General features: G+C 40.5%; 1 protein-coding gene, 1 long non-coding RNA gene and 1 other non-coding gene across 13 annotated transcripts; 1 reads left to right on the forward strand and 2 right to left on the reverse strand.

The window, feature by feature from the left end:
• Positions 1-33,577: 33,577 nt before the first annotated feature.
• On the reverse strand, positions 33,578-156,234 carry ACVR1 (activin A receptor type 1). 9 transcript variants are annotated; one of them, XM_005601501.4, is made up of 12 exons: positions 155,794-155,932; positions 107,414-107,604; positions 106,071-106,258; positions 87,254-87,327; positions 69,862-70,125; positions 67,221-67,432; positions 62,634-62,733; positions 58,873-59,019; positions 51,582-51,857; positions 47,496-47,693; positions 35,586-35,716; positions 33,578-34,792 (listed from the first exon to the last, which is right to left on the reverse strand). In XM_005601501.4, exons 4-12 carry the CDS (start codon positions 87,318-87,320, stop codon positions 34,658-34,660), a joined length of 1,530 nt encoding a protein of 509 aa, XP_005601558.1. In that variant the 5' UTR covers positions 87,321-87,327; positions 106,071-106,258; positions 107,414-107,604; positions 155,794-155,932; the 3' UTR covers positions 33,578-34,657. The 9 variants fall into 9 exon arrangements, with proteins under 9 accessions (XP_005601558.1, XP_023478714.1, XP_070097080.1 ...); XM_023622946.2 differs by having other exon boundaries at positions 105,954-106,258; positions 155,794-155,873; XM_070240979.1 differs by lacking the exon at positions 155,794-155,932 and adding an exon at positions 110,758-110,848.
• Positions 156,235-156,516: 282 nt separating this feature from the next.
• On the forward strand, positions 156,517-196,811 carry LOC138918651 (uncharacterized). Of its 3 annotated transcripts, XR_011428230.1 has the most exons (5): positions 156,599-156,735; positions 189,390-189,692; positions 190,021-190,097; positions 190,878-191,126; positions 194,063-196,811. It is a non-coding gene; the product is annotated as an uncharacterized lncRNA (long non-coding RNA). The 3 variants fall into 3 exon arrangements; XR_011428231.1 differs by lacking the exon at positions 194,063-196,811 and having other exon boundaries at positions 156,517-156,747; positions 190,878-192,558; XR_011428232.1 differs by lacking the exon at positions 156,599-156,735 and having other exon boundaries at positions 193,207-196,811.
• Positions 196,812-237,315: 40,504 nt separating this feature from the next.
• LOC111768934 (U6 spliceosomal RNA) lies at positions 237,316-237,420 on the reverse strand. Its single transcript, XR_002801617.1, has one exon. It is a non-coding gene; the product is annotated as a U6 spliceosomal RNA (small nuclear RNA).
• Between the last annotated feature and the right edge of the window lie 50,938 nt (positions 237,421-288,358).

The raw sequence follows: 288,358 nt of genomic DNA on the forward strand, positions 1-288,358 counted from the left end.
TTCTTCTAATCCATGAACATGGGATACCTTGTATCTTCTTCGATTTTTCTTCATCAATGTGTTATAGTTTTCAGTGTAGAGATCATTCACCTCCTTGGTTAAATTTACTCCTAAGTATTTTGGTTTTGATGCTATTGTAAATGAAATTGTTTTCTTTATTTCTTTTCCACATAATTTGTTGTTAGTACGTAGAAATGCTACTGATTTTTGTATGTTGATTTGGGTCCTCTCTTTTTTCCTTCGTTAGTTTAGGTGAAGGCTTGTCACCTAAAGGTTTGTCCATTTTGTTTATGTTTTCAAAGAACCAACTCTTTGTTTTGTTAATACTTTCTATTTTTTGTTCTCTATTTCATTTATTTCTGCTCTAATCTTTATTATTTCCTTACCTCTGCCTAATTTGGGTTTAGTTTGTTCTTCTTTTTCTAGATTCTTAAGGTGTAGAGATAGGTTGTTTGAGATCTTTGTTTCTTAATGTAGGCATTTATTGCTGTGAATTTTCCTTTGATTTTGCTGCATCCTGTAAATAGCAGTATGTTGTGTTTCCATTTTCATTTGTCTCAAGATACTTTATTTCCCCTTTAATTGCTTCCTTGATTCATCAGTTGTTCAGGAGAGTATTTAATTTTCATGTGTTCATGAGTTTTCCAGTTTTTCTCCTATTAGTGATTTTTAGCTTCATACCATCATGGTCAGAGAAGATACTTGATATGATTTCAGTCTTCCTAAATTTGTTAAGACTAGTTTTGTGGCCTAATATATGGTCTATCCTAGAAAATGTTCCATGTGCACCTGAAGAATGTGTGTTTTGCTGTTGTCAGAATGTTTTGTATATGTCTGTTACATTCATTTGGTCTACAGTGTAGTTCAAATCTCTTTCCTTATTCATTCTCCATCTAGATGATATATCCATTATTGAGAGTGTGGTATTAAAGTTCCCAAGTATTATTGTATTGCTGTTTATTTCTGTTACTTTTTGCTTTATATATTTGGGTGCTCCAATGTTGGGTGCATAAATATTTACAATTGTCATATCTTCTGGATGGATTGACCCTTTTATCATTATATAATGACCTTTTTTGTCTCGTTAACATTTTTAACTTAAAGTCTGTTTTGTCTAAGTATAGCTACCCCTGCTTTTTTTGTTGTTGTTACCATTTGTTTGAAATTTTTATTCCATCTTTTTGCTCTCAGTCTGTATGTGTCTTTAAAGCTACAGTGAGTCTCTTGTGGACAGCATATTGTTGGATCTTGCTTTTTATCCATTTATCCATTCCATGTCTTTGGGATGGAAAATTTAATCTACTTACATTTAAAGTAATTATTGTTACTTTATTACCATTTGTTAATTGTTTTCTGGCTGTTTTATAGGCCCATCATTCCTTGTTTCTTTTCCTGCTGCCTCTTGTGTTTTGATATGTTTATCAGTATGCTTTGGCTTCTTTATCATGTTCTTTTGTTTAATTACTACAGGTTTTTCCCTTGTGGTTGCCATGAGCCTTACATAAAATATCTTAAAATTATACACCCTATTTTAGACGTATAACAACGTCATAGAATTCCTCACTTTTACACTTTTACTTCTCCTCCCCCTCACATTTTAGGTTATTGATGTTACAGTTTAGATATTTTCTATACTGTGTAATAACAGTTTATTGTTATGGGGATTTTTATCACGTTTGTTTTTTAACTTTCAAACCAAAGTTGTAAGTGAATTATGTGTAACCATTAACCATATTATAAAACCAAACTTTGACTATATATTTACCATTGCCAGTGAGTTTTATGCTACCTACATATATTTTTACGATGATAATTAGCATCCTTTTACTTGCACTCAAAGAACCTTCTTTAGCATATCTTGTAAGGTAGGTGTAGCAATGACCAACTCCCAGAGCTTTTGTTTGTTTGGGAAAGTCTTTATTTTTCCTTTATTTCTGAAGAATAGCTTTGCTGCGTATAGAGTTCTTGGTTAAGTTTCATTCTTTCAATCTTTTGAATATATTATTCCATTCTCTCCCGGCTTGAAAAGTTTCTGTTGAGAAATTCACTGATTGTCTTATAGAGGTTCCCTTTATGTAACATCTCTCTTTTCTGTTGCTGCTTTCAAAATGCTTTCTTTTTCTTTGACTTTTGACAATTTAATTATAATGTGTCTCAGCGTAGCCCTATTTGGACACAAACTATTTGGGATCTTTTGGGCCTCATGGATCTGGATGTCCATTTCTCTCTCCAGGTTTGGGAAGTTTTCTGCCGCTGTTGCTTTAAATATACTTTCTGTCTCTTTCTCTTTCTTTTCTCCTTCCGGAATTCCCATAATGCAGATGTTGTTTCTTTTGATTGTGTCTCCTAAGTCCCATAGGCTTTCTTCACCCTTTTTCATTCTTTTTTCTTTTGCTCCTCTGACTGCATAACTTCAAAAGTCCTGTGTTCTAGATTACTGAATTTTTCCTTGTGCATGGTCATGTCTGCTTTTGAAGCTCTCTACTGAGTTCTTCAGTTCAGTTTGTATTTTCAGCTCTAGGGTTTCTGTGCTTTTTTTTAATGGTTTCCATTTGAACTCATTTTGTTTATGCATTGTTCTACTAATTTAATTGTCTATGTGTTTTTATAGTTCACTAACTTCTTTAAGAGGATTATTCTGATTTCTTGGCAGTCACAGATCTCTATTTCTGTAGAATCAGTTATAGCTTTATTAGTTTCCTTTGACATCATGTTTATCTGTTTTTTTCTCTCTTTTTGTTGATTCTTGATTCCTTACATTGGTACATGCACATTTGATGAAGTTGTCTCCTCTTCCAGACTTTACTGGTTTGCTTTGGCAGAGAGACTACTTCACAAAAGTTCTAGATGTGTCCCCTAATAACATCCTTGGGCCTATGGGGCTTGCTATTAGGATCTATTATTGGGCAAGTTCACTGCCTGAGCTCTGAGTTCAGGGGAGGTGCTCCTGGCTGAGGAAAATCAGATCAGTTTGCTGGCTTTGTTCCCTGCCCAAGTGAGGCTGTAGGATGGGCTCTGCAGTTGCTTTGGTTCTCTAGTCAGGCTTACTAGATGGTCAGGACTGGGTACTATTCTTGGTAGTAGATGGGGCTGTGAATTAGCCTCACTGCCCTGTCAGGGAAGCAGAACAGGCCCAGGGCCCCCATGGCTCATTGTTTGGGGACTCAAATCAAGCAAGACTGTGCACTGAATTCTCTGGCCAGACGGGGCCACCAGTTTTGCTCTGCTGATGGAGAAAGCCATGTGCTGTGCTCTCTATTTAAGTGCCACTATAAGCAGGGCTATTGGATGGGCTACACAACTTCCTGTGTGCTCTGGTTAGGTTTCCTTGTTGGGCAGGCTGAATGCTTTATTTAGCAACGTGTGGGGCCATGAATTAATCTCCCTGCCTGGGTGGAGTAGGAGAACTGGCTCCAAGGCTGACCAGACTCTTTGTTTGTGGTCTTGATGCAAGCTGATTCATGCCCCAAGTTCCCTGGCCAAACGCGACCACTGGCTTTGCTCTTTGGACAATCAGCTCTGCCTGTCAAACTCTGCTCAAGTGTTGCTGGGCTGCATATCTTCCAGGTGATCTTGTCAGCCTTTCTGGTTGGGTGGGCCAGGAGCTACACTCAGTAGTTAACCAGACTATATCTTGGCTTCTCTGTCTGGGTGGGGGCAAGAAAGCCTCTTCATTTGAAGACCCAAATCAGGCAGACCTGCACCCCATTGTGTTCCCTGGTCAAACTACACTACCACCTTTGTTCTGCAGGTGAGCAAAGCCACTGGTTGGGACTTCTGTTTGGATGCTGCAGGTAGAAACTGTCTGCCAACATCCAAAGCTGGTTGTGGCACGCCCCTTCCCCATTTTTCACGATAGTCAGATTTCCAGTGGTCAAGCCCCACAAATTTCCCTGCAATCCATGTGGGGCAAGACCAGAGTGAGGGCTCCCAAGAAGAGACTCACAGTGCTGGAGGGGCTCTGGATGTCCACCCTGGCCTCTCTTTTCCCCCTAGAGGAACAATAGGCTCAGGGAGACCTCTTGGTGTGGTGCTGCCCTGGCCTGGGGGAGGGGCAATGTGCTCAGCATGTAGCCACTCCACTTAACCTTCTAACGTGGCCTGTTTGGTCTCTATTGTGCAGGGATGTGTTTCAGCCTCACCCCCCGTGTTCTAGGATTTTCTCAGTGGTATCTTGTCCATGAATAACAGCTGTTAGTTGTTCTTGATGGGGAGCAAAGTCAGGATTGACCTATGTTGCCATCTTGGCGACATCACCCTGGTTTTTATTTGGTTATAATCTAATTTTTCATGTATGTCAACATCTAATCTCCTGACCTTAGGTACAATATTCACAGTTAGGAACATGATCTGAGAATGATGCTATTTAGAGGCCATATTAAGTTTTTGCAGCAATTGGCAAAAGCTAAAAGGGCCTAGACCTTGTTGAGTGTTAGGAGGAAAAAAATCTGACTTTGTTTCGCAATATTACAGATTGCAAGAGAATGCAAAGTAAATAAGCCTTTACGTGTGAGGAGAAATTGGCAGAGAGACTCTCAGCCAAAAGTCAGAATGCTTGTTCCCTTCTCTGATTTCTGTCCTTCCTCTTTCTCATTTTGCAACTTCTGTGAACACACTCCCCTGTGGCTGGCTCCATTGTACATTTTCTTCCCAGGCCAATTGTAAATTTCTGAAATACAGACATCATAGCTTTTATTTCTTATTACCCATCAATCCTCAGTGAAAGTCACTTACAACCACACCTGCTGCATAATAGGTGTTGAAGAAACATTCATAAAAATCAGCAAGTGCTTATCACTCTCCTGAAGATGGTGCCATATTCCAGGAAATTCTTAACACATTCAAAATGAACCTATATTTTCAAAATCATGTTTTTATGAAAAAATTCTTCTCAGCTCTTGTGGGTGTTATAGGCCTTGCTCATAGCAAACATTAATAATGATTATAGGTATGATTGCAGGCAAGAGGAATTTAAGGAAAACACTTCCAGAAAGCAGCAGCTTCCCAAGCAAGCAACCCAGCAAAGATGTTCCCCTGAAATCCAAAACAGATGAAGTCACCACCCTGTCACATTGACAACACAATGACAAAGCACCACAACCCCTTAGCTATATCCTATGTACTGCCACTTTAGTGAGAGAACAGATTTAATGAAAGCCCTATTTGGGCCAGAGGTTAGATTTTCTGCACTTTCCCCTTCATCCCAGAGCTGTTCTTGTCGGTCTCCATCTTTCCCTACCTTTGTTCGCTCTCCTTTTGAAATCTTTGCTTCTGTCTACTAGCCTCATGATTGCTTCATCCGCTCTGGTTCTGTTACAGGATATCATCACAAACTACCATTTTTTTTCAATCTTTTTTTTTTTAAGATTTTATTTCTCCCCAAAGCCCCCCAGTACATAGTTGTATATTCTTCGTTGTGGGTCCTTCTAGTTGTGGCATGTGGGACGCTGCCTCAGCGTGGTTTGATGAGCAGTGCCATGTCCACACCCAGGATTCAAACCAACGAAACACTGGGCCGCCTGCAGTGGAGCGCGTGAACTTAACCACTCAGCCACGGGGCCAGCCTCACAAACTACCATTTTTTGAGTGCTCATGTCTGTGTCTGTGTCTCTGTATGCTAAACAAATCATCAAAAAAGCAAAACTATTATTTAGCTCTTTTACAAAAGTAAAACATGTAGAATTCATGTAGAAAATTTGGACCTCAGATTTTCTTGGTTTGGCACAGTGTTTTTAAAAATCAGCAAATTTTAGTAACAATCCAGATTTTTTCACTTATCTTGAAAAACTGGAAAATTTGGCAACACGAGGTCATCATTCTTGTATGGCAGCAATCAGCTGGAAGCAAATAAGAGTTGCCCCCATTGACTGGATACACACTCTCTAGTATGTCTCAGGCCCCACCACTCCCTCTTATATTACCCTCAGCCTACATGATTTATTTAAATGTAAGAGCCCTGGACAAGACAAAGCTGACAAGTAAGGCAGGCACCACAGGAAGGTCCAGAAGCATTTATGACACGTCCATTCAAGCATCTACTATGAAGGGCGGAAAAAAAGAACATTTATTAGGTATCAAGTTTGTGCCGTTTCTGCTATCAGATAGCTCACAGTCTAGAAGGAGAGACAGCCAAGGAAACAAACAGCCCAACTACAATAAGATACACACCAAGACCAGGTAAGGATCAGCTTCTTGTTTGCCACCAGCCTCCCTCTAGGCAGGTACTGACAGAGTGCTTCCAGCAGCGAGTATAAACCCACACATGGGAGGCTGCCTTCAGGACAGAAATCCAAAAACTAGAGGAAATTGTCACTGCAAGGCAGAAAGGAGGACTATCTAAATTCTCCACACCTCAATTTTCTCATCTGTAAATGGGAATAATAATAGCCTCTCACTAGGTTTCTGTGAGAATTAAACGAGTTGATGTATGACATGAGTTAGTGGGCAAGCCCTTAGAGAGAGTTTGTGCATACTAAATGGTTTATAATTGCTAGTTATTATGATTATAATAACTTTTGAGACAGGGTTCTAAGGTAGCAACTTGATTCTGGTGGCAGTGGTGAGGTGATGGAGTGTGGGGATAGGAGACAGACACTTGGTTACAGGGAACATGTGCAGGGCTCAGCGACTGCACCCAGACAGAAGAGACTATACAGACCTTGCAGCAATAAATAGCTCCAGGCCCAGGGCTCCCAGTACCGCCAGAGTATCCTTTGCATTTTTGCATGGCTGCCTTCTTTGAAAGATGGGTGACACTTCTTGTTTGATGCTTCCTAGCACCTGCTACAAGTTTGGCTCTTAATAGATAGCACTAAATTGTTATTGAAAAAGTATATGAACAATCGAAGAAACTTGAAACTGGATTGATACCAGAGCCTTGGGAATGGCAAGGGTAAAGGGGACCCAGCAGGCGGACTGAACAGCTCCATGGGCAAAGGATATGTGGTACCTATTTAAACAATTCCTGAGTACTCACAACCCTGGGGCAATTGTTTCAACTGTGTGTATTGCCCTGTCATTGGTCAAATCAACTATATATATATCTATATCTATATATATCTCTATGTATATATATATATATAGATATATCTCACTTTTTCACCTACTCAGGTATTCCTCAGGGTACCAATTTTTCCTTCCCAAATTAGGGTCTGTTCAGGAAGAGACTGTTTATTTAAATATGAATAAATGTACTGTTTGACAAAAGGGAAACAAACCACTTACAGGAAAAAATAGAGCAGCAACATTTCTCTTTCTCTTCTCTGTCCTTCTTGTCCCATTCTTGACTGGCAGATAGGAGAGGCAGGGCCATCATGTGGCCAAAAGAGACAGAGTGAGGCCTTTTGGACAAACAAATCCGCCTGTCTGGGAACCTGGCCCACTGCTGCTGAAAGACCAATTTTCTCAAGATAAATGCTTTTGCCCAACATTGTTGCAACTCTTGTCCAATGCACGCTGCCCTATGGCATGAACTCCTCTCCCCTTCTTTGATGCTGCCAACTTCCCCTCTGGAGTCAATAGCCTGTTTACCAGACATGGCATCAGGGACCAAGAAATCCCAAAAGCAGGGGACATGGTCCCTGAGCACAGTCACTTAGCTCGTTTGCCTTGAAAACCTTTTGTGCATAATAGGATTAGTTACTACCGGTGCCCAACTCTCTACAACCCTCTCATCTTCCAAACTCCCTCTGCTATGAGGGAAGAGGGAATTTGGAAAGAATTTTCCTAACCAAGAAATTCCCCAAGAAGAAAGACCATTTTCTCCTTCCTATATTCTCTTCAGCTTGATTAACTCCTATCCTCTCCAATTCTCTGCCTAATTAGGGCCAACTGGTGTGCAAGTGAGGTTGGCAGCTGCCTACTTATGAGGATTCAAAGGGCTTTGAAAGGTTACCTAAGACTCCTTCACTCCTTACTCAAACTGTGGGTTCTAAGGCATTAGTTCTCAAACTTTAGCACCTATCAGAATTATCTGGAGGACTCATTAAATAGATTGCTAGCTGTGCACAATGCCTTCCCACCTAGAGTTTCTAATTCTGTAGATCTGAGGTGCAACCTAATTGGTATTTCTAATAAGTTGACAGGTGATACTGATGCCATTGATCTAAGGACCACGCTTTGAAAACCACTGCCCTGAGGTATCAACTCAAAATCAAAAAACTTAATCACTTAGCACTAGGGAAAAGGTGTGCTGTGTAAAACACTATAAAGATTTCAAATGAGATCTTCTGGAGCTAAAATCTTATAGTTGTATGAAGAGTATTCATCTGGGTACTGGATCGTGCATGTGTGTAAGGAAACTACCCAAAGCTGGGGAAAGAACAACCTGACAGCATTAGAGGCAATTGCCCTTGGTCTTCACACAGGGCCAGGAATAATGCCTATTTCTATGTTCACTAAGGTTGAAAAAGTCGTGATTGATGGGGCATTGGGAAAAGTGCATGGGAGAGTCTTTTCCAGTTGTGGGGAATAACTATCCCTAGGCTGAGCACGGCTCCAGGCCCATCTACCAAATCTTCAAAGCAAGAACCAAAAAGGGCTAAGCTGTTTCCAAGCAGCTTAACTGCGTCCTAGAACAAAGTTGAGGAATATTTAAAAGTTTACAAAGACATCCAGCACTCAGTAAGGTAAAATTCACAATGTCTGGCATCCAATAAAAAATTACTGGAATCGTAAAGAAGCAAGAAAATATGACCTATAATGAGAAGAAAATTCAATGAATTAAAACTGTCCCAGGATTGACACAGATTTTAAAATTAGCAGACAAGGACATTAAAGCAGTTATTATAACTGTATTCCATATGGGCAAAACTTTAATTAGAGACATAGAAGATTTTTTTAAACACTCAAAGTGAACTAGAATTCTAGAGGTAAACTACAATATGTGAGATGAAGAATATGTTAGATGGCATTAATGGCAGATTGGATTGCAGAAGAAAAGATTAGTAAACTTCAAGATAGAGCAATAGAAACCTTCCAAAATCAAGCATAGGAGAATTATAGAAAAATGGGCAGAACACCAGAAATTGTGGGACAATTTCAGGTGGCCTAATATATCATTGAAGTCCCAAAAAGACAGGAGAATTACATAGGGAATTGAAAAAATATTTGAAGAAATAATGAAAAATTCCCAAATTTGATTAAAAAAAATATATTCACAGATTCAAGAAGTTCGACAAAGCCCAAACACAAAAATTAAAAACAAAAACCTATACCAAGGCACACCATAATCAATGCTCAAAAACAGTGATAAAAAGACAATCTTAAAAGTAATCAGAAGGGTTAAAAAGACATGTTGTTCTAGAAAGAACAAATTAAGGATGGCAGCATATTTCTCATAGAAAACAGTGCAAATGAGAAGACAGTGGAACAAGAAAAACTGTCAACTGAGAATACTATAGTCATGTACCACATAAGAATGTTTCAGTCAACAGTAAACCACATATATGATGGTGGTCCCATGTAGCCTAGGTGTATAGAAGGCTACACCACCTAGGTTTGCATAAGTACACTCTATGATGTTTACACAACAACAAAGTCACCTAATCACACAGAACGCATCCCCATCATTAACCAATGCATGACTGCACAGGCCTACCTCATTTTATTACACTTCACTTCATTGTGCTTCACAGCTACTGCATTTTTTACAACACCCTCAACCAGCAAAAAGATTATGACTTGCTGAAGGCTCAGATGATGATTAGTATTTGTAAGCAACAAAATTTGTGGGGTTTTTTTTGAGGAAGATTAGCCCTGAGCTAACATTCACCGCCAATCCTCCTCTTTTTACTGAGGAAGATTGGCCCTGAGCTACCATCCGTACCCATCTTCCTCTACTTTACATGTGGGGTGCCTGCCACAGCATGGCTTAAGTGGTGTGTAGGCCTGTGCTCGGGGTCCAAACTGGCAAACCCCAGGCTGCCAAAGTGGAGCATATGAACCTGACCACTATGCCACTGGACTGGCCCCAATAAAGTATTTTTTAATTGAGGTGTGTGAATTGTTTTCTTGGACATAATGTTCTTGTGTCTTAATAGACCACTGTTTAATATTAACATAACTGTTATATGCACTGGGAAATAAAAAATTTGTGTGATTCTTCTTATTGCAATATTTGCTTTTCTGTGGTGGTCTAGAAGCAAACCTGCAATATTCTGAGGTATGCCTGTACTCCAAAACATCTTTCAAAACTGAAGGTAAAATAAAGACTTTTCCAGACAAGGAAAAGCTGAGAGAATTCGTCACCAGCGGATTCACACTACAAGAAATGTTAAAGGCAGAAGGAAAATGATACCAGATGAAAGCATGGCTCTACCCAACGGAAAGGAGAGCACTGGAAACACTAACTATGTGGGTAAGTATAGAAAAATGTTCAATTGCTATTTAAGTTTATTGAACTTATCAGCCAGGTTTATGTAGGTAACTAGGAATTATCTTGATAAGTTCTTTTTCCTCAATTTCACACACCAACCCAGAAGAAAATAAAGGAGAGGAGCAAGGGGCCGAGGAGGACTTCTGGGCGCATGAAACCAGCATGCCTTAGTCTTCAAATGCAATAGGAAGCATTTCAGAATAGAGTCCTCATTAACTTAAGAAATAAGGGTCATGTTTAATGATGATATAATGTTTATAGCCATCATTATGCAGTCAGCTTTTATACTTAAGTTGACTTTTAAGGATCTGCCCACTTTCTGGAGGGTTTCAGGTATGCCTTGTTATTCTTCTGAGAGGAAATTACTTTTTCCTTCTGTTCAGCTTCTAATCTTAGAGTTCTTATCAAATCATCCTTGGGCATGCATATTCCAAACATCTGGTCTTTCCATCATCCACACCCAAATCTACTCTTATGAACAAAAGATTATTTAGCTTCTTGTTAAACAACAAACTACAGAAAATCTGGACCTCTTAAATGAAAGATTTTTCATGGAAAAACAAAAGACAAATCATTCATGAGGATTTTTAAGGGTTTCTTTGGGATCTCCATCCTCCCCAGAAATAGCCAGAATTGCATTAACCATTCATTATAATTAGAAATAACCCTAGTCTTCTGTATGCAGGAAATTTCCTCTTTCAGTCTGTCTCCTGATTCTTCATAGTTGCCTTCAGACTTGCCCAGCCTATCCTGAGTTCTACATATCAAAAAATGACAAATCTAAAGGAACTATCCTTTGATAGGCAATAAAGTGCTTTATTTTAAGAATATAGGCTTTGTAGTCAAATTAACCCAAGTAGTCATTGTTACCATTTTCTTGCCCGAACAATAACCAACTTCCCAACTGTAGCATATATTTCTTTCCTTTGAGCCTAAACAAAGCCATACTTGATCACATCTGGCTAGTCAGAATTTCAGTCTTCTATATCATGTCATAAGTGACATTGACAATATGCTCCATTGAGAAGGCAACTTCAGAAACAAAATATTAAAAGTGGAGTGAGCCAAATAGTACAGGTATGTATTATACTCTAAAAGTATAGGGCCAGCATTATTCATAATAACCAAAAGGTGGAAGCAACCCAAGTGTATATCAACAGATGTATTGATAAATGTGGTATATACATATAGTGGAATATTATTTAATCTTAGGAAGGAAATTCCGACATACGCTAAACTATGGATGAACCTTGGGGACATTATGATAAATGAAACAAGCCAGTCATAAAAAGACAAATACTTGGATGATTCCACTTATGAGGTACTCAGAGTAGTCAAATTTATGAGACAGAAAGTAGAATGGTGATTGCCAGTGACTGGGGATGGGGAGGAGAATGGAAAGTTGTTTAATGTAGTTTCAGTTTTCCAAGATAAAAAGAGTTCTGGAGCCAATAGACACATGAAAAGATGTTCATCATCGCTAATCATCAGGGAAATGCAAATCAAAACTACACTAAGATATCACCTTACACCCGTTAGATTGGCAAAAACATCCAAAACCAAGAGCGACAAATGTTGGAGAGGTTGTGGAGAAAAAGGAACCCTCATACACTGTTGGTGGGAATGCAAACTGGTACAGCCACTATGGAAAACAGTATGGAGATTTCTCAAAAAGTTAAAAATAGAAATACCCTATGACCCAGCCATCCCATTACTGGGTATCTATCCTAAGAACCTGAAATCAGAAATCTCAAGAGTCCGTTGCACCCCTATGTTCATCGCAGCATTATTTACAATAGCCAAGACGTGGAACCAACCTACATGCCCAGAAAATGATGATTGGATAAAGAAGATGTGGTATATATACACAATGGAATACTACTCAGCCATAAAAAAAGACAAAATTGGCCCATTCACAGCAACGTGGATGGACCTCGAGGGTATTATGTTAAGTGAAATAAGCCAGGCAGAGAAAGACGAACTCTATATGACTCCACTCATAGGTGGAAGTTAGTATATTGATAAGGAGATCTGATCGGTGGTTACCAGGGAAAAGGGGGGGTGGGGGGAGGGCACAAAGGGGGAAGTGGTGTACCCACAACATGACTAACAAAAATGTACAACTGAAATCTCACAAGGTTGTAATCTATCATAACATTAATAAAAACAAAAAAAAAGTGGTTGCCAGGATCAAAAAAAAAAAGAGTTCTGGAGATTGGTTGTACGATAATGTGGATGTATTTAATACTCTCAAACTATATGCTCAAATATGGTTAAGACGGTAAATTTTGTGTTATGTATATTTTACCATAATTTTTAAAAAGAGAATGAAATTCTGATACATGCTACAAGATGGATGAAACTTGAAACATAATGCTAAATGAAATAAGCCAGACTAAGGGATAAATATTATATGGTTCCACTCCTATGAGGAACGTATAATAGTCAAATTCATAGAGAAAGAATACTACTGGATAGTGGTTACCAGGGGCTGGAGGGAGGGTGGAATAAGGAGTTATTATTTAATAGGTACAGAGTTTCTGTTTGGGTTGATGAATTCCAGGAATGGACAGTGGTGGTTGTACAGCATTATGAATGTACTTAACGCCACTGAATTCTACACTTGAAAAGAGAGAAAATTGTTTTATGTTGTGTATATTTCACCATAATAAAAAGGAGAAAAAGTACATGATCTGAAATTTTTCCATTTAGTAACAAGGATGCTTATAAAAGAGAACATTTAGATGTTACATGTTTTATATCCACTGATTCTTTTCCTTTTAATTTCACATGTTGGTTTGTACCCAGCTTCACATTTAAAAATTTTATTTGTTAGATTCTTAGCCCTGATGCCTATTTTTGCCCTTCCTCAGGAAGTCAATAATAGATTGCACCTAGCAGCATTTGCCCCTTTTCTAATAGCAGCCCAAAAATATATTTGGGGCTCTTTCCTAAGATGTGCTTACCTTTGCATATTATTAGCTTGTGCCTATAGAACTTTTTGCTAGAGTGTTTATAGAGGTGGATCCAATGGCAGGAGAAGAACAACCGTCCTAAGAAGGATACTTTAGCGTGAAAGAAGATGCTAGTAAGAAGATGGTTTGCAAATGAAGGCTTTAGGATACAAGCACTTTCCATTGAAGCTGAGCAAGAATGTGAGAACAAAGTTTACTCCTTTCCTCTTGGTGAAATAGATATTTGTCCTCTGTGGCTGTAACAGCTGGAAGTTGAAGCCTGAGAAAAACTAAAGATGATCAAAATGATCGGCAAATGCCAAGAAGGCAGCTGCTTTCCTGAAGGCAGTTGCCTGCAGAGAGAGCCTCTGAGTGTCTCGTAATCCTGACCACCCAACCATGTACCACTGCGTCCTTCATAGTTCTGAGCTCAATCACAGTTCTTCTAAGAATCAAACCAAACATTCATGAAACTGCTATTCTACAAGAAAAATACAAGGTGCAAAGAAGAAAGAGAGAAAAGGATTTCATGAATCATGCTGGTCCTCAAAGAGTACCATTCTTCTCTCTATTGTAGTTGGCAGAGAGCATCTACCAGACCAAACGGATTGGTTACAAAGATGTGTTACGTCTGGCTTCATGACTGTTTGACTTAAAAAATCTACCATTGGGAAGCATGGCAGCAGTTAAGGGTTCCTTCGACTCAAAGATTATCTCTGCTTCAGGGTTCTGTATTTTATGAGCCCCTTCCTGCACATGCACCCTCAACATAGTTTCTGTGGAGTCTAGCTGCCACTCTGCAGGATCAGGCCCAGAAGCGAACTTCAAAGGTACTATAGCACTACCCAGTTGGGTATACGATTTCTCCCTGTTGTTTTGAATTTATTTCCAGTTATTAAGCATAAACTCCCTGCCATTGCTGATGGGGCTCTTCCTAACTTCACCTCACCTGCATGTCAAACTCACTGTAGCCACCTGCACATTTCTGTTCGTCTAACAAGTTCGAAGTCTCTATACTTAATTCTTCTTCCCTCTTTCTTCTCCAGGTTCTCCTAGGCAGGTGGTTCATTCAGGGCTCTGCTTAAAAGGCACTGCCTTGACCCGTCACTGTCAATGTACACTGTTGTATTTGTGCAAATAAAACACCTGTTGACTGACCTTTTTAAAAATCTACTATTGGATTATGAAAGGTTGATGTGACTAAATTCAATTTAGGTTCAGTTCCTGACTATGGATTGACACACTAGTTAACATTTAAGGACTATTTTCTCTGGACCTCAATTTTTAAGTTTCTATAAGAATAGAGATCACCTGCTGCTTCAAATGTCTTATGAGATGGAAAAGTTAATGTTAATTTCAATAAATAATTTTCAACCCATCGAGGGGAAGAAGAAAGGACAACTTCTGCAATGTGGCTAATTAATGAAATGTTAGCATTGAGGAAGACCTTAAACTAGGTTCTCTCTCACCCCGTCTCCTGGATTTCACTGAACAGAGACATGAGGCACAGTCAAGTGCTTGCCCAGATAAGCAGCCTGGCAGGCAGGTACCTGAACTTGGGTCTCCTGATTCCCTATCTAGTGTTCTTTCCTTACCAGTGGTTCCAAAATGAACGTGTATGGCAACAACTAACTCTAAATCACTAAGGTGACGTCAAAAATTACAAACTCCTGGACTCTAGCCAAAATGATATATCTGGTGCTTTAATCAGAGAATCCGTATTTTTTAGCTCCTTACCACCAAAGAACTCTGATATGAAGGTAGGTTTCTAACTACTGCCTCCCAACTACCTAGAATCTGAGTTAACTGGCCCGGTGGTGATGAGAAAGGAGTTTCCAAGAGGAGACTCTGGGGTCCACACATCACAAAGGTGCATAACATGATCCACTGGGGGGTGGGAAGGAATTTCTATGTGTACATGTACTTATTTTACATCTAGAAAAAAAGATTTTAAGCATTACTAATACTAACCCAAGGGTGGGCACTGCAGAATGGGCACATTAGAGAAGCGTGGAGGATCCCCAACGTAAAAGAGCTGACAAAGCACCCCTCCCCCAAGCATTTGTTTGCTTGCAATGTATTGAAATTAATTGCTCTTAAGGTTTATCCAGTTAAGTGGATTTGTGAATTATGTATATACTTCTAGCCAAATTAACTGGCACAACATGACAATTGACTTAAAAGGCTTCATTCAAGTCAAGTTCAGGTTAAATGTAATACTAATAAGGCAAGCAAAGGTGAGCAAAAACATGGTGAAGATAACACTTTTCCTATTCTTAGTATGTTATGCATCAGCTATATTATCAGGTAAAAGCATGATTACCAAACAGGATTAAGCAAGTTAGCCAAAAGACAAGAAATTATCAAGAAGACTTTTAAATATGAGTTGACACACACTAGTGTTTTTGTTTTCTTCAGGTATAGTCCCAGAAGTGGAATTGCAGATCATATGGTAGTTCTATTTTTAACTTTTTGAGGAACCTCTATACTATTTCCAAAGTGGCTGCACCAATTTACAATCCCACCAAGAGTGCACAAGTGTTTTCCGTTCTCCACATTCTCGCCAGCATTTGTTATTTCTTGTGTTTTTGACGTTAGCCATTCAAACAGGCATGAGGTGATAGCTCATTGTGGTTTTGATTTGCATTTCCCTTATTATTTAGTGATAATTGAGCATCTTTTCTTGTAACTGTTGACCATTCATATAGCTTCTTAGAAAAAGTGTCTATTCAGGTCCTTTGCTCATTTTTAAATTAAATTATTTGGGGTTTTTGCTGTTGAGTTGTATGAGTTTCTTATATATTCTGGATATTAACTCCTTATCAGATATATGGATTGCAAATATTTTTTCCCATTCTGTAGATTGTCTTTCATTTTGTTGATTCCTTTTGCTGTGAAGATTTTTAATTTAATGTAGTCCCACTTGTTTATTTTTTATTTTGTTTCTTATGCTTTAGGTGTCATATCAAAAAAAAAAAAATCACTGCCAAGACTCATGATAAGGAGCTTTTTCCCTGTGTTTTCTTCTTGGAGTTTTTGTGGTTTCCAGTCTTACATTACTCATTAATCCATTTCAGGTTGATTTTTGTGAGTGGCATAAAATAGGGGTCTAGTTTTGTTCTTTTACGTGTGAGTATCCAATTTTCTCAGTACAATTTATTGAAGAGACTATTTTTTCTCCATTGAGTATTTTTGGCTCCCTTGTTGCATATGGGTTGACCATACAGGCATGAGTTTATTTCTGGGTTCCCGATTCTGTTCCATTGGTCTGTGTCTGTTTTTTGGCCAGTGCCATAATGTTTTGATTAATATAGCTTGAAATCATGAAGCGTGATGCCTTCCACTTTGTTCTTTTTTCTCAGGGTTGCTCTGGCTATTCAGGGTCTTGTGATTCCATATAAATTTTAGGATTTTTTTTCTACTTCTATTAAAAAATGCTATTGGAATCTTGATAGGGATTGCATTGAATCTATAGATAGTATGGACATCTTGACAATATTAATTCTTCCAATTCATGAACATGAGATACCTTTCCATTTATTTGTCTTCTTTGATTTCTTTTATCAACGTCTTATAGTTTTCACTGTAGAGATTTTTCACTTCCTTCATTCAAATTATTTCTAAGTATTTTGTTTTTGATGCTATTCTTTTTCATTGTTAGTGTGTAGAAACACTACTGATTTTTGTACATAGTTTTGTATCCTGCAGCTTTACTGACTTAGAGGAAAACCTTTCACCATTGAGTATGATATTATCCCAGGGCTTGTCTTATATGGCCTTTATCATGTTGAAGTATGTTCCTTCTATACCTAGTTTGTTAAAAGTTTTTATCATGAACGGATGTTGAATTTTGTGAAATGCTTTTTCTGCATCTACTGAGATGATTATATGATTTTTTTCTTTCATTCTATTAATGTGATGTCTTTCGTTGACTGATTTGCATATATTGAAGCATCCTTGCATCCCAGGGATAAATCCCAACTGATCATGGTGAATACGAATAATCTTTTTAACATGTACAGAACTTGGTCTGCTAATATTTTATTGAGAATTTTTGCATCTATATTCATCAGGAATATTGACCTGTTGTTTTCTTTTCCTGTAGTATGTTTCTCTGTCTTTGGTATCAGGGTAATGCTGGCACTGTAAAATGAGTTTGGGGAGTGTGCCCTCCTCTTTAATTTTTGGGAAGAGTTTGAGAAGGATTGGCGTTAATTCTTCTTTAACAGTTGATAAAATTCACCAGTGAAGCCATCTGGTTCTTGGTTTTTCTTCATTGGGAGACTTTTGATTAGTGATTCAATCTCCTTACTAGTAATTGGTCTGTTCAGATTTTCTAATTCTTCCAGACTCATTCTTGGTAGATTGTATATTTCTAAGAATTTTTTCTAGGCTGTCCAGTTTATTGATGTATAGTTGTTCAGAGTAGCTTCCTATGATCCTTTGTATTTCTGTGGCGTCAGTTATAATGTCTCCTTTTTGATTATAATTTTGTTGGTTTAAGTCCTCTCTTCTTTTTCCTTGGTTAGTCTAGCTAAAGACTTGACAATTTTGTTTGTTTTCAAACAACCAACTTTTGGGGCTAGCCTGGTGGTGTAGTGGTTAAGTTTGTGTGCTCTGCTTCAGCAGCCTGGGGTTTGCGGGTTTGGATGCCGGGCACAGAGCTACACACTGCTCATCAGCCATAATGTGGTGGCATCCCACATATAAAATAGAGGAAGATTGGCACAGATGTTAGCTTAGGGACAATCTTCCTCAAGCAAAAAGAGGAAGATTGGCAACTGATGTCAGCTCAGGGCCAATCTTTCTCACCAAAACAAAACAAAACAAAACAAAGAACCAATTCTTAGTTTCATTAATCTTTTCTATTGTTTTCCTCTTCTATATTTGATTTATTTCTGCTCTAATCTTTATTATTTCCTTACTTCCTCTAACTTCGGGCTCAGTTTTTTCTTCTTTTCCTAAATCCTTAAGGCATAGAGTTAGGTTGTTTTAAGATCTTCCTTGTTTCTTTTTTTTTTTTTTTTTGAGGAAGATTAGCCCCGAGCTAACTACTGCCAGTCCTCCTCTTTTTTGTTGAGGAAGCCTGGCCCTGAGCTAACATCCGTGCTCATCTTCCTCTATTTTATATGTGGGATGCCTACCACAGCATGGCTTTTGCCAAGCGGTGCCATATCCACACCCTGTATCCAAACTGGAGAACCCCAGCCGCCAAGAAGCAGAACATGCGAATTTAATTGCTGAGCCTCCAGGCCAGCCCCTTCCTTGTTTCTTAATGTAGGCATTTATCACTGTGAACTTCCCTCTTAATCTACTTTTGCTGCATCCCATAAGTTTTGGTATCTTGTGTTTTCATTTTTGTTTTTCTCAAGACACTTTTTTATTTCCCCTTTAATTTCTTCTTTGATTCATCGGTTGTTTAGGACAGTATTGTTTCATTTCTGTGTGTCTTGTGTGTTTTCCAGTTTTCTTCCTGTTATTGATTTGTAGTTTCATACCATTGTGGTCAGAGAAGATACTTGGTATATTCATGAACTGGCTAAGACTTATTTTGTGGCCTAACATATGAACTATCCTAGAAAATGTTCCATATGTGCTTGAGAACAATGTGTATTCTCCTGTTGTTAGATAGAATGTTCTATATATGTCTTTTAGATCCATTTGGTCTATAGTGTAGTTCAAATCTGCTGTTTCCTTATTTATTCTCTGTCTGGATGATCTATTCATTGTTGAGAGTATGATATTAAAGTCCCCAACTATTATTGCTTTTTACTTCTCCTTTTAGTTCTGTTAGCTTTTGCTTTATATATTTGCATGCTATGGTGTTGGATGAATAAGTATCTACAATTGTTATATCTTCTGGATGGATTGACTCCTTAATCATTATATAATGACCTTCTTTGTCTCTTTTTACATTTTTAGTTTTAAGTCTATTTTTTTCTGATGTAAGTATAGCTACCTCTGATTTTCTTTTTTTCGATTGCCATTTGCTTGAAATATCCCTTCACTCTCAGTCTATGTGTTTCTTTAAGGCTGAGTGTCTTGTAGTCAGCATATCATTGGCATTATTTTTTATCCATTCAGCGTTCTATATTTTTAAATTGGAGAATTTAATTCATTTACTTTTAAAGTAATTATTGATAGGTAAGGACTTACTATTGCCTTTTTGTTATTGTTTTCTAGCTGTTTGGTAGATCCATCGTTCCTTGTTTCTTGCCCTGCTGTCTTTTGTTGTATCTTGATGTCTTTTGCTACAAGTCTGCTTTGACATCTTTATCATGTTCTTTTGTGTAATTACTACAGGTTTTTCCCCTTGTGGTTACCATAGGCTTACATAAAATATCTAAATTATAACACCCTATTTTTAACTTATAACAACTTAACTTCAATAGAATTCCTAAACTTCTACTTTTACTACTCCTCCCCCTCACATTTTAGGTTATTGATAATACAGTTTAGATATTTTTTATATTGTGTAACTAATAACAGTTTATTGTTATGGGTATTTTTATCATGTTTGTTTTTTGAATTTTAAACTTAAGTTGTAAGTGAATTTTGCATCATTACTGTATTACAAAACCAAACTCTGATTATATATTTACCATTTCCCGTGAATTTTACACTACCTATTTATAGTTTTACAATGATAATTAGCATCCTTTCACTAGCACTCAAAGAACCCCCTTTAGCCTATCTTCTAAGGCAGATGTAGAATGATGAACTCCTGGAGCTTTTGTTTGTTTGGGAAAGTCTGTATTTCTCCTTTATTTCTGAAAGACAGATTCTCTGCTTATGCAATTCTTGGTTAAGTTTTGTTCTTTCAAAGTTTTGAGTATATCATCCCATTCTCTCCTGGCCTGAAAAGTTTCTGTTAAGAAATTCACTGATAGTCTTATGGAGGGTCCCTTGTATGTAACTTCTCTCTTTTCTCTTGCTCTTTCCAAATTGTTTCTTTGTCTTTGACTTTTGGCAATTTAATTATAATGTTCTCAGTGTAGCCCTATTCAGGTTCAATTTATAGGAGATCCTCTGGGCCTCATGGCTCTGTGTGTCCATTTTTTCCCTCAGTTTTGGAAGTTTTCAGCCATTATTGCTTTAAATATATCTTCTGTCCCTTTCTCTTTTCTTCTTCTGGAATTCCCATAATGTGGATATTGTTTATTTTGATTATGTCCCATAAATTCTATAGGCTTTCTTAACTCTCTTTCTTTCTGTGTCTTTCTCTCTCTTTCTTTCTTTCCTTTCTTTCTCTCTCCCTTCTACTCCCTCATGCTCTCTCTCACTCTCTCACTCTCTCTCCCCCCTCACCCCAACTGGATCATTTCAAATGTCCTGTCTTCTAGGTCACTGGTTGTTTCTTCTGCACAGTCGAGTCTGATTTTGAAACTTTCTATTAAGTTCTTCAGGTCAGTCATTGTATTTTTCACTTCTAGGATTTCTATTTAGTTCTTTTTTATTTTTCTGATGGTTTCTATTTCTTTGAACTTCTCATTTTGTTTATGCATTGTTTGCCTAATTTCATTTAGTTGTCTGTCTTTGTGTTCTTGTAGTTCACTGAATTTCTTTATGAGGATTATATTGAATTCCTTGTCTGATAGTCCATATATCTCTGTTTCTTTAGGGTTAGTTATTCTGCACATAAGGGGTTTTCTCTTCCAGAGTTAACAGGTTTACTTTAGCAGGGAAATTCTTCATAAGTCAGCTCAGTTTGGGTTTCTGGATGTGTTAGCTGGTAAAGTCCTAGAGTAGGTGGTATTTGCTATCAAAGTTTATTTTTGGGTGAGGCCACTGCTCAAGCTCTGAGGTCAGGGGAGCAGGCTGCCACTGGCTGAAATCAGTTGGATAGGGCTACTGGCTTGATTCCCTGCCCAAGCAAGGCTGTAAGATAGGCTCCATGGTCTCCTGGGTTCTCTAGTCAGACTTCCTAGATGGCCAGTACTGGGTACTATACTCAGCAGTAGGTGGGCGAGGAATCAGCTTTCTGCTGGTGGGTCAGCAGGACATGTCTCAGGGCCTGCGTGGCTTGTTTTGGGGATCTAAGTCAGGCAAGACTGTGCCCTGAATTCCCTGGCCAGACAGGGCCACTGGTTTTGCTCTGCAGTTGAGGAAAGCCACGGGTTGTGTTCTCTGTACAAATGCCCCTGTAAGCAGGGCTGTCGGATGGGTTATGCAGCTTCCTATGTGCTCTGGCTAGGTTTCTTGGTATTCAGCAATGGGTGGGACTACGAATAATTTCCTTGCCTAGGTGCAGTGGGAGATCCAGCTTCAAGGCCAGTAAGGCTCTTTATTTATGGTCTTGACCCAGGCTGATCTGTGCCCCAAGCTTCCTAGCCAAATAAGACCACTGGCTTTGCTCTGCAGACTATCAGCTCTGCCTACCATACTCTTTGTTCAAGTCTTGCTGGGCTATATGGCTTACAGGTGTTCTTGCCAGCTTTTCTGGTCTGACGGGGCTGGGAGCTATACTCAGCAGTGGGCCAGGCTATGACTCAGCTCCCTTGCCTGGATGGGGGCAGACCAGGCTCCAGGGCTGGCAAATCTCTTTAGGGCCTGAATCAGGCAGATCTGCATCCTGCTGGGTTCCCTGGTCAGACTGCACCATTGACTGGGTTGTGCAGATGACCAAAGCTGCCGGTTGAGATTACTACTTGGGAGCTGCAGGTAGGAACTCTGTCTGCAAGATCTGAGTGCTGATTGTTGCAAGCCCCTCCCCGCTTCTCCATCACAATCTGATCCCCAGTGGACGGGCCCCACAGATTCTCCTGCAATCCCTGTGGGGTAAGATCAGAGTGAGGGCTCCCAAGATGTGATCCACAACACTGAGGCAGCTGGATGTCCATTCTGGGCTTTCTTTTCCTCCTGGAGGAACTGTAGGCCCAGGGGAGACCTCTCAGTGTGGTGCTGGGCCAGCCTGGAGAGGAGTGAAGCAGACAGCATGTGGCCAATCCTCTTAGCCTTCTAACGCGGTCTGTCTTGGTCTCTATGGTGCAGAGGGGCTTCAGCCTCACCCTTGTGTTGTAGGATTCTCTCAGTGCTGTCTTGTTCATGAATAGTTGTTAAATGTTCTTGTGAGAGGGAGCCAAGTCAGGAATGTCGTATGTCACCATCTTGGTAACGTCATTCTGCAAGTATACTTTTTATTATAAACCTTATAGAACTATTAATCTTTTTAAACAATCATATATATAACATAGAAAATGATAAAATTACAAATTCACCAAAATAATCAGTCGTCACCCACTAAGTCTCTTGGTAATCAGTAGACTGACCTGAACCTCCCAAACCAGCACAAAATTGTCATTCCTTCAACATTCCATAATACGTTCTCATTATAGAAAAATGGAAAACACAACAAATTTGAATAAATAACCTAGAGTGGCACCACTCAAAGATAATGATTGTCAACATTTTTGTATAACCTGAAAGAGTTTTTTCTAGGCTTTTTTTTTCAACAACTGAGTTGATACTGGCACGTAAATGTGTGTCTTGTATGCATTTTACAAAACATTGAAACTAAACAAGAGGAAAAAATCATTTGTTGGGAAAAAAAGCAACCTCTCACCACACGTGGTACAGCATTTCAGCATGCATCTTCTACCGAGAAAAAGTCAGCGACATCATTTTCATGGAAAAATGAAAGCAGAAAAAAATGAGTAATTTCTTTCTACAAGCAGCAGCACATGTATTAATTAAGAGCACAAGTGCTGGAGTCAGTCTGCGTGGGTCCAAATTTCAGTTCTACTGCTTTCTGGTTGTGGGACAGACACCGTCACAACTGCCTTGCACCTCAGTTTCTCTTACTGTCCAATAAAAGTAATAGTATTGCCTACCTGCTACTGCTGCTGTGAGGAGTGCCTGTAAGACAGTGAGCACAGCGCCCGGCAGGCAGTGAATGCTGAGGAAATGTTTATTATTATTAAAATTATTATGATTAATAACCACTAGTGGGTAAAATTTACACCGCAAAAATATACAATACCAAGCAGGGTGAGGAAAGGGCTGTAGGGAAAGCCAACACAAAGGGTCATCGGTGTGAGGACGGGAGGGGCCCTGCTCTCTGGAGAGGCTTAGTGGACAGTCACTGTCTACCTGTCAAAGTGAATCCTGGACACACTTTAACGGCAGGCCTGAGGAATTCTGAACTGATTTCGGTGATGTTATCAGACTTTGTGAATAAGAAAGAATTGTATGGGGAAGGTGACAACTATTTATGGTGATTCAGCTGGTGGAAACTGTCAAAATCAGAGTGCTGCTGTGAACTCCGACTTTAGGTTTTGCAAATAGCAGGACACCTCCTGAAATACGTGCATAACTAGGTTTTGAAAAACTGTGTCTTGGGTCCCTGAGAGAAGAATATGAGGCAGGAAGCTTTGAAAGAAAGCTTGGAGCCCCAAGAAGTGCTCAGAGATAATAGAGACCTCTCATAATTTAAAGAATCCTTCCGGACATTCCAATTTAAGGGGAGAAATTCTCATTTATTTTGTGGGTGGGAGACAGGAAGAACAGCTCATCTGCGGAGAAGCTAATATCTTAGAAAAAAGATTAGTCCAGGACATGTGTCACTTGATCTTCCTGCGGAACGAGTACACAGTAAGAATAAAACAACAAAACGGCAGGCCAAATGACCTTCCTTTTTTTAATCCCCCTCCTAGGAAGATAGATGACTGGGGGGCCAGGATGGGAGTAGGTGTGAGGGAGTCCCACCTACTGAGAGAGCTTTGGCCTAAAAACTTCAGAATCCTCTTTGAGTTCTGCTACTAATTAGCTGAGCAATCACACTCCACTACTGCCTCAGTTGTCCGATCTGTAAATTGGGGATGCAACAGCTGCTCTACCTCAAGGAGAATCAGGAAAGAGGTAATAGGACAATGCTTCTAGCAGTCAGAGTTCAGTCAGAACACAGAGACCACGCCAGATTTTGTTATTTTTCTCTTTGGAGAGAATAGTTAACTACGTATAACAAATTTTTAATAGGGTAACCGAAAAGGCCAAAACGACACATTAAAGGAAGAAGCAACTACAGGAAGCAGCTACACCCCCATGGGTAGAGCAACACTATGAAGAGGGTGGAATTGTTTGAGCTTCGAGGTTTAAGGGGGAGGACCACAGAGCTGACGTTCAGATCTCAGAAGAGGGAGTGCTGTGGGCTGGTGCTGGGCCTGGAGTGGCTCCGAGTTTAGAGGTGGAGCCCCGGGCAAGTGGGACTCCACCCTCTGAAGAGTGAAGGCTTGTCAGTTGGTGCTGGTATCTTGAGGTGGGGGTACAATAAAGCTACTTCTGCAAACATTAGAACAGCTGCAAACTGGACTCACCTGTTGCTACTGGATGACACCGACTGGTGGAGTTAAGAAGGAAGACTGGAGTGATGGAGTGATGCGGACAGACTAGGAAGCGTGGTAGAAGCAGCAAGTCTCCCCTGCTCTCTCCTCTTGCCTTCCAGTCTCCCTCTGATGCCGCCTATAGCAGAGCCAAGCTGGTGTGCTCGCAGCCCAAGCGTCACAAACTAGTGTATAAAAGGGTGGGATTTAAGCTGGGAGACAATAGCTTCATATCTGCACAATGCCCACGAGAGAGATCGTAACAGCCTGTCTGTCTTTTCTTGCAGGTCGTTTGAAACAGGATATCTCCATACATTAGGAAACAACTAGGGGGCCTGCTTTAAGGAAATGAGCAAACCAAATGTGTCCTCACCCCAAAGCTTTCAGCAGTGGCTGTGCAGCTCAGAGAATGTGACCCAGTGCAAATGAGGGTAGAAGAGATTACCTTTGTGGACTGACAAGTGGCCTAGGAAAGCTTACACTGATCTTGGAGTCAAAAGGTCTAGGCCTGACACACCAGCAAACCTCATTGGGCCTCAGTTTCCATTTTGGACACCAAGATAGTATGAGTCTATGTAAACCTGACTTTCTAGAGGGGCTGGTGTGTTTTGTTGTCTTCTCACCTCACCCACTTCCCCCGCCCCCTTCAAATGCATAAATCTGAAGTGAGGTTAGGTTTCAAGGTCAGCAAATAAGGAGGAGGTCAGATGTGATCAAAATTGCTTAGAAATAGGCCATTTTGAGACCTAAGTATAACCTATCTGTCTGCACAGCCAGATTATCCTCCAGAATTGAAACGACTCTTTCAATGGGTGAGTACCAGATGAAGTCATTAGATTGTTAGAGGCCCATGTTGTATAAAAAATAACGTGTATCACTAAATGCCACCGTCACGCTCAGCCAGCACACAGGGACTGAGATCTACATATCGACTGCTTAGTATTTGCTCTCACATGGGTTCTCTAGTCACTGAGGAGAAGAGCAAGAGACATTTAAATGGTATCATTTACTCTATCCTTCTTTGCTTTGTTGAAATATGTGTACAACACTCACTAGAATGACTAAAATGAAAAAAAAATACTAAGTATTTTTGAAGATACAGAAGAACCAGAACTCTCATATATGGCTGATGGGAATATAAACTGAACAACACTTTCTGGAAAATGGTTTGGTAATGTTTCCTAAAGCTAAACATACGCCAAATCCTATAACCCAGTGATTCTACTGTTGCATACATACCCACCAGGATATATACTGTATGATCTCATAAAATGTTCAATAATATGTGAATATAATCTAGGTTGTTAGGAGTCAGGATAGTAATTACTTTGGGGTCAGGGAATGACAGGGGGCAGAACGGAGGCTTCTAGGGTGCTGCTAATGTTCTGCTTTTCTTTTTTTTTGAAATATATTTGACATATAATATTGTGTAAATTTAAGGTGTATAACATGTTAATTTGTTACATTTATATATTGTAATATGATTTCCATTGTTGCAATAATTGGCACCTCTATCACATTACATAATTATCCTTTTTTTAGCGGTTGCAATAATTAAGTTCTAGTCTCTTAGCAAGTTTGTCGTCTATACTACCTGACTGCGCATTACATCTCTAGGGCTTATTTGCTACTCTTGTAAGTTTGTAGGCTTAAACATCTGTCCCATCTCCTGGTAACCACCATTTCACTCTTGGTTTTTAGGAGTTTGGCTGTTTTAGAGTTCACATACAAGTGATATCATACAGCATTGGTATGTCTTATCTGACAGCATAACGTGCTCAAGGTCCATCCATGTTGTTGCAAAGGGCAGAATGTCCTTTCTGACAGCTGAATAATATTCTCTCTCTCTATATATATACCACATCATCTTTATCCATTCGTTCATTGATGGACACTTAGGTTGCTTCTATGTCTTGGCTATTGTGAATAATGCTGCAATAAATCTCTCTTCGAAATCCTGTTTTCATTTCCTTTGGGTATATACCCTGGAGTGGAATTGCTGGATCATATGGTAAATCTATTTTTAATTTTTTGAGAAACCTACATATTGTTTTGCATAGTGGTTCAACCAATTTGCATTTCCACCAACAGTGTACAAGGGTTCCCTTTCCTCTACATCCTTGCCAGCACTTGTTGTCTCTTGACTTCATGCTAATAGCCACTCTAACAGTTATTTTGGTTTTTATTTGCATTTCCTTGATAGTTAGTGATGCTGAGCATCTTTTCATGTACCTATTGGCTATTTAGATGTCTTCTTTAGAAAAATGTCTATTTAGTTCTTCTGCATATTTTTAAGTGGATTATTTATTTTGTTTTTTGGTTATCGAGTTGAGTTCTTTATATATTTTGGATATTAACCCCTTGTGCGATATACATATATGGTTTGCAAACATTTTCTTCCATTCTGCAGGTTGCCTTTTTATTTTGTTAATTGTTTCTTTTGCTATAGAGAAGCTTTAAGTTTGATGTAGTCCCACTTATTTTTTGCTTTTATTGTTTCTGCTTTTGGTGTTGTATCCAGAAAATTATGCCAAGACCAACTGAAAGAAGCTTCTTCCCTACATTTTCTTCTAGGAGTTTTATAGTATCAGGCCTTATGTTTAAGTCTTTGATCCATTTCAAGTTAATTTTTGTCACTGGTGTAAGATAGGGGTCTAATTTCATTGTTCTGTATGTGTTTATCCAGTTTTCCCCACACCAGTTTGTTGAAGACACTATCCTTTCCCCACTGGGTGTTCTTGGCTCCCTTGTTAAATATTAATCAACCATATATGCAGAGTTTTAATTCTGGGCTCTCTGTTCTGTTCCATTGGTCTATGTGTCTATTTTTGTGCCAGTATCATATTGTTTTTACTATAGCTTTGTAGTATAACTTTGCATCAGGGAGGGTGACACCTCTGACTTTGTTCTTTTTCCTCAGGATCGCTTTGGCTATTCAGGGTCTTTTGTGGTTCCATACAAATTTTAGGATTGTTTTTTTCTGTTTCCGTAAAGAATGCCATTGGCGTTTTGATGGGGATTGCATTGAATCTATAGGTGACTTTGGATGGTATGGACATTTTAACAATATTAATTCTTCCAATCTTTGAGCATGAAATGTCTTTCCATTTATTTGTATTTTCTTTGATTTCTTTCAGCAAAGTCTTGTAGTTTTCATTGTACAGATCTTTCACTTCCTTGGTTATATTTGTGCCTATTTGATTATTTTTGATGCTATTGTGAATGGGATAGTTTTCTTTCTTTCTTTTTCAGATGTTTCATCATTAGTATGTAGAATTGCACCTGATTTCTGTATGTTGATTTTGTCAACATAGTTTACTGAAATCATTGATTAGTTCCAACAGTTTTATGGGTGAGCCTTTGGGAGTTTCTATGTACAATATCATATCATTGGCAAATAATTTTACTTCTTCCTTTCTGATTGGATGCCTTTTATTTCTTTGTCTTGCCTAATACTCTTGCCAGGAATTCCAGTACTATACTGAATAAGAGTGGTAAGAGTGGGCATCTTTGTTTTGTTCCTGATCTTAGCGGAAAAGCTTTCAATTTTTCTCCATTGAGTATGATGTTAGCTGTGGGTTTGCTGTATATAGTCTTTATTATGTTGAGGTACGTTTCTTCTACACGCATTCTGTTGAGGGTTTTTATCATAAAACGATGTATTTTGTCAAATTCTTTTTCTGCATCTGAGATGATTATGTGATTTTTTTCTTTCATATTATTGTGATGTATTACATTTATTGTTTTGCATACATTAAAACCATCCTTGCATTCATCCAGGGATAAATCCTACTTGGTTATGGTGTATAATACTTTTAATGTATTCTCAAATTTGGTTTGCAAATATTTTGTTGGGAATTTTGCATCTATATTCATCTGGGATATTGGTCTATAGTTTCCTCATGGTGTCCTTATCTGGCTTTTGGATCAGGGTAATGCTGGCCTTGTAAAATGAGTTTGGAAGTGTTCCCTCCTGCTTAATTTTTTGGAAGTGTTTGAGGAGGATTGGTGTTAATTCTTTAAATATTTGGTAGAATTCACCAGTGAAGACATCTGGTCCTGGAGTTTTCCATGTTGGGAGGTTTTTGATTACTGATTCAATCTCTTTGTTATTGGTTTTTCCAGATCTTATATTTCTTCCTGATTCAATCATGATAGATTGTGTTTCTAGAAATTTATCCATCTCATCTAGGTTATTTAATTTGTTGGCATATAATTGTTCATAGTATTCTCTTATGATTCTATGTATTTCTGTAGTATCAGTTGTAATGTCTCCTCTTTCATTTCTAATTTTGATTCTTCTCTTTTTCTTAGTTTAGCTAAAGGTTTGTCAATTTTGCTCATCCTTTCTTAAATAGCTTTAGTTCTTTGATCTTTTCTATTGTTTTTCTTGTCTCTATTTATTTCTGCTTTGATCCTTATTATTTCCTTCCTTCTGTTAACTTTAGGTTTAATTTGTTCTACTTTTTCTAGTTCCTTGAGGTGTAAAGTCAGATTGTTTACTTGAGATCTTTCCAATATGCTTGTGTTGTATCCCATAAGTTTTGATATGTTGTGTTTCCATTTTCATTTGTTTTTATTTCCCTTTTGATTTCTTCCTTGGCCCTTTGGTTGTTCAGAAGTGTGTCATTTAGTTTCCACATATTTGGAGATTTTCCAGATATCCTCTTTTTGTTTTCTAATTTTATACCATGTGGTCAAGAGAAGATAGTTGATATGATTTCAATCTTCTTAAGTTTTCTAAGATTTGTTTTGTGCCCTATCATAAGATCCATCCTGGAGAACATTTCATGTGCATTTGAGAAGAATGTGCATTCTGGTGCTGTTTGATGGAATGTTCTGTAAATGTCTGTTAAGTCCATTTGTTTTAAAGTTTGTTTCATCTCCAACATTTCCTTCTTGATTTTCTGTCTGGATGATCTATCTATTGCTGAGACTGGGGTATTGAATCCCCTACTATTATTGTATTGTTGTCTATTTCACCCTTAGATATGTTAGTATTTGCTTAATATATTTTGGTGCTCCAATGTTGGGTGTGTTTATATTTATATTTTGCTATATCTTCTTGATGCATTGACTCTTTTATAATGATCTTCTTTGTCTCGTTACCATTTTGGCTTGAAGTCTACGTTGTCTGATATAAGTATGATCACCCTCTTTTCTTTTGGTTTCCACTTGCATGGAATATCTTCTTCCATCCCTTCACTTTGAGCCTACGTGTATCCTTAGAGCTGAAATGAGTCTCCTGTAAGCAGAATATAGTTGGGCCTTGTTTTTTTTAATCCATCCAGCCACTCTGTACCTTTTTATTGGCAAGTTTAATCCATTCACATTTAGAATGATTATTGATATGTAAGGATTTACTACTGCCATCTTATTGCTTCTGGTTGTTTTGTATCTCCATTGTTTCTTTTTCCCTCTGTCTCTGTCTACCTTGGTAAATTGGTGGTTTTCTCTGGTGATTTGCTCAGTCTCCTCTTTTTTTGCATTTCATAACTCTATTCTAGATTTTTGCTTTGTGGTTACCATGAGGCTTACATAAAACATATTGTAGACAAATTAGTCCTTTTTATGCTGATAGCAACTTATCTTCATTCACCTAAAAAGAGTCCACTCTTTTCTCCTCCCCTTTTATATTTTTGATGTCACAATTTTCCTCTTTTTATGTTGTGAATTTGATAACAGATTATAATAGCTATAGTTATTTTTAATACTCTTTTCCTTTAACTTTTAACACATCCTTCTAATATAGTTACAGTTTTCTACTTTGAACTAATTTTCACCTTTACCAGAGTATTATGTACTTTCGTATGTTTTTTGTCACCAATTAGCATCTTTCCATTTCAACTTGAAGAAATCCTTTCAGCATTTCTTGCAAGGCAAATCTAGTGGCAGTGAACTCCCTCAGCTTGTTTGTCTGAAAGCCCTTATTTATTCTTCACATGTGAAGGATAACTTTGCTGGATACAGTATTCTTAGCTGTCAATTTTTATCTTTCAACACTTTGAGTATGTCATTCCACTCTCTCCTGGCCTGTAGTTTTTGCTGAGAAATTGGTTGATAGCCTAATGGGGGTTCCCTTGTAGGTTCCTTTCTTTTTTCCCCTGGCTTCAAGACTCTTTTTTTAAACCATTTCTTTATAATGTGTCTTGAAAGGTGTTTTTGCATTGAGATAATAGGGTGTTACATTAGCTTTGTGGACTTCTATGTCCAATTCCTTCCCCAGGTCTAGGAAGTTCTCAGATATTCTTTCTTTCAATAAACTCTCTGCCCTTTCTCCTTCTCTTGTCCTGGTACACCAATTGTTCTTATATTTACTTTTCTGATTGAATCTGATAGCTCTCATAGGGTTTCTTCACTTTTTTAAAATCTTAGTTCTCTCTCCTCTTCTAACTGAATCATTTCTAAATTTCTATCCTCCAAGTCACTTACTCTTTCTCCTATGATCCACCCTGTTCCCATGCTCTCTAATGCATTCTTCATCCCATTCATTTAATTCTTCAGCTCCAGAATTTGGTTCACTTTTAAAATTTTGATCTCTTTTGCAAAGAACTCCTTGTGTTTATTAAATTTATCCCTGAGTTCACTGGAATGCCTTTCTTGGAGATCATTGAATTTCTTCATAACAGTTATTTTGAATTCTTTATCAAATCACAATATTCTGAGTCTCTGAGTTCAGTTGCCGGAGAACTATCATTTTCTTTTTGTAATACCATATTTCCTTGCTTTTTTTCAGTGTTTTAAGATATGTGCCTCTGCTTTCACATTTGAAGTAGAAAACACTTTCCTTAGCGAAGGATTTGTTTACTTTGGCTGTTACAGTTCAGCAGACTGAGAATTAGAAACCCTTCTTTTGTGTTCCAGAAGGTGGCACTATAGCTCAAGTTTTGGTTTCTCCCACCGGGGCTGGCTCTCAGGGCTGCTCTTGAGAGCACTGAAAAAGCTGAAAGCATCCTGTGGGGAGGTGTGGGCTTAGCACTTGGGGTTTGGGGATGCCTGCAACCCAACAGGACAGTTCTCAAGTAGGGTACTCCCAGAGGCCCATAGGCAGACCTCCTGCTGAAATCCCAAAGCAGACAGCAAGAAACGTGTTCCTTCAAGGCCCTTTGGTATTCTTGTCTGCCTCCCTTCCTTTCCTCTCCCTCCTTGAGTTACAAAGATGTCTCCTCAGTAATCCAGGTGCTGCTGTGAGAAATGGGTCCCTCCAGCTGCAACACAAGCATCCAGGCAGTCTGTCACTCATCACTTCCACTTCCTGTGGCAGAGAAGTATCCACTGTGCTTTGCACTGTCACCCTGGGGAGGGAGGGTGCCTTGCGGTGGGGAGGGGGGTTCCCTTTTCCTGTGCCTTCAAACTCATCTCTATCACACTCTGATGGTGTGCTGGGATCTCCTGTCAGGTTGGCTGGACCTCTACAAAATCTCTATCTTCCCTGAGTGTCCGCCCAGTTTTGCATTCTCCAGGATCTTGTTTTCCTGATCACAGCAAGTGGGGCAGGAGCAGACCACCAACTCCCTTAGTTCTGCAGCCCCCGCTGAGGCCCTATCCACCTACCTTCAGGTACACAGGTGGATAGAAATCACCCATATGTCCTGGTGTAATGTGAGGAGGCACTTTTGTTCAGTTATGGATGTCCAATTAGCTGTAAATTAAAGGGGAGGGGAAAAAGGAACGACTCTCACTGCCATGATGCTGACGTCACTCTAGAGAAGTCAATGTTCTGCTTCTTGATCTGGGTGCTATTTCCATGGGTGCAACCAATTTATAAAAACTTATAGAAGTGCTTCAAGCTGTAGACTTCTATATATATAGGTAATACTTCAACAAAAGTTAACTGTGACTCCATTCCACCCTTGGGTATACAGCCAAAAGAATTGAAAGCAAGGACCCAAGGAGACATTTATACACTACATTCATGGCAGCGTTATTCACAATAACCAAAAAGGTGGAAGCAACCCAAGGGTCCATCAATAAATGAATGGATAAACAAAATGTTGTATATACATACAATGGAATATTATCAGCCATAAAAAGGAAGGAAATTCTGATATATGCTATAACAGGGATGAAGCTTGAGGACGTTATGCTAAGTGAATAACCCAGTCTCACAAAAGGACAAATACTGTATGATTCCACTGACATGCGGTACTTAGAGTAGTCAAACTCACAGACGGAAAGTAGAATGATGGTTGCCAGGGACTGGGGCAATAAGGAATGCAGAGCTACTGTTTAATAGGTACAGGGTTTCAGTTCTGCAAGATGAAAACAGTTCTGTGGTAGAGATGGCAGCACAACAAGATGAATATACTTAATATCATTAAACTGTACATTTTAATGGTTAAGATGGTAAATTTTATGTTATATGTACTTTACCACAAGTTTTTTAAAAAGTTAAATGAGACTTTTGACATATAACCTCCAAGTTAATGTATTACTAACTTACCTCTGGTGACCATTCCAGAATTTTCACACCTCTTATTTGGCTACTCTCAACCCTACCTTTTCAATTCTGTTGAACACAAGAAGTGAAAAAAGCCAACAAGGACTCTTCCCCAAGCAGCAAGGTGAGATGCAGAAGACCGCCTTCCACTCACACAGGACCTTATGCTAAGCAAAATGCTTTGACATTCTCCTTCCCATTTATAACCCCAACCCCGCTGTGAGGAAGGCAGGTCAGACAGGGCTGTTACCCTCACTTCAAAGTTGGGGAAACCAACCAAGAAAAAAATAAAATCACAGCTAAAAAAAGGAACAAAATTAAAATTTTCTGATACCAAATTCAAGCTGGAAGACATCCTCCTAGAACCCTCGAGTTTGTTACTAAGACTGAAAAGCCAATTCGATTTAAGATTACTTTTGTGCTTCCATTGTTCCCATAAGAAAATGCTTTATATTATGTTCATCTTTTTCACATGTTGAAAAAAATTCACTTTTGACTTGAAAACATTTTATTTAATTTATACAAATAACTACTAAATACAAAAAGTAGATTAAAACAAAATAGTTATTTTTTTCTGGCAGAGTTTAAATGCACGTAATGGATAATTCCGAAGAAAATGCATTTTCCCCACAGCGTTCAGGACTAAAATTCTACTGAAATCTTTGCTTCTAAATCAGTAATATATTCAGTGGTGTCACGTGGGTAATGGCTAAATACGTTTTGCATATGAACTGAAAAAGAGTTACAGTCTACACACATACAAATGTGAAGCACTTAAAATGTGAATTTAACTGATAATAAAAGAAAATGTCCATTTCAGAGTATAGTGTTAAAAACATTTCGGTAATAAAATCATAAGACCACATAAAAATAAGCTTTAACATATGCACGAAGCAGTTTTGTAAAAACTGCTAAGTGCACAAGTAATAAATAATTTGCAAAGTTGTGTATAAACAATTCCTAATGTTCAGCATCATTGTAAACATCAGCACATGTGTAAAATGCAGCAAAGTCTGACATTACATTTTGTTTTGCCAAATTGAATTCCTATTATCCAAAGACAGACCAGTGGAGTACGCAGCCAACGTTTGGCAAGTTGGGTCTTCAAAATTAAGAGTAACAGTGCAAGTAAGGAATGCAAAGAATTCCTAGTGCAATAAAGAAGAGAAGCACAGGCAATATTGCTGATTAAAAATTCACCACCTCCTTGAGTTTCCCGTGGGGAATGTCTAGGAGACCTGTGAAAGATATGCAAAGCCACTGTCTTAATGCCCAGATCTCTTTTAGGATTTCTCTGTGTTCCTCCAGTTCCCTACCTTTGCAACAGTGTCTGTCCAACATTAGTCTCTGCAGTGAACAGTTCGTGAAATGCCCAGTTCACAGTCATTGAGCGAGGTTAGGGTGGTTTTGGTGTCTCCCCATCACATGGCTGGGTAAGATGTCTGCCTTGTCAAAGCAGCCTCTGGGGAGGGAGACAGATGGATTCTGTTCTGACAACCAGTCAGGCCAGCATTAGGTCCCAGCTGGACAACGGCAATATCAAATCTTCCTTCTTGACTCCATGACAATGTCAACAGTCAGTTTTCAATTTATCTAGGGAATTATCAATTTTGGTCAAAGTCTTTTTGATACGCAGAGCTGTGAGTCTCGCGGACGGATTTTGATACCAGCATTCTTTCATCAGCTTGGCCAGAGAGGTTAATGTCTGAGGAGAGAAAGAACAAACACCACAGTGAATAAGTGGCTTTTTTAGTGGCCCCAGAAGCTGGGCAGATGTCACGTCAACCATTTTGTAGAACTCTGCAGGTCTTGTCAAGTTAAAGTGGTGGTATTGCCATCCTCTTTAAACAAATAATCAAGGCCTTAACCACTGATAAAGAAGCCACTCTTGTATTTCATGAACTCTGTCCTCTGGACTCCTAATGCTTCCAACTGATGTTATCTGGTAAATTACATAGGCCAGGCTAGACCTCTTGACGCTAAAAGCACCCATATTTATCCTGTGTAACCCATTATTATCCTAATCCAGAGTTAATACTGAAATTTGTAGAAAGGGTCATTTCTCAATGTCTTAGATTAGCTACTATTCAAGAGCAGCAATAAGGATCTTCAGTGTTGAACAGCTTATGTTTGTAATTTCAGGTACACAGAGATGGAAAAGAGGTTAAAAGCATCACTCACAGCCTCTTGATTTACATATGAAACTGCAGTCGTAGGGCCTCCAGCAGAGTAAGGAGTCTCCCAATTTCTGGAGCTACTCAGTAGTAGAAATTCCTGTGACTACTGTCATTCACTAGCAAGATCTATCAGATATGGCTCTTCCAAGAAAGAGCCCATTTTCTGAACCTACCCAGCTAGGTTTAAGACCCTTCTACATAAAATAGAGAGAGAAAGCAATAGATAAGGCAGATCACTCAAGAACAATACCAGTTGAAACTCAAGAACAAGTAAATAAACAAGCGAGGATAGCTCTGAAACTAGGAAAGTGACATTCTTACCGGGTCTGAGAACCATCTGTTGGGTATGTTCGGCCTCTGTTGATCTACACAGACCACCTTCCTCATATCTTCAAAACTCGGGTCATTGGGAACCACGTCATAGAATGGCGGCTTATAATCTTCCACAATACCTGCACACAAGAACAAGAATTGTGTTAACAAGAGAGTAGGGTTCCCCCAGGGTTTTATTGATGGGTGTCACAGGCTATAATGTGACAGGAAAAAGTAGTGATCACCTTCCTCACATTGCAAGGTGATTCTGAAAGCTACAAGTAGGTCTTAAAAAAAAACAGAACAGGACATTACATAGAAGGCCTGCAGAGAACTGGAGGAAGAACGAATGTTAGAAGAAAATGTGACTACTTCTCATACAATTACAATTATTAACAAAACTCTCTAAGAGCGTCTATAAACAACTGCATAATGCCCAATATGGCACAGGAGACCCATAACAGAAATTCGTTTGGTGATCAAAAGGAGACGAGAAAGAAGGTCCATGAATCTAGTGTTTTCAGACCATAAATAAAAATAAAAACTTGTTCACAAACTAGAGCTAGAGGCAAACAAATAATCCAAGAGCATCATCAAAATACCCCTTTTTGTTATAAAATGATTAGGGGGAAACAACCATTAATATAAAATAATCCCTCCCACTGAGAGGATGCAGATAACGTAGTATGAAATAGTCACTTCCTCATTCATTCATTCTACACGCACTGAGTCCCCTCTGCTAGATGCAGCTGTCTGCTTGATGGCTCTATTATTTACTCTCAGATTGAAGGCAGAAAATAAAATGTAGAGGAGGATACATTTGGGAAGGCAGAAGATGGTTAAAAAGAATGAACTCTTCCCCTACTCCCAAGCAAACATGAAAGTGGCTAATTTCAGCTTCTGCCCCTGCATGGTTTCCAATGCCTTAAACACCTTTTTTTCTCACCAAAATTACATCAGTTCCTTACTTTTCACAAAGAATAATTCCACAAATAGAGAAACTTAAAACTTCATCATTTGAAATTAGAAAACTGATTCTTTCCCTTATAGAGAGGAAACCAAGAAAATCTGTTCTTTCCCTTTCATCATCAAAGGCTTCAACAATGAGGACAGTGGATTACTCAGCTTGACATCCTCCTTCCTTCCTCCATGTAACTTTCTTCTATTCCTAAACAGCTAACAGCTTGTTGGGGGAGATGAGAGGAGGCCGTGAGGAAAGTTGTAGTTAAGTTTTCCTAGTTCCTACTAGCCATCTGAAAAGCTTCAATCCCCATTTCACTTATCAAAGAAATTAAGAGTGAGAACCCATTCTTAAAAATCCCATATAAATACAAACATATACAAAATTAGCCATGATAAGGAGCATACGTTAAAGAAATACTATAGATCTTTTTCAAAACTTCACATTCAACTAAGTTTATTTTAAAAGTAGAACATAGTCTAAATTTTATTTTAAAAATTTCTAGTTGCTATTCTAGTCTAAATAACTTCTCCACATTGTATAACTGCACCTGTAACATGTATTAGTCGATGGATTAAAACCTTTCCAAGCAAATCATCAACAGCTCATATTAGGCAGAGACCACTGCTCTCAGAAGACAACGTGAGACACCCAACACTGAGGCCCACCCTACTTCTCTTGTAAGGATCTCAGGAAGCATTCCAGCAAAAATATTTTAATCCTTTTCAGTACTAAGAGACACCACATAAAATACAACTGGGCATGGACCTGCAAGATAATTTATACCTTTTCAAGGGCCACATGAATTAATAGGAAACAGGAAGAGATGTGCCCTCTGCCACCTCTCAATTTTTCTGAAAGAATAGTTTTAGTAGCTTGGTTTAACTCTTTAAAAATCTAGTGCAACAGCCAGCTATTTGGGGTAATTTGCCTGGCTAGCTCAGGAAGGGTTATATGATTGTCAACAGTAATACTACATTGGATTTTTTGATTTTTCTATAAATGCAAAAGAAAACGGCTGGATTTTTAAAACATAGGATCTGGGGATACTGAACATTACATTGCACTATACAAAGATGGAGTTTTCTCTTGTGTTTATTTGCCCATATTTTAATCTTATTAGATGTCCCGTGTTTTAAAAGGAATCACGTTTAAAAGGAAAAACCATTTAATTGATTACACCTGGGAACCAGTCATGCCTCTCTTTCTTCAACCATCAGCCAATTGTTGATTGTTTGCATCTGACACAAGTTATGCTTTTCCAGAATAAAATAAATCTGGGATTAAACTCCAGCAGTCATATGGAAATCCCTCTGGTCAAGGAAACCAATTATTTCAATCAACATAAAGTACATTACATACCTACTATGTGTGGAACACTGTGTTAAATATTGAGGATGACGAAAGTATAAGACATGCTCTTGATTTTCAAGGAACTCAAAATCTAGTGGAAGATGAGAACAAGCCCCTTTCTTTTTCCCTTAGATAATAGAAATCTTGTTTAAAAGAACCTCAAGAATGTTTTACACCTCACTACTTACTCTATATCTTGAAAGGCAAAGATAGGTTAGAAATTCTCACTCTATTTTTACTTGTTGGTTCCTAAATTTACTCAATAACCATTTGATCCCTTAAACTGAGCATACCAGAGGTTGTGCTTGGCACTAGAGATACAAAAATGAAAAAAATGGGATGTTGGTAATGAGGAGCAGAATAATGGGAAAGGGAGATAAGAAAAAATAAATACATTACAAACTAGCCTTAGAGGTAGGGGCAGGGAGAAGGGGTGAGGGACGTGGTACTCATCAGGTCTCAGAGAAGAAAACATCTGTGTGGTTGGTGAAGTACCGGATATGAACTGGGTGCCAAGAAGCCTAAGTAAGCTTTCCAGGAGCTAGGGCTTGAGTGGACATAGATAAGGAGTTTGTAAGGCAGAGAAGAGGATGCAGAAAACACCAAGGAGAAGAGGCATTCCTGACAGAGTTGGGAGATACAGAGCAAAGACAAGGAGTTACAAATGACCCTCACATACTGGAGAGATGGAGGGAAGTTCCCCATGGCTGAAATCAAGTGCACATGGTGGTGGGAAGAGTGGGATGTCGAGGCTAGGCTGTGAAATGACTTGCGTTATCAAGGTAGGAAGTTACTATACTTAACAAGTGTTCCTCATCTCTGACAGAAAGTGACAAGCAATCTGGGTGGCCAGGCAAAAAAGTGAACTCGAAGTCCTTTAAAGACAGCACCCAATGAGCAACTGCCAGATCGTGAGCCAGCAAAGATGACAGCATGAATTCAGGAAAAGTGACTAAAAATACAAAGTACTTCGAGTGCCAAATGAGTGGTACAAACAACAAAGGATACAGGAATGCAGCGGAAGAGGAGCTCTCAAATAGTGGAAGGATGGTCTGAGCCAGGCCTTGCTTTCTATGTAAGCAGGCTGGTGTGACTCAAAGGGCCACGAGAAAGAAATCAGATAAATTATTCATAACTTACTCCCCCACAACTTTTGGCACATGTATCTGATTTATACAATCATTCTTTCCTAGGCATATGTCTAATTGAAAGTTTTCTCTGGGGCAAATGTATCTTTACCAACCAATATCTCTACCATTAATTTGCTGCATGACTCTGAGTAAACCCCTTAGTTGCCATGCCTTAGTTCCAACACCTTTAAAGTATGCATCACAGAGCTGGCATGCAGATCAACAAGAATGCCCTGGATAGTGCTTCAAAAAGCACGACACGCCAGAGTGGTCTTTCTAAAACGCAAGTCTCCAGAAACAAGGGCTTCCTTGTAATCTTCCCCACCAATGCCTCAACTAGGGCCCCAGTCTTCTCCCCTCTTGACAGTTGCATCTGGGACTTACGGGTCTCTCTGCTTCAAGTCCTCCCCTGTAGCCCTCCACCATATCCTACTGCCTCCTTAAGATCTTTAGGAAAAAATGGAGGAAAAGCTCATTATGTCCCTTCTTCGTGTATTCCATCCATCTGTGGTACCCATGGATCATGCTCATTCCCCAGTAACCTCATTCCCCACCACTGTCCTCCTTCACATACCTGGCCATCAGCAACACTGAAATTACTTGCTGTGCCTTCAATATGGCACCTATACCACTTCCTACAGCTCTTCCTTTCGCCTGGGATCCCAATCGTCATCCTTGTCTGATTTTATTTCTCTTTCCCACTTGCATATCCTCCCAAGTTTGTCCAACCGAGAGGTGCTATTCATCTCATTTACAACTCAGTTCATGCTTTCTCTCTTCTAAGAAGACCGACCCACCTTGCTGCCACAACTCCAGGCCCCTAGACAAAGTTCAGTGTCTACTTTGTACTCAAGTCACCTCCCTGTACACCTCAGCCATAATGGCTTAATCTATTAATTTATAATAACTTGTCTGTTCAACTAAAATGTCAACACCTTTAAACTGTATATTTCTCTTTTTTTTGCCCAACTTTTCCCCAGAGCCTGACAGAATACCTTTCATGTTATAGACACTAAATACAAATTAGTTGAGTATTAATTATGTGTACACAATCCTTTATCCAAACCCCTTGGGGTTAGATGTGTTTGCAGAATTTGGAAATTTTTTTAACATTTTACAAAAGTAGTAAGTGGCACACACCATATTTTATGTGACACACTAGCAGAGTCTGAGGAACACCCCACAGCCAAACACATTTCTGCAGCAAAATATATGAACAGTCACACAAAATGGGATAAATAAAGGATAAAAATAGACTCATGTCAGTCCAGGTCAGGTCTGACTGCTAAGTGAGTTCTGACAAATAAGTTATAAAAGAGTTTTTTGGGTTTCAAAGCTCAGTTGCAGATAAGGGATTGTGGTCCTGGCTACACTCTGAATAATCTGAAGGTGAGGTGAAGAGACATCGATGGGATGTTAGAATCATGTAGATCACAGCCTTAGTTTCCTTTGGAAGAAGAAACTGAGGACCACACAGGAAAACTTATTTTTCCAAGTTCACAGCTAATTAATGGCAAAGCTAAACTAGAACCTCATTCCCTGTTCATATTCTAGAATTCTTCCCAACAAGCCAACAGTGACATAATGAATATACCTTTCTCTGCATCAATCTCATGTCACAGCGTGCTCACTTCACGTTACGCTATCTCTCATCACTGTCCTCCAACTTAGGTCATCACATCTGATATCCAGGGAACAGGTTAGGAGAATAGAATCCCTGGCATCTACATCCACACAAAGAGCTACTGTTAACAGTTAACTCCTATGGAAATTCTGAAATCCTTCAGGGTTTAGAACATTACAAGTAAACCTATGTTAGAGAGGATTAGAGAGAATGGTTCACATTTGGCTTCGGAGAGGACTATTCAGTTAATATAGTGTTTCCTTCAGGGGTGGCATGTGAGAAAATGTGATGTGGTTCATGGACAAAACTTTCATCTTATCAACTGCATATTTATTTGTATAGTTATCTTCTACTTTATGCCACATGATACTGGTTTTCCCATTTCCAGTAGTGATATTAATTTCCCCTTTAAAACAAAATTAAGTTTACAAAAGGTTAGCCAACTTAAAGGAAAATAATGGTACAAGTGGCATTTGGTTATGGAAAAAATCATAAAGGTAGTATGTATATGAATAAATCTTGGGAAGAAAGGCATTCTTCCTGGGGAGACAGGACTCAACAAGGTGTATCCCATTTTTGTGTTACTTCGCTTAACATTTCTCAGAGGAGGACTTTAAAACATTTTTTCATGTCATGGACCACATCAGTAACAATTAGTGGATAAACGGATGAGGTTCCTCCCAGCAGAGGTGACGAAAGCTCAGGGGTTCTGGTCCTCCTTGGCCCTGCCTCATTGCCTGAGATTTAAGAGAATCAGTACCTCAGGCATTCCTGTAACCCAACAGAGTACACTTGCTGGGAAGCCCTGCCTTACCCCATGGCAGGTACTCCTTTTGGAAATTGGAATTTAGTTGGAAGGATGGCTCTGTTCCCTGCTAAGTAAAGTACCTGTGTGGCAGCTATGACCTCATCCCTCCACCCCCACCGCCATTCATGGGCATATGGAACCATGCACATCACTCAAAGTCAAGACTAACCACATTTTCAGAAATCTGCTAAAATTATAAAAGTAAGTTCTATTATTGGGCTTCTCATCAATGTAACATAGCCAAAGTAAATGGTTCATAGATCGCTGTGGCGTCAGACCCTACTAAAAACATTTATTAACGCTACAGTTGTCAGAGGAGAGGGCAAAAGCCCTAGGAGAGATGCACAGCCATGCTCTAAGTTAAGCTATGGACAAGATGCCTGAGACCTGGCATATCCCCAAAACCTAGAGAGAGAAGCCCCACAAGAGTTCCAAACATTTGGCAGCTGTGGAGGTCTCATGAGAAGAATGTATCATTCACTGAATGGTGGGCCTGTTACAAGGTTTAAGATACTGTTATTTGTCTTAATGGAGGGCTGCTCTTAAAGGGGTGTCAAGGAAAAGAGACTATAAGCAGTGAACAGCATCCAATAAAATTCTGCTAGCTTCAGGTGACTTTACCATGAGGTCAGTCAACTGTGCCTTACTTTGGTCTGGATCTCTACATTAGGGACATGAAATTCCAGGAATCAGTGGGACAAAAATCCTCCCCTCCTGTTCCACCTCTATATTCCTGCCCCCAGCTACTTACCTAAAGCCTTTTTTAAAAAATGGAAAGAAATCACTTTAATGAATACGAAAAAATTTTCCCAAATATGATGATTTTTCCCTTTGTTCAAACCTTAGCATACACTAGAGTAGTGAACTAAAATCGTGAAACACGGTGGATATTAACTTGAAGAAAATAAGAGTTGTCATGGTTTCTGTACACAACCCATTGTGCTTAGGAACGGAAGCACAGGCAGTTCCCTGGCAAGCCCAAGGATTAATTAGAAGGAGTTTTCCAAAGTATGTGTGCCAAACATAAGCTTATTCTAACAAGTATTTCCTAGTCCCCACCCCACAAGATGCAGCCTGGCCAGCAAGGATTTTTCTATGAGAAATGAATACTTCTTGACACATTTTAACACTGGATTCCATCACAAAATAAAGCCAGTAACAGTGAAACAAGAGCGTGTCCACACAGCCCTCTTACAGGCAGCGACAAGGGAAACGTATTTAGACTCAGGGTGAAGGATCAGCATAACGATGCGGGGGGAAGGGCAACTGAGATCTGCAAGCACACGAGTGGCCTCCATTACTCATTTTGAATGGAATGGAAACAACACCCATGGCTGTGATATGCATCACTTACTAGAGCCAGACACGCACTAGATGCTTTACATACATTATCTCACTTAATCATCAGAACTCTTTAAATACTATTACTATCAATATTTTTTGGATGATGAAATTGATCTAAGTGATCGAGTCAGAGAGTATGATTTCAGAGCCTGAAATATTAACAATTACATTTCGTTGCCTCTGGCGGGCCCAGGAGAAGCACTGCACAGCTGCAGAGACGGTGCCACCTGTCACAAAGGACTTCTATGTGCAGTGTGATGGCCCGAGGAGAGCCACAGCAAGCAAAGAAACACGTCACAGGGGCCTGCCCTCTGGCATACTGGTTAAGTTCAAGTATTCTGCTTCAGCAGCCCGGGGTTCACCAGTTCAGATCCTGGGTGCAGACCTACGCACTGCTTATCAAGCCATGCTGTGGCAGGCGTCCTACGTATAAAATAGAGCAAGATGGGCACATATGTTAGCTCAGGGCCAATCTTCCTCAAAAAAAAAAAAAAAGAGAATACATCACAACAAGGTGTGCGGCAACCAAACACGATAAAGGAACATGTCTGTCCTGTCTTCTAAATGTGTTTCCCTGTTCCATCTGGGTACGCTGCCTTTTCAAAAATTCTGGTGTGTATTCTGATGGGGACCTTGGTACCACATGTTCTAATCTCCAGGTACTTTTAAGATAACTGGGTTATTGATGATAGTGAGGTGTGCCTGTCACATAAATGACAAATTTATATGACATTTAAATCACGATGAAAACTGTGTGTCTATTAAAATAGACAGTAGACTGCGAGCCCCATGAAGGTAACACAGGCTCGTGCTGCTCAGATGATGCTATAGTCAAAGATGTGCTGGAGGATGGACAGTGAAGATTATTTTATTTAGTTTTCAAATCCATAAGCAGATGACCACAGTATCAGAGCAACCCAACTATGGACTTTCTGCATTCAGGGATCCAAACAAGGTATAACACGAGGGCTAAGGCTCCAGAGAAAGGACTTCTGAACTCAAGAGGGAACAGCTGCAGGATGCCTGGAATGGGCTAGGGAAGGTTTCTGACCAGACCACAGCTAAACGGCACGAGCCCACGGTTATGATGTACCCACTTATCTACAGAATCCTATAAAGTTCTTTCCTCACAGCGCACTGAACTTAGGTAACCAGAAACAAATTTGTCTGCAGAGCTATAAAAGGAGGAGGAGAAGAAAGAATACCGCCAGAGAAGTAGTCAAAATCTAAAAAGAAAGGGCGAGGCCTAGATACCAGACTCTTCAAGGAGAAGTGGACCCCTTTTTAAGCTTTGAAGATAGAGCAAGTTTCACCTGACACATGAGGACACAAGTCACGGACATCCTGCTTGGACAGGCTCTGTCACATCCTGGGGCAGTCTTTATTTCCTGGTCTAGGTGAGACTGAGTGAACATACCCCATTTGAACACGACATCTCAAGAGTATGGTCCCTGACCCGGCAGCGTCAGCATCACCTGGGGCTCTCTAAGAAAAGGAGATTCTCGGTCCAACTCTAGACCTACTAAATCAGAAACTCTGGGGGTGGGCCCAGCACTCTGCGTTTCTACGTGATTCTCACATGCGCTCCAGTTTAAGAACCCCTGCCTTAAGTTCATATAGAAAATTCACACAGGAAAGGTGAGAAAACTGTTTTCTTTCCTACCAATTCCAGATTCAGTGTCAAACCAAACACAAAAAGTAAATTCCAAAAGACACTTGAGAAATTTTCAGCTGCGAGAATAGACTTAACTCTCATTTCCTGTAAAGAAACAGCATGAAGTTTATTGGTAATAGCAAATAAATATAAAATTCCAATGAAAATACAAAATGCAACATATTTTTATACTCATGGTTCACTTGAGGATCATATTGCTCCAGGAGAACTATCTGGTCATCAATTTTTATAATGGGCTCAGAAACTCAAAGGACGCATAACTGTAATGACCTTCCTAAGATAAGATATTCATATATTTAAATGAGGTACATTTTATATGCAATAATTTCAAAAAAATATATTCTTTTAATGACAGTTCTTAAAGCTGGTAAGACAGCGAAATAGGTACATCACACCCTGGGGTGAGGGGATATTGTAAATTCGTACGACTCTTATGGAAAGCAATTTGGCAATATGTGTCAAGGCGTAAAAACACCCAAACTCCCTGACCTGTTAAATCTACTCCTTTTCAGATTAAGAATTAATTCCCCAAATGAAAAAGTTTTATGAACAAAGATGTCTACTATAAGCCCCAAATGGAGGAGACAGGAGATCTAATAATATGGAAACAGTAAGTTAACAAAATAGCATGTGACCATTTAAAATAAAAACAGACTATTCAACATTAAAAACACACAAACGAAAAAGATGACACAGAATTGTATCTATACCATGATTACAACTACGTCAAAAAATAGATACGTGGAGGCTTACAGAAGTGGAAAGAAACGAGAACATTGCAATGTAAAGGCACAATTTCTCTTATTTTTCTTTCTACTCATTTCTTCTGTTTTGGGGGAGCAATGATTAAAATGTTAATATTAATAAAATAGGTTTGCAAGCAGCAATAAACACATCAAGTTTAAGTTTCAATAAACATTTCTGTGTGTGTGTGTTTGTGTGCATGTGAGCACATGAATATTAATGCAAGAAGAAGGAGTAAAGAGAAGGGGGAAACAGCAAATTAGTCATTGCCAAGGGACAGCAGCGGATTTCAAAGGAGACATGACACACACCCCAGAACAAAAACTCAACCACAAAGTGTTAGGAACTAGAAAATAATCTAAATGATGATGTAAGGTGGGGATCAATCAAAAAACAACCGAAATATTCTCTCTTCCTCTATCCTTCATGATTTAATCAAAAGTAATGTTGAACACAGGACAGATCAAGCAAACTACCATTTGTGATGCTAAATTTTAACCTGATGACTCCAATTTCACACTGACTGCTATTAATCACGGCTGATCTTTAAAGGCCAATTGGGTTTATGCCCATAACACAGGGAACTAGTTTGCAACATGAGTTCTTACAAAGCCTCAGATCCCAAGTTTTTGCCAAGTTTGGCTTTCATCACACAGACTCGCTTGGCACCACTCCAGCACACCCAGAGCTGGATTGCTACCATCCTGGCCTTGGACTATGAGCTTCCTCTTAGTCTGGGACAAGTTCCTCATCAGATGGTGTATTATGACACCAATCCTTCTCTAAAGTTTCTGTTATGATAAACTAATTAGAATTAGATTTTTTCAGTTCCAAGGTGCTTAAGAATGACAGGGGAGGGGGAGGGGGAAATGAAGTTGATGTGCAATTTCAGGCAAAGTTCATAACTTTATAAATCACCAAAACAATCTCTCTGTTGCAAACAATTCTCAAGGCACTTGAATGGCACAAAATGCAAGTCAGCAGTTCCCAATGATTGAGAAACAATCACCAAGAAAATGTTCATGACTCCATCAAATAAAAAAAGGACTTTACTTTGAAAGAACTGTCAGGTTACAATGCATGTGTGTTTATGTTTAACTGGAACTGGCTTTGACACCCTTAGAGAGTTTCTTAAAAGCAGAAACACTCTGGTGTTAGGAAAAAAAAAGCTACCATGAAGGCATGCCAATTTTCATTATTGCACACTAAGACTATCTTAAATTACCCCGATTTCACTTCTCTCACAGAACCTCCCATTCTCCGGCTGTGTTATTCATGAAAATTATGATTGTCCTAAGAATCTCAATCCTTACAAGAAAATATCAGTGGAAGGTAGGATGGTGCATAGATGTTAGAGACTTCATTATTTCTTTAATACTTCAAATCCAGATTTCCAATGGATCCTAAGAGAGCAAAGTATCTTGTGTAAATGAATAGTAATCTCTCCTTTTATGGCATTTCCTTCTGTTTTTCTGGAACAATTTCAGACACAACCTCTGTGAAATAAGATTTCCAGTTCTGAAGATATGAAAAGCTTGATTTAATCAAGTCAAGAGATTCTGGTATGATGGCCACTCTGTAGGTAGAGGGGGCATGTGCAATTTGAAAGGGAATACCTAGTGCTTCCAGAATACAAAGTACTTACAGTAAAGTTCAACAATGTATTTGTGGCTGCTTTGGATACATGAGAGACGAGAGAGTTTATTGTTCAAAAGGGTTGACATATGCTTCCCTAACTGCTAAGGCAACACCATTTCATAAAACCCACTGATAAGAGGACCAGCACAAGCCGCCTATTCAAGGCGTCCTAAATTTAAACTTCACTTATTCAGAAGGTACAACCTGAGCCTTTTTCAAAAATCCAAACTTAAGAAGTAAAAATATCTAATAGCTACTTAAGCCTTCTCCTCATGTTAAACCTCACCTGTGAGAAGAGCAAAGGAGGGAGGTTGGGAAGAAAGACTACGCACATGGAGGAAGGAAGGAAGGAAATACAGACCAATCAAAAAAAAACAAAACAAAGAATAACTAGTCTCTTCCGGAAATACTCTTTTTCAACCATTATTTCCTCCAGTGTAATTAAAACACAGTGCCATTACATTCCACCTACCATAAATCATAAATCAAAATCAAAAGCAATAAATCAAATATAAATGCTGATAGCTTGACAAGTTATGATTCATGGACCAATGTGGACTTAAAGATTCCCTTTGCCCTTTTAAAGGTAACACAATCAAGAGGCTGCGACAAGGACAATATTATATTAGATCAGATACCTACCGTTGCTCACCATCCGCCTAGCCACTTCCCACAAGACAAGTCCAAAGGCCCAAATATCGACTCTCTTGTAAGAATCGAAACAATCCACCTGGATGGTTTCATCTAGAACTTCGGGGGCCATGTAGCGTTTGGTGCCCACACGGGGGTTGTTCCCCACGTCAAGCTGATTGGTGCTCTGGGAATGCATGACTGCCAGGCCTAAAAGGAAGGGGAAACAGTGTCAGTCAGCTCACTTCATACTCATAGAGGGTTGCTGAAGAATTTTAAACCAACTCCAATCAAAAGCACCCTCTTGTGGTATCCATGGTCACTGCTGCATTACACCCACAGTGATCTCTGGAACGCTTGTTTTGATGACTTCTGTGAGAGCAGCAAGGAGGAGTAATGCTAGAAACACTCTGAGGCTATTAGGTTAACATATGAACTTCCGAGACAAAAAGTTTCGGGTAAATAATAAACTAATCCATCAAAGCAATATGAGGCCAGTGTTGGAAGTCCACAGGAAAACAGACCCACAGGTTAAACGGGAGCCTCAAAGTATCTTAACAAGAAGCAAATTAAGCTCTCAGGCTGCACCCCAACTCCTACTAGTCTGCGAACACAAATTTCAAACAGTGTGAGACAGAGAATTTGAGGTAATTTATCACTCCATAAAGCGGCTACTGCTACAGGAACCGCTCCATCCCAAAGGGAAGAGCTGCTCCTCTGAGCAATAACACTGCCCAAAGCCACAGGCCTTTCTCCACAGTCACATGTCCAGAGAACACTAAACTGGACCTCAATTCAAAGCACAACTCTCATGTTAAATGGTTCTGAAGCACCTTCTTAAACCATGACTCATCTCGGAATTCCTCACTCAATTAGAGAGAGCTGGCATTCCTCACAGACCAGGGAGGAATAGGCAGATATGTGCATGGTTTATTTGAAAGTAGAATTACTTTTTGATGCGTATGCAGACCAAGTGAAAATGATTCTTGTCACACTCAAAATAATGAAAAATGCCAAAATGGAGCAAGCAGTCCCTGTAAACGTTTGCAACCCAATGATCCTTTGGGGATCCCTCAAGCCATCTAAGGAGCATGCTTCTCCTTCACTCTATGGCTTTGAATGTATGGGATGAGGACTCCGTATAATGCCAGGGAGACAGCACATATGTCATCTCAGCCTTCATAATTAGCAAAGATATTGGCAACTGCATTCAACTAAATCAGCCTGGTTCCTCTTCCCCTTATTTTTATAATCAACCCCAAGATTCTAAGGCTACTGTGTACATTTCCCAAACCACATATGCCCCTCCAACATTGCCAGAACCAAAGAATCAAAATAACAGAATATTAAAAAGGTGTAATTTAAATAGAGCATTAAGATACTAGCTGTGGTGGTTTAAAAATATGGGCACAAGTCTTTTGAAACTTCTCCCTTTAAGGAGTGAAGCTCAACTCTCATGCCTTGAGTATGGGCTGGACTACTGAACAGAATATGGCAGAAGTAAGTGCGTATCTCAAAATTAGAACACAAAAAGCATTTTGGCTTCCTATTTGCTCTCTCTTGGCTCACTCTTCATGTTACGAGGACACTCAAGTGCCCTGTGGAAAGGGCCATGATGAGGAACTGAGGCCTCCTGTCAACAGCCATGTGCGAGAGCCATCTTGGAAGTTCCTCCAGCCCTGATTCAAGCTTTGACTGTCACCCCCATGACCCTGAGCCAGAAGCATAAAGCTAAGTCATTCCAAGATTGCTGACCCTTAGAGGAATGTGTGCGATAATAAATTTGTGCTATTTTAAGCTAAGTTTTAGAGGTAATTTGTTACCCAGCAATAGATAATTATTACACTAACTAAAGAGACGAAACAACCAAATGCAATGTGTGAACCTTGGCTGAATTCTTGTTTGAAAAAACTGGAAAAGTTTGAAAATGGATATTAAATGATATTAAAGAATTACTGATAACTTTTAGGTGTGATAAACTGTGATTAAGCAGGAGATATATTTTGAAGTATTTTTACGGGATGCATTTTGACGTATTTAGGAGTAAAGTGTTGTGATGTCCGCAACTTATTTTCAAATGAATTAGCAAATATGTACACACAGCCACATAGAGATACAGCAAATACAGCAAAATTTTAAGAATTGTTAAATCTAGGCATTTTGGGTATGAATGATTCTTCTATTATTCTTTTAAACTTTCTGTATGTTTTGAATTTTTTTAATAATAAGTTAGAAAAATAAATAGAATAAATAATAAATAGGTATTTCTGCTAAAATACTGCTATTTTTGCAGTATTAATAACAGAACATGATTTCTAACAAGTGATCCTTCATTTCTGGGTATAAAGTGAAAAATTACATACAAACTGTGGTCTTCCAGCAGCTATCCCCTGTACTACCAATCTACTCCCCTGAATCAAGACCCCTTAACACAGACTTCTGCACAAATCCATGTATCCAATCAGAAGGCTGCAGGCCAAAAGAAATGTAGTTGAAGAATTAATCAGTGGGACTTACTGCAAAACTCCAGCCAAGTCCCATAAACCAAAGCCAACAGCTGCCTCCCTTTGTCCATCTTCCCTGGACCACTGGACTACAACCGCAGCTACCATTTGAATGATTTGCCAAGCATTTACAATAATCTCTCAATCTTATAAGAATCCTGTAAGGTGGGCATAATTGATTTTTAGTAACATGATTAACACATAAATGTGCTACTATAGAAGTTTCAAACAATACAGAAGTACAATGCATAGTGTCAAACACTGAAGTCCCCTTTACTGAGCCCCCTACCTTTGTCCTACGTATAAGCAGGGCAGCTCTTAGGGCAGGTAAGTAGATAGATAAAAAGACCTGCACAGAAATACCGAGTACATAATTGGGAAATTCAAATCACCCTGGGTCCAAAAGCACAGCATAAGTCTACACCACAACTCAACCTGCCTGCAAAAAGCTTTAGGGCCATGCATTCTCATACTTGGAAAAAAAATACTGTAAAATAATATCTCAACATGCACACACAGACTTTAGAGGGATTCAAAAGAAATAAATTTTCTTGACATGTCAAATCCCTTGTGTTCACCAACAAAAATAAATTTTATCATTTATATAATTAGAGCTAATATTGTCTAAACTTTTATCAAACAATAACCACTATGATATGAATATAAGATAAACCACTTTTTAATCAAGTAGAGTGAGGACTCTCAATAGTCCACTGAAATGAATACCCAAAATTACAATTCAGTTCTTATCAGCATAATTATTCAGCCAATATTCTAGGGGTCTAAAATGAATATGGTTTTACATAGAATGCCACTATAAATGAAAATAATCTTATTTATAATGCAATTAAAGCTACACTAAGCATTACCCTAACACCATAAGAATGAGCTATCCCAGCAGGACAAATGGTAAATTAGTTTGGGGATTTTTTTCCTCTTTCCCGATTGACAATTTTGCCTTGGTTACAGAACAACTACTTTAGAAACAATTTTTAAGACCAACTCATTCCATAGTTTGTTGAATTGTGTACCTGCTTCATCTAAAAGTTTATGAAATCAGAATGTGACAGTACTGGTTGCCTCTGCAGGTGGTCTGAGGCAGGGACCGGCTGCACAAGCACGAGGTGACTCTCTAGGGTAATGGGAAGGTGAGCATTTCAATTGTGATTTGAATTTTACAGCATTTGTCAAAATTCTGAGATTGTATACTTTAGATCTGTGCATTTCACATAAAATGGAAATTTTACCAGAAAAGAAAAAACTAAACAAATAAGGAACTCTAGTGAATGATACAGTGGTGTGCATGCTGAAGTCTTTGCAGGGAAGAACTCTTTTGTCTCTAATTTACTTTGAAATGTATCAAAGGTTAAGACGGACTGAGGAATGGAGGATGGATAGACAGGTGATAAAGCTTAAGAACAGTAGGGTGTTAACAGGAGAATGTAGGTGGTGGATATACAGTTGTTCACTGTGAAGTTATTTCAATTTGTCTGTATGCTTGAAATGTTAGGGGAGAAAAAGGATGCAATCTGGCTAAACATTGGAATACAATAAAAATAAAAACAGTAATTAAAAACTATTTTAAAAAATTTACCCAAATCTGCTATGCAACACTGTCCATTCTTCTTAACCAGGATGTTTTTGCTCTTTAAATCTCGATGAGCAATGGCTGGTTTCCCTTGGGTCCCAAATATCTCTATGTGCAGATGTGCAAGACCACTAGCTATGGACAGCACTATTCGCAGGCAGCTAACTGTATCCAGAGTAGTGAGCTGAAGATAGTCGTACAATGATCCCATTTCATGATAATGTGTGATTAACCACAATTGGGTACTGGAGTGTCTTGACGTCATGTCTGAAGCAATGAAACCTGGAGAGAGCAAGAACAAAACGAACAGACATGTGAGAATTCCACATTGTAACTTTTAGGATGGAAATAGTGACCCATACAGGAGATATCATCTGTAACAAAAAATAATTAAACTAACCAACTACTATAAAAGGTGGTCTACAGAGGCATCAACAGAGAAAAATAATAGTATTTATTCAATAAAAGGGCACTGCTAATGAACAGGAAATTTTCATATTCATTTCCATTGTAAATAATCCTTTAAAAAAATATTTTACATTGCATTAAGATTCAGATAGGAGTAATATCGTTGTGCCTACTCATGATGGTGCCAAAGTCTTCATCATGCTGACATTCCAAGCACAGATCATTCATCAACCACCCAAAAAGAACACAACCTAGAACCTGGACACCCGTGTTCTAGTCTCGACTCTGCCTGTGATTCGCTGTGTAACGTTGGGCAACTCATTTAGGCTCTTTGGAATATCTCTGCTCAGATGTAAAACAAAGGGGTGAGTTTACATTAAGTGATTAACTGATTCATCAAATTAAAAAAAGGAACCAATCAAATATAACAAGCACCTATGACGCTCTTTGTCAGTCACACAGGAAAACCAAGATGACAGTGTTTGTTGGCTAGAAAAGACAGATATAAAAAGGAAAAATTACAATATAATGTGAACAGTACTGTAGCATATACCTGCAAAGGGCAACATGAGCCCAGAGATTTTTCTAGACATTCTGAGGGGACTTTTGAGCACACTGAAAGAACTCTGGAAGTCAGAGGCACTTCCAAACCTATAAAATAAATTCTGATGTATGTGCTTGCCTTTTCTGCTACAGAGATTTTCTAGCATTATTCATATATATATATATATATGTATAGAACTATAAATATATATACATATATACATATGAACCTTATGGACAGTGAAATTTGGGACATATAAATAGAAAAGAAAATTTAAAAGAAAAACAGATATGCCTTGAGGAAGAATTAAATAACTTGTGAAAGTGTAATGTAAAAGGAAAATACATGAAAATGCCTTACACTTGCTTAGTACTTTATATAAATTTTACGTCACTTTCACATATATTTTCTCACGGGATTTTTCTCAATAGACCAGTAAGATAAAGATCACAGTACTCATTTTGCAAATAATCAAGTTGCTGCTGGGAGATGCCAAGGATCACACAGCTTTTAAGTTGCTCCCAGCTCCAAGTTTGGGGCTAGCTGTTCCGGCACGTCATGCCTTGCACAGGAAGGCTCTGGGAATAAAAGTCCCCTATCTGACCATCATTGTCAACAAGAGAAGTGGCTAATACCATTGAGTACTAACAATGCGCCAAGCACTCCACATGCCATCCTCCAAAAGACCACATGATGCGGGTAGATTACATCCTCGACTTTCAGGTCTGTAATGGTCCCCGGCACACACACTCTTACCCACTCTAGCATTCTGCCCTCAAACAAGCTGACCTCCTCAGAGAAAGACAATTTGACATCTGCAGAGTGAGCTGAATAACATTTCCACATCTTGATCCCCTACCTCTTTCTCCCTCTTCTTCTGAGCCAGTTCCCACAGCCAGCCTTCGTCTCTCGCTTCTTCCCTACTCTCCATTCTGTCTTCTTCTCCCTGTAGCTGTTTCTCATAGAGCCCTCAGCCGGCCATAGTATGAATCAAAATGTGTACTCAGACATTAGTTGTTCTTACTTAAGAAAATGTTCCTGCTTTATCATTTTAAGCCAAATGATATTAATCTTTAATGACTTTCTCAAAAATAAATATCCCACTCAAAAGAAATTAAATTATAGTTGTATATTTCTGTAGCCTCTACTGATTTCTCGGCCCAAGGGAGAATAGTCTCTGATTAAATAAATAAATAAATTTTTATTCTCTCACTTTCCCTAAGCTCCCTAGGTCTTAGAGAAGGATTTTGTCTGTCCTGTTAATTATGCTCTAGACCTTCAGGAAAAATTACCTCAAATAAGCAGGATTTTTTTAAACTGTTTCTCTCTCAAGTGTGTATTATATAACTACACTTGCTTCAAAATGCTAGAGCATTTTTATGGGATTTTTGCACTTTGAGTCAAAGCACTCTGCTGTCAGCGAAGGTTGAATAGGTACCCATAAGTTGGAACGCAGGCACAGCTATTGGCTATGTTTATAAGAAGCAGAGAAAGCGATTAGGTTAGAAGCCTCTTATATTAACAGCCAAAGTCATCCTCCCAGGCTCCTCGAGAGCTAAAATATAGTCAGGCCATCACTTAATGACAAGGATATGTTCTGAGAAATGCATCATTAGGTGGGTTTGTTGTTGTGCGAACATCATCGAGTGTACTTACACAAACCTAGACGGGATAGCCTACTGCATACCGAGGCTATATGGAATAGCCTATTGCTCCTAGGCTACAAATCTGTAGAGCATGTTACTGTTCTGAATACTGTAGGCAATTGTAACACAATGGTAAGTATTTGTGTATATAAACACAGAAAAGGTACAGTAAAAATATAGTATAAATGGTAAAAAATGGTACACCTGTATAGGGCACTTACCATGAACAAGAGCTTGCAGAACTGGACGTTGCTCTGGGTGAGTCAGCGAGTGAGTGGTGAGTGAATGAGAAGGCCTAAGACATTACTGTACACGCCTAATGGCTTTATAAACATTGTACACCTAGGCTACACTAAATTTATAAAAAAACATCTTTTTCAATAAACCTTAACTTACCGTAACATTTTTACTTTATAAACTTTTAAATTTTTTTTAAACTTCTTGTCTCTTTGATAATAACATTCAGCTTAAAAGACAAACACGTTGTACAGCTGTAGAAAAATATTTTCTTTCTTTATATCCTTATTCTATAAGTTTTCTATTTTTTTTACTTTTTAAACTTTTTTGTTAAAAACTAAGACAAACACACATTAGCCTAGGTCCACACAGGGTCAGGATCATCAATATCACTGTCTTCCACCTCCACGTCCTGTCCCACTGAAGGTCTTCAGGGGTAATAACATGCACGGAGCCATCATCTCCTATGATAACAATGCCGTCATCTCCTATGATAACAATGCTGTCATCTCCTATGACAATGCTGTCTTCGAGAATACCTCCTGAAGGACTTGCCTGAGCTCTTCTTCAGGAGGCAGGTGATCTCACACAAGTCAAGTAAAACTGCCACCTTGGTTTCCTCATTTGTAAGATAAAGATAATATCATCATCTATGTCCAAGGTTATCGTGAAAATAAAAGAGCTATTAGGGAAAATGCTCCATCTCATGCGTAATACACAGTAAGTGTCCGAGAAGAGTTGGTTATTATCATACAGTCATGCACCGCGTAACGACGTTTCAGTCAACCACAGACCGCCTACACAACAAGTCCCATAAGATTAGCACCTTATGGCCTAGGTGTGTAGTAGGCTACACCATCTGGGTTTGTGTAAGTACACTGTATGATGTTCACATGACAAAATCATCTAACGATGCATTTCTCAGAACATATTCCTGTCATTAAGCAAGGCAGGACTGTATTTTAAAATAGCTCAGGGTTCAGTTAAAACCAGAACAATTTTGTAACTTAGTATCCTCTGCAAGTAGTTTCCTTCCAACTGGTCTCAAAAAACTCTGACTAATTAAATGGTTCAGCAGTACCTTTTAAGAGTATGAGACGGTTCTGGAGATAAAGGGTGGTGATGGTTGCACTATGTCAACATACTTCATGTCACTGAGCTGTACACTTAACATGATTAAAATGGTAAACTTTACGTATATTTTACCACAATTTTATTAAAAAAGAACGTAAGACGAGACTCTGGAGTAAAATTCTCACATTACTCAAATTCCTTGGTTTTAGTGATGAGGAAAAGAATGTTTGAAACATACAATTTTGGCCTAAAGTCACACAGTGGGCCTCTAATGGTGCTGAGTAGAAACCAGCTTCCCAAACTCCCAAACCACTGCTCCTGCCACCACACAACAGAGCGTCCCATTATTCACTTATCTGTTGACTTCTACACCAGACAGCAGAAGGAACAATGGAAATCCAAACTAATTGTCTGCGAGATATTGTTTTAGGAGGATAAACAACAAGGGCCCAGAGTTTTATATGTATGCATATAGGTATGTATGTATGTATGTATATGTATATGTGTGTGTGTCCACGTGTGTGTGCATGTAATTTAATTATGTTTTTTGGGAGGCTGGAGTTAGCAATACTCAAGGGTGGGAGGAAATCATGGTCTGATATTCAAAACAATATGCTCTTCTGATAGAAAAGAAAATGACCACAGAAAACTTTAAAGTCTCTACCTCCAGAAAACTGGTAAAGCAGGGAAAGAAATTTAACAAATTTCTAACAAATTTCTAATGGTGCATTTCTACGAGCTTTCCCCACTAAAAGGACTACATGGTAAGATCAATCCATATGGCTATAATTATGATGAGGGTGGAAAGATCTCATGATTTCAGAACTTCCATGGAGCACGAGTACTAAGAAGTGGACAATGTTTTACCCTGTGTGATCACACTGAGGGAACCTAACTTCCCCCACATGAATCATACGGCAAAGGTGACTTTCAAATTTCTCTTGTGATTCAGTCTAATTTAATAAATATTTACTGAGCACCCAGCACGTGTGGGGTACTGTCATCAGCACTGAGTATGAAACCAAAAACAGTGGAAATAATTCTTGTCCTCTGTGTACAATGGAGTGTATCATTCCAGGTCATTTAACTCAGGAGCATGGATAAAGTGATTACCTGCACAGCACAGTGATATCTAGAGCATTTTGCTCAATGAACCTGGGGGCCTCCTGAGTATGAGAAGTTTTGCCTGAACATGCCCTTCCTTCAATGAGTCTCAGATCCCACATGCTTCTTAGAGTATGCGCACCTGCCCATTAAGAGTAATTCTAGTGTTTAAAGATAAGTACTTCTTGTACATCACAGCTTCTAACATAACCAATGCTTTATCCCTTGCTCAACCTCAGTCTGTTCCAGTGTCAGCGGAAAAATCAGGACATTTAAGGGTAATTTTGATTGCAGATGAATTTTCACCTCATACTCTGACAACAGAATCTAAGAAACAATTCCATTATAGCTAACTACCATGTTGGGTACAGAACCGTGATTAGGAGTTAGACTGCCTGGAGTCTATCACAGCTCCATTGTTTAACTTGCCGGGTGATGTTAACCTTTCTGTACCATGGTTACCTCATGAGTTAAAAGTAGGAAAATAAGAATATCTACCCTCTTATGGTCGTGGTGAGGATTACGTGAGAAAACGCACTTAGTGCATTTAAAGCAGTGCTGGCTGCATACTAACAGGTCATTATTGTTGTTACACATATGCATCTACCTGCAACACAAGGCTGCGTGTGGTAAGAGTCATAGCAGAGGTACACAGTGAGGGAGTGCAGAAAAGCACAGTTAAATCCACTGGGCGAAACTGGAAGGGAACTGAGAAGTTCTGTTTTATATTTTTGAGGAAGATTAGTCCTGAGCTAACATCTGCAGCCAATCCTCTTCTTTTTGCTGACCCGGGCCCTGAGCTAACATCCAAGCCCATCTTCCTGTACTTTATATGTGGGATGCCTACCACAGCATGGCTTGCCAAGCGGTGCCATGTCCACACCCGGGATCCGAACAGGCGAACCCCGGGCCGCCAAAGCAGAGCGTGCGCACTTAACCACTGTGCCATGGGGCTGGCCCCAACACTGAGAAATTCTGATTAAGGACAGGGTGGTTGGGGGAAGGGATAGGGACAGTGGGTGATCAAGAACAACATGAACAAAGGCACAGACATCTGAATGTTCATAGCAATCCCAAGGAACGGTAAATATCAGAAGTGGCTGCATATGGGCATATCTGTAGAGGAAGCTTTAGAGACTCCTTGAGACCCCAAAATAGAGAGAGTATGGATTGCCAGGACCAGAAGTCACAAACGCTGCAGGCAATGTGGGAGTCATCAAAGACACATTGAGCAGAAGTATCTCAGCTCCCCAGCGGAAGATAACTCAGTGTGGCGAGATGGATTGGAAACGGGGAGGCCAACAGCAACAACACAAGTGAGGTAATGGCTGGGGCCCAAGGAGTAAGCGAAGGGGAGAAAACAACAGCAGAAACTGGGACAATTCTGAGCCGGAACATACCACCATACTGTTGAAGCAAAGCTTTGGATGACTGTCAAACCATTATTTGCAGACAACTTGACTCAGGTTTAATACTAAAGTGACAGTACTGGAATAGAAATAAACCCTGGCAACGCCCTTCCTATAAGCCAAACCTAATCCAATAGCCATGAAGTGGCCAACACTATCCTGCAGAGAGTCAGATTCTATACAAACCTTCTATCTGCTATTAAAGAACTACTGCTCCAGCATTCATCATACATGTATTAGTATAAACACATTTAGAGAAACTTTTCAAAAATATAGAAGTCAATGGGCACAAAGAATATTCTCACCTTTTATATTTATATTTATATATAGCAGTATTTCAATGGGCTCTTCGCATATTTCACAAATGTTTCTGAGCTTTAGTTTCCAAATTAAAATGCATGCTAAATCCCTCTGTAAATCTGGGCTTTAAAAACGATGCCTAGTTTGAGGGAATGTGCATTTAATTACGATGTCCCTGGGAGCTGTGAATCTCTAGGAAATCGTCCAAAGATCTTTCTTAGTTTGATTCAAGTAATAAATATTCAAAAAGGGTGGGGTGAGTAGCACAACCAAGGAAGCCTTGAAGTGAACAATATGGGGCAAATTTTTGTTGTTTAAATAACGACCTGCAGAATAAGAATTAGCAGTAACGATTTCCTTTTCATCATCCAAAGAATCTTCAAACTTAGCTTCTTTGCAGACTTAAATAAGAAATTGGTGTTCAAAGGAAATTAAACAGTATATAAATGCTGATGATCCCTATATTGCTTTTCAGGAGAGACTCGCAAATTCACATATACCAAATCAGAGAGGGCAACGGCAGGCAATTATTTCTTTCTAGATACAATCAACGAGGGGATTATCTTTGTACTTACCTAAAATATTTTCATGCCTCAGCATCACCGTGTTGTATAATTCTGTTTCTCTGAACCATGACTTCTCATCCCGGGAGGAGAAGATCTTCACAGCGACATTCTCCCCTTGCCAGCTGCCCCTCCACACTTCTCCATACCTGCCTTTCCCTGTTGGAAAGCAACACAGAGGCGACATTGGACAGGAGGACAGAAGTGGCCAATAAACTTCATGCCTGCAACTCTTAATCCCTCCCATTGTTTACTCTGAAAAACTCAGTTCGGGGGTATAAATACCACAACCTTTTGCCTGTAAAGACATACAAAAATAAAGTGGAACCTACCCCTACAATCCACCCCATCGTGATAACAAATTAAACACCGTTGGTATCTCCATTGTACAATTAACTGCTAATTACAAGGCTGACATTTAAATTCCTCTAGTAAAAGGTATGAAATGCATATGGTTTTTAAAAGTACATGAAAGTTAGTGAAACTTAGATAATGATAGATTATTAGACTTCAGTGTTGTGTTGAAAACCAAAAAAAGCGTATGTGGCTAAATTAATTGGCTTACTTGATTCCTTCCTTTCAGACAGGATCAACATAGGCACTTTCTAAGAGTCCAGATCTGTGAATTTACATATGCACTTATATTTTTCACAAAAGAGACTATGAAGTTTGACATGTGTGTTCTGAAGGACTTTAAAAAACATACACACACCAACAACAGAGAAAACAATACTGTGTAGGAGACTGACAAGCAGCCACTGCCATTCCTAAAGGATTTCTTGGCAGAGAATGTATTTCAAAAGAGGATTTGCAAAGTCTTAAATACATAATCCCAGAACAGTTCTGATTTCTGACATTGGTCATGGGTATTTGCTTGTTAGACAGCCCCTGTGATGCCCCAAGTGGGCTACACTGAAAAGGCCACTTGGAGAAGACGTCTTCACAAACGTGGCGATTAGTTGTGATCTGATCTGTTGGGTGCATGCCCCCTCCTACAGCAAGACCACAACTGTCAGCCTCTCAACTACGTGCTCCCTCTCCCATTCTTCTCTTTAATTATAGGTAGGGGTGATCAAGGAGGTTGGGGGGAGGAGGTAATTACCACAAGACTATGGGGATCAGCACGGGGTATAACCAAGGGTAAAGACATTTGCAGCACCTAGATAACGATGCAGCAGGAAATACAACGTGCAGGGCAGCAGGGCTCTCTACCAAGGCCAGTGGCTGCTGGGAATCTCTGCTTGTAATAAGCAGCTGCAGCACCACCTGCATAGACAGGAACGCAGCTCTTTGCTGAAAAACTAAGCCACTGAGAACCCAAACAGGCAGAGAGAAAGCATGTCTGTCCAGGTGATTATGTCTTGAAACACAATCAAAAACCACTCAATCTGGATTCCCTTAGGATAAACAATGTCCCCATTAAATACCAACAAATCATCTAAACGGGTGTTAAATGTGGCCAGTCAGTGGTCATTGTGGGCCACTGTCAGGTCACAAAAAGAGCATTTAGTGCAGGATTAATTTTAATAAAATCTAGTACAGGATTAATTTTAATAAAGTCATAGCAATTGCCCAGCATTTGAAGTTCAAGATGAAAGGTGGTGCTAAGATGCTACAAAAATCAGCTGCTAGAAAATGGTATGCTAATCTTTTCCTGCCTTTGATTCCATTCTGCATCTTTATTTGCCCTTTCTCCTCATATTGCCATTAGGAAGGAGAGAAAAGTATCCTAGAGAATTGTGGACATTACTATAAAGTTGCCTTAAACCCGTTTTTTAAAGAAAACAGAGATACATGTCAGGGTACGTAGATAGAATTAAAATAGAAACCTATTTTAATGGTTTTCAAATGTTTTTAAGTTGTCAAATGCTTTTTGTAAATGCAGCCTTATGCAGAAGTCCCTAACAACAGAAGCAGAGCTACCCAAAAGTCCGGGCCATAGAGGCCCAAAAAGGGATCCCTAATGCACCTGAATTATAGGGGTTCACGGACCACCATCTGTTAACAACTGATCTAGTCCAACTTCCCGTGTTTCTGAACCAAAAATGATAACATATCTCCAGGCAGTTCATCACACACGTTTTATTCAAGGCTGTACCACATGAACGCTAACTACAAGCTACTGAAAAGATACCGTTTTTATTAAAGTGTTTAGCACTACACCAACGAAACGCTACAACTGAATTTACACTATTTCAAAAAAAGATGAATATCTAGACAACCAGAAACAGTACATATTTTTAAAGCTGCCATATTATTTTGCCCTTGGACACTGGGGTTAGTCTCTGAGGGCTGATCTTGTGATCTGCTGCTCTGTGAATGGACAGTGGCCACGGGACAGGAGGGTGGGGGGTAAGCAAGACAGGTAAATGTCCCCCCTTCGCTGCCTCCTCACCACTTTCCAGACACCCTTGTTCATAATCAAACAGGATGTTAGCCAGTACAACCAGGGACCCTGGTTATATGCAATGAGCACATCTGGGGCTTTTCCATTGTTATTTTCTCTGCTCACAGTCCACTATGGAGGAGAGGCATGAAGTGGCATTCAGAAACAGCCACAGTAGCTGCAGACCTAGAGAAAAGGCCACAGGCTCCTGCTGGCCGCCTCTGTGCCTGGAGGTGGCAGTCTCTGCTCTTACTACCTCTGCCCGTTCCCCTTTCCACTATTGGGTTGTGGGGGAGGGGTGTCCTGGTTTCCATGAAAACAGTAAGAAAAGCCAGAGGCTAGCAGCTAAGTGATAGAGGTAGCTTGTGATAGCCAGCTGCCTCCCAAAAGCTTCAAAGTCCAGCCCAAAGAAAGCAGGAGGGCTGGGAGAGCACGGAGACGTCGCCAACCCATTCGACTACTGTGGCCATCCCTGCATGCCATCTACAAGGGAAATTAAAGAAAACGACCACATGGCTCTCAAATACCCGCCATGTAAAAGTAAAACTAATCAAAATCAGGACTTATAAAAAGCATTTTGCACCATCTTCCTAGAGGACAATCTGGCAATATATAAAAACAAACCATAAAAAAGTCACAAATTTTGACCCATGAACCACAATTTCTGGGAATTTATTCTGAGCCCTCAAAAGAAAGAAGCAACGTGTGCAAAAACTTTTTCAAGTAGTATTGTTAAGGTTAAACTATATTCAATAGACTATTATTACACAATCTTTTAAAATATGTATGATGTATACAAATATATTGAAATATGTGTAGGCTTAAAAGGGACACAAATGATATACACACTATGATTATATTTACATATAAATATGTTGATATAAGGGGAAAATGTGAGAGGCCATAGATAAATGTATATAGCTCTTGCTTAAATAAAGCAATTACAAAGGTAGCTTTAGCAAATTTACTTCATTTTTTTTTTTAAAGCAGAGGAAGAGTGAGAGGGATTAGAGAATTGTAATTAGCAACTTTGTTGTCCAAATACTTACTCCAGATCACTCAATGCCTACAGTCAGGAGCAGTCATATTAATTCATTTTCAAGCACTTCCATCATCCCAAAGGGTCTACCTGCAGCTGAAAGCTTTTGACGAGGGATTCTCTACACTAATGAGTGACAGATTCCTTTGACAAGAAGTTCAAAAAGATCAGGTGCTTCAACACGAGTCCCCGAGAACAGAGACATAGCTATATGACACGGCTGCCCCGCATCTCCTGACATTTAACAAGCAACAGACAACAAGACGCAGATTGTCCAAGTTCCATCCTACTTCTAGAACCCCATCTAACATTGTACATAACCTTCAAAGAAAGGGAAAAAAGAATTACCGACACACTCCAACAGAGTGATCTGACGAGCCACTGTTCTTTGTACCAGAAAAGGTAGGCCAGAGCCGCTTCCTGATGTACACGAATGATCCAATAAATCCTGTGTGTCAAGACAAGGAGAAAAGGAAACTGTGAGAAACAGCTCCCAGTTTAGAGTAAGAGCAGGCATGTCAGTCGCACAGAGGCGGCAATCCTGGACACGTGGCCCGTTAATGTGCATGGAAAGCCCCACTGGAGGAAGGACTGATTTTATTTCTTATGAAAACCAGAAGTTGGCCCTTTCCCTAATACGTGACAGGTTTTCCTGAGGGATAAGTAGTCCTTTCTTGCATCCAGGGTTTTAGAAAAAAATATACCAAAAAAAAGAAGCTAGGTGGACAAAGTTGAAGACGCAAATTATAAAGTCCAAGTGCAAGGGCTGAGCACAGGGGAAGCAGTAAAAGAAGAGTAAGTGAAGCAAAAAGAGGAGAAAGGGCCTCCAAGTAGAAAGGCTGGGTGTAATGGACCATATTCTGCTCTGCTCATAAATATCCACCAAAGGATCCACTTTAGCAGACATGCCAGCTAAGGAACTCGAATTAGGAACAGACAAATTAGGAATAAAGAACAAACAACTCTAATATCGTTGGTAGGGAAAGCCTCCAATGGCCATGTGGGTCATCCAACTGGTATACTCAAGCAGAGAGGGGCTACCTGGATGGAGGTCACCTTTCAGGCCGGGGAGGAACAGAAGGGTCACAAAAATTAACAAGTACAACTCATTTCTTGATATGAAATTACCCACAAATCAGAAAGAGAAAAAAATAAAACTTTCATTAGAAACATAAAACCACGTCCCAAATCTACTTCTAAAACTGAATATACTGTAAAAAAGATTCCCTGTTAGTTCATTCATAAAGTTTTCCTTCTTCTTCTCAGTGCAAGCCAAGAAGCAGAAGTCTTTTTGTATCAGGAATGGATTGTCGAGAACAAACAATATGGTGCCCATGGTGATGGTGGTAAGGTTGCGGCAGTGTTGACCTAACATTCGCCAAAGCTCATCCCTTCCCAAACGCTTAGCTGGCCTGGGAAAGCCATACACTGATTTGTTTAAATTTCATCTTCCTTTTCTTACTCTGAGCACCACTGTGAAGTACTGTTGGTCAGCAAAATTACCAAAATCTGAACATCCAAAGGAGTAAATTTAGAATCCTTAAAAATCACAAAATGGATAATCAACGAGAAATTGAATATAGATCATGTAGTTTCACATCTCCCTAACCATTCTCTTTTGCTGTTATTTTTCTCTTTGTTCCTTCAATATTTTTGAGAGAATAATTCTGAAAGTTAAACTAATGTGTTGTTTATTCGAATTGTATAATCCTGGTTCTAAACCTAGTTCACAGGGGCTGGCCTGGTGGCGCAGTGGTACAGTTTGTATGTTCCGCTTCGGTGGCCCAGGGTTCACTGGTTCAGATCCCGGGTGCGGACCTACACACTGCTTGTCAAGCCATGCTGTGGCAGGCGTCCCACATATAAAGTAGAGGAAAATGGGCACTGATGTTAGCTCAGGGCCAGTCTTCCTCAGCAAAAAGAGGAGGACTGGCAGCAGATGTTAGCTCAGGGCTAATCTTCCTCAAAAATATAAAATAAGTAAATAAATAAATAAATAAACCTAGTTCATAGACTTAATGGGGGGAGAGGGGAGTCAACCGAAGACTGACAAACATCTACTTCAACTCTTGGGCTTCCAGGCTTCTTTTTCAATGTAGCAAAGCTGTTCAGTAAGGTACGCTTTGTTGAATCACGTAAATGAGGATATTGCTTAAATAAGCAAGTACATAGATCGATAATGACAACATGATTTTGTTTTCTGGGTTTTTTGTGCTGGGAAAGATTTGCCCTGAGCTAACATCTATTGCCAATCTTCCTCTTGTTTTCTTTTTTTGCTCCCCAAAACCCCAGTACATAGTTGTATATTCTAGTTGTAGGTCCCTCTAGTTCTTCTGTGAGCTGCCACCACGGTGTAGCTACTGACAGACAAGTGGTGTGGTTCCACACTCAGGAACCAAACCCAGGCCGCGGAAGCAGAACATGCCAAACTGTAACTAGTAGGCCATCAGGGCTGGCATGACAACGTGTCTTAAATAGTCCTCTTTACTGCATTATCATATCCTGATATACTGTCATCTAACACGGTTGAGTTGAGAAGACTCTTTGAGCATACACTCCCATTCCTCTTTCAAAGTAATAGAAGCTATTTAAACAGTAATTTACACTAGATATGCTTATTATTGCCCATGATAATCAGTTACGTTAGCAGTTCTGAGGAACGAAGTTTTAGAATCTTGCTTTACTAAAGCATCGTCAGGATTCAGACTTAGATCTTCTTGCTACTAACTCAATAAACTCGCTTAATTTTCCTTAAAACTTGAAATAAACTTCTAAGTACATTTCTAGCAAAAACTCTCTCTCTACTTTTTGAAACAGAAACATCCTTAGTTCCATCTTTTCCCGGTTTCACCATACACGATTTAAACAGGTAGGTAAAAGGAAGATAAACAAGATTCCTTCTCCCTTTTGCATACCAAAAAGGACACTTGACGGGTGGCCCAGGGAGGGGGAAAGCAGCGGAATGGACTATTGCCCAGCCTGTATGGGCCACCACCAAATGTTTTAACAACGCGCCAGGCACCAGAGCAACAGAGACTGGTGAGGACAAGTCTTCCCCAGCAACAAGGAAGTCGCAGGGCAGGCTTAACTGCAGGACTACTTTTACTTTTAAGCTTGTCACCTAGCAGAACAAGACTTAATAAAGAGGATCTTATGCAGTACATGGTCATGGCATTAAATAGCATGGAATCACATGACAAAGTTATTACGTCAGTCGTTCTTCCATTCATCAGATTATGACAGAGAGAGTCTCGATTTGGTATTGGTAAATCTTTAACATCTCTCTAACACTGACTAATCTTTGTCTTTTTCAGCACAGGCATCAGACCCAGCATAGTATCCCTTTAGAATGTTAGTACTCTTCTCTTCTGCACCTTTATGGTAACCTATTTATAGTAAGTGATTCCCTTTTCTCATTCAAAGTTTCTTTAAAGTTAACACTTGAGGAGCCAGCAGTGTGGCCGAGTGATTAAGTTGGCACACACCACTTCAGCGGCCCAGGGTTTCAATGGTTCGAATCCTGGGTGCGGACATGGTACCATTCATCAGGCCATGCTGAGGTGGCGTTCCACATAGCACAACCAGAGGCATTCACAATTAGAATACACAACTATGTACTGGGGGGCTTTGGGGAGAAAAAGAAGAAAAAAAAAAGAGAGAAGATTGGCAACAGTTGTTAGCTCAGGTGCCAATCTTAAAAAAAAAAAAATTAACACTTGACAATTTTAAAAAGTAAAAAAAGGAAGATGGCCACACTTTTTCATGTGATTTCATCCTTTTAAAATATGCAAAAGAGTAACTTTAAAACATATAAATAGGGACCAGCCTGGTGGCACAGTGGTTAAGTTCACACGTTCTGCTTTGGTGGCCCTGGATTCGCCAGTTTGGATGCCAGGTGCAGACCTACACACCACTTGTCAGGCCATGCTGTGGCAGGCGTCCCACATATAAAGTAGATGAAGATGGGCACGGATGTTAGCTCAGGGCCAGTCTTCCTCAGAAAAAAAGAAGAGGATTGGCAGCAGATGTGAGCTCAGGGCTAATCTTCCTCAAAAAAAAAAAAAAAAAAAATATATATATATAAATACAATGGTTTCTAACCCTGTGCTATCCATTAGGGAGGCTACTAGCCACATGCTGACACTGAGCAAATGAAATGCAGCTAGTCTGAACTGACAGATGCTCTAAGTGTGAAACACACACCAGATTTTGAAAACTCAGTTCAAAAAAAAGAGAATGCAAATATCTCCATAATTCTTTATGATTATATATTGAAAGGATAATAATTATATATATTAGGTTAAATATATTGTTAAAATTAATATCACCTGTGGGTTTTATTTTTTGACTTTTTTTAAGGTAGCTGCTAGGAAATTTAAAATGATAAATGTGGCGCAAGAATTTCTGTTGGACAGCTCTGGTGTAACCAAATGACTACACTCCACAAGGGGGCAGCACAGGAGCAGGAAAAATTTAACAGCTGCTTTTTTTGGATGTCAAGTTTTAGTCTTAAATTACAGGGTGCTGAATTAATCTAGAAGGGAAAGTGATTTTTAATATTAAGCAAAAAGTGCTTTTTTGGAAAGCACTTTCATTGCTAAAAATAGAGCAACTAAGTACCATAAACTCTAACACCACCCCCCAAAATTATAGGCAGCCATTCTCTGTTCCTTTTCCCTTACTCCCCAAAAAAAATAACTACGAAGAATTTACTAAAATAAATCTCCTCCCTCATTTAATGTCAATGTCTGTCTAAAATAAATGTTCTCACACAGGGGAGACTAAGCATATGCTTCCTTAGGACGTGAGTGACCAGTGGTATGAGTGCACACCGTCCAGTCACCCGCTGACTGGGCAGCGTTTCATGCTGGAAAAGAAGAAAGTGTCTTCAGCCATCTTCATTACACTCGGGATTCCCTGGGGTCACAAACTCACTGCTAACGTGCTGTCTCCAACATTGGTGGTGATGAGCCCTTCGATGGTGCCGTACTCCACATCTCTGGGATTGAGGCGTTCTTGGTTGCGCCTTTTAAATTTTCGGAGAGCAACTCCCAGTATGCAAGCCAGAAGGCACACTGCAAACACCACGGACAGAATAATGAGGCCAACCTCCAAGTGGAAATTCTGTGTTCCAGGAAAGGATTTCCCTGGAGATGGGGGAGAAAAGGGTAATTGGCTGTAAGGAACACTATTTACGTATTATTTAGCATAACCAGTACCCTAACAAGTAGCTCCTGATCCTGACCACAAAATCTCACAAGTCACAAAGCTTTAAAACTGAAATACTTCCTAACGCCTGGCCAACAGCCCAGTCATTTTAATCATTATTCATTTAGACACACCTGGAGTTTGAAAAAATTCCACTGAGAACCAACTGTATTAATGCACGTATGCGAAAAAGCTTTTAAAATATAAAGTACTATACAAATCTCTAATACTGCTCTTATGAACTCGGATTTGATCTGTAAGGATGTTTGATCATCAAGCCCTTACAGACAGACATGGTGCTGTAATATCCCCATGAGAAACTGCTGAGTTCAAACTGAATTACCCAACCTGTGGTCTCTCTCTCCAACGTATCTTGGATGCCTACTGCTGAATTCTCATTGATCTTTTTACATCACGATTTCTGCCTAGGAACCTACTCATTCATCTGTTCTTTGACTCAGTCAACATTCATTCCCTGGTTCGCTCACTTTCCTAATCACTCATTCACCCCTTCCTTTAGACATTATTACATCACCCATTCAAACATTCGTGCATTCATTCAAACACACATCTCACTCAAGCAAATATTCAGAAAGACTTTCTACCTGCCTAGTGAGGAAAAGCAAAATTTCTTAGTTGGATAGTGATGGTCCATAATAAAAAGGTCCCGAAACAATCATCATCTTTGCATTTCAGACCCGTTCATGACATTATGTCACCAAGCCCTGCTCTTCCTCACACATGCCTTACTCTTTTCCATGTGCCTGGTGCCTTCAGCCATCAAATCTCAAGCCTAACTTCCTTTATACATTTCTTTTAACTTTCCAAATCCAAATTAATCAACGACTTGGCACGTAATACTCTATGATATGTGTCACTTATACGATAAAGTGTAAAACTAATTATATAAAACATTAAATTATAAATATTGTGCCTCCCTAATGAGAAATTCCTTAAGAAAATAAATTTTCTATTACAACAAAGTCTAGCAGAGTGCTCTGCAGATAAGAAACTTTCCATACTGTAGACACAATTTTTGTGCAAATACAGACATTTCTTCATGTCCCTTCACTCTATTAATAACATTTAACTCACAAAGTTTTAGTTTACTCCATCAAGTACTCTTTTAGTTTTAACCATTTAAATACTTGATCTCTCTTTTTAAAATCTTTTTTACTATTCAACCCTATTTGCTTATCAGAATTTAATCTTTTCTATACGCCTTAAGGTCATCACTATAACTTCAGAAATTGCTGTTAACACTTGTATCAATTTTTTTTTCACTTTTCTGTCTCCTCCCTTGCTGGCTGACATTTCTGGCAGTGGATGCTCCTAGTAGACTCTCCTACTCCATTTTTTGGTTTGTTTCTTCTTTCGTGAGTACAAAATTAAACAATTTTGTCTATTAAAAACGTACTATGTATTAAGTAAATTTGGGTTGCAGTGAGTCTACAAACACTAAGGTACATTAATATTTGTAGGGACTTTTTCTTTTTGGTGAGGAAGATTGGCCTTGAGCCAACATCCTTCGACAATCTTCCTCTTTCTGCTTGAGGAAGATTGGCCCTGAGCTAACCCCTGTGCCAATCTTCCTCTATTTTGTATGTGGGACACCACCACAGCATGGCTTGATGAGCGGTGTATAGGTCTACACCCAGGATCAGAACCAGCAAACCCTGGAGCATGTGAACCCAACCACTATGCCACCAGGTCAGCCCCTGTAAGGACTTTAAGATAGCAATTTAGGGCTCATTTTATGGGGAAACAGTTTCAGAGGAGGACTGACTTCCATTGGATATGGAATCCATATTGAATACGACACAAGGAAGATTGTACATAAACCACAAGGTTCAGGTGAAACCTTCAAGTTTCTCTGATAGATCACTGGGAACCAGATATGGGAGAAAAGGTTAGTGAGTCTTTCTTTGTCCCCTTCCTCATAAAGAAGGAAAGGTATTCCACCTAGGCAACGAAGTCCTATGTTCCATTTTCCTCCTTATATAATGAACATAGAGATGAGTACTTACTGAGCAAAATTGTTTCAGAAATTATAACATCATGGCTCCTTAACAGAAAAGGGTATGAGGAGCTGTTCACTGCTCATGCCTACAGAGAGATCTGGTCAGCCAAGCCACCCTAAAGGTGGACAGAATGTCGCTCACTTTCCCAAAAATGTCCATCCTCCTTTTAGATTCCAAAAAGCTGTGTCTTTCTCTTCCTCATCTAGAGCTACCTTCCTCGTCACCCATTGCCTCTGGTTCAAAGAGTAGGAGGAAAGCCTTGTGGCTACTTACATCTTTAACCCACACAGAATCAGGACAATATGAACAGAAACCCTTGATCTAGAAACAGAAAAGTCCATGGGAACCTTTAGTGGGCAGCTGGGCCGTGATGTTCCTGTTACACCAGTCCCCTTGGCAGCACTCCACAGCTTGGCCAGGTGATGGCGGGGTCTTACAGGTCATCTTCCCCTGCTCGTACACCTGGAAGCAGCCTTTCTGGTAGACGTGGAAGCCATCGTTGATGCTCAGCGAGGAAAAGCACTGCTGGCCTTCACAGTGGTCCTCATTCCCACAGGAGAGGCCTTCACACACACACATGTAAAGTTTGGGGTTTACCTTGGGCTTCTCATCTGCAAAGGAGAGAGGAAGTGGGGAGAAAAATCACTGCATGGGTTTCACCCGCATTGGGAGAAAAATAGAGTTTCTCCAAGACTATTACAAACACATTAACCAAACAGAAAGTCAGGCTAAGCACTGCCATTGGCCATTATGTCCACATTGTGTTATCTCGTACCTCTCACTTAACCAACCACCAAATAATAATCCCCTCTCAATGTATGAATGCATTTATATAGGCTGTGTATTCTTTTAGATCATAGTAGGCCAAAGAATGGTTATCACCTGTCCACAGTCTTCTGAAAATGAACACTGTGGTTTTCTTTTTTTTCTTTTTTCCTTTTTCTCCCCAAAGCCCCCTGTTACATAGTTGTATATTTTAAGTTGTGGCATGTGGGATGCCGCCTCAGGATGGTTTGACGAGCGGTGCCATGTCCGCGCCCAGGATCCGAACCAGTGAAACCCTGAGCTGCCGAAGAGGAGAGCATGAAGTGAACCACTCGGCCACAGGGCCAGCCCCCCACTGTGGTTTTCATGTTATCTTCAGCCTGATGGGCTCTCATATGCCAATTCTTGCATCAAAATAAAATGATTTACCAGAACATAAAGCTCATTACCTTAATATATGGCCGCTCCATACACATCTCCATCAACTAGTAATACAAGGAATGCTGATGTTCCTGCCATTACCTGTCTGCTTCAGAAATATATCAGTCTAATATGAGTTTATAAGGATGCACAGTCTACAATTACAAACCCATACTATCAATATTTTCAGCTAGATGTCTAGACTAATTTTTCAATAGTAGTAACACTGAAGTTTTTACAGTGATTACAATGGGAATTCATAGCTGCTTACACATTTTCAACTGGCAGAAAAAATTTAGCACCAATTATTGAGGACGAGGGCCCAAGGAGACAAAAGGAATAGAACAATGTCTGCACAATAAGGTAACAGGTGGGACCAAAGGAGGAGGCCACACCTGGTGGGTCCAAGGTGCAAGGGAAAGAGGCAGAAACGCATCGTCAGTGAAGCACACCTAACCAGACCTCCTAACTGTCTCTTTCTGAAAACGCTCATTTGCAGTTTCATTTTTCAAATCACTCTTTCTTTTCCCCTCCCTTGTTAGAATGATGATTAGTTCAGACTTGCTGCTCCAAACGGTTTCCACTAGTGGGAAAGGAAAGTAAGAACAGAATGTAAATAGCCAAGTCCTAGAGGCCACTGATGAGTTAGCTGAGGTCACTTTCACTAAAGCACTGTTCATACGAGGAAATTCAGCTCTCAGAGCTCCCTCCAAAGGCCTATGGCACAGACAGGCTGCCTTCTAATCCTTGAACCCTCTGTAGCAGGTCTGTGTGATAACTGCCTCTTTCTTAAAATAACAGGTCGGGTGGCTGTGCTTTCAAGAGGAGACCTTAAGGTAAGGTCTTTGAAAATGTCAAGTTCATTTACACAGATTTGTGTGGGTGTGTGTAGAGATGAGTTATCTCAAAAAGAGAAAAGCGTTCTTAATCTTTCTTCTTCCCTCTTCAAAGAAGTGAAAAATAGTTCACTGCCCACTGTAATGTGGGTGCCTCGTCCCACAGAGTAAGTGCATGCAGACACACAGACACAAGCCTTCTATTTATAATTGACTTGTTAGTTCTTTTGAAAACCACAAGGGGCTCGTCCAAGAGCAAAGACATGCCTGAAAGCAGAAAATCCAAAATAGCCGCTGACAGTATATGTATGTCACCAGTCTCACCCCTGAGAATCAAGAGCCCTCAGACATTTTTAATGAGCAAAAATTTTAATGAGCCAAGAAATAGTCTTCATTTTCCCTGCCTAGAGAAATCCAAGAGAAATTCCAGCACCAATCTATTTCTATGAGGATGAGAAACATACATATCTGTTGACATAATCCAGCAAAAAGTTTACACTTGCCAAAAGCGAGTTGAAAGATAATATTTCTAGGGAGTCTAGACATGCTTGCCACTCTTGAATGGCACAAAGCTGGGCTGAGGGTTGCCAACTATGCCGCCCAACAGGTGATGATTCTTTGGAAGGAAACGGATGGGCGGGGTAAGGAAGGGAGTTAATGGTGTCATACTGATTTGTTTGTGATGTACGGCAGGGAATTAAAAAGATGATATTTAAAAACTGCAATAATGCAATTTATTTGAAACAAACATTTATTTTAAAACCCTAAATATTTTTTAAAGGTAATAGATATCCAAGGATACATACACAACACATTAAGGAGGATGTGCCTGTTGACAGTGGGTTGGCAATGAGGGATTAGTCTTAGGATGAATGGATAAAATGAAAATAAAATAGGGGGTTAGCTGCTTTTGGACGGATAATGGATTGAGGAGGATGAATTACAAACTCGCTGTACTTACAGTCCACTAGGAACTACTACAAACAAGTTACCCCAGACCCTAGAGGGCTCGGTCACCATGGATCCTATGGCAATGGATGATGGTCCAGGATGCCAAAGAATTAATGACATTTTGTAGTTCTAAGAAAAAAAGTGTCAAATTTTAAGAAAAGAAGATAACAACAATAATAATAATTTTTCTAACGTGCTCTGAGTGAAATCTGCTTTTAAATTTCCAGCCCAAACTGAACTCTAGGTCCACAGACGGCAAGAAGGGACACTGCCCTTCCAAGGTCTCTAGTTTTTGACAGGACAAGGGAACATCTGGCAGGTGTTTGGACTGCAACCTCAAGAATTTTGCCAGAATTGAGCAGTCTCAAGTAAATACCATCCTTATTAAAATTCAACTAACTATATACCCAACTACACAGTGCACACAGGCATAACAGAGTATCAAACTTAATCAGATCTTATCCTGTGGGGTCATAATCCAAGCCAAAGGGATTCACTCATTTATTAAACACTCTCCTTGAATCTTTACATCCTTCTCAGAGTTGAGTACTTACAATCAGGGTTTACTACCTTTAAACTGGTGATTTTTTTCAGTAAGATGTCAAAAACCGGGGTTAGCATATCCTCTCCTCCACAATCAGGACAAAGAAAAATGGGGAAGAAAGACGGCTGTTAATGATATGTAATAATTAACTCAATCTCTGATACAGTGGAACCAGGAACTCAGTCCAGCAGTTAGCTAATGGACAAAACCTTCACCGACTTCTTCCTATTTTGATTCTCACCAACATTTAATCTTCTTAATTTGTATATTCCCAAATAACTAATTAGCAGAGCCTGTCATGTATCTATTTTCTATAGACAGCCAAATATAAAGGAAGACCCTAAATTCTTAAGAATATAAGAATGACCACACGCACTCACGCACACGCCTGCACACACGTTAGTTAAATGCCACCTTGGCAATTTCATCTGACAGAGCAGATTAGTCAAAGAGCTGCCAAAAGGATTTTCTGAGCTAGGATTACTAATTCAACAAAGGAAGCTAAAAGCAAAGTGGTAGCATTTTCAGATCTTAATATCCACAATCCTAAGGAACACAGCAGGCCCCAAAATGCCCCTGACTCCTGTTTTAGTCTTGTTGACATTTAGGAATAACCATCACATATGTGGGTCTGTGATATTTTATTTGGAGTGAGATTGTCAGGGAATAGGGGTTAGAGAATTATCACCAAATCCCTTTTAGGGTCACAGGTAAGGTTGTGTGAACACTGAATCTCTCAGATCATGATATAAATACAGTACACATCAAGGAACACAGCAAGGAATAGATAATCACCTTCTGGGAGTGATTTTCAACAGCACAGACAGGAAGCACCATATCTGATATGAAGTATTTTACACTTGCCTGTGCAAATAACCAGGAAGTGCCCTGGCAGAAGGCAGCAAGTCTACTCCACCTAATTGACATTCATTTCAATAATTCAGTAATTTAAATGTCAAGCCAGAGGTATTCCCTCTCCGTGGAGCTCACCCACATTGTTTGTTCTAAAAGGCACCTCCCAGCATTACTCAGTGTTATGGCTGGCACTGTTTGCCCTTTGTATCACCAGAACCAGGCCCGTGTGAACACACTTGGAGCAGCAGGGAGTTCTGGACACCCCCTGGGAGGATCCAGGGCTGGCTCCGCAACCAGAGGCGCAGGCCTGGAAACCCAGGCGTTCACCACAGCCAAAGCTTTTAAAAGACTTTTTTGTTCTGGGGAATACTCATTTCACCATCTGGACACACGTACTCTTGTAGTCTAATCCTAGATTGGCAGAGGAAGAGGCAGAGCAAAGAGCATCATGGACTTTTTAAGACTCTCCACGGTTTAGGATAATCTTGTACCTCATAGAAAAGTATTCACATTTATGTTTTAAGTGGGACTTGAGCAATCTAGGCACAACAGGATGGACTTATCCCCAACCTTCTCCCACCCACCTGCCCAGTCATGCACTCTATAATGCTTTAAGGCATTTAAACTGATTATCATTCTAAATACTGCACCAAACCCCACACTTCCCACTAAAGTCTTTGACACAAAAGACAAATGAGAAAGTGCTCCAAGGAAACCAGCCTGTAGCTATGATCCCAGGGGTCAGCAAAAGGAACAGGCTGAATTTCTTACCGGCTCACTTCAATGTAGCACAAATAACAATGCGGTTATTAGACTATTGTTATAAAAGTCCAATAGCTCAGGACTTTATGGGCTAAAAAAGGAACCCCAAACATCCCTGGACCCCTTCCAACAGTATAAACGATTCATTCATTTGAAATGACAGCTTATATTAGGTTTATAAATATGGGAGTCCTTCCATCGTCTCCTAATCCGAGAGTGCAGTTTGGCACCTCTCCAGAATCTGAAAGCATTTGAGATCTTTGGCATTAAACAAAGGCTTAAGGAAGGATTTTGCAATGCCAGGTATCATTGCCAGCAAGTCTGCTCCTAAGACAGAAACACAAAGGTCCGTCCGGAATGCCTCGTGAAGGGCATCTGACGGTCTGGCAAGAAGGCAGGCTACATATTCAGGGATAAAACACACCAAGTGCCTAAATGCTCTCATTAGAGAACATTCGTTTAGGGAACCTGAATCACATTTTTTTTTCTCATCAGAGAAACTGATACTTGGTAAAGTTATAAAGCCAAGAAGAAAATTCTAGGAGTTAAGAGAGAGAATAAACACATTTGAATGAGATCACATATAAACTAGAATAACAGGAAAGAAATGGTCTTAGGATTTCCAAGATTTTGAACTCATGATGCCTCCACTCCAAATGTGTCCTTCCTCCAAGGCTCCCTAACTCAGCAAATGGCATCCCCATCCAGATGTGCAAGCCTGATTTTCTCTGGCTTCCTTTACTCTTGAATTCCCTCCAAATTGAATGCTCATTTCCCTCCTTGCCAACACTCCCCCTGACCTGGCTAGCTAGCCTAACTTCCCCTCAGACCTCACCTTACATGCGATAGCCTCAGAGAAGCCTTTGTTCGCACACTATAATTTAAAGTTGGAACCATCTGCATACACTCACATACGTGTGCCTGTATGGCTGTTCAACGTCCGTGTCTTTCCTCTAGACTGTGAGCATCATGAGGGTAGGAACTGAGCTTCCTTTGCTCACCATAGCCCACCAACAACCTTCGTACTTGGCAGGAGTACAAGCTTGACGAATATTTGCTTCAGAATGAATTTCCTCTTCACAGAAAGGATTTAGAGGTGGGAAGAGACATGATGCTGGTTTCCAGAGCAGACTGAGTCTATAAAGTCTTTAAATGTCAGCAGATCTTAAGGCAAGGCTTAGTCACCGAGCCAGCATGTCTGTGCAAACCACTTCTTCCTAGAAGAGCTTGCCCTAGCGTCACATCTGTTCACCTTCTCGGGCTTATGAGTGTGGAAAATTAATGCTTGTGGTGGTGTGGTGGGTTTTTTATTTGCTTGTTTGTTTGTTAAAAGAAAGGGGTAAAATACGAGAGCTCCTAAAACAAGGAATTATTTCATGCATTATTGGAACAGCAGGGCTTTTATGGGTGGTCCTTCCTTGCATGGCTGCTTTGAGGACTTCTGGCTACTAGGATGCTACAGTGATCAGGATGATCAAAACACAGCAAGTGCCTGACTCCAGTCAGTTTAGAGGGGTCATGGAGGACTTGCCTGCTCAGCAGTGAAAAAGATGCCCCTGGTCTTTGCTGCCATTTTCTCCTATCAGTGAAAATAATGGTGTTTCCAGCAGGGAGTAGGGAAGAGTGAATTACATCATTTTCCCCTTCTTGCTTTGCTGAAGGTGATAAGGATTCCTAAGTCATCCTGCATTTGAACTGCTGAAGCTGAGAGAGGGAAAAAAAAAGTGCCATCTGTTTATTTTGTGTCTGGGCTGACTCCTTGTCTCTGAAATAATCCCTGTAAATCAAACCTATTGCAGCAGCCACACCTTCTATTTGAAAGCCAAAAACTCCGTCTGGGTTTAAGTGACTAACAAGTTAAAGAACACTGTGGGGTACTGACTTAAGACAATGTTGGTCTGACTTTTTTTGCTTTTTATGATTCCCTGAATGTAGCAGACTTCACTTTAATATATCCATCATGTCTGTGAAGCAACTCCTTAATGTGGGGGAAAATAATGATGGCCTCTCTCTTCATTTTTATTTCAAACTTCTTAAATCTCTGCTTCTGAGAAACAAATGATTACAAGGCCTAATGGAAATTATCCAGTTGGGAATGCTTTTAGAGACCAGAAAATACCCCACCCCACCTCCATATAGGGACAATGCCCATGTCTGAATGAAACTCCACTTACAGGGAGAATAACAGAGTATCACAGCCTGAAGGAAGAGGGAAAAAAAAACCCCAGTGAATTATACACATTTCAGGGAAATCATTCCTGGGTCCGACTCAGAAGAGAGCCAGAGATATGGTACCATCTATCAATGTCTCAGGCTACAAGCTCTGTTCACAGTGTGAGAAGAGGTGGTTCTGAGTCCTTTTGGTTGTTCCCACCCCACCCTCCGAAGCTAACTAGGGAGTGATGGCTCTCCAGTGAGGGTTTTCTACCCAGGCTCTATGGGGAAAATTTCGTTTTCACAGGAAATCTTAAACAAGGGCTCTATGTGGGATAGGACAGTGGAGCAGGCACTGCGGGGCAGCTTCGGCACCCAGCTCCCACCTCTAGTTCCCTCCCACACCCTATTTGACCATCTCTGGGATTCAGGCGCCGGGCTCCAAGGTTGTCAGTCTTTCCTCTGCTTCCACCAGCAAGCCATCACTACACCCCCATACCCTTTCCGGAAGCTTTCAAACCACAGAGATAAATCCTTCAAAAGATGGGCAGGGCTCCAATTTGTTGAATACGTCCTAGACCGTCAGCCCCCAGGCATTTTGGCACCCAAAGCAAAAGGTGAAAATGTCTAGAATTAGTTAAATTCCTCCTCTTGAGCTCCCTACCCTACCCTACCCCAGAGAAAAGCACAGAGGGAAAAAGGTAACTTCTAGATCATTTTCTTTCCAGGCCAGATGAAGCCAAGTAGATTAAGATATCCAGTGGTGGGGGCCAGCAGGGTGACATAGTGGTTAAGTTTGTGAGCTCCACTTCAGCGGCCCGGGGTTCACAGGTTCGGATCCCAGGTGCGGACCTAGCACCGCTTGTTAAGACACACTGTGGCAGCATCCCACATAAAACAGAGGAAGATTGGCACAGATGTTAGCTCAGCGACAATCTCCTTCACATACACACAAAAATATCCAGTGGTGAAAAACCGGGCAGAGCCTAAGCTTCTAATATTGTTACTTCCCTACCCGCAATTTCCCAATTCATGTCCCAAGGTCCTACCAGGCCCAGAACTCCATGAAAGGTAAATGAAGAAAGGAGTCCTACATCTTCGATCCCATGAATACATGCTTTGTGCATCTGTATTCCAGCCTTTATAACTTGATCTTTACTTTGCATATCTTCTTTCACCTGTCAGTCTAATTAATATGGTCCACAAGAATTCATTAACTCCCAAATTCAACACACTTAAGAAGATTGGCTTGTTAGTCATAGACCAAAGATCCTACAGTTATCAAGAGATGGTTGAGTTTGGGTCTTTCTTTTTTTTTTTTTGAGGAAGATTAGCCCTGAGTTAACTGCTGCCAATCCTCCACTTTTTGCTGAGGAAGACTGGCCCTGAGCTAACATCAGTGCCCATCTTCCTCTACTATATACTTTATAGTACTTCCTCTACTTCCTCGACTTTACACCTACCACAGCACAGCTTTGCCAAGCGGTGCCACATCCGCAGTGGGGATCCGAACCAGCGAACCCTGGGCCGCCAAAGCGGAAAGTGTGAACTCAACCACTGAGCCACTGGGCCAGCCCCAACTTTGGCTCATTTTGAGCTTCCTTTTTTACTCCTGAGCCCACAGAAAGGCTCCAGGTATCTACACTCAAGGTAGAAACTAAAGGCACTTCTTCAGAGTGCCGTGAACCAGAACTGGCTTTCCAAACACACACTCTCGCCTTCCCAATCTCTGCAGCACAGCACACCACTCTGAGCTTCCACAATAATCTTGGGCCTTGGCAGAAGAAAGACAGCTAAATCTGAGATGTGTCACGAGGCCACTGGCTGGGAAGCAAGAATATCTAAACACAAACCAAGGCGAGAGCAACAGGCCAGAGTTTCCACAGTCTCCCTTTGGCTCCTGTAGCTGCAGAGCCCGGACGGCCTAAAGATAACCCAAGTATCTACGAAGGGTCACTTTTAAATAGTAGCTTTAATACCACCAGTCATTTCAGAAGTATTTCCTTCCAGAGTCTGCTTCCATCCACACTGGCGTGCCAAGCATGCCCAACAATGGCAAGCCCGCTGAAGAGATGAAAGCCCAGAAGGAAATGGAAGGAGTCCCAAAGGGGAACAGACAGCTCCTAACATGCTGTGATTCTATTCTGTGCCCACATTTGGACTGCTGAGAAAGAACAATCTAGCAAAGAGACACCTTGTAGAAGCGACCTCCTGACAATCACTGGGGATTAAAGAGCAGGCAGAAAATTAAATAAAATAGTTTAATTCAATGCCTCCCCTTTCTAAAACTAAGGCAGCATAAACCATGGATGGCTGCCATCCAGGAGTTTTTTAGGAAAGCCTTTCCCTCCAAGAGAAAACTTATACCTCTCAGTCTACTGGCCCACAGTTTGGCTGAGCCAGGAGAACTACATGGAGTCCTGAGCACATACTGTACATACACAGCCGCGGTGGCTACCCGCGAACCACAGAAGTGCCAAATGCACTGCTCAGATAGGCTTTTGGTTTTTTTCTTCCTTTTAAGCTAGGGTCAAAGTTCTCAAGATCTTCCTAAGAATCATTAAAATCCGCTCAGCCCCTCACCTATCCACCAAGTGAGTCCACACCGTCCTCAATGGCAGTCGGCCAAGGGCCGGTGTCCAAGGGACAGGTGCTCAGTGGGCTATTTCAGTTGCTATCAGCTCAGTCGGGAGCTGCATAGGCTCAGTAGGCAGGCAAGTTTTGGTTGCATTTCAAACTCTGGTCAGCCAAGAGACATACACCTTCCACAGCTGCCAGGCCAACCAGCTGCCCAGTGCTCCTCTCAAGACGGGAGCAACGAAAACAGTGTAACCTGGCCAGCCAACATGCCAGTGAGCAAGCCGTACCTCTCATTTCACTGCCTGGGCTATTCTGAGCTGGGCTTATTGACACTCCATGGCAACACAGGAACAAAGGGCCAGCTAGAGGGATTTAAGTGTCTCGCAAAAGTTGCTAGAAAAGTCAGCAGCTCAGGCTTGTGTTTTCACGATAAAAGTAGCAGCGGAATTATTATTAGATCGGTGTTGTTTGCCACTGCTGTTATTATTTGTGAACCACCTGTAACAAAGGTCTACTCTTTGAACTAAGGTTTGGGTTTGGTTTAGTTTTGTTTGCCACCATTAAGTTGCTATAGGTGGTATGCCTTTGACAATGCAGCATGGGGGCCTGCCTGCCACCACACTGTAGGAGGACTAGTTTTTCTCATCCCCTTACCTCTAATCTTGCCATCCTCTCTGGTTCACTTCCACCACACAACTCTTTGAAAACACACAAATTGTCCCTACTTAATCTTTCGATGGCTCTCACTGCCCTCATGACACAAGAAACACCTTAGGGATGACTCTCCACCAGGCTAGCAGGGCCTGACTCAACCAAGTCCCTTCTCGAGACCGCTCAGGCCATGCTGGCCTGTCCAGGTGGTGTCCTCCATCCCCCCAGTTCTCTGGGCTCAGCCCTTCCGCTGCCTAAAAAGTCCTCCGCACTCCTTTTGCTGGTTATTGCCTATTTATCCTTCCAAACTCCACCTCCCTGGGCTGCTGTCCCCAACCCCAGCCCAGTGTGCTATGAGGCCCTTCCTGTCGATACTCCCAGTGCTGTACTCTAACCTTTGCCTTATCCAACTAGACTGAGACTCCTTGACAGCAGGAACCACTTCTAGTTTGACATGACCAGTGCCTACCACCGTGGATGCGACTAGAAGAACGTGAGATTGTCTTAGAACTGATTCTCTTTTCCCAAACTCAGAATAAATTCTTTGAAAAGGTGTGTTCTCTTATCATCTCCTCAACCCAGATCAGTCCCTCTGTCTCTTATAATATTATCTTTTTTTATTACAATTATTATTATTATTGTAGCCAACATTATTTATTCATTCATTCCTCAAATATTCATTGAGCACCAACTACACGCCAGGCACTGTCTTAGGCACCAGGGATAAAACGACGGACACAACCAGGTCCCAGCCTTTCACACCCCAGGACTCACCTCATGTATTCCCCATGACTCCTCACAGCCATCCTGCTACAGTCCCCATCATGCCACTGCGGTAACAGGCCCAGAGAGGGGAGGTAACACACACACAGAGACACAGTAAAAAGGAAGAAGCTGGCTCATGATGGTGTCTGACTTTGTCTCACTCCTGAGAAAGGCCTGACTGCTATGCACGGCTGAGAGCCTTCCCTTTAGAAGACACTCTTTGACTTTGACTAGTAACACCATTTGACTAGCGAAAATTATACTAACCCTTCACAGAACTGACATTGTGAAGCACAGGAGGCAGGACATGATGCTCAGGATAAAGAGAAGCCATGAACATGTAAATCCGCATGGCGTCCTGCAGTATTATATACATCACAGGAGTCAAAGTCTAAACTGGACCGAGGGTATTTTTTTCCTTTCCATTCTCTACTATACAACTTTCCTGAATGCATCTGATTTTTCTTTCATTCAAACTGGCTTGGTGTAGGTACCAGAATTCAGAATGTAAAACAAATGCAGCAAAAAGTAAGTAAGAGAGGCCACAACCCCCATCACCATCTGAATAAAAAAAACAGGCAGAGTTGGGTTATTTTTTTAAGGTGAATTACACCACCCTCTTCTCAAGAGGAATTTCTCCTTCTTCCTCCTATTCCTTCTCTCCTTCCTACATCCCCCAAATATACATATCCTCGGAAAGGCCGTGCTCCACTCTAACCCATAACAAAGAATTAAATGTAGCATTATGGTGGATCTAGGAAACACCCTGCTCGGCAGAGCTCAGATTCAGCTGATTAGACTGAGGCAGCAGCTGTTCCAGTGTTATGTCCGAGGCTGAGAAGGTGCAAATGTAAACTTCCCTCTTCCTGTTAAATCACTGCTTGGAGGGAGAGGATGGTCAGGCTACATGAAGTTGTGACAAAATAAAAGGTTCTAGGCCAGCTTTGTCAAAGAAAACACCAGCTGGGGTGTTTTGTCAAAGAAAACTTCAACTGGGGGCAGCAGGGAGTCCTGGGTAGGGCGTTCTTGGGACCAGACTGGAGGGGTCTTTTTTAAACTATGATTTCTGATCCATTGGTGGGCAGTGAAATCGTTTTAGTGGTTCAAGATGAGGTTTCTTTCTTTCTTTATAAGTGAAATTAAACTGAATAGAACGAGAAAGGGAAGAAATAAGAGTACCTTCAACATAGTATGAGTAATCACCGTTTCACAAAATTTTCGTTTCAGACGTGTGTGGGGCCTACTGTAAAATGTTTCTAAACGTAGATGCGCAGGGTCCAACTCTAAAATGTTACTTACGGTGAGTCACGGTGAAAAGTTTGAAAGGCACCCCGCCCTGTGTCTTACATTGACTAGGAGTCGACATGAGCTCTGAGTAATGATGACTATTTCATATAATCATTTTCTATGGAAGCTTGCCTGAGGTCATGCTGGGCTGCAGAGGGAAGCTCCAGGGGACAGTGAGCAGTGTTTGGGGAGTTGCAAATTAATTTTTACATGGGTTTGTTTTCCTTGGTGTTTGTTTCCCCAAGAGCAAAAATTTCATATATGACGTTCCTACAAATTTCCTGCTTCCCTAGTTTTTCCATAAAGAGAAGACGGCATCCAGCCTCTTGCTCTTGAGACCTATCTTTATGAAAGAGAAGCTTAGAAGCTATTGCACTCCCACTCACTGTTAACCACAAAGAAATTATTTAATAGGCCAGGGTCTTGGATTTGTTTTAATATTTGTTCAATACTTGACTTTGAATTTCTAGAGTCCCCTCCATACCCCACTGCTATCCCCTCCTCATATAAATGCATGTGGCTTTAGTTTAACGATCCACAGAAGAAACAAACATTCCCCACGGAGGAAAGGCTAACAGAAAGCTTTGTTGCAGCTCACCTTGCATCAACCAATACACTAACATCTTGCTAAATAAGAAAATTTGGCAAAAAAAAACCAAGCAATATCTTACAAGTGTGCGGCTTCATCAGATATTTTATGTCTTAATAGTGGCAAATAGCTCAGTGCATCTCATCTCTCTCCCAAAAGTCTCTCAATTGATGATGTGTCAATGAAAAAGATTTTACTCCCAAAAAAAGGAACAAATTACAGTAATGAGAAACAAGGCAACAAATTTAATATTGAGACATTTCTCTTACATTCATTCACCCCTTCAAGAACTTCCTGAATCCTCAATAATGAGAAATTCAAAGAAAGGCTTATTCTATTCTTCCCCCCAGTGGCAAAGAGGGGCACCTTTGTGGACCCTAACAAATAGTCTATTGAAGTTATCCCCTTCTTCCCTCATTGGGTAATTGGGCTGGAAAGTCTGAGTGGGGATGGCTTTGGAAATACTAAAATCAAGTCAACCCAGAAAATAATTGAGGACTTAGCAACCTTCTCTAGGACAGGCCAAAATCTCTTGCAACAAAATTCTATAGAAGTCCAGCCTCCCTTACTATAATAAAGTCTAACTATGGCTTGCAAATTTCATAAAATGTGGGTCATCTTAGCTTTGAAATATTTCTGAAGAAGCAACATTCCATTTTAAGTATTTGTGTCATGGTCTTCCCCTGCAAATGTTCAAAGGGACAAAGGAAAAGCCAAACATGGAGGTTCTGGAATAAAAAGGGACTTCTCCCCAGAGGCATAACAGCGGTATTAGAGCATGATTAGTTTTATTAATGGGAAGGAAAAGGAAGGATATACGGGTAATTAGGACTCAAGTGTTCTTCTCTGTGAGAGCAAATAAAACACTTCCTGCAGCTAGAGTTGTATATATAATGAACATGAAAAATGAATACTGGTATGAGACAAGAGAAATAAAAAACACAAACCCAGGTGAAGGGGCCTCATCATTTTCTATTACAAGCTCTCATCTCTGCCTCTCAGACAGACTGGATTGAGCTGGATTCTAGCATGCACCAGATGTAATGTGGAGGTCGCTAATTTAGGACACCAAAAAAACACAAAATTCTAAGAGGACTGATAATAACTGAAATTCTTGCACACCATCCTCAAAGTATATCACACCTTTTGTTGTCTGTATTAACCTTAAGCAAGAGTTTTAAGCAGTTCAAAAGCACATCTCCCAAAATCTATCACATTAGGGTAATCATGAAGATTATGGGAAACAATGCGTATAAAACAGCCCAATGCTTGGCACATATTAACTACTCAACAAATATTACCTATAATCATCAAAGAGGTAGTTGTAGTAGGCCGTACTTTCCAAACTTATTGGGTCCTTTTTGCCCCTGAGCATTTAGGGTTCCACAGAACTTGAAAAGTTTTCTTTTCCTTTTTTTTTAAGATCGGCATCTGAGCTAACAACTGTTGCCAATCTTTTTTTTAATTCTCTCCAAATCTCCCCAGTAAATAGTTGCATACTTTAGTGGTGGGTCCTTCTAGTTGTGGCATGTGGGATACTGCCTCAGCATGGCCTGATGAGCAGTGCCATGTCTGCGCCCAGGATCCGACCTGGCAAAACCCTGGGCCGCCGAGGTGGAGTGTGTGGACTTAACCACTCGGCCACGGGGCCGGCCCTGAAAAGTTTTCTAAAGTACACTCATACTAGTCAATTCTATCAAACTCACTGTTTGGGACCCTATCATTTGAAGTGTTATCACTATTTCTAATCAATATTTAAGAGATATTTGGGAGTAATTTGGGAGACAAAGGGGAAGAAGTTATTTCTTCTAATAGACTAAGAAGAGTACACTATCCAATAAAATGTATTAGAACAAAAACCTCTGACTTTCTTCTTTATGTCCAAAATGCCATCTAGCTTCACTGAAGCACAGTTAATAAGGTGCTGTGGCTGCTCTGCAAAGATCAAACACGGCTCCAGTTCCTTTTAAACTTGGTCGTCCAAAGCTGTGCATTAGACAATCTATGGGCTAGTATAAAGATTTTAGTTATCTGCCCTATTATTTACCTCTTTTGGTCAAGTATTTTCTACTTAACATTTGCTTTATGACTAATGTTGAGTATGTTAGAGTGTATTACAATTAGGGGTTCTCAGTGGTTCCGTGGTTTTTTGGTTTTTTTAAATTCCTAGTAAATATACAAAAACAAAGAGTCTTTTCATAGAATATGTGGTTAACAAGGAATTGAGTCATGGAGGGAAGACAGGACTAAGGCAACTGCTATTATGTTTAGAGCACTCTAGGTTGTAGCACTCACTGGATATTCTGCTTAAAAAATGAAAAAGCTATTTGAACTAAAGGATGATGTGTTCTTTTCCTTACTTGTAAACAGCCTAGTGATGGTGGTATATTAAATAGCAAAACCTCAGTGGCAATCCGTTTCCATTTCAGCCAGACTAACTCATCTCATTACATATCTTCACTGTGGCATTAAGAGGTCATTTGCTGGATTCTCTGGGCAGCTTAAGAGCTAAAAGCAGGAAAAAACAACCAGTGGCATGGCTGTTAATATCGTTCCATAAATGCCCTTTTCCCCATTCTTTCTCCTTCTCCTTCTCTAGCCATACTACATTTCCACCTCAAATTTCTCTTCCACTCTCTTTTTTTTTCTATTGTGCCTACACCACAGGTCCACCCATGCCATCAAATGAAACCCAAAGGAACTGATTAATACCATACAGAATTGATACTGCTACCTGGGAAGGGCATGGAATTTGGAGGGACTTTATTCCACAACATTCTTTAGTATTTTTATAGCGATCATAGTGTTTGGCAATTAAAAAGAGGAAGAAAAATCCTAGAAACTTGCCTGTTATGTGTCCAGACCTTGTCAAATGTGCCCTGGGAGTAAAATAGTCCCCAGCTGAGAACTACTGTTAACCCATCAAATCTCTTCAGCCTATTTCTTCTTATTAATTCCTTCAACCCAGGACTCAACCCCTCTTCTGGTTAAAAAACCTCCAATTCCTTTAACCTTGCCACACAGGATCCTTATTTCATATCTTCTTGACACTAATTAAAATGATTGCAGTATTAGTGGAATGCTTCTAACAACACTGCTTAAAGCAAGATGTAGACTATAGATACCTAAATTGGTTTACAACAGCACCATCCAATAGAAACTTAATGTAAGCCACATTATGTAATATTACATAATGTAATATTATTAGATAACATAGGAGAAAACTTAGATGACCTTGCGTATGGCAATAATTTTTTAGAGGCACGATCCATGAAAGAAATAATTAATAAGATGGACTTCATTAAAATTAAAAACTTCTGCTCTGTGAAAGACAATGTCAAGAGAATGAGAAGACAAGTCACAGACTGGGAGAAAATATACGCAAAAGACACATCTGATAAAGGACCGTTATCCAAATGCAGGAAGAACTCTTAAAACTCAACAATAAGAAAACAAACCTGATTAAAAACTGGGCCAAAGATCTTAACAGACACTTGACCCAAGAAGATGTATAGATAGCAATTAGGCATAGAAATGATGCTCCACATCATATGTCATCAGGGAAATGCAACTTAAACCAACGACAAGACACCACTACACACCTATTAGAATGGCCAAAATCCAGAACACTGACAATACCACATGCTGACAAGAATGGGGAGCAACAGGAACTCTCTCATTCATTGCTGGTGGGAATGCAAAATGGTACAGCCAATATGGAAGAGAATTTGGAGGTTTCTTACAAAACTAAACAAACCCTTATCATACGATGCAGCAATCACAATCCTTGCTGTTTATCCAAAGGAGCTGAAAATTCATGTCCACACAAAAACCTGCACATGGATGTTTACAGCAATTGTATTCATAACTGCCAAAACGTGGAAGCAACCCCAAGATGTTCCTTCAGTAGGTCAACAGATAAATAAGACTATATATCCAGGCAACGGAGGATTATTCAGTGCTAAAAAGAAATGAGCTTTCAAGCCATGAAAAGACATAGAGGAACCATAAATGCACATTAATAAGTGAAAGAAGCCAATCTAAAAAGACTAAATATAGTATGATTCCAGCTATATGACATTCTGGAAAAGGCAAAACTATGGAAGCAGTAAAAAGATCAGTGGCTGCTAAGGGTTAAGGGGGACAGGGTGGGGATGAATAGGCAGGACACAGAGGATTTGTAGGGCAGTGAAACTACTTTGTATGATACTACAATGATGGATACATGCCATTAAACATTTGTTCAACCCACAAAAAGAACACCACCAAGAGTGGACCCTAATGTGAACTATGGATTTTGGGTGATAACAAAATATCAATTTTAACAAATGGACCCCTCTGGTGGGAGGCTGGTGATAATTGGGGGGTATGCATGTGTGGGGGTAAGCAGCAAAAAAGGAATCTATACCTTCCTCTTGATTTTACTGTGAACCTAAAAAACGGCTTTAAAAAAATAAAGTCTTAAAAAAGGAGAGGAGGAGAGAAGTGTTAAGTCTGACAGAATTAAAAACAAACTAGTTTACAGTAAGTAATAATACACAGTGTACTCATCCTACCCCAAACAGCTGTGAGCCACTGACCTTCCATGCTGGGGGAAGGGAAAGCAATCACCATCAGCACAGGAAGAATCATTACTCCATCCACCATCGTAGAACTGTGGAGGGAAAAAAAAAGATATAAGTAAAACAAAAAAATCTAACTGCAGGATAACAAATTAAATCAAGCATACCACTTTTAAACTCCCATTCAAGGCCTTTCTTACAAATCCCCCTCACATATGTTGCTTTATCTCTTAGTACATTTAAACACATACCCTTTACATGGATCTAAACAAATCATCTTAAGGAGTTAATCAGATTTACCTCCTACTTGGCCGCTCGAAGGGGACTTGCTCTGACCTGCCCTCTTATGAAGAATTCAATAGGGACGTGAAAAATTCTAGCTATAACACTAGGCATTCCCAAAGGTTTTAGGTTTGAATTTTACCTTATCCTATTGAATGCAAATGGGCACTAAATTAAGAACTCTGAGAAGCATGAATAGATTGTTCTAACATGATGTTCAAGCTTAAGCGACTGAATAATTCAAGCCAAATTACTATGTTTGAGCCTTACTTCTCCTTTAAAAGGATTAGAAGTGGAGCAGCCTACATCATAATACAGCCCCAAAGGAAAAAAACAAACAACTACAACTTATCCCTCATCTATGGCAAAACAATGCATTCTTACATTGACCTCAAATTTAACAAAAGATAGACTCGACCAAGACAGGAAGAAATCATGTAAATGTGTAATATATGAAACTATAAACTGAGAGAAAATAAGATACCTGACATAAATTTTAGGTTGATACTCCCTAAAACTACATTGGCAGAAGCTCAATTTTCTGAGTCAAAGGACTACAACAAAGAACTTTTCCATTTGAATAATTCCTAAAAAACTTCAAGAATATAATGAGAGTTTGGTTATACTAATTTTTTATTATAAGAAATAATTTTAAAAAATTAAACCTTTAACTAGTTGCGATTGTCTAGACGGTAAAATAAAGAAAATTGGTAAATTTTTTAGTGAATAGGTTCGTGTGCTAGCTTGGTCTTACAGATTCAAAGCAAAGAGCAAAAGTTTGTTGCTAACTAAGCTGTTTCGATTGGATACTTTCTGACTTTTCTTTTTTTTTGAGGAAGATTAGCCCTGAGCTCACATCTGCTGCCAATCCTCTTCTTCTTTGCTGAGGAAGACTGGCCCTGAGCTAACATCCGTGCCCATCTTCATCTACTTTATATGTGGGACGCCTGCCACAGCATGGCTTGCCAAGCAGTGCCATGTCCACACCCACGATCCAAACCAGTGAATCCGGGGCCATGGAAGCAGAATGTGTGCACTTAACGGCTGCGCCACGGGGCCGGCCCCCTGACTCCACTTAAAATTGAATTTTTTGGTTGGTGGTCTGATTGTTCACTCCCTACACCCTCATCTTACCTTACCAGCCCCCATTTCATAACTGTATTTCAGCCTACCCCTTCTCTAATAGCAAAGTGAGGGAGGGGGATAAAGGAGAGTTTTATGTACTTTTCTTCTATATTTTTAAAAGTACATGAAACTTGAGTGAGCCCCTTTTACTGTTGTTGTTGTTCTTATTATTATTTCCATGTTCACATAGATCTTTTCTATAGCAAGCCCCTATTTCTGACATACAAACCGCTTCATCTTGGCCCCCACGACCCTCACAACCAGACGCTGACTCCTCCAACACCATCTCATCTCTGTGCCTCTGCGCATGAAGACACTGTTGGTTCCCTCCGCCTCAAAGGCCCTGAGCCTCCTCCTCCGCCCCTCTCCTACCCAATTCCCTTCTCCTGTCCTTCAGGATCTAGTTCAAAAGGCAAATGCTTGCCGAAACATCTCTCCATCAGCAGTGATTTCAACCCCCCAGCACTGGTCTAACACCACTTCGAATCAATTATTTGTCTATGTCAGTCTCCAGCACTAGCCCACTTGTCTCCAAAAGGGGGATGGAAGTCCAAGGATCATGCAAGACAACTCATTGACTTATAGGATGAAAATACTAAAATTTTTATCTTATAAAAAATGTTTTAATTTAATAGAGCAATAAATAACTTGAGCCTTTATTTGGTCTCTGTCTTTTTTATGACAGTCTAGTACAAAAGGTATCTTTCAGAAAGAGTGGGGGTTACATAATGTGAAACGGTGGACATGGTTTGCTTATAGAGTACAGCCACATATTTTACCTTTGAAAGCCCATTTAAGTAGAATTACAGGTTGTGTTGGCTGGTTGTAATGAAACGAGCCCTCCCCAAATTGCAAGTGTTCTAAAACCATCAAAGAAACTACAGATTGAATATATTATTAATGAAAGCACCAGAGAAGAGTAAGAAAATGGTGAAGCTGATATCTCTTTTGCTAGTAGCTGTTCATTAATCACTTTACTAGAGAAAAGCAACTAACATTCAGTTCAATCTGACATGAAGCAGGCTCCCCAAACTCAAGATTAAAAAATTCTTGAAACATGGATTTGCACCTAGTATCACAAACAACAAACATTATTCTGAGTGACTTGAGATGTTCATTAATGATAATCCAATGTCATCACCATTAGCAGTAACTTAGATATTTCCCCTTTAATCTTTTTTAAATTTCTATTTTATGTATGTTTTATAATAAATAGTTTTTCTTTTCTATAAATATTATAGCCAACATACATATTGAGGGTACATAAAACATTTTTAAGTTTTATAAAGCTCAAAAAACTTTTTAACTGGTGGGATATATCATCAAAAGCCTTTGAAAATAACTGGACTATCTCGGTCTCATCTTTGAATTCCCAGTCTGTCCTCCCTCCCTCCCTTCCTCTGTTCCTTCCTCCCTTCCTCCTTTCTTCCCTTCCTTCCTCTGTTCCTCCCTCTGTTTCTCCCTTCCTCCCTTCTTTCCACCACTATTGAGAGCCTACTATGTGCTAGACATTAGAAACTTAAAATGATAAAGATATACAAACACAGTTCTTACTATGGAGCTTACAAGATCTGTTTATGTGGGTAATCAAGTAATCATCCAAATGATCACATAATTAAAAACTGAATTAAATGTTAGAAAGAAACACGGTTAAATACGACTGTTAACAAAACAACTTGAGATTTTCAGGAGGGCAGAGGAGCTTCCTGGGGAGGTTATATCTAAATAGGAAGCAGAAAGATAAGTAGGAACTACCAGAAAAAGGATGAGAGAGAGAAAGAGAGTGTGTGAGCGGCAGAGAGAGTGCGTGTGTGTGTGTGTGTGTGTGTGAGCGCGTGCTGGGGTGAGTAGCACTCTGTGGTGGAGACAGAGTAGGATTTAAGAAAAAAGGCACACGGGGCCGGCCCGAGTGGTTAAGTTCGCGCGCTCCCCTTCAGCGGCCCAGGGTTTCACTGGTTCAGATCCTGGGCACAGACATGGCACCGCTCATCAAGTCACGCTGAGGCAGCATCCCATATGTCACAACTAGAAGGACCCACAACTAAAAAATACAACTATGTTCCAGGGGGCTTTGGGGAGAAAAAGGAAAAATAAAATCTTTAAAAAAAAGAAAAGAAAAGAAAAAAGGCACAGCTTCTCAGCTTCCATAGAGGCCCTGTGGCCTGGGCAAGCATGGTGTGTCCTGAGGACTTAAGACATATTTCAGAAATGAAAAAAAAACGCTAGGCTAGGACACAGGGAGCCTAGAGAGAAGAGTTATAAGCAAGAGGAGAAAATCTAAGAAGGCTGGAGAGGAAGGCCAGGATCAGAACCTTAGTAAGGCATGGCAAGCCCTTGTAAGCCCTCTATATATGACCTCTCCATATTCATGGCCATCAAGACCCCTTTCCCTTAGTCCTCACAGCCCACCCCTTGACATCCCATTCTCCCAAACATTCCAACCAGCCAGCTTCCCGCCCATCTCAGGACCTTTATATACATGATGCTCCCTGTGACTGGGCCCTTCTATCAGATCTCAACCTGGCAAATGCCTACTCATCCTTCAAGTCTCAACTTCAATGTCACTTCCTTCTAGAAGCTTGCCTAGACTCTCATAGGTCCTCGTTATACTCTCATATACCACTTTGTTAAATTTCATTCACAGCACTTATCATAATTGATAATTATATATTCACACTTGTGTGTGCTTTTGAACATCTGTCTCCCTCACTAGACTGTAAAGCTCATGGTAGCAAAACTTTTAGTCCATTTTGTTCATCCTTATCAGAGCTAAGGAGCTGCACATTTAATTCTTATCGAATTCAAATCTTCCCTGAATTAATCAGCTGAATTTAAACTCAAATTCTAAAAAATTAGCAATCCTCCCCACCCCCAACACACAAGCACCCACACTTGCAAAGGAATGGTAGGATTAAGACATTACCATCTCTGTCACTTCAATCTGTAGAATTTTGTTTGGGTGATACTGAAAGTCAGCAGTCCACAAGCTTCAAGCTTTAAAATCAAGAATCCTTTCACTATTAAAAAAAATCTAAAAGACAATCACCACTGATTTTTTTTCCTGTCACAAAGCCAACAAAAGCCCATTCCCCAAAATACTTTTTAACAGATCATAACTGTGGAAGCAAATTTAAAACATTAATGTAGGTTTATAAGTAGCAAACAGAAAAAAAGAGTTATAAATTCAGTCTTCCAAGCTAATCTACTGTTTATAGATTGATGGCTCAAAATCCGCCAGAAATCTTTGGAAAAAAAAGTCTGCATCGCTTATTGGTTGCCATTTTGTTCAGCGTCTGGATGGTTGCCGCTGACCAGTTAATCCAGCTATGAAAAATGGCACCTCCTAAAGGAAAGGGGGGAAAAGAATGTACAAAGGAAAATGTTCTGGAATAAATTTCCTAATCATATTTTAATTATAAAAAACATCAAAATGCTAAAGTCCCACCTTGAAGTTCCAAGGATCTAGTTCTAATTTTAAAATACACTAAAAAGAAAATATTGTTTTTAAGAGTAAAATTTCAACTCCCCTGCTCTCAAGTATTTTTGGCTAAGGAGTTTCAGATGTGGGTTGGCAAAAAAGAGGGACTGGTGGAAAAAGAGAGTGGCAGTAATTCAACAGTTCAGCGATGGCTTACTCCAGTGGTTTTCAAACTTTCTGGTCTCAGAATCTTTTTATACTCTTGAAAATTACTGAGGACCCTAAGGAGCTTGTCTATGTGCGCTATTTCTACCAATACTTACTCTATTAGAAATTAAAATGGCCACTTTAAAAAAATACTATGTTTTAAAATAACAATAAACATAGTACCCCATTTTTTATAAATTAAAAAAAGAACTGTACTCTCTCCAAAAAAATATAGTGAGAAAAGTGGCACTGTTCTGCATTTTTGCAAATCTCTATAATGTTTGGCTTAGTAGAAAGCAACTGGATTCTCATATACGATTCTGCATTCAATCTGTTATGATATGTTATATTGGTTGAAGTAAACATAGAAAATCCAGCCTTGCACATATATGTCACCGGAAGAGGCAGGACCTCAAGGACTCCCTGAGACAGTCTTGGATACTCGAGAGGATTCTGAACCACACTTTGAGAACCACTGCCTTCCTCCTTAAATGATCAGTTCTTCCACCATAGCAGAGAATCAGATGGTAGCAGATATTTTAGGCTGAACATTTACTCAATACCTGACAAAAATGTTACTGTTCCACAGGTTTAGAAATCTCATTAGCCTCTCTAACATCAAGGAAATCAACAAATCTATGGTCAAGGAAGAAGGTATTAGATATTTTTTTAAATGTAGGAGTAACATTTTACGTACACAACTAAATATTTTTAAAATGACACATAAGTTGTGATAAGAAAATACTCAGTTGCTCCTCTCCTTTAGGTTCGACCAAATCCTTATGCAATATTCTAAGGTCAAAATCCCTAATTGAAAAATCATAGGCTACTGGGGATTACAGAATATTATATGAGGGGTTCAGAGTATGAATTTTTGCCTCTAGTATATACTACTTGCTTTCTGTTCTTGAATAAGGTCCTCTATCCCTGGTAACTATCTAAATACTTCAGGCACAAGGAAAATAGCTATTCAGAACAAGACGAGGGACTTCCCATCTTAATTAAGGTACCCTCTTTAAATCAGTACCATCTCTTACAATATCTCAGGACTACCTTCTTGGGGATGGAACATTCCCATGATGTTCTGCTAAAAACAGGCATATCACCAGGGCAGAACAGAACTGCTTCCCAAATCCCATAGTACTTTTCAAACTCCATTTATAGGTCAGACTGATATCCAGTTAGGGAGCTAGCATTTAGCTCAATTTCTAACATGTGTGGGCTTGAGACCAAGTTTGGCACTTCTGCTCATCACAATTTTACAGCTGGATAAAGCCACAGATATACTGCAGTACAGTACAAAAAAAATCATGAAGCATTTTGATATTGGTCACAGAATAATCTAGAGAATAATACACTTCCATATTCAACTTTTAGAACTCATATTAAGCAATCTGGTTGATAATCTGCCAGAGGAATAAAAGATATTTCTAAAACCTAGATTTATGAACAGCATACAATTTGTTATCCGTAATATTGAGGATGAAGGGAAAGTTATAAGATGAACTCCAAGATTCTTTCCCATCAGAAAAGTCTACAAAAATGTTCATTTGTCTGGCCTATGACACAAACTCATTTGGTTTGTCCATTTGTTCAACACATAATTTACTGAGTACCTACTCATTCAATAGGGATTTTCTTGATACTCTTCTCAACTCAACTTCTAACAATCTCCAAGTCAGAAAGAATCTTGAAAGACAGGTTGTACATTCACCCATCCCTATTTTGAATGACACCATCCACGTGAAGTCACTCACTCACCATTGGTGAGGGTTGTCACTACTATTCCATGACAGTTTTTTCTTTTATCTCTTCATACAATCTATGCTACACCTTCAATAAAGAAAAAAAAATCATTCTTTTTAATATAAAAGGTAAAGGCAAAGCAGAAAAAGAACTAGAGTAATTCTGCTTTCTCTTAATTATCTGTCAATATTACATCATTATCACCCTAATGCAGAGGCACTTACTAACGAGCCAGGCACAGTGCTTAGGGATCGTATGTACTATTTCATTCAATTTCTCCCCAAAACACTTTAAAATAAATACTCATATTAATCCCATTTTACAGATAAGAAAATGGGTGGGTAGAAGCAACTTGCTCAAGGATGCAAGGTCAAACCCAAGACGATCTGACCAGAGTTCAGGTCTTAATCAGCCACCACTCTCCCAACCTTCACTAAACTAGTTAGCCAGAGTTTAACCGCTTTTGTCCACTTTTGTCATCCTTAACATTTTATCCAAGCCTCAACACATACTGCGTTTTAACCATGTTGATTTTTCCCTTAGAAAACAATCTTTACTCTTGGTTATTTAGGCCACCTTTCAATCGTGCCCTTTTTCCATTTCTTTAACCTCAAAATTAATTTCATACACTCCGTAACCTCAGATTTTCTCCCCCTGCCCCGGATAAAAGATCTTGACGTGAAAGGAAAAAATGAGCTGTTTTGATAGTACAGAAAGTGATTTCAATCTCTCAGTTCTCTTGTAACTCACATCTCAAAAACTGAAATCAGGGTAAGTCAGGCACCTTTTGGGACAAAGTTGGACCCAGTAAGACAACTTCTAGACATAAAACTTTGAGGGAAGGTATACTTACAACTACCTCCAAGTGGAACTAAAATCAGCCATTACGCGAAAACAGTTATGTCTCTTCTATGCTCAACAGGCAGAGAGATAACCCAAGGGCAGCTTGTCCCAAACTACCTCGGCCTTTAGGAGGGGTGAAAAGAGACATGAGCTGTCAGTTACAGTGTAAAGAAAGGATAAACTGAAGCCACCGAACCATATGTTAAGTAAGTTAAGTCAGGGTCTTTTCTCCAGTTCACAAATGACCTGTGAAATATTTTTAACACCACACTCCGTCTGAACTGGCAATGTGCAAGTTGCCAGGGCTTGGTTTTATATAGACTTCACCACTGCTGGAGGGTTTCTGGTGGGGTGTTACTTTCAGAATATTAGCATGTAATTTGATCTTTCGAGATAGATGAACACAAATAGCTTCTTGGACAAGTTCTACAGAACTGAAACCCAGCCCCTGGATCAGTTCATCCTGTAGTTAGAGGAAATAATTACAGATTATTTCAGAAAAGAAAGGGTTTTGACTGAAAGAGTTACCCTACAAACATTCCAGCTGTGACAGATGGACCCAAGATATGGTTTGGAAAGGAGGGGAAAGAACAATATAATCTGGAAAAAGAGGGAGGAAAAGAAATGGCTTAACTGAATGAAAATAAGTGAAAGGTTTAAGTTAGGCTACCAAGTAAGAACCAAAGAATCCCCAGTAAATTCACTTTAATTGTATACACAATGAAATTGACTTTGCTACACCCCCACCAGAGATACAGATAATAATGACGCTAAGCTTCTGAGATGCCAGTGTTTTGATCACCCACTTCCTTCCTGGTATCTCAAGGCTAGGTTTTATTTCGACATACTTGAATACATGGAAACTGTCTCTCATTTTCCACTTCACTCCCTCTGTATCAAATAGCCATGGCTCTCCTGCTTTGTTTCAACTGATAGGACCCCATCATCTCCCAGCTGTTTTGTTACAGTCTCCTAGGCAGCTCAGGGCTCACTCCTCTCCCTCCAGTTTACAAACTATGACAGGAACAATATTTTTTACCTACTGGTAGGAAGGACCCCGTTATTCCTCCCCAACAAAATTCTTAGATGCAAAACTGTGGAGTCCATTTAAAATCTCACTTCCTCCCGAAGTCCTCAGAGAATGCTGTCTCAGCCCTCTGTCTCATTTCTATGCCTGAAGTGTCCCCTCTAACCTAACAACAGACCTTTCTATCGCTGCCATTACCAGACAAATGGTGTTGCAGGCACCTACCATCTGACACAACTGTCCCAATTCTAAGGCTAATATGTTTAACCTATAATAATGTGAAGGGAGCAGTGAATAAAATGAAAGGGACGTCAACAGAGGTATATTTCTCTCTTTTTTTTTTTGAAATGGGAGACACTAGAGCATACTTCTGTGGAGGAGAGAAAAACCACCTTTTGTACACCAGCCTGACAAGAGCTTTCCTCTCATCTACACTCCAGCCCCACACTCAAGCCCATTCCTGCCTCAGCCTTCCCACCCTCATCTTCTTCACGGCACTTAACACTGTGTGAAATTTGTCATTTATGACCAGTTTGTTGATTTTTATTATGTTTCCCCCTCTCCCACCCTTCCTTCCTCCACACACCAAAATATAAGCAGCATGAGAGTAAGAATTCTGCCCAGCTCGTGGCTACAACCCCACGCCTGGCACATACGAGGCACTAGATATAAATTCAAACACATTAATTTTAACTTCTTAGTCTATGCTACACTTTGGTTTTGGTAGGGAGAGGAAGATGAGGTTTAAGGAATTTTATACAGCCTGGTAAGGAAATGACTAGGGGAGGAGGGGGCTCCATGTCCTCAATTTAATATAGTAGCAACCAGGTATTTGAGATCAATTCAAAGATATCATTTGTAACTTGGATTTCAGTTTTCAAGGGTGCCATCCAAGAGAAGCAGCCAAACAGAAAGACGGCTGGCAGACTGGGTATACCAGACAACTCCCTGGTGGACAATATCCCATTTGGAAAGGACTGCTTGGATCTCTAGTTGCAGACACCAGCTGATCCGCCCAGAGCCATCCCCAGTGACCTCTGAGACAGCTTCTGTAGCTTGAAAATACATCTCCTACAAGTCAGAAATTGACATATCATCTCCCCGCACCCTCAGTCTCCTAACAGCTATTGACGCTATTTGGAAAGCCATGCTTCCATGCCTATTAATAACCTTTAGAAAGAACCCTGAGGAAGTGTCAAGAGAAAAATAGATCTGGCTGATGGAAGCCAAAGACTCAATCAGAGGTTGCAATTAGCAATTAATACATTTGAAGAAAAAGAAAGTTGTAACATCCTCTGTATCCATATGTTATCTGTTCAGAAGGCTTAAAACAAAACACTTAGCCAATGAATTCAAGGAAGGTTGAGTCAAGAACACTGGTCTTTACAGAAAGGAATTCTTTTAAAGACCGCTTATCTATTTAAACACTTGAGCACCACCAGCTAACTTTATCTGCACATCAATGATTCAGGGGGATTTTGCCTACAAGGCTATCATTAAACCTTTACAGTTATTTACGCCTTTATAAAATTTCTCCAGGTGACACCTTAAATAGCAAGCAAATCCATCTACTCTAAAACAATGGAATAACTAAATCAACATTAATGTTTAAAAAGACTTTTCTTGGTGGTCTTTCTCCTCTCCCCTCCCCCAACTAGAATGTGATTAATGGAATTCTCTCACAACTTAGCTTGAAATACGCTTTTGCCAGTCGAGCAGCTAAAGCAGAATCAGATAATTGTGGTATGACTCAACAAATGCACAGCTGTTCATTTAAATATATCCATCAAAAGTATAAATACGATCATGAGAAAGAAAATGAGCTGTGTACACAGGGTCAGTGCCCAAGTTGAACGGGTTAGCATGGAAGTAACCACAACAGAAAACACAGAGAGGGCAGATGAGGCAGGAAGAGGTTCTGCATACCAGGGAGAACGAGATCAGAAAACTGATGTCACCAAAATCCAGCCACCCAACCCAAAACACTCACTGACCTAAAAAAGAAATTAATGGCAAGTTAAAAGTAAAAATAAATGCGCTCTACTAAGTGAGGAGAATGAAACAATTTAGGAAATAAATGATGCTCCCAAGTACACAGAGGTAGAAAGCCTACAGGGTAGAAAGGATGAATCCAATCCGTTATTAAAAACAAAACAAAACAAAGACCTTGAGGCAGATGAAAACAAGAGGAACAGGATTCTCACCTCAGTCCTCTCTCCAGAACCTTCGAAGACAGTGATTACGAAATCATGAAAATGTGGGAATCCCTCCAGTCGTTGGTCCCAAAGCAAATAACTGAAAACACCACCCCATACCAGACAACCCCTTTTGGAGGTTCTACACATGACAGCGCTACTTTGACAGGAGAGAAGGAAACAGAGAAACAGAGGAAGAGAATGTGAAGACGGGGAGGGGAGCAGTGAACAAGAGGAAAGTGCCTATGTCAGCCCTGCACACCCCATTCCTTCCTCTTCCTCGGGGATGGCCCATTAGCCCAGTCAGAATCTGAGATGCAGAGGAACTGAAAAGACTCTGGTGCCATTCCTCTTTTAATATGTAACCCAAAAGAACAATAAATAAAAAGAACACCTAATCCATGATGACCGTTTCCAAGCTACCCCTGAACCATCAAAAATCAAGTTCTTCCCGGAAAAATAATCTCTCTGGTGGTAGGGAGCCTAAGCTCATGCTTAGCTTGACTACTCAGTCATGGGGAACCATTCCTGTTCTCCTCATTTAAAGGCAAGCCTCTCTTACATTATCGTAAGCAACAACTACTTCAACTACCTTCTTCAGCAACAACTACTTCAACTTCAACCACCTCCTTCAGGTCCAAGTCCTCACATACCTACCCTCTTCATCCTTTCACAGAAAACTTTCTAGAAAAAGCAATCTGCACAAGTCTCCCTCTCCTCCATCCAGTGTTTCATTGAAATGCTAAGATTCTAACTCTTTGTAGGCCTTACCTTATCCTTCAGATTTGCAGGGGAGCTTCCTCAAAACTCAGATTCCCAAGCCTCACCTCCGGAGATTTTGACTTGATTGATCTGAGATGAGGCCTAGGAATCCCCCAGCCCCCAAGCAATTCAAGTGATGCTGAGAGTGGACTCAATCATCCATTCCATAGCATGGCGGAGCTAATGACCCCCTTCTTCCCCTGGGTTCTTCCCTGGCTGGGATTTGGAGGCTCCACTCTCTCAGGTGTCTCTACTTTTATGGTTTCCTTCTTCGAAGTTTCTTTGGATGGGGATTTCCTCTTCTGCTACTCATCCCTTAAATCTTGGTTTTCCTCAAGGTGCCATATCTCAGCTTTCTCTTCTTCTCACTCAAGATGTTACCCAGTTTCTTAGCTTCAGGGTCACTGAGGCGACACCAAACCCCAAGGATAAGAATGGAATCGCCCATTTGTTACTCATTTCCGCCCCCCTCCCCCCCCCCCACCGTCTATTTCTTCCTCCCCTCCTATGTGTCCTTGTCTCCTCACTATTTATAAAATTAATTTAAAGGAGCCAGCCTGGTGGTATAGTGGTTAAGTGTGCATACTCCACTTCAGCGGTTTGCAGGTTCAGATCCCAGGCATGAACCTACACACCACTCACCAAGCCACGCTGTGGTGGCATCCCACATACAAAAAAACAGAGGAAGATTGCCACAGATGTTAGCTCAGTGACAATCTTCCTCAAGCATAAAAGAGGACGACTGGCAACAGACGTTAGCTCAGGGCCAGTCTTCCTCATACACACACAAAAAAATTAATTTAAAAAATGTATTTATTACAGATATTTCAAGTTCCATAGAAATAGAGAGAAAAGTATAATAAACTCTATTTTTGACCTCACAGTTTCAAAAATGAACAACACCTTACCACCTAGTTTCAAAAATAAGCAATCATCTCCTCTATTTTGCCCATTTTCTTCCTGAGGTATTTTAATGAGAATCTCAGATATCACATCCTTTCACCCACAAATTCTCTCTAATAGATTAGGACTTTTTATAAACACAACTATAAAACCAATATCTCACCTAACAAAATTAAAAGTATTCCTCCTCCAAATATCATGTAAAAGCTAATCAGTGTTTAAATTTGCCCAATTTTCGACAGCTATAAACATCCCCCAACTGCCCCCCAAGAAAACTGTGGTGAGAACGGGAGTGGCATACCAAAAAGAAATTGTTTTTATCGCTTTTCAGCTATCATAACTAGTCGTGCCGTGTTCGGATTGTGGTAGTATTGAGAATACTGTGTGTCTAACGTAGAAGAAAGCAAGTGAGTAGCCACTGCAAATTCAAATCCTACCCTCCCCTGCGACTCTGGAGAACCAGAACTCTCTCCGTGGGATGAAGGAGACACAGATGTAATGCAGAAGAGGTTAGGCAAGAACTTCAGAAACTGAATTTGCATTGGAAGTATCAGTATGCACTCATAACATATTTTATATATATATTTATCCTCTGTCCACAAAAAGGCCTAGAAACAATGACCTGCCCAGCGGCAGTGAACATTCCTGGTGCCCAGGTTGTGGTGTTAAAACAGTATTTCCCACTAAAAGAAAAAGAACAAGTTGAAGTGAATCAAGAGGTTGTAATCACCAAATCCAGCCAGAGGGAAAGTAGAGGTCAAATGGCTGGGTTCTTCAACAGATAAACTGCAAGGAAAAAAAAGGGCTGGAGGAGGAATCTAAGGTTTTAGAGACTTAAAAGACACAAAAAGGGGCCAGCCCGTTGGCACAGTGGTTAAGTGCACACATTCCACTTCGGCAGCCCGGGGCTCGCCGGCTCGGATCCCGGGTGTGGACATGGCACCACTTGGCAAGCCATGCTGTGGCAGGCGTCCCACATATAAAGTAGAGGAAGACGCACATGGATGTTAGCTCAGGGCCAGTCTTCCTCAGCAAAAAGAGAAGAATTGGCAGATGTTAGCTCAGGGCTAATCTTCCTTAAAAAAAAAATAGACAAATGTACTAGATGTACTAGACTAAACTACAGTGGCTAGATACGCACACGCGGGTGATAAAACCATAAAAAAGAAAATGAAGCAATTACTAGAGAAGTTAGGAAAATGGTTACTTCTGGAGGAAGAGGGGGCTATGACGGACATGGGATGTGCTAGGGCTCTAGGGAGGCCACTAATATTCTGTCTCTAGACCTGTGTGGGGGTCACAGAAAATATTCACCTTATAATAATTAACTAAGCTATGTATGCTTTGTGTGGACATCTGTATCTGTGTTTTTACACCAAAAGGTAACAAGGAGGAAAGAAAAGCCGAATGTGTGTTGTTAAAAAAAGGTGCAGACTGACACGTGCACACACACCGAGGAAGTAGCAGCATTGCGTATCATGTACACATGCAAAAATTTGCCCAAGTTTATGTTACGAATAAATTTATGCAATAAACTTCGGAAATATCAACTATTTTTTACCTTCAAACAGGAAAACTATTTTTTCAAGTTTCAAGGTTATTAATTGCTAATAGAGAAATAGACATCAGTTACCTAGTCATAATCAGAAATCAAGTATTAAAATGAACACAACAGGGGCCAGCCCCGTGGCCGAGTGATTTAAGTGCGTGCGCTCCACTTTGGTGGCCCAGGGTTTCACCAGTTCAGATCCTGGCCATGGACCTAGCACCGCTCATCAAGCCATGCTGAGGCAGCGTCCCACACAGCACAACCAGAAGGACCTACAACTGGAGTATACGACTATGCACTGGATGGCTTTGGGGAGAAGAAGAAGGAAAAAAAAAAAAGAAGACTGTCAACACTTGTAAGCTCAGATGCCAATCTTTAAAAAACAAAATTAACACAACATATTATGCTAAGTTGGTTCTTCCTCTCTCTTACTTCAATTATTTAAGTTTCATGTGTCAAGGATACAGAAAGATTGCAGAGTCCAGATCAACGTTTCCCAAACACCATGCAACAATATCACCAAATACGAAAAATTAACATCCTAAAGACGTGAACCCTCCCTCACAAAGTTTATCTATACATGTAACACAATCCGGGTAACAAGATTAACAGGTTTTCTTCTCAGGGGAGAGGGAATGGTGATTTTAAACTTCATATGATTTATATGATTATTTTAAAGTTCATATATTTTTTTAAATATATTTTATAAATATATTTTTTTAAAAAAATCACATAAACAAAAACAAGAAATTCTGTAAAATGGAACTTTAAAATTCTATGAAAGGCAACTTTTAAATATTAAAATTCTGTAAAACGGAACTACCCCTACCAAAAAGAAAACAACATATTAAGCTCTAAAAGTTAAAAAAGAGTGTGATCCTGGTACACACATCAGCAGGGAGATCAATGAAACTAAATGGAGAGCCCAGAAATAGACAAAAATGTATATGTGAATTTACAACACAAACGAAATCAAAGGAGAAAAGTTGGGGACTATTCAGTAAAACTCAAATGACTAGCCAATGTGACAGAGACTGCTGATTTTCCACGACAATTCCTTCCTCACTTCTTCTTGGGTACATGCTGACCAGCAGTGGCTGCATTCCCCACCCTCCCTTGCAGCTCACATGACTGAGTTCCCACCAATGGAAGTAGAAAGGACGTATGTAACTTCTGATCACTTGCCCTGGACTCTCTCCTTTGTCCTTCACATTGAGGGAACCCAGATATGGTAGCAACTCAGCTATGACTACGCAGATAACTGCAGTGACAATTGCTAGAGCAAGAGGACAGAGGAAGCTGAGTCTCACTGAGCAGTGGAGATGGGCTGTCCTGCTTACATTGGGACTGTTAAGTGAGGGAAAAACCAACTTCTACGTTCTTTGAACTACAGCCCCATTTCAGTCCCTTGGTTACAGCAACTCAGCCCTACCCTAATTAATAGAGCCCCTAGAGAAGAACTAAGTTGGATTCATACCTAACATTCCAGATGGATCATAGATTTAAATCTAAAAAGAGAACCACATGACAGTACAGGGAACCAAGAGATAGGTTTTTAACTCTAGGAATGGAAAAGGTCTTTTAACTGTAATACAAAATCCTGAAGCCACAAAATGTTTGTTTATATATTTATCTCTAGAACCCACTTTGAACATCTTTTATTGACTGTCTCTTCTACTAGAGTAAGCTCCATGGAGCAAGAACTGGAAGCTGTTTTCTCCACTACTGTATAACCTGCTGCCTAGAACAAGTGCCTAAGACGTAGAGGCATTCAATAAATATATGTTGAACAAATAAATTGGTAAATTTAAGTATAGAAAATTTTAAATAATCTGCACAGCAAAATAATAATTTTTACACAAATGACCATATATAAATATCACATATCACAAAGAGAAAAGGGAGGGCTAATTTTGTTAATTCATAGGCGCTCCCATGAACTGATAATAAAACGATAAATAACCCAATAGGAAAATAGACAAAGGACACCGACATAGAGGGAACAGTACAGTAAATACAAATGGCCTTTAAACTTATGAAAAGATGCTCAATGTCAATCAAAATAAGAAAAAATGCAAATTAAAGCTCCACTAAACTGTCATTTTTCACCTATCAATTTGGCAAAGGAAAAAACCTATCAGTTTGACAATCATACTGTGATTGGCAAGGCTATGAGGAAGCAATGTTCTCATCCATTGCTGGTGAACTCTAAAACTTTGCAAGCTCTATGAACAGAGCAACTTGGCAATAAATTTCTACCAAAATTAAAATGTACGTACTACCCCTTGACCTAGCAATTCCACTACTAGAAATGGATCCTACAGACACGCTCATGAACATGTTTAAAATTATAGACATACCAGGTTATTCCCTTTAGCATTGTTCATGATAATAAAACTGAAAATGATCTATACGGCCATCAACATAGTATCGGTTAAACAAATTACAGCACATCTCTACAGGGGAATGCTAGGCATCCATTAAAAAAGAATGTAGTAGCAATATGGAAAAACTTCCAGGAAACATTATTTCAATGAAAAAAGGTACAAAATAGTGTATTATGTGTTGGTATATTATATATGCCCTGAAATCTGAAAGAATGCCCAAGAAATCGGTAACAATGGTTGCCTCTAGGAAGGGTAACTGGGCACTAGGGAGACAGAGGGAGGAGGGAGACTTATTTTTCACTCTTTTGTACCTTTTTAATCGTACAAACATTGATTATATTACCTTCCCAAAAGTAAATATTTTATAAAATAAGAATAATACAAATATCCATCCCCAACCCCAGATATCTGAAAACTTCACTGCTGAGTCTCACTGTCAATCACACTAGGAAACTACTGAACTTAATAATTTTAACCTTGTTTCATAATTAAGAAAAACAGGGTCAGCAATTAACTAACACCATCATCTCCTCCTCTTCCCTCGAATAAACATATATGCAAAATAAAGCCAGTCTCTTGATTCCGTCCCTTTTATTCATTACTGCCTCTTAAAACTAATTCTACCTCATGCCACCTTAAACGGGCATGAAAATATCTCAAAATGCTCCAAGGATGGTAGCCAGAACTAACAACTCTGCTAATATATTAACACAGCCTAGTGCCAAAGAAGTCGCTTCCAGGCATCCAGAAGATGAAAATGTGACATAACTGACACCTCGGCAACAGCCCAAAGCTGTGCATCATCTGCCTTGGAAAATAAAAACGCACATCCTTAATGACAGAAGTCCAATGTCAACAGTCATGGCTTTTGTTTTTCCCTAATGGGAAAGGTCTCCCCCCACATCCCCCTTTAAATTATAGGCTAACCCCTCACTTGAGGACTGGTTATTATTATGTTACAGCCATATAAGGAACACCAGGCAGTCATTTCACAGGCTGAGATTCTGCTGAAAAGGAAAAATTCTGCTTAAAAGGGAAAATGCCCACAACATCTCAAGTGGAAGGAAAAACCAAGTTGCAAAACAAAGTGTGGAGTCATGTTCTATCGATTTTTAAACATAATTAATATGCATATTTTGTTGGTACAGAAAAAGATTTGTACATGAAAAAGTGTGTGTTCCAAATTATTAGCTATGGGTGAAAGAGAGAAGGGAGGAAATTTATCTTTAAATATGTCCGTACTTTACACTGTTTTGTACTATTTGAAATTAAATAACCAAAAATGAACTTTTATAAAAAGACTAAAGCGTTTTAAAATAATAAATTAGACTTTCCTTAAAAAGAAAGCACCTGACAGCTACTAGAGACCTTCCAGAAACGTGTTGGCCCTAAGGAGGCTGAATAGACCAATCCTGGCAACCCTTAATCCTAAGTCACTAGCTTCTGTCTCTATGTACAAGTTCAAACCAGACACACCCACTAACATTCAGCCCGTCAGGTCTCCTCTCACAGAAGCATCTTATAGATATTTGTACTACCCCCACTGCTTAACACAACATTAACAGCATTTCATTATGATAGCAAGACTTCTTTACACAGATTTCAAAGTACTCCATAGGAAGCACAGTATAAAAATGTAGTTCTGGAAAAGGTAAAAGTATGGAGACAGGAAGAAGATCAGCAGCTGCCAGGGAGTGGAATAGGGAAGGATGAATAGGAGGAGTGCAGAGAACTTTTTAGGGCAGTGAAACTACTCTGAATGATGCTATAATGGTGGATACATGTCATTATACATTTGTCCAAACCCAGAGAAGGTACAATACCAAGAGCAAATCCTAATGTAAACTATGGACTTTGGGTGAGAACGATGTGTCAACAGAGGTTTAACTACTGTCATAAATGTACCACCCTGGAAGGGGATATGGATAGTGTGAGAGGTTGTGCATATATAGGACAGGGTTATGTGAGAACTCTCTGTACTTTCTGCTCAATTTTGCTGTGAACCTAAAAATGCTCTAAAACGTAGTCTATTTAATAATAGAAAAATAGTAGTGGCCTATAAGGTGAAAAGAATGGCAGAGGCATTTTATATATAGGGAAATGTTGGTAATATTTGAACAACTTGGCCAAAGTTAAAGAATAACTGAGCAGCTCCACCAAAAAAAGTCTACCTTCAAGGCAACGCAAGAACTAAGAACTATTAGGCTGGGTCCTAACTTTCTTAGATTGGATTCATATAAACCAATAAAATGATTATTGTGGCTAAGAATTTACCGTGTAGATTTGATCTCTGCCAAAGAACATTAAAAGAGGTGATTTGTTGAAATGGCTCTACTGCCGTCGCTGGCAACGCTGCTCTGAGAGCTCCTGGGGAAGAGCAGACTAGGCTACCTTAGAGCTGGCTCCCGGTCATAGCTTCCTGAAGTCCTTCAAGCAGTGTGCTCTTGTTCAGAGCTTCGCTCCCTCCTTCACCCGGAGACTTGGGGAATGGGAGAGGGGCCCCTGGAGTCTCCTGGAATAATGAGAAGTTCTCCAGTAGCTCTGGATCTGGCAACGTGATGCTCACAAGCGGATCAGGGCTGCAGAAGGGGAGAAGAAAGAAAACCAGCTAAGCAGAAGAAAATTCTGCAGTTGTGAATGTGCTGGCTAAAGGAAGTGTACACTTGACAAGCCTTTCAATTGGGACCACAAAACTAAGGCCGATTTATAAGTGAGGCAAGTATTTCACTATTGAAAAATAGTGTAATGTAGTATGTTGAGGTCACAGATCCATACTGTTCTTTAAATATTTTTCTAAGTGATACAAAACAGAGTAAGATCTGCAGTTGGTAAATTTTAAAATCAAGTGCCTTGAAAACCCATATACCATGTACTCTAGTCCATATAAAAACACACACACAAACAAACAAAACAATGGCTTTGCATATATTAATTATTACATGTACCTGGTTAAAAAAAAAAGTTCAAGCACTACATAAGCATAGAACGAAAGTCTCTCTCCAGACCCCCACTGCTTCTAGAGACACCCCATGTACAAGAGCAACCAATTTCTTGTGTATCCACCCAGAAATAATCTGGTTTTGGTCCATTTTCAACCACAATTCTCAGTGGCAGATAGATCTAGTTCAAAGGCTCATGAAACAATGGTGGGGAAGGAGTATGCAGCAGAAGGGAAGGGGGCTTTAGATAACTGACACGAAAAACAAAAGCCACCCAAGTTCCTTTTTCCTTAAAAACATCAACATTTGCCAAAGGAAGAGGAAATTTTTATTAGAACCGAACTTTCCCATTCAAATAGTTCAGTAACACAAAACATTGAAAAATTTACTCTTTTGGAAAACAGCCCCTTTTTTTTAACCTCAAGGAACATTTTGCCAAGAAAACGTTCACGTAAATAAATCTAAGCAGAAAACAAACCCAAAATACAGCATTCCTAATTATTTGGAAGGAAAATCACATCAACCTTGAAATTCAAGGGAAATGCCTTATAAATAATATCAAACCTTTCCTCGCTTGGTTTAAATTGAGGCTCACAATCAATTTGAAAAGAAAATCTAGACATGCAAAAGGCACGCTGAAAAACAAGACACACAAAAATAACCCCCTCCCTCAGAAAGGTCAACCAGAAATTTGACATTTTCAGCAATCATTCAGCAAAGTTAAAGAGTAAAAAATCCATTTCTAGAGTGGATATCCTTAAAAACAAACTCATCAGCTAAGCAGCATCCACAAACCTTGAGTTTCAGGACAAACTGTTGAAATCCTGCTATTTTCCGAGATCCTGGGGCCAGGGAACTTTGGCGGATTCACACTGAAGCGGCTTTCCCCTCTGCCAAAGACTAACTCGTTTCAGGAGGGGCCAGCGCTAGGCTGCCCTGCTAGGGCCAACCATGTCTTTAACTTAGACGTACTTTTTGGAGCGAAGCTTAAGACAAGGAAGAAAATAAAGAAACATTGGTGCATACTTTTCTGAATCTTTTTAAAAATCAGAGAGTGACATTTTTTTTTGTTTTTTAAATTACAAAGGTGCTCCTATTTCCCTTCCAACTTCCCAGCCCTATCACCATCATGGCATGGAATTCCTTCAAGACCACGCTCAGGTTCCCTTGCCTCTGTTGGGCCTCTCTAATGAGTCTTATATTTTCCATATCTTTCCATTCTAATTCCTCTGATATTTATATTCTGTATGACTCAATCTGGCACTTAATCCTCTGCCTTGAACTAGGTTTGACTCAAAACCCATTTAAGTCTAGGCAGGGATCACCTATTATTCTTCTGCTATATCCTTTCTTCACAGTACCTAGCACACAGGTGGTATTCAAGAGTTACTGGACAAACATGTCCAGTAATTACACTACAATTATTATATTATGTTATATAATATACATATATTATGTATTATATATTTAATACATCATATTTCTAATATTACATATTAATAGCTACTGATCAAGTCTTCAAATCAAACATAATTTAATATTTGCTTTAAAATTCATCACGTTCTCAAACAACCCATGGATTGAAGTCAAAACCAATGTACTACGAGGAAGAACAGGCTAGTAAAATGGGAGCTAAAGTGGAGAGCAAATTCTGGATACTTAATTCTTCAAATGTTCTACTCAGGATTCATTTCCCCACAAATACCCTTCATGCCAATAAGCAAGCTTGGCAGATTCTGAAAGGTAGTGGAAAGTAGTTGTGTTCAAAACCTCGAGTGATTAAAACAATAAAAGCAAAAGAAAAAAAAAGAGACATATGCACCAATTAAAATCAGAGCTATGAAATAAATATCTATATAGCAAACTCCAGCAATTCATCACAAAACTTTCGCTGAGCTGAGTTTTTTTCCAAAACCTTAGCCAACTCATTTGCTTGGCTATGGAGGTTTAATTACTGGCAGCTAATCGTGCCACGTGAAAATCTGACCCATAAAGGTTAGAGGCACATTCCTGTGAAGTGGTGGAGGGTGAGTGTGAGGAAGGGGAAAAAGAGAAATCCAACAAAATGTTCTAACTCCAATTGCAGACTTAACAGAGAAGTACATTTTTCTTTAATCCAATTGAAAAGAACATGCATAATTTCTTCAAAGTCATTGTAATATGATGGGGCCTGAATAACAGGCAAGCGTAAAAGATACTTAAAATCAAACCAGTTCTTGGCAATCAACAAAGCAGCTAAGCAACAAGAAAAAAAAAAAATCAGGGCAACTTTTCTATTATAACTATCTCCTTGGCTTCTAGAAATTACAGCTTCCAAATACTGCAAATCCTTGCCCTTTCAAGACATCATCCTTTGTATGTGACGAATGCTAGACTTATCGTGGTGAACATTTTGCAATGTACACAAATATCAAATCATTGTGTTGTATACCTAAAACTAATATAATGTAATATGTTAATTACACCTCAATTTTAAAAAAAGACATCATCCCATACTTTCCCTGTCTATCCACCCAGGCCCATAAAACAAATAAACCATGGTGTATCTTGCTATAGAATGATTGTTAACTGAAATTATGTTAAGCAGCAGCATATGGCAGCAAGAACATGGACTTAGAAAAGAGCTAAACCCAGTTTTCCAATCTACTAAATGTGATCTTACACAAATCATTTAACCTGTGAGTTTCAGTTTCCTTTTCCATGAAATGGTATAAACTTCTTACCTTTGAGAGTTACCAATAAACGCCAGCTATCATTATGTGACCCTTAGTTCCAGCACTGTGCTAACCACATCCTTACACTATCTGATTTAATCCTAACAACACAAAAATTGAGAGAAAGGTATTCTTATCCCATTTGAAGGATAAGAAAATAATATTGGAGAGGTTAAGTAAAATTGTCCAAGGTCACACTTTTTTAATGTGGCAAATCAATTCAAATTTTGCTGACTCCAAAATCTATGTTCTTAATTGTCAGTACGTTAAATTGCACCTTGATGGTTTGTAAGAACTGAAGTGAATGCTCATAGTAAATATTCTTAGTTCCCTTCCTTGCTTTCCATCCCTTAGAATAACAGAAGTGCTAAAGCAGCATGGTAGAAAAGCATAAAGCACACCAATCCCCAACAATAGCACAAATCATCTGCACGGTACTCCAAAGGTCCTCTTGTCCTGGTTCTAAAATCATATTGCTACACCCAAACATATAAATGTCGAGTATCCTTGAAGAATAATCCCAGATGCTTCAATATGTGGGAAACACAGGTATGATCTATTAGTTAATTCTGGAGAAAGGGGCTTTCAGCCAGTTCCCAGGATTCCCAATCTCCCAGTGGAACAAAAATAGGTCACATGCTCTAGACAACTGATAAACTCAGGGGACGCCATGGAGCAGAAAGAACAGGAAGAGCTACATAAAGTTGAGAATTGAAAAGATAAATGCTGATCGAATCAGGAACACAGAGATACAGCAAATCCTCTTCTCCGAGTGTTTCCAAATTCTCATCAGATATTAATCTTTGGGATTTGGGAATGAGAAATAAAAATTACCAGGAATTTCTCCAGAATTCTCCAAATTATAGATACTCTTCAAGTACTTCCAAACATTCTTTACTCATTATTTTGGATATCTAAAAAAAAATCTGGTAAGTAAGTAAGAAATAAACTTAACAGTATTTACAAAGAATTATAGCCTATAACAAATATTCAACTGCTGGAAAATGCCAGTGAACATTATTGGGTTGTATTCCAATCGTGGGCTAAATCCAGCCCACAGTCTGTTTTGGTAAATAAAAGTTTTACTGGAACACAGCCCCACTTGTTCATTTTACGTATAGTCTATGGCTGCTTTCACACTAAAACAGCAGAGCTGATAGTTGTGACAGAATCCATATGGCTTGCAAAGCCTAAAATATTTACTATCTGGCCCTTTAGAGAAAAAGTTTGTTGACCTCTACAATAACCTGCATTTGGATTTAAGACGAAGGTTAACAACGCTACACAGAATCACATGCTGAAACTGCCATTTTAAAGACTTATTTTGCTTCAGAAACGTATTTCTTGGAATACCACTCACAGGCGTTGTATACAATATGCCATGCATATAAACTTATACTTATTTTATTTGCGAGGATGACTCACCAGTAGCAGCAGACAGGGCCACAAACGCATTTATAGCATAGCAACAGCTACAAGCAATCGTGACCCGGTCTCTCCTCTGTGCCCCTATCCTGTCCTGGCTCTGGGAAATGTCAATTTTATCCTTCAACTCTGCAGGTTAGCTTTCAACTTGACATCAGTGGATTCCTTCAGTCTATTAATGTCTCTATGTTGACTGTCTCATTCTCACAGGAGAATTCCAACACCTTTTCCCATTTACCTGATCTCGTAACTGCTTTTTTTCAGGATTTAGAAAAACACAAATTTCCCAAGAAATCTTGGGAAGAAATTCTGCCATGGAAACACTATTCTCTCCACATATATATTTAGATACTGAGTAGGGATCAAACTCATTAGACTTTTAAAGGCTGGAAGAAAAGAGTTGGGGAGAAGAGGCAGGCAAGTCTCCAGAATGTTTTATGGAAAAGATTGAGGTCTGTCTCAAAGCCCAGAGAGAAGACCAGCCAAAGTGGAGACAGGATGAAGATTAGATTTCTTAATGCTTTGGCCCCAGGGATGGATTTAAAGCCCAAATATCAGAGCACCTTTCTCCTCTAGAATTTAAATTATAATTTGGCTGAGATGAGAGGCATCCGCTGTGGAGTGGCCAGAAGTGAATGTAATTAAGTATCAGAATATATTTCTGAAGATAACCTGCTTAAAATTTATAACCTCAAACACCCTCATCTGAAGCAGTTTGGTGGCCCACCAAAATCCCATTTATCTGTCCGCCAAAGACTCATTTATTTGTGCCAAAAATGTAAGGCTAAAGAATGAAGTATAAAACTCAGGGAACAAAGGCAGTGGGATATAGCAGCATCAAAGGGTTAGGCTTGAACCAAGGACTCTTGGGTTGAATCCCTGTCCTGCCAATCACTAGACATGTAATCTTGGGACAAGTGTCTGAGTTGCCATCTCCCACTGGCAAAACAGGCATCAGGACTTTGCGCAGAGCTTCCGCGTGGGGAGTACATGGCATGTGAAGGGTGCTAATAAATGGCAGCTATTATTATAAATTCAATATTTAAGGAGCAGGTGTAAGAAGAGGAAAGTGAGAAATACTGAGAATCACAAGGGTTGAATTATTAGGTTGAATCATAAGAAATTGCCAAAATTTGACCATTTTGACTCATAAAAATAGCCATTTTAAAATAAATATTATAAAGGGCTCTGCAGAGAAGCCTGAAAGGAGAGAATGTGAAAGACTAATACCTCATACTCATTCCCCCACTGGTGGCAGCTTAGAAGAAATGCAGACACCAGATGGGAAGGCTACAGACTAAAACATAATACACCTTAGTCAACTCCTCACCAGATAGGAGGTGTGACTTCAGGGAAGAGAAGATTCCAAGAAAGACAGGCAGATAGAAAGACAAAGAAATATACATGCCTCTCTCCTAGGTAGCCACATAATTCACTCATTTTCTCTCTTCCTTCTTCATTCCTGTCCTCTCCTTTTCTTTCTTTCTTTCTTTCCCCACGCAAGGCCAATGGTGTCCTTTGTTAACCAGATTGGGAAGGAAACAGCATTTCTGGTCAGCTGATGTTACTGATTACATAGTAAGCCTTTCAGTACGCCTTGCAGAACAGCTGGTAGCTTGATAAAGAAATCCAGTGGATCCGTCACATTTTCCCCCTTATTTTTCTATCTTCCTTTCATACCATAGGTGTTAATTTTTTTCAAATCCTGGTAGTCCTCACCCAGTTAATGGGTCTGTAGTTGATTCATGGAGTCATGTCAATTTCTGGATGAGATCTGAGTTTCAAGACACCCCACTAGCCCAAATCTAAGTAGCTCTATTCCAGCATATCTAAATCTCAAAAAGGTTCTGAGTGAGGAATTAGAGTACCTGGTGTAGAAAGGGAGGAAGAACAGGCAAAGGTATGAAAGCAGCAATATGTCATTTCTTCCATCCTTCCAACCCACTCCTCTGAAACAGAATCAGACTTCACTGGTAATGATATGGCCTTTCTTAGTCTGTTGGGTCCAGCTTTCATGTATGTAAATCCCATTCCTGCAGCACTTGAGCACTCTCCATTACCATGAGGCATCCGGGTTTTATCTGCTGTCTCTCAGTAATGTGGTAATCCTGGATAATTACCCTCGCACATAATACTATGGAGCCTTTCATCAGCTGATGATCTCAAAGGACTTTTACAAGAGTTCACAGGGATGCCACCCACCTGGGCCAGAACCAGATGTTCTGGTTTTCTAATGGGGTGTCTGGCATTTTGTTTCTCCTAAGCTTTACTCTGGGGTTCCTGTGTCTATAAAACCCTCATTAGACAGATACTAGGAAAACTTCAATGGGGAGCCTCTAGAAAGTAGGAACTCTCTGTATCCAGCGTCCTGGTGTATCTTCCAATGCCTGGTCTAGTCTAGCATGATGAGAGATTTATTTAAATATTTGTGGAATGAATGAAGCTTAAAACTACAGAAAAATCAAAAGCATTAATAATTTCAAGCTCATAAACTTGGTAAAGAAAACTTCTCTATCACTAAATGGCTAAATTTCTACCCCAGACTTAAATTCAAAGCAGTGCAAAAAGTACTAAATACTTGTATTTGAGTGGAATAGGTTAACACAAGAACCATAAAGAAATATATAAAGAATTATAGAAAATGTACTATTTCATAAAAGCGGTCTTCCCCTTAGTATGGCAATAAGTTTTCTTAGCACACTTATTAACTAAACAACTACACCACGGTAAGGTTAAGTTTTTCAAAACTGTATCTTCAGAGATTTCCAGAAACACTGAAAGGGGCTACTACAAAAGAGGGGTGCCAAAATAAATGGACAGAGAACTAAAGCTTTTACAAACCATTCTTGCAATATCCTCTTGCAAATATTTGTCAGTTACCAAGCTAAAATTCTCACCAGATCACTCTCCCTAATTAAGTTCTAAGGAGAATAAAGTGAATAAAAGTCAATCGACATTCTTTTTTCTAAGTGTTTGGTTTAATGTATTATTTGCCCACAGGCATATAGGCATTTCCAAGGCTAGATCAGAAACTGCTTGCCACCTGTGCAGAGAGAACAAGTAACCAAGCAAAAAAGACCCACTAAAGTTAAAAAAAAAAAAATTAAAAATGAACAACATGTTGTATGGCTTTGTTTTCTTGTTGTTGTTATTATGTGTGTGTGTGTTACATATCCATAATTATGTCAGACAACCTATGCATTTTATAAGAAGTAGTTGCCAGTCCTGTAATGTGTTATCTGAAAAACTAACCTGCAAACTTCTTGAAGAGAAAAACAGGCTCTTATTTATCTTTTAGTTTTATAATAATTGGGGTAACATCGTTTCCGGATTAGTCAACAAATATTTGCTGACTAGTGAACAGTGAGATTAATTTAAAGTAAGATTAAAGGCAAGTATCCAGGGGACTCTGGGTCTACCACTGACTGAGCAGCCTTGAGCATCTGAGCCCTTCAAACCATATCATCTGGATGGGATTACTGCAGGGAGTCATCAAGGCGCAGTGGAGAAAACACTGAACTAATGAGCTAGAGGCACCCCTGCACGATAGCTGTGTGACACCGGGAAGTCATTTACCCTCTCTGGCATCCATTTCTCCTGACTATAAATTGAGAGTGGTGGCCCAAGTTGCTAAGCTTCCCTCCAGCTCAAAGATTCTCCGTTTAGGTATTTCGTTTACAATTGCTAGCATGATTCCTCAAGAATTAGGCTAACGGGAAAGGCTACCTCTCTAATTAAAGATGGTTTTCCAACTACTCCTGTACTGAGATGGCACCCAACCCACTCACTCAAAAAAAAGTAAAAATAACATGTTTCATTTGATTTAGCAATGTACTGCTTAACTCACAGAGGTTTGCTTTTAATCTAATTTGGTACCAATAATTTGTTTGCCAACTGAAAGATAATTGAGTAAGAAAATGAACAAAAAAGAAGTAGAATAACAGTGGGGAGTCTATCAAGACCAGTCTATGAGAATATGCCCAGTTTCCAAAACATGGACTCTAGATTCACAAAACTAAAGTCAGCACATCCACCTCACCCACCAACTCAAACCTGCTAATCTTTCTTTATGTTCTATTCATGCAATGGAGCCATCAATGAACCTTGAAGACCAAGTTGGAAACTGAGGAGTTCACCGGATAAACCCCACCCCTGTCTTTGTCTCCGCCCTTATTGTCTCCCACAAGCAGCACTCCAGCTGCCCCCTCTGCCATCTCCAGTAAATACCTGCCTACAGTGCAGTCAATGGCCACCGAGCTGCCTCTCCTCTGCTCAGCCGTCAGTGGCTCTCCTTAGCATGTGCAGATTCCTGATTTCCATGACCTGGCCTGAGACCTCTCCAACCTCATCCAGTCATCACCCCACAGGCACTCTGACTAACTGCACCTTACAGTTCCCTGAGGACACCACGATCTTGTTTACCTCTTGTCTTTGCACTTCTCCGCCTGAAATGTCTTTTTCCATGTGGCAAATTCCCATGCTTCAGGATCAGCCCAAGAATCACCTCCTGATGGAAGCCTTCCTTGAAGCCCCCTTGCCCGTACCCTGAGATACATGCACCCTCATCTATTGTTCTCAGACGTAATTATCATGGCACCTAAAAAGAGCATTTCAATTTTTTTTATTTCATTGCCTAGTAAGTCTGCGGATTCCTTGAAGTAGTATTTTTTCATCTCTATAGTCTTAAAAACAATTGGGCTTTAAGAAATATTGATAGGTGAATGAGTGAACCCTGATAATGGATTCAAAACATAAGAGGAACTCTCCAAGGAAAATACGAACAACAAAAATTGAGGGGCTGGCCCCGCGGCCAAGTGGTTATGTTCACGCGCTCTGCTTTGGCGGCCCAGGGTTTCACTGGTTTGGATCCTGGGCACGGACATGGCACCACTCATTGAGCCATGCTGAGGCGATGTCCCACATGCCACAACTAGAAGGACCCACAACTAAAAATATACAACTATGTCCCAGGGGGCTTTGGGGAGAAAAAGTAAAAACAAAATCTTTAAAAAAAAAAAAAATTGAGAAATGCTAACGGCAAAAAAGGAGGTAGGGCTACCAGAATTCACTTTTAGTATTGTCATGGCTTTTAATTCAAAGCAAAAACCTCCCCCAAATCCTAAATTATAGAGACTAAAAGAGAACTCAAGTGTTTATTTCATACAAAAAGACAACGTGTAAACCAAATGCATACACTAAACCACAGCTTCCAACTGATTTACATATAAAAACAAGGAAGTACTCCCTACTCCAACACTTTACAACATAATCTTTTTCTAAATTATATATATATATATACAGAAAAGTAACTTGAGAGCAACATTCAAATACCATGCTAAAACTGTAATATTACTGGAAATTAAGATGTCAGTAAAATATAAGAATGGAGATGCTTCATCTTCTAAGAATAACGTTAATTTTTTTCCCAGAAAATTATTCCCGAGATGGTCACTTGGAGCCAGGCCACCATAAAATTCCCATGGCTAGGCTCTCACTCACTGGCCTCCTTCCAGATATCTTCAATGTGCTGGGGGCCAGAATGGGAAAAAGATGAGCTCTTCTTACCATGAAAATGCTGTCTTCTTAATACTTCTCCCCCCCCCCCCGACACCCACTCATTTTCCCAGTCCCAACCTTTTCAGACCACATAGTGGGAAGAAAAGAACAAATACATAAACTGCTATATAATGTATTCAACTTAATTTAATGAGCATAAAAAAGGTAACAGCAAGGAGGCAATGGCCAAAGTTGAATGATAAGGAGAAGGAAGATCCAAGGAATAAACTGGCCTGTTATTTGCACTCGCTGGCTGGGATCACGTTGAGTTTACACATGAAATTGCTTAATGCATGAGTCATTTCAGATCATAACTGTATTGATTCATTTAATGTGTTCAAGCAAACCTGCAATGAAGATGACCTAGAAATCTCGAGATGCAGATAATTCTCCAATCAAAATAACGGGGTGACAGATATATTTTAGAAAAATCAAAAACATAAAGAAGTTTTTAGAAAAATGCTGAGAATTTACTGTTCTGGAGGATTCTGTGACCAGTGAAGAAACACTGGTGTCCCCTGGGAGGTTGGCCCATGAACTCAGCTTCTATCCTCACCGAGATCACATGATGACTGGCAGCCCGACCTTTGACTTCTACTTCAATGATCTTAGACTGATCTTTAAAATCAGTCTTACACGCTAATGGTTTCTTTTGGGAGTGATGAAAATGTTCTAACAGATAGTGGTGACAGTTGTACAACTACGTGGGTTTACTAAAAGCCACGGAATTGTATACCATAAAAGGGTGAATGCTTCAGTATATGAACTAACTTAATAAAACTGTTATTTTAAAAATCAGTCTGAAAGCTCTCACACCTTGTTCTATACAACTTAGACCTTGAATGTATGCTGTGCCTGTTTAACTACATGGACATACTGTCTCCCAATTCATTTTTGTGGAAAGAACCGAAGCTTTGGAATCACAGAGCTTGGGAACTGAACCTAGGTCTTCCCAGGCTCGGGGATCTTGAGCAAGTTACTCTCTGAGCCCCAAGCCCCAGCTCTAAAACAGGCAGACGCCACCTACCTATCAGATGAGAAGACTGAGAATCTGCAAATCACCACCACGCTCAGACTGGGGGTAAACGGCAGAAAATTAAAATGGAACAGACTCTACAAAAGGACGTATCAGGTGCTGGGAGAAAAATAAAAGGGAAGATGTAAAAGCAGGAAGGACGTGGCAAGTGGAGATTCAGGACCAAAGCCAGCCAGAATCAGGGTACACTCCTCTGGAATCCCCTTTTTGGTTTCAACGATGCTTTGGAATGGGGATGATATGGAGTCAGAGTGTGAGAATGGGCCTGCTCCCAGAAGCAAGTGCTGTTATCAAGACTACATAATCTACGATACCTAAATCTCTAGATTCCACACTTAAGTAATTTTATATGAGTAACCACAAAGCAGAGACATTTTCTATACTTTTAATCTCCTCAAGTGTCATTAAGCATTCTGCCCACTAATGGAATTATAACCTCTTGATTTGGGTTGCTATTAATTAGAACACGTAGTTTTGCACCAGGATTCATTTTTTTTATAGATTATTTCTATATAATAAAACATGCCTGAAGTTGACTGTGTTAACAGGCTTTTCATCTCAAGCCTCAAGATTCCACACCTGTGATTAATTTACATCAGCACAAGTTGAAACATCAGCTTTTCGATCATTTGTGATATTGCAACTCTTAAGAAGCAATTAGAACAAACAATCTATATTTACCATCAATAACCCAAATTTCCCAACAGGGTCAGAATTTCTAATGTGAAATTAATTCTCCACACAGTGGTTTTAATAACAGTATTCTCATTCAAAATGTGCTCTGTTTGTCCAAGCAACAATTAGAGGGAAAAAAAGTTAACCTTTAAAAAATACATATAGGGGCCGTCCTGTTTGCATAGTGGTTAAGATCAAACACTCTGCTTCGGCAGCCCAGGGTTCGCGGGTTCAGATCATGGGCACAGGTCACACACTGCTCATCAAGCCATGCTGTGGTGGTATCCCACATATAAAAAAGAGGAAGATTAGCAACAGATGTTAGCTCAGAGCCAATCTTCCTCACCAAAAAAAATAATAAAATAATAATATGTATATATAATACGTATGTATGTACACATATATATACATACAAACATATATATAAACATACAAACTTTATGCCACGCGTTTCTACCCTTGAAAAGAAATTCAAGAAGAGCTAAAAAGACTAGCAAGTTGCCAGCCGTGCCCTCCCCAAGGTAGAGGCCAACCTACGGCCAGCTAAACTCTCTCATTCAAAGCTCCTCAAGAGATCAACGGGTTAACAAACTAATCCTTCTGGGCTGCACATTAAATAAAGCGCCTGGAGATTGCTCTCCGATGGAGCTGGAGAGTGAGCTGAATATCACTGAGACGAGGTTCTTTCAATAGGAAGACAGGACCATGAAAGTCCAACACAAGTATAACAAGGAAATAGAAACATTAGCAGTTGGCTATGTTTACCATTCACACTGTCAAGAATTCTGAGAAAAACTCCACTGAGTTTCAGGTCACCAAACGCTCATCCATTTCATAAACATTCGTTGCCCTGATTTTGCTTTTTCACTTTTTAAATCCCAGGGGGAAATGATAATGTTCTCTAAGTTTTAGAATGGCTTATTTTCTAAAGTTGGCAAGAATGAAAAGACTCGCTAGCTTCCGTTAGTTCTAATTTTGAATGCATTAAGTATTGGGGGAGGGAACCCTTAGATAATAACTTTTGATTAACATTTTAGTTGTTTCGTGTGTAGCATTTTCGTTGGTTCTACCAGCATTGCTGTGCAGTCAGGTTTCTTTTCAGATGACACATTCTAGTATAAATTCAATTGGGTCTCCTAGAACTTTTAACCAAATTTGGACTCGTTTAATACAGTCTAAATCTGAGGTGAGGTGTCCTTCCATCATTTCTCACTTTGGACATCTAAGTGTGGGTCAGATGGATGCCTAGAAGCTATCTTATTTTAAACATAATTTTGTATGAACCTTCCTAGCACACATACACACACACAAACATGCTTTAACTTCGACTTCAGAGTCATAGTCAACTCCTAATGCCCTTGGCAAAGACAAGAGCCAATATATAAGGTAATTCAGGGGAAAAAAAGGCAAATAAATATGACTATTCCATGAAAGTAGGGACATGCCAGGATTGGGAAAAGCTTCCATAACTTCCATATGTGAATATGCTCTTTCTTTAGAGGGAGATGAGTGATTCCCAACTCTGGGGTTTATTGTACATCAAACAGCAAGAATGGTAAGGAAACTAAGTATTTCACACACACATTTACTGCCATTTCTCAAATATAGTATGAATTCATGGAGAGATATATATATACACATATGTAACATTACATGAATATATATTCAATCCATATATACTAAAAACGCAACTAAAGGCCCTAATTATTATTTTTTTTTTTAGGAAAAACCAGCACTCCATGCCCTAGCCCATCCCGGGTGTCCTCAGTCACTATCCTCTTCCTCCCCCACATTGTGGTGAAAACCCGAACTGAGGCCAGACGGCCCGAGTTAGAATTCAGGCTCTGCCATTTGCTACCTTTAGGGCCTTAGGTGCGTACCTCATGTGCTTCATCTGCAAAATTAAGATAAAAAAGTTGTACATGCCTCACAGAGCAATTATAAGGATTAAATGAGCGGATATATGTAAAGCACTCAGAACAGAAGCTGGTATGTATATAGCCCATTATTGTTATTGATGCTCTTGTTATTATTAGAAGCTTAATCTTGACTTCCGTGAAACTCATTCCCTTCTTTTTCTTAACAGTTCTTATCTTTTAACAACTGAAAAATACAGTTACTTTGACTTGTCTTTGAATTGCCTTCTTTTCTCACTCTGGAAGACACGACAATGCATAGGAGAGGGTGGTACTGAATTGGCTCTACAGTATGTCAAAACTTCTTTATGTCAATTACAAATAATAAATTATTTGCAATTCTCACAATGACCTGCAATGTAGCTATTCCCCACGGCAGGACTAAAAACCAACGGTATAACCAAGGATCCCTTAACCAGTAGAGTTTATTGATAGACTAAAAGGAAACCTTCACACTGATAGTAAGTATGCAGATGCCATCCCCTAAGGGTTATCTAGTAAGGAGAAAATGAAAGCAGGTCACCACCAACCAACGAGCCAACGCCACTTTTAATTTAATATCCGGTACTATTCTTTATCAATATGGATGCATATACGGACATCTATCAAGAACACTAAGGAGGCATTTATAGTATGAAATCTACAAATGAAAACTAAGGTGTCACATCTGAAACTCACCCATGTTCTTCAAATGTACAAAATTAACACAGTGATGCTCTGACATTTAGAAAAAGACAAGCTGCACAGTAGTATTAAGCATGACATGTTAAAGGTCACTTGATACCTAATATTAATCACTAAGGAATCGTATTTCCTAGAACAGTCTCTCTAGTTTGCCATCTAAATAAAAACCATCCCAGGAAAGGCCACATACTTTTTAAAAAATGCCTCACCTACAGGTTTTATCTAAAAGAATATGGTTTGTCCACAGACCTTACTGTGCCATCTTTAGTCACAAGAGAAGAAACCAGGCTTGAGATACTACGGCCACGGGCCACTTGGTGTGGCCTGGAAGGGACAGGTATGCAGCCAGGAACCATAAAACCATTCACAACCCACGTGTAATTTCCAAAAGGGAAGCACAGGGTGCACCTAAAATCATGGCTTATTGCTCTTCCCTACACATCTTATCCAACATCAAAGCCCTCCACTTCAGGAGCGTAACCCGGACAACCCTCACTCCCAGCCAAGCCATCACCAGGTATTTTTCTCAAGATTCACTTCCCCCAGCGTGCCAGGACACCCATCCTGGTTTTCCACTGCCCTGGCTTTGCCCACCAGGAAATGAAGGCCACCCTCTCACAGCAGGACTTTGGCCTCCTCAGCTCTGAGTCCTAAGGCCCTGGCAGGGTGCCTCACACAGGGTACGCCCACAAGGGAGTGTGTGAAAAATCAATGACTGTCTTTCCTCCTCCATGGAGCCTTCCAGGATTTAAAAGCAGTGTGTGCCCCTCCCCCCACTGCCAGTATTCTGCTGGATCTAGAGAAAGAACACCCACCTCCCTTTCTGGAGGCCCACTGCAATTATGCGCAATAAAGACCATACAGCAGTTCATATAATTTGTTTCATTCCAGCTGCACCAAGAATATGAGAAACAGACTTTGCAGCCTTGGGGAAGTTAATTCTTCAAGCTTTACCTCTCTTTCACCTGTAAAATGAGGCTACAGATATTAACTTCCTAATAGAGGTAAAGTCTGTGGCGCAGGACTTGGCACAAAAGTAAGCACTCAAATATCTCTTTCCACCCTGACATAGAGCATACATTAAAAACTCAAAGGAACTTAGATTTCACACTCACAGGAAACAGACAGGACTAGGTCATTGGCTCACCTCTCTGTTGAATTTTCAAAGCTTTTCTCCACCCCTCGAATAGCACTTCTTTCCTTCCCTTCTCTGGAGACCTCAGGGCTTCCCTGGCCTTGAGATAGAAGTTCCCCAAGTGAGGTCTCCTGCACGCAGCCTGGCCCGGCCCAGCGTCCTAGCAGAGGGCTTTCAGAGAATGGACTCAGAAAGTAGACACAGAATGAATAAGACCAAACGAAGCCTTTGCCACTCTCCAAAACAAGACGTCTAAAAAAAAAATTTTTTTTTTTTTTTTTGCTACTAATTTTGAGCATGGAACTTCAAAGATATTTGGGGGAAACTACAGTGTGACATCTGTGACAAGTGACTGTTCTCCTGGTTCTTAAGGAAAACTATCCAACTTTAAGAATAGTAACCCTTGAATATATTTTATATAAATTGACAATTTCTATTGTCACAAACCCAAACTAACCCAGATAAATAGGCTTGAAAACTACCAGCCAACTTCATCCTGTGAGTAACCATTAAGTTTTAATCAGATGTGGTTCAATTTCTGGAACAGCGAGCATTAAGAAGGGCTCATCAAGGAAAATGGGCAAAAGTGGGAGGAGAAGGAGGAGGAGGAGAAGGAAGGGAACAAAGAACCGCCCCTCAAGCCAGTCATTTAACGCAGACTCCTGGCTGAATACTTCAGCCCCTCTTGGCAGCTGTTGTCTCCTGCAGTTGGCACGAAGCGCTGCCAGTCTAGGACCAGCTTCCAGTGAGGACAGCATTGTTTTATTGGCTACTTAGGCAGTGCACACACCATTAATGGAGTTTTTATCTCTCCATTTTCCTGTCAGTACAGAACCAGCCAGTCTGACTCTGTTATTATCATTAAGAAAGCTTTTTTCCCCCTCCCCACACATACTCTTTAATCCAAACAACATCTGGGAACTTCAGCCTCTATCATATAAAAAGGAAACAGATTTAGAGGGAAGGGGGGCAGGGGGAATACAGCTCCAGCCACGCTGAACAACAACCAGATTCCAACAGCCCAACTTATCTTGAGCCACCCGATCTCTCTGAAATGCTGTTCACTTCAAAAAGGCAAGGTACTTTCCACCGCATTGCTTTAAACCTCCTCCAGACCCTTGCTACAGGGAAAAAATCCCAGTCTGACAGGCAGCTTTAAACAAATGAAATGTTATTACTGCTTTCCTAGATGGGAAGTTTGGTTGTGAAATAAAAGTCAGGAATTATATTTAAAGGGTGATTTTTAAAAGAATGCATTTTTATCAAAAAGGAAAAAAATACTCTTTATGAGACATTACTAGTGAGTTTATCTCTAGTGTACAAACTAATAGGGAAAAATTGGCGCCACTGAACCCAGAAAATACGTCCTCCCATAACAGACAGCTGTCTCCTCTGTAGTTTAAGCGTGCTTTCTGCTTAGATCATGCTCTGTGCATCATGGAATCAATACAGGAAAATGCACAGAGCCAGCCACACTGCAGATCCACACAGTAGAGCAGGTCCAAACCACACAACTCCGCCGTCCCTTTCCCGTCCAGCACATACATCAGGAGAAAAGGCACACTCTTTCTACGTCATGCTCAAACATGCCTCAGGGGGTCCTCAATGCTGGTCCTTTCAGCATTACTTCTGTTTAAGCAGAACGTAAAAGTTACAGACTTCAAATATGCAGATGTCAAGCAATCTCGCATGCGCCTCATCTCCTTTCTGAGTTTTCTAAAATGCACCAACTCTACTCAGGTTAGAAGGGATTTACTTTCTCAGAAATGCTCATCACCAAGCAGAAGACACATTCAGAACTGAACATTTAGGGAAAGCCAAAATTTGAGTGTCAGCAAAGGTTAACAGTTTATTTTTTAATTTATCTTTTTGCCCCATTCAGCAAAAATGGGGGAAAATCACTGTCTAAGCCACAGGCTCCTGCTCACTGGAAGCTTTTCCTTCGAGCTCCTTGCAGTCTGTTGTTAATGACAGTCTCAGTAACCTGATCCTCGCACAGTGGGAGACTTGAGTAAGCACTGGCCTCTCTCTGGTCTCGCCTTTCCATTGTCCCACCCTGCAGGGCCAGCTGTTTCTGACAGCCAAATTGCTGCGTGCTAAGCAATGAACGCTGTCAGGGAAGGAATTTTCATTTCTATAATGCATAGGCCTCCGTGGACAAATTATACAGCTTATGGTGCTGGCTGCAGGATGCTGCTCCAGGCTTGAAGCGCTGCCAAAATGCAGCCTGTCCTCCCCTCTCCCCAGCCCCAAGCTGACGAGACAGTCACCCAAAATGGATCTGAATGGCCAGAGAGAAACAGAACACGTGTTTTCTGGGACAAACAAAACATATGTCAAGAATAGCTGTCCAGCTACAATCTTTGATGTAATGGCATACAGTTAAAGCTAATGGAGCTAATGTCACACCATAGAGCCACCGAGCATGGCATCCATTAAGATCTACCGTAATCTGATACCCTGCAGAGAGCATCCCCAGGGCATCAGCAAAATCACTGGCCCTCTGCCTCTAAGGGAAGCCAGACTCACCTAGAAAACACACCAAGAACTCACTGCTTTCTGAAAACCAAGGTGGTAACCATCAAGCAACAATCCAGGAGGTCCAAGAACAATACTCTTTCACAGTAGCAAGGGTCCCCAATACGTGCTTTATAGAATCATTTTGTAGGAACTGTTTGCCTCCCAAACTTCTATCTACACCATCCCCCACTTCCAGCACCAACCCCTGACTTTGGGGTGGGGATATGCCCCCTCCCATTCTGAGTGAATGCTGGAGTAGAGGGACTAGACCAATCAGCACACTGCATTCGGCATTGGGGTGGGATGTAGCCTAGGCTGGTCCAATCAGAATGACTCCTGGGATTTTACAGGAACTGCTAGAAAAGAAAGTTTTGATTTTCTCATTCTACTTGAACCTGGGAGAATATGCCACAGCCAGTTTGCTACCTCAAAGGGAGAGCCTGTTTGAGAATGGAGACAACAAAGGAAGAAGAATTAGGGGAAAAAATGGAGTCCCAGGGACACTGCTTGAGTTGTGGTTCCAGCCAGATTTAAAATCTGTCCAACTCTCGACTCCCCAGTATGGCAGACTCTGGATTCTCACCTTACAAAGGCTAGTCTGGGTTTTCTGTCACTTGCAAATACAAACTAACAGATGAGCCATCATTCCATCCTAAAAACACCCACTTTGTTAACACAAACACACGTTATATCTTGCCATGTGAACAAGAAAAATTTTTTGCATTTTTGGTTGTTTACTGTGAGAACTTACTCTTTAACTTTTCTCTTCTAGTCCTTATACCCTAATGTGAGCTAAAATATGCAAAGCATCACTTTGGCCCCTTTGCAAGGCAAGTCTAAATATCTAACCTGAATTCAAGGAGAGAGGAGGAAACTAAATTCATGATCTGCATTTTCTTTTGGTGCCATAAATAAATCTTAACACGACCTGGCCCACGTGGCAGAGCGAAAATGGACTCTGATTAGCAAGTAGTCCATGAGCACCATATCAATGAAGCCAACTCAGAGAAAGGCCAGGAAACCATCACAGCCCTGACCAGAGCAGGGAGGGGGACACCTGCTCTTCCGCTGGCAGTTCGGGTCAGCCAAAGCTCAAGCACCTGCAGGCTGTGAGCCGCCAAGGACATCACGCGCCACATCCTGCAGCCGTCTGCTTTATCATTAACTACTGTCTGGCCAACAAGGGCAGGGTTCGGTTCAAGAACACCAGGAACTTTAAGGCAGGAGGCATATCCAGAAAGATGGTGGGCTCACAGCCACTCACTACGACTATAAATATCCTCCTGGCTGCTGGCCCGACAGCAACCACAATTTCTGCTCCCTTGTTGGTAATAGAACTGCAGGCCTTTTCCCCCAAGAAATTCAGCACAACCAACCAGGTATAGCAAAAATTATGAAATGTGCATACGAGCTTGCTCAATGCACTGGCAAGCCTTGTTTCCTACTCTCCTCTTGGCCATACTTGGCTTCTGATCCCCAAAGATCAGAAAGAGACTATAAGGTTGAAAATCATATAAATAAGATCTCAGTTTGGTGCTTAGAAAACACTGTAGACTACACAGGCTCAAAATTGTAATACAGGGAAGAGAGGGAAGAAGGGAATAAGAAGATCAGCCCACTCTCAACCTCTGCATCATGACAGTCATTAGGAATTCCAAACTCTCACACTCGTTCTTCTACAGGAGGACGTAAGGAAGCGGGATGGGTGGGCAGAGAACTTGCCCTGACTTCTCACTTGTGGGGAGAAGAAAGAAGCACCCGAAGGCCACTAGAACTGCTTAGATAGGGAAATCATGTAAATAAATAAATGACCCCATTTCCCTAGCTGCTTCTCAGGGACAATAAAATGGACCAAAATTCTCAGGACTGACTTAGGCTTAATGGTTGAAGATCCACCTAATCCCCCAAGCCAGAGTTCACCCCAGGACTGAGGAGGGGTCTTCTAGGGAGACAGCCCTCGTTACAGCCACTGTTGCAAAACGGAAACCACAACTACCCAAACACTGCAGAAAGACCCTGGATACGGTCTTTTATACCATTTCATCTCCAGCACCTGGCACAGCACTGGCAAGCTGGCAAACAGTTGGTGTCCCAACAAGTAACTGTCTCCAGTGTGGATGGATGTCTCTTCTACCAACTTCTTGACCCTTACGAAAGGCCAACCCAGAAATAAAGTGCACAGACTAGAGACGGTGTTCTAGACCCTCCTAAGTTCACTGCCTTTCCTCCGTGTTGTCATTCCTGCACTGAACCAATACGTCCTGAGCACAGACAATGAGCCAGGCCCTGTTTTAGGCCCTGCAGGTATAACAGCAAAGGTAACCAAGATCCTACCATCATGCAGTTTACATTCAGGTGGAAAACTTCACATGGAAGCTCCTTCATACATCTAGCCATATGTCTCCTGCTATAGGCCCTAAACCTGAGACGATTCCCTCCATCGTAAGAACAATGTACATCAGGAATTCTTCAACTCCTGAACCAATTAACTCTGGCAAGTCTTCAACAGCCAGTCACAACACAATAGTCAATGTCAGATGATGGCCACGTTTACTCAATTTGTGGCAATTTGTGCCCTTTTTCTTTCCCCTAAAATGATCTGATACACAGAGGGGTTTAGGGAAAGTAATTTTAGTCCAAAATGCTGGTTCTGGGCCGAGGACTGCTGTAAGGCTCACCCACTATGATTTTTTTCCTTCAAACTGAAAACCAGGGAGGCAGTGTATGAATTTAAGGTTTCCTAGTACAAACAACGTATTTAATCACATCTCTATTATAACAGCCGAGTGATACAGAATAAACCTCTCAGACTTGAACAGTCACAAAATTATTCCTAAAAATACAAATATAACACTAATTAAACCATACTCTAAATTCTATCCTCCCACTGAGTTTGGAGGTAGAGGCCTTGAACCAATGAGAAGTATAGCTTTCTAGAGCCAGCATGATAAATGCTTCAGCTCAGGCATGTAGTCAATAAGTGTGTTTTTATTCATGTCATTTTTCTATCTTTCTACAAACTAACGAAATAAATACCATATAGCCACACTGTAATGACTGACATATTCAACACCGCATTACACAACACGCTGATGCTCTGTTTACTAAATCCTGCAAGTTAGAATCTTACTGTGGTTGACTTGGAAACATTCCTTAATATTGCTAGTGCCCCAGTTTTCCCTACAAAATAAATAATAAAAGCAGCCACAACTTTTTGAACACTTCCCAGGTACCAGATACCGCTATGCTAGAGGTTTGCATGCACATTACCACTTAATCCTTCCAACGTGAATAACAATACAATGGAATTATTGTCTCCATTTTGGAGATGATAAAATGGAAGCACAGAGAGGTTAAATAACTTCCCTAATATCACAAAGCTAGAATGGCAGAATGAAATTCAAACCCACACTTGCCTGGCACCATTATCCATTCTTTCCCATTATGATATAGTTCTCTGCATTCCTTTCTAGCCATGATATCATGGGAGAGGATTCAGAAGCACCTTATGGAACAACTTTGCTGTCGCTGTAAGCAATGGTTACATTTCACAGACTCGAGCAGTTATATTAGGATTCATGGGTGTAATAAAACTCCAAATGAAGGTATCACCAGCTTGAAAATACCAAAAAGGCTGAAAATCAGTCACTTTCAAATGCTTAGCACAAAAAAATCAGCACCACTTAAACTGTAATAGGGTTAGACTGCCAGCATCCATTCCAAGAAAAGCTGAGACTAAAGAAAAAGAAAAAAGATACTATCAGCTAACCTTGAAATTAAGACAAATGAAGAAAAAAACTGTTTGGAAAACAGCCTAAGACCTGTGCTCCCTGCTAAGCTTTAAAGACCAGCCACGCTTACAGGGCAGGCCAAGCAGCGGGAGCCTGTAGGGCAAATGACACTGGGATGCCACCTCCTCAGAGAAAACCAGGTTAGGGGCTGCCCTTGGCACGGCCCTCCATTGTGCTGAGGAAGATCAAGTTCAGGTGCCTACAAGAACTGTCTTCTAAGTTTATAAAATCCACTAGAAAGGATTCCAGTGAAGATAAGGACTTCCAGGAGACCAGGTAAGACAGATTCCCCACACGGTGATGGATCTGCCAATCAGTGATGGATCTGCCAATCAGTGATGGATCTGCCAATCAGTGATGGATCTGCCAATCGGCCTCAACGCTTTACCTGGCGGACCTCCAAACCCATTGTCCCGCCAAGGGTTGCCCTTCCCTGCTGACGCTCCGCTCTGCAATTCCACTATCAGCTCTGCTCCCTCCCAGCTACTCACTTCAGGTTCCTGAGAAATAAAAAGCAGTTAGTTCCGCCTCCCAAAAAGATGACTACCAGAAATTAATAAACAAACAACCTGCAGTGAGAAAGATTACTTGCTATATTTCAAAACAGTACCCTGATAATCACCATGCTAGGATTTTTACATGCCTTCTTTTGTTTTATTTATCAGTTTCTTAAGCACCCCGTGGCTAGGGGTTGCATAGCAAAAGAAGCCCTCTTGCCCTCAAGGCTTATCGTCTGCTCAAAGAGGCAGGAATTATCCAAATTATCCATTAAAGGGCAAAATGACAGGACAGAGATGAGGGGTTCCAAATCGTTTAGTGATGCCAGTTACGTCAAAAGGTCAAAGAAATAAACCATGACTGCTGGCTGAGGGGGTGTAGTGGGTTGAATGGTGACCCCCCAAAAGATATACCCACATCTCAACTCCTAGAACCCGTGAAGGTGGCTTTATTTAGAAAAAGGCTCTTTGCCGATGTAATGAAATTAAGAATTTCAAGACGAGATTGTCTGAATTATCTGAGTGGGCCCTAAATCCAATGACAAGTGTGCTTATAAGAGACACACAAAGGAGTCACAGAGACCCGAGAAGGCCACAATGAGGGAAGCAGAGATTGGAGTGATGCAGCCAACAAGCCAAGAAATCCCTGGAGCCACCAGAAGCTGAGAAAGGCAGAGAAGGATCCCACCCCAGAGCCATGAGAGAAGCAGGGCCAGGCCTGACACCTGGATTTCAGACTTCTGGTCTCCACAACTATGAAAGAACAAATTTCTGTTGTTTTAAGCCACCAAGTCTATGGTAATTTGTTATGGAAGTCCTAGGAAACTAACAGAGATGGAGGGAAAAACAGATCTCAGAGGAAGACTCTGAAGGGAGGGTGCAGGACACCAAAGGCAGGAGGAAGAGTGCACATAAGGAAGAGGCTTGTTCATGATGGAAGACAGTGAGGAAACGCACACTGCTGCATTAGAGACTAAAGAGAGACAGAACAGCCTGAAACGTAACTCGGGGTGAAACAGCAACTTGAATATCTATCTAGGTCATATTAATTTTATTAGCTAATAGCGGAGCCACCAAAGACATGTGAGCAAGGGAATACAATGTACAATGTAGTGTTTTAGGAAAATGAATCTAATATTAAAAAGGAGAATGAACTAGAAGCAAATATCCAGCAGACCTTGCTTTTGTGAAGAAAGATTCTTGAAGAGCAGAAACGAAGTCTCCACATGCTAACGCCTGGAATCTGTCAGTTACCTTAGATGAGGAAGACTGCAGACGGGATTAAACTAAGGATCTTGAGATGGCGAGATTATCCTGGATTATCTGGGCGGCCCCTAAATGTAATCACAAGTGTCCTTTTAAGAGGAAGGCAGGGGGAGGTTTCACTCCAGAGAAGAGGCAGTGTGACAATGGAACAGATTGAAGACATGTGCTTTGAAGACTGAAGAAGGAGCCACAAGCCAAAGGAAATAGACTCTCCCTTCAGAGCCTTCAGAACTGTAAGAGAATAAATTTGTTTCAAGATACGAAGTTCGTCATGATTTGTTACAGTGGCACCAGCAAACTAAGTGTTCTGTTTTCTCCTCTGAAATTCAGATAAACCTTTCTTCCCCTGAATTCTTCCCAAAATGATTCTTTCTTGCTTTTTCTCTTGGCTCACCCAAGCTGGTCCTGTTTTATCCCAAAGTGCACATTCGACATCCTCTGTTTTAACATTTCCTAACTCAGTTGCTTTAGACCTTGGTGCTCTTCAAAACGCAACATTATTACCTACATACGCCATACAAGGGAGTTGGAGAGAATCTACTAATTTACTCACCCACCCACCTTGTTCCAAAAAGGATTTAAGAATAAGCTGTTTCCCTTCTGGAGTGTTGAAAATGTTTTATATCTTCATCTGCATGATGCTTACAGAGATGAATACAGATGTAAAAATTCATTGAGCTGTATGCTTAGGATTTGTGTGTGCGCTAATAAAACATAAACAAAAAAACAAAAGAATAAACTGATTCTACTCTTCTCTTGAGGGCAGGAGAGTGGGTTTAAAGTCTCCAAAGGAGAAGTGGGAAGTGACATATATCACACTGGGACACTGAGGTTTATTATAAAAAGAGGCTAGGGGCTGGCCCAGGGGCGCAGGGGGTAAGTTCCCACGGGTTCCACTTCCGCGGCCCAGGGTTCACCAGTTTGGATCCCGGGCGCAGACCTATGCACTGCTTGGCAAGCCATGCTGTAGCAGGCGTTCCACATATAAAGTAGAGGAAGACGGGCACAGATGTTAGCTCAGGGCCAGTCTTCCTCAACAAAAAGAGGAGAATTGGCAGCAGATGTTAGCTCAGAGCTAATCTTCCTCAAAAAAAAATCTTGGGATCGGCCCCATGGCTGAGTGGTTAAGTTCGCATGTTCTGCTTCATTGGCCCAGGGTTTCACCAGTTCAAATCCTGGGCATGGACATGGCACTGCTCATCAAGCCATGCTGAGGTGGCATCCCACATGCCACAACTAGAAGGACCCACAACGAAAAATACACAACTATGTACTGGGGGGCTTTGGGAGAAAAAGGAAAAATAAAATCTTAAAAAAAAAATAATAGACTAGATGGCTGAAGAAAAGATTGAGCATAAAATCTGTGTGCATGGTCCCCAGAAGGGATCTGCCGATAAGCCCTTGGAAAGGACATCAAAAGGAATAAACTTTAAAAACAGAAAAAGAAGAAATGAATTAGAACGCTCAGAGTTTAGAAGGGGCTAGAATAGGAGAGCCCCCTTCAAAATTCTTTGGCCCCCAACTGTTATAAAAAAATCTTACCTTTCAACTCACATACATACACAACTCACATTCAACACACATACATACATAAAACCGAAACAAAATTTCATGAAGCAATTCTTACCCTTGCAACATACGAGTTTTTATTCAAAACGTTTATTTCCATTTATTTCTAACGCTGAGCATGACTCACTACAGTGATCCAGTCGCAGATTGAAACCCACAGTTTGCACAAACAATAAGGCATGGGCAGCAAAGATTGAACTGGACAGGAAGATGCTGATAATATCAAAAGGCTACTCTCCTTTCATTTTACGGCTATAGGGGTGAAAAGTTTAGAAGCTCTACTTTACATGAGAGCGCCAATAAAAAAAACAAAAAGCTTTGAAACAATTTGTTTTAAAAGGAAACAATCTGTATTAAAAGGAAACTTTTAAATTTTCTCATTAAAATTTTCTACTTAACCCCTGCCAAATTCCAACCCATCTGGGTCCCAAATCTGAGACTCGGTTTGACACTGAATGTTCAATTCAAAGAACCTATCAGCTAAGAAACATGCAAAGGTAAACAAGATATGGTCCTTACCTTCGAAGAGTTTATAATCTACCAATAAAGGACAAAAACTGAAAAATAACTTCAGAAGAATTATAAACAGTAATGCTGTGGGAACACTGAGGAAAGAGAAACAGATTTGAACCAGAGGATGAGACACGACAAAGGCTGCATGGCAAAGAAATGGCATTTGAACTGGGGAGGGGGTACAAGGGGAGAGCAGTTGACAGATAGAGGGGCTTGGACACAGCAGAGTACAGAGGAAGGAGGCAAATAGTAGACTGTGGCAGATTTAGAACATGGCCCCAAAATTATTTGCCTCTCTTCCCATCAAGAGGTGGGATCTACATCCCCTCCCCGTGAATCTGGGCTCTTTGGCTGCTTAACCAATAGAAAATGGTTAAAGTGATACTGTAACAGTTTCCAGGACCAAGCCTTAAGAAACCAACAGCTTCCATTTCCTGTCTCCTGCAACACTTGCTCTTGGAACTCAGCCGCCATGCTCTGAGGAAGCTCAAAATAGCCCATACAGAAAGACCACATGTAGGTGTTCCAGCCGACAGCCAGCATCACCCGCCAGAAATCAGAAATGTGAGCGAAGAAGCGAGCCTTCAGAGGATTCCAGCCCCCAGCTTTCAGTATTCCCAGCTAAGGCCCCAGACATTGTGGAACAGAGACAAGCTGTCCTTGCTGTGCACTTTTCAAATCCCTGACTCACAAAACTGTGAGCCATAATAAAATGGTTGTCATTTTATGCCACTACATTTGGGGTGGTTTATTGTGCAGCAGTAGGTTAACTGGAACCACATAGTCAAGAGTATAAGAGGACATGGTAGAAGAAAGATAACCATGGAGAAAAGTCTGAAGGAAGATGCCACATATCTTAAAGTCAACCTAAGCAATTTAAAATTTCTCCTCTATGCCATGGTGAGCAGTTGATGGGTTGAAGGTCAAGGGAATTATATGACTGAATTAGGAAGATTATATCAGCAGCATACAAGGGGGATTTCCAGCAAGCTCAGAGAAACACTTGATGTAGATACAACAGTCCTGTGTGTAGATCTCCTAACTGTCCCCATTTTACAAATGAAGGGCTTGAGAGGGAAAGATAATCTAGGATAATCTGACATCTAATCCAGCAGCAAATCCCATTGGCTGTATCTTCAAAGTATATCCTCATTCCAGCCAACCTCTTCTCATACCTCCAAGCCTGGTCCAAGCCATCACTCTCTCTCACCTAGACCAGTGCTTATCCAACTAAATTTACCATCCGTAACGGACTAACACTTTTGTAAACTACCCTGTCCAGTGAGTTGGGTCCACTGATCACATGTTTAGTCATGACAATGTCAAACTGCCATAACAGTTTCTAAACACTAATCTCAATTTCTGTACCAATCACATTACAGATTGAGAACAAACAGTTCTGGGGGACAAGTACTATGAACTATTGCTTTCAAATTCCCTAAAGACATCAATCTTCGGGATTTGGGAATGAGAAACTGGAATTCCAGGGAATTCTGGAAATCACAAATTGTTTTTAAAATACTTTCAACATTCTTCACTCTTTAATATTATGAATATCTTTTAAAAATTGTATTAAACAACTGAAAATAAAAAAACATTAAGTTTAGCAGTAGTCACAGAAACTGAAGCACATAGAAAATATTCAAACACTGGGAAATGACAGCAAAGGTTATTGTATAGTATTTGAATAACTTAGCAAGGCTAGCAGCATTACACAAAATCACGTGTCAAAACTGCCAATTTAAGGGGCCAGCCAAGTGACGTAGTAGTTAAGTTTGCATGTTCCGCTTCGGTGGCCAGGGGTTCACAGGTTCAGATCCCGGGCATGAACCTACACACCACCACTCATCAAGCCATGCTGCGGCAGTGTCCCACATACAAAAAATACAGAAAGATCACCACAGATGTTAGCTCAGCAACAATCTTCTTCTGGCAAAAAGAAGATGACTGGCAACAGATGTTAGCTCAGGGCCAGCCTTCCTCTCACACACACACACACACACACACACACACACAAATGCCAATTTAAGAACTTATTTTGCTTCCAAACTTATCTCTTGGCACACTATACTAGGGTTTTATTAAAAAATACTCTACACATAAATTTATTCATATTTATTTGCAAAATGACTCTTCGTTTGCAGCAGACGGCCACAAACATACCATATACATATAACCTGGCAATACCAACCAGGAAGTCTGACTGGTTAAATCGTGACCACTTCTCTCCTTCACACTCCTCTCTTGATTCCCAGAATAGTCAACCTTAACCTTCTACTCCATGTGTCAGCATTTCCTACTCTGGCTTTCAGCTTGAAGTCAGTAGATGCCCTAGAGCCAATAACATCTCTATGTAGATTGTGGCTAGTGGCTACCTTACTGGACAATGCAAGTATCGAGAATCTCAGGGGATGGAGACTGTAGAAGAAAGGAAGACGCTCTCTCAGAAAATTCTAAACTCTGAGGGAAAAGGAACAAGGAAGTCAGCAAAGAACCAGGTCAGAAAGGATTAAGTGATTAGAAGATGCTTTGGAAAACAAAAATGAGGGGGTAACATCAATAAACTACAGACACAGACCAAAGTTTCACACAAGACTTGAGACTGGATTTTAAACACTTAGCAAGTGTTAATCCCTGCGGACCCCCATACTAAGAGCAGGTCATACAAGATTAACCTAATTTCCTTTCTCAATAAGATTCTGAAACTCGAAGTTCAAGGAAACACGCACGTCTAGATTTTAGCAAGGCATCTGACAAAGTCTCTTAGGAAGTATCTGTGGTCAAGATGGATAAAAAGATAGGCAGATGTATTTGTAAGTTATTGCATTCAAAGGGTGCATTAGGCAGAATTCATGTTTTCCTACAGTGACGGAAATGGATTCTAACAAATTCAACGGGCTATTGCTATGGGTGGGAACTGGCAAACTGAATGGAAATAAAAGACAAGGACACAAGTGGAATGCCAGGGAAACAGGACCTAGCAGCAGCATCTCTGATAGGAGATGGATATTATACGAGAAATTCAGAGATTCTGTTGTAGTCAACTCAGGAAGTAGGACAATGTGGCCATCTGAAATACAGGAGTTTTGGCTGCAATTTAGTACAAGCCTGAAAGTCAAAAAATTAGAGGAGAGAATATCCAGTCAGGAATATTGCAATCAGCTCTAAACAGCAATTTTTAAAGATTTTCAATCAAACAGAAGCATGAGCAACAAGGTGGGCAGGAAGCTCTGGAGAGATTCTGCTCAGATAAAAGAATATCCAGAGTGAATATGATAGTTCTAATCATGTAAATATAGTATTATACTCTATTCCTTATAGCTGAAAAAAAGAATAACTATGACCAAGGGATAAACAGAAGCTGCATTTATTATAGACCAAAACAATCCAGAAAACAGGAACTTCTGACAGCTAGTGTTGTCTCAAAGTGGAGTGGACTGACAGCAGGTACCGCATCCCCTAACTATGCAGAACTTAGCAAAGCCTGGGGGTTCTCTCAGAGGGCACAATGCAGAGCAACTGCAGGCCCTGGATGGTTGGACTAAATGACCCCTCCCAATACTATGACTCTCCCACTTAGAAGAGGCCACTGAGGAAGTCAGCAACATCCCTGAGACACTCGCATCTGCCCCAGCCTGGCACTTTCTAAACATTTAGCGAATGGGAGAAACTTTAGAAGAATGAGGAGAGAAAGACAGGATGTTATGATTTGAAGACGATGACTAGGGGCCGAAGAGGCAGCAGCAGCAATGAACGTGGACTTGTTTATGAAATGCTTCCTCAAGAAGTGGCTTAGGAAAGTCGCAGGGCTCAACACATTTTGCTTAACGATAAAGAAGACGGAAGCCTATTTCTAAGCTCAAGGGAAAAACCCAACAAAGAGGATAAAATTGGAGAGGGTTGGGGGGAAAAGCCAGAGAAAAAATAAAGAGCAAGACCTTGGGAAAGGAGACCAGACTTCAGCTTGAAAATATCTGGCACAGATTAAGTGCCAGATAACATGTTTAAGATACATCCTCACATGTACAAACAGAAGTACTTAAACTTATTCTCTTAAATAGTTATGCAAACACACACAAGATAGGTACCAATTTTACAACAAACATCACAGTCTGCCATAGTTCCATGATTCTCCAAATGGTATTGATTCCCAGTAAATACAGCTTACATGGAATTCCTAAAACCATAAAAACGTCAAGATTCCTTTAAAAACAGTCTAAATGTCACAGTATCAAAATGAGATGAAACAAGGGAGGGCTGTCTAACAGATATAACCCTCAGGCATTAGGTACTGACCATTGGGCTGCATCAATATGCAGAATAAAAGACAGTAAAAAGACTCAAGGCATTAGTGGATTAACAAAAGGTAATATGTTGAGATGTTCGAGAAAGTTCATAGCAGTGGTGTCTTAAAAATATCTCAAAACTAGATTTTTTTAAGTTAAAATGAATAGTTCCATGCTCAAATATTTTTCAAAACAAACTAGAGTAGCCAAATGATTGTTACTTACTTGAATTACTGTAATATCCTTCCTATTTCTAGTTTCACAATTACCCAAATAATGAATAGATTGTATTAGTCTGCTCAGAATGCCATAACAAAATACCATAGGCTGGGTGACTTAAACAATAGAAATTTATTTTCTTACAGTTCTGGAGTCTGGAAAGTCCAAGATCGAGGTGCCGGCCAATTCGGTTCCCAAGGACTTTCTTCCTGGCTTACAGACGGCCGCCTTCTTCTGTGTCCTCACATGATGGAGAGACAGCAAGCTCTCTGGTCTCTTCTTACAAGGGCACTAATCCCACCAGGAGGGCTCCTCCCTCATGACCTCATCTAAACCTAATGATCTCCCAAAGGTCCTACGTCCAAATAAAATCACACTGGGGGTCAAAAAATTTCAACATATGAATTTTGGGGGGGACACATACAATTCAGTCCACAGTACAGATAGATGGATAAAATTTGAAAGATCATCCTCAAAACTGCTGCCAGGGGCCGGCCCGGTGGCACAGCAGTTAAGTGCGCATGTTATGCTTCAGCGGCCCGGGGTTCACCGGTTCCGATCCTGGGTGCAGACATGGCACCACTTGGCAAGCCATGCTGTGGCAAGCGTCCCACGTACAAAGTAGAGGAAGATGGGCACAGATGTTAGCTCAGGGCCAGTCTTCCCCGGCAAAAAGAGGAGGATTGGCAGCAATATTAGCTCAGGGCTAATCTTCCTAAAAAAAAAAAAAAACTGCTGCCAGTGATTGTTCCAAAATCCAAATCTAATCAGATCCCTTTCCTACCCAAAATTCTCTAAAAGCTAGCATAGTTTGGGAGTAATATCTGAACTGCTCAGCACAGAATAGGGAGTCTTCATAATGTAGCCTTTACCCACCTCTCCAGGCTTATGCCACATCACTTCCCACGGGTACCCTAAGCTACAGTTAACCTAAACTACCTGTGGTTCCCGGCATGCACCATGCTCTCCTTATGCCTTCTACCTTTACAGGGAAACTTCCCTACTCTAGAACACCTTGCCCCTGCATTGCCAGGCTAATTTCCACTTATTCTTAAAGTGTGTATCTAATACCTCCTTAGGTCAGAACGTTCTCTACATCCTTCCCTCTAGAGCCGGCTGGTTAGGTGTTCCTCCTCTGGACTTGCTGCTGCACCTCCCGCACACCCCTGTGACAGACAGCACTTGCTGAGCTGTCCTATAACTGCCGATTCTCCAGTCTCCCTTACTAAGCTGTGAATTCTCCTGAGGCCAGGAATAGCACCTTTGGTTCCTGTGTCACCAACACACATCAGCAAAGGGCCTAACACATAGCTGGTATTCAAAAAAAAAAAATTGAACTGATACAAGCATGAGTCCAATAGACCATAAAGGAGTGTGAGAAAATTAAGAAGAAAAAGAAAGAAAATGAGAGTATTTTTTTAGTCCTAACATCTCACATCCATCTCCCATAGACATATTTCTACTTAGAAAACTCACACAAAGTTTTGGTGATTATCTCAATCATCAGCAAAATGGAAGACAATATAGAAATCACTGAAAGATCAAGAGAAAGAGAGGGCAACAATGATGGCGCTTTGCCACAGAAATGGCAAATACAAAATGTACAGCAGAGTACTTATCCATAGAAGAAACTTTATAATACTCTCCCAATGTGATGGACTAGTTTGCTGCCTTTTAACATTTTCCACAAATGCAATGAACAACTGATGGGCCCCTCACAAAGGAAAAGTCTGCCCCATTCTAAAGATGGCACTTTTAGGTTGTAAACTAATTGAAGCATCTTCCCCGGAAAAACAACTTGCCTGTGCCCCACTCCTCAGAAGCGCCAACTCTGTCAACAGGAGTCAGGGCGAAACCGCGAGTGGTCTTGAGGAAAGGCTTTATAAACTGTAAAGTCCGCTACGAACGCCAGCGGTCATTACTGTTTGAATTACTCTTGCGGGTCGATGGTGCTTCGGCAGGAGGGTGGCTGAATTAAGAGGAGGGAAATGACTTTACGCTCCGTCTGACTCATATTTTGCCTTTTCTCCTCTCAAGAGAAACAACCTCTAATAGCACATTTTCTGATGACCGAACATTAACTCATCCGCCTAAATCTACTCAGTGACTAAAAAGTTCCTCGCTTCATAATGAACCAGTAGCTTGAAGTTTCAATGTCAATACCAGTAAGGGAGTCAAATTTTTATTCCTCTTCCTCAACCCATGGCACCCTAAAAAATAATAAATTTTAATGTAGTCTAAAGTACAGATTCTTAGACATGACCCTACAAAAGAGATGATATACTCCCAGCCCTTAGAGGTAGAAAAAAAGAATTACAATGTGCTTTTGTCCTGTGGCTGTAATTAAGGTTGAAAAAAGCCTTCAGTTTTCCCGTCTAAGACATCATCAGATTTGAATTACTCCCTCTCATCCTCTCGGCGCTCTTTTAAAAGCCCCTCCACATCTTTGCAGCTTCCCCTGAGCGACTCCTTCCTGCTTTCAACTTTGCACAGCTCACTCAAAACCTCTCCTCTCTTGTCCTAAAACTTGCTGATCCCATTTCTTTATTCTCTTTCATCATTGCCCTTCCCCAAATCCTAACACTGTATCTTTAATGACCCATGGGAAACATCATTTAAAAAAAAAAAAACACGACAGTGGTCCACTGTGATAAAATCGAGATCGTGTAACACAAAATCTCATCTCCTTTGACCCAAAATAAGTATTTATTGAGGGGCCATTGTGTAGGGGTCACAAACCAAGATCAGCTCTGCTGGACTGCGAGCTTTGTGAGAGGGCAGACGCATTTCTCACCTCCCTCCAGGCCGCTCGTCAGAGCATCTCATACACAGAGGAGGGCCCCTCTGAAGTCCAGAGAGGTTTGGGCCTCTTCCACTGTGGATGACTTCTGGCATTAAAATCTGAAGAAATGCCAAAACAGTGCAACAAAAACTGCATATGTTTTAAATATTTACAAAACATGTCAGGCAATATTATTAGGCTGGTCTCAAGATAATTACATGGTCTAGTAATGAGACACAAGTTCAAAGCTGTATCATCCATGATGCCCTCTTTCACTCCTCTTGGTATATTTCTGGGGCCCTATCATTCGAAAGCTGGAGCTGTAGTGGTTAAGTTCTGCCCACTCCACTTCTGGGCTCAGGTTCCCTGGTTCGGATCTTGGGTGTGAACCTACACCACCCATCAGCCATGTTGTGACAACAACCCACATATAAAGTGGACGAAGACTGGCACAGATGTTAGCTCAGGGCTAATCTTCCTAAAGCCAAAAAAAAAAAAAAAAAAGTAATGTCAAGACTAACAAGAAGCCCCTTGTAAGTGGGAAGCTAGGCGAATGGGCCCTCCTGCCCACCAGCACTTCCCAAGGTCTCTACATAGCAATGGGGGAAAGAATCAATAAACAACTCAACAATGAAAACATAGTCTCCACCCTCAAGAATTTACAAACTAATTGAAAAAAAATGGGCACATTCTCCACCACCTACCTCTCCCCGAATATAATGGAAGAAATATTGAGCCAGGAGACCAGGATTCCATCCTGGATCCATCAGTAAGTCATTAATCATGGACAAGTCCTCCTCAATCTATTTAAACTTCAGAGTTTTGTTTTGGTTTTTTTTTTTTCGCTGTAAAATGGAGTAACACTATTTTTGGCCCTACCTTCTGTACAAAGGTTACGAAGAAGCACACATAAGACGTGGTGTTGCTTTGATAAACTGCAGAGCCTGCCACAAATGTGAGCTACACGGGGACAAAGGTTGAATACTTAATCACATGCTGCCTTATCACCATAAAAAAATTTTTAATGGCATTTATAAATATACATATAAATTCAGAACTTGACATTGTTGTGTCCAGGGAATAATTAGAGAAGAAGGGGAGGAAAGGTGAGTGGTTATAGTTTGAAAGTAAAGCAGTTTTATGGAGCCCCAGAGGGCTCTGGCAACTTTTCTGAGACTATCTGAATATTCCTTGTAATCTTTATTCTGTGTTGAAATAACTTCCATGAGTAACCAGAAGATGACTACTCCTCAAACAAACCCACATTGATTCCCTAGGGTCCCATACCATCCCAGGCTTTTCTTCAGTTAAAACTTCTAGAAAGAGTCACTTGCTCCAGCAAGTTTCCTCCCTCGTGCTAAATTTACACAAACATGACTAATGACGTCCTAAATTGCCAAAACAAACTGCCCTCTAGAAGTCTTATCTCTTTGGTTCACAGAACTACCACGCTCCTTGGGGTGGGTGAAGATACGCTCTCCTCAGCGCTCCTCCTGCTCCTCAGGCTGTTCCCAGACTCCTCTCTCAGGGTCCTTCTCCTTGCACCCATCCCATGGACCCTCTCAACCCTTCTCCCCCTGCAATCTGATTCCCACCTTGAACTTCACTGCCACCTGGACCTGGAGATGTTCTCATCTGCCTCCAGCTTAGCCCTTTTCTGTTAAGCTATTAATTCTTTTCTTCTGACTACCCATCAGACAGCTCCGCCTGGATGTCCCAAGGCCTCTCAAACAGGACTTGTCAAATTGAACCCGTCACCTTCCTGCATTCCCCACTCCTCCCTCTTCTGTTATGTGATCACCATCTACCCCGTCAAGTACCCTGAGATTCCCCTCCTTCTACCCAACCCCACAGATCAGATCGCTTACCACCTCACCAGCTCACCCTCCTGAACAGCTCTGAAATCTCCACTATCCTCTCCAGCCACTTTGTCACCATTTCTTGGTCAGACTGCCTGCTCCCCCTGCCTCCACACAAGTGGTTCCCAAAGTGTGGAACATGTCCTACTGGGGGTCCCCCAAAATGATGCTACGTGGCTCTTAAACTATTTTTTTAATGGTTAATGTTTTTTCTATTACATTTTTAAATAAGTTCTTAAATGCACATCAAGACAACATTTCTACAAGTAAAATTCCTTTGAACAAACTTTCATGCATGTTAGAATAACCTAGGGGCCTTTAAAAATTCCATCACTTGGGGTACATCCGAGACCAATTAACTCACAACCTGGTGGGATGGGAATGGATATCAGGTTTGGAAACTCCCCAGGTGCTTTCAATGCGCAGACAAATTCAGGAACGACTCCATTAGAATGAGCCAGAAACAGGCATTTAAGGCTGAGCGCATCTAAGGAAAATGAAGTAAATAGTCAAAGGTATGGTAAACAGATGCCCAACTCACCCTGGTTTGCCCGGGACTTTAACACTGAAAGTCAGCATCCTGGGAAAGCCCTCCGTCCCAGGCAAACCCAGACAGTTGGTCACCCCACTCAGATAAGGCAATGTCCAAAGCTGGGAATGAGTGCTACCTTTTCCCAAAATGTTTTCAGCCAAATGCTATCCACTCCCCCTGGGGTGTTAACAGCTGTGCAGCTACAAAGGGTTCCACTGTGGAATACACTTGAAAGACCCCAGGGATATCCCAGGATAAATGATTAAGTTAATGGTTTTCTTCAATGCCAGCTTCTCAGAACTTTTAACGCACTGTGGTAATTTACATTGTCGGAGAGAAGGATAGAATATCCTGCATTTCTCAAACTTATTTGAAGCTCTTTTTTTGTGCAGCTTTTATGATTTAGGGTTCAAGGAACCTTGTTAAATGTCTCCTCACTTGTACTTCCAGACAAGTTTGGGAAAATATAAATCTGATCATGTTACTTCTTCATCATCAATCCCATGCTTTAAAAAAAAGTCCAAAGTCCTTAGGAGGTGATCTGTCTACTTTCTTAGTGCTCGCATCTTTTACCTATGTTCTAGTGTAATCTTTCTCAAACTTTTAGAAGCATTCAAATCACCTGTGGATACCGTCGCAATGCTGACTCTGATTCACGAGGGTTGGGATGGGCCTGAGACCCCGCATTTCTAGTCACACTCACTCCCATCTGATGCCTTTACTGCTCATCCAAGGACCACAGGGTTTTGAGTAGCAGGACTCTGGCCACATACAGTTCTAAAGGATGCTGTCTTTCCTGTAAGCCTCTGTGCTTTGAAGATCCTTTTCCCAACGGTAACTTCCTACGCAATCTTCAAGATGCTCAAGAGCATCATCATTCCCCTGAGAAGATGACCTCTGATGCCCTCTCAAACAGAACTGCACACCCCAACTTTACTTTATGTTTAGAGCTCCATTCTGATGCTTCGCTGTGCTATAGCTTGGCTATTTATTTTTCTGCCTCTCCCAAGCTGAGCTCTCTGACAGCCTTTTTGTCTTCATATGCCCAGTGCCTGGCACATGGTAGCCACTCAACAAATCTATAAAAAAAGGAAGGAGTAGCCACGCAAAGGAGATAATGTGTGAACTTGGTCTAGAGAGACTTTTAGAAAATAAAGTTATTTTCACAATCAAGTTTGGATCATGCTTGAGACCTTGAGCAAGACAAGTAAGTAGAATCTATGTTAACATTGCAGAAAGTCAAATCACAAAGAAATATCATCATCTGTTTTTTAATACTATACAAAAAAATAAAATTGCAAGTTTTCTTGAAATGAAAACTAAATCTAGATAATCTTCTGATTAACATTTAACAACTAAAACCACCAGACACAGCGGAAAATGAAACACTATTTGACCTCTAAATCTGTGTCCATCTACTTTACAGAGAATCCTTCTGACAGTTCTAAGTTTAAACAAACCTTTGTGAAGAGTACTCCAGCAGGTTTAATGTAGTCACGGCTGTCAAAATCACGGGCAATGTATCACACTTAAGAGAGTATTTGAAAATGTGTCAATAATTATAATTAGACACTTGTACCAGATCTAATATACTTTCACTACCCTTTAACTTCAACTGATGTGAAATTAAAACCAGTTTCTTAAAAGTGCAACTCTCAGATCATAATTTAATTCTAAAGTAGACATAAAACCTGTCACACTACAGAGATACAATACACTCTACTCAAGAGGAGAAAAGGCCACAGTATTGTAATACATCATTTTAGGTGAGGTGACCACCTTTAACGCTGAAAGGGTAAAATACATTATCGAGGTGAGTAATCTTCCAATATTTACTTCATTCATTTGTATTTAGAGAATTTCTCTTCAAAATTATGTACAACCCACAGCCCAGAGACAATAACTATTCATATTCCAGTTTATTTCCTACCAGTCTTTTTTTCTCCATATCCACACGTACCGAACTACGAATCTAGAATTGTACTATATTTTATGTTTGTTTATATTTATGGACTTGTACATAATTTCTGTGTATGGAATTGTACTGTTTTAGTGTCCTGCTTTGTCTACGTGATGTTGTTTTGTATACTCTCCGTGGTCATTCTCTTCATTCCAAAAATTTCTGTGTGCATAATACGAATACGGATAAAGCACTGGGCACAGGATGCAAACACACACACACACACAGAGTACAAACAGACATTGTCCCTTCTCTTGGTATTCACCCCACAGGTACAATATACACATGGTACTAAATGCAAGATACAGAAAAGAAGGAAGGATCTAACTAAATATAATAGCCAACAAAACCCTCTTTGAGAAGATTAACATTTCGGATGAGACCTGTCCCTGAAAACTCATCTGAAATAATATTTCTAGTGATTACATAATATTCCATTTTATTAATATCTGTGCGTGTGTTTATAGGTTATTGTAGAACATATTTCCAATTTTTCTTCTTTTTTTTTGCTACTCTACAGCTAGACAAATAAATGTGTGTTCTTAAAAAGCTTTAATAAGTGATTTGTGTGTGTATGTGTGTGTGTGTGTGTGTGCATGTAACCAAGGGCTCAAATTTTTATTTTTTTATTTTTATTTTTTTTGGTGAGTAGGACTGGCCCTGAGCTAACAACTGTGTCAATCCTCCTCTATTTTATATGTTGGACACCACCACAGCATATCTTCATGAGTGGTGTGTAAGTCTGCACCCGGGATCTGAACCCACGAACCCCAGGCCTCCAAAGCGGAGCATGCGAACTTAACCACTGTGCCACCAGGCTGGCCCCAAGGGCTCAAAATCTTTTCCAGGAAAATTACATTTATATTAGCAGCCCAAAATTTCCAAGTTTTTCAAATGAAAAATCCACGCATGTTGCTTACTTTGGAAGGAGCCAGTTGTAAAGCAAAAAATACAGTACAGGGAATAAACATGAATTTTACATTAAATTTTATTTACTGGGGTTTGAATTTTTAAACACATCTAATTTGGTAACCACCAGGAAATCCAACCATCTTATTAAACTATACCCAGCTAAATACCTCAAAATTTCCAATAATCCTCTATTTTACCTTATTCATATTACAAAATACTTCAAAAGATCAAAAGACTAGTGTTCTGCTCTGCTCCAAAGTCATATACAAAATTTTGCTGATTCTTAAAGTCTGTCTATCATATGCTCATTGCTTTTTTTAAAGCTATTATAAAAATAAAACTTTTTCCATAAGTCTGAAAATCCATTGCCTCTATTCTTGATCAATAGCAGAAAGCTGACTATATGAGTTTCTTGGTCACTAAATGCCTATTTACCACTCAACGTACTAAAAAAATAAAAAAGATAATCGGCTATATAAGCTCTGCTTTTAACATAAAGCACAAACCAGACACAGAGCTTTAAAACAATCAAAGTAAAGTTGTGGTTAGCAAGGATTCCAAAGCTCAGGGTTCTTCACAGACTCAAACTTACACAAGAAAAAAAAAATCATCAAGTTCCATTTACTGGAAGGACCAAAAAGGAGGGAGAATGAGAAAGTCAACAAATTACCAAACTTTAGAAATAGCTGAGTCTATGCCCTTCTTGACAGATGAGGAAAGAAAACTACCACAAAGAAAAAGGTTAGGGAAGTGATTTTCCTGGGCCACAAAATTGGCTGACACCAGAGAACAGATTAGTGCTTGAGTCTTCTGCGTTGCTTTCTCGTTTCCACCAGGATACAATGCTTCACTAATACAACCAAAAAACCAATTCATGGTACAACCTATACCGTGATTTAAAATGTAAATGCACTTTGATTCAGCAATTCCAACCCTTGATATTTATCCCCAGGTATAGAGGAGATAGACATTTCTACCTATACATCTATATATATAAATCAATAAGTAAATACAGTAGTATACGTAAAGATAGCCACTGCAACATTGTAACACATAATGTTACCTAAAATAGCAAGTAAAAGACTGATGAAATAAATTATGATACATCAACACAATGGAATATCTTTCAAAACAGTGAGGAAACTCTGTTCATACTGATAGGAAAAAACTTTCAAGATAAAATGGTTAAGTGAAAAAAGCCAGGCATAGAACTGAAATGTGCACAATATGATAGAATACATATAGGAAAAACACATTAGTGTATGTTTATAAATGAAAAGACTCCCACTGGAAGAATATACTATTAGTTACAATGATGGTTTTTCTCCAGGAAGGGAAAACAGAAGGCTGGAGGATGAAAGCTACCTTTCACTACGTACCCTTCCTGTATTTCAAATCTTGTATTAAGCACAGGTAATATAAATATTGTTTCTAAATACAAAACAGCGTAACGAATAAAAATGTATTTTAAGAAAAAAATTACAGGAACCCATATTAACATGCACATGTAATGAAATAAAGCTATCTATGAATTAGAAAGAAAAATGCCAATTTGAATTTAAAAAAAGAAGAAAAAAGTCATATGGCCCAAAAAAAGAGACTGAAATGTCCAAGACAAATATCTCTCTGAGAACAAAAGAAATGCCCTCCTGGAAGATTTCCACGCTCAGTACTCACATCTGAGAAAGATTCACTCCATCTATACTTAGAATGTCCTGAAACAATAAGACCTTTAGGGATCAAAAAGGAACCAAGTAGGAGAAGAACAGCTGAGGCGGACCTACCTAATTAAGTAACAATAAGTTGGAGAGGATTTTAAACAAGCCAAGATAAGAAAAAACGAAACTTATCTGAATTTGAAAAGGGCATTCCATTCTAAACTAGCTAAAGACAAGAATAAATCCCAAGAAAAGTCATTCTCCTCTGGCATTTCTTCCCCATCTCAGGGATACGGCTTCCACTTTTTTTATCACCTGTGATACAAAAAACATCAACGTTAGATTCCTTTTCACCTAAATAAGGCTCAGTGAAATAGGCATAAACATAAGTTACAGACGTCACCCATCAAACAGTCTACCTGCCTTTGATTCTGAGCAGATGTTTATCAGTTCCCATGTTCAAAAATTGATGACTGTTGTTGTACTCTTTTATTAGGATAAAAGTTTGATTTATTTGCAAGATAGGGCACTTGACCCAAAAAGGTCAATAAGAGACTTTGAACTGTTTGTAGCTGATTCATTTTATCACTCAGACCTTAGCCCACTTCTTCCCATTTCCAAAAGGGATCTCTCTCCCAGATCCAAATGCTCCAGGATGGCATTTCCTTCCTCGCAATCACCAATACAAAGCCAGAGCTCTAAGCCGTTATCTCCAGGGTTCCAGGGCCACATTTCCAGCTCCTCACTAGACTCAAGTAAACCAACCCTCTTTTATGTCCTGTTCCACCAGAACCTCAACCCCAAAACCATGCCCTATCTCAAACCAGCTCCTCTTAATAATCCTCCATTTTCTAAGATCAAACCATTCTCCCCATCATCCAGGTTCCAAGTCAGATATGTCTGCCCCCGCCCCCCACCCATGTCTCCCTCTCTTCACAAAAATGATTTATTCACCCTATGGCTTCTCCAGCCCAAGGCCAAAACCTTAATCCCATCTCCTCTCCTTTCCCCTTAGCTGCTGGGCATCTACCCTCACCACTAGATTCATCCGTGGCCAACAGAAGTCTATACAACAGAGATCTCAAACTCACATGCCAGTAGGGACAATGTAGTTAGCACAGAGGGGTGAGACAGGCTAGAAGTATAAAGAAATAAGCAAAGAATAAATTAAAACCCACGCTGGGCCTCAGTGCCCAGGAAAAAACAGGATGAGCTGGGACTGTGGCAAACACAGCACCCTTGTCCCCTCAGACACACTCAGCAGGAGCTCTGGCAGGTTCCTGCAGGAATATGAGCCTTGTGCTGCCACAGCTTTCAATTTTGCAGGGGCAGGTGGAAATTTGGACTTTATATGGGAAACTTCATATTTAAATGATGGCAACCATTTAAAAAAAAACGTTTTAAATACAAAATCAAATAGGACACAAGTCACGTATATTCAGCTCAGGGGCCACCAGTTTTCAACCTCTGCTATAGAGCATGGTGACTTGGGAATGTACAGCCTAGGTTAAAGTTCAGACGTGCAACCTTAGACATTTTCCATCACCCTTGTGGGTCTCAGTTTCTCCTCCTGTAAAAGGGGGATAAGAGTAGATTCCTCATAGAGTGGGTGTGAGCATTACATGAAAGAATGCAAGTAAAGGGCCTGATCAGGGCCTCCTTTACATGTGTTATTACCTAAATCTCCCTTTCTAAGCTTTCTTCTACAGTGCTCACCTTAATGTATTCTGTACAGTCGAGTCACATCACAAGGAGCTTTTAACTTCCGGGAGTTACCATATATGCTTAGCAAAAAGAAATGAACAAGGCGAGGGAGGGTGTGTGATATAACCATGTCAACAGTCCTGGCCTTTCTACACAGGACACTTCTGCTTTGGAATTAGTGCAAAACCAGACATGAATCTGCCGTCCCTTGCACTTGTCTCAGGTCTTGATGCCTCTCCGAGAAGCTACACTTCAAGGCACTGAATCTGTTTCTAGTGATTATAATACATGTAACTATGTTTTATACAACTTGGCTCTTAAACAAAAGCCAACTACCTCATATTTACTTGCCTCATTCCCTGGTTTTGGAATGCTGCCTATTCCACAACCTACACCCATATAGATACCTCCCTAAATGATAACATCAAAATGGTACCTCTTTCCAAGGCCAGCCAAATAGCCACTTCCTCAAAGGTGTTGGTTGATCCTTATCCCTCTGTATCTTGGGACCAAGATACTTGGCGTTCTGCTGTTTACAGTTAGATGCGTAATTCTTCAGTCCCTTACTCAAGTGCACCTTAAGATCAACTTGGTTTTACCCAACTCTTCATGCCCAGCCCCAAGGACAGGACGACTTGATGAATGAAGGATGAAGAAGAGGGGAAAAGATGAAGCAGCAAGGCAGGGAAATTTTAATGATAAGGACTATGACAGTGATGACTGCTGCCACCAATTAAGCTCTTACTTATGGCCCCTACTAACCTTGTTTTGTGTTTCTGAACAATAAATGTATGGGGTCATCTTCCTCACCTCTCCCATCCTTTTGTACAGGTGACCTGCAAAAGGACTCCTGCTGTGCTCTTTTTATTGAAAATCACCATCTCATTCAAATATAATCTAAATAAACAGGGAGCTAAGTGGCTCCTGCCACCAGTTTAAATTAATTAGCCCCACCTTTGATGCTGATTAGGATCAAGATGATGATGCACTCCTGGAACTGGTCCAAAGCACATATTAGTCACTTTAATCTGATTTGGAGAAACAAGCAAAGACCCCCTGCACAGAGAAAAGACAGTGGAGTGGGGGGATGGTGGGGGAGCAGAGGGCTGTGGACCATCTGTAGAATGACCGAGACTCATACAAAAAGAAAAACAAAATTCTCATCCAGATTAGCAACTGTTCAATAAACAACGTAAGGCTGATTTCCATAATACCTTGAACAGTTTTTTTCAAACTGCTAGTAAGAATCCATTAGCAAGTTGTGAAATCAATTTAGTAGATAGAGACCAGAATTTCTTTTTAGTAAAAATTGAAAAGAAATTAGGAAGCACTGCAATATTGTTTTATAAAATTTGTAGTTATACTTTTAATATGCATTTGTGTATGTGTGTTTACTCAGTCATGATGTAAAATGAATTGCTGAGAATCAAAAATGTTTTTAAAACAATGAAATAGAACATTAATGTTTATATAATCTCTGGGGACTGAGATTTTCCATTTTTTACTAGGCCATACTCATAAAGTAAGAGAATATTTGTTCTCTCTACCTGTTGTGCACAACAGTTCCGTTCTTCAAGTTCAAAACAGAATGTAAAAAATATCATTTGGCTGGGGCCAGCCCTGTGGCAGAGTTGTTAAAATTCCACACACAACAGCTGGAATTCACAGGTTCAGATCCTGGGTGTAGACCTACTCCACTCATCAGCCATGCTTGTGGCGGCATCCCACATACAAAGTAGAGGAAAACTGGCACAGATGTTAGCTCAGGGCTAATCTTCCTCAAGTAAAACCAAAAAAGAGGAGGATTGGGAACAGATGTTAGCTAAGGGTGAATCTTCCTCATAAAAAAACAAAAACCATTTGGCACACTTGTTCCTTACCATTTACCTTATTCCCAAAAAGGAAGGAAAGGATCACTCTAGATAACCACCTACACTTTTTCTTCCTACTGGTTGTTCCTATGTATATTTCTATCTTGTTTAAGTCCCTGAATCAAGTTACAAGGCCATAAGCTCCGGCTCTCTTGGCGGTATTTGCTTATAAGCATTAACCTACCACTTAAGGAAAATGATCAAGCACATTCTATTTTCACCTGGCGTGTAACACCACTCATCAACAGCTATAATAGTGGAAGATTCAGAACTTGGTTTAAAATATCTCCTCAATCCATCCCCACTACACTAGAAATGCTTCTCCTCAAGTTCTTTTACTGCATAATTTTCTCAGGACCCCCTCTCCAACCTCCACGTATCACCCATATCTAACATCCAGCTTTGTCCAAGACAATCCCTACCTTCCTTCATCCTCTCTGTACATTTCTCATCAAACTCAAGGTTATTTTTTAGAAGTTCAATTAATAATTCTTCCAGAATTGGCTAAAAAAAGAAAAAGAAACAAGATGGCACCCACACTGCATGGTGGCTAGCAATGACCTCTCCTGGCTTTCATAGACAAGCAAGACACCCTGCCATCAAGTACGCAAGTGGAAAAGGTCTAGGTGGCGTGCCCACTCCCATCAGCCTGTAAAACCTATCAAAAGAGGGGCTTACTTTGGATTCCACCCATTCTCCAAGGAGGTCATCCACATTCCACCATCTCACATGAGCACTGTTTTCACAGTCAATTGTCTGAGAACATATGAGACAGGAGAAAGTCAGGGTAAAGGAGTCAATTCACCAAGTGTTTGAGTCCCAGCCATACACACAGTACCGCAGGATTCCTTGCTCTGTGGGACACAAAATATTAGTTGAGATATTCTTCCCCAAAAAGGAGGTGTCACCCTTAAATCCAAAAACAATCAAAAAAGGAAGCATATAATGTGAAGAACACCACAGATGCCTGTTGAATTCACTAAGTTACATATCAAGCATGAAAAAAGGGGTATCAAAAACAGCTCCTTCTACCTAGAGTGCCTTTCATCCCTGCTTCCCAAACTCATCCTTAAGAACGGACTATGGCGTCTGGTGTCACCTTCTCTGATTCTGCCTCCCTGTTTGCCTGGAGTAGCGGGTTTGTTTGCTCCCCTAATGTGCAATCAACCATTCATTCTCTAGCAATTAAAAAACGATTTATTGACTGTGTGGTCTGGGCCAAGCACTGTGTTAGGTGCAAAAGATATACAAAAGATGAATAAGACACAGTCCTTGCCCTCAAGGAGCCCAGTGAGAGAATTTGAAAGGTTTTAAATGGGTGAAGGGAGATGAATTGTGTCAAACAAATAAATGGAGGAATGAATAACTTGGAGTCCTTGCTCTCAGAGAGATCAATCAAGTCACAGAATGAATAGTGAACACGATAAAATGCTAGGAGAATGTCAAAAAGCAAAATCTGGGAAGGATTCTTGCTTGCAATGAGCTTACTCTGAGCCCTGAAGGATTTGGCTCGCCCCAAAAGTGGGGGAAGGGCAATGCAAAGGAACAGACCCACCAAGACTTGGCCATGTGATGAGAGAGCTGAATTCTGGGAGAACCATCAGGATGCCTATGCTAAACGAGACCCCTGAGCTCGCCCCACCCTCCAAAAAGCAACCTTCCTCTACTGCAGGAACATCCATGAAACGTGGAAAGACTAAAAGTTAAAGTCACTTTCCCAGTCACAGAAATAAAGGCCAAATACCCAGAGCAAACAATGAAGCAACTCTAATGGGCAAAGTGGAATGTTGGTCACAGACTGAAACCCAAAAATCAAACAACGGAGTGGTGGCGGCTCTGGAAAACAAAGCTCTCAGGGATCACAGAAGAGTCTTCAGGCACACAAACAAGCTCAGATTTCCAAAAATTCATAGAAGAGCACAGGAATATTATTCAACTGTGCAGTCGGTTTGAATACTGGGGCAAGAGGAATATTTGTTGTAACTTCAAAGAGGAAGCTACTGGGTCTCTTATTAGTTAATTTTGAGAGTGTAAGTTCAAGCAAAACTACCCCCGTCTGAACCAAAGGCCATGATGTGCCAGCCACACCAACTTGATGAAGCTCTTTCAAAAGGAGTCTTTAATTTAAACATCCTTTCCAACAGACAAATCCTGGTTTGGAACTTCTGATTTTTAAACTAGCGTGGCAAGCAAGACCACTCTACAGCCAACTGCTAAAAAAGAAGAGGTAAACCTTCCACTTGGTTCTTCTGAGAGCTGGAATTGGCCACAGAAAGAAACACAAAGTTTTCACTCCAAGAGATCAAAGAAGGCATTTTGTACCAGGAAACCCAATTCAAATCCTCATTTCCAGGAATAAAGCCACAGTGCCCAATACTTGCTTGGGAAAATAAAACAAGAAACGATGTGGACTCCAATTAAAATCTCTATGGCTTTATTTGCCAGCCTTGCTGGTTTAACACTGTTAACATTTTACTCAGGCATTGCTTTTACTTAAATACTGACTTCCCTGTCTGAACAGTCACACTTACCACTGGGTAAAAACGAAAGCTTCTTAACACTTCATGACAGCATTCTTTGCCTCATCCTGAGCACTAGATGCATAAGACGAGGTGATGCTGAGAAGTGCCAGCTTCAGCCCAGCCTGTGTCTCCCATATCCAGTGAGGAGAAACCGCGCTGCAGCCCATGCAATATTGGAAATGGGAGTGGAAGCAGGAGAAAATAAAGGAGGGGACATACCTCAATCTTATTCAGGTATGATGACAATCAGCTTGCTTCAAAATTATCACCTGGGGTCTTGTCACTCAAGACCAATAGTTCTTGTGTGCCTACTTCACACAGGCACCAAGCGAAGTCTATCGTCAGAACAGCGCAATGAAATATTCCCCAAGTAATCATTATGCTAATAGTTACGTGTTTAATTTTCTTTATCTTTTTACAAAAAAGTATGTATCGTGAATGTAGGTTATAAAGTATAAAAATAAAATCAGCACCCATGAACCCATCACTCAATCCAAAAACCAGAATATCACCAATACTGTATCATCTACCTACCTCCTCCCCCCTTATCCCCAGGTCCCTGGAACAAACACACAGACACCTCCCCCACCCACCTCCCACCCCCGCCCCATAGTCATTATCCTGAATTGGGGTTTCAATGTAAGTATGAATACATCTTAATGATTACCTCCTATTCCTAACAACTGACTTGGCTTTCCCAAATTTAACAGTGATAGATTGTTTCCTCGTCAGTGATGATGTCTTTAAGTTTTTGTTTTTTAAAGGTGAATTGTTGCCTTAAAGAAAAATACTGATTAACTAATAGACTAAGCAAGAGTTAGCGACGGTAAACTCTTGAAGACAGCATATGAATGAATGAAACTTGGCAAACACTGGTGAAAGCGGCTAAGAACAAGGGTCCTGGAGTCCCACAAACTCCTGGTTCAAATCCCCACTCCACCACGGACTAGCTCTACAACTTTAGGCAACTCACTCAATTTTGCCAAGCTTCAATTTCTTATCGTAAAACAGTGAAGTAATAAGAACCATGCAGTTATTGTGAAAATGCCATGAAAAAGTGTGTGTAAAGAGCTGAGCACAGAGCCTGGTACATATCCAGTCCCCCGCTCCCCACATCATCATATGTCATTAAATTCACTCAAAACATATCAAAGGGTTTTGCCGCCATCGATAGTTTACTTCTCCCTAATTTCTAACAAGTTGTGCATTAGACCTCTTCACTTAAAAATAAATCAAGATGCAGGGATCCAACAGCAGAAAAAGCAGAGGACAATTCTCAGTCCCAGCTCGCCTCTGCCTAAAGTACCATATATATGCATTGATTCCATCTTCACCTCATGACCTTGAATAGCAGGATCATTTTTCAAATCCATTTCTGTCCTGTCCCTCCCTCCCCCAGAAGGCTGGACTATTCAATCCAGCCTTTCCTAGAAGCCTACCACGACCATCACAGGACTAGTTCAGTACAATCTAGAGTAAGACAGACACACGGTCTCTATTTACTGATTCAATCATGGTTATGTGTTCCATGGACAGATGCACAAAATTTGGTAAACCACTACATTGAAAAAAAAATCGCTACAATGCTATCAATGGAGTTAAGTTCCTCACTTTCGAAATTACTTACTTACGTTCCTGAATATGGGATACTACTCCATCTTTAGTACGCATCCTTAACGTTCTGTTAAAATACTGAGACATAACAAGAAACTTACTCGGACTCAAATGATCACTCTCTTCCAAGGTAAAAAAAAGTTGTAAAACTACTACCTAAATCAAGTTTTATTTAAAACCACTCTCTCCCTTTCAAGTAAAACTCACCCATATTGCTGGAAAAGGAGAGCACGAACCCAATCTATACCCATCTCAGCCTTTGAATTTTGCCATCTATCCAGAATTTACTGCAACATCATTCACCCCCTTTGAGGACTTGCATGAGGGGTGACCGTAGAAATGCTATTCCAACACACAATTCCATCAATTTAAGGCCTATACATTTCAGCTTCAAAAGACTTCCGTTTCTTTAATTTCAGGACAGAACACAGAAACAACTGGATCACAAAAAAAGTGAATTGGTCTTAGAAGCCGGGTGATCCAACTCCTGTCCAGGCAGAAGATAACCTCCTGACCCCTGTTCCTATCACTGAAATGAGTATTTCATACTCAAGCGTACTGTAAAGCTGGAGGGCAAGGCCAGTGTCTGAGGTCAGCACAAGTCTAGCGTCTGCGGGCTGCCCAAGTCTGGGCCCCTAGCCAACCACCCACCTCCACAGACAAGTGCCAGGACATACTATAGTGTTTCCATTTAAGGCCCGCCACTTGGATCAGCCCATCTCTGAAATTTCTTACCATCACCTTTCCAGGAAGAATTTTTTTGCGGGAAAAGGGAGGTGGTGTCTATTTTTTGCCACCGCCTTCCCTTGGGTTGTCAGAGCAGTCTGCATCTCTGGGACAGGATTCTTGAAAACCACTGGGTTATGTCTATGTCTCAGTTTGAGAGCCTCTTTTCAAAAATATACAAAATATATATGAGGCAAGTCCTTTTTCTCGTAGTCGAACTCCCATCATACACACCTCAAAAAAAAAAAAAGAAACCCCAACAAAATTAAGACATCCATTGTACTACTCTGCTCCAACAGCCAAATTAATCACAACTTTTTCTCCATGACTTTTCTTCTACTAAGTGGAATGTTTTATTCCCTAAGTAGCTTCCTCTGCGGCTTCTCTCCCATGCAAGGAACGTTCAAAACTCCAGGGAAAAGGGGGGAGGGAGCAGTGGGAGACTTATCTGGCACAAACTGGACAGAGCAGAGCCAGTCTAGAACCCGAAGGAAGTTAGTGAATCCAGCGGCCCCAGAGGCCCACATCTCTCCCCAGCGCGCCCAAGGTTCCAGCCTCAATGTTTTGGTTACAGTGTTGAAGGAAGGGTTTTAAACTTGGCAAAGCACCGTGCAACATCTGTAACCACATTTGCCTTCTGGGGATCGGAAGATGAATCCCACATTCCTGGCTTTGAAGCTTTTTAAAACTGCAGCTAGGAAGAACGGAGGGAGGGAGGGAGTTGAGCAGAGTTTATTGGCTGTCTCTCCAGCAGAAAATTCCTCTTGGAAGAGACGGATATTTTGAGGGTGGGGGTGACTCGCCCATCCCTTTACTCTCCACCAAGCTCAGCTAGGAAGGTGAGCCCCGTGGCCGGGCGGCCAGATCGATTTACAAGTCGGAGGCGCACACCCTGAAGGAGTTCACTACATACATACATACATACATACATATACATACACACACACACACAAATACACACACACACTGCAAACCAGAAGACCCCTCCCGCCCCCATGCTTCTGCCCGCTCCCATATCCCACCAGCAGTTCAGGCCCAAAGCAAGACAGTTTTGTTCCGCGGCTGCTTCCCCCACCGAGAGCACATCAAGCTTCGGGGAGAAAGGAATGAAAGCGAGGGGGAGGCACCGCAGACGCCCACCCTCCCACCCCCAATGCCTGCCTCTCTCCCGCTAGGCTCCCTCCTCCCTCGGTACCCCGGCTCCGGCAGGCGCAGCCGGCGACCTGCCCTCACCTCTGGTCCCGCCGCGGCCGGGGGCTGAGCCGGGGGAGGCGGAGTGCGGGCCAGCCGGGCGCTGCAGGTCGGCGCGGCGCGGGGCGGGCGGCCGGCGGGCGCGGGGCGGGGCGGGGCGGTGCAGCCGGCGAGGGAGCCCGGAACTCCGCGGGGCCGAGGGCCGGCGGCCGGCCCCGAGCGGCAGCGGCGGCGGCGGCTGCAGCCAAGCGGCGCGTGGGGCCAGGGGCTTTCCAGCCCTGGGGCCGGCGCGGCTGGCCGGGGAGCAGCCTGGCAGCGGCAGCGGCGGCAGCGGCAGCCACCCCGGGGAAAGAGCCGGGGGAGGGCGGGGAGGCGGGGTGAAGAGGAGGAGGAGGAGAAGGAAGGGGAGGAGGGCGGGCGGAATAAACTTCCCGAGGCGCTACGGCACGGGCTGCGAGGACAGCCGCGGGCGGGGCGGGCGCGCCGGGTGCGGGCTTGCCCGGGGGCGGCGGGGGAGACGGTCACAGAGAGTCGCAAAGTTCCCCCAGCGCCGAGGGGGAGGCTGCGGTGGCGGCGGCGGCGGCGGCGGCTGCAAAGAGCAGGAGCCGGAGCGGGAGGAGCGGGAGGAGGAGGAGAAGGAAGTGGCTGCGGAGCGCTCGGCCAATGAGTGTCTGGAGCTGTGATTAACCAGGCAGCAACACATCATTTCCTCCCGGCGCGGATCCAGGGAGCCGGGAGGGAGAGGGAAGGCGGCGGGGCGGGGCCGGCCCCGCGCCCCCTGCAGGCTCCCGGCCGGGGGCGAGCCCGCCGAGCCCCGCCGAGCCTGACCCGGCCGCCCCCGGCGCGCCCCGCTCTGTCTGGCTGGCCCGGCGGAGGCCGCGAGGGCGCCGCCCGCAGGGCTCCTCGGCGGCGGGGAGGCGGCGGGGCAGGCCCGAGCCGGGCTCCCGCGGCCGGGGTGGGAGGAGGAGAGGCCGCGCGGCGCGGGTGAGTGCCCAGGTAGGCGCGGGCGGGGCCGTCTGGACAGCTCCCGGGGCACGCGGGGCGGGCGGGCGGGCCGCCTCCCGGGCCCGGGCCTGCGGGCGGCGCGCGGCTGCAGTCCTGCTTGTCCGACTTAGGCTGGCTTCTCCCAGAGCAGCCTCAGCAGTCTCATCCAGGCCCTTTCTGACCTGCCTTCAAATCCCCTTCCACTTTGCTCATTTCCTCGCAAGCTCTGGGGTTCTGTAAGAGCTTGCCACCTTCGCAGTCGGCCTCCTTAGTAATAAAAATATGCGGGGGGGGGGGGGGGGGGGGGGTCTTCTGCAATAATCTAGCCCTGTCCTAGGCGCCGTGGGCGCTCACAGTGGCAAGGAAGGAACATAACCCGCCTCAGAGAGGCTAACAACCTCGGTCCTTAGATACACAAAAACACTGCAGAGTGCTAATATTATCCAGAGCATCAAAAAGGCATGCGAGGATCACATTTTGCATGGTGTCTGCTAAGTGTAAGGAAAGCACCAAGCCATTTTCTCTGCCCTCTGGAAGCTTAGAATGTACAGTCCTATCACCAAGCAAACTAAAAGCATGAAACCAATAAATGGGAATACCGTAAAGTATTTTTATCTCTACAGGTTCATTCATGTAGCAGGCATTTATTGGGTGACTGTCTGCAGTACTGCAAAAGGTTGCACAGGAAATGGAAGATCTGGTCCCTGCAGGTCAGGAGTTTCCCATCTAATTAGGAACACAAGGCATATATATATATATATATATATATATATATATATATGTATATATATATATATGTATGTGTAGATATATGAAACAGCTAGAAAATAATCCAGGTATTATATAAGGAAGAAATGGAGAAGGCTAGGGACACTTTTTCATAAAGGGAAGGGCTTTGGACCTATATGATTGATTGGTGGGAATCGGGGGAGGAAATTCCAGGTCAATCAAGTAAGAGTGCCTAGACGTATCCTTGCTCTGTAGAACAATGTAACAGGGACCTCAGTGTCACTTGGCTGAAGTGTCAGCCCTGCCACTTACAAACTGGATGACCTTGCCGTGTTTTTAATCTCTCTAAGAAGGGAATATAGCCTGTCTCATGAGGTTTGTTGTGCGGTTCAAATGAGATTATACAGATGTGGAAGCTTCTCGAGCTGCTGCGTAAGGGTCCCTCTATCAGGTACATTTACTGAGTCCTCACTTTCCTGGCCTCTTGGTAACCTTTATAGTCTCCTCTAGGTTGTAAGCTCCATGAGGGCAGGGACCAGGTTTGGTTGTGTTGACCGTGTATTATCATGCTTAGCAGGGTGGCACATGTGGGTGCTCAATAAAGGTTTGCTGAATAAGTGAACAAATGAACTGATGAATCCTGTTATGCTCTTCACTGTTCCTTTTATCCTTTCCTTCAGTAGTGGTCTTATTGTGTGGTTGGCTCACTGCAAAATCCTCTAACTCAACCTTCCTGTGACTAACTTGTGTTCCAGGAGACTAGCTGGGAGGATTCGGGGTAGTTCTTGTGGCCTTGTAACATAGATAAATTGATTGATTGATTGTTGCCTTGTAAGATAGATAAATTGATTGAGTGTGTGTGTGTGTGTGTGTGTGTGTGTGGAGCAGGAGGATACACAAGGCTACAGCCCTCCACACAAGCCCTATGCACACAGGGATGCAGCCCAGATACAGTTCTTTGGGTTGGACATCTTAATCCGTGGTTTCTCAACCTTGGTACTATTGACATCTTTGGCTGGATAATTGTTGTGAGGTGCTGTCCTGTGCATTGTAAGATGTTTTGCAGCATCCTTGACCTCTATCCATTAGATGCAAATAGGATGCTTTTGCTCCGCAGTCGTGACAACCAAAAATGTCTCCAGACATTGCCAAATGTCTCCTGGTGGGCAAAATCACCCCCTATGGAGAACCACTGCCTTACCCCAAGGTCTAATCTATTGATTTAACTCTGGTGGAAAAATCACACCAGTAAAGTCACTTGGAGGAAATAGCATGTTCTGTTATTCTAAGATTCTCAGATCTCCTCCATCGTATGTTTCAAGGAGCACGACTCTTGTTAATTAATTGCCTGCTGCATTGTGAATTGGCATCTCTTCTGTTTTCTGCATATCCTCCTCCTTTACGCCCAGATCAACATGTTCATTTCTAAAAGTCAACAGCTTTCAAAAACTATTAGGAAACAAGGTCTTGAGCAACCTAAGACTCCTGTACAATATTTTCCTATAAAATTTGGGGAATTTATTCCATAAAATTTTGAGAAAGCTTCTGTTATAGTTAAGCTCTTAGACTTACAAACAATAACCACAGCCTCTCCCCACTCTGATTGTAAGTGATACAGAATATAAATTTTAATTTTTAGAAATTATTTCATTTAAAATATTTAAGTAACTACATTGAGTGACTTCCTTTCATCTTGAAACCATTTCTTTTTGGTTCCAGAGAGAGTTTTCCTTTCACAGTGGTGTAAGAGAACATGGATTATTAAAACCTATAAAGCAAAAATCAGGTTAGTTATACATATCAACTTCTAGAAGCAAATTCTTTAGAAGAATATTGGTGGGATGTTTGAGAACTGATGCTGTTGATGAAAATCCTGATGGATTGATGTGCTGCAGTTCAATTTCTAAAGGTTTCTTGAAGAAAAATAAAGATTAATGGTTGAAGAAATGAGTAAATTATGTCTGTTCACTTGGTAAGGGCACGTAGAACCAACATTGTACCACGTTGACGAGAGGAGCAAACTATTCTGTTCAACAAGACATTATCATCTGTCTTATTAAGATAAAGTTATTTGAAGCTTTGGTTTTATAGTTTTGTTCCTATCTAGTTTTGGTTTTATAGTTGTGTGATGGTTATAGGCGTATGAAGATTAGTTTACATCTGGTTCGTTACACCAGTTACATTAGTTTACATCTAGATTAGTTAAATGTGATTGTTCACATTTGAGTTGAGCCTTGAAGACTGAGTAGATAGACAAACTGCCTGGAAAAAGGGCAAAGCTGGAGGGTTGGGTGTGGTTTATGGTCAAGTGGTTCGCCCATTTCTGTTTTGTTAGACTGGAACTAGGACACATATTCTTAGGGGATCTCCAAGTTCTCTACGAAATCCATGAAATTTGTGCTTTTGCTTCAGTTACAGTATTTTTTAAGGAAATTAATATGATGCATATTCTGGATCATATGAATGTCTACCATGCAACCATGACCCCAATACCTTTTCTGTTAGTACCTGTAAGAATATGCAGTTTATTTAAATGATATTTTAATAAAGATAATTTAAAGCATCACTAAAAGTCCATGGGAATTTTTTTCCTTTTAAAGGTGTCTGTATATTTACTCAAGTGTGAAAATACCCAGTGGCATCATAACTTTTCTTGGAGAATGATGAATTAAAGGGCCTTGAGATCTGGAATTTAGTCCTAATCCTGAGGCCCATAACAAACCAATATTATGTTCCAAAGATCAAAGTAACTGGATCAGAATAGTAGGGGGTGGAAGAGAAAATCATAACTTGAAAGAATCACTAAAAATCCTATCAGGCCTGGCACCCTTTTCCCCAAAAGGTAAACATTTAACCAGTCGGGACAGACACTTGTTTATCTTCCAGTTAAACTTTCCCAGGTGTGTGAATGACTCAGTAATTGTTCATTTCATACAAGACTAAATTAAATATTATTAAATAGCCACCAGATTTTAGGAACTGTAGGCGCTACACAGTGAGTCTTCAAACTGCCTACAGTTACTTCCCACTTGGGAAAGTTAATCCAGTCACTCCTCACACAGCAGGTTACATGCAAACCAATACGCGGCTGTGGGCCAACCGTGTGACAAAAGAGGCATTACAAAACCTTTCAGAAAGGAAAGATTATTTATTAAACAATGTTGAGGCATTTAGAAAAAATCCTATTACTGCTTCTTATGACACCCTTCCTGAAAATATTCCCAGAGGGAATAAAAAATTAAATATTTTTTAAAATTATAAATTAAAGCAAATATAGGTAGATACTTATCTTTGGATGAGAAAAGGACTTTCTAAATAAAAGCTATGGAAAAATTAAAAAGATTGGCTGGCTTGACTACGTAAAATTTTTTCCTAAGATTTTTTTAGGGAACAATCAAATAAAAGAAGGGGGAAGCGGGCCAAATAGTGAAGCTACTTATGACATATACTCAAAGGGTTAAAATCTTTAATATATAAAAAAACTCTTACAGATTAACAAAATGCACCCTTTATCAGAAAGTTGGGCAGATGTCATGAATAGATAAAGAAAAATAAAATTATTACATATGAACATTAGGAAAAAGGTTTACTCTAAAAATTGAGGAAAAGGTAATGCAAACAAAACATAAAAAATTTCACACAATTTGTCAGCAATTGAACATATATATTCTCTATTGGTAAGACTGACTTTATAAAGGACACTCAGTGCTATGGAGAGTGTAAACTGGAAGACAATTTCTTAAAGATGATTAGATGATGTGTATCAAATGCCTTAAGAATATCCATACCCTTTGACACTATAATGTTTCAGAAATTTATGCTATGAAAATAATCAACAGTCACACAAAGATTTGTATAAAAGGATAATCATCTAATAATTTTGGAAATGCTAACAAGAAAGCGTTAAGTTGAAAAAAAAATAGAAGACAAAGGTAATATTCCAATTCCATAACCCTTATAAACACATGACTCCCTCACACTCACATACACAAAGATGAAAGAGTAGAAGAAAATAGTGCAGAATGTGCAGTAATTATCTTGGGGTTGGGGATATGGTTGACTTTTATTTTCTTCATTACACATGTCTGTATGTTCCAGCTTTTCTGTAACATGACTTTTATAAGCAGAAATAATAAACTATAAAAATAAAAACACATATTTTAAAGAGTCTGACAATCTTAGAACAAAACCTAACTGGAGAAGAATGTATATAGATTTATACTTGTGAAGTGGGAGGTAGGGTGTAGAGAATGGAATTCAGATTAGGCCTTTTTGTGCTCTGCTGGTGGGTCCATTTCTTTCAGAAGAAAATTTCCCAGAGGACTCAGAGCCTTATCTCGTCATTTGCCTGCATCTCAGTCTCTTGGTGATCCATTTCCTTGCAACCTTGAGGGCTAGATGCCCATCAGGTCTGTCCAAGGTCTTGCTCACATTCTGAAGCTGCTTGAGTTTCTAATTTACTTAACTACGGTTAATTTAGCCACATTGTGGAGATGAGGATTTTTAAAAGCTAGTTCCATGGATGAATGTCCTCAGGATGATCAAATTCATTTCTTCCTCAAATTAAACAAATATATTTCTAACATAATTGTGTGATTCTTGGTAGAATCCAGCATCACAGTGGCTTTTCATTTTTAGGGAGCATTCTTTTGCCTGATTAGTCCCTCTGAGCATTGGCATTGTGAAGACATTTCCATGGATAAGAAATCAAATTAACTTTCCAAGTCCTAGTGTAGCCTCACTCTACCAAAATCTAAAATCCAAAGGCTTCCTTTTTATTAACCTACTTTTGTTTAATGAAACTCCAGAGATCAGCTGCTAAGGTTAATTACATACAGCAGAGAACTAGTTGTGTGACCTCAGATTGTAGAGGCCAGCTTCTCTCCAGTGTAAAGTGAGGGGTGAGTTCCATTTCAGAGGTCTCTCAGTTTTGAAATTCCACAACTTGAGTTGGAATTCCTAAGAAGCGTATTATCTGAAGTTGCTGATGCTACATTTGACATTTTTAGGGAGGAAGAGCTTAAAGTTTTTAGGAACTGATAGAAGGCCAGTGTGACTGGAGTGAAAGGAACATGTGGCTAAGTGGCCATAGAGGAGGACTAAGGTGGCTTGGCGCAATCATGCAGGTCTCACAAGAATCGGGCAAGGGAAGTGATTAAAAGGGTTTAGGCAAGGGAATGAGTGGCAAGGTTGCATTACATCATTTGTCATTACACCCAAGACTTCTATATTTCTTCCTTAACAAGATTTTTTTCCTAATAATTATTTTATTGTTTAAAAAAAGACACAAAATTTGCAAATACTAAAGGATATATTGCATCGTGAAAAGTAAGTTCCAGAACCACCAGTTTCCCAGCCACCCACTTCCCTCTCCTTAAAGCCAGCTTCTGTGTATCTGTACAGAAATGTTGTAGACATATGAAACTATACGCGTATTCTCTTTTGCTTTAACACGGATAGTAGCATGACATACACACTCTTCTATCCATTGTTTTCTTCATTTATCAACATAACAGTGTATCTTGACGATTACCGGTCCCTATTGATTAATAGTCTTTGCTATCACAACAATGTTATAACACCAAGTTTTTGCTACTGTTATGGTCCCCTCACTAAGGAAAGCATAGATTCACAGAACTCTAAAATTGAAAAGGACTAAAATCTCCTTTAGTCCCAGCCCTGCCTTGTACAGGTGAAAGTTTGTCTCTGAAAAGTCATGTGATTCCTCAGGGGCTCACAGCTCCTTAAGACAAGGCTGGTGGGGCTGGCCCCAGGGCCAAGTGGTTATGTTCATGCGCTCCACTTCGGTGGCCCAGGGTTTCACAGGTTGGAATCCTGGGCACACATATGGCACCGCTCATCAGGCTATGCTGAGGCAGCATCCCACATGCCACAACTAGAAGACCCACAGCTAAAATATATACAACACCAGGGGGCTTTGGGGAGAAAAAGGAAAAATAAAATTCTTTTTAAAAAAACCATAAGGTTGGAACTGGAACTTTGTTGTCCTAATTATCCTTCCATCTGATTATACTTTCTGATTGTAAAGTTATACACGTTGTAATTAAAAATACTTTTTAAACGGTATGCATGGTATGATCTGATTTTTATTCTTTAAATAAGCATGTACGATGCATAGAAATGAGTTTGGAAGGCTATGCGCCAAGATGCTGACAGTGATAATTTTGGGATGGTGGCAATGCAGGTGATCTTTATACTTTTTTGTTTTTTATAGCAACTTTATTGAGATATAATTCACATACTATACAATTCACCCAAAGTGTACAATTCAATGGCTTTAGTATATTCACAGAGTTGTGCAACCATCACTACAATCAATTTTGAAATATTTTCATCACCCCCAAGAGAAATCCTGTACACATTAGCTCACTAAGTTTATGCTTTTTATTCTTGTGTTGTACTTCCTAAGAATTTTGCAGTAATTGTTACTTTTATGGTAAAAATAAATCTATTAGAAACAAAATTAAAATAATGCAATATTTACTGTAAAAATAAATATGCAGAGGAAATAGAGAAAAGTATTTCCAAGAAGGTAAAATCACTTAATTTTACTGTTTCTGACAGAAATAGATATAATATTTTGGATAATTTTCTTTTGGTCTTTTCTGTGCATATTCATATATTATGTATAAATACACATAGTTTTCTCTTACTCTTCTTAGTTATATTATCAGCATTTTCCCAAGTCATTAGATATTCTCTGAGAGTATGGGGGTTTTTTTACTGATTTAAACCTATGAATGTACCACACCTTTTGATAGCATCTCATTATTTCCTTAGGATATATTCCTAAAAGTGGGAATCAAGATCATATTTCCAATTGTAAGTCATTTCACTGTTTGCAGTGGCTTGTCCATCCCCCCACACCCATTACTGTCTTTGTCACCATACCCTCTATTATCCTTGCCAATTCGGAAATTTTAAAAATTTTATGTTTTAATTTGCATTTATTTGATTGCTAACAAAGTTACACCTTATTCCTAAATACATCAACTATTTGTATTTTTCTAATTTTTTTCAGTTAATGCCCCTTTACCTATTATTCCATTGGAATGTTAGGATTACTTTTATTGATAAGAGTATAAAAAGAGCTTTCTTTTTTTCTTTCCCGCCAAGCACTGACCAAGTAGAAATTCCAATCTATAAACAACTTTTAAAGATTAACTTGGTTTCCACTTACTATTTCCCACATCTTTGCTGTGGGACTGGCTGCCTTTCTTTAGGCGGACTCTTCCTTTCTATTGTACTGAAGAAATCACTGGGGATAAAGGAGGGGGCGGTCTGTGACGTTCCTTATAAGTATTTTGATAAACCAGTTGTTCGCCCATTTCATTCTAAAGCTCCCAAAATAATATTGTATTTTACTACCAATAAATAAAAGCTGCCTTAATAAACTGATTTTCCTAAGTAGACAGATAAGTTGTATTCAACTCAAGTCGTTCCTTCCTATAACACTGGGCCAGAGAACCAGGGTGTGTAAAACGCACCCAAGCCTCACTTCACTTCTCTCTTTCACAAACAGGAGTTTTTAAGCCAATGAACATGCTGAAGTTTAACTATGACTGAGTTCCTCCTAGTGCTCCACCACAGACTACAAAACGTTACCGAATCCTCCGGTTTCTAACACAGAGATCCAATTTGGAATGAAGGAAGTAAACGTCTCTCTCTCACAGCTAAAGATGTTGTACTGATCTCTAAGAGACATTCCCTAAGAGAATGGAGTTTCAAAATATGAAATGTGAAAACATTTGAATCTCTTCATACTGAAAGGACTTTGGAAGGGAAAAGAAATAGACAAACAGCAAGGAAAAAGCGTTGATGACAGTGATTATTCCTGGATAGAAAATGGCTACATAACCTATTGTGTGCAAAGAGAGAGGAAAAAGGGAATTTATTGATCTGGGTGACCACACAGCAAAGGCCATTCCACACAACCTCTCATAGAGCTGCGATGAGCTTTCGATCTGGAAAAGCTCACTCTATTGCTGCTAAAGGTCGGGCTTCCCTGTTGACAAATCAAGTGTAGGTTTGTGGACAAATCGAGTATTCAAAAGAAATTCTTCCACTGTGAATTGTCTGTTTCCCCTTGACTTTCAGTTGGTTATGAGTAGGAACTAGTAAAATTTAACAATCAGAACCCAGCCTTAATTAGATACTATTTGATTCTGAAAATCAAAACAAAGATTGCTTTACATTTTTATAGTCATCAGTATTCAGCCTTTGAAATAGAATGATGGAGTTTTCTGTTTTGAAGAGAAGTTAGAAGTAATTTAATACAGCCTCCACATTTTTTCCTTTTTTTTTTTGTGAAGATTTCATAGTGTTAGGGTTTCTATTTAATGAAAAATTTCAAACAGACAAAAAGAGAACAAATAGAATAATGAACCCCATATACCTGTCACCAAATTAAACAATGATCAAGATTAGGAGGATTTGATTCATCTATTCCCCATCCCCCCTTTCATACCTCCCTTTTTCTTGGAAATTATTTAAAAGTAAACTTCAGCCATCATGTCATTTCATTCCTACATCTGTCAGCAACCATCTCTAAAACATATGGACATTTTCTTACCCAACCATAATGTCATTATGACACTTAAAATTAATGATTCCTAACAAAGTTAATGATTACTTGGTACATCCAATCCCCTGTTCAGATTCTAATTGCCTAGATTTTCTCAGAAAAGTCTTAGCAAATCAGGATCCAGACAATGACTGCTTACGTCATTTGGCTGTTTCGGCTTTTATTGAGTCTCCTTTAGCTTGAGGTCAGTTAGTCCTCCACCCCTCCCCCAATCCCACCCATTTTTGTTATTGTTGGTGGTGGTGTGGTGGTGATCATGCCATTGATTTGTTGATGAAATCAGGTCAGTGGGCTCCCGTTTCCATTTTACTTTTTAACTGTTGAAGAAATAGAGGCTTAAAGAACTTGAGCGAATTCCCCCAAAAGACGTGGTTAATGAATACAGGGTAGAATTCAGGCCTCCTAATCCCATCCTATCATGCCCTTTCTCATGTATTATCAAGCCACTGTTTTATAATATCTATGATTTTAGCGTTCTGGTGGTTCAGAAATTATTAGGAATATTTTAAACTCTACTTCTTCCGTGTTTGTTCACATTTAAAATTCCTAGTATTTTCCAAAAACCAATCAGGATTTAGTTTGCCGCCTGCTTTTCCCCAGAGCCTGGCCCATTGAAGTTACTCTATTTATGTTACTTTCTGAAAATACACCAAAATTAATTGAAAAACTCAAGTTTCCCAAAAACAAAACAAAAAATCTCTCATAGTAGATCAATAAAAAGTACAAGTTTTTTCACTCAGAATTTGAAGCAAAACTAGTCAAACAAAAATGCACACACACATCTACAAAAAACTAAGATCAAGCATTAAAAACTTTGAAAAGCTCAAAAACAAATGGACTTACTGTAACCTATTTCAGTTTAGCAGGGCTTGTATTTTTCTATTGGTGATACAATTAGTACTTGGAATAAAGTGTGGTCATTTGTACTTTATGTGTTCTCAGCAAGCACAAAGGTGGAGAAGACACAGGGGAAATGAGGGCAGAAAACGCATCCTTCCTCATCTGTTTCTTAGTCTCCAGAGAAGAGAGAGGAAATAAAAACTTAACCCACTTCAATGGCTCCAACTTTGTCCTTTCTAACAAGTCAGCTAACAAATCATTTTTTTAAACCAGTTTTAGCTTCTTGAGACTCTTGTTTGCATGTGCTCTATGCAATCTCCCTGTGTTCTAGAATTCTGATTAGGAATTCTTGCTTCCTCACCACAACTTCCTCACATAGAAATGGAAAATTCTTGACCACATTTTCCCCTCAGTCCTTACGAGGCTGTTAAACCAGGGTCACCTACCACTCTCTGGAGTTTGTTTCTGTCGGTCCTTAAATATATCTGAAGAGATTTAGAAATATTATCTGTTACAGTAGAATAGATTCTGCATGGTTGCTGCTGAATCTTTTTTTTTTTTTTTTGAGAAAGAAGGAGAAAAAAACATTGTTTGGAAAAACGTGTTTTTAAAATAATTTTATAGATTGCAGATTTTGTAAATGATCATGTTAATTGTTGGGAGGGGGTTCCCAACCTTGTTAATGTCCCCTTAGCATTAGGCTTTTGTTCCGCGGCGTTGAATATGTCATTTTCTCCCACAGACTGCATTTCTAGGGGTATAATTGCTGTCTCCATGTAAAAGACAACTCATGTGCATAAATTTCCACTCACTGAAACAAAACTCTGCCTCCCTTAATTTTAATGCAGATGTGATCCAGGGGGTAGAGTTACACTTACTTCCCCAAGCAAAATGAAACAGATTACACATTAAATATTGTCTTTGGAACCAGGTGCACAGAAACAACCAATTACCTAGACAGCTCATCGAGTCCTGATATGTTTACCACATTGTTTTTTGTTTTCTCTTTAAACATTTGGTGAATTATTCTGAGGCTTTCATTTCTCTATAATGAACAGAATATGCTTATTAATAAAGGCCCCTTTTGTGTGATTCACTAACAGTTGACTCACAAAAGCCTTTAAAACCATGTTTGAAAGTTTCCGAACTGAACTGGAGTTCCTGTGAAGACAAAGCCTTATTACCACATGGAGGAGACTGATTCTGGTACTTCTTCTTTGCTAAATAAGTGATATCTAAAAATGACTTAAAGGAGGAGAAGGGACGTGAACTTGTGAGGAAGAGAGATGGAGTAGGTGTTTCTGTTCCTCCTTGAGGTATTTTTTGATTGGTCATACTTAACAGACAGTATCCATATTAATTTTTTTTTTTTTGAGGAAGATTAGCCCTGAGCTAACATCTGCCACCAATCCTTTGCTTTTTGCTGAGGAAGACTGACCCTGAGCTAACATCCGTGCCCATGTTCTTCTACTTTATGTGTGGGGTGCCGCCACAGTGTGGCTTGATAAGTGGTGCATAGGATCCACACCCAGGATCCAAACTGGTGAACCCCAGGCCACAGAAGCAGAATGTGTAAACCACTGTGCCACCGGGCTGGCCCCAGTATCCATATTAATTTACCAGGTTTTGGTCGCTGCTCATTATATCATTTTCAATTTTAATGCATATCATTACTTCTTTGGGGTTTTTAATTAACTGAAAATGTCGATGAATTCAAGAGCTCTTTCAAGACTTGTTTCTGTTATTCCAAGAGATTTTACCACTTCCTGAAGAGGGGCTGTTTTAGATTTCCACAGTCATTAACCTCCCGAAGAATGTGAAGAATAAATAGAGTGGTGTGGCAGCAAAGATGTAATTGGTGCAAACTATTAAGAAGGTTGGAGGCAGGGGCTTTGTGGTGGGCAAGTCTGACAGTGGACTGAGGGGAGGGAGGGTCGAGGATAGGGAGGAGGAAGATGTTATTGAAAATCCCCATGAAAGGCTTAGTGGTAAATGGCCTGGAGATCAACCATCTGCTGGGTGAATGGTTATGCAAGACTGACTTGCAGTTTATCGTCTGAGCATCCTTTGGAAGTTAGGGGGAGCTCTAAGCAAAGTAGGTGAAAATACACAACAGAAGAAATTCTACATATGTATGTATGCGACTGGGGGCAGAAACTGAGTGGAAGTCTTATGATTTGTTTTTTAATAAAGCAATTTGAGACATTTTAGAGAAGGTGAAACTTTCAGATGTGGGAGTAGAACAAGAACTTGAAATCATCAATAATACTGCAAGTTACTCTCATGCCACTATGGTCATAGTGGAAGTTGGTACAAGATCTGTGGACGGCAATTTGACATTCTCTTGTAAAACTACAAATGTATATACCCTTTGACGTTGCAAATCCATTCTAGGAATATTTTCTGCACATACTTCACCCAATTGTGAAATGATATATGTGCAAGGTTTTCATTGCAGCACTATATGTAGAAAGTTGAAAACAACCTACATGTCTATCAATAGGATACTGAGTCCCTAAATTATGACATATGGTTACAGTGGAACACTATGAGGAAAAATAATGAGGAAGTTATTAATGTACTGATATGAACTCAGCTCCTCAATGTAGCGATAAGTAGAAGAAAAAAAAAGCAAATCTTAGGAAATTGGATCAGATGCTATCATTGAGTTAAAAAAGAAAGAGAGATATATCTATATTGGCTAGTATAATTGGACAAAAATTCTTGGAGAGAGCAGGGTGGGAGGATGGAAACAACAGAAAGGCAGGGACAAGGGTAAGATGTTTCACTACTTTGAATAGGAAAAAGTTCACAGTTTAGAAGACAAAATTGCTACATCTGGAGTGAGGCAGCCCTGGTTCTGTATACTGGTTCTAGCACTTTCTGACTCTATAACCTTGGTTCCTTTATCTGACAAGTAGAGAAGAAATTACTGCCTGCCTCATGAGGGGCCTGAGGATATTGAATGAGGGCACACATACAGCATGGAGTGGAGGGGGTACAGTACATGGATATATTCAGTAAGTGATAGCAGTTACCCTTACTCTTCTTATCAACCTTACCACCACCTTTCTCACAAATAACTTTATATTTGGGGAAGAGGGTGGAAAATGACAGTGGGAGTTATGGAAGCAAATCCAGAGCATTTTCAGCTCCATAGGAGTCTGCTGAAGGAATCGATATCATCAAAAGCATTTATAGATCACCTCTCTGCACCTGGTGCTCTTCTCTGCAGAAATAACAAATAAGGGCCCTCTCCTGAGTATCACATCATGCACCTCTCTTTCCAAGTTCTGGTGGAAAATGGAAAAACACTGACTGGTCTGGCTTGGGGCAGGAGCCTCTCTCTGTGCCAGTCAGTGACAGCCACGTAAGTGTCAGCTCCTACAGGTACCACATTAGTGGCGTGGGGAGGAACAGATCCCAAGAGAAAAGGAAGTGAGCTGGGCAAACTTCAACAGGTCCCAACTGCAAACCTTTCTGGTAGTGTTTCTGATTAAACAAAAAAAGGGAGAGGGAAGAGATTGCAGGTGGGGGTGGGGGAGCTGGGGGGGCAGTTTTGCCCTGCGTAGGCAGTAAGAGAAGATGGCATTCCTTGCAGAAAGATAGAAAGTGAGGCTTAAAGGCTCACTTGCTGACCTAGGAGTTTAAGAAAGCAGAGAATGCGGTTGCCGAGCATGTGGACACAACCTTGAATTGATGCACCAGAAATCTCCAGCAGTCCACAGGTGGACTCCAAGTGGTCCTGAAAACCCAGAAATTATATGCAGAAGTTAGTTTGTATGTGGGAATATACATTTTTCTGGGGAATCTCTGTAACTTTCATCAGATTCTCAAAGAAGGCTGTGATCTCAAAAGGATTGTAAGCCGCTGCTAGACTGATGATGATAGTGTTCTGTGACCCAAGGATTATGATTCATTCAACATTGGGAAACTAAGGCCCATAAGAAAACTTGAAAAAAAATGTGAAGAAAGAATAAAAGAACCACTGCTCTGCTATAGTTGTATTCTAAGCCGCCATTCTCGTACTTCTGTTTTTGTTTTCACATATTCACTTTTATTATTTACTGAATATTCTTTAAATCTGTTCACTTTTTAAACTTACATGCCTAGTTTAGCCTCATCCTATGAAAAAATATCTATGAAATCATGAGTATATTGTGCCACTTGCAGTCTTTTTCCTAATATATATGAGAAGAAACTTATTACTTTTCAAATTTAAAGATGTTCGTGTCATTTCCAAAATCATTCATCGCACGCACAGAGGTGGGCTCACGGCACTTTGGAAAATCCTCTAAGTATTCTAAAATTCACATCACGCATTCCATTTTGTAGAGAAGGAACCTGAGGCATGAGGCAATTAACGTAACTTATTAGAGATTCTAAGCAAACGTGGAAAAACTTTAACTCAGGTATCGGGCAACTCTATTTGCTAATGACTTGGCCGCGCTGTCTATCTTATTGCTGTGCAGACAGCTTAAGGAGATTTTTAAATGCTCTCCCATCTCCCCACTACCACATAAAGAGAATCAACTAGACTAGAGTGAAGACTTGATCGATTTAATACTCTGGTAATGATCCCAGTAACTGAGGTGGGGGGGAAGCCAGTGAGTTTCTTTCTACTCAAATTCCATCTCATTTTTATTTTCTCTTAATGTTTTTTTTGAATCCCAAGTTCCAAAACCTGTCCCCTATTATGCAGTGCAAACGAGAACAGATGGGGAAAAGTTATGTTGGAAAGGGCTTTGGAGGGCCACAGAGAAGAGAAATATGACTACTCAATGTGTCACACACCAACTTGCAGCTGCCACCAGTCCTTCCACACGACGTGCTGCGTATGGAACCAGCCCGTGGTACTCAGAAGAAGCAGGCAGGCTGCAGGAAGGGAGCGCAATTAGAGAACAGTCGCTTTACTTGTGTTTCCTTGAAAATATGAATAAAGAGCGTAGCAGCAGCACAGCCAACAAAAAAGAAATAAATCCAAAGGCCAGCCTGGAAAATGGTTAGCTGTACCCCCAGGTTTCCCAAACGTTAACTAATAATCAGCTTTATCCTGCCTTTTTATACCAAAGAAATGCCTCAGCATTTCTCCAAGTCACCATTCAGGTCTCCACTCTGTCTAGGAATTATTCTACTAGAAAGGTCATACTAGCTTACCTGCATGATGTGGGCTTCCAATAAGTATTTTCCCATACTCATAGGGTGCTTGTGAGTTCACTAAATATTTCAATGGTGAGGGAGCTGACCTGTTTTCAAATGGCAGCTCTGCCAGTTACCAGCTGTGAGATCTCGGGCAAGTCCCCTAACTTCTCTGAGCCTGGGGTCCATCTTTTATAAAACAGAGCTAACATGACTTATTTTGAGGGTTTTTATATTCAAAGTAACATATATATGTAAATGCCTGGCACAAGAGCATTGCTCAATATATGGCAACTATTATTACTGTGATTATCAGAAAGCATAGAAAATGTTGTTCTCTCTTTTCTTTGAATTCAATGTAAAGATACTGAGAATCTGTGTTGAAAGTAATTATAAAGTTAACATGGTTTAAATTATTTGATTTGAAGGATGATTCAGGTCATACCAACAATATCTGTGAACAAGTCTTCCTGTTGTCAACAGTTGTCCGGCAGGAACATCCTCTGAAGTTGCGCCTGCCTTTGTGGAGAAAGGAAGCAAAGACTTTGCATCACAGAACATTGTTTCCCTTCCCAGGGTAGTTCATAAATTGCCTAGATCAAAATCCCTATGGGAGGGTGTTAAAATGCAGCTTACCGGGCCCACCTCAGACTATATTTTCAACATCTCTAAGGTACAGAGTTCAGGGATCCTCACTTTAAATAAAAACAGTGGTAATTCTCAAGCACACTGAAGTTTGCAAAACCCTTCTTTAAGAAATAGGGACAATGATAATTCTAATTTTAAGTCATTTCCAGCTACCTTCTGTCTCCCACCACACACAGCCAGACCCAGAAATGCAGCAATTGCTTGTGAGACAGATGTCTGGGGCTGGTAGTTCCATCTTCTCCTCCCTCCCAACCTCTGTTCTCTTGTTTTGCATAGTGTTTAGATAAGCCTGGACTATCCATACTCTCTTTGTCCATAGGAGACATTAACTTGGTTATAGTTTATCCTAAGAGAGTGGCCATACATCCCACTGTGCCTGGGGCAGCCTAGGTTGCCCAGAATACTTGTTAATAGCACTCCTTTTCCTTATCAAAAGTATCCCAGTTTGGATGATTGATTACATCATTACCTTAGGTCTAGAGGAACTTTGATTAGCACATGTAGGACATGAATGAGGACTGGCAAAATGTCTAAAATATATCGTTCACTAGTGTAGGAAAGATATGCCTAAATACCATCAGCAACAATGAGGAGGTGCTTTGGGCTGAAATGACTTGGGAATGATCAAAGAAAATTATACTCTTTCATGTTATTCCACAAATGGGCATCAAGAAAGGGAGGGCATGGGGGCTGGCCCAGTGACGTAGCAGTTAAGTTTGCGTCCTCTGCTTAGGCGGCCCGGGGTTCACCGGTTTGGATCCCAGCCACAGACCTACACACCGCTTATCAAGCCATGCTGTGGTGGCATCCCACATATAAAACAGAGGAAGATGGGCACAGATGTTAGCTCAGGTCTAATTTTCCTCAAAAAAAAAGAAAGGGAGGGCATAGAAAAACTAGGAATTCTAGACTGGTTAATATCTCCCCTCTCAATCAAACAGCTGAGCAAAAAAAGCATGGATCTTGGCACCAGGTAGAGTTAGATATTTTCCACCTTTCTCCTTCCTGGCTGTGACCTTGGGCAAGTTATTTAATATCTCTGGACCTCACATTACTCACATGTAAATAAGATAACAAGCCTTACTTCAGTTGTAAGGATTTAATGAAATACGTGTATAATGCACCTGGCACCATGGCTAAGGGCTCAATAATGGTAGTTCTGCCATTATTCCTTCCATCATGGCCACTCTGTGCCATAGTTCCACCAAAGACACGTGATTTCTAAAATAGAGTCCTTGCAGAAGGAGTCAAGAGGGTGCTGTGGAAATGGGAATAGATTCCAGAGTGTAAAGACTTTCTTGTTTACTCTTTCTTTGTTTTTTCCTTCTTTCCTTCCTTCCTTCTTTCTTTCTTTCTATTTTTCTTTCTTCTTATGACAAACTCAAAGTCACAAACTCTTTTTTTGGATGGAAAAGAAAATAAAGGGCTGAAATGACAGCAAGGGGCTGAAGACCCATCAAGAAAGGATAATTCTAGGTGAGGTGAAAAGAAAGGAAGAAAAAGAAAAGAAATGAGAGAAAAGAAGGAGAGAAGGAGGCGGGGAGGGAGGAAAGAAAGAGAAAGAAAGAAAAGAAGAGAAAAAGAGGTGATGAGAGATGATCTCTAGTCAACAAAGCCTGACTAGAATTTGGCCTGAGAAGTTCCATAAGGGGTGCTGCTCGGTTTTTGGGGGGACACGGTTGGGGTGGGGCATAGTCTATCCTACAGAAGTGGTGCTACTGTTCATCTAACTGTTGCCTTTCAGCCCTCCAGACTGCTGTTTGGGTGGGCGGGATGGAGAAATACTATTCTATTAAAACTAAGAGCTTTGAAGTGGAGACAAACACAATCTGGTAGTATTACAGAGGCATTATTCACCCTGATGAGTCACTCTCTTTGGCTCCCACACAGCAGAGGCAAGAAGTAACACCAGTGACCTTGAAGATGCTGGCCAAGTATAGATCCAGCCTTAAGGCCTGAGTTTTCAAATGAACACCTCTGTGTGTGTCTATGTCTGTGTGTGTGTGTGTGTGTATGTAGGCAGGGGCGGGGGTGGGGGGGAGAAAAAGAGAGAGAGTATAGGGGAATACAAGTTAAAGAATGTAGGGTGATCAATTCTAAAGAGCCAATATAAAAACTCTTAATATTTAACAACTAAATCAACTAAATAACAAGTACTTCCAAGGAAATAACCACCATGTAAACAGGTCTCAGCTAGAAAAACTGATTAGGTAGGTCAGTGTGGGAACATTTAAAATAACCATTTTTAGCCAGGAGGTGAATACAGAATCCAGTTCCTGTTCCTAGGCTCAAATGTCTCATCATTTCCATTCATCATGACTCTTCATGAATCTAGTTTGCTGAGACTAATGTTTTCTGTGTTCTAAGCCACACACTGCTTGATGCTCAGAGCCCTACAAACAAAATTCAGACAGATGCAGTCCCCAGGCCTTTGACAACATGCAATGGAAAGCAGGCAATAGTAAAGGGGTGCATCAGAACGTACAGATGTGCAGGCAGCTGCACAAATGGCAAAGAGAGTCATGGCCTTTGACCAGATGGCCCCTGTGGTCCAGTAAAAAATTATCGACATGGAATCCAGCAAAGTTTCAGGTTGATAGAGATAGTTAGTTCTTGGAATTGTACGTTGAAACCACAAAGAAAAATACAAGCAAAATCATAAAGTTATTTGAAGCCAACTCAAAAAAGAAGTTTTTAAAGTAGTGGACAGCTAAAATAGAATAGTTCCCAGGTATGGAGGGTGCCACATGGAAAAACCAAGGGACAGTAGTGGAGCACAGCACTGTAAACCTTGAAGAACCTCAGATTGGTCACTATGTTTGTATGGACAAAGAGAGAGGGTTGGGTTGGAAGGGTTGTAAAGGATGCATTAAAGGAAGACTTGAGACAATTGGCCTCATAGGCTTTGTTCTTGGTGTGAGTTTCCAGAGATTTATGGTTATGTTTGGATTATATTTGTCCTTCAGTGTTTCTCCTTTATATGAAGTTTTTACTTTTCATGGGTGCATGTAAGTTATAGGAAGTAAGGTGTAGTTTGCTCAGAATTCATAGCTATAATTAAACGAAAAACTCTTAGGATCTTTTCTCTGCAATTAGCAGGATCCCAACTCAAAATAGCCTAAGGAAAAAAGAAGACTTTATTATAAGAAAATTCATGTGCTTCCCAGATCCCAAGTACTGGGATGTGGGTGGGCCTCAAAAACAACTGGAACCATGCTTAAATACCATGAACATTCTCGTCCATCTTTTGCCTTTGTTTCTCCAGCAATCTGTTTCACTCTTTCTTCTTGCTGATTGCTAACCTCTTTGTGGGGCTCATGAGAACATACAGGAAATACAACTGCCAACAGGCTACAAGTTCACATTTCTTCCATTTCAAAAAGCAGCAAGATTGAGCTTGAATGTCTTAGTGGAATTCCAAATTTCTGGGGAAGAACTATGCCCAGGCAGGTACCCAACTCTGAATGAATTAACTGTGGCCATAGAACCACACTGTATTAACTTAGCTCCCATCATAACCATGTTTGTATAGGTGTGACGGGACTGTTTCTAGGAAAGGATGGTACTGACTAGACAAATGATATCTGTGTATCAAGATGCTTTTGGCAACAAGTAAGGGGATATTTATTATCTCTTATAACAAGAAGTCGTACCTGAAATTTGGTGAGCCTGAGATTCAAGACAAGTCAATTCAACCAACATTTACTGAGCACCTACCATGTACCAGGCACTGCCATAGATGGTGGGGATGTTTGAGTGATAAAGCAGATAAAAATCCCTGCCTTCAGGGAGCTTATGTTCCATGGTTGGTTAATTCACTGATTCAACAACATTAGCAAGTTCCTAGTTTTATTGTTTTTTCTAAACTCCGCCAAACCCAGCACGTCAGCTCTAACGATCTCTGACAAGAGGAATCAAACTGAGACACACAGTTTTAGTAATTTACCTAAAGTCATGCAACTACAAATGAGGGAATCATGGGCCCAGACGCCCACCTGGTGTAAAAGTGCTGCTTCTTGCCCTTGTGCTGAGAGGGGTCTAGCCTCCCGCATACGTGTGGTTCCCTGACGCCTGAACAGAATTAGGGGTCTATGAGGCAGGAACAGGTGAGCCATGGCTTCCAGAGAGGGAATGACCATGACTTCTACAGCCTGCTGCATTGGGAATTCTTGGATCAATGTATCTCCAAGTCTTAGAATTGACCAGTTTACTTATAGTCTGGTTAGAAGCTCTTCCCAAGGTCATGGTTAAAAGGTCAGGCGAGAACCTGAGGTAGCTCACACAGAATCAAGGTGCCTGTAAGTCAAGGTTTCTATTTGCAAAGGTGTTGATCAGTACAGAAAGGGTGGGGCTGATGGCCATGTCAAAAGGCAATTTTCCTGAACTGCAGGAGAGGCAGTTTGATGTGGCAGGAAGCAGATGAAGACTGGAATTTCAAGGCTCTGGGCATCAGTTCCTACAATGGAGCAGCCAGAAAGTTCTTAAGGTTTGTTAGGGCATCATTTTGGCAGAGGGTGAGGAGAATTGTTTTCCTTTGACTTTAACCAAGAAAGGTGCTTTGAATCTCAAGTTCTTGACCTTGATGCAGGACTACCGTTCAGTGGTGGAACCCAGGAAATTCTGGGAAAAAAAGCACAAATTTAAACAGAATTTAGATAAACTTCAATAATGTAGAAGGAAAAGGAAGAGGAATCATGGATAATTATATTGATGAAATACAAACTGGAGACATAGCATCCTCTATGAAGAGAACAATAATAAACCTTCATATTAAGAAGCAAGGAAATCATCAAAAAAGCTGATAAATACACAGAGGCAACTTCAATTGTATTTGCAACGTTTATTTCGTATACCGAGTGGTGGGTACATGGGTATGTGTTAGATTATACTCTATGCCTTTATTTTCTCTAAAATATTTCCTTAAAAAATGTTTGGTATCATTTTGCTTTTTTGGAATCTGTCATTTTTAATTCGATGAGTCGTTATTAGTGAGCAGGGAGGTGGAAAAGAATATCTGAGTTCTGATGTCTTCTTCCTTCCAGAAGGAAGGACCAGATCTTGGGTCCCTGATCTTCCATCATCAGCAATATTCCTCCTTGCTTTGCAATCCTGGTGCTGCCTTCCTCTCCCTGTCCCCTGCCCCCTCATAATTTTTTGCCTTTACATTTGGGAACTCAGTTGCATCCTACAATTTGCCACTGCCCCAATTGTACCAAGGAGTGGGTGTAGTAGAAATTCAATATCCACTGGTATGTGTCATTGTTCCTGAGTCAACTTAGCTTTTCAAAAACACAATATGTTATTAAACAAAATCTTTCCTCTGTTCTCAACAACAGACTAGCGGTTGGGTTTTCAATAAAGATTTAAGAAAATAGTTTGCGTGCTTAGTCCACTCAAAGCCTAATCACCTGCCAGGGTTTATTGAGAGTAGCTAGGGTGGGTACCCCCAACCCCCACGCCAATACCAGTTTTTGAGTCACATAATGGCAACATTTTGCTATAAAAATGCTAACTTCTCTTCTGTTGTGCTTCTGCTGTTATTCAAAAACAGCCAAATGGATGCTATTGAAATCCGGTCCCAAAAAAGGTTGAAATTGCTCCCCAGCTGGGCCTGAGACCCTGTGTGCCAAATTTCAGCCTAAAGAGAATTCTTATATTTGAGTCACTGTGAGCAGCTGAAATATGAGGTTTGGGGTGGAAATGCTAACAGACTCTTAACTATCATTTTGCAAACCATGTGATTATAACACAATGCAAACCTCCTCTGGAGCAACTCTTTGGCAAAAGCAACAGAAACAAGATGTCTGGGCCCTGAAGTTCTGCCTTTACAAGCTTCTGCAGGGCTAGCAGCAGGCAGAGGGGGCCTGCGATGACACTGCCGACATTTCTGTTCTTGCTCTGAGGTTAAAGGATGGGCCCCATTGGTGAATTTCTGTTAAATAACAGAAGTGTGTGCAGCTCATTCCTTTACAGGGCTCCTTGGAACACGGGTTTAGGGTCACCCTTGCTTGTTCTGGAAGTGTTATCGCCAACACAGTGCTTGGTTCCAACCAGACATGAATTGTTTCCACCTCTAGTCCCTTTGGCTTAGTCACACTTGCTCCCATTCCAACTTGGCAAAAAAGCCTGCACTGCTTGGCCACTTGCTTCTATCATCTGGCATTTAAATGTGGGCTGCATCTCTCCTCAGTAATGTCCGGGGCCACAGAGATGCTTTGGTTCCAGGCTTCAAACACATGTTCCAGGCGGTGAGTGCCCAAATGTAGGTAGAGCTTCCATACACTGATCCATTCACGGACCCTCCACATGATGGAGAGGCGATCAGAGCTCTCAAGGGCAGCCCCCCAGGGTGCCGTTTCCAGAGGAGTTCCTCATCACACCTCCTCCAGCACTCAGCCCTTGTGAGGAGCTGTGATAGAAAGCTTTGCTCCCAAAGCCCAGTCAGAATGTGGCCAATCTGTTTCTGCCACTTGACAGCCAGTCTGTTTCGGGCAAGACACTTAACCACACTGAGCCTCAGTTTCTTTGTCTATAAAATGGGGACAAGCACCTGCCTTCTATCCAGTTGTAAGGATCACAGAATGTGAGAGTATTTTCTAAATTGCAACACACTATACACATTTTTGGCAGTTATTATCTCCGGAATCTCACTATAATTTCAAAACTCTAATCTGAGTTAAAACTACTGTTTGAAGTCAGTAGGAACGGGTTTAAAAGACTAGCTCCCATTAGAAATAGCAGGCTACAGATTCTAAGAATCAATGAGTGTTTATCGGATGCTTCATACACGCTCGGTTCTCTGTTAGGGGCTACAAAGGATACACAGAAAGTGAAGACATGATCCCTAGCTTTAACAAGAATATACTTTAGCATGAAACACAAGATATTTGATAATTAAGTGATAGATACTATAGATACAGTATCAGTTCAGAAGTGGAGAGGAGGGATGAGGGTAGAGAAATAGGCGTGGCTTTATGGAGCAGGCCTGCGGTAGACTCCTTTGTTTGTGTTTATCAAGATCCATCTTGAGGAGATTTGACCTTCTACCTTCCACGTGGTTTTAGCGGGTTTGTCAGCCACAATACCGTGTGATTATAACACAATGCAAACCTCCTCTGGAGCAACTCTCTGGCTACAGGTGTGGGCATATGCCCCAGCCGTGGCAATACAGTAGCCCATCCCGCTAGCCAGAAGGATTGAACAAAGGAATGGCACTTGATCCAAATCAGGCCAATGGAAAATCTCACCCGACATATTATAAATAGAGGGGGAGAGAGAAAAGGTTTTTCTTGTGGGTTATGCATAAGAGGGGATGATGTAAGTTTGGAGCTTTCTGTGGCCTGGTATCAGCCCCTTCAGTCCAGGAGAAGGATATCTGTAAAAGGAATCAGTTCAAGGCAGGGGAAGGTGGGGACTGGACAGCGGAAGAGGGACCTAACAGCGCTGTTTGGGTCCCTGCATCCCTTCTGTTCTTCCTGAAAGCAGATTTTTATTTTGCACCTACAGGAGTTTGGTTTGGAGTTTCCTCCATTTGAACCAAGAGTCCTACCTCTTAGAGTGTGGGGTTCAAATTGTGTAATAAAAAATGGGTAGGACTTGGCCATGCTTGGGGAAGAAGGCAGCGTATTCTGGGCAAGGTCCAGAGATGAGAACAAGTATGGTACGTCTGAGGAATCTGAGAAAATCTGCCTGAGTGGAGCAGAGGGGTAAGCTGGGAATAAGCGAATAGATGGATTATTAACGAAGGAGTCATTTTGGGAGTTTCTTCAAACTACATAAGAGTTGAGGTTTGATAGGAGGAAACAAAGAGTTTCTCAAAACAAAATAAAGGAAAACTGCATCTGTTCAAAGGCGACGATTAAAGTCTGTTGTATTAGTCAGCTTGGGCTGCCTTCACAAAATACCACAGAGTGAGGAGTTGAAACTACAGACATTTGTTTTCTCACAGTTGTGTCAGCTAGAAGTCCATGATCAAGGTGCCAGCAAACCTGGGTTCTGGGGAGAGCTCTCTGGATTGTAGTGGCCACCTTCTCGCTGAGTCTTCACAAGGCCTGTCCTCTGTGCACGGGGGGAGAGCGAGCTCTGGTGTCTCTTCCTCTTCTTATGAAAACACCAGTTCTATCAGATTAGGGACTCACCCTTATAAGCTTATTTTCGTTCTTAAAGGCTCCATCTCCAAATATAGTCAACTGGGGATTGGGGCTTCACATATGAATTTTAGGGGAACACAATTCAGTTCATGACATCTGTCAAAACTGAGAGCAGTAGAAAATGATATAATGAGACTCTTATACACTGCTATTGGAAGGATAAGTCATTACAGCTACTTAGGAGAAAAATCTGGCAAAATCTAGTCAGGTACCCGGCAATTCCACTTTGAGATTTGGAGTCTTTGCACCAGTGCACCAGGAAGTGCTTTCAAAAATGATTTTTCAGCATGTTTTTTTTGGTGAGGAAGATTGGCCCTGAGCTAACATCCATTGCCAATATTCTGCTTTTTGCTTGAGGAAGATTGTTGCTGAGCTAACATCCATGCCAGTCTTCCTCTGTTTTCTATGTGGGATGCCTCCACAGCATGGGTTAATGAGTAGTGTGTAGGTCCATGCCCAGGGTCTAAACGCATGCACCCTGGGCCACTGAAGCAGAGTGCGCAAACTTAACCACTACACCAGGAGCCAGCCCCAGCATTATTTTTAAGATAATTGGAGAAACCTAAATGTCAGTCAAAAGGAAAAATAAATTTTAGCAATTCATACAATTAACCCTATACAGTAGTAGAAGTGAAAAATCCTAGAAATACGTGTAACAACATGAATAAATCTCAAGTATAGTAATGTTGAACAACAAAAAAGTCAAGTTACCAAAGGACGTATAGAGCAATATAACACATCAGTGTCATGCTGGAGCTGGCTCCCACCTATTGGACTCATCTCTTCCCAATTCCTTGATCACTGACATCACGTGGTAGCTTGAAATTGACCACGGTGGGGACACCATGGAAATTGGCAGATGCTTTACAGCAGGTCTCCGTTTTTCCTCATTGGAGAGTCAGTTGTTAAACATTACCAGAATGCCATTGGATAGTATTTTTATAAATATTAAAATATATAAAACAACACAGTAGGGGCCCACCCCGTGGCTGAGTGGTTAAGTTTGTGCGCTCCCGCTTTGGCGGCCCAGGGCTTCGCCGGTTTGGATCCTGGGTGCAGACGTGGCACCGCTCATTAGGCCATGCTGAGGCAGCATCCCACATACCACAACTAGAAGGACCCACAACTAAAATATACAACTATGTACTGGGGGGATTTGGGAAGAAAAAGCAGAGCAAAACAAAACAAAACAAAACGACACAGTATACCATAGTAACCATATAGAGACAAGTATTCAGTATGATAAACACCACACTCAGGATAGTGATTACTTCTTGAGAGGAAGGAAAGGAATGTGGTTAGAGAGGGATACACAAAGACTTCAACTGATCTTGAAATGTTTGTTTCTTAAACTGAGGAGCAGGTACATGAGTGTTAGTTATTTTACACTCTATGCTTTGCGTTGCGGTTTTCTAAAATATTTAGTAAACCAATGAGATACGGAAGCCAGTCCTCCCAGAGAGGAGAGTTACATGGGCGAGGCAGGGGGAGGCACTTGACTTAGTCTATCCTTGCTCCTTCCTGCTGGGTCAGCAGCAAGAGGGAAATCTGCGGCTCTCAGATTTGGCCACTGGGGCAACCAGATGAATCTACAGTATCTCTGGGGCTGCCTCAGGTGCCATATTTGATTCTGAGGTTCCAAAAGGAAGAGGGAGTAAATACCAACACAAAGAAGAGGTGGGATCATCTGAGGGGAATCTTCAGGTGGTTATCGTGATCATTTCCGGATGACCCTTCAGCTCTGTCTAACTGACGCTATAGGCCGCCCAGCAGGCAAGGGCTGTACTTGGGTAGGGCAGCAAACAGAGCTTATATTGTATGGGTGCTTGTTTCTAGTCAACTTGGGTCATAAAAGAATTCCGGTTCTCCCAGAAAGGGGCATGTCTAGGAAATGTTAAGAGCTGATTTACAGCAAGCATAGGTCAGGAGACGCTAGGAGGTGATGACTTTGTTCCTAGGAGAAAGATCTTCTAGCCTCTCTATTTGGATTTCTGGTATGTTTTCATAAGTACAGTGGACTAAAGTGCCCTATTTAAGTGACGTTCCCCTTGCTCTTGAAACAAGTTAGCAAAGCCTTTATAGGCTGGTCTGGATTTTGTACCTCTCCCTGACCTCCTCCTCCCCTTTGCATTTAGTGATGCTCACAGTTGGCTAAACACACCATTCTGTTTCTGCACATGCTGTTCTCTGCCTGGAATCCACGACCCCACATGAGCAGAGTTTGTCTCTGTCTTCTCTGGACCCTCCTCTTCCTAGGACATGCCTTCATCATTTCTTTTTATACACAGTGATCCCTCAGATGGCCATCTCCCCTGCTGCAGTGTTGAGCTCCTTCATGGCAAGGATCTTGTGTTATTTAACTTTCTATCCCCAAGGCCTACCATCCTCTCTTTCACTCTATCTTTTCTCTTTAAAACTATCTGCTAACACCCACGCAGAATCCCCTCATAGGCAAAGAAGCAAGACAAGAGGGGTGGGGTATGCCGAAGACAAGGAAACAGACACTAGCTGGCACAAAAGGCCTAATTCCATTCCCTGGTGGAACTTCGTCTGACCCAGTGAACTTGTGGAAAATAAACAGTCCCATACACAAAGGCTCGAGGTGTATAAAGGCTGAGGTCAGGATGATAACAAAGCCCCTGATAACTCCGCTTCCCCTTAGTTGTGAACCTCTTCTTCTCCTTTTTTGATGTCTCCTGACCTGGTCTGGAATCTTCCAAATTGTTGTCAACAGCTAGCTATTTCATGTGCATTATGCCCTGAATTCTGTTCTGAATACAACGCTAGTAGGTTCCACTAATTAATTAAATTGTACTTCATAGACTTGGAGTCGGGTTTCTTGAATACAAGATGCAAATTTATGCAACATATGCAAATCACTCATGTTCTCAAATTCCATGAACAAAATCTGGTAGCCTTGAGATAAAAAAGCCTCTGCCAAGCATCATCTCTTCTAATTATTGCTTAATTTTTCCCCCTTTAACATTGAACTAACACTTTCAGGCTTGGCAGAAACTGGTAGAAACAATGAGAGTCATTTCTACACAGGAAGTTCCTTAAGGGCAAAGATTCTGTAATCTACTTATTTTTTGCTCTCTGGTGGCTCCCAATATACTATTGAGCACACATAGGCTTGCATAGGGCACACCAGCACCAGTCCTGGCTACTAAATTATGGAAAATTCAAAAGAATAAAAGTTGAGAGCCTTGCAAAACATGGCATTTAAGTCTTGGAACAAGGGGATGATAACTTGCACTAATACATGTGGCTACACAAATTTAAGTCAATTAAAATTAAATAAAATTTAGGGAGCTGGCCCATGGCTGAGTGGTTAAAGTTCTAAGCACTCTGCTTCGCTGGCCCGGATTTGTGGGTTCAGATCTCAGACGCAGACCTACTCCACTCATTAGCCATGCTGCGGAGGTATCCCACATACAAAATAGAGGAAGACTGACATGGATGTTCACTCAGGATGTTAGCTGCATGTGGCTAGTGACTTTCTTATTGGGCAGCACAGACACAGAGCATTTCCATCATTATAGAATGTTCTACAGGACAGTACTGATCTAGATCCTTGCTACTCAAAGCCTGTTCCTTGGACCAGTGGTATGGTGTCACATGGAAGCTTATTGGAAATGCAGGATCTCAGGCCATATCGCAGACCTGCTGCATCAGAATCTGCATTTTAACAAAATCCTTAATTTGTTCACATGCATGTCAAAGTGAGAGGCTTGGTCCAGCTCTAGAAGAAAAATCAGTGGTTCTCAAATTTTAGTATACACTGGAATCATCAGGAAGGCTTATTAAACATAGCGTGGTGGGAATCAATATGAGAGTTCCTGATTCAGTAGGTGTATTAGTTTTCCAGGGCTGCCATAACAAATTACCACAGAATGGGTGGTTTAAAATAAGAGAAATTTATTCTCTCTCTCAGTTCTGGAGGCTAGAAGTCTGAAATCAAGGTGTTGGCAGGGCCACGCTCCCTCTGAAATCTTCCTTAGGTAGAGAAGCATCTTTCGTTCCCTCTTCCTAGCTTCTGGTGGTTTGCTGGCCATCTTTGGTGATTCTTAACTTGAAGCTGCACAAGTCCAGTCTCTGCCTCCATCATCATGTGGCGTTCTCCTCTCATGTATCTGGTGTCTCTGTGTCTGTCTCCTCTTATAAGGACACCAGTCATATTGCATTAAGGGCCCACCCTACTCCCGTATGACCTCATCTTAACTTATGTAATTACATCTGCAATGACCCTGTGTTACATTCTGGTGTACTGGGGATTAAGACTTCAATGTATTTTTTTGGCGGGACACAATTCAATCTATAACAGGAGGTCTAGGGTGGGACCTGATAATCTGCATTTCTAACAACTCCCCAGGTGCTGATGCTGCTCCAGGGACCACACTTTGAAAACCACAGGTCTAACATATCTACAAAACAGGACTCCAGAGAACTAAAAGTTGAATTATACTATAGAAATGACTGTGTTTAACTTCCCAAATGTGCAGAATTCCATTTTAAAGCATACTTGAAAGATTGCCACCCAGTCTGTGTGTGGATACTTCCAATGACAAGGTTCTCATTACTAGCACAGCAGCTTTCTCCATAGCTCTGCCTATGAAAATTCTTACCCTTTGAAATTTCTGAGTGTCTGATATATCTAGATATCTGAGGGCAGCTGAATGTCTCAATATTGAGCTCTAGATTTTCTTTGTGTGAGAGAGTCCTTAGAATCCTCTAGATTCTGGCTTGCTCCTTAGGGCACACTTGTTGAGGTTTTTAGGGGTGATAATTATGCTTCCCATTGGCTATGAATTAATTAGAAATAGACACAGGATCCAACAGATGAAGATCAATAGGTCAGCCTTACTTCCAATAAACGTAGATTAGAGAGGAGAACATGGACCTTGACCACAATCAGCCTTCCTACTAACCCCCACCTACTTGAATTTATCTGACACAGTCAGATAAAGAGAAGCAGGATAATTGAATCTACACTACTACACAAGGTTTTGAGCGTAAGAGTTACAGCTACTACCATATAAAGAAAGGAACCACTCCTAGGAGAGGACAAGTTTTCCTGAAAAAGAGAAAGAAAAGCTGCCTAGCTTTTCTTCTTTTAAACTTACCCATCCAATAAGAGCTTCCTTCTCCTCTGGTCCTCTATTTAGCATCCATTCCCACTATCTTCCTCCTTTCAAACAGAACCCTGATGTTGTTTACAAAAGCCCCCTCTTCTATGTTGCCCAGCGTCTCAGGAAGCTGACCTTATCCTCAAGTCAACTCAATCATAGTAAGTCCAATCCCCTTGCAAGTGGTTGGTTCCAGAATTTAGGCTTAAGCCAATCCATGCATGGCATTATTTCAGAGCCTGCTGTTGGACCAGGGATGGGTACATGATACAAACTAGCCTAATTAGACTGAAGGTGAGAACTTGTGTTCAATAGTTGGAGGAGAGATTTTCTAACGAGGAAGCATTCTGTCCCAGGACTGATGGTAGCCAACTTCTAACCACAAGAGGGCCAGTCTGAAGAAGCAGCCTCTGCCTACAGGCCAGATGAGATCGAAGAGCAGAGAAATAGATCCCCGGCTCCAGTTGTAACATGTTTGCTCTACTTTTGGATTATTTCTTATTACAAAAGACACTAAATTTCTTTATTGTTTAAGCTAGTTATGTCAGTGTTTCTACATTTCCAGGTAAAATAATTCCTACCAATAAAATACTCAAATATTGTTCCCATGAGTCAGTAGAAGTTGCCTCATGGAAACCTGAAGAAATAGGACTAAGTCTGTACCCACTAATGCTCCATTTTAATTCATTAATGCTTCTCTTTAAGTGTGTGCCTTTCACTGGACAGATCTTTCCACACACTGTGATGCCATCAACTCCCAGGACCCAACACAGTACCTGCCATCGAGTACACTCTATGCAATCATTTGTTGAACAAATGCAGCTGGAGACTGCATTAACATTTTTAGCAGACACATAATAGTTGTCACATTAAGTTCAGATGAACTAAAACCCCTAGAACATTTTTATATAAATTGATGTCAAAACTGTCTGTCTCCACCCTGTATCTGAACATTTGCATTGTGTATGGAGTTTTCTTTTAAAATTTTTTAACCTAAATAAAGGCCTTGATATTTATTGCTATTCAGTTGTCTCTAGGAGATTCCAGCCTAGGTTGCAGTCACTTGAGATAATTTTTAATTGTGGTCCTTTCACTTGTCATGTCAGCGATTCTTCCTATTTTATGTGAACTTAAAAATATATACATTCCTTCTATATCTTCATATGAATCAAATAGCAAAATGTTGACTGAAACAGCAGCAGGACGAGAGGAGTGCCTCTAGGTTTCCTCATTGTTTGCCAGAAGTAACCACTTCATTCCTCTCCATGCGTTCCTAACTTGGCTGGTAGAATGAGAACTTCTGCTTTTCCAGAAATGTCAGGATCATAACTTCTACCACTTCTAGTCCATTCCCTCCAACCATGCTTGGTAAATGGTGAATTTTGGAGAAGCCACTGAAAGTGCCTGACTGAGTCCTCTCTGAGTTCTTTGAAGTTGCTTCTGCTCAGGACACACAAGCTCTCCTCCTCCACCAAGCGCTGAGCTGCCCCCTAGGGGGAGGCCCGCAGTGGTCCAGCCATGCCCATGACTGGATTGGGAAGTTAAACTGTGTGAGGGTTGGAATATTAGGAAATATTAGAGGACAGATTGTGGGCACATAACCAGCCAAGTTCTCCCATCAGTATTACTGAAAACAAAGCTGAGGGTTTTTTCTCCATGGGGTTGACACCTGCGTTTATTTAGCCATTGCTTCAGAATTTAGACAGGTAAGAGCAATTTATTAGGAATTGACTGTTCCTAAAACTCAATCTTAAGCAACACTCTACATTTGATTGTTCAACAGCTTCAAATCCATCAAAATATATTACTTTTGAGGGCTTCAACATAATCAAGATTAAAGTAGGTCTATGATATTCCTCCTAATCTGACAACTTATTAGCCCAACTAAGAAGGCAAAAGGTATGACTTATTTTGAGTGAACTCATCATAATTTGAAATGATTGTTGTCTCAGTTCGGGCTCTGTAACGAATTACCATAGACTGGGTGGCTTAAGCAACAGAAATTTGTTTCTCACAGTTTTGGAGGCTGAAAGTCTGAGATCACGGTGCCAGGATGAGAGAGAGGGAGAGAGAGATAGAGGAAGCAAGCTCTCGGTGTCTCTTCTTATAAGGACACTAATCCCATCGTGATGGCTGCACTTTCATGACCTAACTACCACCGAAAGCCTCCATTTCCAAAGACTATCACATTGAGTGTTAGGGTTTCAACATACATTTCAGTCCATAGCAATTATTATGATCTTTTAAAAAGTTATAAATTATCTGTTGATTAGTAAAATCTGGATGAATATTAAAACAAATCAGCTTTCAAGTCACCCATTTATGGTTTCCGTAATTCTCTTTTCTGAAAATCAGACTCCTTCTCCATATCTTGTCTTTGAAGCTACTCCCGTGAGCCAGAATGCCTCTGAGATTTCTGTGGCTGTTGAATGGCACTTGAATTTCCTCCAGTCCATGGAATGTACGTCCCAAGGTTCAGAGACTTGAACTCATAAAAACCACCAGGTGAACTCTTACCAAATCTTGTCTCTTGGAAAATTAAAACAAACTATGGTAATTGTCATTCCAAGTTTAAAACTATCTATGAGAGATTCAGAGATCCAGGGTCAGTAACAATTTGTTATCTTGCTGAGGCATTTGGCTCTGGCCCACTCTCATAATGGAAGGTGGCATCAGCTTGCCTAGCTATTGACAGCCTCGTCAACTGCTCAACATCCCCATCTCAACTGTGTATTCTGACTCTTTTTTCCATCACAGTGATTATAACTTCTCCATCTTTCTGAAAATGATGCTGAAAAAAAAAGCTATCTCATATTATTGCAATGAAAGTAAAACAGATCTAAAAGAGAAGATGGCCTTCTTAAAGTTGGTAGTTTGTGAAGGTCTTGAGTCCAATGTCTCATGACAGGACACATGCATTTTGTCTCATGCATCCAGGAGGCTCATGCATTTTGGTGGCATGATGATTTATTGAAATACTGATTGGTATTGTGCTCTCTGTATTTGTCTCCAACCTTCCTTCCAAGAAGGTGTTTGGGCCACTGGTTGGCTGAAGCTGAAGCTGTTTAAGGTAACTTTGCATCTTATCTTCTGTGAAAGGCTGAGTATGTTGAAAAGGTTATATTAGGAGTTCTAGACGAAGATCAGAGACAAGGAGAGAAAAAGAGATTTTCCCCAGACAGAGAAGGGTTAGAATTTGATGGGTCCATGATGCGCCTTACCAGGAGAAGTGGCAAGACCAGAGAGTATGTCTTCCAGCCTCAGTGAATGCCACTGCAACAGAGAGCACCAGGCTTCTATGGACCGTGTGGGGTCGACAGAGAGAATAACAGAAAAAACCATGTGACCTGAAGATGAGGGACTTTGGTAGAGGCTGCTAAGTTTCATCAATATCTATTTCACCTCTCCTTCCCACAGGTCAACTCTATTTCTCCGCCAGCCCCCTTGCAACTAAGTGGAGCCAAGTGACTGAGTCTGGCTATGGAATGGAGGCTGAAGTAATATACACTACTTTTAGGCCTGGCCTTAAAGATGTCCTCAAGCTCTCTCCATTGCCACCTCCAATCCCTTTCTGGTCTGAGCGGCAGCAAGCAAAGGATTCAAAGCTCAAGAGGTTGACCGGAAGAGCCCGTGATGGAAGGAGCATGGACACCTGAGTTGCCTCTTGAGGAGAGCTGCCCGGATGACTTCCTGCCCTGGAACATCCACACTGGGCTTTGTGTGAGTAGGAAATAAACTTCTCATCTGAAGACACTGTTTTTTGGAGGGATTTTTTGCCTAATAACTAGCTTCAATGACCCTGTCTAATTCAGATTTCTTACCCTCATTTCCCATGCAACACATATGCCCACTAAATGCTAATATCTGGAGTAGAGGAGGAGATCTAAATAATAGCTGAGATTGATTTTCTCACGGGCTCAGTGGGATCCCGAGAGTTGCATTTGATTTGATTTAAGGAAAATGCATTACTTTGAAACAAGGCTTGACATTGTAGACTAAGAGTTTTACCTCATTTCTCCATCTGAATTCCTTTTTCTTTCTGGAAAAGACATCAGTTGAGGAATCTGGCCTCTCTGACGGACAAGACTCCCCAGCACACACCTCACAGTGATTTTTCCCGTCAAGGTAGGCATCAGCTTCCCGAACTCCCAGCTCCCATCCCTCTATTTCCAGCCCTTCTCCGTCCTTCCAGGGTATGAGCACGAGCCATAGAGGTCTGGAGAGCAAAGAGTTAAGCCTTTCTTTCAGGTCTTTTGCTTCTTCAGTTAATTAATTAGATTGAAATTTCAACTTCAGGCTGCTCTGCTGGTCTCTAGCTAGTGCTGTCACCTAAAATCCTGCCCGCCACACACGTGCTTTTGACAGCAAGAGCTTCTCAAAAGCCTCTCCACATCTCTATTCCAGGAATAATGCAAGGAAAGGGCCGATACCTGTGAAAGCTGAGTGCCGAAGCTCTCTCTGTCCACCGCTTCAAAAGAATAACTACCCTCAGTCTGCCTTTATTTTGTGTTATAGCTCTTCTTTTTCAATGAAAAGTCCCTGCTCTCTATTCATTATAAAGAATAAAGAGCTTTTCAAGTGTGAGTTGCTAAACCCAGAAGGGAGCAGAGCTATTTTTAAGAGGGTTTCAACTCTGAGCTGTTACACCAGGCCAGCCTGCCAGCAGCGGAGGTCTTCCAGGGAGGCCGAAGGCAATCGCAGCCTCTCTTCAGGAGGGGATATTTAGGAAGGAAGCTCCTGGGGCAGAAACATTCTAGCTCTCTGGCCCACAGATAGCTCCGGTGCCTTCATACCTGGCTCCTCTAGGCAGAACCTCGCAAGGGGGTCGGGGGAGTATTTTTTATTCTCACCCATTCGAGGTTTGCCTGCTGCCTTAGGTTTCTCACATCTACTTCCTCCAAATAGGAAACAATCTGCTTGATTCTCATCCGGGAGCACAGGGAGGAGGGGGGCCGCCTTTATGTCCTCTCCTATCTTCGTCAAGCCATATGCAACTGGCAGCCACCACGCTTCTCTCTGTGGGAAGAGGATAATCAGAGCTGGATTCCCGAATGAAAGGAGGAACATGCAGAGTCGCCTGCCTCTCGTCCAACCGTAGTGGCATCCTTGTGGCCTGGCTCAGTCCAGACGCTTCTGAAGTCTGTGCATTTAGGGGTAAGGATGGACTCTCAGATTCAGAGTGAGAGGACCTGGGTTCAAGTCTCACCTCTCTGTGCCTCCGTTCCCTTAGGGTAAAATGAGGACAATAGTACCATCCTTTCAGAGGTGCTGTGGGGAGGATTACCATCCTCTCCTGGGTGTGGAAAGGTCTGTCAACCTGCAGTGTCACATGCATGTTAATCTTTGACCTGAGGGCTGGGGAGCTATGCACTCTAATTTCAAGACCAGAAGTAGTGCTGCTGGATGACAGAGGGGATTGTGACAATTTGATAGAAACTATTCATGATGCGGGAGGATTGAGATTATGTTTTCTATCCTCTCCTCGCATTAAGCTTCTCTGCCAGAGAAAAAGGATGGGTAATTAAAACTATTCTATTGTTTTGACCACTTTCGGGAGTAAAAGACATGCATATAAACTAAAATGGTGCGAGGAAACAAAAATGATCAACTAATTTCATACGAAGGATTGCTAAAGGAAATAGAGAAACTTATTTGATTATAATATATCTTGTACCATAGAGGTACAGAGCTTACAGAGATATACGTCAGTAAAAAAAATTTTTAAGAAAAAATAATAGCCAGGAAAAACATAGGCAAAGTAGGATGATTAGACCCAAGGGAAAAGATAGTGCACATGTATGCAGGTGATAAGGTTATACTGTTCTAAAGATGGGGCAACCAATTAGGCTCTGAGCTTCCAGGAGGCCAAAGCAAAAAGGGAAATATGATGTTACCAAATTTATATCTTTCATGAGGAACCCCCTACTGCTACCAATTCCTCATCCTTTTTTTATCATAAGACTCATAAGCATGGATATTTAGCTTGAGGAAGAGAATACATAGGGAGTTTCATTATGGCCTTCTTCAAGTATTTGATGGGCTGCCAAGTACAAAAAGGAAAGATTGCTTTGGGTAATTCCAGACTGCAAAACTAGAATCAATGAGTGTAAGTTAAGGGGAACAGATTTGGGTTAAAAATAAAGAACTTTCTAACAATTAGAGTTATCCATAAATGGAATGAGCTGTCTGGCAAAGAAGTGAGCTCCCTGTTACTGGAAGTGATCAAACAGAGGCTGGCTAACCATCTGTTAAGGATAAAAAGGATTTGTGCATAATGAGGGAATTATGCAACAACATAATACAAGGCTCTTCATAACAGTCTTATTTATAATAGTAGGAAAGAAAAATAGAATCAACCTAAATGTCCAACAATAGGGGATTAGCTAAATTATTTATGGTACTCTCGTATGATTTACTTTTTACAGATTTTACAGATGTTAAAAATCAGTAAAATAATGAGATGGGAAATGCTTATAATCTACTACTAAGTGGAAAAAAGCAGGCAACTAAAAGAGCATATACATTGATACCATTTGTAGAGAAGATTTGTGTATGGAAAAATAACACTAAAGAGTGTGTACATGAACTCGTTCATTGTGATTATCATTAGTGTTTGAATTATGGGTGATCTTCCTCTTCTGGGCCTTTCAAGGTTTTCCAAGTTTTCTACTTTGAGCACTTACCACTTATGTAATTAGAAAAAAAGAAAAGGTAAAAAGAAAAAAAAATTCCCGAAGAGTCTCTTATTAGCTAGTAGTTTAAACTATATGATCCCTATAGTTTTTCAGACCTAAGGTTCTATGATTTTTATTTTAAATTTAGGTTGATTTTTTTCCCCTATAATATAACTTGTTTTTGAAAAAATTTTAATCAAATGTAAATACCTCCTCACCAAAATATTGGCTTAAATTATGAAGTTTCGCTGTAATCTAATGCATCTGATTGCTCTGGCTATTTTCATCTGAAGTCTCCTTTGGAAATATATGGGATATAAATTTTAAAGTCTGCACAGCAGAGTAGAGGAGCTTAAGAATTGGAATCAGACACCACTGGATCTCAAATTTTGGCTCCAATACACACCAGCCCTAGTTTCCTCAATTTTAATACGGGATAAAAATAATAGCTAAGATTTGTAGAAGATTCATTTTGTGCCAGGCACCATTTAAGTGTTTTACATGCAACGGAATCCTCAAAACAATCCTCTGAGATGACTTCTATTCTCCTTATTTTTCAGATGATAAAACTAAAGAACAGAGAATTTCAGTATCTTGCCAAGATCAGATGGCTAGAAAGTGATGGAGTAAAAATTCAACCTCAGGCAGTCCACCCTTAGGATCTATAGTGTTAACCACTATACTATACTACCTTATAGAGTTACGGAAGGATTAATTCAATTAACATAAGTATAGTGCCCAGCAGAAAAGTGGACAGTCAGTTTGTTAGATTTCCCTTTAAACTTTTCCATAGCTATTTGGCCCCGGAAAGACTTTTGATTATCTTCCCCAAGACTACACTCAATCAACACACCGGGGGAATGTGGCTCTGTGGTTGGTAGTCTCCCAACGAGTTCGTTATCGATGGCGCTCGTGACAAACTCAGGGATATTAGAAATTGTATTCCACAGGACTCCATTCTGGGAATGATTCTTTAATATTTCATCAATGATTTACATGGATAAAACAGAAAATAAGCTCCTAAAGCTGACAGATGATACATGCTGTTAGCAGATGACACCCATCGTCAGTTAGGAAGGCTAGCATCCAGGACAGGATTAGAATTCCAAATGGTCTGGCAAGATGGAGAAGAGGTGGAGGCAAAAAGAATGAACTTCATTAGCAACTAGCAGAGAGTAATCTGTTTATTAAGAGAAAAAACATACACCAGCATGGCAAGGGCAGTGACTAACAATGAATGATTGTTGCTGGAAAGAGTTAATGGTTAAAGTTGCTCACAAGCTGGAAATGAGACAGAAAGTCAAGAATGACTCTGGAAATGGGCTGAAAAAATAAGAATATCTTGGGGTGAATCAATTTCCCATTACATACTATATTATAAAAACTCTTTTTTGAGTGCTGTGTTTTGTTCCTCAGTATTGTTCTGGACATCTTGGAAAAGGCACGCAGAGGGCAAAGGAAATCTTCATGATTGCAAAATACAACTGAGAGGATAATGAAGGAACTGAGAACTTTTCATTGAAGAAGACAAGTCAATTGCTGACAATTCATTTAAGAATTGTTTACTGAGCACCATCTATGTGCCAGCCTTTGTGCTGGGTGCTGGGAGACAAAGAGGATCAAGACTTGGTTTCTGCCCCTAAGAAGCACAGAGACGAGAGGATAATCACTTTGAAGTTACTGTTATTTAGAACTCTGATGTTTGTGTCATTCTGGGCTAACTCCTATGCCTCTCTTTCTTTTATATCCTCTTCCTTCCCTTTCCTCATTTCCTCTTCTTTCCTCTTTTCCTTTCCTTCCCTAGACTTTAGGTCTGTAATTGGAGCCCCCTAGTATGGCAGGTTAGCCAAGTGTGTTCAATGGAGTCCCATCTGAGACTTTGCCAAGATACAAAGCCCCTCTCTTCTTACATTTTAAGGGATTTCTGTAAACTCATCTTTTATCCTCCACATACTCCACTAAAATTTCAGGCAATGAAGCAAGACTGGGAGAGAGAAAAGTAGGTTCCCAGATGCTAAATAGATCAGTTTGGCTAGAGAGAATGCTAGAGTAGATATATTATGAATTTTATAATATTAAGGAATTTGAACTTTTTCTTGTTGATGACAGAAAGTCAATGGAAGTTTGTGAGAAAGGAAGTGACAGGATCAATTTAGGGTTTTAGGAAGATTAACCTTATTGTGGTAGACAGAATGGGTTGTTAGGGGGCAGACAGGAGGCAGGAATCCATTAGAAGATGGTTATTAAGCTATAAAAAATAAGGACCAGAATTAGGCAGCAGAGTTAGAATAAGCAGAAGATATGTGGAGTGAGAGACACTGGAAAGGAAAAATCAATAAGATTTGGTGCCTAAGTAAATACAAGCATCCAAGGAGAGAGAGGAATTAGAAACAACCCATAGGTGGTAGACAAGGAGTTTGGGAAATGAAAATACCATTGACCAAAACGGAGTAGTGGGGAGGTGAAGGTGGTTTGTGGTGAGGCGATCATGATGGGTTCAGGGCTAGACAGCTGGTCTTTGTGTTGATGGAATATATAAATAAAAGCCAACAGGGAGCTGGGAATAGGTTTCCTAGGAGATCATCCTCTCCGAGGTAATAGTGTGTTTTGGACACCTCCACCTGTATATCCCACTGACACATCACACTCTGCATGCCTAAAACTAAACTCTACTGTCATTCACAAACACAAAGCTTAATTTGTGTTCCTCTTCAAGGTTAATCATGCTTTTAAACATCCAGGCTACCAAACTCAGTGTCATCTCTCACCTTTCCTGCTCCCACAAGCAACTTGTCACTAAAACAATTGATTCTAAGAGCAGTATATGTTGTGTATCAATTCCTATTGCCACAAATTAATATTTGCAGGATTTGTTCCTTTAGCTATCATAGTCTTACGACAGATTTTCTTGGCACACAAGTCTGTATTTTTCCACCGCTTACAGAATGAAATTCAAAGTCTTCCAGGAATGAACATACCTGTCTAGCCTAATCACTGAGAATATCTATACGTCCCCAACCTGAAAAGCCCCACCAGCTTCCTTGTCTTTCTTTAATGATGCCAGGCATTTCTATGCCTGGGGTGCCTCTATGGATGCTGTTCCATTATTTTGGAATAACTTTTTCCACTTAAGGAGAATATCTTTCAAGTTCTGAGTCACATGCTAGTGCCATTGTGAGAGCTTCTCTGACCTCCCATTGCTTGTCTCTCTTCCCTCACGCTGCTTTTTCTGAAAGCAAGAGCCTGAACCAGGGAGGTGGGAATAGACATGGGAAGAAGCAAAGGATGTGATAAAAATCTAAGCAAAAGATTGTGGGGAAGAGAGACCCAGAGAAGGGAGAGGTTAAAGATAAAATGGCAGTCTTGGCCAGCCCTGGTTGACTGGGGAGAATTACAGCATACAAAAAAAAGAGTAATTTGGCTTTGAGCATGTTTGGGTGGAGATACTAGCATTGAACCCAAATTGAGCTGATAATTGAAAAGCCTTATAGAAATGAAAAGTGTGGCCGGCACTAGAGAAAAATATTGGGAAATTATATGCAAAGAGATGATACTAAATGCAGGGGGAATAGAAGAATAGAGGATTTCCAGAGAAGAGTCTGTTAGAGAGAAGGTTGGTCTGAGGACAGAGCTATAAACATGTGACTGCTTTCTAAGATGAGAGGAGCAAGTCCAACTAGCAAAAGAGCCAGACGAAGACTGGCCACCGAGTGAAATTACCTATTTTAATTTCCCTAAAAGGTAATTTTTTTTATTTTTAAATTTTTATGGGAAACTTTTAATTTCTGAGATGTTGTGCTTCTGACTTGAGGAAACTACTGATTCTCTGCTCAAATTGGAATCTTTTTGCTTACAAATCTTGATAATTAGCATGTGAAAATCAATCATTTTTCTTTCAAAAGAGATATTCCATTCTTATATGCAGGTATCTAACCAAAACCAATAACAACTAAATATTAAGCTAAAGAATTTAAAGAGAAGTGGGTTAATAGGGGCTGTTTTTCACGTGATCTGATAACATATTGGGGGTGGGGTGGGAGGTTGGCATAAGATGTGTTAAAATGGATTCAATTTGACCAAATCACAGCTTTTGAAAGAACTTCTTTTTAGCACAAGGATTGTTGTTTTTAGAGGAATTTATTGAAATAAAGATATTATAAAAATACATTCTTGTTGTAAAAATAATCCAAACAATCCACAAATATAGAAGTCAATATGAAAGCTCCACCACAGTAAACAATTTGGCATCTACCCTCTTAGACTTTTCAGAATACATACACAATCATGTATGCCTGTATCTTTTCTATACGTCACTTGCCCAACTTCCATTATCTCATTTCCCCTGAAAATAACAAGCTATAGCAATTAACAAGTTCATTAATAAAGGTGACATTTGTACAACACCTTGACACACATTACATTTCACATGAGTTATATCCTGGATCCTCACTCTGATGTTCAGAAGTAGGCAGTGTGAGATTGTTGGTGTCATTTTATAGACGGTGTCATTTTATAGACAATGTCATTTTTCCAAAGTCTCAAAGCTACTTGTGCTGAAGCAGTTGCAACTAGACTTGGGTCCTCCATACCAAACAAGTTTATTTCCTACATCACAGTGTTTCCCACAGGGGAGTTCCACAGCCAGGTCTCCCCAGCCTCAGCTAAGTGTCCTACAGAGTATGTCCACTCAAAATTTGGATTAGGATACAATTTTGAACATCAGCATGCAGTTGCCTAGTAGTTTTCTTTACATGGAAAAAGGATGGCCTTCCTGGCTTGATCTGCCAAGTATCTGGATCACCTTTTGAAATGATGACAATGGAGGGTACAATGAACACTCTACAGGACCCCAAACTCATGTCTCTATATGTAATCCAGCTAATAAATAATGCTGGAAATGGACAACATGCTGTTAAAAAAAACAAGAAAGAAGGTCCGAAATGGAGTCACTTAGGCTAAGCCCCGCATCACCAAACTGAGTCTCAATTACAGCTTTGGTTCTCCCAAAAATGGAATCTTAAACCAGTCAGTCAGGAATCCCCTGATCAACACTGGTTAGGTTATCTGCCTGATAGACCCTTGCCATCCCCTAAAGGAGAGTAACCTTGCAATAGCCAACCCACTTTTTTGCCTAGTAAAAAGGGTCCACTCCCTTCTGCCTATAGAAGTCTTTCATTTTGTACAGCTCCTTGGAGGTCTTTTCTATCTGCTGCCCAATTTGAATTGATTTTTGCTCAAACAATCTCTCAAAATTTTTAATATGCCTCAGTTTATCTTTTAGCAATTGTAATGAACGGAAATTTGGGGGAGAGGTGCAAGATGTAGTGTAGTGGAAAGAGCACTACTATATTTCACTCCTGAGAAACATCTCCCCAACACACACACATTTTAATACTTGGAAATAGGCACTCACCTTACAAATCCATGGGTCTTTGATTTAGTGAAGACCAGTACATGGAGATTCATTAAAAGTAGATTCTTGGACAGCTAATCGTTGACAAAGGAACTAAGAACATACAATGGAGAAAGGAAAGTCTCTTCAATAAATGGTTTTGGGAGAACTGGACAGCCACATGCAAGAATGAAAGTAAACCATTATCTTTTGCCATACACAAAAATTAACTCAAAATGGATCAAAGACTTGAAAGTAAGACCTGAAACCATAAAACTCCTAGAAGAAAATATAGTCAGTACATTCTTTGACATCGGTCTTAGAAGGATCTTTTCAAATACCATGTCTACTCCGGCAAGGGAAACAAAAGAAAAAATTAGCAAGTGGTACTTCATCAGACTTCTGTAAGGCAAAGGGAACCAGGAACAAAATGAAAAGACAACCCACCTACTGGGAGAAAATGTTTGCAAATCATGTATCTGACAAGGGGTTAATGTCCAAAATATATAAAAAACTCACACAAGTCAACAACAAAAAAACCAAACAACCCGATCAAAAAATGGCCAGAGGATATGAACAGACATTTTTCCAAAGAAGATATACAGATGGCCAATAGGCATATGAAAAGATGTTCAACATCACTAATCATCAGGGAAATGTAAATCAAAACTACACTAAGATATCACCTTACACCTGTTAGAATGGCTATAATCACCAAGACAAAACACAACAAATGTTGGAAAGGATGTAAAGAAAGCGAACCCTCATACACTGCTGGTGGGAATGCAAACTGGTGCAGCCACTATGGAAAACAATATGGTGATTTCTCAAAAAATTAAAAATAGAATACCATACGACCCAGCTATCCCACTAAGGCTTATCTATCCAAAGAACTTGAAATCAATAATTCAAAGAGACTTATGCACTCCAATGTTCATTGGAGCATTATTCACAATAGTCAAGAAGGAGAAGCAACCCAACTGGCCAGAGACTGATGATTGGATAAAGAAGATGTGGCATATATATGTGTGTGTGTGTGTGTGTGTTTGTATGTATATGTGTGTATATATATATATATATACATATATATATATATACACACAATGGAATACTACTCAGCTATAAAAAAAGACAAAATCATTCCATTTGCAACAACATGGATGGAACTTGAGGGTATTTTGTTAAGTGAAATAAGTCAGACAGAGAAATACAAACCCCGTATGATTTCACTCATATGTGGAAGATAAGCTAACACATGGACAAAGAACAGCTTAGTGGTTACCTAAGGGGTTAACCTTGGGGAAGGGGTTATGGGGGTGGGCATACGGGGTGAAGGGGCACACTTATATGGTGACTGACAAACAATAATGTACAAGTGAAATTTCACAATGTTATTATGAAAGAATTATGGAAACTATTATGACCTCAATAAAATAAAATTTAAATTAAAAAAAAACCCACACACAAAGACTAGATTCTTGTCTAAACTCTTACATTTCCCCATCTTGGGCAGGTCATTTAACCTCCCAGTGTTGTGAACATGAGGTGACATATATGAGGCTCACTACAGGCTACAAGAGGTGTCTTAATAATAACTAACATTTATTGAGGGTTTACTCTGTTCCAGTTACTGTTCTTAGTGCATTGAGAGGATTTTCTCATTTAATCCTCACAGTGAACTTCTTAGGAAAGTCCTATAAATATCCCAGTTTTATAGATGAGCAAAGTGAGATTTAGAAGTTCAAATGAATATAGCTATAGGTCAAAAACTGGTAAGTGGCAAAGCTGGGAGCTGAATACGGTAGTACAAGGCCAGAAGCTCCCCAACTAACCTCAATAACATTGACCTACTTGCTCCCTATGATTTCAGATCATTGTCATTTTATGTTCTTTCTTCCTGTTCCATTCCTCTACAGGTTTACTAGTTGATTTGATTTATTATCAACTCAGATGCCTTCAGGATTATAAACGTGGAGCTGGTGAGGGATGGCAAACATTAAGAATGGTAAACAATATGATTCTCAGCCTGTACACACACACAGGCGCACACACACCACACCACACTGACCTTTGGAGTACCTTTTGCACAGTGGCAATAACACCTTACCATAAAATATCATATTTATTGCCAATAAATAACACATCAAATTAAACAAAACAAAAAAAAAAGAAAAGAAAACAAACCTTGGACTGACTCTTTAAAAAGTAAAGCAAATTAAATGTATTAGAAATCCTTCCAATGGTCAAAAAAATGTGTTGACTTCAGCTATCAGTTTGGGAACCTGTGTTGTCTCCAAGTAATAATATATATTCCGGATGTATTACAGCAATACCCGCAAAAACTTCAATAAAGCTAAAGGAGATGCTGAAGAGGAGGAGAAGGTAGCCCAGAATGGATCTGTAACTTCCCAGGAAGGATGTCTCCAAAATGACATTTTTATTGAACGCTTCCTATCAAATACTAGGTACTTTCCCTTGTCTCATGTGCCTTTACCTCCCGTCATTTCTGTGGAGGAGAGTTAGAGGGTCCCATTTTACAGATTACCCAATTAAGGTTCTAAGGAGGGAGTAGCTTTTCTAGTACACTCACCTAGGGGCAGAGGTGGGTGTATCATGAAGCCAATGAAGACCCTCAGTTGTTCTTTCCAAAGCCCTGAATCTGACTTTATTCATAGTTTTGTGTTCTCTTTATTAAAGAGCATCCTCCAAATTGCTCATGCTTTCCCAAACCCGGATCCATGCCTGCATGGGAATCAAAAGCCTGCGATAAGAGCCGCCTTGAGCAAGTCAACCTCTGACTCCAGCTTTCTCTTGGGTGAAGAGAACACCACAAACGCCAGGATCTCTGGCCAGCTCCCGGACTGTGGAACTTTATACATCCTTCGTTTCTCCTGGTGGCCTTCCCCGTAAATTTAACGTTTATCTCTCCACCATGCAGAGATGCTTGGAGGGCAATGTGGAGTATATTTTTACAGCTTTGGTTTTTCTTTTAATTGTGAAGTTGTCACTAGCCTGCAGGAAATGCGATGCCAAAAGGAAGGGGAGTGGATCCCTTCCAGACCTCTACAACTTTCAGATTATACTAAACCAGGAGCAAAAACCCTCTTTAGCATTTGAAAGGGAAGGCAATTGTATTACTAAACCTCACTCAACCGCCTCCAGACTTTACTCAGCCAGAGAACAAAGGGAGAAAAGCAAACATCACTTCACACCCTTATTCAGGGGAGGTTAAAAGAGACCTCCCACTATACAAAAGTCCTCTAAAGGTCAGTTTGGGAGTGTATTGAGGAGGAAGGCACTGGCCAGGGAACAAAATGTTTACCGTCACTCTTGGGCAGGCTGCTTCTGTTTTCCTTTCAGCACGTGCATGGGATACATCTGTCAGAATTGGACATTTTCATCCCCGATTAGCTTGCTGGTGGTCAAATTATACTTCCTTGGCCCTCTTCAGTCTTTTTCAGATTCTTGATTCCAGTTGCACTAAGAAAGCAGGGCCACCCTGAGCCAAGACAACTCCCTGGTGATGATTGTTCATTTATATTCATCAAGTCAACAGGTAATCATTGAACGGGTAACAAGCACTATACTAGGCGCTGGAAGGATGGAACAATGTGAGAGCTGAGGCTGTAGTCTTAGAGCTTCAATTCAATGGGAGAAGAATGACATTAAACAATGAAACACACACTTCATTATTTAAGTACAACAGTGATAAATATTTGAAGGAGCACACTGTGCCAAGAGAGCTTAACATGAGAGTGGCCGACTTCACATGGGCTGTAAGAGAGGGGCTTTCTTTCAGGAACGGAAGGAGTAGGAGTTAGCTGTGAGCCAGGGCAGTTGAGATGTTGCTGGGTGGGGGTGGGAGCAGCAGGCAAAAACTCTCTGACTGGGAAAAAATATGGCCTGGCACAGGAATTGGAAGAAGACTAACGTGGCTGGAGCCTAGAGGGCAGAATGGGGCTGGAGACTAGGCAGGAGGGGAACTTCCACAGGGCTTTGTATTCTGCAGGCTTTTGCTTTCTATCTCCAAAGCAATGGGGAGCTAGTTATGGGATTTAATGAGGGAAGTAACTTAGGAGGGTTGCAATGTAGAGAGAGAGTTTTAGGGGGCAAGAGACTAATGCAGGGGGACCAGTTAACAAGCTCTGTCAAAAGTCAAGATGAGAAGTTCTCGAATTTTAATGAGTTGCCTGGGGATCCTGTTAGAAATGCAGATTCTGATTCAGGAGGTCTGGGGTGGGGCCAGAGATTCTGCATTTATTACCCAAGAGTTGTGTACTGACTTGTTAGTGATTTCAAATCTGTATTTTGAAAGCTTGTTTTGGGCAAAGCTGTTTGTGGTTTGAACTTGTTTTGGATAACTAGTTTTGATGAAGTTTGACCAGCAACTCAAGAGCATTCGGTCTGGGCAAGGCTACTCTTTGCTGATCTAAATAGCTCTCCGAAGATCTGGAGACACTTGCTCCTGGTGTGGCCATGCTACTCTTGGTCAGCACTGGTGTTAAACAATGCAGCAGTCTCAGGAAGAGATGGGACATCTGTTCCTGCCTTGGCGAGGCTACTCCTCGTAGGCAGTGGCACAAGCTGTGTAACCATCCCTGGAGTAATAACTTTCAGAGAAGCCCACCTTGCCTGCCAACACTGGCACCATTGCCCACCAGCTATGTGCCCCAGGAGTGAAGGACCTAAGCTAGCCGCTGATAAGCCCAGCTTTTGGTTGGAAAGGTTGACGCTACTGAGAACCAACTCGTAGAAAGGTACACCTCAACTCAGTTTGGACTTTACTTCTTTCATCCCCCTTTGCCTGGAACAGTAGTGTAATTAATTTATCATTGGTTTGGAGTATGTTATTTTTTATTGACTTATTAAGAGACATTATCCTGTATGCCACTGGCTTGTGAAAAAATTATAACTAGAAATTATAATTCCTGTAGCAAGCTTGTGTTAAATAAATTATTGGCAAAGACAACCTTGGTTTCTGAGCATAATTTGCCCTGAACAAAACACCACATAGCCATGCTGCTGGTCCACACCACAAATGCTTTAGTCACAGAGCTTTAGAGCAAGGTGTTTGCAATGGAGATGAAGAATAGCAGACAAATTTGAGAGCTGTTGTGTGGGAAGTCTCACAGGTCTCTGATCTTGGCAACTCGGTGAAAAGGGGTGGTGTTTACTAAGACGGGATGCACCAGAAAAGAAAGAGTCAGTTTGGGTGGGAAGTGAAAAGCTCAGTTTGGACATGTTGAGTTTGATGTGTCTTACAAATATCTAAAAAGGCAATGATACATATGGATCTGAAGCTCAAGAAAGGGGAGGAAGCTGGAGATACAAATTTAGGAGTCATCAATATGTATGTGGTAATTGAAGCAATAAAAATGGATGCTATCAGCCTAGGGAGAGAGTACACAGCAGGAGTCATAAACTAAAATTTGGCCTGTTGGCCATCTGTTGGTCTTCTCTTAAGTATCTTGGGAAGAGAAGCCCAAAAAACCTCGAATATTTAACAACTGAGTGGGGAGAAAAAGCCAGCAAAAAAAATCTGAGAAGAAAAGGTCAGAGAGATGGAAGAAAAACTAAGTTGCTATCCAACAGTCATTGCCTTTCTTTCTTGCTGACAGAACAGGTTTTAGACCTGGAGATGGCTTGAGATACAGGAATATGAACTCTCCCTATTTCCCCAGTGGCTGAGTTGTGGTTGATCTAAACCAGACATAATAATCTCATTCCACTCTGCATGTAGATTGATCTAATAGTGGATTCTGACTAAGGAGACAAAAAAAAGGGAAGTAGGTTGGCATGAGTGGGGATTCAATGAAGGCATTTTTCTTTCCTATAAAAAGAACAAGAACAAGAAAAGAGATTCCTGGTGCCACTGTTTCCCCTTTTTCCTGCTCTGAACTCAGACATGGTGTCAGAGCAATGTCAGCCATCTAGGGCTGAGAGGAGATGAAATAAAGGTGAAAACTCAAAAGCTGAGAATGGTGAAATTAAAAACTAAAATGTGCTCATGTTGCTGATGACACAGCTGACCTGCTGAACCCCTCCCCCACCTCCCCCCCACCTCCACCCCAGTGTTTTTGTTAAGTGAGATGATAAATGCCCATACTACTTAAGCCACCGTTAGGGGGTTCTGTCATTGGCAGCTGAACGTATTTCCAACTGTTAATTAGTGTATATTGTTTAGTGACATTGTACGGTCATATGTTGCTTAATGATGGGGATATGTTCTGAGAAATGCATTGTTAGGTGACTTCATTGTTCTGCAAACGTAGTAGAGTGTACTCATACAACCCTAGATAGTGAGGCCTACTACACAACAAGGCTACATGGTACTAATCTTATGGGACCACCGTCGTACATGTTGTCCGTCATTGACTGAAATGTTATGTGGTGCATGACTGTATAGTGTAGTTCTGGAGCTAGAGACATGATTCAGACAGATACAGTGCTTAACTTTGGACATTTTCTGTGTTTTCTCATCTGCAATAGTATCTACCCCAAGAACTCTCATGTACTGTTGGTGGGAGTGTAAATAGTAAAGCTACTTTGTAATTAGGCAGGATTTACTAAAACTGAAAATGCATGAAGCCTCAGGCCCAGAAATGACACTTCCAGGTAAATCTTAGAAAGACTCTTGCCCAATGCACTGAAAGACATGTACAAGATTATTTATTGAAGTACTTTTCGTAAGAGGAAAGAATTAGCAACTGTCTAGATATCCATCAGGGGAAAACACATAGGTAAGCTAGAGTATATAGACATGGTAGTATACAATGGAGCCGTTTAAACAGATGAACTAGCTCTCTCTATATATATCAACATGGATGGATCTCAGAAACATAATGCTGAATAAAAAAAGCAAATTGCAGAGTGAGACATGCAGTATGATCCATTTATATACATTTTTAAAGCAGACACTACACTACATATTTTTGTAAATCTGTAAGTCTATGGAAAATAGATTGAAGGGACATGCATTAGATACACTCAGAGATGAGGGATAAAGAAGATAAGAAAAAATAGGGGTCATGTCTAGACAGATGATTACATCATGCCAGTAACGGAAAAGAATGACTGATTGAATCAATTCAATTCTGTGCATCTGCAGCTCAACCTTAGAAACAAAATAAAACAAAACATAAGAGTATCGTTCTTTTAGGATTAAACAACATAATAGCCCAGTGTCTAGCACATAGTAAGGGCTTAACAAATGGTGGTCATTGTCATTATCGTGACGCTCGCCTCCTGTGCTCTGCCTTTTTGCTCTCCATGAGCTCTTTCTAGTACAATCATCTTAGAAAGATGGAGAGTTTGGTCAGGTACTTCTCTCTGTACCTAAATTTCCAGTTCTTGTTTATTGGTTTGAGGGTTGTCACAGCAAAAGGGTTAAAAAATCTCTACAAGGCACAACCAATGGCAGCCCCAAATAAGAGCGGAGACAGGAACATCTTAGTAGTGTTAAGTTTTTGCATTTTGCATAAGTACTTTATTTAATCAGGACTAGAGTGAGCAGAAAGGGAAATGTATTGGTGCATGTGAAAATTGGGAATTTCAAGAAAAAGAAAACTAGGCTTCAACTTTCTTGACTGAATTTGGGAATTTTCACTGCCTTGGACCTACTCCTGCCAGTTCCACGGCTGGGAGTCTGTTGCTTGCAGTGTCCACTTCCAGGTACCAATTTTTGAAGCAGTTCTGCAAGCAACTGAAAGACGCTCTGACTCACCTAGGTGGAAAGAGGACTTTATTGGAAGCATACTCTGTAGCTCACAGAATTAAAGGAAACCCAGAGAGCCAGGTCTTGGGAAGAAAAGGAAGCAGGAAACTACAGGATCTTAGTAAGGAATACATCTTCTTTCTTTATACTGCCATAGGAATAATGCAGCTTTACCCACCTACAGTGCCTCTGCCATTCTCCCTGAAGAAAGAGTCTGATTGGCTTAGTTTGGGTCACATGGGGGCCCTGTGATGACAGTCCTATTAGAGTACACAGAATTGGGAAGGAATAGTCCCTCCAAAGACAAGCTGCTTCCAAAACAAGGAGAAGGATGCTGGCCTAGCAAACACAACAGATGTCTGAGAGTTCCAAAGGTCACAGACTGATGTGAAAGAGCTTCACTATCAGCTTGCTCAGTGACTTGGGGAGCTTAACTTCACAATTCTCTCTCTTCCTTCTTTCATAATTGCAAAAAGGGGTTCATGATACATACTCCTTTCTTGTGTCACCAGATGTAAGTCTTGATAAATTAATAATAACTCCACATTGAAAAGGGTCTCAGATCTCTTAAGGGAGTGATCCTCCAGATTGCCTTGGTTGCACTTTCAAATCACCTGGGATGTTATTTAAAAATGCACACACCCCGAGATCCTGATTTAATTGGTGTGGGAGGGAGAGCTTGGGCATCAGTATTTTTAAAAAGTTCCCCAAGTGATTCTAATGTGCAGCCAAGGTTGAGAAGCCCTGGGATAGGTTTATAGTTTGCTCTCACTTCACTGGCCTCTGCAGAAAGTCCTTCTGTATCCTTGAGAGGTGCCTGTCAGCTCATTTTAATGATTCCAGTGAGGGGATTATCTTTGTGCGCTCAGGCTGTGATAACAAAATACCAGAGGCTGGGTGGCTTAAATGACAGAAATTTATTTTCCCACTGTTCTGGAAGCTAGGAAGTCCAAGATCAAGGTTCCCATAGGATCAGTTCCTGGTGAGAGCTCTCTTTGCTGTGTCCTCACATGGCAGAGAGGGAACAAGCTCTCTGGTATCTATTCCTATAAAGACGCTAATCCTTATAATATAAGGCTCCACCCTTATAACCTCATTTAACCTTAATTACCTCCATGAAGGCCGTATCTGCAAATACAGTCACATTGGGAGTTGTGGTTTCAACATATGAATTTTGAGGGGACTCACTCAGTGCATAACAAGGAGGTCTCAGCTCATTGGGTTGTAGGGTGACTTAAATTGTTAGAAAGCTCTGCTTCATATGAATCCCAAGTCTGTGTCTTCCTAAATCCTTTCTACCTCTTAGTCTTAATTCTGCAGAAAGGATTAAGAGAAATAGAAGGCAACTAACACAATGAACAACTATTTTGCTAGGTATTTGGCATACATTATCTCTCTCAAGCCTCAGGAGAATCCTGTGAGGAAGATGTCACAATCCCCAATCTACAGATCGGAAGACTGATCTCAGAGAGGATGATCAGGCAGGATGAGTAACTGTCTAAATTCACAAAGCCCAACATGCCTCATCACCTCATATATCTTCCGCCATCATACTATAGAAGTCATCTCTTCTATACAAAAACCTCTCAGAGATATGAGGTAAAGTTGCTTCGAGGCTCCAGAGCTGTGTCTGACTTCTCGGAATGTGCCTTGTCCATCCAAATGTTACTTCTGCTACTGTGTATATTTTTGCTTTTCTTTCTCCCCTTTATTTCATTCTTTGATTGTCTACTCTTCATCCTGGCTTTGATTTACTTCTGTCACCACATAACCTTATTTTTCCTCAGTGTCTTTCCTGGAATTCCTTTCATTTTGCAGACTAGTATAGACCAAAGTTAGCACACGTAAAGATCATATGAAAATCTTCTGATTCACTAGGTGAAATGGGCCCATGGATTTGCATTTCAAACAGTCTCCCAGGTGATGATGTTGCCACCAGTTGGTAGCTTCCCCTTTGAATGTGCTGGTATAGATTAGCTCTTTGGCCTTTCCAACTAGCTGATCTGTAGAAAGGGTTTCATTTACCTTTTGACTTTCTCGTCTAGATGGAAGATCAGCTTACACTTCCAGTACCTGTGATTCTGACTGGCGCAGACAGAAAAAGATTTGAGAAGAAAGAATCTCTAGGTCATGGGAGCAGAAAGCCATGGTTTGTCTATAATGTAATTTTTTTTCCTGCCTGCTATCCTTTTCCCCTTTTTCTGGCATAGTGCTTCTCTTTTATTTTTGGAAAGTGCTTTTAGTCCACTCTGTGTGATCCTGGCCAGTCTGTCAATCATGAGGTCCCATGTATCCCACCATAGGAATGGACACAGGAGTTAGAGGAGCAGGTCAGAATGTCTACACCATTTCCCTGGACACGGTGATTGGTCTGCTTGTCGTTCAGCACAAGACCCATGAAGGGCCAGGCAGAATCCTTTTTCAGAACTGCCACGAATGCTGAAAGAAAAGAGGGATTCTTTTCCTCGCTGTTGCTGGCTGTTGGTGATGCTGGCAGCCATCTTTGGCCTCACAGGGAGGAAGCCTTCCTGGGAGTGAAGCTAACACAGAGGAAATAGAATCTGAAGTCTTAGAGAGAGTGGGACAAGTCTTGTTGGCATTGCATCTAGTTTTGCTGAAGCTGTTTCTCCCTTAGATTGCTTGTTATCTTGAGTCAATAAATACTGTTTGGTTTCAGCTTGTTTGAATTGAGTTTTTGCCTCCTGCAACCAGACTTAACCTATGAAACAGGTCCATCTTGTTCAACACTGCATCCCCAGTGCTTAGCAGTCAATAGCTGCTCACAAAATATTCACCAAATGAATGAACAGAGAGAGTTCTCACTGTTCAATTACTTTTCTGGGTCTCAAAATTGGCTAAAATCATACAACCCTTCCTGGTAACTTCATGAGGAAAGTGCTTTGGAATCTGTGTTTTTTTGATTCCTAGGCTGTAGCAGATATCAGGATGAGAATAGTGGTTAAGAATTCAGGCTCTGGGTTGGGCAGAATTGGGTTCCAATTGTGGCTTTGCAACTTGCTACTAAACTGCAGACTCTCTGAGGCTCAATTCTTTTCCAACTGTAAAATGAGGGTAACATTATTTATGAAGCAATTATCACTCTGCTCTGCTCCATTCCTCTGCCTCACTCTTTTTCCTAATTAAACCTACTCTTCTGGCCTAAGGTGGGCATTGTCCAGGCAGGGCCAGTGATTTTGCCTTTGTCCCAGCAGAGTCAGATTAGTGCTGCTTGGAATCTAAACTGTGAGTGAAAACCCGCAGAGGTAGAAGGCTGTTTAGAGAGTCATCTGACGATAGTGCCCTGGACCGAGGAACGAGCCAAGAGCTGCGACAAGGTGCCTCAGAGCTGTCGTCCTTTCTGTCTTTTCTAACGCTGTTTGTGCAGCTCTTCTGATTCATGAGTCAGTTCAGAGGACTTCCAGTAAATCTTTTTTGTTTATATAGGATACAACATAAGAGCCTTAATGAATCAATCCACCTCAAAAGTTAGCTTTGAGAGTTAAAGAAGACCATACATGTGAGGTAACTTGCTCAGTACTGGGAATACAACAAAGTGCTTAATAAATGTTAGCTAGTATTATTACTCCAACTTGACTTCCTACTTGATGGATCCCATGTGGTTAAACAAATCCATAATTATTACGCGGAAGTCATATGGAGTTGCCCATGTGAGAAGCAGCTTGACTATGAACTGGAACCTATACACCAGTGTCTAGTGCCTTTAGTAAGGGTGAAAATCAGATGAACGGATTCTGAATCAGTAGGTCTAGGGTGGGGAGGGGGTGACTAGAGCTCAAATTTGAAACCACCAATTATTTTCTCCATCCTTGGTGTCTTAATCCATATGGTGGCTCTCTTCTGATTGATTGGCAGATATGTGAAACTCCCATTGTTTCTCTATTTGGGGTTCTAGAAGCAGACTACTCTTTGAAAAGCCAGAGCCCACCAAGTTGATTTCATATGTATTTCATGTTTTAAATCAGTCCATCTCTAGTAGGTTGAATAATGACCCCCAAGGATGTCAGGTCCTGACCCCTGGAGCCTGTAAATGTTAATTTATAAGGACAAAAGGGCTTTGCAGATGTGATTTAGTTAAGGACTTGAGATGGAGAGATTATCCTGGATTATCTGGGTGGGCCCTAAATGCCATCACAAGTGTCCTTTAAGAGAGAGGCAGAGGGATATTACACCCACACACAGAGAAGAAAGCACTGTGAAGACAGAGCAAGGGCGCTGGCTCAGTGGCATAGTGGTTAAGTGTGTGTGCTCCACTTCAGCAGCCTGGGGTTCACAGGTTCAGATCCTGGGCACGGACCTACACACTGCTCATTAAGCCATGCTGTGGTGGCATCCCACACACAAAACAGAAGAAGATTGGCACAGATGTTAGGACCTATCTTCCTCACAAAAAAAAAAAAAAGAAAAGGACAAAAGAAAAAAAAAAGACAGAGGCAGAACTGGAGTGATGAGGCCACAAGCCAGGAAATACTGGCAGCCACTAGGTATTGGAAGAGTCAGGGAAAAGAATTGTCTCCTAGAGCCTCCAGAAGGATGTGGTCATGCAGATGCCTTGATTTCTGCCTAGTGAAACTGATTTTGGATTTCTGGCCTACAGAACTGTAAGAGAATAAATTTCTGTTGTTCAAAGCCACCAAGTTTGTGGTAATTTGTTACAGCAGCTGCAGGAAACTAATGCACCATCCTAAATACATTTGTCAAATGTATTGAAAATCTGTCCAACCAAAAGCTGGAAGAGACAGAAAACTGTATTTTATTTATATAGGTTATTTGGCCCTTTTTTATCCCGCCGAAAAGCTGAGAAGAATTGTTAATGCACAGATTCAATTCTTGCTGTGGTATTGCTCCCATACCGCCCCCAATTGAATCACCCTTCCGTAACAGGCACACAGCTTTCATTGCCCCTAGATCTGAGTTGCAATCCCAAAGCCCTTAGGCGCCTTCTGAAGGAGGAATGAAAGAGTGCGGCTGCCATCAGATAGTAAGCCCTTCCCTCTCATTTCTACCTTCTCCAGGAGCAGGAGACTCGTCCATTGCACAACGGCCTTCACCCATCCCTGCCTTCCCCGTGGGATGCGGTCAAGTGAGGTCAAACCTCTTGGGGGAAAGTCAAGAACATTGTTAAAGTCTTCCTCCTTCTTTCATTTCTCTCCCCCTTAGGCCATGATCATTTAAGTTTCTCTAATACTTGAAAATATTGTACCAATGTCTGTTAAAAAGAAAGTCAGACAACATGGAAGAATGTACAGTAAACAGTTCAAGTTCCTCTCTCCACATCTTCCCATTTTACTAACTTCCATATATTTAACCACTGTTAAAAAGTTTGATGTTTCCTTCCAGAAATTTCTTTAAATGCTGGTACACTCCATTGACATGTACATGCCTGTGTGTGCACTTGCACACATACAGACACAGAGGCTTTTTGTTTTAAATTGATAACAATAATGGGAAAGGGTTAAATGCTGAATCAAAGCAACCCTGTTAGGCCAAGATCAGGGTCATGATTAGGAAAAATAGAACACTGACACTTTAGCTGAGGACATCTGGGTTGACACCATTTAAGATTTTGAACCCTGGACTTCTCTGAATCCTCCTGGCCTGCAGAAGTGAGCACCCCTTTCCTTTAAAGGCCAGCGCTCTTTCCTTGCTAAAAGACAACACAGAGGCCTTTCCCTGAAGGGAAGCGTGCAGCATCTTCCCCATGATCTGTCCCCATTTCCCTTTCTAGTCATCAGCCCTATACCTAGGGTTATATTCCTAGGAGGACATCCTGAGCCTGATAAGGGAGGAAAGAGACTCTACCTAAAAGAGTTGCAAGACCTAACTAGAATGTGCTGGTAGGAGCTGGAGGAGCGTTATAGGGATTGGATTCTGAGGCTAATCCGTCAAGCAGACTAGAACAATATATTGGATAGGGGAGAATTTATTGATTTGTGGACACTCTCTTAAAATATAAGATTTAACACTCTGTCAAGTGTCTGAGGTGATGGTGTGAACTCACCACTAGTATGGATCCTAGAAGCATGGAAAAAATGATGGCTCATGCCAAATGAAGTTGAAATTCCAGAACTACTATGATAGACTGTGGAGAAAGAGATTAAAAGGTTCAGGAAAATGGGCATGCTGAAGTGGATATATATGCAAGACTGGAAGAGATGCCAGATGGCTATGTACCATGGGATGGACTACTTGATACATCATTGTCAAGGCCATAAGAAATGCACTGGTAAGAGAGGTACAAGCTTCACTAAAAAGTTCAGTGAGGGAGCTTCTTTATAAGACAGGGTTAAGAATAGGAGAGGCTATTACAGAATTCGGCTCAATGATGGCAATGGGGATGTTAGGACTCCAAAACAATAGAGTAGGTAGTGGCACTTAACTGCCAGAAGCAAGGTGGATATAATTTCCTTAATGAATGGAAGAGTCATAAGATAGCTGGGGCACCTGACCTGCAGGGAGTAATGGAGATGGTTAATGAAACACAGTATCCCTAGGGGCAAAATAGATGGGCACCCCACAACGGTACAACTCAGCTTGCACTGTCAGAAGAAATCGAAGCTGGATGACTGCTAGATTGACGGCAATGAAATGTTATGATCCCTTGCTCAGATCCTGGACCTGAATTTGTTTTCGGTTACAGAAGCCATTGACTGAATATTCACTTATAGTTATGTGTCCCGAACATTTTGGAGACCATGGGAAACAAAGGTCTGAGTTGATATTGATATTCAGAGACCTAAAGTATCATCATGGTCTCCCTTTGAGAATGGAGGTGTATGGAGTCTTGACCAAGGTCCTGCTTATGGTGAACATGCTGGATCTGTTGATCTACCAAGTGGTCATTTTCATGATTCCCAAACATATAACTGGGATTGATCTGTGTGGTAGTTGACATAACTCCAACCTTGGGTTCTTGGCCTTGGGGTAAGGGCTCTCATAGTGGGGAAGTCCAAGTAGAAGCCTCTGAAAATACTCCATCATCCCTCTAATCCCATCCAAGGACCAAAACCAAGATCACAATGCCAGGGTAGGAAGATAGAAAAAATCAGTGCTACCTTTAGGGATACAAAGGATGCAGGGATGGTGGACTCTGTCATATCTCCATTTAACTTGCCAATCTGACCCTCGCAAGAAACCAGATAGGTCTTAGAAAATGAGAGTTTACTGCAAACTTAAACAAATTGTCCCCCTAATTGCAGCCACAGTACTAGATATGATTAATATCTTTGCTAGAGCAGATTAATGTAATTTCATATACACAATACATGGCCATTGACTTAGAAAATATATTCTTTTATATTCTGATAAAAAAAATAGCATCAGAAACAGTTTGCATTTACATAGAGTGGGTAATAATACATATTTACAGTTTTGTCCCAAAGCTATGTTAATTCTCTGCTTTCTATAAGAATATAGTCCAAAGAGATCTGGACCATCTGGACATCCCATAGCACTTCACATTGATCCACCACATCAGTGATATTATGCTATTCTGGACTAGTGAATAAGAAGTGGCTAGCACACCGGAGGTATTAGTAAGACACACACGCTCCATGCTAGATAAACCCTGCAGAGAATCAGAGGTCCTGACACATAAGTAAATTTTGTAGCCCTGTAGTCAGGGGTATGCCAGAGCATACCTTCCAAAACAAAAGACAGGTCATTCTATCATGTACCTCCCACAAGAAAGAAGGAACTCCTATTCCTGATATGTTGTCTCAGTTCTAGAGAGAGTATACTCCACACCAGAGAATATGTGTCCAGCTCATATACCAGGTAATAAGAAATGCTGCCAGCTTTGAGTAGGTCCCAGTGCAAAAAAAGAGTTCTGCAGCAAATCCTACCAATAATGCAAGCAGCCCTGCTGCTTGGGCTGCAAGACCCTGTAGGTCCTATGATATTAGAGATGTAAGTGGCAGGAAAAGATGCAATGTAGTGGCAGGGTTTACAGCAAGCCCCAGGGAGAATAGTAATGCAGACTCCTGAGATTTTGGCACAAGGAGAATTATATACTAAAAACATCCAACTTCGGGCATGCTATTGGGTATTGGTAGCAACGGAATGCCTGACCACGAGACAGCAAATGACCATATCTTCAGAACTGCCCATCAAGAGCTGGGTTCTCATAGAGCCCTGAAGCAGTTTATTGTAAGATGAAGATGACCTCCAAGCATGAGAAGGACTAGATTGCAAAAAATAAGCTGCTTAAGCATGTATCCCAGACTGCCATGACCTTCCCCACTGTTCACCAGTGCCTCTCCCTCAGCTCACTATGATCGTATCAGGAATCTCTTATCACCAGCTGACGGAAGAGCAAAAACTCCAAGCTTGGTTTACAGATAGAATGGCTTAGTATGTGGGTGCTTAAAATGGAAGCAGCTGCACTGCAGCCTCTTTTTGAAGTGGCTTTGAAAGAGAGGAGTGAGGGAAAATCCTTCTCATGGGCAGAGTTTTGGGTAGTGCATCTGTTTATCCTCTTTGTGTAAAAGAAGTGACCTGAGGTCACAATATATCCAGACTCATGGGCAAGTTCCCATGAAATAGTAAGATTGGAAGAATAGAACAAGGAGGTGGAGGAACATGTGGGAGTGGGAGCAAAGTAGGAAAATCTTTGTATCGTATGTTATGCCCACCAGAGACCATCAACCACGGAGGAAGATCTAAACGGCCACGTCAACAAGATTATTCCACCAGTCCCTGTCATCAGCTACTCCAGTACTGGCTCAATGGGTATACGAATGTGGTGGCCCTGGTTGGAGAGATGGATGCTCCACATGGCTCCAACAGCTTGGGTTCCCACTTACCAAGTCTGATATAATTGTCGCTGCCGTCAAATACCCAACATGCCAGCAGCAGACACCAATGCTGAACCCTGATATAGTACTATTCCTCAAGGAGACCACTCGTGGCAAGTTAATGACATTGAGTCTCTTTCATCCTGGAAAGGCCAGAGACTTGTTCTAACAAGAATAAACACATATTCTGGGAATGGGTTTGCTCTCCTGCCTGCAATGCCTCAGGCACCATAACTATTGAAGAACCTATGGAATATTTTATCTCTGGGGAAGGATCTTATACAACATTGTGTCAAAGTGAGGAGCCCTTTACAGCAAAGGAGATATGGGAGTGGGCCTACGACCATTGGATCCACTGGTCATATCACATACCGCTTTACTCAGAAGACACCTACCTGATAGAACATTGAAGTGACCTGCTGAGGACACAGTTGAAATGCTAACTTAGAGGCAACGCTTTGCAAGAAAAAGCATCCATCCTCCAGAAGATGGAATCAAAAAATTTTATATGACACTGTATCCCCAAATAAGATTAATACACAGGTCCAGGAACCAGGGATGGAAGTAGGAGTGATCCAAATTACCATCTCTGTCAAAGACCCACTGGGGACTTTGTCCTTTCTGTCCCCACAATCCTAGACTCTATAGGGTTAGAGTTCCTGGATTTCAAAGGGGGCATACTTTTGCTGGGGGACTCAGCAAGTGTCCCATTGAAATGTAAACTACAACTGCCACCTACACACTTCAGGCTCCTTGTGTCCAAGGAATAGCAGACAAGGAGAAGAGTGACCATCTTGGCAGGGATAATGGACCCTGATCATCAGGAGGCAGTAGAGCTGCTCTTACACAACGGGGGCAGGGATAAATATGTGTGACATTCAGCTAATTCACCTGAGTGCTTTTTGTACTCCTTTGCTCAACTGTATTGGTAAATGAACATGTCAGCAACCCTGGCCTCAAGAGGGCATGGTGTCCAGGGGCTCATATCCCTCAGGTATGAGGGTCTGGGCAGCACCACCAGATAAGTCACTATAATCAGCAGAAGTAGTGCTGAGGTAAGAGGAATCTAGAATGGATTTTGGAGAAGAAATATGATAAATATCAGTTATGGTCCTAAGACCAGCTCTAGTAGTAACAGCTGTAATTTGTCCCACTAAACTTTCTCTTCTAAGTTTCTTTTGGGAAGAGAAGTACATCATCAGAATCCTGGAAGAATAGCTCTCCAAATATATGTGTATGTACCTGAAGAAATGTATCTGAGGAATCCACAGAGTGGCCTGTAATGCACATGGACATGAACTACAGCGATCCTCCTTCCAGGAAAGACTTGCTGCCCTGTCAGCTCCTGCAGAGTTTGTCTCAGCTGTTCCAGTGGGGTTAGTTAAGACTTTGCCAGAGCTTCGTTGTAGTTCAACTTTTCCCTCTGCCCAATCATATTTCCTTCCCTTTCTTTCCATGAGTGGTGATTTCTAATAGCTATCCTTCACATTAAACTGTAACTCAGAGGCTGCTTCTGGAGAACTCAACCTATCATACCTATCGTCCCACCCCTAATCCCCTACTCTGAAGATGTGAGGAGAGTATCCTCAAAGTGTGCAATGCACCAGTGTGGAATGGGGAGTAAAAGCTGATCACGGTGAGGAAAGCATGTATGTGAAAGAGAGGATAACAGCAGAGTTGGGAGATTTACGATACGGGGGAATTAACCAAACAAGTAAGATATTTAAAAGATAGTAGAAGCCCATTTTCTCACTGTTGAAAAAGGTAAATATAAACACAGAAAAGGAGAAAATTAGCATAAACTCCTGATCTTGGATTATTGGAAGCATTGGTGTGAACCCTTAAATATACATAGATATAAAACAAAAAAATAGATGCAACTGTGTGTGTGTGTGTGTGTGTGTGTGTGTGCGTGTGTGTAGCTAGCTGTGCCCACTGAGAGGGACCGGGAGCAGTGACATGCTAATAGTAAGGAGCACATTTAAGACTCAGATGTGGCTTTTAAATACCATTTTCCACTCAAAAGGACTAGGGCTTATTGAAGAAGTGGCTGATTCTAGAGCTGGGGCAAGAAAAGTACAAGATGTTCATACAACACATTGTTCTAGAAAGCATGTGTTTGTTAAGAATTGTGAAGAGTCAGAGGGTTTGCCCTACTTGCAAACTAACAAGTTAGCCTGCCATGGTTTCATCGGTGCTCACAGAAGACATGAAACTCCTTATTAGTCATGGCACAGCAAGCTTCATGTTTGTGTCTCGCCTCCCAACGCCTAGGGGGCACGATGCAGAGGTAGATGCTGCTCATACAGTGAGTCTGTGTCACGGATGAGAAACCCTCACCTTAGGGAACCTGAATTTTATAACAGGCAGTAAGCAACCTGCCTGACGTTGGCCCTGGAGGGAGATATTATCTTTATGACAGTAGATGGTAAGCAAACTGACCTCTGCTCTAGAGGAAGTTACTCTATCTTCCAAGCTCTTTGCTGTACAAATATCCTTGAAAAGATCACCCAGAACAAAAACCCAGTTAGTGTTTCTGCTCACAAGATGTGAGAAATATGAGACCCATGGATTATCTTCCAACTGTGCTCAAAGAATGATAAAGACGTATCAAAATGACACAGAAGCCAGCTTGAAGGGGTGCTTACTGGCCAAATTAGGAAAACTTTAAGCATGAGAATAATTAATGAGTGTAAAGGATTATAACCCTTTGAATAAAATAGGAAACTATGACTCTATATGCATAAATATTCTCTCTCCCTCCATTTCTTTTTTCTTTACTCACCTTTCCCTCACTTCTGTTCTGTGGGATTGAACTCCTTAATAGTATAGTAGCACATAAATCTTGATCTCAGGCTCTACTTTTGGGGAAACTCATGCTATGATGATTCTCATTGTCCTATTTTCCACTGAGCTTGCTATCTTTTCATTTTGATTCATGGGTGATCTTTATCTATTGAGTCATGTGTTGCTTAACAATGGGATAATTTCTGAGAAATGTGCCGTTAGGTGATTTGATCATTTTGCGAACATCAGAGTGTACTTACACAAACCTGGACGGTATAGCCTACTACATAGCTAGGTTATATGGTACTAATATTAAGAGACCACCATGGTATATGCAGTCCATCATTGACCAAAACATCATTGTGTGACGCATGACTGTCCTAGGTATACTAGCATATCTAGTAGATATACTAGGTATTAATTCCTTATAATTTTTAGACTTACTACTTGGTCATCTATCTTCTAACTTATCCAAGGTATTCTGTGTTCAACAGAAAGCCTCAATTTAGCTATAATTAAATTCATTTCCTTTTTTTGTGTGCCTTATGATTTGTGATTCTGAAGTTTGGCATAAGCAATCTTTTCCAGACCCAGGCTACAAAGATATTCTCTTATATTTTATTCTATTAACTTATAGTTGTACCTTTCATATTTATTCTCAAATCTACCTGGAGTCCATCTTTTTTGTCGTTTTATGTAAAGGTCCCTTTTTATTTGCATACATATAGCCAGTTGTCCTTTAGTGTCTACTGCGTTCCCATATAAATATGTCCCTGGCACTCACTTCTGTTCCTTTTTGTCTCTGTTCTTGAACCAAACCACCATTACTCTGGTAGCTTTGTACTGTGTCAAATTAGCTATGCTGAAAGTACATTTCCTATAATTCTCTTTTCTGTAAGGTTCTAACTGAGCATTGGCCACGAGAAACGTCTTGTGTGATATTTGGAAGGTAGTAAGTGAAACGGCAGCTTTCTGTTTTTTTTTTTTTTAATGCTCTGAAGGTCACTTGTACACTGGTATCTTGCACATCTTGTCATTGATCAGCTAGCTCACCAGGTTAGGTCAACCCAGACATTCAGCTCCTCCAGTTCTTGTCAAATCTCCTACAGCTTCCCCAAGTTTTGCCTCAAGTGTGTGGGGAGCTCCAGGGTAAAAAGTGATGCCTGCCTTTGTTGATCACTCATAGCATTGAGATCGGAGACAGTGAGAGACAGACGTTGGGTTCTACTTTGTCTTGTGAGTCTTAGTTTGTCTCACTGGTTCCAATTTGTCTGTGCTCTCATCCACATCCAGCTTTCCTTTCCAACTGCTGCTCTGTCTGACCTATAGAGACTTCGGGTTCAACACTAGATGTGGGTGTAACATCTGTATAGACTCTTCCAACACTCCCATAACTGCATTGGGTCTAACACAGTAAATCTATTACTCTATACTACTAATAGAGGCTCTGCATCTCTTTTCAATTCCTCACTCATCTAAATACTGTTCTCTTCTTTATTACCATTGTTTTTAATGTTTTAATATTACAAAGTTTGATTCTATTTTTATTTAATTTTTTGGGGGGGACGATTAGCCCTGAGCTACCTACTGCCAATCCTCCTCTTTTTGCTGAGGAAGAACGGCCCTGAGCTAACATCCATGCCCATCTTCCTCTATGTTATAAGTGGGACGCCTACCACAGCATGGCGTGCCAAGCGATGCCATTTCCGCACCTGGGATCCAAACCAGCAAACCCCCAGGCCGCCGAGAAGTGGAACGTGAGAACTTAACCACTGCGCAACTGGGCCAGACCCTATTCTATTTTTAAAAGGCAATATAGATATCCAAGGATATTATCTTTCCATATAAACTTTAGAGTATAAATTTTCTCACAAAATCCACCTGGAATTTTGATGAGGTGCATTAAATCCATTGTTTAATTTGGGGATAAATTATATCTTTAAAATATGAAGTTTGAGAGCATGAAGTGTTTTCATGTATTAAAATCATATCTATGCCAGGAACTAAGATTTTAAAATTTCTTCCATAGATGTTTTGTGTATTCTTGGTCAATTGTTTAATTTTAACAAAATGTCTTGGTTATTTTTAAGATTTTTTTTTGTTGCAAAAAAAAGAATGGCATCTTTTAAAATATATTTTTTATTTGGATTTTGAGAGTAAAAGCAATAGATTTTTAGTACAGTTATGTATCTGTCAACCTTGCCAAAATTCCTTATTAGTCCTGAGAGTTTGTTGATTCTGTTTGTGTGTGTGTGTGTTGTTTTAAGTAGATAATCATATCACCTACAAAAATGACAGATCTTTTTTCTTCTTTTGAAATCCTATGTTTCTTATCTTTTTTTGTTGTTGTTGTTCTTTATAGAGCTAGCTAGTACTCCGGTACAATATTACAGGGTAATGGTGATAGCCTGCCTTACACTATGTACAGCTGGGCACTACTCTGTACGGAGGTATTACTCGAGTTCCAGTGAGGTTGGTATGAGCAGAGTACAATATACGGGGCAGGCTGTTTAACAGAACCGTATGCTATACTCTTTCAAGTCTTGCAACTTTGAACATGCTGCGTTTTCTGTCTAGAATTCCTTTCCATTTTTCTTGATTTAACTAACATGGACTCACCTTCAGGAAGACTCAACTCAGATGTCATTTCTTTCAGGAAGCCTGCTTTAAATCCCCAGTTTGGACTAAATCCTCTTCTTCTGAATGCTGTACACGTCTCTATTTTAGTTCTTAGTTATTTAGGAATCTGTGTTCCCTGTGAGACTGTAAGCTATTGGATGGCAGGGATGTGTCTTACTAATCTTTGTACTCTTCATGTTAAGTCCATTACCTAAAATATAGTAGTTACTCATTTAATGTTTTTCGAATATATTCTAATTGAACTGAACCGAATAAAGGAATCACAGTTGGTATGAAGCATGCTTAAATTACCCAGCTTACACAGTAATCATGGCCAGGGGCAGGCAGTGTCCATGTAGGGGAGGTTTTAAAAAGGAATGGTCACACAAATGCCCACGAGTTAAGGGATGACTACATAAACAATGGCACATTCATACTACAGAGTACTCTGTGGTAGTCAAAAAAAGAGATGGCTCTATATGTACTGAAACAGAAACCAAAATCTACAAAGTATATTAAGATTATTTTAAAAGAACATTGGGAGTGAAGGTAATATATAAAATAAGCATTATTATACTTATATTTACAAGTCTGTGTATGCATGCACGTGTGTGTGTATGTTTATCTATGTGACAGACTCTGATGTTTGCCTACCCATTGGCCCTTTTACCTTTTCTCACAGTAATATGTCTAATCCCATGACATGAATTATGATTGGTTTAAACCATCACGGCAATCTCATTTCTCTTTGACTGTGATTGGTCTAGGGGCATGTCACCAAGTTATGATCCGTTGAGAAATTTAGCAAAAGACTACCCTCTCAGACAAGAGAAAGACATGAAAAGAAAAAGTGTCCTTTTGCCCACTCCCACTTCTTTCCTGCTTAGGTATTCATTGAAGCTGATGTGTGAGACCTTTATGCTTGGAATTCCAGCAGCCACTGTATGACCAAAATGAGAGACTTGGTCAACATGCTGAGGATGGCCCAGAAAGAAGATGGGAAAAGCCTAGAGCCTTGACCACACCATGAGCTTCCAAACCAACTGGGGATCACCTACATTTGGATTACTCCCAAGTGAGAAAGAATTGTCCTAATGGTTAAGTCACCATTGGTTGAGTTTTCTGTCATTTATAGCCAAAATTATCTCATTTGCTAAAGTGGCAGTGTAGTTTCATGGCAATACTATTTGAGCACTCCCCTTTACATTATTAATTGCAAAATGTGTAATACATATATTCTTATTCTTTGCCAGTTTCTACCTTTTTGCCTTGTATTTCACCCCATTCCCTGCACAAGTTTTCTTACTTTAGCTTTGAACCACCTCCACAAGCAACACAGGAAAGAGTCCACATTGCCAAAGCTTTGTTGGATTCCCAGTAGAACCAGACTTATCTCTGTTTCCTTTTATCCTCCACCTAAAATTACAGGTAGCTTCATGAGCTCAATTAATATCAGGGATATTTATTTGGTGGGTATTTATTTATTAATTATTATACTGTATTGTATATTATATTATTTATTATTTATTTATACAAATAAATATGGGTATTTATTTATTTATTTATTGCTGAGGAAGATTCACCCTGAGCTAACATCTGTTGCCAATCTTCCTCTCTTTGTACGTGAGTCGCCGCCACAGAATAGTCACTGACAGACGAGTGGTATAGGCCCTTGCCCGGGAACCAAACCCCAGGCCACTGAGATGGATCACATGGAATTTAACCACTAGGTTACCAGGGCTGGCCCTCTCGTGGGTATTTATAAAGCACAAATAATAGCAGATATGAAGCCATGATGAACTGGAGTATGATGACTTTGACATTTGCCCAAGATTTAGACTAATCCAAGTGTCACATTGTGTTTGAAATCTCTCATCAAATTCTGATTATTTGCTTAGATGAAACTTGTCTGGTTGAGCCAAATGGAAAGATCCTGGTATAAGAGGGAGGAAACCTTCATGGACCCAGTAAGAGAGATGAAGGTGAACAAGTGGGGAGTGGTGACAAAAGCACAGGGCACTGAGTACAATTGGCTAATAAGGACATTTTAAAGTCATGAGAAGAGGTGAAAATTGACTTCCTTTATAAATCCTTTACTATATTAAAGAAGTTTGGCTAGGACTTGAGCAAGCTGAGTCCCCACCTTGTCAATTAATATTTCTGTGAGCTTGGAAATTTTCCTTCCTTTACTTTCCTCACTTACAAAGTGGTATAATGGGATTCTTGTGAGGTGCAAAGGAACTCATGCACGTGAAATTACTTAGAAAAAGACAAGAATCAATGGGTGAGGTTCACATGGAAGTGTGAGCTGTCTTCTTTAAGTTATTAACTCAAAGAGGAAAGAGATCTTCCTCACAATACACAGATATTTGCATCCCTGCTGGGTTTTCCCCCCAACATATAAAACATACACTAGTGGATTAAAACTTAGTTTACCTCAAGAGTCAGAAATTTTGAGTTTGCGGGCTAGCTCTGAACACTCCTACCTTGTACATGATCTTAGACAAGTCACACTTCTCCTGTCGTTCTTTCTCTAAGTCAGTAGGTTCTCCTTACTTGTATTCTCCCTTTCAAAGAAAAGATGTCACACTTCAAGAGAATAAATCCAAATTCTTGGATAATGATTTTAAAACCCTCCCCACCAGGCACAAGGGATTGCAGCAGTTGGTAGAGAGGCAGGAACTACTGTCATCTGAGTCAAATGGCCAGATGGTATAAACTCAGATACTCAAAACCTACAAGCAAGGAGTCCTTGCTGAGGGTCTAGTTTTTCAAACAACCGAGGGTTTTCTTTGTCTTTAGACATTTTCTTGTCATCTTAGTAAAAAATATTAAATGCTATTTAACAATTTCTTAAAGATATGGGATTCCTATTAAAACCAGTCATTCTTAACTATATCAAGCCCAACTTCCTTTTTTTTCCTTTTTCTCCCAAAGCCCCCCAGTACATAGTTGGTATTCTTTAGTTGTGTGTCCTTCTAGTTGTGGCGTGTGGGACGCTGCTTCAGCGTGGCTTGATGAGCGGTGCCATGTCCACCCTCAGGAATCGAACTGGCGAAACCCTGGGCCGGTGAAGCGGAGTGTGCGAACTTAACCACTTGGCCATGGGGCCAGCCCCTGAACTCGCTTATTATGATAAATATTTTATAAGATCCACTTACAATTCTGTGATTAAATTAATAGATTAAATTAATATTTAAATTAACATAGCTTACATATGGACATAATTTCAAAAAAACACAATGCCTAATTGTAAAAAAGAAGTAATAAAAGCAAAGTTGTTTATAATAAAGTAGTATGTTCTTCAACATGTAAATGTCTAAGTGTGACTAGTAGACATAATAACATAGTCAGATGCTTGTACCTATATGCAGAATCAGTGTAAATGAGACTGCTATAAATGTAGACAGATACAGGTGTGTTGCACTGGAGACTCAAAAACCATATGGAGTATTGCTACTTGTGCTGTGATTTTCCTGTTAAATAATTTATGGTAAATTTCTAACAAAATATTCCTAGAAAATTTGAATCTATTAAAAATTTGAATCAGAGAATATTTGATATTTATTTATAAAATGGAGTTAGGTTCTTAGTTCAGATGATTAAAAACACTACTTTCTCCTAAATACATGTCTTGGTGGATGTCAAATGTATGCAGAATGTGGGGCAGTTCTTACTGCATGGGACGATTCCATGCATTTTAAGAAATATTATATTCCCAGTACAAACCTACTAAATGTTAGAAGCCCCCAGTCATTATGACACAAAAACTTTCCCACAAATGTTTAAAATGCTCTCAAATATTACCCTTATTGAGAAATTCTGCTCTAAACAGTGCCTGGCACTCAGTATGTGTTTAATACATGCTTGTTGATTGGATGGATGAATGAATGTACGGTTATTCTATGTCCAAAAATAATTAACTTTTGATGGCAAGTAATAGAAAACTTAAATAACTGTAGTTTAGACAAATTAGGGTTTATAACATCTTTTTCAACTAAGAAGTTTAGAGTTAGACCACCCAGGGCTGGTGCCACAGCTCATGATGTTGTCATTATCTGTGTCGATCTGTTTTCTTTCCCTTTTGCCATGCTTGGCAAATCTATTTTACCACTTTGTAAATTCAAGATCACTGCAGTATCTCCGAGTCTTACATCTGTCTTCAAAGCAGAAAAGGGGAAGGAAGAGGGAAGGATCATAGCTATTAGACTTCCTCTTCTGTCTTCTTGGCCAGACCTGTGTCACACGGCTAGTGCCGGCTGCAAGGGAAGCTAGGATCCTCCCACTGAAAGCAAGAACACTGCCATATAAAATGTAGAAAACAAACAAAGACTTGCAAACGCATAACAGAGCTGCCAAGAAAGTAAAGATTCTAAGAAGCCAAAAGTAAATTCCCAGGAGGTGGGGAAATACTAGGGATGGCTTTTGCCTGAAGCATTCGTGTCAAACTCTGGTGATCCTGATATTTCACTTTTAATGGTCTAATGGGAAGCGGGCATGGGGGACCGATAAAGCTTAAGGCCTGCCCAGTTTATGGAGTCTAATAGCAGAGCCTGACTCAATGTTGGAAAATGGAAAGGCAAGCCACAGATTGATAGAAAATATTCCCAAGGACTTGTATTCAAAATATATAAAAACTCCTACAAATCGGTGTCAGAAAGAAAAATAATCCAATTTTCAAAATCGACAAAATTCTTGAAAAGGCACATTAAAAAAGAAGATACACTAATAACTAAGAAGCACGTGAAAAAGCACTCAACATCATTAGTTATCAGGAAAATGCAAATTAAAATCACAACAAGATACTATTATGCATCCATCAGAAGGGTTAAAATCAAAAAGACTAACTGAACAAAATGTTGGCTAGGATATAGAGCAATTAGATCTTTCATATATTACTGATGTGAATTTAAAATGTACAAACACTTTGGAAAGTGGCAGTTTCTTACAATGTTAAACACACACTTACTATATATCCAAGAGAAATGAAAACATATGTCTACCCAAAACTTGTAACTGAATGTTCATAGCAACATTAATAATAGCCAAGAAATAGAAACAACCCAAATGTCCATCGACTGATGAATGGATATACAAAATGTGGTATATTGAAACAGTGGTATTTAGCCATAAAAAGGAATATACTGATACATACTACCACATAGACAGAACTTGAAAACATTATGCTACATGAAAGAAGCCAGACACAAAAGTCACATATTATATGATATATGTCCAGAATAGGCAAATGTTGGGGGAGGAGGAGGTGAGGAGTGACTTCCAATGGGTACATATGAGGTATTTTTGGAGTGATGAAAATGTTCTGGAATTGGATAGTATTGATGGTTGCACCAGTATACTAAAAACCATTGAATTGTACACTTTAAATAGACGGAGTATATGGTATATGAGTTCCATCTCAATAATATTGTTATAAAAAACAAAAACAAACAAACAAAATGTATGTAAAGATCACCAGTATTGCCACTATCCCAAGCTTACCATTGCCAGCATCTTGTGCATAGACTTCCAAACTCATTTCTGTGCATCGTATGTACTTATTTAAAGAGTAAAAATTGGATCAACTGTTGAAAAAGTATTTTTAACTACAACACATAACTTTAAAATTATAAAGTAATATCAGCCGGGAGGGTGATTGTCTGGTTCCCGTTCTTAGGGGGGAAACTTCCAGTCTTTCATCATTAAGTATGATGTGTGCTATGGGGTTTTTGTAGATGCTCCTTATCAGACTGAGGAAGTTCATTCTATTCCTAATTTGCAGAGTGTTTTTTTTTTATCATGAAAGGATGTTGGATTTTGTCAAATGTTTTTTCTGCATCTATTGAGATGATAATGTGGGTTTTTTCCCCTTTATTCTATTAATATGGTATATTATACTGATTCATTTTCATCTGTTGAACCAACCTTGCAATCCTGCAATAAATCCCACTTGGTAATGGTATAAGATCCTTTTATATATTTTGCTGGCTTTAGTTTGCCAATATCTGATTGTGGAGTTTTGCTTCTATATTTGTAAGGAGAGTGGTCTGTTGTTTTCTTTCTTTTGATGCCTTTGCCTTGCTTTGATATCAGGGAAATACTGGCTTCAAATAATGAACTAGCAAGTGTTCCCTCCTCTTTTATTATTTGCAAAAGTTTATGAAGAATTGGCATTAATTCTTCTTTAAATGTTTGGTAGAATTCACCAGTGAGGCTATATGGTCCTGGGCTTTTCTTTGCTAGAAGATTTTTGATCACGAACTTAAGCTATTTACTTATTATGTGTCTTTTCAGATTTTCTATTTCTTTATCAATCAGCTTTGGTAGTTTATATGTTTCTAGGAACTTGTTCATTTCATCTAAGGTATCTGCTTTGTTGGCCTACAAATGCGCACTGTACCTTTATGCCTTAGTCGTCTTGGCGGCCATAACAAAATACCAGAGACTGGGTTGTTTCAACAGCAGAAATTTATTTCACTGTTCTGGAGGTGGGAAAGTCCAAGATCAAGGTGCTGGTTGATTTGGCTGCCAGTGACAGCTCTCTTGCTGGCCTGCAGACAGCTGTCTTCTCATTATGTCCTCACATGGCCTATCCTCAGTGCATGCATGAAGAGAGAGAGAAAGATCGTTCTTGCTCTCTTTCTCATCTTCTAAGGTCATTAATCCTGTCATGAGGGTTCCATCCTCATGAGCTGCTCCAATCCTAATTATTTTACAAAGTCTCCATCGCCAAATATGACCACATTGGGGGATAGAGCTTCAACATGTAAATTTTGGGGACACAAACATTCAATCCATAATATTCCACCTTGGGCTCCCTCAAATTCATGTCCTTCTCACATGCAAAATATATTATTCCCATCTCAACAACCCCAAAAGTCTTATCTCATCCCAGCATCAACTCTAAAGTCTAAAGTCTGAAGTCATTTAAATATCTAAATCACATATAGGTGAGACTTGAGGTATGATTCATTTTGACAAAAATTCCTCTCCAGCTGTAAATCTGTGAAATCAGACAAATTATGGGTTTCCAAAATACAATGGTGGGACAGGTATTCCAAAATACAATAGACATCCTCATTCCAAAGGGGAGAAATAGGAAATTAGAAAAGGGTGACAGGTCCTAAGCAAGTCCAAAACCTAGAAAGGCGATTTCCATCAGGTCTTTAAGGCTTGAGAATAACTATCTTCGGTTTGATGCTCTCCCTTTTGGACCACTGGGGCGGAGGTCCTGCTCTGCGGCTCTGTTCGGCAGGGGTTGCGCTCCGAAAATTCTACCAGATAGGGGCCATGCCCCCAACGCTCCACAGCTCTGCACAGTGGTCCCAGCCCCAAGGCCTCCATCAGAGGCCATCAGGTCTGTTGAAATCAAGGTGGTGGCCCTGAGGATCTCTGAATCAACTTCAGGGTCACTTTTTCTTCTTCTTGAATAGCACACGTTGTGGCGAAAAAGCACTATCATTCACTCCCGTGAAATCCATGAAGTCCCATAGTCTTTCTTCATTTTGTCTCACCTTCCTTCACTTCAGTTCAAACTGTCAGTGTTTCTGCTCATATAATCCTATAAATTCTTTATCAAGTGATTGTCCAGCCACACCCTTGGTGTTCTCTTCAATACATGCTTTCTAATTTTTTGCAAAATGGATAGGCTGAAAGTTTTCCAAATTTTCAAGTTCTGGTTCTTTTCTGCCTAACAATTCCTTCTTAAGTTCATTTCTCTCTTCTTCCATTTTACTATAAGCAGTCAGCAGGAACCAAGACATTCCTTCATCACTTTGCTTAAAATCTCCTCAGCTGAATATCCAGTTTCATCACTTGCAAGTTCTAAGTTCGATAAAACACTAAAACATGAACACAATTCAGCCAAGTTCTTTGCCATTTTATAACAAGGATCATTTTTTCTCCAGTTTCCAATAATACGTTCCTCATTTCCATCTGAGACCTCACCAAAGGTTTTTAATGTACATATTTCCACCAAATTTCTATTCATGATTACTTATGTATTCTCTAAGAAGATGGAACAAGCTTTCTCTCCAGCTCTCCTGTTTTCTTTCTGAGGCCTCACCAGAATTTCCCTAAATGGCCATATTTCTAGCATGCACCTCAAAACTCTTTCACCCTCTACTCAGTTCCAAAGCCACCTCCACATATTTAGGTATTTGTTACTGCAGTATTCCATTTCTCACTACCAAAATCTGTCTTAGCTCAGGCTTCCATAATAAAATACCATAGACTGAGTAGCTTAAATGATAGAAATTTATTTTTTGCACTTCTGGAGGGTGGGAAGTCCAAGATCAAGGTGCCAGCCAATTTGGTTCCTAGTGAGAGCTCTCTTCCTGGCTTACAGACAGCCACCTCATTATGTCCCTTCCTTGGTGCATGCACCTGAAGTGGACTAGGGAGGTGGGGAAGAAGGGAGAGAGAGAGAGGGGGAGAGAGAGAGAGAGACCTTTCTTCTCTTTCTTTTCTGTTTTTTTTCCTCTCAATCTGTTTTTTAAAAATTTTGTATTATTATTTTTATTGTAGTAACATTGGTTTATAACATTATATAAATTTCAAGTGTACATCATTATATTTCGATTTCTTTGTAGATTACATCATGTTCACCACCCAAAGACTAATTACAATCCATCACTGTACACATGTACCTAATCACCCCTTTTGCCCTCCTCCCTCCCCATTTCTCTTCTGGCAAACACCAATCCAACCTCTGTCTCCATGAGTTTGTTTGTTGTGGTTTTTATTTTCTACTTATAAGTGAGATCATACAGTATTTGACTTTCTCCCTCCGACTTATTTTGCTTAGCATAATACCCTCCAGGTTCATCCATGTTGGCCCCAATGGCCAGATTTCATCCTTTTTTATGACCTAGCAGCATTCCATTGTGTATAAATACCACATCTTCTTTGTCTGTTTGTCCCTTGATGGGCACCTAGGTTGCTTCCAAGTCTTGGCTGTTGTGAATAATGCTGCAACGAACATAGCAGTGCATATATCATTACGCCTTCACGTTTTCATGTTCTTTGGATAAATACCCAGCAGTGGAATAGCTGGATCATATGGTAGTTCTGTTCTTAGTTTTTTGAGTAATCTCCATACTGTTTTCCATGGTGGCTGCACCAGTTTGCACTCCCACCAGCAGTGTATAAGGGTTCCCTTTCATCCACGTCCTTTCCAACTCTTGTTATTTCCTGTCTTATTAATTATAGCCATTCTGACAGGAGTGAGGTGATATCTCACTGTAGTTTTGATTGGCATTTCCCTGATAATTAGAGATCTTGAAGATCTTTTTGTGTGCCTGTTGGCCATCTGTATATCTTTCTTTGGAGAAATGTCTGTTCAGATCTTTTTGTCCATTTTTTAATTGAGTTGTTAGTTTTTTTGTTGTTGTGATATATGAGTTCTTTATATATTTTGGATATTAACCTCTTATCAGGTAAACGGTTTGCAAATATCTTCTCCCAATTGTTAGGCTGTCTTTTCATTTTGTTGTTGTGTAGAAGCTTTTCAGTTTGATGTGTTTTAGTTTATGTTTTCTATTCTTTCTTTTGCCTGGTCAGACATGGTACTTGAAAATTTGCTGTTAGGACCAATATTGAAGAACATACTGCCTATGTTTTCTTCTAGAAGTTTTATGGTTTCTGGTCTTACATTCAAATCTTTAATCCATTTTGATTTAATTTTTGTGCATGGTATAAGATAATGGTCTACTTTCATTCTTTTGCATGTGGCTGTCTAGTTTTCCCAACACCATTTCTTGAAGAGACTTTCCTTTCTCCATTGTATGCTCTTGGCTTCCTTGTCGAATATTAGCTGTCCATAGATGTGTGGGTATATTTCTGGGCTCTCAGTTCTGTTCCATTGATCTGTGTGTCTGTTTTTGTGCCAGTACCATGCTGCTTTGATTACTATAGCTTTATAGTATATTTTGTAATCAGGAAGTGTGATACCTCCAGCTTTGTTCTTTTTTTTGAGTATTCCTTTGGCTATTCAGGGTCTTTGTTGTTCCATACAAATTTTAGGATTCTTCGTTCCATTTCTGTGAAAAATATTGTTGGAACTTTGATAGGGATTGCATTGAACCTGTAGATTTCTTTAAGTAGTATGGACATTTTAATTGTGTTAATTCTTCCAGTCCAAGAGCACAGAATATCTTTCCATTTCTTTGTGTCTTCTATCTCCTTCAACAATGTTCTATAGTTTTCAGTGTACAGGTCCTTCACCTCCTTGGTTAAGTTTATTGCTAGGTATTTTCTTCTTTTTGTTGCAATTGTAAATGGGATTTTATTTTTAATTTCTCTTTCTGCTACTTCTTTGTTAGTGTATAGAAATGCAACTGATTTTTGTATCCTGCAAATTTACCATATTTGTTTATTACTTCTAAAAGTTTTTTGGTGGATTCTTTAGGATTTGCTATACATAAAATCTTGTCATCTGCAAATAGTGACAGTTTCACTTTTTCCTTTCCAATTTGGATCCCTTTTATTTCTTTTACTTACCTAACTGTTCTGGCTAGGACATCCAATACTATGTTACATAAGAGTGGTGACATTGGGTATCCTTGTCTGATTCCTGTTTTTAGAGGAATAGCTTTCCCTTTTTCTCCATTGAGAATGATATTAGCTGTGGGTTTGTCATATATGGCCTTTCTTATGTTGAGGTACTTCCCTTCTATACCCATTTTATTCAGAATTTTTATCATAAATTGATGCTCTATCTTGTCAAATGCTTTCTCTACATCTATTGAGATGATCATGTGGTTTTTATTCCTCATTTTGTTAATGTGGTGTATCACGTTGACTGATTTGCAAATGTTGAACCATCCCTGCATCCCTGGAATAAATCCCACTTGATGATGGTGTATGATCTTTTTAATAATTGTTGCATTTGATTTGCTAGTATTCTGTTGAGCATTTTTGCATTGATGTTCATCAGTGATATTGGCCTGTAATTTACTTTTTTTGTGTTGTCCTTGTCTGGTTTTGGTATCAGCGTAATGTTGGCTTCATACAATGAGTTAGGAAGCTTTCCCTCCTTTTCAATTTTTTGGAAGAGTTTGGGAAGGATAGGTATTAAATTTTCTTTGAATGTTTGGTAGAATTCACCAGGGAAGTCATCTGGTCATGGCCTTTTATTTTTTGGGAGGATTTGATTACTGTTTCGATCTCCTTACTGGTGATTGGTCTACTCATATTCTCTATTTTTACTTGATTCAGTTTTGGAGTGTTGTATTATTCTAAGAATTTATCCATTTCTTCTAGATTATCCAATTTGTTGGCATATAGTTTGTCATAGTAGTCTCTTATAACCATTTGTATTTCTGAGGTGTTTGTTGTAATTTCTCCTCTGTAATTTATGATTTTATTTATTTGAGCCTTCTCTCTTTTTTTCTTGGTGAGTCTAGCTAAACGTTTGTCAATTTTGTTTATCTTCTCAAAGAACTGACTCTTTGTTTTATTGATTTTTTCTATTTTTTTTTAGTCTCCATTTAATTTATTTCTGCTCTCATTTTTATTGTTACCTTCCTTCCACTGATTTTGGGCTTTGTTTGTTCTTCTTTTTCCAGTTTGTTTAGGTGCACTGTTAGATTGTTTATTTTAGATTTTCCTTTTTTGTTGAGGTAGGCCTGTATTGCTATAAACTTTCCTCTTAGAACCAATTTTGCTGTATCCCATAAATTTTCGCATGTCATATTTTCATTTTCATTTGTCTCCAGATATTTTTTTATTTCTCTTTTGATTTATTCATTGACCAAATCGTTGTTCAGTAGCATTTTGTTTAATCTCCAAATATTTGTGGCTTTTCCAGTTTTCATCCTGTAGTTTATTTCTAGTTTCATATCATTGTGCTCAGAAAAGATGCTTGGTATTATTTCAATTTTCTTAAATTTATTGAGACTTGTTTTATGGCCTAATATGTGATCAATCCTGGAGAACATTCCGTGTGCATTTGAAAAGAATGTGTATTCTGCAGGTTTTGGATGGAATGTTCTGTATTTATCTACAAGTCCATCTGGTCTAATGCGTCATTTAAGGCCAATGTTTCCTTATTGACCTTCTGTTTGGATGATCTATCCATTGGTGTCAATGGGGTGTTAAAGTCCCCTACTATTATTGTGTTATTGTCTATTTCTCCTTTTACATCTGTTAATAATTGCTTTATATATTTAGGTGCTCTTATATTGGGTGCATAAGTATTTACAAGTGTTATATCCTCTTGTTGGATTGTTCCTTTTATCATTATGTAGTGTCCTTTTTTGTCTCTTGTTACAGTTTTGTTTTACAGTCTGATTTAAGTATTGCTATCAAGGCTTTCTTTTCAGTGTCATTTGCATAGAGTATCTTTCTCCATCCCTTCACTTTCAGTTTGTGAGTGTCTTTAGGTCTGAAGTGTCTCTCTTGTATGCAGCTTATATATGGGTCTCGGTTTTTTTTATCCTATTGGCCACCATATGCCTTTTGATGGGAACATTTAGTCCATTGACATTTAAAGTAGCTAATGATAAGTATGCACTTCTTGCCATTTTGTTGCTTTTTTCTGGGTGTTTTAGTAGTTTTTCTCTTGTTCTCGTCCCTTGTGACTTGATGGTTTCCTTTAGTATTATGTTTGGCTTCCTTTCTCTTAATTTTTTGTGTATTTATTATAAGTTTCTGGTTTGTGCTTACCATGAGGTTCGTATATAATAACCTACATATATAGCAATCTATATTGAGTTGATGGTCTCTTTAGTTTGACCTCTTGCCAAAAGCTCTACTTTTTTACTCCCCTCCTCCCACATTTTATGTTTTTGATATCGTATCTAACCTCTTCTTTTGTACGTGTGTATCTGTTACCCTCTTCTCCTGGAAATAGCTAATTTTAGCACTTTTATCTTTTGACCTTCATATTAACTCCATAGGTGGTTGATCTGTTACCTTTATTGCATATTTGCCCTTACCCATGATTTTATTCCTTTATTGTTTTTTTATAATTTACTTATTCCTATTTGTAGTCTTCTCCTTTTCACTTAAGCAAGTCCCTTTAGTATTTCTTGTAAGGCTGGTTTCTTGGTGATAAACTCCTTTAGTTTTTGCTTGTCTGGAAAACTCTTTATTTCTCTTCCCATTCTAAATGATAACCTTGCCAGGTAGAACATTTTTGGCTGTAGGTTTTTCCCTTTTAGCACCTTAAATATATTGTGCCACTCCTTTCTAGCCTGTAAGGTTTCTGTGGAGAAGTCAGCTGATAACCTTGTGGGATTTCCTTTGTATGTATCTCTTTATCTTTATGTACCTCTTTATCTTTAATTCCTGACTTTCTAATTATAATGTGTCTTGGTGTGGGCCTTTTTGGGTTTATCTTCTTTGGTGCTCTCTGTGCTTCCTGTACCTGGAAGTCTGTTTCTTTCCTTAGGTTAGGAAAGTTTCCAGCTATTATTTCTTCAGATAGTTTCTCTGCCCCCTTGTCTCTCACTTCTCCTTCTGGGACACCTAAAATATGGATGTTAGTTCACTTGATGTTGTCCCAGAAGTCCCTTAGACTGTCCTCTTTCTTTTTAATTCTTTTTCTTTTATTTGTTCAGCTTGGGTGATTTCTTCCAGTCTTTCATCAAGCTCACTGATCTGTTCTGTATCATCTACTCTGCTATTGAGACCCTCTAGTGAATTTTTCATTGCCAGTATTGTGTTCTTCATTTCTGATTGGTTCTTTTCTATATTTTCCAATTCTTTGTTGAAGTTTTCACTGAGTTCATCCATTCTTCTCCCAAGATCAATCAGCATCCTTAAGACTCTTAGTTTGTACCCTTTGTCAGGTAGATTGTTTATCTTTGTTTTGTTTAGTGCTTTTTCTGGGGTTTTATACTGTTCTCTTACTTGGAACATATTCCTTTGTCTCCTCATTTTGCCTCTTTCTCTGTACTTATAGCTATGTATTAGGTAGGTCAGCTATGTTTCCTGATCTTGGAGAGGCAGCTTTATGTAAGAGATGTCTTATGAGGCCCAGCAGTGTCCTTCCCTCCCATCACCAGTTCCAAATGTTTTAGGAGCATCTCGTGTGTGGGTTATGTGTGTCCATCTGTTGTGGCAGGGTTGCTCTTGCTGCAGGTGCCCAGGGAGGCTAGGGTGTCCCCCTGGCTGGCTGGTTGTATTGCTCAGCTTTGTGTGGCTGCTAGGTATCCTTCAGACACTTTATTGGTTGTGGGAAGCCCAAGCACAGTTGGCTGAAAGGTCTAATAGCACTTTCCTATTGCAGTTTTTCTGTTATGTGAGTAGGCCCCAGTATGGCTGATTGCTAGAGTTAGGGGCTTATAATTGCTGTGGGCCTCCAGCATGCAAGGTTGTTTTCAGCTCTTTCAGGATTGCAGTGGAGTGGAGCCAGTCCCAGGCATGGGACCACTCAATTGTTTCAGGCATTGGAAGATGGGACAGATCCCCTATGTGGCTGTTTGAGAAGCGCAGGTTTGCTGTAGCTGACAAGTGCCACCATCTGCGGGCCACAAACCCTGTCAACACATTTCTGCCCCATGCGCATGCTCCAACCCACTGAAGTGGGTTGAGTTGCTTCACTGCAGAGGCTCCACACAATCCACCAATACAGGCTTGCCCCTTGTGCAGAGGCAGACCCACTCACCCAGCTGCAGAGGTTCCAGGCACACTGCCTATGTGGGCCCACAAATTGCTATTGGGTGGGGCCAGTCCCTAGGGCAGGCTGCCTGCCCTGGCTGAGATGGATTAAATCAGTGCTCTAGTGGGGGGGGCAGACCCCTGCATTAACAGGTCAGGGGAAGAACTCCAATGGTGTCTGCCAGTGTCTCTCTCAGCATGCCTGTGCTAGGTCACAATAATGGTTGCTGTCAATGTCTCAGTCCCTGGGAGGTCTCACCTCTCACTGAGATGCACCCAGAGCCTATCAAGTGAGTCTCCTTTCACCAAAGGACTGTGCACCTTTCTTTCTGGTGACTTTAGGTTGCTTTCTGAAATAGGTGAATTTGTTCATGGGCCTTTTAAGAGGAGGTTTTTTTCCCCCTTATGTCTGATAGATCTTCCAGGGGTATTCCCTGTTGTAGTTAATAGCCAGCAAAGCCAGATATTATAGCATCTGTCTCAGTTGTGCTGAGTCCAAAAGCTGCTTATTGTGGTAATGCTCCCCTGCTCAGATCTCAGATCTCAGGGAACGCTTCATACCTTAGGATTGCTCCCAGCTGGCCATGAGGTGCCACAGCTCGAAGGTGTCTTTTTTCTCTCAAGAGGGGAATTTCTACCTCTTCCACCTCAGTCAGCACCATCTCTTAGTGTGTGGGCTGTTTTTATCCAATTTTCACTTCTCTCTCAGGGGTAATTTCTCCAAGAGTAGTTGTAAATTTTTTGTGTCCTTGGGAGGAGGTGAGTAGGGAGTCTGCCTATGCTGCCATCTTGGCACCATCTCTCTTTCTTTTCTTCTATAGTCACTAATCTCATTATGAAATCCCCCACCTTCATGACTTAATATAGCCCTGATTATCTCCCAAAGGCCTCACCTCCAAACACCAGCACATTGAGCAATAGGACCTCAGTGTATGAATTTTGGGGGACACAAACTTTCTGTCCATAACACCTCATAATCTTTTTTTAAAAATTTCTGTAAGGTTGGTAGTAATGTCCCCTCTTTCATTGCTGATTTTAGTAATTTTAGTCTTCTCACTTTTTCTGCTTGATTAGTCTAGCTGAAGATTTGTCAATTTTGTTGGTCTTTTCAATGAACCAACTTTTGGTTCTGTTGATTTTCTCTATTGTTCTTCTGTTCTCTATTTCACTTATTTCCCACTTCAACCTATATTATTTCCTTCCTTCTGCTTGCTTTGGATTTAGTTTGCTCTTGTTTTTCTAGGTCCTTAAGGTGGAGTGTTAGGTTATTGATTTGAGATCTTTCTTCTTTTTCAATGTAGGCAATTACAGCTCTAAATTCCCCTCTAGCCACTATTTTCATTGCATCCCATAAGGTTTAGTATGTTGTGTTTTCATTTTCATTCAACTCAAAGTATTTTCTAATTTCCTTTTTGACCCTTTTATTATTTATTATTGTGTTTAATTTCCATGTATTTGTGAATTTGCCAAATTTATTTTTGTTATTAATTCCTAATTTCATTACACTGTGGTTGGAGAGCATATTTCATATGACTTCAGTCTTTTAAAGTTTATTGACGCTTGTTTTATGGCCTAACACATGTTCTATCCTGGCAAATGTTCCACATGTACTTGAGAAGAATATGTATTCTGTAGTTGTTGAATGGAGTGTTGTATACATCTCTGTTGATTGGATGATAGTGCTGTTCAATTCTTCTATTTGCTTGATAATTTTCTGTCTAGCTGTTCTATCCATTATTGAAAGTGAGATATTGAAATCTCCAACTATTATTGTTGAATTGCCTATTTTCTCCTTCAATTCTATTAGTTTTTGCTTCATGAGTTTTGGTTGTTAGGTGTATATAAGTTTATAATTGTCATATCTTCTTGATGGATTAACTCTATTATTAACAAATGTCATGCTTAGTTTCTAGTAACAATTTTTATCTTAAAGTCTACTTTGTCTGATATTAGAATAGCCATTCTAGGTCTCTTTTGGTTATTGTTTACCTATTATATCTTTTCCCATACTTTTACTTTTTTTAAAAGATTTTATTTTTTTCCTTTTTCTCCTCAAAGCTCCCTGTTACACAGTTGTATACTCTCAGGTGCGGGTCCTTCCAGTCGTGGCACGTGGGACGCCACCCCAGCGTGGCTCAATGAGCAGTGCCATGTCCGCGCCCAGGATCCGAACCGATGAAACACTGGGCTGCCTGCAGCGGAGTGCACCAACCCAACCACTCGGCCACGGGGCCGACACCCCCATACTTTTACTTTTAACTTCTTTGTGCCTTTGAATCTAAAATGTGTCTCTTATAGACAGTATATGGTTGGGTTTTGTTTTTTAATCCATTTTGCTAATCTCTGTCTTTCAGTTCAATCCCTTTTCACTTAATGAAATAACTGATAAAGTCATATTTACGTTTTTCATTTTCTATTTGTTTTCTATATGTTTTATTATTATTTTTGATCCTTCTTCCATTACTGACTACTTTTGTGTTGAAAGGATATTTTCCAGTGTACTATTTTAACTCCCTTATTCTTTTTCTTACTATATTTTTTGTGTTATTTTCTTAGTGGTTGCTAGGAGGATTACAATTAACATCTTAATTTATAGCAATCTAGTTTAAATTAATACCAATTAAATTGCAGTAGTATATAAAAACTTTGCTCTTATATGGCTCCATCCTCTCTTTCCTAACATGTGCAGTTATTGTCATGAAAATTACATCTTTAGAGATTGTATGTCCATCAAAGCAGAAAAAGTAAGAAATGCTTTACAAATTTTTAAGTCATCCTTGCACAAGGGCCATGCTAATCTTCTTTGTATTGTTCCAATTTTAGTATATATCCTGCCAAATTGGGCACAACATGATCTAATATTGCTGTTAAAAACTGCTCTGGTTTCAGTATGGAAAATGAATCATACAGGAGGCCAATCTAGAGGTGAGAAGACTAGATAGAAGATGCTGAAATATATCAGGTAAAAGATGATAATGATCTGCATTAGAGTTCAGTACCAGACTACTGGAAAAGAGACGTAGACAACTTAACAAATTTGAAAGATATTAGGGAGATAATATTAACTGGCTTTGGTGACTGGATGTAGGGTTGAGCAAAAGAAAAGAGTCAAAATGATTAATTCTCTATATCCTGTAACTGAGGGAATCGTGGTGCTATTCACAGAGAGAGATAACATTGAAATAGGAGCTTTGGGAGGAAATATGATGAGTTCGATTTTAGACATTTTGAATTTGTGATGCTTGTAGGATAATTAAAAGGAAATAGGATGGGCTGGCCCCCTGGCCGAGTGGTTAAGTTGTGCGCTCTGCTATGGTGGCCCAGGGTTTTGCTGGTTCAGATCTTGGGCACAGACATGGCACTGCTCGTGGGGCCACGTTGAGGTGGCATCCCACATGCCACAACTAGAAGGACCCACAACTAAAATATACAACTATGTACCAGGGGGCTTTGGGGAGAAAAATAAAGTAAAAATAAAATCTTTTAAAAAAAAGGAAATAGGAGATATTCAGTAAATCTAGGTAAATATCTAGGTTTGGAACTTAAGTGATCAATACAAGCTGTAAGTAAAGATTTGAGAATGATTAATATGTAGATAGTAATACAAATCTTGAGAGTTCATTAGAATATCTAATAAGTGTTTATAAAGTGATAATAGAAGAGGACCAAGGATGGGATCCTAAGTTTGAGTTTGAGGAAAAGAAGATTCTTCACGAGAAAGTGAGAGTGACCCTAGAAGTACCAAGAAAACCAGAAGAGTGTGTTGTCATAGAAGTTGAAAGAAGAAAATATTTCAAAAATTGAGATACTACATAAAATAAGGACTGTATTGTTTTCAATGGATTTAGGAATAAGGAAGACCATTAATAACAGAGGCATATTTAAGAAAGCTTCAAATTCTTCACTATTCCTCCCATCAAGAGGAGAAATGTATTTCTCTCCCCTTGAGTCTGAACTGGGTTTGGCTTGTATTGTCTAATAAAATGTGGCAGAAGTGAGATTGTTTAATGTCCGAGACTGGGCAGCTTCTACTTTCACAAGCTTAGAACACTCTCTCTAAAAACCCAGCTTTCATGATGTGGGAATCTCGTATATGGAGGAGCCATGAGGAGAAGGAATGACTTCTAGCTAAGCTCCCAACCAAGAGCCAACACCACCTGCCAGCCACGTGAATGAGCCATAGTGGATGTTCTAGTCCAGTCAAGCCTCCAGATGACCACAGCTCCAGTCAACGCCATGCAGAACAGAATTATCCACTCAAGCCCTGTCAATCTATAGAATCATGGAAGATAATAGTGGTTGCTGTTTTAAATGACTAAGTTTTGGAGCAGTTTGTTGATCAGAAATTGACAACCTATTTTATTACTTTTTTGTAACATCTATAAGGGACAATGTCCTGTTGGGGCTGTAGGTGTAAATTGCCATGGGTTGAAGAGTGACTTGAAGGATAGGAACTGGAGACAACTATTTTAATAAGTTGATCGTAAAAAAGAGAAGCTATTTAGAGTGGTATATATAAGAAGGTCTGTATTGGACAAAGGTGTTATGTTAGTTTTTAATATGGAAAATTTAAATGATATTTGAGAAGGTGCCAGTATAAACAGAAAACGTTGAAGATACGGAAAAGAGATGGGTTAATTGATGGAGGGTTCCTCAGGAGATGGCAGAAAATGTTATCTTATTCAGGGCCCCCCAGAAAGGATCTTACTTGTCTCATTAGACATGACCCAATATAGAGGCCCTCATGAGTGGACTCTCATATTCTGACTCCCTTGGCAGTCACCCTACAGGTAGAAGCTTTTGGCTCAGGCACCAATTCTTTTTCTAATCATCTATGTCTAGGGTCTTAGGTTGTAATAGTTAGGGTATTTTGGGCTACAAGTAACAGAAGTCTATTTCAAAGTGGCTGAAACATAGATCTGAAGTTTGAAGGTTAGCTCAACAGCATCATCAAGGTCCCATATTCTTTCCACCATTCTGCTCTGTCATCCTCAGGCTTTTGTCTTACTCTCTTAGGTTGGCTCTTATAATTGTCTCAAGATGACTGCTGCAGTCCTGGGAGCTGTATTCAGAAGGTAATATCAAGGGCCAGAAATGAGAGGTTTCTCTTTGCATGTCCCTTTCCCAGAAGTCCCATAGTAGACTTCTCCTCTAACAGTCAGAATCTCATCATATGCCTCATCAATAGCAAGGGTGACTTTAAGTAGTTTATTTAAACTTTCTGAGCTTCTGTTTTCTCATCTGTAAAGTGCGTAGCATGTACCTATCTCAAGATTATGTGAGGAATAAAAGAGAGCATTCTATTAAGTGCATAGCACAGTGCTTGGCTCACAGGGCATCCTTTCATCTACCCAATCCTCCACACTGTGTTTAGAGTTCATTTTCTAAGAAGCAAACTTGAGGTCCTTCTCTCATTTAAAAGACCAGAATTGACTTAAAATAAACTTGATTTGTCTTCTGCTGCTGGGGTCTACTTTCCTGCAAGCATAATTGGATGTCCATTAAAAAGGAAAAAGGGTGGATGGGCAAGTAACAGTATCCGCTACACAGGAACACCAATGTGTAAGAAATGGGTCTGGTTGCCTTGACTCTAGAGCTGTGAGGATTTCTGTGTGCTAGGCAGGAACTGAGATGTCAGAGTTCCTTGTCTGGTAGGGGGGATCCAGTGCAGAGTGTGGAAATCCAGGGCACAGATGGAGTACATGTGCTGATGTGTGTGTTTGGCTGATAAAGTGGGTGAACGTTCAGAGTGATTTATTCTTATCCCAACTATATCCCTCATAGAATGGCCCTGGGCTCCACCACAGCCTTGTGTTTGAGCCAGAATAATAAATCATAAAGTTCCTTGAACTCCAAAGAGGGTGCTAACATGAATACTGAATAATATTTGCGTTATCAAGTTACTAAGTCAAAAAAATACCATGCATTCTCACATGCAGTGTGCTTTCTCTAGAAATAATTAGATTTCCCATGTAGACTCCTTTTGCTTATCTCAATAGACACAGTGCCATCTACTGAAAATAAAGCACCAATAGCCATGATGCCCCGAGGGATTCCCAGGAGAGCCTCCCTCTCTGTGGGCTCCCTGTCTCACCCACCTCCCAGATGGACTGGAGGGAGTAGGCGGAATCCACAGGCTGTTCTCCTGTCACAAACTGTAAGGCATCTGTTCTTTGGTGCTTTCCTTGAGCAGCAAAAGTAAGACGTTCCTGTAGGGACCTAAGGAGCCCTGCCAGAAACTTAAAGTGTCCATGAAAGCTCTTTTAGGCTATCCTCTTGCCTTAGACCAAGCATAAACTTAAGCCATCTTATATAGATCAGGCATGCTTTATATTAAAACATAACCAGGATGATTGACATGTCTTCCTTTGGGTAATTATGAAAGGTTTCTTTCCATGTAATAGTGTAGCAATGTATTAAAGTCCTTTTATCTTTCTGTAAAATTTTTAGTGGTTAGAATAGATAAGAGGTTAATGACAGAATCCTGGAACACTATCAGGACTGCTACGTCTTTGGGATTTGTGGATAATCTAGATTGCTGTGAAATTCACCTATACCAAATTCCACATTCTAGTTCATTGTGTCCTCTCCAGGTCGCAGTGTCTCATGGTTTCATAAATGCTGAAATGGAGAAACAAAAGGAAGATTGTTGCTGACATTTAGTCAGTAGTAAAATAGAAAATGGAAGCTCTTTAAAATACACAGCCTTCTGTAGGACATACTCAATGCCTGCCCTCTCCACCTCTCACTTCACCATTCTTGGTTCCGAGGAATCTTGGCCCAGTCTGGCAGGTAGCCCTTCCGGGACCATTTATAATTTAAAGCTCTGGTTTGAATTGATTCTGATTTGGCTTTTGGTAGTCAGACCTGGCATCCTTTCCATTTGCCCCTCAAAATCTGGCCCCATTTTCTCTACTGCATTTGCTGTTCATTCTTTCTGCTTTCTTTTTATTAGATTTTTCCAAAGCAAAACTTCCCACAGTGAAGTCTGTGGTCTGGTAATTTATCGCAGATATTCTTGAAATTGCCTCATTAAAAGGGGCATTTGAAGCTGAAACATAAGCGTCTGTTACCACGGTAACCAACAACAACTATTTAGAACTGCCTGATTAAACCAGAGAGGTACGAATTGCTGTTGGCAGGAAAGATCGAAGGTAGCCACCTAAAGACTACTGGGCAGAGTAAAAGGCCTGTAGACTCTGATGTGGAATTCTCAACTTCGAGTTGGATATCCTTCTATGCAGCAAGACAAAGCAAGTTGTTGCCATGCTCCTGACTTCTCTACATTGTGCACTTTAGGAAATTTGGGAATTGCAAGTCCTTTTCACCATCAGGTTACTGAAGGGAGTTTGGATTCAAAGTTAACTTGAAACTTACTGGATCACGCTTTACAAGCTCTTGGACCTGTCATTTACCTCTCTGTTCCTCAAGTTATCAATTAAAAAAGTGGACAAAATACTCCCTATGTCCCCAGGTTATATGACTATCAGTGAGGCCTTTTTATAAACAAGGTACTATACCCATGCAAACTAACACCCATGTTTTCGGGCTCCCTCTGTTCTCTAGAGCTTCTTCTGGGTTGCCATCCGTCACCTTCTCTCTCAATGAAAAAGTAATTCCTCCAAAAAAGAGTAGGCTCAAACTAACCTTATTGATTGCCTTTTGCAAGCCAAGATTCTCCAGGCTTTCCATTATTCACTTGGCCTGTAAAAGAGTGAATACTGGCTTTTAGGCATGTCTTGAAGTGCTACAAAGGTGGTTATTAAAAAAAGTATATTTGATAAATAATGAAGGTTAAGAGGAGTACAAATTACGTTCCTTCACCTTCTGTTTTCTTTGTCTTTCCAGTTGCAATTTTGGACATAATGTTAAAGAGACAATCAGGAGTGGCAAGTATTAAAAAAGGGAGTCAGGTCAGGCAATATATATGGGAGACGTAGGAAGATCTATGTAAAAAAAAGTAGTTAATGCTTGGGTGTATTTTGCATGTTTTGTTTTCTTGGTAGAGCCTTGGTAGGAATTCTTATGGAATGCAATAACTGGGATCATATGGAGAAGGACTTGAGTTATAGATATAAGTGGATGCATTAAATATCCCTGATCTAGAACTTCCTGGGCACTGCACCCTTTTGTTGTTTCTCTTATTAGCACAACTGCCATCAGCATAAAATATTGAAGTATTAGTGAATTTTTGATGACTCACTCATGTACCTGCATAAAGGAACTGGGGTAGGCAGAGCTCATTCTTCAAATGGTCATAAGCTGGCAGCCTGCTACCTCAAATGTTCTAAATTCCCTTCTTTTCACCAAAGTGGTAGGGAGTCAAACCTTCCCAGAGATAGGCAGGGTGTGGAGGAGTTCCCAGAATGTTGAAAATAGTCAGAAGTTCAATCAGAATGGGTTCACCATCAAAGAGATGTCTTGCACATGCTTTGAGAAAGGATAGACAAAACAATTCCACACGAAATTGCTAGCTTTGTGGTTGCTAATGAGAAATCTCCAAAAACATTCCTTTTACTGTTTACATCTCAGACCTTGTAAATCATGAAATGTAGTTTCAGCTTGTAGTGTAAGACCTTAGAGTAACATGGGTATTGCTGTTAGCTGTAAATACAGTTCTTTATTATGATTGCAGCTTGCTCTTCCTAAAATAAAATTCAGCATTTGCTGAATTTAAGTTTAGCTTGGCTTACTTTTCTGCCAAATAGAATATAAGTATACTAGATATAATACTGTGTTAGCTTTCTTTTCAACATCAACCCAAAATTTGAATGTTCTTACCATTTATTATTGAACTTTTATGCAAAAACAAAATGGGAAATTTAAGGGCACAATCTTTGGCATCAGACAGAGCTATACAGATCTTGACTGCCGCTTATTTGATTGCTAGTCCTCATTTATCTGCAAAAATTGGATGACAAAAATGCTTATCTCATATGGTAGTTATGAGGTTTAAGAGAGCTAATAGATATAGATTGTATAAGGGTATTTGCATAGCTTCAATAAATAGTACCCATTCTCCCCACCCGAGTTCTGAACCCATTATGAAATAGACAAGAGTAAGGCAGATAAGAGACATCATTAAAAAGCTGACATAGGAGAGCATGGGCTTCCTGATACTGATATAGACAGACTTACCACCTAGTCACGAGCAGTTCTAGACAACAGGTCTTCCACCGGGCAAAGGTCTTTGCTACTATGCTTATAGCATGCCTGAGATCAATGGGGAACACATGCTCCCTATGAGGAGATTTGCTACAGGGAGAGGAAGAGGCTGGATTACAAATATCCAGTTTCTTCCAAGCTCACCAATGAGTTAAATCACTCCTGCCCCTGGGTAAAAGTGGGAGGTATCCAGGAGGGTTACAGCTCATGGAGCTCCCACTCATGGGAGGAAACATCAGGAGTGGAGAATAAGTATTCCTCCAACAGAATGTTTAGCACAGTGTCTGACACAAAGAAATGTTTATTGTATGTGTTAAGAGACAAACTGAGGTATATTACAAATTTTAAGGGCCGGCCCCATGGCCTAGTGGTTAAGTTCAGTGTGCTCTGTTTTGGCAGTCTGGGTTCAGTTCCCAGGCATGGACCTACACCACTCATCAGTGGCCATGCTGTGGCAGTGACCCACATACAAAGTAGAGGAAGATCTGTATAGATGTTAGCTCAGAGAAAATCTTCCTCAAGCAAAAAGAGGAAGATTGGCAAGAGATGTTAGCTCAGGGTGCATCTTCCTCAGGGGGGAAAAAGTGAGGCAAGAAATTAAAAAAAAATTTAAGAACTTATTTGAGCAAAAATTGATTCCAATTGGGCAGCATCCAATCTAGCAGATAGAAAGGAGCTCAGGGGAGCTGTATAAAATCAAAGACTTTTATGGGCAGGAGGGAGCAGGAAGAAGGAAGTTAAACTAGGCAAAAAAGCAGGTTGGTTATTGCAAGGCCACTTTCCTTTAGGTGATGACAGGGGTGTGTCAAGCAGATAACCTAGCCAGTGCTGATCAGGTGATTCCTGACTGACTGGTTTAAGATTCCATTTCTGGGAGATCCAAAACTGGAATTAAACCTCAGTTTGGTGACATCGGACTTAGCATAAACAATTCTTTTTGGGGCCTGTTGTCTTGTTTTTAACATATGACACCTAAGTCTGTTATAATTATTGTCCCTTAAGGAAAAGTGACAATATCCACAAATTAGACCTTGATACATGTGGGAAAGTGGTACATGGCAAGTTTAGAGAAGTGGATAAAACCTCAACAGTAAAGGTCTTCATATGTGATAATATGCATTTTCATTGTGTTTTGTAGACAATGCGCAACCCAGAATAATTTTACGGAGAGAACCTCAAGCTTCTATTTTAGGATATGAACTCTAACTGCAGTCTGCATGATGAAGACGACAGGCTCCATAAGCCAGGCATGGGGCTATGTGCTTCGTGTAACAGTCTCTCAAACACCACAGTGATCTTGAGAGTATCATACAATCGTTATTACAATTTTACAGATGAGAAAACTGAAGCTTTAAAAGTTTAAATAACTTACTCAAGATACCCAGCTTGTAAATGAAAACCCTAGAATTTGATCTCATATCTACCTGACTCCAAGATTCAGGACTGGCTTCGTGTACATGTGACCAGCGCATTCTCACCAGGCTTCGTACTTAAAAGGGTTTTGTTCTTGGTTTAATGCTCTGCTGTCGCTGTCTTGAAATTCTTAACCATTTTAGAACAAAGAGTCTCACGTTTTTATTTTGCACTCGGTCCTTTAAACTATGTAGCTAGTCCTGCCAAGACATCTTTTCCTTCAATTAATCCAGTTACCACTCACCAAATCTGGAGGATTCTACATAAATAAATCTTCCCTTTCAATCAAAGAACTATGGAAAATGAACTCCTGTAAGTGGAATATAAATATGTGGATGATTATATATGGGTGTTTTTGCATTTTTATGTATAAATATCCACAATATCCAAATCTCCATCACCAAACAATCTTTTCTCAGGTTTTTTTGATTCCTGGGGACCTCCCCAGTGCTAGAAGTGGGAACCAGGCCAAGAATTGGTGAGGACAAGGTCTGAGGTTTGGTAGGGGGTAAACACATTCATGTCTGAGCACATGTGTCTGGTCATATTCCAAGTCCAAGTACAAATTAATTTAGGATTATCTTTTTGATGTTTTCCATATTTCAGCTCCCATCAGTTGGCACGAATAATTAAGGGATGATGGAACACATCTTGGCATAATTTCACAACTGTTTTGAGGCTATAGGCCCACTGAAAGGCAGGCAGCTGTTACAGAAGATGGAAGAGGGTGTTTTAGAAGAATGTGCTCTGTGAACAGCACTGGTGCCTTATTTTCCATCACCTTATTTAACCATAAATTCATAATACTCTTTGAGGTAGTTGGCTACTTTTAGTGTCTTTTTTGAGAAAGAACATTTTTAAAATTAGAGAAAAATTTGAAAATACAAAAAGAAAGACCCTAGAAAATTATTCTTAATCCTTTCATATACACATGTCCACACACACAGAGTTACGAAATGGAAAATAATGGGCACATGGTTTGTGACCTGGGTTTTTTTTTTTAAAGTACTCAGCATTAATAATTCTGAAAAAACACCACTTTAATAGTTTTCCTGGGCATTTTAATTATTCACGTTTTGTTTGTTATGAAGATCATTATTATAAAAAAAAATCTGATTTTCTTAGGCTAAAGTGAAATATTCTATTCAAAAAACACGTACATTTTTAAGGTCCTTGATATATATTGCTAAATTGCCCTACAGATTGGTTTTCCCAATATATAGTCCCAGCTCAGTGCAAGAATGCCTGTTTGCATAAACTTCTTTTTAAAGTTCAGATCTAAATCTATTTGGTATTCTCCTTCTAATTGCTTGTCAAACCTATGTGCATACTGTGAACCTCGGGAGAGCAGAAGATGTCCCGCCAATATACCACACACACTATGCCCACGTGATTGGAGAGACAATAAATTCTCTCTCCTTTGGAGAGAAGAGCTTTTCTTCATAAGTGACCATAGCTTTGGCTTTATCTTTATTGACTGTAGCTCTGGGTAGGCGACAAACTATTCCCTAAACACACTTTTTAAAAAAAAATCTTGGTTCTAATTTTCTCTGAGCTTTTCTTTTCTTGCTAAATCATTTATGATTAATTTATTCTGTCACATATTGCCCCTTATCAAATAAACGGATGGTTTCCAATCTGAAGTCAGAATTAGTCATGTCGTTGCATATTGTTGTCCAGTTTTGAGTTCCTAAAAATGACTTGTAAATAAGAATTAGATCCTAACGAAAATAATTCTTTCAATAAATTCTGCACCTTTGATAGCCATTTTTTACACTTGAGTGGTATTCTTTGAAGATTTGCATGGTTATCAAATCCTTCTAGAGGTTTCTGGAATTCAGCAGAGAAGAAGTAATCTGAAAATCAACCTTTTGGGTAAGCTCAGCCATTACTCACAGGGGCTCAGATACCTTTCCAAATCGTAGGTTTGCTTTCCTGGAGGCCATATTGATCAGGGCCCACATCAATGAGAAGTTTTGTTTTTGTTTTTTTTAAAAGATGAATTCCTCCTCCTTTTATTTATTTTTATTTTTATTTTTTTAGTGAGAAAGATTGACCCTGAGCTAACATTCGTTGCAAATCTTCCGCTTTTTGCCTGAGGAAGATTGTCACTGAGCTCACATCTCTGCCAATCTTTCTCTGCTTTGTATGTGGGATGCCACCACAGCATGGCTTGATGAGCACTGTGTAGGTCCACACCAGGGATCCAAACCCATGAACCGCGGGCCGCCAAAGTGGAGTGCACAAACTTAACTGCTATGCCATTGAGCTGGCCCCAATGTGAAGTTTATTAGGGAACTTTTATAAAGAAACCCTCTCTGGCCAGAAATTGAGTAAGTAATTTTAGGGCAATATGATATGCTTTGAGTGATAAACTGCATTCTGAAAGAACATTTATTCAGGCATACTAATAAAGTAACCATAATTCTTTTCATTAATTGCATCCATCTCAACTAATACTCTTAAGTCACTTAAAGGACTAAGAGAGTAATAACATCAACTTGACCTTTAACTTTTGACCTCAGCAGCGTGTCCTCACACCACTTAGTAGCAGAGTGCTGTAGGCTGAAGGAATAGCTGCATGTAGGAATCTAGTCCTGTTGTTTTCTCATAACAATTCTTTGGAATATTGCCCTAAACTCTAAGGGTAATTTGTCTGCCTGTAACATCAGGGAATTCCTTCTCTGTTGGATTATTAGATCAACCATGAGGATGAACCAGAGAGTTTATTCTGGAATCAGGAAAACATATTTGGGACACCACATAATATTTTGTTTCTGGCCCTCCAATTTTTTGTTTTGCTGCCAGGCGCTCTACTGGGAATCTTTACTCATTTCTTTTATTATAAGGGTATCATTTTATAATATACTATTGAACATGTATAAAGATCCCCACATTTTTAGGTAGCTAAAATTGGATTCCAATATTTCTTTTTAGAGCCCTGTTGCTTAGTAGTAATGGGGAGAAGGCATGACTAGGGACTGGAAATAGCTATTTTTAAATTGTTAGCAAATTTTGGTGTCTCTAGAGAGAAAATTTTGAATTCCCTTTTGAGGATAGATTGCTCCTTTATTTCCACTCCTGAATTTCCAGATCTATGCATATTAGCTATGGAGGAGATGTAATGTTCTCTGACTCAAAGCATATACTGCACCTGGTAAGACAGAACTCCTTCTTTTCAGGCTGTTGTCTCTCAATTGTCACCATAAGTGAGTCTCCGTAAGCTACTCCAGCTTTCAAACAGTCCAGCCATTTATAACAAAAGAGTCTGTGGTAAGACCATGTAATTCCACGAGCATTTAGTTCATTGTTACATTTCCTTTGCTGGGAAAACTCTGTGATAACTTCACCTGGGGCAGATGCCTTGAAAGGGGATGTCCGTTCTCCATAAGACTTAGCAAAACCACTCCCTCTTACCACAGGAGCTGTGGATCAGGTCAACTCTTGGCATTTTCCAGGAGAATGGGTACACACCATGATCCAGGAGGAAATAATTTACACTCCCAAACAGTTTCAAGACCTTGCTAATAACATATACCAACAGAAACCTGGGGAACATCTGACAGGGTGCATTCTAAGGGCATTTGTCCAAAGAAGATTTAACAGTAGATTGGGTTGAAGTCATTGATATGGATGTACTTCCTAGAGATTTTGGATTTAATGTGTCAACTTGTGTAGCTGGAGGTGGCTCTGACATCTTTCTTGGTTGATTGACCAAAACTTGGACTCAGGGGTGGCCTACACTTAATGAGATGACATGCCAGAGCTTCCCTGGAATGATGTGGAGAGGGAATCCATAGGCTTAGGGAGATAATAATGTTGGACTGGATTTATTACGTGCAACTAACATACCCATCCCCACACTTATGTTCTTCTAGATGGCACAGGATGTAATACCTTCAGTAAGCCATTGAGAAATACATTAGTGAAGGGAATATCTACATCTTTGAAACACTCTGTGGTTACTCTCCTTTGAAGGCCAGGTATGACTGTCAGGGATGCTGCCATCGAGATGGACTCCTTGATTTGATTATGATACTCCTTGGTATGGTTTCTTTCTTTTCTTTTTTTGGTGAGGAAGATTGGCCCTGAGCTAACATCTGTTGTCAATCTTCCTCTTTTTGCTTGAGGAAGATTGTTGCTGAACTAACATCTTTGCCAATCTTCCTCTAATTTTGTACATGGGATGCCACCACAGTGTGGCTTGTTGAGTGATGTGTAGGTCTGTGCCCAGGATCTGAACCGAAGAACCACCGGCCACTGAAGCAAAGTGCACGAACTTAAACACTATGTCATGAGGCCAGCACCTTGGTATGGTTTCTTTATGTTTCTTTTTATTAGGATTTATTGAGTTTCTTGGATCTGTATGTTTATGTTTTTAAACAAATTTGGAAAAATTTCAGCCATTATTTTTTCAAAGTTTTCTTCTGTTTCCCATTCTCTGTCCTTTCCTTTGGGGACTACAGTTACATGTATGGTAGGCTGCTTGAGATTGTCCCACAGCTCACTGATGCTCTGTTAATGTTTTTTTCAGTAATTTTTCTCTTTGTGTTTCATTTTGAATAGTTTTTATTGACATGTCTTCAAATTCACTAATGCTTTATTCTGCAGTGTCTGATCTGCTCTTAATTCCATCCGGTATATTTTTCACCTCAGACATTGTATTTTTCAACTCCGGAAGTTTCATTTGGGTCTCTTTCATACCATTATTTCTTTCCCCAACATGCTTATAGTTTCCTTTACTTTCTGGAACATGTGGATTATACTTATAATGCCTTTGATTATCTGCGTCATTCTGGGTCAGTTTTAACTGATTCTTCATCATTATGGATCATATTTTCCTACTTCTTTGCATGCCTAGTAATTTTTGATTGGATGCTAGCAATTGTAAACTTAACGTTTTTAGATACTGCATATTCTTATATTTCTATGCCTATTCTTGAGCTTTGTTCTAGGATATAGTTAATTTACTTGGAACTAGTTTGATTCTTTCAAGGCTTGCTTTTTTTTTTTTTTTTAAGATTGGCACCTGAGCTAGCTTTTGTTGCTGATCTTTGTTTTTTCTTCTTCTTCTCCCCAAAGCCCCCCAGTACATAGTTGTATATTCTAGTTGTATGTCCTTCTGGCTCTGCTATGTAGGATGTCACCTCAGTATAGCTTGACGAGTAATGCTAGGTCTGTGCCCAGGATCCAAACTGGTGAAACCCTGGGCCACCAAAGGGGAGAGAATGGATTTATCTATTCAGCCACGGGGCCAGCCCCTCATCGCTTGCTTTTAAGGTTTGTTATGCAGGACTAACAAAGTCTAGGACTGCTGTTTCTTCCCTGGTACTCATGTAATGTATTTCTGAGCACTCTACCTGGTATCTCACATATTACAAGGTCTTTCATTCTGGCTTGTGGGACCTACTATTTTAGGATCTACATGAGCTCTGAGGATTGTTCCACTTGCTCCATTTGAGTGTCTTTCTCCAGCCCTGGGTGGTTTCCTCACACACATGTGTTGATCACTACTCGGCTAAAGAATCTCTATGTAGCCCTCAATATATTTACCAGATATTTTTGATGATAAATAACAGAAACCCAACTTAAACTAAGTAAAAATTAAAAAAATATTTGTTGGCTCATAAGAAAAATCCAGGAACAGAACCTACTTGAGGACAGTGGGTGCAGAAGCAAATGAGGTCATCTCTCTTGTGCTTGCTCTTGCTCTTTCTCCATCTATCTCTTGTCTCTCATTCTGTTTTCATGATAGTGTATGATTTCTTACTGGAGATGGCTTCTTCCAAGCAGAGGGACACATGGCCCCAAGCAGTGGCAACTTGCATCATCATTCTTCTAGTTTTTTCCCTAAGTCTATATATCACATCTTAAGGAAGACTTATTGGCCTGTTTGGGTTACATGTCCATCACTGAACCAAATATTGTACATGGGAGGTGGATTCTTCTGACTGGCAAGGCCAGAGTCAGCCTACTCAACACATGTAAAATGAGTTCCTTGCAGGAAAGAACAATCTTGATGTTGGAAGATGTTGAAGGAGGAATTTTGAGTAAACAAATGGCAGTAATCAATGTACTCAGTTTCCTTATCAGTAAAATAATCTAAAATGTGATTATGTATTAAGAGATTAACACAGTGCCTGGCCTATAATAAAGGCACTGTAAATCTTACGTTATTGTCAATAGACTGAGCGTGGTACCTCCAGGTGTCAGTAAATTTATTCACTTTCCTGCATCACTGATCCTCAGTAAAGAAGTTTCTCTGTGTCAAGGGACTTAAATTCCTACTTATGGGCCTCAGTTTCCAAGTAACTGGATTCCTGATCGTTTCCCACTGCAGTTTCTCAAATATACCTGTTTCTGCCTTGCTTAGGCAGAGATCTTGTGTAAGTATCAAATTAGCAGCAGGAAACAGATGGTCCACTCAAATTGAGTAATTTGAAGAGAGTTTAATAAAGGGATTATTAGCAAAGGTGTTGGCAGGTTATAGGAAATCATGAGGGGCAGTGCCTGACCCTGGGCTAGTAGAAAGCTACTGTTATTCTCCAAGGCCTGAAGGGACAAAGGACAGAATGGTGACTCGTACTGGAGAGAGAGGGCATCTGACAGAGCTGGGATATTCAGCCCGCCTGTAGTGACCTCATGGAGAGGGAGCCATAGAATAAATAACCTGACCTTTACCTCTCCCTGATCTCCAGTGCTCCCCACTAGCTGAATTCAACAGGAAGTCACAGGACAAAAGAGCCTGATGTTACAATCCAATAGGCTGGCCTCTTCCCTAGGGCACAGAGAAGCGTGGCAAAGGGAAAAGAGTAAACTAGAGGAACAAATGGGAAATATCCAGCATATCGTAGGTCTTGGAATTAGTTTGGATGCTTTTCCCTGGGCAAGCGTATCACAACTACCTTGGTCCTATTTGTTGGTCTCCCAGTCCCTTTGGATTCATGGTTTCATCCATATTCTCAGAACAATCGGTTCCTGGTTACGTTCAGGATTTCCCTGGTCCAGAGGTAGGGAATTCTGAACTTCTATAACCCAGAATGGGGAAAAAAATTGCTAGCCACAGTCTGGTATTTAAGAAAGCAAAAGGTCAGTAGCAAATGACTGGAAATATATAGCCACATAACAGGAAGTTTTATTCATTTTTTGTGAACTAAACCAAGCCATTTCTTGAAAGGAGTAGCATTACTGGTTGACTGGAGAGAATTTGCATCAAGAAAGGAGAGCATTTACCTTATGTTGACTCCTGTGGGAGGAGATGACTCAGGTTGGCTTTAAAGATCCACCTCTCAGCATCTTCCACAGACACAAAGTCCATCTCATTTTTAAAAGTCTTTAGAGAGGGAGCCACAAGTATAGAGCAAGGGGAATGAAAATTAATAATGATAACAATAAAAGAGAGAGATGAAGTAAAAGCAAGTTGCTGGAAAATATACAGATAAAAGTGAAGTCAAGGGAACAGGTAAAGTAGCAACAAAACAGAAAGTAAGAAGTATTAAATGACAAAGCCATAGCCAACATCTTACTTAATGGGGAAAAACTGAAAGCCATCCCTTTGAGAACAGGAACAAGACAAGGGTGCCCACTCTTGCCACTCCTATTCAACATAGTACCAGAGGTTTTGGCAGAGCAATTAGGCAAGAAAAAGAAATAAAAGGAATCCAAATTGGAAAGGAAGAAGTGAAACTCTTGCCGTTTGCAGATGACGTGATTCTATATCTAGAACACCTTAAAGAATCCATCAGAAAACTATTAGAAATAATCAACAACTACAGCAAAGTTGCAGAGTACAAAATCGACTTACAAAAATCAGTTGCATTTCTATACACTAACACCAAACTAGCAGAAAAAGAAATCAAGAATACAATCCCATTTACAACCACAAGAAAAAGAATAAAATATCTAGGAATAAACTTAGCCAAAGAGATGAAAGACCTATACATTGAAAACTATAAGACATTATTGAAAGAAACTGAAGAAGACATAAAGAAATGAAAAGAGATTCCATGCTCATGGGTCGAAAGAATCAACATAGTTAAAATGTCCATACTTCCTAAAGCAATCTACAGATTCAATGCAATCCCAATCAGAATCCCAATGACATTCTTCACAGAAATAAAACAAAGAATCCTAAAATTTATATGGAACAACAAAGACCCCAAATAGCCAAAGCAATCCTGAGAAAAAAGAACAAAGCTGGAGGCATCACAATCCCTGACTTCAAAATATACTGCAAAGCTATAGTAATCAAAACAGCATGGTACATGCACAAAAACAGACACAAAGATCAATGGAACAGAACTGAAATCCTACAAATAAAACCCCACATCTATGGACAGTTAATCTTCAACAAGGGAGCTGAGAACATACAATGGAGAAAGGAAAGTCTCTTCAATAAATGGTGTTGGGAAAACTGGACAGCCACATGCAAAAGAATTAAAATAGACCATCGTCTGTCTTGCACCTTACACAAAAATTAACTCAAAATGGATCAAAGACTTGAGTGTAAGAAGTGAACACAAAACTCCTAGAAGAAAATATAGGCAGTACACTATTTGACATCAGTCTTGGCAGCATCTTTTCAAATACCATGTCTACCCCGGCAAGGGAAATGAAAGAAAAAGTTAACAAATGGGACTACATCAGACTAAAAAGCTTCTGCAAAGCAAAGGAAATCATGAACAAAATGAGAAGACAACCCACCAACTAGGAGAAAATATTTGCAAATCATTTATCTGACAAAGGGTCGATCTCCAAAGTATGTAAAGAACTCACACAACTCAACAACAAAAAAACAAACAACCTGATCAAAAAATGGGCATAGGATATGAACAGACATTTTTCCAAAGAAGATATGCAGACGGTCAACAGACACATGAAATGATGTTCAACATCACTAATTATTAGGGAAATGCAATTCAAAACTACAATGAGACAACAACTTACACTGATCAGAATGGTTATAATTAACAAGGCAGGAAACAGCAAGTGTTGGAGAGGATGTGGAGAGAAGGGAACTCTTACACACGCTGGTGGGAATGCAAACTGGTAAAGCCACCATGGAAAACAGCACGGAGATTTCTCAAAAAATTAAAAATAGAAATACCATATGACCCAGCTATCCCATTACTAGGTACTTATCCAAAGAAATTGAAATCAATGATCCAAAGAGATTTATGCATCCCTATGTTCACTGCAGCATTATTCACAATAGCCAAGATGTGGAAGTAACCCAAGTATCCTTCCATGGATGAACGGATAAAGATGTGTTATATACATACAATGGAATACTACTCAGCCATAAAAAAAGACAAAATTGTCCCATTTGCAACAATATGGATGGACCTTAAGGGTATGATGTTAAGTGAAATAAGCCAGACAAAGAAAGACAAATACTGCATGATTTCACTCATATGTGGAAGATAAACAAATAAATGGATAAAGAGAACGGATTAGTGGTTATCAGAGGGGAAAGGGGTTGGCTGGTGAACAAAAGGGGTAAAGGGGCACATGTGTATGGTGACAGACAAAAATTAGCCTATTAGTGGTGAGCACAATGACGTCTATTCAGAAATTGATAAATAATAATGTACACCCGAAATTACTCAATGCTATAAAACATCATGAGCTCAATACAATTACTTGAGGAAAAAAAAAAAAAAAGAAATACTAAAGATAAATTTTCAACTTGGGAACCCCAGGCAATCCTGCAATTAGAGGGAAAGAGCAGGCCTTAGTCCAGCTTTGGCTGCAGCAGATGAACCAGAGGCCAAGCAGCTGAGGATTAACGTAGTTAGAGGAAAATGCAGGCCTGGCCCAGAAGTCTGCTCTTTATTTTGAATCCGGCATTTTGCTTTCTGAAACACCTCGGAAGCAACTCAGCCAAGGCAAGTGAGGAAAAGAGAAAGCCTGGCTGTCTGGCAGGCCTGCACTGAGTGAGAGCTTTGCTGAGCCATCGAGATTGGTGGGTTGATTTCAGGCTGGTACCTCAAGAGATGGTCCCAGTGGTGGTTCGAGTATTTTGGATATATTACCTAATATCTCAAAAGAAAGCTCACAACTCAAATGCCCCCTGGCTTAAGTGCATGTTTATTTTCACAGCCTTTGTCTTTCAGAGATCAGCACTCTGTTGCTGTGTTGCTATTGTAGGGACGGAAAAAATAGAACCATTTTAATGTTGTGCTGTTTGCATTTCCCGACAGTTAAGAAGCAGCCCATTATTAGCTGGCAACACTGTTGTGACATCAGTGGTGACTTTGCTGCTTGGGATTCAGCTCATGAAATATTTTCCTCACTGGTGCAATTATTTTTTCTTTTTCCTTTCCTTTTTTTTTTTCCTTTCACTTTTCATGTTTCATTCTCATGAAAATGAGTGGCTAAATGGCTATCCATGCTTCTGTTTTATTTCAAGAATTAGTAACCAAAGATGCTAATGTATTAGGCTTGACCCAGTTTCAAAACTTTGGACCCCCAGAACTGTTTTCTTGTTGCTATCCCTGAATGAGCAAGGGAGCTGTCCCTGCCGTGCTGGGGTGAGATGGGGGTGGAGCATCACATCCCAAGTGGAGTAGGGAGAGCCTGGCACAGAGGAAGGAGGGTCTTTGTGCTCTGTGCTGGCATGGGGTGCTGGAGCCTGAGTGGGGGAGGAAGATGTTCTACGATGGGGAGAGTGGAGAGTGGGCACAGGAGGGGCTGCTGTGGAGAGCCGGAGACTGTTGGAACGAGAAAGACATCCCTGCCAGGGATGCGGACAGCGGAGGCAACAGGAGAGTGGTTATATGCAGGGGGATTGATGCAATAAGAAATGTATTGAGGACAACTGGAGTCAGGCTTCTCATTATTGGAGAAGAGAAACACACACATAAAAGGAGAGAAAACTAAAATTCTGTGATATAAGAATTGAATTAGAGGCCGGCCTTGTGGCCAAGTGTTTAAGTTCTCCTGCTCTGCTTCGGCAGCCCAGGGTTTCACCGGTTCTAATCCTGGGCGCAGACGTGGCACCACTCATCAAGCCATGCTGAGGCGGCATCCCACATGCCACAACTAGAAGGATCCACAACTGAAATATACAACTATGCACTGGGGGGATTTGGGAGAAAAAGGAAAAAAATAAAATCTTAAAAAAAATTGAATTATGGATATTAGTATGATCTCATAATTCAGTATACAGAGATATAGAAGTAAATAGAGATGTAAAATGTACATATATGTGTTTGTGTGTACTTTGCATGTTGCAACCTTTCTCTAACTTTGGGATTGTTTCAAAATAAAGACTAAAAAATCTGTTAATATGGGGTAATAGTACTATTTAAAATGGAAGTACCATACTAACAACATGATGTGGGGAAAAGAAATAAATGAGATAATTCACATAGCAGGTATAATAGAGTGCGGGGCACCTAGTGAGCTCTCAATAATGATTATTATTATCCCCTGGCATAAAAGCATATCATGAACACTATCTGCGTCTTGGTTTTTTTCACTAAAAATATATTTTAAAAATCTTTTCATAACAGTACATACCTTGTTTTTTAAAATTAATAAATCCAGTTTATGTTCTTTACTATATTACTCTTGTAATTAGAAAAACAGAAAAACAATAATCGTGGGGAGATAATCTGCCTTAGTGTGTCATCTGCTGATGACTCATAATTTAATTAATTCTTGTTGCTAATGGAAACCTCTGGTTGAACAAGGCATAGTTGTATTTTAATAGCAGTTCTTTAGTGGAGAGAATAAGAAAAACATCCAACACCATATCTATGGACACATGGATATTCACACATTTTTACTATTTTGTAAAGCTCTGAATCAAAAGCACTGGGTAATTAAAGCAGCTGTCAAAATTCATTTCTTCATTCATTTTTTCAGTCTGTGGACCAATCCCTTTTTAAGGACAGCTGTGCCCAGACACTGTCTATACCATATGTCTTACATGATACATCAGTTGGTGATAAATTAAACATTAGATCAGTCCCTTTCCTTCATGAAGAAAGGTAATTTGGTAATTTTTAAAAGTTTGTGCCTTATTAATCATTTGACTTTTAGTAACCTTTTGAGCCTTGGTTTTCATGTATCAAAAGTGGAGATAATAATAATTATCTTATAAGGTTGTCATAATCAAATATGTTAAATGTCTGGCATAAAGCCAGCCCCTGGCAGGTACTTCATAAATAGAAGCCATTATTATATGTAAGTTGTACGATTTTTGGTTCTTCTTTTTGCAACTAAGATAAGGTGGGTTGCTTGATTTACCGAAGTTGTTTCCTGTTCCAGGTTGGGTGTGTCGATGATGCATCCCCAGACCTTACTAACCTCTTCCTACTCGATTAATTGCATTTCCTTCACTCTCCTATCACACCTCCTACCCACAGGTCTAGGAAGTCTATTCTTCTATTGAGTTGCCCCCAGAAAGAATCCCAGGAAACCTGTCATTGTCTCTTGTCGCCTACCCAGAAGGCCACACTTTGAATGGTCACTTTGCACTACCCTATAATTGAATTTTCCAGGCAGCTCTTCCCAGAGGCCAGGACTCACACTAAATTTTCCAAAGCACACTTAGTGAAACTTGGCCTTGCAGAAGATGCTGAATATTTGGGTCTTTATCCTGAGAACACTGAGAAAATAGAAAGGTTTTAAAAAGGGAATGGCTTGACTTCCTTTCTATTTTAAAAAGAATCCTCAGGTTGCTCTATGAAGAATGAGGTAGAAGAGCCAAGAGAAGAAGCAGAGAGAGTGGGGCTCTGCTATAACCCAAGTGGAAAACAGTAGAAGCTGGATTGGAGCGGTAGAGACGAAAGGGAAACAGCACGGGCTTGAAATTTAGTCTATTTGGAGGCAGAAGAGACAGGATTTGCTGATGGATTTGGTGTAGGAGTGGGAAAGAATAGGAAAGTTTTCAGTTTGAACATTTGGGTAAATTTATACGGCTGTGCCATTCATTAAAAATGGGAAAAACCCATGGCGTTTAATTAAAACTCTACTGAGTGCTAAAGTTATCTCAAGTTGAGTGATGGACGCTATAGGGACCAGTGGGTCCTCCCAGGACTTACAGCTGGCCCTAAACAAACCTTGGGGTCCAGCCTAGCCCCAGAGGCCTCTGCATGGCCAGGACCAGCTCAAACCCCACCTGCAAAATGTCCAGGCTCTGCAAGCCTCAGTCCCATGCCTAACCCATCAGTCCCCTCAGAGCAAAGCATTTTCTCTGCTCTTCTATTCTCAGGCGTGTTCATCTTCCACCCCAAGATCATTAAGAATGGGAAAAATCATCCTGCACATGGAGGATGGCTCAGGTACCATCCCAGCCAAAGCGATCAGCAAAATGCCCCAAAGTACATTTCCCAAAGTCTGGGCTCTTCCCTCTTGAAGTACAGCGGGTAGACAGAAAGTCCATTTACAAACATTTTATGGCCAAAAAAAATCTCTTGCATTCTTCAAGAGCACAGTCCAGTTAAAAACGTCCACAGTTCCCATGATGAAGCAGAATACTTCACAGCTCACAGACTGCAAAACCTGAGCTCAGATGTATGGAAACCTCACTGTCTTCTCCAAGAACAAGAGAGAGATACCTGCTTCACCTTTTTGCAAATAAAGGGACCATTCACATAAATAAGAAAGAAAAGCAACTTTAATAAATCAGACGTTTTGGCAAAAAAGCTGAAAAATAATCTCCAATGGATGCCTTACCATGTGTACCTGCAGAAGCCTTTTTATGGAACAAGCCTCTTATTCCTATTCTTATTTTAAAAAATGTACTTGTAAGATAACTGGGTCTCCATCAGAAGCGACACTAGGTTTGCTTTCCAGAGCAGCTACTACAAATGACTGGCTCCAAAAGGTATCTTTAAGACAGGGCGGGAATAGGCAGATGTCACCACAGGAACGATTTAAGTAGACAAGATTTTAGTGTCCAAAAGACCATCAGCTCAACTCAGAGTTCGGAGAGTCCTCACCATTCTGGCTCCCTTTGCCTTGTTTCCTTCACCCCCCTAACTTGGACTTCTATGAGGTGCCCATTTATTTCCTTCTCTGAGGCTGGCACTCAGCTCCACTTTGCCAGCCTCTCTGGCAGCAGCAGCAGTAAATAATAATAATAGCCCGCAACCTTTGTTAAGCCCTTTCTGTATACTGGTGGGCAACGTGCCAACCACTTTATTTACATGCATCATCTTACAACCTTGTAACAATTCTGTGAGGTGGTAATATAATATCATTACGCTCATTTTGCACCCGAAAAGCACCAATCCTGGGAGATTAAGTCCTTTGCCTGAGGTGACACAGTTGGTAAGTGTCAGAAGTCAGGTTTTTGTGACTTCAAAGCCCAAGCTCTTTCCTCTTTGTATTCAGCCCTTTCTTGCTCCCTTTCCTTGTTTCTCCTGGCTTGTGCTTCCTGTTACCAGCCTCTCTATTCAGCTAACTTCCCCACAACAGATTGATCTTGCCCAGTTCTCTGGTGCCCTGAGGTTCCCTGGCAACCATTGGGTCTTGAGGTCCTCAGCTAACCAGCGTCTTTGCAAAGTGCTCTCTGCTGCCCCCACCTGGCAAGCCTTAACACTCACTAGTTTTTTGGTCAGCACACATTTGCTGGGAGGAGCATTCCTTTTTCGTACACTTCTATTTTCGTTACTGAGATGTTCATGTGTTACTGTTTAAATTAAAATAAGAGTGACCAATCGTCAAGATCAGGATCTAAGAATACATTTAAGGTCTCAAAAATGAACTAAAAAGAAGGTAAATTTAGCTTGTAATTGGAGGCATAGGTCCTCAAGAAATGTTGATGGGAAGTAAGGCTATTTCAAATTCAAAATCCTTTGAGCTTTTTCCTAGAGATGGAAATTATGATTTTGAAAAAGACTTTGTGTCTCTTTAACAGGATTTCTTGCTTACAAATATGTTTGGTCATGAAACTTTGCTACAGTGTTTCAGGAATGCTGGTCTAAAGTGTAAATTTACTCATTTGAGAAGGTCATTTACTTCTTCAGCTTTTGGAAATAAGCCAATGTGAGATTAGTAATTATCTCTCAGAATGTTAAGTAACTTGTTTGATTCTGTTGTGTGTAAGGCATACAGTAGGTGTTCAGTAAATGTTTGATGAATTATAAAGAATATCTAAAAAGCTTTTACAAGTAACAGAGGAGTAGAGAGGAATGTTATTTGACTTGGGTTAACACTAGAATTTTTCCTATAACTATTTGTATTTGTAAGGCTTTACTCAATAAAATACTGTACTAGTTTGTAAGGCTTTACTCAATAAAATACTGTACTAGTACAATGAAATGGGTATTCTGTTCCCCCCAACGTTAATGACTTTTCAAGCGTTTGGCTTTCCTACCATAAGATTAGCACTATTATTCCTTGGCCAGTCAATAGGCACAATTCCAAGATTAAGAGCAATTTGGATCATTATTCTCCTTTCATCACATATTCATTATTTTCTGTTTGAATAAGACCTGTAATCAGTGTTATTTACCAATCTTTACAGCGAAATGTTAAACCACTGATTGTTCCTGTCTTTGCAGGTATTAAATGCCATTTCAAATATCCTTTCAATAATTTTGCAGTAGCTAATGAAGTCCATTTTTCCAGATTTTTCAGTCCACTGAAGGAACACTGAACCCCCAGAGTCTTTAAAAAGTATGTGTTGTTTAATTGGTGGCAGCTGTTCCTTAGAAACTTACCTAAGTATATAAAAGTGGTCTTTTTTCCCTGTTTAATAGCTTTTTTTAAAAAATCATGGTTTAAGAGTTATCCTTGAAAAATGTATGGAATACATACCAAGGTCCCCTGAAGTTCTTTGATATTGAAATTTTCAAATATTATAACTCTAACATATGCAAGAAATTATAGGACAGTACCCTCTAATTTTGGATTTAATTACTAAAACTTAAAAAGTATATATTCTCTTGGTACTCTGGATAGATTTCTTCAGGAGAAGTCATTAGTGTATTGTAGTTAATTCTGAAGCATGTACATTCTCTACTACTTGAAGGCAACATTTTTTCTTGCTTTGTCTTTGAATTCTTTCCAAAAATCATTAAGTATTGAATACATACAGTAATAGCAAATTTGCTTAAATGTCACTATTAATCCAGTTAATAACCTCTAACATTTTGTGTGAGGAATTTCAGAAAGAAACCCTTCCACAGACATCTAATGTCCAGTATAACCAGAGCCAAATACAATGATTTTGCCGTTGAAGGATGGCCAAGATGCACATTTTCTGAGTGTGGTTTCACTGGGAGTCGGCAATGCAAATGAAATATGGCTTTTAAGAACATAATCTTCATGGAAAAGGTCTTTCTTGTCAAAGCACTGGGCTGCCTTTCAAGTCAAGGTCAAATTACTTTCCGCAGGCCTATTTTTAGGTTTTCTATTTCTCAACAGGACGCTCCCAGTTCTGAGTTCGTGCAGCACACACTGCATGGTGCTGGAGAAGGAGGCGGGATCCTCCACTCTGTGGCTTCCCCGGCTTCCATCCGGGCACTCCCTGCTTCACGCGTCTCGCGGGTGGTTTGGGACTCCCCAGCGGGCCGCCTCTGTGGTCGCCTCACCCCATTAAGTAGGGTGGTATCTGAGAAGGCAAAGGCGTCCTTGGGGCTCTCCCTCCTTTTATCTCTTGGATTTTCTGAGAGAGTGGCGACCTTATGTTATTGTTCTTAATAAAGAGTTGTCTAGATCTTCAAACTGTAAACCTGAAGGGACAAGGAGTGAGGTCAAAGTGATTTAATTTAGATTGAGCTGGAGGAGGCCAGGAAACAAGAGCATGTTGATAGAAAATGTCAAATGCCGTTCATTTGTTTTTGAAATTGAATACAGAGGATATAGGAGTCTGTAACAAAAAAATAAATAAATCAATGCATTTCCATTCTGTATTATGGCCTTGCACTGAAAGAGACAGAGGAATGAAGATGAAAGGACCAGGGAGAAAGACAAGCCACCTTGATGTGGGCACAATCTCTGACAGGAAAATATCTAATGTAATAATCATGTATTTTTTTCTCAAAAAGGAATCACTAGGTTTTTAAAAGGAGTATTTTCTAAATTAGTTATAAGCAGTGCTTTGATTTTATAAAAAATTTAGAAGCATATACATTCGAAAAATTTTTTTAAATTGCTTTTTAGTTGTGAAAAATTTAAATATTCTGTTCTGGACGTTGGACAATATTGCATCTGCTCCTTGCACCCCATAAAATTTTACTTTCATTGCATGACAGCCCCATCTTGTGGTTATTTGTAGACTTTCCACTAAAGATGTGTTGCATTTTCGTAGTTATGGGCGTAAGTGGGATCCTCTCTTTTAATTTTCCCTGTAGGCTGGATGAAATTAAGCAGGAAAGAAGAACAAGCATGCAACAATTCAGTTGAAAAGGCCACAGACTGGAGAGGGCAATACGTGGTAGGTGTTCAGTCAATACTGGTTGAATTAATATTGAGTAAAGGGAGAGTTGTGCTATAAGCTTAGAGGCAGTGCAATAAGGTCCCTCCAGTGGGAGCACCGTCAGCTCCCTCATTATTCTGCTAAAGCATTTGACCTCGTACCTGTCTGCTTCACCACACCTGAGAGGCTTTCTTATCAGTCTTTGTATCCTTACCACTTAACACGGAGCTTTGCAATGCCAGGAGCCTGCACTGGGGAGGACTCTTTGGTCTCACCTGGCAGAAATACAACTGGATCTAGCCTCAGAAGAACAGGAAGGTAATAGCTCATGTAACCAAACAGCCAGAGGGACAGAGGAGGTAGTCAGCTCAGGGAGATCTGAAACAGGGATTTGAATGCCAGCAGGATCTTTGCTTGTTGCCTCATTTTCCTCTCTGATTCTTAACTGGCTCTTCGCGGCTTCCAGGATCACATCTTCACAGCTCTCTAACTGGAGGGAAGAAGTTTTCTTTTCCTAGCCAGGTTTTGAAAAAAACCAAAGAAGAAGTCTGATTGACCTTTTTGGACCACATGACTACACTTTGACCACTCACAATGGCCAAGGGAGTGAGACCCATTGATAGGCTAAGCTTGGATAAGTTGGCCACTGCTCATTCAGTCACTATGGATGAGGATGTAGGGTCATGTGAAAACACAGAACATTTGTCTGGAGGGAGGGAGAGAAGGAGTAGTTTCTCTAAAGAAGGAAGAGTTGAATAGCTTGACACGCCTGCCTGAAGCAGATTCCCTCCTTCCCCTACTGTCTATGTCTATCACATCACCCAATAAATATTTGCTTGACAAGTGAAAGACTTTCTAGATGAGCAGAAGATCCCAGGGTAGGTGTAAGTTGATAGGGTGCACTGGTTATTTTCTGGAGCTGAAGAAACCACAAGTTTCCTTCTCTTATTAAACCTTGTGGCCTTTCCCCGTCCCTGGCTATGGCCATGTATGTTCTTCTTTCTTCATTAGAGGGTAAACCAAGAATCCTGTTTTTTCTCTACTTGACTCAGTAAATACCTTCTTTATCCTTTGCGTATTTTCTTCTCCTCAGTTCTGGCTTTGGTGTCATGCCCACTTTCCTGGCCACCGCCGTATTCCTTGCTGCATAGAAAGAATAATAAAAAATAACATACATGAGGAAGTTTCAAAGGTTCAATAATGTTACTGAATTGTTTCCCTTTCAAGAAATTTGAGAGATGCACACAATCAAAAGGAACTTTTTCCCCATGCCATTATTTTGATTTTATTTAAATACTGAAGCAACATAGGTTGCTAATATAATTTAAGTCCACTTTTGCTTTTCTCTGTAACATTTCACTTTGAGCATTTTGTTTTCTTAGATTTTGAAAATATGATCTTGAGTCTTCATGATATTTCATTGCATTTTTCCATATCTAGGTAACTATTACCCTGTTCTTAGAATTTTAATTTATATTTTTTCTTTAAAATTTATGTTTTTGTTTATATTTAGAATAACATTGTGATGAATTCCCTTGTGATCTCTAACCACATCTTTGACTTTCCTTAAAAGAGATTCTTGAAAATAGGACTATCATATTAAAGCATATGAATATTTTTTATCATAAATTTATTCCATTTTCCCTTATTGCAACATTTTTTAAAATACTAAAAATACACAGAAGAAAAGAAATCTAATTCATGATAAGCTCACTATAGGAAGATAGTAACTATTATAATTTTGTTGGGTATTTTTCTTTTTATATATACATGTACTTTAAACAAAAGAGTAACTACAAGACACTTTAATAATCTTTATTCACTTAACAATAATTCTCATTTTTCTATATTATTAACTATTTTTAATGGCCAATAGTTATTCTATTATATAGATGGATACTATAATTAATGAAAATGACCCATTGTTGAACATTTAGATTGTTTCCAATTTATGCTATTTTAAATAATTCTTAGACATAAATCTTGGTGGATATATCTGATGCAGGCATGAGATGCTCATGTTTAAGGGTACACTATAACTTGTAAATATTTAGACACATGCTATGTGGGCCTTAGGTTGAGTTCTTGCCTAGGCCCCCACAGATGTTATGGGTGAGTCCAGCTGAGAAGGATCAGATATTCAGTCCCAGATGTGGAAAGGCCTGGGGCAGAGGGGATTAGTGAGGTGAGAAGACAGCACACCATTTGTGACTTTCACTCTCTTAGTCTAGTAGAATGAAAACAGAAGCATAACCTCAGATTGGGAACCAGCAGGGTGATTTTGGGCAACTCACTTGGAATAGATGTATTTGGTGAGGAGGAGATGAGATGATGGGTGCAGAGTCCCTGGATGGAACAGGCACTCAATAACATAGCTCTTTTTTCTGGAAGAAGGGTGCTTACCCATCAGTCTTCTAGGCATCTTTATGTGTCTGGACAAAAACACCTTTGCGGAGCGGTGAAACCTACAGGGAGAACAGCAAACTAGCACATGCATGTGAAGAAAGTTTTGTATTGCTTGTTTGTACAAAAGATAAGCCCAGGGGTTTTGTTTTATGTTGTTTACGTAGGAAAATCACAGACAGGGACTTCCCAAGAGACTGTCTTCTGTAGCCACTGTCTGCTCCTAACAGTTCCAAGAGCTGTCTCTGACTCCCACAGCCGGCGGAAGCGTGCTTCTGCAGGGGCCCTGATGGGGAAGAACTGAGCTGTTTAGGAATGAACTGCCCACCTACTGTTAAGTAATGTTCTGTCTCTAACACAGTTTTTCCACGTAGGAAAATGTGCTGTGCACTTGGCTGCAGCCTTTACCACGCGTCTGCTTGACAAGCCTGAACTGCAGCTCTGAGGCCCAGCTCCGAACTGGCAAGTGGTCTCTGAAGACTTTGCCATAGTTAGGAGCAGACTGCATTTGGGCTGGGGTGGGGGAACAGACTCATCTGCTAGGAGGATCTGGTGGAATCAATTAGGAAAGTTAAGCAGGGAGCCCATCAGTGGATGATTGCCTCTCGTAGAACAGTGCCGTCTAGCAGTGCTCCCCAGAGTCACTCGAGCAGTGGTGGGCTCTGCAGAACGGGCCTTGCTGCAGTATTTAGCTGGAAGGTAGTAAAATTTTGTTATGGGCTTCCCAGAATCCACGCTAAAGCCACTGTTTCCTTAACAGTTTTCTAATAGCACTCCATCTCTTATTAAAAGTACAGTTAATTTGGACTTTTTCCCCCCTTAATATCAGAAAAGAAATGTGTTTCTGATAATAAATGCTTCCTTTGCTGCACAGCTATATTTCATCAGGACTGTGGTTAGCAAATTGATGCTGCACAGCATAAAACTAAGCAATGAAACAGAAGACATGTGCCTTGTATAATTTGCTACTGATGGATATGGTTATTCACTATTATCAAAAACACAAAAGCAGCCCCCTGAAAAGAGTTGCACCAAATCCCTCTGGATCTCTCACTGCAACCCAACAAAACAGCCAAACCACTGAGTTTCCTGGGGAAATTTGGTTTCCCGGTAACTGTTGGGTCACAAATTCTTTTGAAAATAATGCTTATAGTCCAAAACAATCCTTAGGTTCTATGGTGAAAGAGTATTTCAGAATCCTTAGCCAAGTTGATTTGTAGGAGGCAGAAAACTTGGTGTAGCAACAGTATGGATAATAAAATCACCTGCATTTCTACCCCATAAGAAATCTTCTGAGTGTCATGTAATTCATCTTGATTATGGTCATTAAAAAAAACAATTTTTTTTTAAATGACAGATCTCTTTTTTTTAATGTCCATTGAGAAAAGATTTTTATCAGTCATTTCTATTAAGACCCTCTTTTAGTGTCCTTGGTATTTATTGAGTCCCTTATGGGGATCGAGCTGTCTCTTAAAGGCTTCACCTTGTGCAGAAGTTGATGGGCAATTTAAGTTAGCAAAAACAGTTTTTGTGAACTAGATAGTGCTGTGGAGTTCTACGCTGTTAGTGTGCTTCTGCCATTTTGTTCTTTTAAACCGACTTGGATAAACAAACGCTGTGGGTGTAGGTCTGGATTCCCCAAGCTTACCTCCTCTTCCTGTGGAATTTGAACGTGAGATTAGCTCAGGCAACCTTGATGATTGCTAGCATTCATCTCTAACCCTGAAGGGAGACCAAGAATTTCTCAACAGTGAAGTGATGGGATGGTCCCCTTCTCTCCTCACCTCGCAAGCTGAATCAGATGGTTGATGTTTCAGCCATAAGACCATTCCTCTTCAATTTTTCCCTCTGCACAAAAGGGAAGGCCAAGGAAGAAAGAGTGACTAGACTTTATAACTGCTCATTACAGGGCCATTCATTACACTTTTTAGTATGCAGTATGTTAATAAGCCAAGATATTATGGCAGAGGGTCCATAACTAATCTACTGTAATAAATAAGAGTAATGCAATAGGACCAGTATATTCTATGGGTATAATGTGCTGCTGGCAAAGTGTGACATTTTAAATAAACTTTATTCTTGAGGTATTTAAAAAAGCATAAAGGCAGTAATGAAATATAGAGCACAACGTTAGTTGACACAGCAATTCTTGCCTCCCAAGACCCTGCTAAATAACCAGAGTTTAAATCTTCATCAGGAAATAGACAGCTCTTCTATGATTTTAAGTGAGTTGTAAAACTTTTATGGATCGTGCCCTAACTTTGTTTAAAAAATATTCTCCATTTTTATAGTGAAGGTGACCCAGAAGTACCTTGTGAATAATAGGACAACTTATTTAAGCTATGGAATGCCCCTCTCCAGACAATGCATGAGCCGTCCTGGCACTTACATCCCTCCTGGGTGGAAGCGGCAACAGGGAAGAATCTGGAATTGACCATTTGCCCCAAACATGCTGATTTTAACTGCAGAAGTGACTGAATTGTATTTTAAAGGGGCAAACAAATTTTCTGTCACCAAGTTGGAACAAAGATTCGAAAGCTAAGGCCGCTTATGTTGGAAACTTAGAGAAAGGCAAATATTTGTATATCTGAGTGTTGAAATTGTGAAAAGTTCATACCCGCAGCACCTGGTTTAGAGTTGTTGTTTTTGGACGTACAAAAGCTGATTAGTTCTCCAAAAGAGGAGAACTAAATTTAAGTCCAAAAACTAATTAAGATATTAAGATACTCAAATGCTTTCAATTTATTGCCGGTTTCATCACTGAGTTGCAGTTCTCTGATTACGTCAAGCTCCTGTACATTTCTCAGGGAAGCCCAAACAATTCATTTTCTACCTTTCTTTGTTTCTTCTTTTTAAGCTACATTCTTTGAGAAGGTTTGTAGTCTATTAAATATATATACTACATGCATATTTAAACACATACATATAGGTATACACACAGTATGGCCTTCAGCTTAATACAGTATGTGCAGCCCCATTTAGCTATAATGACAATAGTGTCTAAAAAATAAGAATACGACTCATCTATTTATTTCTTCTGTTTCCGACTGTAGTCACATACAATAACTAGACTGTATCACAACCAACGAAAAGCATTTAGTGAACAGTTTCTTTTATGTCGTGCCATATTTAGCATTATCCAAAGGACATTAGTTTTACTGATTGACTGAAAGTTCTATTTTCTGTGAACTCCCATGAAATATCTGCTTCCAAAAATATTTAGTAAGAATGCAATTGTTTACAGAATTCAAGGGTCTTGCTAAGACCATTTGGTGGACACCAACATCCTCTGTTTCAATATTTATAGAGGGCAGGGAACATGGCATGGTGTCATTTTTTCCCAGCAGGAATCCATCGTGTGAGCATTAGCTTCGTTTTTATCTGTCCTCAATTTCTTCTTTCTCTCTTCTCTCTCAACTCCCAGCCTTAGTTTCTTTCTAAGGGAAGAGACTTGGCCAACTGAGTTTAGAAGAGCGGGCTGCAAGGCTGGAAGGCTGGGTGCAGTTGTTTCCCACGTGTCTGGGGGAAGTGTGCTGCTTAGTTCTCTGGCTGGAAAGCAGGTGGGCAGTGCAGACAGATGCCCTTTATTTCAGGGAATGCTGTAATGTTAGGTGAACAGTAAGTCTGTCCAGGGTGAAGTTTTAGGGGGAGGGAAAAAGGAAATCTTTTCTGTTTTGTCAATAGATTTTTCCATTCCTATCTTACTCACCAGAGCAGTAGGAGATGGAAAGATGAGAGAAGAGCGGCAAAAAGAAGGTAAGAAAGAAGCAAGGAGATAGGATATGCAGGAGGGAGGTGTGAGAGGCAGCGGAAGAAGCTAGAGAGAGGCTAGGGTCCAATGCTAGGGAGGGAGTCTGGGAGTGTGGGGGGCTCAGGAGGTGGGGAGGGTGGGACCCCACTGGGTGGTGGCAAGGGGAGAAGGCAGAGAGGCCTTGTTTCTTTAGGCATCTTTCTTTAGGCATCATCCATTGTCCGCAGTACTTCTCTAATGTCTTCTGTCACAATCTGAAAATAATCAAACCATCATTTTGCCTTAAAAAATTACTGAAGAAGATCTTTAACAAGGGCCTGTGTGGGTTATTTCTCAACAATTTTTAAATCCTCCAAAGTGGAAATCAAATCTTCTAAGACACACACACACACACACACACTGAAATTCTGTCTTGCAAACAAAAATGCATACTTTATTTTACAAATATTCCCGTAGCTTTCAATTTATGTGTACACCAGGGTAATTATTTTAAAAACTATTTCAAAGGGCTAGCATTAAGGAGCTTTTCTGAGTGATGTATCTGTATCCTAAAGGTGGTTACACAAATCTACACATATGTTAAAATTCATAGAACTATATATCAAACGAAAAAAAGTTAATTTCACTGTATTATAATTTTGAAAAGTGAAATAAAATATGACATTTTACTGCCACAAGGAAAAAAAAAAAGCCCGGCTCCCTCATAAGTTCCAAGTTCTCCGCCTCTCTCTCTCTCTCTCCGTAATTAGCACAAAGGCTAAGGTGGCTGCTGCAGAGAGACCAGACTTACTTGAGAGGTCCAGACTTGCTCTATTAAAACGTAACTGCCTCCAATTAAACAACACTTGTTAAGTGCTTGCTGTGGAGTTCCCCAAAAGTCACCTTTCTTGAAGAGTGGGTGTTTTGTTTTTCCCTCAGGGTGTTAGAACAGATTAAAACTCAGGAGGTCTGTACTCTCCTTCTGACCTGGCTTCTCCCTTTCCTTGAACTTCAGGGCTTCTCCTTTGCAAAGTGGGGTTAACGCCTTTCCTTTCCTTGGAAGGGCTGGTATGAGGATCCTCTCAGGTGAGGTCCAAGGGGAGAGCTGTATAAACTGCATCTGGCAATGCAAGTATGGGTATTGTTGGGACCAGCTGTGTGGACCCTCGAGTCCAAAGACTGGACAGCAGGGTCGAAGTGCCATCTCTGCTCCTTTGCTGAAAAGGAGAACTAGAAAAGAAGTTGGTCTTCTCTTAGTTTCCCAGGATACTGTGAGCATTGACACTTCCAAACATGCTCTAAACAGCCCCCTACTCAAAGACTCTGATATCCTGGGAAGAAGGGAGGATGCAGCAGAGAATAATGTGCGGAGAGCTAGAGAAGCCCATTGGAGCAGAGATGAAAAAGACTCCAGGCGCAGGGCTGAAGTTCAGATGGCATGCATCGGAATTGTCTGTTTAAAGTTGGCAACCATTCTGATTGGTTGGTGGCCATGCTCCACCAATGTTCAATGATGTTGAACAGAACCCCTGGGGGCAGACACCTTAAGGCAGTGTAAATAAGTGGGACAGGTTAGGTAAGAATTCCAAGACTCTCTTGATTCATTTCTTTTTTCCCAACGTTTGAAAGACACGTGATTACAGGGAAATATTTCATGACTCTAGGAAAAACGTCACTGCAGTGGAAAATAGAAATGGATGCATAGCCTCAGAGCAATTAAAGAATGATGAGAATTATGGTCAATTATGGGGAAAGGGGAGAGTGCTACTTGGTTATAGACTAGGGTCCTTAATCTCTATTCGCCCATGGGCCCTGCTGCAGTGTGGTGAATCCTCTGGATCCCTTCTCAGGATGAAGTTTTAAATGAAATAAAATACATGGGATTACAAAGGAAACTAATTATGTCAAAGTGCAAGGATCCCAGAGATCCACATTAAGAGCAGGTGTCCCTGTGCAGCAATATGGGCCTTGTCATGCCAAATATCTTGATTTTCTAAGAGAAGCCAAGTTCCAAATTTTTAAATGAAGCTTTCTGATTTTTAAGTGTCAGCATAATGATTTTTTAAACACTGAGCCAGTCTACCTAAGCACATGCCTGGGTTAGGTTTGGCGGCTGGTCACCCCTTTGAAACCTCCATATTAGAGATTATAGGAGATGCTCTGTAAACAAGGAAGAGCGATGGTCCCATATATGTCAACAGACAAGACTGGGGACAGTGTCATGGACAAACTAGAGGAAGCCTAACAAATGGCCATTTGTCCAATAGAAGAGGACAAAACATGGCAGAGAGAATACATTTCTCCTACGTGCTTGGGTTCAAGATCATGACAAGGTCAGTCATTATTTTCCTCCCTTTGTGATTTTAAAGATTTTTTTATTTTTCCTTCTTTTCCCCAAAGCCCCCCAGTACATAGTTGCCTATTTTAGTTATGGGTCCTTCTAGCTGTGGCACATGGGACGATGCCTCAGCATGGCCTGATGAGCAGCACCATGTCTGTGCCCAGGATCCAAACCAGCGAAACCCCGGGCCACTGCAGCGAAGCCTGTGAACTCAACCACTTGGCCATGGGGCCGGCCCCTGTGATTTTAATTTTAGCATCTCAATTTCCGCTGTGATTCCCCAACGAGATGTTCAGATAGCTTTTTTAAAGTTTGGCTTTGGAACTTAAGGTTTCTATTTGCTTTCATCACTTCTTTCTACTAATTCTTAGAAAATAGATTTTTCACCCTGATGGGAAAGTGAGGAGAGCTAGTGTCATGCTAGCATCATAGAAAGGCAATACATGGGTAGAGACCAAAGGAAAAACAGAGGGGAAGTCCCTATTTCAATGAAAATTTCTCACCATAATAATCTCTACAAAAGATTTTTCCTGTTCTGAGCATAACTGAAGTTGAGTAAGATCAGATAGTTATGTCATATAATTAGAAAATATATTGATATCTCAAAAGAGTCATGGTATCCATATACATTTACTTACAAATGGGTCACCACATGTCAATAAATGGAAGCCATACCATAAGGCCAGTAAGTTATTTTTTTCAAACGGAGTCAATGAAGTGCATATGGATGAGATTTCCTAGATCAGTGGCTTCTAAGTTTTTTGACCACTGTGTGTAGAAGAGACAGATATTTTTGCGTCATGATATACATATATACATGACACAATGTACACACATATGTTTATAAAAACAAAAGTTCCATGAAATAGTACTTGGTCTAAGAGACATGTTTTCTAATTTATTCTATTCTGTTCTATTTCATTTTAAAATGTTGGTCTGAACCCACCAAATTGATTTATGGCCCTCTAATGTTCTGTGACTTGCACTTTGACAGGCAGTGTAATGATAAGTCACCATATTTCCCCACGCGGAGTCTGACATTCCCAGCTTCTGCCCAGAACACTCCAGGGCCCATGGAGTCTGGACCTGGTCCTTCTTTCTTCATCCAGCCTTGTGTGAAAAACAGATGTAAAGGTTCTGAATGGTAACCAGTCTCTATCCTCTTAATTCTTTAATTTATTCATTCATTCATTTTTTCATTCATTCAATGAAATATTTATTGAATATTCACTATGTGGTAGACACAGGTCTTACAACTAGGGCTACAGGAACACACATAGATGATTATAATGTCATATGCTAAGAACTGAGCTGGGTATGGCCAGGTAGTGATGGAGTCACAGAAGGGTGGCGCCTGGTGGCAGTGACTTTGAAAGGATAAGAAAGATGGGCCGGGTGAAGTCTCTGACTAGACAGTCTCGTGTAGGCATCTCAGTGCCCTCCAAAATAAGCTCACGGGTAGGAAGTAGGTCCATAGACCAGAGGCCTGGGGGTGGTGGGCAGGGAAGGGAGTCTGTGATGACAGGGCGAGCTGAAGTCTTTGGAGAATACTGGGAGGAGGGGAGAGGCAGCAATGAGGTCATGGGGTTGCGGGGAAATTTTGAGGGCTCTCAGCCCATTGCTCAGTTTTTCTCCCACAGAGAAGTGACATTGCAAAAGTATGTTATTTTCATGTTGACAGAGGATTTTGTCAATCATTTTGACACTTTCTAACAACTAATTCCTGAAAAGACTTAGCCTTGAGCTTGGAACAAATGTAGGACTCCCAAGATCACTCCTCATGAAGAGCATCTTCTTCATGAAAGCTCTCTGAAAGCTCAGAATTATGAAATCACAGAATGTTAATGCTGGGAAGAAATTCAGTACTGGTCATCCAACGGCTTCCATTTCACAGATAAGGACAACTGAAGTGAGCTGCCCAAGTCCCCAGGGCTGGTCAGTGGGAGAGCCAGGCCTGGAAGCTGGTCTCTTGCCTCATGCCTGGGTGCCGCCCCATGACTACAAGAAGAGGAGCTTCTGGAGGGGATAGGCACGGTGAACATGGGTAGCCTCTCCTTTGTCTCATTGTCTTTCACTGCTTCCTATGTAGGCCAGAAGGAGGCGCCCTACACAAGTGGGTTACCCTATTGGTAGATGATGGCTTCTTGTTTAGAGGGTCCAGCTGAAGTCAACAGGTCACTGAGGTCAGTAATGGAGAATATTTTGCTCAAGCAGCAAAACTTCGGGTTGGCAGGAGCTTCTGAATCTTGCCACATTGGTCTCTTGAGCTCTCTCCAGCCCCATCCCCTCCCTCCCAGTGCCTGGGGGAGACTCTTTAGGGTCAAACCCATTTAATTTGTTAGGCTTCTGTCTAATGTCTTCCTTTGGTAGATTAAAATGTGGCATTGTCAGAAATTCAGTGTGCATAAGAATCTCCCAAGGGACTTGTTAAAAATGCAAATCCCAGAACCCATATGTAGACATTCCAATTCGGAGGTCTTGGGGTAGGGGGGGCCCAGAAATCTGCGTTTTTAATATCTTCCTCAAGGATGCTGATACATGTGTCTTCTTGGAGTACATTTTGAAAAAATATAGGAGTAAGAGCATATAGGGTTTGAATAAAATAAAGACCCGGGCTCTGCAGAGGTTGTTTCTTCTCCTGACAAAAACGAACTTTAAGGACTGAAAAGGCTTCCTTCAGTTAAACCGCTAAGACCACTTAGAATAGCCTCCTTTCCTCAAACTGCCAGGAAATCTCCACAAGTTGACCTGCGAAGGAGCGGCATTGGGCTGTGAACTGCATGGGAAAAGATCATATTAGAAGTCCTTTCATTTAGTTAGCAATAGGGCCCCAAACCCTGGGAAAAACCAGCAAAAGTCTAAGTGGCAGATTCCACAGTGGCCACAAGGTGGCGATCTTCTGCATCTATTTGAAACGCTCTACGAGCTATCCTGAGGTTTAACATTTTCAATATTAAATACATCATTAGTTTTAAAAGTGTGCATTAATTTTAAAAGGATGCAAAGAGAAATGGTTTAACAGGCGAGGCTTCAAACTCGCATTTCAATGAAATACTGACATGCTGTAGATGGAGGAATTTAGTGAGATTTCCACATCAGATCCCAGAAAAAAGATACAAATCTTTAAGAAAAGGCTGTGGTCTTTGCAAAATGAAAAATGTCACTCAAAGAAAGTGTCTTAAAAGCTTTCTGAGAAGTTGGTTTTTTGGAGAACTAGCAGGTGGAATTTGGTCATAAAAAAAATAGAAAATCATCATCCAGTAAAATTTCCTTTTTATTGGTCTATAGTCAGGATCAGAAAATGAAAGAGAGAGAGAGAGGGGAAAAAAGCTCTGGATGAGCATAATAACACCAGGGCAGTTCTGAACTCAAAATGACAGCGGAGCAGCGGCTCTGCTGGTGTGGACCTGAGCCTTTCTCCCCTCGGAGGGGCAGCTGCAGGTGAGGAAGCCAGTGGGCTGAGAGCAGAGAAGGGAGGCCTCGAGGGCTCACAACAGCACAATTTTGAGCCAAGCGGCACAGCCTCAGACCACCGGAAGGCCGAGAATTGGCAAGGTCCCTGCGGGTGTGGGACCTCAGGGACAGAGATGCCAGTGGTTGGGGTTTACAATGAGGCCAAGGCACCATTCCCGAGGGATAGGCTGCAAAAGACAACAAGGGTCTCAGGCCAGCAGAGAGTGTGGGGGACAGCATTGCTGGTCACTTAGTGGGCTTTGGGTCATACGTGTACACATCTGTGCACACTTAGTGCAGGGAGCGGTGCCTGGCCAGGGAGGGCCTCACAGGAAGCACCTCCCTGACACATTTGAATGCAAGAAAAATGTGTCTAGGGAAGTCAGTAGGAGGGGGATGTGGAGGGGTCAAAATCACCTCCTCACTTTCCATGAACATTTGGGAAAGTTGGCCTCACATCCTACCCTCTCATTCCAGTTTCATCTGGAAAAAGAAACCCTGGAAGGCAGGAGGACATTACTCAAGGAGGCACAAAGGGCCTCCAGGATAAAAAAGGTTGTGAGGAAGTAGAACAGGCCTCCACAGCTCTCTTACTTTTCCTTGTTTCTCCCATCATGCTCTTGATCAGGATAGGAAATGGCAGGAGGGAGAAAACTCTTATCAAGAAGAAAGAGCTGAGGGGGCCATTTTCTTAGGAATTTGGAGACAGCAGGAGAGAAGAAATGTTCTCTTCCTTTCTCTTCCCTCTTATCCTCACAGCGTGGGGCCAGGGCAAAGGCCTGGAGGGCCTGGTTGTGTTGAGGGACAGCCATCTTTGTTCAGGCCCACTCGCTGCAGGGAAAATCAGAGGAGAGCTCTGGCAGAGAGGCTAGAAGTTCTCTCCAGAGAGCAAGTGTGTCTCCAGGACTGTATCCCATGAGAACCTTCCCTGTGCTGCAGGGCAGCTGGAGAAGATGCTTATATGGCTGAGGAGAGAGGATACCTAAGAGACATCCCCCTTAGCAAGACCCCTTTTCCGTTGCATTATCCATGGATCCAGGGAGATGGGCTGCCCAAAGCTGAACACACAAAAAGAGCTCAAATCTTGCCAACTCTCATGAGCCTACTGGGCCATGTTTCACATAAAATACAGTAAGTGCTATAAAGGCAAGCAGTTGATTCAATGACCCTCTAAATAAAACCCATATCCTACACCCAGTGTGATAAATGCCTTCTGTCTGGGGTATATGTCTCACTGACTTGGGCTGATTTACTTAAACACAGGTGTCAACTCTTAGAGGCGGGAGCAGAGAAATGTAAAGGAGGTTTAGTTCTAAGAGGCAACTTTTTGAGTTTGTTTGCTGGTTTTCACCTTGCATGGCAGACTTCATGTTTGAAGATGAGGTTTCTGATGCCCAGTGAGGAGAGTTGGTGCTCAGAGTGGTTTTCTGATGAGTGGGAGTGGATTTGCATGGATTTGTCCACATTCTTCTCTTTGGTCTCTGCATAACCGTCAGTACTGTCCAGACTGTCAGGCCGACTCAAAGAAAGCAAAGAAAGCTCGTGGGCTTGCACAGGGGTTGGCATTCTGACGTGGGCCTCATGCACCCTGAGCTCTCAGCAGCTGCTCTGCCTGCTCCCACAGCCCTTGTTACACACAACACACTCACTTGCAAGATAGTCGCTTGGAAGTGAATTTGGCCTTAAATGAGATACTTTTGTAAGTATGAATGGTTAAACCATAAAATAAGAAATAAAGACAATTTCCCCCCAAATATTTAGAAATATTAAACTAAATATTTAGTTTAAACTAATAATGAGCTAAATCCACTGTTCTCAGATCAAAGCTGTCCTTCTTAACTAATTGAGTTTCTTGTAATTAGACTTTTTTTAAAGAATTATTTAAAAAAAAAATAATGTTTCCTTTGGAAGCAGATGTTGTGTTGACTGTTAGTGAAATTACCAGGATCTTAGACATTTTAATATCACTTTCGATAATTAGCTGCATTACTTTAATTTCCAACTACTGTGCCTCTGAGTTGCGTCTGGCAGCTACATAGACATTAGTCTCACAGGAAACTCGCAGAACAGCCAATGTGTTGAATGCCTTGGCAAGGCCACAGAATTACAATATGTAGTCTACTCCTTGCTATAAGAACAGTAACTATATAATTTATTGTCCAGACTAGGACCTCCTTACTTATAGGGCAAAGTTTTCTTCTTCAAAGTTATTTCACAGGCAGGAGGGAGATGCAGATATAAATAAAAATATTATTCAAGTTCTCATGAAGTTTCTCACATTCTAGGTCACTTCAAATTCCTCTCTTTTTTTTAGCTACAAAATGCTATTTGGTAAGACATCCTGAAATGGTTCAATCATCGCAAGTTTTGTATTTTTATAGAGGTCGGCTATGGAAATGAGTTCTAAAAAGGAGGCATAGAAATTTCACACAGATTTAGTCATTATTCCTGGGGGTGGTCACTCAAAATTTTAGTCATTGGATTTTGCAAACACTTAAAAAAGCAGAATGGGAAGTGGTTGTGCTATCAACCTATAGGATGGATGGAAACTCTTTTTGTTATGAAAGCTTATGGCTTGGAAGAAATTTTTCAGCAACATCCTCATATACAGTTTTTCAAAGTGCTATATGTCGAACAGCTGGGGCATGAAGACATGTGCTCTGGACAACTCAGTAGCAGATTAAAAAAAATGGCCATTGTGATGAAAGAGACAATGAAGATGGAAAATATATGTGGAGACTGAATATGAGAGTGGAAAAAATTCTAAATTAAGCATTTTTTAATGTAATACATGATTTTTAATATCAATACATAACTTAATTAACAAATTAAATATTATAAGCAGACACTTGAATATTTCATCCATGTTCCTAAAAGTTTTTATATTCAAATTGGCCAAAAACTTTCCTTTGGACCTTCTTATGGGGAATCACCTCGTGTTTGGGGTCAGCTTATGTCCAGGCATATGTTGTAATCACCATATGGGTTTCTGTTCTCTGTAGGTTTGCAGTGACAGGCTCCTGGGATTAAGGCTGGGAGAATAAGGGGACCCCTTGACTTCTTGTCTGGGCAGAAAATGCATCAGGACTCCAGGTGATAGAGCAAAACATTGCACCTGTGAGTTACATCTTCTTTATCCTAAGCCCAGCTGCTGTCTTCCAAAATGCCACTGTGCATGGGGTAAGAGATCATGAGTAGGAGTAGATCCTAAAGGTTAGTAGATGACTACCAAGGTCTCTGCAACGGGAAGCCTCTCAGGGCTACACTGAATGGCCCAGTGGCAGTTCCTTTCCATCACGTGTTTCTAAGAAGCCTCAATCATAGACCCAAACCCTAGCCTAGTTTGGTCTTAAGGTGGCCTGGGGTACATTTATCAAAAGCCAGCCACTGGGTGGATCTGGAAAGAAGGATGTGTCAGCCTGGTCTCTTGGGAGCTTTGTATCTAGTTGGGGTGGATAAGGCATGCTCTTGTACTAACCAGCTCTCCAACTGAGGCAAATCCCTTCAACTTTCTGAGGGAGTTACATGAGTTTGCTTCCAGGGTTGACTATTTCTTTTATCTTATGAAAATAGAAGGACAGTGAAAGAGGAACATAAACGGTACAGAAAATGGACATCTCAGAAGCAAAAGGAGACAAAAGGTCACCGTGGGCTGGAGCGATGAGGGAAATCCTCTGGCTTCTTAGGCTTCCATGACAAAAGGGAACTAGGCTTCCCTGCTACGTTAGCTGTGGACACTTAGTTTCATAGATTTTGGAGTAGGAAGGAAACGGAGGGTCAGGGAGCAGAATTCACTTCCTTAAGGCCATACAGATGCATACAAGGCCCTCAAGAACTAAAGAAAATGATCTGGCCTCCCAAACTCTAAAGTCAGGCGTTACTTGGTATGTTGAGTGGCTTGGGAAAAAAGAAATCCTGTGTTCCCGGGGCCTTCCTCTTACATTTGATGACTCCATTTTCTTGATTTGGTCCTTTAAAGGAACTGTAGAGATTTTGAGGTGCTAGGAGCAGGCTTATGGATGGGTGAGGTGTGCGGCGATGGGGCCTGGGGGAGTAGGAGCACCTCCAGGAGGCCGAGGGCACTTGGCTGACCAGCTGCCTTCTAACAAGGATCCGCAGAGCGAGCCAGGGTCAGCTTGGCAGGCTTAGAGCTTTGGCACCCTTCACACTCCAACTTGCTCTAGCGACCTTTCTGGTTAGTAACACTTACAGCTGGATGACCATTTACCTGAACTTCTTTGTAGAACTCACACAAACCACAACTCTGCCATCAGAAGGCTATGAGATAAATTGGAGAAAATAGATTCCACGTCTGCCACAAGCCAGGTGATTCTAATTCCTACACTTTTGGTTTTCTTTAAAACCAGAAATGCTTGGTTGGGTAAAACATTTGCTCTTTCTTTAAAAAGCGTTCCCTCCTGTTTTAAGTAAAGACTGTTGGAATCCAGTCAGATCATGGTCATCATAATTATCATCAAAAACTCCCTCGTGTGCCTCCTGCCTGGTGCATTGTGCTCATCACTCAGAGTGCACACCTTCAACAGCTGAATGCTGCATTCACTTCTGGGCAGCACATTTCATGAGGGCTGTTGGAAACCAGAAAGTTCCCAGGAGAGAGTTGCCAGGATGACACTGGATGTGGAAACCATGATAAATGATGAACAGGTGAAAGAACTGAGGATCTCTAGTCTGGAGAAGAGAATGCTAAGCTAAAAATTGAGAGCTTGGGGCCAGGCCCATGGCCGAGTGGTTGGGTTCGCGGGCTCTGCTTCGGTAGCCCAGGGTTTGGCCGGTTCGGATCCTGGGCACAGACATGGCACCGCTTGTCAAGCCATGCTGAGGTGGCATCCCACATGCCACAACTAGAAGGACCCACAACTAAAAATACACAACTATGTGCCAGGGGGCTTTGGGGAGAAAAAGGAAAAATAAAATCTTGAAAAAAACAATTGAGAGCTAGCAGCTGTCCGTAATGCAGAATTGGGACCAGATAGTGCTCATTTTGGCTTTGTTGAAAGAAGAACTTAATAAAACTTAAAGCTATTGTATTGGAATAAAGCTTAAGTATTAGAATGGGCTGGGGTGAATTCATGAGCATTTTGTCACCAGAAACATTCATGGAGAGATGGGATGAGCATCTTTCAGGGATGCCGTATCAGGGCTCCTCCCAGGGTAACTTGCAGTGAAAGAGTTTGAGTGTGAACTGGAGGTACAAATAGATGTATGACAAAGCACATACCTTCGTGAGGTCTACTGTCTTCCAGAAGAAAAGATGCCTAAGTAAACATGTAAGTAACAATGCAGAAAGCACATGGCACAGACTAGGGGCGACATTGAGAGCTGCAGATGGGGAGGGACATGGTGGGTGGGGAAGGCTTCATCAGGAGGTGGGCTGTGGGGTGGGTGCTGAAACAAGACTGGGACTCAGATAAGTCGTGGGGGAGATTCCAGGGGTGTAGCAGGGGCCACAGTGAACATTGTGAACAAAGGATTGTGCTAGAACAATAAGTATGCCTAGGGTAGAGACGAGGGCTTGTGAAGAGTGGGCTCATAGAGAAAATTAGAGATCTCTATAGAGGCCAGATTCTGGAAATCCTTGAATTCTAGGTTGTTGCAGTAAATCTTTCACTTGTCCTTGAAGTGACAAATAGCAATGCCTTTCATATTTGACAAGGCAGTGCTGGCTTCTTTATGTAGTGTCTCAGAGAGGCCAAATGTTAGGGTAGAAGGCAAGGAATGTCATGGCATTTTCCTGACCCCTTTCATCACTGGAGGCTCTAGCCCTAACAGGCTTTTAAGGGAAATAGTACATTCTTTTGGCATTTGCCAGTATCGGCCTACCCACCCCTAAACCCTCAAAGCCCACTGTATAATTACCCCCAGGAGGCCAGAGGTCATTTAGAACAGCAAGTGTAGGCAACACCCAGCTATTAGAACTCAAATTTCAAGAGCTCTCCCTAAATTCTGGCCTGAAGCATTTTGGAGATGGGAGGGGGCCCAAAGGTGGGAGTCCTTTGAGGTTGGCATTTCCTGCCTGAAATGAAGGCGTGTGGTTTCTGAGGTTGGCCTGGGCAGGCTGAGTTCCAGTAGGGAGGGGTGTAGCTCCACTCCCAGGGAGGCCACCCTCTCCTCAGCACCAGCAGCAGGTCTGCTCCTGGCCTCTCCGCCTCCGCCTCCGTGGAGGCACATAGTCGCCTGTTCTCCCTCTTTCTGCGTTTAGCTGGGCTCCTTGGGAGGGAAGCTCAGATGAGACTCAGGGCTGCTCCTGTGACCCGCTACCCTAAGTGGGAGGGAGGGTTCAGACAGGGAGTGCTGAAGGTCAGTCTTTTTAGAAGGGATCTTCCAGTGAGCCTGTGAGCAGCCAGCCCACCAGCCAGCACACACTTCTGTCTCCCGAGAGGAGGGGAGGAAGCTGGGAAGTGGGAAGTCCAGCAGTCAGGGTCTACGCAGGGTGATTCCTTGGCAAGGATGGCAGCAATAACCACCCTTCTCTGTACACGAGCTGCTTGCAGACAGCTGCCCAATGTATTCTAATTTGAGGGACTCTGGAAGCCCCTCAATAGTGTCCACATTAGCCCACTTTAAGGTTAAACATGCTACCATTATGATGCATTTACTGCATTTTAGCATAATCTCACCCGGTGGTTCTCTGTAAAAATGTAGTTTCACCAGGATGCAATAAATTATTCTATTGGCTCATTCCTCCCTGATAAGAGGAGTGCACTGCCCTGAAAGCATTAGGAGTTGGAGAAGCAGCCAAAGACAACTAAATGTTTTGAATTGAGAGAACAGAGAGCATTTACTTCCTTTAGCATTTACAGGGCCAACACAGACCCAGTCAAGCAGCATCTCCTGGCTCTGGGGACCCAGAGGCCAGGATAAAGCCGATGCCTTGAAATGGGTGTTTTTGATGCCCAGATTTATATTCAGTCTTTCCAGGAGGGAAAAACATAGGAATCCAGAGTGTGACCATGATCACCAATTCTACCCTTTCACCCTTGACCTGTTCTGCCTGGTGTTCTTGCATTCGTTTTTACCATCAGGGTCTTTGTCTTTGAAGTTGGCTGGAGATTCTCAAGTCTGTTCTCTGTGGGGGAGAGGCACGTTTTCACTGAGCAGACACAGCACTCAGCAGGGCATGGAAATTTCTCCATTCCTGTCCCAGTTCTAGAAGCCAACGTCCTAGGACCATCACACAGAGAGCAAAGGCTTCTGCTCAGATGCTTTCTAGAGAGAGAGAAACTGTCCAGCAGGTGTCAGTAAGTTCTAAGATGTGAGGTGAGCCTGGCTTGACAATCAAGTGTGTTCTTTTCCAAAGCAGCTTAGCGTTCAAAGACCTCAGAGGGAAAGTGACTGACGGGAGGACCTTGAGTAGTGGAGCTTCTGAAGAGGAGAGCAGGGAGGGGAAATGGAAGCCCACTTTCTTGCAGAGAAGAGCAGAGATTTGTTGCATGTCTGAGGATTCTGGGAAGTCTGTGCTATAGAGCCCAGACTGAGAAATGCATGATGATTGACAAGGCAGAGATTGCGAGGCACCAGATAGCAATTCATGCTGTCTATTTCACTGCCACAGAGCAAGTTCAGTTCTCGCCTTACCTGGAGGAAGCATGTTAAACCAGTCTTAGGTTTCTCATTCAACCTGAATGAGGCCTTAACTGAGGTAACTGTGAAAGCCCAGGCAGTCCAGCCTAGTGGGCTCCATTCTACACCAAGGTGACCCTCCACCACAAAAAACTGTGCAAATCAGAAGCCTTGGAGCCGTGATACCTTGGATTGGAGTCCTGTTTCTGGCTTGGTATAAGATCAGGTTCTAGAAGAGGTGAGGCAGAGGTATGGAGACGAGCTCTTTACCTCATTACATCCTCTTTGTTTGATCAGAATTTATTGAAAGACTGCTATTTTCAAGTGCAGTGCTGGAAACTGTGGGAGATACATTGAGATATAATTTTGGGTGCCTGAGTTTGAGGGGATCAGGATCTTGAAGTGGCCTTGTATTCACAGTTGTTGATCAGCATACTATCCCATCCCTATTGTGCTGGTTCCATTCAGAGGAACCCCTCCCCCATTTTATAGGATCTTGATGGGGTTATCAGTGGAGCACCACACCCCACTACCACAGGGAGGGGATTGTAACCTAGGCTGGCTAATGAGAGTCTACACTGGCATCAGTATATGGATGTTCTCTGTTTCTTACAGCCAAAGGAGTGAAACTAATCCATAGATTGATGATATTTGATCTGCCAACATACTTAACACTATATAAAAACCAGCATGAAATTCCCCAGGGAAAGGATTGACTGATCCAGAGATGTTCTTATTATACACGGGATGCTGTTGTTCAAAGGCACAGGCATTGAAACTAGTTTTTCTTGATAAGTAGCTATTATCATTACAAGCTACTTAGATAGGGGATGTCTAGAAAGTTGATATTCACATTAAGCCTAGATTAATGAGTTCTGAAGGACAAGGATTGTGTGAAATAGTTGGCCAATAGTTTCCAAGCACTTGGAGATGCTGTAGCTGCTCTGACGTGTGAGTTACTTAGGCAGGAGGAGAAGGATCCTGAACATGGACCCCGAAAGAAACCAGGCTCACAAGCTTGGAAAGTAAAAATGATCGTCAAAAAACCAAAATACCAACTTTACTTCTTTAGTCTGAGATATTAGATACATTATCATTAGAGAAAGGTTAGGAAAAGTGCATGCCAAGTTTCTTAAGCCATTCTCCAAGATTCATAGTGTCACATATTCTGTTATTAAAGTTATATTTTGTGTTCTGCAATTTTCTTTTCAGGGTCTAACCTAAGTCTTTCCACTTGAGCTTGAAGAGCAGGGCAGCACTCAGCCCATTCACCACTGCTGTACCTCCATATGCTAAGCATAGACATCACGTGTTCCTGCTGAGTCTGGGGGTGGTCTCATAACCGACCTCAATACAAAGCTCTTGGCCTTGGCATTCATTACCAGTCCATTACTGTTGGCCTACTGTGTGCTATGCAAGATGAAAGCTGTTTTCCAGCATAAACTATTACCATTGGTTCACATTTATGTAAAGACTCTGAGAAGAAATTTTGATAGCTCTTATCTGTTCACAAGCTGGTGTAAGGCTCAGAGAAACACACAACTTCCAAATCAATCAACTATAGATTGTGACACTGATGCTGTGGATATAAATGTTTATGGAAAGGCAAATGAAGATAAGACCAGTTACTTCTAAGTACTCAGCATGTCAGTTTCCTGTCCCTGTGGGCAGAAGATAAATATTCATTGACTGAATCAAAGAATGGTGATCAGTTGAAAGGAGTGCAGTCCAAATTTCACATTTCCAAATGCGTTTTGCTTCACACTGACAGATCCCAGACAGACAGTCAGGAGACCCAAGGGTCATCCGTATGTTCTTTAAAAAAAAGTGACACAAATCTGACAAAATACTGGTTCAGTCCAAAGCCTGTATCGGGCTGGGAAAGTTTCCCATCTTCAAGCTCATTTATTTCCTAGAATTTCAGATTCATTCTTACCTCAGAGGGTCAACCAGGGTCTAACCTGACATAGAGGATGGAAATATAACAATCCTTAGAAGAGGGATATATTAGTATCCTCAAGCTGTTATAATAAAGTACCACAAACTGGGTGACTTAAAGCAATAGAAATTTATTCGCACAGTTCTGAAGGTTATAAGTCCAAAATCAAGGTGTCAGCAGGGTTGGTTCCAACTGAGGGCTCTGAGAGAGAATCCCTCTCTCCTAGCTTCTAGTGACATTCAGGAACTGATGGTCAGCAATCCTGGGCTTTCCTTAACTTGTAGGTACATCACTCCAATCTCTGCCTCCATCTTCACATGGTGTTCTCTGTCTGTGTTTGTCTTCACATGGCCATCTTTTTATAAGGATGCCAGTAATATTGGATTAAGGGCCCATCCTACTCCAGTATGACCTCGTCTTAATTAATTACATCTGCAATGACCCTATTTCCAAATAAGCTCATATTCTGAGGTACTGCGGGTTGGGACTTTGACATTTTTTGTGTGTGATGGGACACAATCCAACCCATAATAGGGAATGAGAAATTATCCGACCCCATCAAATAATGAAGGTTAACAAAGTAAGTAAGCTAACATCTTAGGTTTGATTTGTGGTGGCAGGTTTATGGGGACTTTGAAAGAAACTAAGACATCCAATAATGTATCCACAATGCATAGAAGTGTTTCTGTCCCATTATTTTTCCAACTCATCTCTGATTAGAGTGTCAACAGTCCCCTAAAATACAAAGGCTCAAATATTCCACAGAGGTTAAAAGTGATGTGAGGCTGATTTGTTAAAAGGGTTATGTCTTTAGGATAAGTGGATATTAAAATAGTCGATTTCAAAGAGCTAGATTGATAACCCATTTTGAATTCACCAATAATGAGGACAACCAAAGTGATGATACCTTGTAGCATGCATTTGCTAGTGTGTTTGCAATTTTTCACTGGATTAGATACTGGAATGATATATTTTGTATTATGCAGCAACACTAGACAGACAGCTAATATTTTTTTCCAGTTCAGTTATTCATATCTCAGCACTGCTGTAGAAAGAAGTCATTTCTTTCCTTTTACTGCAGAAAAATGAAAGAGTTTGTGCTACTCTTCACCATTGAGCTGGAACAGCCTATGGCTAATGCCCATTTGCAAAACCACATTGGGAGAGAATTTCTTACTCTCTCTGCTTTCTGACTTCCCCAAAGACATCACTGTCAAGTGTGGGCCTTAAGAACTCTATTGAGAGTTTATAAAGATGGCAGGGAAGAAGAGAGGACTGTATGTGCCCAACATTTGGACTAGATTTAACTTTATCCCTGGGGACCAGGTCACCAAGACTCATATTATGCATAGTCTATAACTTAGTTTCCACTGGGGCATCCGTAATTTTCCCCAGAGGGAAAATACCTTCTCCCTTGAGAGCTGCAGGGTTCCGCATATTGCAATAAGGAGATCTAATCCATTTTGGCGGGTTGCACTGAAATACTCTCTGTTCCCAATTAAATCAATTATCTGGGTAATCTTCATAATTAACAGCAGAAGACTTGAGCTGTCAGGACTGGCTGTAGCAAAAATATTTGGGTGTGTGGGTTAAGCCACAGTCGCTCTGTGGGTGTCTGAGGCTGGGCAGGGAAGGGGGCTGGGCACGCGTCGGGGCCAGCTTTCTCAGTTAGCAGTGGGCTCTAACTAAATGGCAGAAAGGGCTTTTGCCTAGAAGTCAGGAGATAGTGTTCCCGCTGGACCTCTGGCGCTAGCAAGCTGTGTCACACTGAGCAAGATTCTTCATCTCAGAATGACTTATCTTTATATCTTCAAATGAAGGAGTGAAGTCAGATGATTTTAGTTAGATTTACAAAGCAAAGTAACTTGCCCGAGGTCCTGTAGCTAGTAATTTTCAAAGATCAGAGGATCTCTAAGCTCCCTCCCCACCGTAGTTTTAATGGCCATTGCTGAGAGTCAAGTGGAAGACTCTGCCCCAACTAAGTTTAGGATAATCTTGATTCTTACTACTCAAAGTCCATGGACCAACAGCATGGGCATCACCAGCAATCTTTTCGGAAATTCAGAATCTCAGATTTCACTCCAAATTTATTCATGAGAACCCGTATTTTTAACCAGGTACCAAGGTGATTCACGTGCCTATTGAATTTTGAGAGGCACTGATTCAAGGCTGACCCAAGGCCAGTCAAATTGGAACCACTGCAAGGGATTTCTGTTTCTGTCACCTCTGATAAGCTCTGAAGGTTCTAGACTGAGGTCCCAGAAGAGGTGCTCTGCCTTCTAAGCCATTTGCCTGCGCAAGGATCTACATTTCATCTTTTAATTTCTTACCCAAGTCATACGCTCCTGACTCTGCTCCACTTCCAAAAGGAAGCTTCCACTGACATTCAATAATGTACACCTGAAACTTACACGTTATAAGCCAATATGACCTCAATAAGATAAAAATTTAAAAAGTACCAAATTAACCTGTTGTTCACCTTAAATTTACACAATTATATGTATATGTCAAACTATGTATTATAGTTATATGTCAAATATATTCAATTTTTTTAAAAAAAACGATCAAATCCTAAAAAAAGGGAAGTTTCCAGTAGCCGGAAGAGATCTTTGTGGGCTGACTGCATGGGGGTTGGGGGGAGGGGGGATCATGAATGAATTAATGCATGTGCAGGATGAAATTCTCCAATGTCCTTTTGCAGGCAGGAGAAATTCCTGTTCTTTCTCACTGGCTTCCCTCCCTTATTTAACAATGATTCTGCACAAAAGCTTTCTATGGAAAGATAATTGGATTTCTAACTATATTTGTTCAAAACTCACTTAACATTATAATGGCCCTAGTTATATTGTTTGTATCAACTCATCAGTAGAAAGTACCAATTTATGAATAAATATCTAGATTTCTGTACATACATCTAGCATTACCAAAGCAGGAAGGGAGAAAGAAGCCAGAAATAGAAATCCATTAATAAAAACAGATACCACATATGCTTGCCGCACTAGGCTTAATGTGCTGGATAAGTTTAGGTTTTCAACATCTGAGTGCTATTTTTTTCTTACCTATGTGTGTATTTGCTTAGTGTTTAATCACTGTGGTACTTTGGGCAAATGGGTCACTGAAGAAGAAGAATATAGCCTGCTGTATTCACGACTGAAGTGCCAATTTAACTCAATCTAAAATGAATTAAACATATACTTTATCCGACAGCGAATATCCCTCCCTCGCAATGGAGGTTGCAACAGAGCCCTGCTTCCTGAATATGCTGGAGATTCCCCTGTGACATTGTTAGTGCAGAAGTTGACACGCTCGTATGTGTGTTTATTTCTAGGGATTTTTGTGCTTCCATTATGCGTGTTGGATAAAAATTTCTTTTTCACCTTTTCAGACGGGATAACAATGGCTTTTTCGTGTTTTTCCCTCTCTGCTCTTTCCCTTGGACAAGGAAGAGACCACTACTCACTATCTGAAACAAAGAAAGGAACGCATTATTTGCTAAGTAAGGGACAACTGTGTTCGTAAGACGATGTTTTTGGAGAACCAGACGGCTGCTCTCCTCTGGGGTGTGGGGGAGCACCGCTCGGAGAGGCGGCCTCTCAGAAGAGGGAGAGCTCAGGGGTTGGCTGACCTGCTGCCATGGAAAGCTGGTACTCGGGCGTGGCTGTTGTTGATTGGCTGGCTTTCGGAAGCGTGGTTACCAATCAGAGTCGTCATTAACTGACTGGGATCAGTTCCTGTGATCAAAAGGCAGTGGTTCTTTCTTGAATTTGGAGTTTTGACGCTTTTTATGTCCTCGTCACGTCCGTCGTGTCGTCCTCCCGCCGTCTCTGGCAGCCTGTGCTCTCACTGTGGTGTGAAATAAGAGGGGATATAATCTTTATGAATTCACTGAATCTTCAAGTGCCCGTTCCCCGGCCCTCTACCCTAGGGTAAGATGGGAAATACGTGGCCCCGTGTGGGCCACTTCTTTGTTCAAAGCTTACAGAGCGCTGGTTAGACTTTAGGCTGCATTCTAGCAACTTCTACCATCAAGGGGGTTTGCCATCTGACATGGCGGAAGCGTATTTGCCCTCCATGCTCTTGAACAACTAACTCAGTACAACTTAACTGTCCTGTGCCTCGTTCTGTCCGGCTTCTCCTTTCCAGTAAACCAGCTGAGGAAGGAGAGTCGTAGGGCAATATTCCCCAGAACATATAATGTATTATACACTAAGGGCATGACTATAACTGTTAAGGGCAAAGATCCTGAGCTTCACTCTGTGGAATAGATGTATTCCTGAGGAGGTACACAGTAATGTGTCAAAGAGTGCAAAGACAGACTTGGATTCTAATTCTAGCTGACATCATTTACCAGCTGTGTAACATTGGGCAATTCACTTAACCT

Source organism: Equus caballus, chromosome 18 (genome assembly GCF_041296265.1).
Source record: "Equus caballus isolate H_3958 breed thoroughbred chromosome 18, TB-T2T, whole genome shotgun sequence".
NCBI lineage: Eukaryota > Metazoa > Chordata > Mammalia > Perissodactyla > Equidae > Equus > Equus caballus.

Bases quoted from the DNA above. Each gene is read 5' to 3' on its own strand.
- ACVR1 (XM_023622945.2), bottom strand. From the start codon at position 87,320: ATGGTGGATGGAGTAATGATTCTTCCTGTGCTGATGGTGATTGCTTTC. The intron at 70,126-87,229 runs GTAGGATGAGTA...TCTCCTTTGCAG, and splicing joins GTGGCTCACAGCTGTTTGGG to ATGAGAAGCCCAAGGTAAAC. The intron at 34,793-35,585 runs GTAAGAATGTCA...TTCTCTCCTCAG, and splicing joins ACAGATGGTTCTCAGACCCG to ACATTAACCTCTCTGGCCAA.